Consider the following 288,358-nt stretch of genomic DNA (forward strand, 5'->3'; position numbering starts at 1 on the left):
GTCCGATACTGATAGTCGTCTGCGTGTGTGTGTGTGTGAGGGGGGCTGGCGTTGGTCACTCCTGCGCATCCGTGCTCATGGTTACGATATCCTTGCTGGTTTAGAGATATTCCAGTTAATAGATGGAAGCCTTATCGTGTGAGGGCTTAAATTTTCCCGACCAGCCGTAGTATAAAATGGTACGTCGTGTCGTGTGGCCACACCCTCAGATGATGTTGTGGATGATGAAATGCTGGAAAGCTGAGCTCAGTGTGGTAGGAGACATCGCTGAGATCCCTGTGTGGTTCACTGATTACATTAATCTTATGCCTGTTTACATCTTAGTCTTTGTAAGTGCAAGTCCTAAAAGGGGGTTTTTGCTTTGAACATAATAAATAATTTTAACGGGATTACGCTGTGTAGTTTTTTTTGTTTTGTTTTGAATGAGCTCATTAGCGTATGATCCTCCATTCTGGCTTCAATAGGTTTTGAAAGAACCATCCAGAGAGATCGTCCTAGTAAAGGTCCGGTGTTTATGTATTTTTTCAGTACATTCTGGTTAGAGTTTAATCCAAAGGGGGACTCTATATCCCCCTTTTTTCACATGTGGAGGTGTTGGTGACAGCTTATCATCTCAAGTGCGGAATCAAAACATAATTTGGACTTTCTCACTATATATATTGTGGAGCTAACATAGCACATATTTGCAGCTTGTTTTGGACTTTTTCTATATGCACTTTATGATAGCACACTTGGATTATTGGAGTGTGTTTTTGTCTTGTATGGCTGCCTTTATGTTTGTTTTATTTTATGTTTAACACTTGCCATTGGTAGGTCTGTATGGTATCTGCTTCAGCCTTAACCGCTTCTCGACCGGCTCCTGTATATATACAGGGGCAGAATGGCTCTGCTGCATGAATCGTCGTATATATACTGTGGCTCCTTTAAGAGCCATAGCAGGCGTGCTGCACCCAAGAGCCATAGCAGGCCCACTGAATCCAATGCACGTGGCCGGCGGGCGCAATCCGCGCCGGCCACCTGCGATTGCGAGCACAAGAGCAGAAACGGGGATTTGTGTGTGTAAACACACAAATCCCTGTCCTGTCAGGGAAGGAGAAACAGATCGTGTGTTCCTACTATGTAGAAACAATGATATATCTCTTTCCCCAATCAGTCCAATCCCCTCACAGTTAGACAACACCTAGGGAACATACATTTAACCCCTTGATCGCCCCCTAGTGTTAACCCCTTCCCTGACAGTGACATTTATACAGTAATCAGTGGCTATTGTTTAGCTCTGATCGCTGTATAAATGCCAATGGTCCCAAAAAAGTGTCAAAAGTGTCCAATCTGTCCACCTCAATGTCTCAGTCCCGATAAAAATCGCTGATCTCTGCCATTACTAGTAAAAAAAAAAATAAAAAACGAAAAATGCCATAAATCTATCCTCTATTTTGTAGAAGCTATAACTTTTGCGCAAACCACTCAATATACGCTTACTGCGATTTTTTTACCAAATATATGTAGAAGAATACATATCGGCCTAAGGCATTTTTTTATTTTTTAAAAAAATGGGATATCTATTATAGCAAAAAGTAAAAAAATGTGTTTTTTTCAAAATTGTTGCTCTTCTTTTGTTTATAGTGCAAAAAATAAAAACCGCAGAGGTGATTAAATATCACCAAAAGAAAGCTCTATTTGTGGGAAAAAAAAAGTACGTACATTTTCTTTGGGTACAGCTTTGCACGACCGCTCAATTGTTAGTTAAAGCGACGCAGTGCCGTATCGCAAAAAATGGCCTAGTCAGGAAGGGGATAAATTCTTCTGGTGCAGAATTGGCCATATCATTTACCCTTTAAGGGATTATTATTTATTTCACCTGTCCCATAAGCGCTGGTTTTTGTAGGCAGGGGCTAGTGTTTTCTCCATTTGTTTTTTGTAGAATCAATGAAAAATTGATCCATACCAAAACATAACTCAAGATATATATCCAACTTTGAGAATATATGGAATCCCTGGGTGACTCACTTTTTGCCTTCCAATTCTGATACTTCCCTATTAAGACCTGTAGTATAAGATTTTAAATTCTATAATAAATTTATTTATTTTTTTATTTAAAAACCATACTCTTGATAATAATTAAGACCTTTTTTTTTTTAATCTGAGGTCGTCTTATATTAACCTGGTCTAAGTTGGTTTTATCCTCCCTTATACAATGTATGACGTAATCTTTTGAGTAGTTAGATCCATGCTAAAATTGTTTTAGGTAAACTACTTTTAGTTTATGTTGGAACTACAATTTAATATTATTACCATATATGTGATCTTTTCCTTTGCTGCCACCATATGTACTTATGTATGCTAATTGTTAAAATGTAATAAACAAATTTGACTAGAAAGCGAAAGAAAATTCCAAATTTTGGTTTGTCACCAGAACAGGAGGAGAGGGGAAGTGTTTCAAAAAGGGGCTCGTGGTCTGGTGAACCAGCCAGGGATTTCCCTTACTTTGGAGATATTTCCTCTCTCTTCCTATTTTGCCTATGGTACAGGAATTTAAGGGAAATCTCCCCAATGGGACACAGATGGCAAAAAAAACCCAACAAGGGTTGTAGACCCCTCCCCCCACCCACCTTTTATTTTTTCCAAATTTTTAAAAAGATTTTGCCGTTAGTACTACTTTAACATCACGGTTAACCGATTTACTAACTCTGCTGGAAGTCGGTTCTATACATCAACTGCTCTTTCAATATTAGAATACTTTAAGGCTAGCTTGGAGTCATGTCCCTATGTTCTCGATTTTGGCTTCATATTGAAAATACTGCCTTCCTGAACCTTATACATGCAATATCAATCATTGATGCAACATGGCCATATTAAGTCAACGACCATACCTGCCCCTTTGTTTTCCGTGCAGCTGGCAGGTAGAGAATGCAAAGGTCAGAGATGTTTGGGTTGAATCAATCAGCTGCTTTCTTGGTTTGACCTGAACCCAAGCTTACCCCTAAATGTCAATTTGAAAAAAAAAAATGGTCTGGTGTCAGCCGAAAAACACCTCCATCCCAATATATATAACAAAACACAGAAAGTACTTGCTTCATCAGGGGTAGATGAGCTGAATGCAATTAGCCAGTCACATGACACAAGTAAATACATTATCAAAGTTTATTAAAAATTGTCATACATAAAAAACTGCCAAGCCGATCAGCTGATACATACAGTGTAAAACAGCATCATTACACGTATAGCAGTATAAATGTACATAGCAACATACACAGGCATAGAAAGTGACCCTACCTGTTTTGCAAGAGCATGCTTGCTTCATCAGGGGTAGATGCATGTGTATTACATCTGTAAAAAAGTATGAAGAACCAAATAGGTATCTGCAGTTTGATGATATTGTGACAAATGGTCAAGGGGGTCTGGGGCACAAGGCCCCATGCTTACCAATGACTAGGTCCGGTCAGACTACCAGATGCTGAATACCCAGAGGGGGCAGAAATAAGCTCCCAGCTCGGGAGCTGAGGCGGGAAGAAAAACCCAGACCCAACAGTGAGCAACCTGGGGTGCCACCTCTGGGTATTCAACATCTGGTAGTCTGACCATTGGTCAAGGGGGTCTGATGCACAAGACCCCATACTTACCATTTGTCACAATACCATCACTGTGCAGATACCCATTTAGTTTTTCATACTTTTTTTTTACAGATGTAATACACACGCATCTACCCCTGATGAAGCAAACACAGTCTTGCAAAACGCGTAGGGTCACTTTCTATGCCTGTATATATTGCTATGTACATTTATACGTGTAATGATAACGTTTTACACTGTATGTATCAGCTGACCGGCTTGGCATTGTGTTCATGTATGTATGACAATTTTAAAAAAAAGTTGATACTGTACTTACTTGTTTCATGTGACTGCCTAATCGCATTTACCTCATTTAAAGTCCCGGGGTGACTTTTTTTTTTAAATGTCAATTTGGGGAGAGGCTGTGAAACTACAATAGCCACAGCACTCATTTTGTCCTCCGCACAGTATAGTGTGTCCTGATCTATTAATAAAAGGGAAACCGCCTGAAAAAGGAAAACTAATGTAGCCACCACATCTAAGATTTGTGAAGCTGCAGCATTAAAGTTTTGTTTGAGTTTAATACTGCTTCAATATATTTAAATGTTTTAGTTATGTCCCCCCTGTCTTTAAAGATTGCAGGATCTTAATATGTACAGGCACTCCTGATGTGTTTTATGTCCCAGACCTTCAGCATTTTTGTTGCTAAACTCTGGCTTCCTATCTTATTAATTTATCTTTTTATAAGTGAGGTCTCCAGAATGGGATAGTATTCTAAATGAGGTCCAACTAAAGATCTATATAGAGAAACCAGGACCTCTTTCCTCTGGCTGGTGAATCCAGCAATGATAATTAAAGATCAATATAGAGAAATCAGGATCTCTTTGCTCCTGATGGTGAGCCCTCTAGTAATGCAACATAGAATTCTACTCAGTTTATTAGTTTTACATTTGTATTACTACCCATGCCCACATTTGGAAGATCTCTCCTCCCTCCTTGTCCATTTAGCAGCTGTCAGAACAATTTTTCTTACTTCTAGTAGATTTGCTGGTTTTTAAGCAGAGGGAAATTGCCCCATGGTCCGCAGGGATCAATAACCAATTTTTCCAGTAGAGGAAGATTGTTTTAAAAAACGTAGTCCAAGGCCCATTCAGACCAGCCCGAGCATGAGTTTGGGCCGAACATTGGCTGTGCACCCCGTTCGTGGAACACTCAGATTTGCAGGATAATCGCCCTGCAATGCACGCTGCACAGTGCATTTTGCGTAAATGCTTTGCCCAATCAGAGTGCAGTATAAGCTGGTTGTTCAGGAGCGGGGCCAGGAAGCCAGCCGCAGCATCCTTAACAACCGATGAGTCAGCCATCAATGGGTTTCCCGGCTGACAGCTGAGTAAAAAAAATTGTCAGTAAAAACCGGCTTTGGCGCCCCGCCCCCCCTTTCCCAGTCCATTTTGGGCTGGTATGGAATTTAATAGATTCTGCCCACCAGCACCTTGTTCCCATGTTGATGGGGACAAGGGCCTCATCCCCACAACCGTGGCTAGTGGTTGTGGGGTCTGCAGACAGGGGGCTTATCAGAATCTGGAAGCCACCTTTAATAAGGGGGCCCCCCAGATCCCACTCCCCCCTATGTAAATGAGTATCAGGTACTTAGTACCCCTTCCCATTCACCAAAAATAACTCCTGCTGACATGAATGCAGCAGCCAGCCTTCATGTCGGCAGGAGCGTTTTTCCAGGTGCGGAGCGATTGACTATGGAAAAAAAAAATAAAATAAATAAAAATAAAAAAAATGGCTGTCTACGACATGTCTTTGACATGTCTTATATTAGGTAAGGGGCAGGGTCACCTGGTGGCACCGCTCGCTTCTGACACAGACCGTGCATGCTGGGTCCATGATGGTAGAAGAGGCAATGCCACCAGGTGACATAGGCAAGGGGCAGGGTCACCTGGCTAAGAAATGTTAAACGGCAGAGCCTGCAGAAGACAGCCAGCCTTCATGTCAGCAGGAGCTTTGTTTTATTCTTCAGGTGCGGCATGATAGACAATGGATTTACATCAGGGGACACTTTATATTTTTAATAAAGGAATAGTCGAACTGTGTGCGTTTATTACTTTGACACTTTTGATGAATGGCTAGGGGTACGATGTACCCAATGCTCATTCACATGGGGGCCCCTCCTTGTTAAAGGGGGATTCCAGAGTCCAATAAGCCCCTTGCCTGCAGACCCCAACAACAATTGGCTGGGGGGGGGCAAACAGAATCCATTAAAATCCATACCAAACCTGAAGAGGTGCTGGCAATTGCAACCGCGAGTCATTTTAATCATGGGATTGGACTTGTTTTCTTCCTTAGAAATGTCAGCATGTTCTATGCATACTACAGATGCACCACTTTACAGGCAGACTCCCCCCGGCCCTATATTTAAAGAGGAATTTTTTATTGTTGCACTTTAAGCATCATTTAGCCCCGGTTCACACAGGGGCGACACGACCTGCACACGACTTCCACGGCGACTTGCAAAACGACTTCTGTATAGAAGTCTATGCAAATCGCCTCAAGTCGCCCCCAAAGTAGTACAGGAACCTTTTTCTAAGTCGGAGTGACTTGCGTCGCTCCTATTAGAACTGTTCCATTGTACAGAACGGGAGGCGACTTGTCAGGCGGCTAGGTCGCCTGACAAGTCGCCCCTGTGTGAACCGGCACTAACATCACTGCTCTTGAAAAAATTGGTTAAATTTTTTTTTGTTATGATACATGTCCCCCAGGGCAGGACCCAGAGCCCCCATAACCCCTTTAAGGTTAATTACTAGCATATAAGCCTTCAAAATGGGCACTTGATTTTTTTTTTCCTGTTCAGCTCCCATAGACTTCAATTGGGTTGCTGTTCGGGTTAGAACTTTTCCCCTGTTCAGGAGTTCTGTTGCGACCTAAACAGGGAGGTAATGGGAACAATTATTCCATTATCGCTGTTGCAAACAGAGCCAGCACCCTGCCTGATTGCGGAGACAGCTGTTCTTAGGAGAGGTGATCACTTTGAAAACCTTGGACAGAGGGGTGGCGGTGGACGTGGTATACTTGGATTTTTGCAAAAGCGTTTGACACAGTTTACTTTACACATGAGCCATGTGTGGGGAAGTCTATAGGCTTGGAAATATCAGTTTGTAAATGGATAGAAAACTGGCTAAAAGACAGAATTCAGAAAATAGTGGTTAATTATTCTTACTCTGAATGGTCTAAGGTTATCAGTGGTGTACCCCAAGATTCAGTGTTGGGATCCTTACTTTTTTATATCTTTATAAATGATATTGGGTCTGGGATTAAAAGTAACATTTTTGTCTTTGCAAATGACACCAAGCTATGCAGTGGAATAACGTCCTTACAGGATGTTTCCAATTTACAAGCCAACCTCAGTGCACGGTCTAATTGGGCAACTATGTGGCAGATGAGGTTTTAATGTTGACAAATGTAAAATTTTGCACTTGGGGTTAAGAATATGCATGCATCATACATACTAGGGGGAATCAACAGTGGAGAAGGATCTGGGGGTTTTGGTAGATCATAAGCTCAATAATAGCATGCAATGCCAAGCTGCTGTTTCCAAAGCGAGTAAAGTCCTTTTCTTGTATTGAGAGGTATGGACTTCAGAGAGATATCACTTTTCCCCTGTACAAATCATTAGGAAGACCTCATCTGGAATATGCAGTTCAGTTTTGGGCACCAGTTCTCAAAAAGGATATCGGGGGAACTGGAGAAGTGCAACCAAACTGATAAGAGGCATGGAGGAGCTCAGCTTTGAGGAAAGATTAGAGGGACTGAATTTATTCACTCTTGGAGGAGATTAAGGGGGATATGATATATCTATGGGTCCATATAGTGAACTTGGTGTTATTCACTTTATGGTCAACACTGAGGACAAGGGAGCACTCTATGTCTAGAGGAAAAGAGATTTCATCTCCAAATATGGAAAGGTTTCTTCATAGTAAGCACTGTGAAAATGTGGAACAGACTCCCTCCAGAGGCGGTTTTGGCCAGATCAGTAGATTGCTTTAAGAAAGGCCTGTATTCTTTCTTAAATGTACATAATATAACTGGGTACTAACATTTATAGGTAAAGTTGATCCAGGGAAAATCCGATTGACTCTCTGGGAACAGGAAGGCATTTTTTTCCCCCTGCTGTAGCAAATTGGATCCTGCTTTTCAGGGAGGGAGGGGTCACCTTCCTCTGGATCAACTGTGGGTATAGGATTGTATGATATTTTTAATTTAATTTTTTTTTTTTTTTTTTTATGGTTGAACTAGATGGACTTGTGTCTTTTTTTTCAACCTAACTATATAAAACTGGAGTGGTGCACTCTCGAACAGGGAGGTGGTGTTCATCCCATCTCTACCCAGAATAAAACTGAAAAGAAACCACCCCTCTCCAGGACTTCGCCCAAGTTCCTCCCATCCCTTAGAACTCCCTACCCCAATTTGTCCGACCATCTATTAATTTATCAATCTTTAATCAATGAGAAAAAAAAAAAAAAAGAAAAAACCTATCCTGCTTCTAATACAATGTTTTTACTTTCTCCATCAGCTCATCCCCTTTTGTATCACTTGACCCTCCCTCTTCGATTGTAAGCTTTTATAAGCAGGTCCCTCCAATTCCTCTTATACCAAATTGTATTGTAACTGCAATGTCTGCCTTCAAATTGGTATGCAAACCTGTGAGTCCAAATATTTGAGCGCCGTTGGCAGCTAGGGGGGGGGGGTTAAAGTTTTTTTTTCTCCCCAAGAGAGGAAGCTTTTACACGTGCGCATAGGTTATTTTTGTTGCAACATTACAGAGCACAAAACTAGCTCCATAAAGCTATGGTCTGACTAGTTTAGCGTGAAGGAACTTAAATGGTCTACACAGAGCCTTGACCTCAACCCTACAGAAGACCGCTGGGATGAATTGGAATGGAGATTGCACAACATGTTTTGGCCAACATCAGTACCTGACCTCTCAAAATTGGCACAATTTTCCAGAGATTTACTCACATTTTGAGGACAGCCTTTTCTAAAAAGGGGGGAAAAAAAAAAAAAAAAAAAAAGCCTCCACTCTTCTAGAAAGGTTGTCCCCAAAATTGATAAAATCTTAGGAAATGTGAGCTTTCAAAATTGGCACAAATTTCCTAAGATTTTATCAATTTTGGGGACAACCTTTCTAGAAGAGTGGAGGCTTTTTTTTTTTTTTTTTTTCCCCCCTTTTTAGAAAAGGCTGTCCTCAAAATGTGAGTAAATCTCTGGAAAATTGTGCCAATTTTGAGAGGTCAGGTACTGATGTTGGCCAAAACATGTTGTGCAATCTCCATTCCAATTAATCTCAGCAGTGTGCTGTAGGTTTGAGGTCAAGGCTGTGTAGAGTAGACCATTTAAGTTCCTTCACGCTAAACCTGTCAGACCATAGCTCTATGGAGCTGGTTTTGTGCTCTGTAATGCTACAACAAAAATAACCTTCCCCCAAGTTGTTAACATAAGGTTGTAAGTATACTGAGTTGGGAAGCAATCCAAAACATATTGGACTAAATTAGTGAAGGGTTAGAACCAGTGTTGGGTTTTAAGTGGTGGCCTGCACACGTGTGTGTTTTTTACAAATAAAGAGGCAATTCCATATTAATAACCATGGTTTGAATGGGAACTCCAACAAGCTCATATACATGCCAAGCTGCATGACTTAGCAAATCAATAAAATCAAATGCCAGAGATGTGAAATAGCTTTAGCTGCAGTCACCTAAGGTGTATGAATTAAAATAATAATAAAGTGTGGTAGTAGTGATCTCTATAAAAAAAGTGTTAAAACTTAAATGTGTACTCGTTGGGTAAATGTTAAAACATCCCAAAGAGATAGAGAATAGAGATAAATAACAGTGAGTGCTTAGGTATGTGAGGGAGTGGATACAGTAACAAAATAGGTTCATTAACAGTTGTGCATAAGATACCATATTCAAAAAAAGAGCAATACAATAAAGTAATAATACAAAGTGTCCCAGTATACTGAGTGTGCAGCTCAATAAAACGTATTGTTCGTTTGAGCAAACGCTGAGAGAGAGGACGTCCAAGACCCTAAGAAGGGTAAACATGTATAGACAAAAGGATGCCCTTACCAGATAAGGTGGACTCACAGGCCCTTGGCGGTGAGTCAACGAGCTTGTACCGTCAAGCGGTATGGGGCGACGATCTGCAAGAAGATCTTGTGTGGAATCTCGTCTGAAGTCCTCAGATGGTGTGCCAATTTGGGATCAGGAACCTCCAGGGTTCGGCTTCGGTCTCCGGTTGATAGTTTCCTCAGTGGCCCATCAAAGGCTTCCTGGGAAGGCGAAACGCGTCGGATCTCTATGATTACACCCCACCACTACTCACTGCGCTGTTTTTATACCATTTTTTATGCCTTTCTATATATTCGTGTTATTTTAAACCGAGTTTTTACTGCCCTCGCTTGTAATTTTTCGGAGTGTATTCCTGAATAAAGTGCTACCACGCTTTTTTACAAATAAGGATTTACACTATGTGGAAGTTTTTTTCTTCTTTTCCTTGCTTACTCGTTCATGGGATGGGCCACTGAGGAAACGATCAACCGGCGACCAAAGCCGAACCCTGGAGGTTCCTGATCCCAAATTGGCACACCATCTGAGGACTTCAGACGAGATTCCACACAAGATCTTCTTACAGATAGTCCCCCCCATACCGCTTGACAGTACAAGCTCGTTTGACTCACCGCCAAGGGCCTGTGAGTCCACCTTATCTGGTAAGGGCATCCTTTTGTCTTTCTCTCTCTATGTTAATACCATCTACATGAGTGAAGAACCTACCTGTATTTAAGGATTTCTTTAAAACAGCCCTCAATCATTATATATGAAGATGGCCTACGCCCAGATGGCTGTGGAGTTAACTAGGAGTACCCCATCTTTTTAATAAACAGACTTCCAGTATCTATACATGTTTACCCTTCTTAGGGTCTTGGACGTCCTCTCTCTCAGCGTTTGCTCAAACGAACAATACGTTTTATTGAGCTGCACACTCAGTATACTGGGACAATTTGTATTATTACTTTATTGTATTGCTCTTTTTTTGAATATGGCATCTTATGCACAAGTGTTTCTTAATTAACCTATTGTTTTGTTACTGTATCCACTCCCTCACATACCTAAGCACTCACTGTTATTTATCTCTATTCTCTCTTTGGGATGTTTTAACATTTACCCAACGAGTACACATTTAAGTTTTAACACTTTTTTATAGAGATCACTACTACCTGTCTAGTAACAGGTGTCTCATCATTTATTAGCGCCACACTTTATTATTATTTTTACACTTGCAACGGTCAGATTGTTGTGTTGGCTGCTTCATTTTGTTTATTTCAGGAGTTGGCGCAATATCTACACCTTCCTTGTACACGTTTCTGTATGAATTATTGTACTATAAAAATCCAATAAGTTATTCTTGTAATAAAAAGTAAATACTAGAATTCATAAAGTCCAAAAGGTGTCAATTGTTTATGAACAATTTGTGAATACATTTGGACACTAATAATGACACCTTTGATGGACTTTTAGAAGTCTTTTTAAATGTTATTACAAGACTGATAGGATATTGATTTACTGAATTTTTGCACTAGCACTCTTGATACAGCATTAACACTGTTTTGATCGTGCAGCCACAAATTTGTCCATAGAATCATACATACGAGTATTGGTAGAAGGGGTGGATCCATGCAACACACACACACACACACACACACACACACACCTGTTATATAGTTGTTGTGGGCAGTAACTATAGAAGAGTAAACAAGTTTAGACAGCTTTGATACAAGACTTTACAATTTTGGTTTTTCCTTCTTCCATTTATTAGCAATCTATAAAAAACAAAAAAACAAAAAAACAAAAAAAAAAAAAAAATCACGAAGGATGGGAAAGGGAACATTTTTCCAGTGACTGGTTTTCATCTTCTTCAGTCAGGTCATCTGAACAAAACGTGTGCCTGGAAAAGAACATGCAACATGAACCAGAGATGTAGTTTCAAAGAAGATTCAAGATATGTGTTTTCTAGTCAGAAAGGAATATTTAGACCATAACCCAAAATCCAAGCTTAGGAGTGCGGACCAGGTCCTGCAGAAAGATTTCAGAGTCTAGGCCAGGGGTCTCCAAACTTTCTAAACAAAGGGCCAGTTTATGATCCTTCAGACTTTAGAGGGGGCCCCAAACTGTGGCCAGTGGGAGTGGAGATTTTCCTGGCATTAGTAGGAAGAATAGTGCCCCATCATTTTTGCCAGTGGGAGGAATGCTGCCCCCTTGGTGTCAGTGGGCAGAACAGCTGCTTGTATCAGTGGGAGGATTGGTGCCCCAAGGGCCAGATAAGGCAAGCAAAGGGCCACATCTGGCCCCCCGGCCGCAGTTTGGAGACCACTGGTCTAGGCCAACACCTATGGCACTTAGGTCATATGTAAAAAAGTGAAGCTGCTTTTTTGCTTCAGTGTATTTTGTTACTTCACCCCCCCTCTTTATTTTTTTTATTTATTTAAATGTTTTACAGGCCAATCCAGTTAAGGTAAAAAATGAATACCATAGCCAAAGAAAGTCCTAGTGAAGTTTAAGGCAAACCCTTCTGTGTTCTTAGAACACCACCTTTAGAGCTATAAACAGATCACAAAGCTACATTTCCCAAAAGCCAGAAATAAATCCTCTGCTGATTTTTTAAAAGGTTTTTTTTTTTTTTTTTTTTTTTTTTTTTTATTTACAGTCCCCCTTAGCTTCCAATTTCTGTATAGACCCATGTCAGCAGCCAATTTACAGAATGCTGTTGGCTTCCAACAGTTAACCTCCCTGACGGTATGATTATTTCAGATTTTAGGTGCTGAAAGCGGTACAATTCTTTTGCATGGAAATTTGGCGTTATATTGTAGGTCTAATTCTTAACAATAACACACTTAAATCTGTCCAAACAAGAGTCTAGTAGATATCCCAGGTATGATAAAGTTTGAAACACAAAAACATAAATTATAATATTAAAAAAAAAAAAAAAAAAAAATTCCCCACGATTCACTATCGCTCAATTCTGCAAGTGTTCTAATTTACTATCGCTGTTTTCTAGCTGATCTAAAGCCACTTTTGATGTAAAGGGACACTTTTTGGTTGCTATGGACAATCTCAAGTTTCCAGGCAGAAAGAACAGTATATAACATAAAACTGCATGCAGGGCATAGGACAAAGCACTGGGGACAAAAGGGATGTGAAATAATTTCACACAGTACTGTAATCTGTAAGATTACAGTACTGTATGTGTTATGATTTTAAAATTTTTTGAATTTGCCGCCAGGCTCCGCCCCCGTGCATCGCACCGCTCGCAGGGAACGGAGCCTGGCACGGAGAGGCTTCAGGGGAGGACAGAGCCCGCAGACACAGCGGGGGACATGGTAAGCAAAGCCACACCAGGATCCTGCGATGTAATCCCGAGTGTGGCTCGGGGTTACCGCTAATGGTCCTGAATTTTAACCCCGAGCCACACTCGGGAAAAGTTTTAAAACCTTTAGTTATATTTGATTGAAGTGTTGGAAAGACTGGAGGAGGATTAGGAACCCTGTCAGTTTTTACTGCAGTGTGCCCTTATTAGGGAGATGTACCCTCTATTTGTCCTGTTTACCATAAAAAAAAAAAAAATAAAAAAAAAGCAAATCTTAAAAGGTCCCAAAAAGGTCACAGCCAAAATGAAAATGTTTTGCCTATAGTTCTACTTTAAGATGGACTTAATCACATCCAAATTTCTTTTGGATATCACTTGTGCAAATTCTCACAATTTCTCAGATTGCACCTAAGGCTCCAAGTATTTCAGTTTAACCACTTGACCTGCAGAAGACTTACCCTCGGCCATGGCTAGGGCATTTTTTGCGATACTTTGACAGTTGCATGGTCATGCAACGCTGTATCCAAATAAAAAATGTACCATGCATCCAGACAATATTCACAGCAGCTTCACTTTTTCCACATTTTGTCATGTTACAGCCTTATTCCAAACTGGATTACATTCATTTTCCTCAAAATTCTACAAACAAAACTCCATAATGAATGTGAAAAAAGTCTAACATTTGCAAAGATTTCAAATGAAAAATCCCATGCACATAAGTATTCACAGCCTTTGCCATGACTCAAAATGGAGCTCAGGTGCATTCTGTTTCCACTGATCATCCTTCAGGCCGGGTTCACACCTGTATGACAAAACGCTCCGATATTGGGAGCACATGTCACATGATGTGTGAAAATCAATGTTTCCCTATGGGAGCCATCTTAACTGGTTTGACACAAGTCGGTCAGACTTTGAAAATGCTCCCTGCACTACTTTGGTCTGACTTTGATCCTACTTCAACCCATTAAATATCACTGAAGTTGGATTGCTGTCTTGACTGATCTGACTTTGGCATGCGACTTGCGCTCTGATGATCTTGAAGGGGAACTCCACGCAAAAAAAAAAAAAAAAAAAAAAAAAAAAGGGTTCCCTCTCCAAGAGCATACCAGGCCCTTTGGTCTGGATTTTAAAGGTGAGCGCCCATGCTGCCCCCCCCCCCCAAAATCCATACTAGACCCTTATCCGAGCACACAGCCTGGCAGGTCATTAAAAGGGGGTGAGGACAAGTGAGTGCCCCCCTTCTGAACCGTACCAGGCCACATGCCCTCAACATGGGGGGGTGGGTGCTTTGAGGCAGGGGAGACCCTGCGCCCCCCTACCCCAAAGCACCTTGTCCCCATGTTTATGAGGACAAGGGACTCTTCCCAACAAGAGTGGCTGTTGTCAGGATCTGCGGGCTTATGGGAATCTGGAAGCCCCCCTTTAACAAGGGGGCCCCCCCATATCACTGCCCCCACCCTATGTGAGTATCGGGTACATTGTACCCCTACAAAAAAAAAAAAAAAAAAAAAAAGTGTAATACAGACAACTGTTTTTAAAATCATTAGGCAGCTCCGGGGTCTCTTCCAACTTCTCCGGTTCTTCTCCCTCTGTCCGCTGTCTTATGCCAGGTCTTCCCCGCCATCTTCTCGCTCTTTTGCTGGGTCTTCAGCTTTTTCCCTCTGTTTTTCTTCCAATATTGACTCAATGCACTCACCCGCTCTAATGCTGGGTGCACCACTACTTATATAGGCATGGGGCGGGGAAGACCCTTATGACAACCACCCCATCATGCCCCAGGCAGTGACATAAGGCCTCCAGATGACATCACCCGGTGACCCCGCCCCATGCCAATATAAGTAGTGGCACACCAAGCATTAGAGCAGGAAAGCGTTGAGTCAACATTGGAAGAAGAACAGAGGTAGAAGACAGCGGAGAAAACCCAGCAAAAGAGCGAGAAGATAGCAGAGAAGACAGCAGACAGAGGGAGAAGAACCGGAGAGGGCTAGAAGACATCAGCAGAGAAGAACCGGCAGAGACAGAACATGGTCCGTGGAGGTGGCAGAAGAGCCAGAGAGGGGAGAAAAAAAAAAAAAAAAAAAAAAAATCGGAAGAGACGATGGAGCTGCCTTAAAATTACTTTAAAAACCTGTGATGTGGCTTTTGGGTGAATGGGTAGGGGCACAATGTACCCCATACTCATAGGGTGGGGGGGCAGAATCTGGCCCCCCCCCCCTTGTTAAAGGGGGCTTCCAGATTCTGATAAACCCCCTGCCCACAGACCCTGACAACCAAAAGCCAGGGTTGTCGAGAAGAAGCCCTTGTCCTCAGCAACATGGGGATAAGGTGCTGTGGGGGGGCGCAGGTCCCCCCTGCCCCAAAGCCCCCCACCATGTTGAGGGCATGCAGCCTGGTACGGTTCAGGAGGGGGGCGCTTGCTCATCCCCACCCACTTTCCTGACCTGCCAGGCTGTGTGCTCAGATAAGGGTCTGGTATGGATCTGGGGGGACCCCCAACGCCGTTTTTGGCATGGGGGTTCCCCTGAAAATCCATACTAAACCGAATGACCTGGTATGCCCTTGGAGGGGGAACCCATGCCTTTGTTTTTAAATTTGGCGTGGAGTTCCTACTAAAAGATACCAGACAGCGCCTGGTATTGTCGAGGATCAAAGTCGGATCTCTGTTCATTGAAGTCGGACTTCGAGTTGCAGGGCAAAGTGGTACAACTGTGGTGTCGTACCAGTGTGAACCCGGCCTGAGATGTTTCTACAACTTGATTAAAGTCCACCTGTGGTAAATTCAGTTGATTGGACATGATTTGGAAAGGCAGACACCTGTCTATATAAGGTCCCACAGTTAACGGTGCATGTCAGAGCACAAACCAAGCCATGAAGTCCAAGGAATTTTCTGTAGACCTCAGACAGGATTGTATCAGGGCACAGAAAAGTTCCTGCAGCATTGAAGGTTTCAATGAGCACAGTGACCTCCATAATCCGTAAATGGAAGGTTGGAACCAACAGGACTCTTCCTAAAGTGGCCGTTGGCGAGAGCGAGAGAGACACCTTCCAGAACCACCATCTCTGCAGCACTCCACTAATCAGGCCTGTTTGGTAAAGTGGCCAGACGGAAGCCACTCCTTAGTAAAAAGGCACGACAGCCCACCCGGAGTTTGCCAAAAGGACATCGAAAGACTCAGACTATGAAAAACAAAAAATTCTCTAGTCTGATGAAACAAAGATTGGACTTTTGAGCATGCATGACAAGTGTCATGTCTGGTGGAAACCAGGCACCCCCTCATCACCTGGCCAATACCATCCCTACAGTGAAGCATGGTGGCAGCATCATGCTGTTGGGATGTTTATCACTGGCAGGAACTGGGAAGCTAGTCAGGATCGGAAGGGGGGGGGGGATAAATGCAGCAATGTACATCGACATCCTTGATGAAAACCTGCTCCAGAGCACTCTGGACCTCAGACTGGGGTGAAGGTTCATCTTAAAATAGGACAATGACCTCAAGCACACAGCCAAGATAACAAAAAGGAACGGCTACAGGACAACTCTGAACGTCCTTCAGTGGCCCAGCCAGAGCCCAGACTTGAACCTGAGTGAACATCTCTGGAGAGAGCTGAAAATGGCTGTGCATCGACACTCCCCATCCAATCTGATGGTGCTTGAGAGGTTGTGCAAAGAATGGGAGAAATTGCCCAAATATGTGTGCCAAGGTTGTAGCATGATAGTCAAAAAAAGACTTGAGGCTGTGATTGGTGCCAAAGGTGCTTCAACAAAGTATTAAGTAAAGGCTGTGAATACTTACGTACATAGAATTTTTTTTTTATAATTTAGCAAAGATTTCAAACTTCTTTCACGTTGTCATTATGGGGTATGTTTGTAGAAATTTGAAGAGAATGAATTTAATGCATTTTGGAAAAAAAGCTGTAACCTAAATGTGGAAAAAGTGAAGCGCTGTGAATACTTTCCAGTTGGACTGTATGTAATTTTTCCCACAAATATAGCTCTTTTGGTGGCATGTGATCACCACTACATTTATGCTATAAAACAAAAAAACGACAAATTTTGAAAACAGTTTCACTTTCTGCTATAAAAAAAATACAAAAAAATTCCATCATAAATTTAGGCCAATATGTATTCTGCTACAAGTGTTTGGTAAAAAAAAATGTAATGAGCATATATTGATTTGCCAATGCAAATGTTATAGCAGCTACAATCTATGAGATATGTTTATGGATTATGCATATAATGGTAATGACACTGTACTAATGACACTGGCTGGCAAGGGCTTAAATATTTAGGGCAATGTGCTGCTTTCACTAAGGGAAGTGATCAATTTTAGTCCCTGCTTTGCAGGAACACAGAATCCATCCCTTCCCCCCCATCAGAACAGCGACCTGCCTTGTTTACATAGGCAGATCCCATTCTGTGTTTACTGAAGATTGGTGGGTGCCGAGGAACAGAGTTTCCAGCACCCCAAGATCGGCATCTGCTGTTAAGATTCGCAGAAGTAACCCACCGGTGGCATGCACCCCCTGCAGGCAGAAATGCAGAATCGTGATCCTGCACACAGCTGCCACCCTGAAGCAGTAAAACTGCTATAGGGCGATCAGCAAGTGGCGAAAAGATGTAGTGAAAATTTTTATATGGGAATACATACTTTGTGCCACTTGGTCCATATTGCACAACGACAACCGAGGCACCTAGTTTGGGATGTAGGAAGTAGAGTGTCATTTTATGCCAAATGAATTCCACCTTCTGGACGGGCTTGACGTCTAACCCCACATCAATGAAAGATGAATAGGTTGAACCAGAACGAAGAAGTCCACTGCAAACAAAGGAAATAGTTACTTGGCAGTCCTTCTGTTAAAAAGGAAACTCATTAATTTGAAGTTTGTGACTTGTATTTCCTGAGAACACTTCAACATAAAAAAAAAAAATGTGTGTTCGCATTTGAAAATCCTTATTTTGACAATTATGGATTCATTTTTACTTGGAGTCGGTCAGAATTGCATATTACAAAGATAGGGCCTGCTTCCTACTTTGCAGTTCTGCAAAGCCATTGTGCTGCTGTATTGTGTCCCTGATTGAAGTCAGTGAGACACCCAGACACATACAGCAGTTTGTCATCTACAAATATTACATCATTATCATCCCCTTTTAGAAAGCCTGGGAGTACAGTCAATCCATTTAACAAGAGGACTCTAGCACTGGAAACCCCAGAAGTGGTGATGCTTAGTAAGCAGAGTAGATCATAGTCTTATGTTATGAAAAAGATAAAAATCCACCACACACAAAAACACACCCTCCTACACCTCAGAACCACTGACTTCCCGCAGCTTATTTACAGCCACTTCCTGATTGCTACATGGCATTTACCAGGGTAGTTTCCCCATTTGTGACAACAGTGGACCATACGTGGAGGTTATCAATTTTGTTTCATTGCACTCGTAATGAAGCTTGTTTTGTTTGACGATATTCAAAGTTTTTCCATTGGATTCAAAGTATTCAAATAAAAATTGAACCAAAAATATAGAATTGATCTGAAGCTTGAATAGCAGGTTCCAGTCTATTCAAAATTAGAATTATGGAAGATGGCTATTTATATTCCAAGTAGGAATCGTCTTGTTTCACTTTTATACCTTACTGTATTTATAGCAATATGTATTTATTTTGTCATTTCAGATTCGTTGAAATTTGCTACTATTGTGACCTGGAAAGTTGGATACATCCGAATCTCTGAAAATTGAAAAGGGTTGTCTGAATTTTGCTCTGTTAAGAAATTGAACATGTCTGCAAACCATGACTTAAAATTGCATTATCACGGAGTTTATCCATACTTTAAGCCATGCTAGGCCAAGGTCTGACAAATCTTTAATAAGCCTTAAACCAGAAATAGATACATGAACAAGACACAATCCTACCTATAAATTTCATACCGACTGGAACATACATCCTTTCCACAGAGAGACACTGAAAGAGACCCCAAAACAAACTCTGACCCAGCAATTGTGATGGATACGTGGTACCTCCAGCCTAGAAGAAGAAATTCCCCAGTTAGACAAAATGGCATTATGGAGGGTAAACCTTCCCCTGTACAGCACCCTGCAAAGGGACACTTCTAAGGTTCAGAAGGTAGATGTTTTAGCCTTCAGTTAGAACAAGCATAAGGATGGGTTCACACCATCACCGCATCCATCTCACAGCAGGGTCTTGTGCATTCTGGTTCACCATTTCAGGTCCGATTTCAGCCCGAATTTGGACCTGAAACAGAAAAGACGCAGTGTTTTTGTTCAAAACGCACTGGACCTGCTGCGGAGATATGTGAACCGGCTCCATAGAGAGCCAGTCAAAAATCTACTATTGTGAATTGGATGAAGGGAACTAGCATCCAATTTGAAATGGTGTGCACCCAGCCTAAAATCAGCAAGGTCCAAATCCACATATGCACAGTCCCGCTATTTTTTCCAGCTTAAAAACAGAACTCTTAATACTGGTATTTAATCCTTACTGCTAGCAGGAAAATTTGTTTTTAAACCTTTTCATTGCCTTCTGGTTTCTAGCCTAGGCCAATATATTACAAATCCCCAAATTCTTCTTGTGCATTTTTCTTTCATCTCAGCTGAGGGATCTCAAAGCACACCCTTCTGCCTGCATTCTTGAGCTAAGGGCAGATGGCATCCAGGAAGTAAAATGCTACATGAACCACCTGCCCTTAAGTGTCTGCAGCTAGAAATGCTAGAGGGCGTTTTTCAAAGGGGATTTCTTAAAGGTGGGCCAAACAGTTCTCGTATATTACCTCAAGAACTCTAAACACTGTCCACCATAGAATTTAGTCTCCTGCTACCTGGGCCATTAGCCCTTGACCGCAGACAGTGGTTGTGGCAGGAAAAGAGAAATTACACCGTCTATGGCCAGCTTTACTTGAAAGACAATGGCTGACTGAGTTATTAAGCAAAGGGAAGGAAAAGCATGCAAGGCCTCTATGTTTAGAGTTGGGTTGCAGACATAATTATGCATCTTAAAAAGAACAAAAAAAAAAAAAAAAAAAACCACCCCACACAATATTGGACTTCAGGAAATGAATTAGTTCCTCTGGATCCCCGTATTTAAGAGCTACTGGATCAAGATATGGTCCTTGATTTCCATGGATGTTTAGAGTTGATGAACCAGAGCACCCTGGAATAATGGGCTTCCGGGAAGCCCGAGTTTATGGGCAAAAACTTGGAAAAATGTAATTACTTCAGATCAGGCTTAAGGTGGGAGGACAAGTAACCAAGCACCATCACATTAAAAACACAATTGATGCCCAGATTTGCACCACATAAGATGGCATGTTCTCATCGGCAATAAAAAAGACTTAGGTAAAAACAGTCAGGGAAGTGCATACGTAGAAAGTTATTGGTGTCTCCAGTGACAAGGTAAAAGGTCTTTCTGGTAGTTGGGTCTTGGGTATAGCCATCAGCATAATAACCCATGATGGCACAGCTTTTGTTACTGCAGGGGAACCCAGCACCCTGTAAAGAGGAAGAGGTTACAAATATGATAAGTTTAATATGCACCCATCCTTCAGGCAGAAACAAGCCATTTTCATTAACTCTGTCAAGTGATTGTCAAAAGACACAATTGTGATGATATGCAATCTTTAAAGCGTCACTAAACCCACACAAATGGTGCATTACATGCTGTTCATATTTAGTCAATGAAATTTGTTTTCTGTAAAAGAAAAACCACCTGGTGGATCCTGCTGCTTTTAATTCAGCTAGGGATTTTACAGAGCAGTGTTAGCAAATCTGCACATGCTCAGTTTTAAGCAAACGTGATGCTCACTAACCAGCTAAACAATGGTGGTGGGATAATACATTTCGATTAATGGAGGCTTCACCTCAGATTTATTTAGAAGTGTGCAGATGAAGTGATGCTGCCCTGTCGATACTCCTGTGCAATAAATATGTGATCCATTACATGAATGCAGGATCTGTGATTTATATATGGAGACACACACACACACACACACACACACACACACACACCTTTTAGTGGGCAGGATTTTTAAAGTGACCAAAAATAGTAATTATATCATATAAAATAGAAGAAGTTTTACAAAAATTGTATATTCAATAAAAGAAAATTAAGTTATCAAAGACAATGGAGTACATACTGTACACATTTGTATGGATTACGATATGTATAGAGACACGTAGGCTTATTGGACGAACCCATATTTTTAAAAAGATGCCGCATTGTATTACATCAGGCAAAGTTCAACTTGTAGAGCTTTGACTGTCAGTCAATTGCTCATGTCCAATTTTGGAGTCATGTTGAGTGGGTGTTTTTACCTACGCTCTTACCAGTTGGAAGGCACTGTATGATGGTGCTGGGTAGCTGATAAAGCCATAAGGTCGCAAAATGCTTTCCTGAAAGAACTGGTGACTTCTCTGATGGTTACAAGTAACCTTGTCATCCAATTCTGGAAAGAAAACAAATCCAGCCATCAGAATGCTACAGTAGCAATCTGCTGAGGTACAGACAATTTTGGAAGAGGCTCTGAATTACCATCAAACATGTCATCAATGTTGCCGAATGAGAAAGAAAGTTCATCACAGCCTGGCATGCTCTGCCCTCCATTGGGATAAAAGTCCAGATGACCAACAGGCTGAGTCATGCCGAACCCTGGAAAAAAATAAAAATAAATAAAGGTTAGCGTTAAATTAGTGTAGAACTTGAAGTTAATGTTTTAGTATTTGCACAAGATTCACAAAATGTCTAGCTAGGAATGACATCTTCCTTCATGACCCACTTTATAAGTCTAGCTTGTGGGAGGTCACAATCCACCAAAAATAAACCCCTGAATTTCCAAGATGGGACTTTCTAGAGCATGTAAAAAGTCAGAACAAAAACAGAATGTACACCTTGCCCAAATAGATGGAATGAAACAGCTTTTAGCACTATAAAAAAACAGAAATCTTCTGTCCCTGTCACAAGATGGGACAAATGTTGAATTTTTGCATCAATTTGGAGGGAGGACAGACTGAAAATTCAAGTTAGACTTACCGGTAACTTATTTTCCTTGAGTCTTTCAGGATAATTAGTGTGACTAATCATATCTCGATTATGTGTTCCAGTTTGGGGCCAGAGGTTCTCTACTACTGACAATGTGTGGAAAGGAGCATCCTTTTAAAGTTTGGTGGAAGAGGCGTTTCCTGTTTGCAAGGGGAGGAGTCACTCTCTCAAGTGCTGTCCTGAAAGACTCAAGGAAAAAAAAGTTACCGGTAAGTCTAACTTGAATTTTCCCTTATTGTCTTTCAGGACAGCACTTGAGGATAATAGAGACTTACCCCCCTAGGGAGGGACCACAGCCTGCAGAACCTTTCTGCCAAAAGGCTGATCCCCTGCTGATAGGAGATCCAGTCTGTAATGACGGACAAACGTTAAGTAGCTTGACCACGTAGCCGCCTTACAAATCTGATCTGGGGTGGCACCAGCTCTTTCTGCCCATGTAGTGGCCTGAGCTCTCGTTGAATGAGCCCTAATTCCCAGCGGGGAAGATAAACCCATTTGAGAATAGGCTACAGAAATAGCTGTCTTAAGCCATCTAGCCAATGATGCCTTCGATGCTTGTTGGCCTTTTGTTTCCAGAAAAAAGAACAAATAATGAATCTGAAACTCTAAACCCTCCTGTTGCTTCCAAATAATGTAATAGGATACGTCTTCCATCTAAATTGTGAAACTGCTCTTCCTTTGCACCTGAAGGGTTAGCAGAAAAGGTTGGTAGAGTAATCTCCTGAGACCGGTTACTAAAGCTTTCCACTTTTGGCAAAAACCCTGGATCTACTTTAAGGACAACTCTATCAGGAAAAACTGACAAAAAAAAGGCTCTTTTACTGATAGGGCGTGCAGTTCACTAATCCTTCTTGCTGAAATAATTGCGACCAGAAAAATAGTCTTCAAAGTTAAATTCTTTAGGGATATGGCCTGTAAAGGCTCAAATGGTTCTTTTGCCAGAGCTTGCAGAACCACCGAGAGATCCCAATTTGGGAAATGCCTCACCGGGACAGGTCTAGACCTGGAAAGTGCTTTGAAAAATCTCATGATCAGAGTTTCTGAAGATAAGGATCTCTCCAGATAAACTGCCACCTGCACCTTAAGAGTGTTGACCGCCAGATTCTTGTCTGCACCTTTTTGCAAAAACTCTAGTACTGAAACTAGATCTTTTACCTTCCTATGTTCAGAATGACAGAAGGCAACATAGACTTTCCAGACTTTGGCGTAAATATCCCTGGTTACCTTTTTCCTACTGGAAAGCAACGTAGAAGTTAAACGTTCTGAAAAGCCTTTGCTTCTCATTAACTGCTCCTCAGATACCAGGCAGTGAGATTCAATCTGCCTACATCTGGATGATGCACTGGCCCCTGAATCAACAGATCCTGACTGAGCAGAAGATGCCAACATGGTTTGATTGCCAACTGAAGAAATGTGGAAAACCAAGCTCTTTGGCCAATATGGAGTAATCAGAATTATTGATTCTCTCTCTCAGAATTTCTCAACACTAGAGGGATTAACCTGAATGGAGGAAAAGCATACCCTAGGTGAAAATCCCACGAATGTGCCAGAGCATCTATCCCCTGAGAGCAATTGTCTCTGAAGGGAGAAAAATTTTGGGAGCTGCGAGTTTTGTTTTGAAGCAAACAGATCTACCTGCGGAAGGCCCCAAACACTGGTGATTAATGCAAACACCTTCCTGTTCAGACTCCACTCTGATTCCTGAACTTTCTGTCTGCTCAGATAATCCGCTACTTCGTTTAATGTGCCTTTTAGATGGACTGCGGATAGAGATAGTAAGTGGTTCTCCGCCCACTCCAGAATCTCTACTGAGTGTAAGTGAAGAGCCCTGCTTCTTGTGCCTCCCTGTTTGTTCAGGTAGGCTTTTGTAGTGGCATTGTCCGACAAAATCTGGACATGGCAACCTGTGAGGTTTTGAGAGAAGAAAGTTAATGCTAGAGCAACCGCCCTCAGCTCTCTCCAATTTGAGGATCTTTGGGCCTCGAACTGGGACCATGTTCCCTGCGCTAAGGTCTGACCCATGTGGGCCCCCCATCCCTGTAAACTGGAGTCTGTTGTGACCACTTTTCCGGTCGGAAACGACCAAAGAAGACCTGTGCAGTACCACCTGACTTTTCCACCAAAGTGAACGTTTGACTCTGGTGGGGATCTTTATTTTTGCATCCAAACTCTGTCCTGTGGTTCCATGTCCTTAGAAGGAACCTCTGGAGAGTCCTGAAATGCAGCCTTGCCCATTGGATGGCTGGCATGGAAGAGGTTAATGTCCCCAGAGCCGACATAACCTTTCGGACTGAAATCAGTTGATTTGTTTGTAGTGCCGTTATTACCCTTTGGACCTTGATCTTTTTCTCTTCTGGGAGAAAAATCTTTTGCTCCACCGAATCTAATAACCCAGAAACAGTAATTGCTGAGCTGGGATAAAATTTGATTTTTGAACATTCACTATCCACCCTAGTGACTCCAAATGACTGCGGGCTATGTTCAAATCCTCCTGCAACTTTTCCCTGGATGGGGCAAAAAAAAAAAAAAAAAAAAAAGGAGGAGGTCGTCTATATATGGAATAACCGCAATCCCCTGGAGACGAAGAGGGGCGAGAGCTTCCGCCATTATCTTCGTAAAAATACGAGGAGCTGACAACAGGCTGAAGGGAAGGGCCCTGAACTGCAGATGTATAATCTCTTTGCCCATATTCACCGCAAACCTCAGGAACATGAAGATAAGCATCCCTCAGATCGATTGATGCCATAAAACAATCTTTTGTCAATGTTCCTGACAGAGAAAATTGAGTCCATACAAAATTTTTTGTATAGGACTGACTTGTTCAGGGGTTTTAGGTTGAGAATAAGACAGAAGTTTCCGGATGGTTTTCTTATCAGAAAGATGTGTGAATAGAAACCCTGACCCTGTTCTTCTGGGGATACTGGTATCACTACCCTCTGGTGCCTCAGATCCTTTAAAAGGTTCTTCATGGCCAGAGCCTTTGTTAGATCCCTTGGTAGGTTTGTTACAAAGAATCTTTCTGGCGGGCGATCCGAAAACTATCCTGTAACCTTGGGACAGCATGTCCAAAATATATAGACTTCTTGTCATGCTGGCCCAAAGGGGGAGGAAACTGAAGCCTTCCCCCCCACTGGTACGCACAAGTCATTGCGTTTTACCGGAGGCTGCAGGAGGATGGAAAAAGACATTTCTTTTACCCTTCTGCAATGCCCAATTTTTTCTTTTCTCCTGGGGTTTGGTTTGTTCCTGAGCCCTTTGGGAACGAAAAAAACGTTTAACTGGCTGCTTTCTTTTTGATGGCAAAAGACCTTTTTATCAGCTGTTCTATCTAGAACCGCATCTAAGTCAGGTCCAAAAAGCAAGTCACCCAGGAACGGTATCCCACAGTTTGTTTTTGGACGCCGCGTCCCCGGCCAAGTTTTCAACCACAGAGCCCTTCTGGCTGAGTTGGCTAGGGCAGCAGATCTAGCTGTCATTTTAATTGATTCCGCTGATGCATCAGATATAAATGCGACAGCGACAGACAGAGTTGAGAATGAGTCCAAAATTTCTTGTTTTGGCGAGTCTGCTGAGATATGGGCCTTAAGTTGCTCTAACCAGAACTCCATATTCCTGGATACCACCGTAGTCGCCATAGCAGGTTTAAGATTTCCCATGATGGATTGCCAAGCCCTTTTTAATAGCTGGTCCATCCTTTTATCCATGGGATCTCTCAACACCCCCATGTCCTCGAATGCCAAATCTGTAGACCGAGACTTGGGAAAACGTGGCATCTAGTTTGGGGTTTTTGTTCCAAACCGCCGCTGGATCTTCATCAAAAGGAAAACACCTTTTTAAGGCTTTGGGAAAGAAAGGCTCTCTCTGGCTCTGTCCACTCTTTAATTGCTTCAGAAATAACAGAGTGCACTGGGAAATTGCGATTTTTGTGTTCGCCAAGCCCTGCATACATTTTGTCATGCAGAGATAACTCCCTTCTTTCCTCCTCCAGACCCAGTGTGGTATAGATTGCTTTTAACAGGCCATCTACCTGTTCTAAAGACAATTTAAACTTTGAAGGTAAATTTTCTCCTTCCTCCCCCTCATCAGAATCCTCAGATTGAGAGGGGGAATGTCCCTCTGGAGTAGGAGATGCCTCAGTCTCCACTGCCGGGACTATAAGTGAGCCTTGAGAGGACTGTGAGGTAGTAGGCTGACTCAGGGATGGGTTTGCTAGTGAAGAGCTAAATGATTGAATAGTCGCGTCAAGTTCTTTTTTAACAGATGCAATCAAGTCGCTGCAAGCAGAAGAAGCTTCTTCGACTAGCAAATCAATACAGGCTTGACAGAACGTCTTCTTCCATCCTTCAAGTAGCTTGGATTTACATGAAGGGCATTTTCTTTTTGCCACTGGATCAGAGCTCTTGGCCTGCCATGAGACAAAAGAAGAAACCATCCCAGTGAGACAACCTGTCCTATTCAAGGATGCTCACCACAGGTGCACAGTAAGAACTAAATTGCCTTATGTACCCAGACAGGCCCGAGAGAGAGAGAGAGAGAGAGAGAGAGAGAGAGAGAGAGAGAGAGAGAGAGAGAGAGAGAGAGAGAGAGAGAGAGAGAGAGAGAGAGAGAGAGAGAGAGAGAGAGAGAGACCCCACAGTACAAGGAGGACAGTATACAACTGCCCCTTACCTGGGCCTTGCTGGTGCCTGTCCCACTCGCTGCCGCCATCGATTCCATCGAGGAGCGCTTGCTGTGTTGTGTGGCTAAAACGCCGGTTCCGGACTCCAATAGCGCCAGTCCGGAACCGCTAAATAAGCACCAGCCCCATTCCTCCTTTCCCTCTGCGATTTCCGGCGGAAATGACGCCGCATGCCTGTTCTGTGGGCGCCGCCCCTTTTCCGGACGCCTCACTTCCAGCGGATGGAGCCCCGCTGCCATCCCCAAGATGGCGGCGCAATAAGCAACAGGCGGTGGACCCGAGAAAAAAAAAAAAAAAAAAAAAAAAAAAACAGTAAACGGCCACCGCCTGTCTTGCCGCCGCCTAGGAGCGATGCCCACAACAGTCGGACTCACCCTGAGCCCAGTGAAGAGGGAGCCCAGCCAGCAGCACCTTCATCAGCTGTGGAATGGGAGGAACAGCTCTCATGAGGTAAAAAGTATTTGGAAAAAAAAAAAAAAAAAAAAAAAAAAAAAACACAGGAAACCTGAGCTCCCAGGACAGCACCTGAGAGCCCTGACTTCCCCACGAAGTGTTCCCTCCGGAGGAAACACAAAAACTGACAATGTGTGGAAAGGAGCCTCCTTTTAAAGTTTGGTGGAAGAGGCGTTTCCTGTTTGCAAGGGGAGGAGTCACTCTCTCAAGTGCTGTCCTGAAAGACGATAAGGGAAAACAGATGAACAACAATTTACAGTACCAAAATGCAGCAAAGACCAGCCATTAGTGTGGATCACATCAACAAAGACCGCATCTGTGGGGTTGAGTCGGACTTCGGGTGGCGTATCTTGGAAATATGGCCCAGCTGGATCCAGACCTACAATATAATCAGAGCAGACTTTGTGAAACTCATGAATAAAAAACAAAAACCACACAGAAATTTTCTGGTGCATTGTCAGCACTAGCTCAATGATTGGTGTGAGAAAGCAAGTTAACAATACTCAAATACTTTCAGTAACCTTGACACAGGATTAAAACTGAAGGAGTCATATTGTAATATGTAGGACAGTAGTTCAGTGGGGTTGAGGTCTGTTCAGGCCACTTGGGGTCCTACTCAAAGTTGTCAAAACATGTCCTATTTAGCGACAATCATACCGGAACAGAAGAGGGCCTTTCCCAAACCATTAATCCATGGCTGGATCTGCACAATTGACGAATAAATCTTTGGACGTTTTAAAGAATAAAAAAAAAAAAAAAAAAAAAAAAAAAAAAAAAGGCACTGAAGTAAAACTAACCCCCAAAAGGGTTAAAAAACACTTAGAGGGTAGATGGGTAGGAACACATAATATGGCAGGTGGTCCGGCGTTCTGGTGGTCCCAGGAATATCTGAAGATGTAACTCTATGGCAACATTTTGTGAAGTTGGATACTGGGGAGACAGCTAAGCTGTCTGAAACAGCATGAAAACTGAATCCCTGAAGTGACGTCAGCGGAAAGGGACCAGCAATCAGAATGGACCACAAGCCGGAAGTCATGTCATCAACATGCAATGAGTTTCAGAACAGCAAATTGGTTCCTTCAAGCAATGACAAGAGGTTATTGGAAGCAGGGCTTCTTATGGACTATGGGCAGACATCAGCGAGGACCACTAAGCTTATACAAGCCTATAAGTAACATGATGAATATAAAAACAGCATACTAGGCACACAAAAAAGGAAAAAACAGACTTACATACAGGGCTAACTGATGCAAATAGTACTGCATGCAGATGGAACATAGCAGCTAGATGGCACACCAAACAATGGTGACTATATGGTATTATATTGAATGTACAAGAAAGGGAATCATAAGATTAAAAAAAGGGAAAATAAAAATAAAATTATATATCTAGCATTTTTGCCTGCTAATGTAATACAATTTTAATTTATGAATATTATAATTTAGTATTTGGCACCTTCTAGTGGCCAAAATGTGGAATGGACTTTATTTTCACATTTCAAGAATGTGAGCAATGTTACTGGAAGTAACTATTTGCTTTTCACAATAACCTACCTACCCAGAATGCCGAGTGATTTACCAGCACTGAAATACATCCTGGGTAGGCTATAAAAAGACCAAAGCGGCTGTCTTAGGTCTCTTCTGGATGCGTGGCCTGCCTGTGAGGACCTGTCCAGAGGTGTTCCAGAGAGCGCGGCCTACACCTACTGCGGAGTGGCACAACCAGAGACTTTGCTTTGTATCAGCGGTGCAGCAGAACTGGGAAGGATCCAGAGGCACCTGTCGGAGACATTAGAGGGTCCTGGTTCATCTTGCATAACGGAGCGGTGTAACGGCACCGACCGGCCGGCGGGAAGCAAGACCAAGTACAGCGGAGCGGAGCTGTTCTACTACACAGACCTGGTTGGGTGAGAGGGCTGCTACCCAAAATTTTCCTAATGCACTCATACACCTGAATCTGTAACAGTGTGCTGGGACCTGTAGTCCCACACAGGAGAATTTAAAGGAACTAGAGAGTTGTAGGTTTCTACACTACAAGAATAATCTTCAACATTCACTTTATCTAACCCTGGTTTAACCATTGGATTACAATTTATAATTCATAAATAGCTAGAAGGAAAAGACTTCATCTTTTATTGCAAGGCCTTACACTCTTCAGTACAACAGAGAAACTGCATTATAAAGCAGGTGGAGCTCCCCGGGGATTGCATTTGTGCTTTATTTACCAACGCTACAAGAGCGCACTGGAAGTGGGAAGGTGCCCAGAATTAAAGGAGTTTCCCATTCTGGCATTAGTCCCACCTGGAGACGCACTTCCAGCAATCAGTTGATATAACTTTATATGTACAAATTGTTGTGAATACGTGGACTGAGTACAATTACTATAGGTCCACTGATGTATATCGTTCACCATTTTGTTGATGTACGCATACACAGCAAGAGACGTGCCATCTGCATGCATGTTTTTATATTCATCGTGTCACTTTATAGGCTTGTACAAGCTTAGTGTTCCCCTTTGTCCTGATGTCACCCAAAACCCCCCCATAGACCATAAGAAGCCCCACTTCCAGTAACCTCTTGTCATTGCTTGAAGAAGAAACCAATTAGCTGTTCTGAAACGCATTGCATGTAAAGGACATCACATTCGGCTTGCGGTCCACGCTGGTTGCTGGTCCCTTACCGCTGAAGTCACTTCCGGAATTCAGTTTTCACACTGTCTCAGACAGCTTAGCCATCTCCCCAGTATCCAGAGAGCTGTGGGTTCCCTCAGCTAGTCACTTCAGAATATGCTGCCATAGTTACACCTGGTAGTCCCAAGGAGTCCCAGGAATATCCAAAGAACGCCAGACCACCTGCCATATTAAAATGATGTGCTTCTACCCTTTTGGGATACATAAAGTTTTACTTCTGCACTTAGAGGCACCCACCCCCCTTTTACTTCCAGAGTCTGCCTTTATCTTCAAGTGCTGCTGCAAGTGTGTGAAGACCCTTTTACATTTCAACATGGACTGATATCTGATTGGTCTTTTACGCAGAGCGCCCTTATACATACTTTATTTTAGTAATAATCCGCCAATGTTGCGTGGATAATAGGCTTTAATACAAGTTAAGAAATTGTGTAAAAAAAATGACCTGTGTGCTTAAATGATTGTAAATAAAGTTAGACTGGGCCTATGATGGATAAAAGTAAGTCTTTCAAAGTCCTCATAACCCATCAAGGGTACATTTTTGACAAAGAAGCCAGCAGCTTTTAAATGCATTGCCACACTATCCTCCCCCAGCATGTGACATCTCCAGAGCTTCCTACGCTGTCATCTTCCATACACACTGGAGCTTGGAGATCTTACATTACATGCGCTTCTGCTCGTTTCCTTGTGAGTTGCCATTTGTCTTAGATTTTAAATGTAGTGTGTATGTTGCACTCAAACTCTTACTGGATAAAACCAAAACCAGATAACAATGTCCCCAGTGTGGGTAGTTAGAAATTTGTCTTTTCACACCAGACAGCATCTCATCTGTAGCATTGATGCAAGTCCTGATCCACATCACTTTGTGCTTAAGGGTTGTTGAAAAGAAATCATTTCAACAAGCAATAGAAATGTAGAAAGGGCCTTGACCCCTAGAGACCTAATGGTGACCTCCAGAGTCAGGGAGAGCCAACATCCTTCTTCGTGGAGTGTGGTACCAGGCATGTTGGGTGTAATGCAAGAAGATGGGGGCCAGTCAAGAAGAGATTTATTGTCTCTTAGAGAGACAGAGAGACAGAGAGACAGAGAGACAGAGAGACAGAGAGACAGAGAGACAGAGAGACAGAGAGACAGAGAGACAGAGAGACAGAGAGACAGAGAGACAGAGAGACAGAGAGACAGAGAGACAGAGAGACAGAGAGACAGAGAGACAGAGAGACAGAGAGACAGAGAGACAGAGAGACAGAGAGACAGAGAGACAGAGAGACAGAGAGACAGAGAGACAGAGAGACAGAGAGACAGAGAGACAGAGAGACAGAGAGACAGAGAGACAGAGAGACAGAGAGACAGAGAGACAGAGAGACAGAGAGACAGAGAGACAGAGAGACAGAGAGACAATACTAATTGGCAGACTCCAAGACTTATAGGTAGACAGCTATACAGTGGAAGGCCTCCAGCCGGATAACACTTCTGTACAGGTAGGACCACTGTCTCCTATGGCAACTAATCTTGCAACAGTCAATAAAGGGTAGTTGTACATAACTCTTGGTAACAGAACAGCCTGCTTATTATTCCACTGTAGATATTCACTCACTGAGCTCCCAGTCTCTCACTAGACTTCCAGATCAGTTGTCACTGGATCCCCTTAGCTCTTCCACAGCTAACCCACTGTATACTCCTCAAGCGTCACCCCTGCTAGCCTGCTGGGTCCCTGGCTTGGCACTGATATTTTCCCATGTCCTCACCGCCCCAGGTTGGGAATAAGACTGCTTTGGTACTTGTTCAAGCTTACTCAGTGTAGTCTCCGGTAGTAAAATGGATGGTACCTTAGTGGCGACAGCTTCCCTTCTACCTCCAACCACAACTAGTTACCTATCCGGCTGACTCTTCTCAATTTGGTTAGGCTCCAATCCTGCAGTCCCAGCCCTACTTCTCCTGGATAGGCTTCCGGCCTAGCAGCCTGGGGCGACTTAACACATCCACCTAGACTGCCGTCCAGGTGGCACAGAACCCGATCACCTGACTCCACCCAAATAAAATCAGCTCTCCCAGCAGGCCAAGGGACTAAAGAAACCCCTGCCAATTGGCTGAGACACACCATCCATTTATACTCTGACCTTGTGAATCCCCATCATTCCAATGTCACCAGCCACAGTGCCACCTAGTGACAGAAGAGAAAAAGGTGCAGCAATTCCAAAATTAGAAGAATCAATTGATCTAAAACTTAGCCAGGTGGTAATTTTCCTGGTTAACTAAATTTATTAGCAACCCTGCCTAAACACCAGGGTGCTACAGAAACTTGACTGAACTGGGGCTTATATTTTTCTTCTCCATCCAAAATACAAATGTAGTGGATGGAATATACCGTATAAAGTCTGCTTTAGAAGCAGGAGATTCTCAGTGCCACGTCAAGAGGTTAGATGACCTTTGGTGTGGGAAAAAAAAAAAAAAAGCGCAATATGGCCAGAACCACTGCTCTGCACACATTTTCCGACACTGCAGTTTGATTGTGGCCTTTTCTGACCAGACCTCAGTAAAACTTACCAGAGATTCTTGCTATTCCAGGCCGCCTTTTTCCAGCTTCCCCAGCAACATGAGCCCCCAGACTGTGACCAATGAGATAAATGTCAGAAAGGGAGTAGTCTGCATCCTGAAAGGCAAAGACATTGAGTGTCACCCTGGCTTCCTCAGACTGAAATCTTCTGCAATACCTTCTATTTCTCAAAACTGTAGCCACTTTTTCCTGGGTTGACAAGCCCCTGGGGTTCCCTACACCCCCCCTACTCACCTCCCTTCTGGATCTGCTCCGCCCCCTTACCCCCACCCCCCTTCTGGATCTGCCCCGCCCCCCTACCCCCCTTGCTTTTCCTGGCCACCCACATATTTTGAACCTCCTCACTTTTTGACTGAGGCTGATTCCATTACCTTTCTACCACCCCCTTGTTATTGTGGGTACAGGTGAGGCTTAATGCCTGCAATATTGTTCTGATTGTCCTGTAGAAAAATGGGGGGGGGGGTCTATTGTTTGCAAGTACATGCGCCACAACCACACACACAGCTAAAATGAGGGTTTAAATGGTTTAAGGAAAAATTGTCATGGCAAATATAAAAATCACAATTGCCAATTTTGTTCCACAAGATCCTTTGAGGGCGGAAGTTCACTACACCAAAGTAATGCTTTGTTCCACTGAGTGGCTAAACAGTGAAACGTGGATGACTATGCAGTGAATAAATCACGTTTTGCTTCCTTACTTCTATGTACAGTATAGTCAGTCTTGATCTCCATACAGCAGTAAACTATACAGTAAGTTATCTAGAAAGTTATTGACTGCTGCAAATCAGCTAGAAAAGTCAGGTATTGAGCTATTGTTTATTACAGGTTAATGAGTGACTGATTGGTGAAGTCAGGATCACATGCCAGACCAAGTCCACGAACCTTTAAAAGAAAAGCACTGTATGCCCCAGTCTCTAATTTCTATCTGATTAGCTTCTCCTTACCCCAAGCCTAGTTTCCTTTAAAATGAGTGCTGGAAACTTGAAAGGGCAGCCCATCAAAATGTTACAACACCAGATTGAAATTCTATCGGGAAAAAAATAAATAAAAAAACCCCAAACACTGGGAATAGTACCCACCAAAAGAGAGTCGATGAAGAGCGCCAGTTCAGCCCCAACCACTCGGACATTATTAGCAGCCTGGGGATACAGAGCATGAGCACCATTATTCCAGTTCACGCTGAAACAATTCACATCTGATACCTGTAACAACGACTGAGAAACCAGCATTATTACAAATGTGCCATACCTCTGGAGGGACCTCGAATACTGGGCCCATTACTGAGACCTACCTTACACATGTTCACAATCCAGGGCTCATAGCCATTATCTAGGTATCCATGGATGATAAAGCAAGACTTCTTACTGGGACTGAAGGTTGAAGATGACAGATTCATGACATTCACAACCTGAATTAAGAAGTAGTCTTAAACTCATGGGTACAGTCACACAATCATCAACATCAGATAAAATGGGCCTTGTCCATCAAGGTTTCTCTCAGATTCTAGCTTGGCTTAGAATGAGGTTACGTGGCTTTACTATGGAAGGCACCCCTTCCTTTAAAGCCTTGTTCACACGTGTACTATAGTATACACTCACCCTCAGGGTGACGCGCAGATGTTTTCTGCATCCCCATTCACATCAATTGGGATGCAGCAGCTGCATCCACACAGCAGTTGCTCTCAAAATGACAGCCGTGTGGATACAACCCCCGAACGCACGCCGCCTGCATTCGGAAATGTGCACCCACCCTCCTACACCCTCTTCATCAACTTGACTGTACCTGACCCCACTCCTTTCATTCTTTGGATCTCAGTTTTTTCAATTTTGGAGGCTCACCACATTGCTTGCCAGAAGAGTATCCAGTCTTCAAGACATTTTGACATTCACATAACTCCTTAACATGGGCCAGCCCACTACTTGCATCGGATGGCAGGGTGAGGTTTTTAGAAAGCCTTGTTGTTAGGCACCTAGTCTGCCCCTGCCACCAGCCATGATCCACCTGCACTGCATCGAGACGCAGTGGATTTGGCTGTAAAGTTAAATGTTTTGTCAGTCATGCTAGAATGGTTTGTTTTTGGAATTAAATGTATATTTGTTTTGTATATTTGTAGTTTGAAATGGATTTGAAAGACAGCGACAGTATATTATTTATTCTATTTGAAATTCAAAATTATAATATCAGGAGATGGTTATATTCTATTTTCTGTTCTACTCTGTAAAGCAGCCCAATGCTCTTAATTCACTTTTATACCTTACAATATTTATTGCAATTCAAGTTTGGATAATTCGTTTTGTGGTAACTTTTCGGAATTGTTGAAATTCAGGTACATCCAAGTTTCAGAAAATTTCCTCTGAATTTTGATTCGTAACGGAACAGATTACACATGTCTACCAGTGACCCATTCAATAAAAACAAAATTGTAATTAGATTGTTGATGGTAGAAGGCACAAGGAGAGGCAGGTTAAACGTTAAGAAAGTAATCTATAGAACCAAGGGAGGGAAAAAAAAAAAAGTATGATGATACCTTAAACGAGTCTTGAACTCTAGAGAAGAGCAGAATCTGTGTACCAATCTCCTCCGGGGGCCATGGCAAGCAACTAAAAGGCCTTTCCAAAGTATCAGAGTATGGGGGGCCAGCTGTGAAACATCCCAGCTTCCTATAGCAGATTTCCTTTGCTGGGAAAAACATACAAATTAAGTGTTTGCAGTCCATTTCATCACACATGGTATCTGAACACAACCTGTACTGAGAAATCTACTGAGGAACCATCAGCCTTTTCTACAGGAAAGTTCCCAGCCTTCTCTTTTAAAGATGTTTTAAGAGTTTTGTTTTTGAAGGAATGACACAAGTTAGTTCTTGTTTTTTGAAGACTAGTTTAACGTTAAGACTAAATTTTTCACCTCTTAAAACCACTTCTCAGCATCATGTGATGGAGCCTCAAACAGTTACATGATCAGGAGCCCATCACCAACTCCCACTCAGAAGCCTAGACCAAGAGCTGTCTAACAGCTTGGTCAGTGGGCTGGGAGCGTGTAGCGAGCATGTTCTCAGCATACAACCTCAGACCGGAAGACACGTGTGGTGGCCGATTAAGCACTTCTGGAAGGTTTTATCCACTAATGACCAGGCCATTTAGCACTGCTACTTAAGTGGTAATGCACAGTCATGCAATGCTGAACCCAAACAAAATATAATTTTTCACACAAATGGTGCTCTTTTGGTGGTATTTGATCACCCAGTTATTATATAAACACAAAAAAAAAAAAAAAGCGCCCAAGTGAATATTGATTGGTTTGCATGAAAGTTATAGCTTCTACAAATTATGGTATATACAACTGTGCTCATAAGTTTACAAACCCTGGCAGAATTTATGATTTCTTGGCCATTTTCAATATGAACAACAAAAACTTTTCACTCATGTTTGGCTGAAGCCATTTATCAAACTGTTTACCCTTTTTAAATCATAATCACAACAGAAACTACCCAAAATGACTGATCAAAATTTTACATAACCCAGTTCTTAATACCGTGTATTGCCCCCTTTAACATTGACAGCTTGAAGTCTTTTGTGGCATTTGAGTTCCTGTAAATTCTTGGGCTGTCTTGTATGAACTGCACGTTGGAGATTTCCGCAGAGTGGCTCAATGATATTGAGGTCAGGAGACTGAGATGGTCACTCCAGAACCTTCACTTTATTCTGCTGTAGTCAATGACAGGTCGACTTGGCCTTGTGTTTTGGATCATTGTCACGTTGGATTGTCCAAGTACATCCCATGCACAGCTTCCTGGCTGATGAATGCAAATGTTCCTCCGGTATTTGATAACATACTGCATTCATCTTGCCATCAATTTTGACTAAATTCCCTGTGCCTTTGTAGCTGACACATCCCAAAACATCAGCCATCCACCTCTGTTTCACAGTAGGAATGGTGTACCTTTCATCATAGGCTTTGTTGACTTCTCTCCAAATGTAGTAAAAACACCTGGTGCCAAGGGCATGGTGGAGAGAACCCCTTTAGGGTCTTTAATAGACAGACCAAAACATGAAGTATAAAAAGTGTATACATTTTCAATAAATTCATACATGTAGAAGAAAAAAAAAAAAAAAAAAAAAAAAAACATTGTACATAATAGCTAATACTGAAAATTATATAGTTGTATGAACTGGTCACTGTCCTGGTGCAGAGTGGACTAGTGGCAGTCAATACAGTATATAACACCTTACATGTTACAGACTACAAGTCCTTCAGAGCTTTTGTTATAGATTCTCTACAATAAAGAGTATGCAAATGATACAAGTAATGGAAATCCAATATTGTTTCAGCATGATCACATCACTCACGAGTAGCAGGGACATCCATCTCCAAGGCACGGCAGAATTCAGGGCCAGAGGAAGGGCAGATAACATGCTTTGCTGCGAGGACTCTAGCTAGTGGAACCGCATCGTTCCAACTAGTGCTGGGCCAGTGTAACCATGGGAGGTACTTCTGGCGACTCGACCATGCAGCCCATCTTTCTTCAAGTGCATCTTGAAACAGCCACACCACATGTTTTCAGAGAGTCCAGTATTTCACCTGAAGTTTTGTGGGTTTTTCCCGAACAATTTTGCTGGCAGTTGTGGCTGAAATTTTAGTTGGTCAACCTAAATGTGGTTTGGTTTTAACCACTTGCCGACCGGCTCACGCCGATATATGTCGACGAAGTGGCACTGGTGCGCAAATATCACGTACGCCGCTGAGTCATCGGTGGCTATCTAGCTAAATCTATGTAGAATACATATCGGTCTACACTAAGGAAGAAATTTGTTTTTTGTATATATTTTTGGGATATTTATTGTAGAAAAATAAAAAATAAAAATTGTTTTTTCTTCAAAACGTTCGCTCTTTGTTTATAGCACAAGAGAAAATTGAGTACTGTCCGTGATACTTTTTTTATTTATTTGCACTAACATACAATTTTTCAGGACAAGCTTTCGGGGTATGTCCCCTTCTTCAAGGTCCAAGCAGTACTCAAGTACTGCTTGGACCTTGAAGAAGGGGACATACCCCGAAAGCTTGTCCTGAAAAATTGTATGTTAGTGCAAATAAAAAAAGTATCACGGACAGTACTCAATTTTCTCTGTCACAATTGCACTAATACGGCTACAACAAATCAAGTATTTATAGCACAAAAAATAAAAACCACAGAGGTGGTCAAATACCACCAAAAAAGTCAATTTTGTTAGGGTACAACGTCACACGAACGCGCAATTGTCATTTAAAGCGACGCAGTGCCATATTGCAAAAAAAGGGCTTGGTCAGAAAGGGGGTAAATCCTTCCAGGGCTGATGTGGTTAACAGAACCCCTCATTTTCCACTTCTTGATTAGAGTTTGAACACTGCTGATTGGCATTCTCAATTCCTTGGATATCTTTATATCCCTTTCCTGTTTTATACAGTTCAAATACTTTTTCCCCCCACAGAGTCTTGACAATTCTTTTACTTTCCCCATGAATCAGAATCCAGCAGGGATGGACTGGCCATTGGGACTACCGGGAGTTTCCCGGTGGGCCGAATGGCTCAGTCGGCCGGTTTCAGCGGCTCCCTTTTGCGTCTACGATTTACCCATCAATCGCCGACAGCTGGCATCTGACGGGTAGATCGAGATGCATGCAGAGTAGCGCAGGCAGCCTCTGTAGTCAGGGCACATTCAGGGCACAGCGTTTACTTCATATGCAGAGTAGCGCAGGCAGCCTCTGTAGTAAGTTCTCTCTCATGTCACGCTGCTGCTGCTCCCCCCGGCGGCCCCTCCTCCTCCTCTCGTCCATCCCAGATGATGTCACAAGCAACTGGAGATAGACGAGAAGAGACGTCTATCTCCAGTTGCTTGTGACATCATCTGGGACGGACGAGAAGAGAGGAGGAGGGGCCGCCGGGGGGAGCAGCAGCAGCGTGACATGAGAGAGAACTTACTACAGAGGCTGCCTGCGCTGCTCTGCATATGAAGAAAACAAGTAAACGCTGTGCCCTTATTGTACCCTATGAGCCCTGAATGTTACCTGAATTTATCCCATGTGCCCTGATTGTACCCCATGTGCCCTGAATGTGCCCCATAATGCCCTGATGTGCCCCATGTACCCTCATGTGTTGTACCCCGATTTGCTGTGTTCTGTTGCCCCGATGTGCCCTGAAGTACCCCATGTGAATGATGTACCCCATGTGCCCTGAAGTTCCCCATGTGCCCCAAATATTCCTTGAATGTGCCCTAAAGTTCCCCATGTGCCCCCAGTAACCTGATGTGCTGTGTTCTGTTGCCCCGATGTGCGCTGTGCCCTGGGCCAGTCTGGATAAAGTCCAGGGCCACATTTTTGTCCCAGTCCAGCCCTGGAATCCAGAAACATCAGTGCAGCACTGGATGAAAGATGCAAGGTCTGTTAGGAGTCTAGAAACTCACTGACCCTTTATACACACACGCTAATTACAAGCAAACATATCACAGGTGAGGATGGTTACCTTTAATAGCCATTCAAATCCCTTTGTGTCAACTTGTGTGCGCATGTTATCAGGCCAAAATCACCAGGGTATGTAAGCTTTTGATCAGGGTCATGTGGGTAGTTTGTTGCGATGATGATTTAATAAGGAGTAAACAGTTTATTAATAAATAACTTCAGTCAAACACTAACCATGAGTGAAAACATTTTTTTTGTTTTATCATTCATATTCTGAAAAAGTGGCCAAGAAATCAAATTCTGCCAGGGTGTGTAAACTTATGAGCACAACTACATACAATTAATGGTGGCAATCAGCCACTTATAATGGCACTGCAATAGTGAGGCGGGCAATCTGACACTGACAGGGAATTGACAAACTGCCACTGACATGAATACAGTGATAATACTCTACGCTGTCATTGTACTGACGACACTGGCTGGGAAGGGGTTACCATCTAAGGTGCTTAAGGGGTTAAATGTGTGCTTAACAAGCGTCCATTTGTGTAATGTGTGGTTTTTTTTAACTAAAGATCTGTTTCTTCTTATCCCGGCTTAGTATCAGAACAGAGTGGTACTGTGGATACAAAAAAAAAAAAAAAACCACCATTAAGAGTGCCACAGCCCAATTGAATTAAGATGCTAAACGGAAATGTGATTGGATTGTAATTGAACCATCAATTGTAGCCTCGCTGTGCCCATCAAATGCTCCCACTGTGCCGCCCCCCCCCCCCAGTACCTCCATGTTCACGAAGTCTTCTCCCGTCCTCCTCCTATGATTGCATGCCCGATAGGCATCCAATCACAGCGCCTATCGTTTCAGCCAGTCAGATGACGGGTAACAGAACCAAGCACCTGATTGGCGGAGTGGCAGTTCAGTGTTAGGAAAGCGAATATTCATTCTAACACAGCTGGGTGAACTGTGAGCGCCAAGCATGGCACTCGCGGTTTACTTTGACGCCTATTAGAGCCTACGGCTCTAATCGGGTGCTTCAAAAACACCCCCGCCGCTGTAATTCAGGCACCCGGCAAGGGGCCGGGCACCTGAATAGGGGGTAGCAGCAGCGGCCATTGATAGATTTATGCAATGCACGAATCTATCCATTGATCATAGAGGGGGTGGCGTCCCTGCTCAGTACATTTTGGGCGGGAGGTCCGAAGGTAGTGAGATTGCCAACAAAGAGACAGCTCCCTGATGCTTCATTTTATTTGTAAACAAAGTGGCCGGGGATTCCATTAACCTACACCAGACCCTTATTCTAGATGAGGGTCTGGTATAGATTATAGAGAACCAAACACTAGAACTAACACAGGCTACCCCCCCCCCCCCCCCCATCCATACCAGGACCTTCAGGTCTGGTATGATTTTTAAGGGTGATCCCACACAAAACATTCCCCAAATTCTATATCAGACTGTCTGAATTTTAAGGAGGAACCCCAGGCCAAAAAAGTCGGGTCCCCCCTAAAAATGCACACCAGACCATTATTGGAGCATGCAAAAAAACCCCATACTCAGCCATGTGCCCCTAGTATGAGGAGTTATCTTGATGAAACAAGGGCCTGTTCTGCCACAACCCTGGCCGGATGTATTGGTCTGCGGCACGGGGCTTATCAAAATCTGGAAGCCCTCTTTAATAGGGGGGGGGGGGGGGGCTTCCAGATGCCACCCCCCCGAATGAGTAAGAGGTAACCATAGTACCCTATACAGTCATCAAAAGAAAAAAAAAAAATATATATATAAATATATCCATCTATCTCTCTCCCATTGTGGGAGGAGCACAGATATTACTGGAGGGAAATTTGCGTTAGTGACATTTGAAACAGTCTCATACAGTAACACACCTGTTGCAGTGGCTGCAATGGAGAGCACTAGTAATAGCTTGTCAATCATCTGCAAAATTTAAGAAAACATTGGTAATCCATTAAGACTGCATACCAGAAAAAAAAAAAAAAAACAAAAAAACACCTTACAGTAATTTTTTGGCACTAGAATAACTGGATATGTTGACCAAGTTAAAACCAAGAAGTTTATTTAGCTCCAACATATACCACAGTGCTTTACAGAGAACACTGAACCAGTCACAACAGTCTCTTACATTAAGGTTTCTTTCCCACTAGCAGCAGTGTTTACTGCCCCCCCCCCCCCCCCCGAAAAGTGATCCACGAGGAATCACTTTTCAGAAGAAAGTGAAAGGTTTGCAGGCGTTCAGGAGGTGATGCTGCCAAAAACTGAACATCTGTTTTAAAAATTTTAACAAGGGTTCTCAAAAGCTTGCCTAAACCTCCGCAAACCTCTTTGTTAAAGCTTGCTGCAAAACACCCATATTTAGCTGCAGGCATTATATATCTCCTGTTGCCATCAAGCAAATAGGGCCACTCAGCGAGTGCCCCACCATCACCACATGCTAGTGTGGGAATCAAGTGGTTAAAGCAGGGAAAACACTTTAAGAGCAATCCGAGCACAGATCACTCTTCAGAGACCAAAAACAAGTATGAACAAGCTCTATTGTCATCTCTCACGTAAAATGAAATACTCCATCACTGGAAGGAACCATAAAGTACCCCACGTACACAGCTGGAAGATGAACCATGGTGGGAGGGAAGGCCAACTACAAAGATCTGAAACACTTTGTGCGCTGCAGTGCATTGCAGAAATGCACTTATTACATGCATTGTGGTACCATTGATTTAGTATAGAGGCACATTCACATTTCCCCATTCCTGTGCATTGCATTAATGCACACGGCGTCACACCTAACATGCATTGTTATGGCAGCCCATCACTTTACTAATGCACAGGAACTGGCCCAAAAGTACACATGCAGCATTTTCTCCACTATACAGGAACATACCATGTTGCTGCAATTATGTTGCCTGTTGGTATTCACCCAGGAAGAACACAAATTTACCATCTGCAGCAATACAATTCCAGCTGTACAGGTGAAGTTTGGGGACAAGTAAATGCAAGTGATCTATTAAATACTAAATATGAGGACTGTGCTCAATGGAGACTAGCATTGCACATCGTGGATCTGCATTGTGTCCATTACATATAGATTTACATTGTATGTAGGACCACCATATACAACCTCATAGGTATCTACACACAGCAAAATCACCAGCCAGACCCAGCAGTGCAAACCTCACCTTGTTGATCCTCAAAACTAACAATTATCTCCTCACCCTCCAAGCAGTTATATCTAAAGGCTCTCCACTGGGTGGGACCAAGCTCAACGAGAACCAGAATTGGCCACAGGTGTGAAGGTTTGCATGCATACAGCCCAGACACTATGGGATAATTTACAATAACTGGAGAGTGCAAAATCTGGTGCAGCTCTGCATAGAAACCAATCAACTTCCATTTTTTTTGTCAAAGTTTAATTGAACAAGCAAACGTTAGAAGCTGATTGACTGCCGTGTACAGCTACACCAGATTTTGCACTCTCCAGTTTAAGCCCCTGTCCACATTGATGTGATTTGAAATGTCAAATCTCATGCCAAATCTCAGCCTATTGCCGGGAATGGCACTGTCCCAATCGATATGACTTTGCCGACACTGTGGCACCGCACCGTTTCCAAAAGTAGTTCATGCACTACTTTTAGCAACTTTGGTGATGATTTCAATAGGCATCTATGCATGAACCCGCACAGCTGTCTTTCAAATCACCCCCGAACTCGCACTGAAATGCGAGTTTGAAATCGTGCAAGTTCAGCTAAACTGATTTCAAACCCGCATTCAGTGTGAATAGGGATGAGCTGGATGTTCAAATCGAACGTAAGTTCGACTCGAACATCGGGCGTTCGCCAAACAGTGAATATTATGGGGCGTTTGCGGGAAATTCGAGCGCAGCGGAATGCCCCATAATGCACTGCAAGATCGCAGTGCATTGCTGTATGATGATTGGCCAAAGCATGCACCTGACCTGCATGCTTTGGCCAATCACAGCGCACTCTGCTAAGAGAGCCATGATTGGCCAAAGACAGGGTGCCTTTGGCCAATTATGCCTCAGGGGGACTAAGGCTGCTTACATAGTGGCTGTGTATAGTGTGTGGACGGAGATAGTTAACACAGTGTATTGAAATGGTTAAGGGGAACCCTGCGTCAAAATGTAAAAAAAAATGTCGTGGGGGTCCCCCCCAAAATCCATACCAGGCCCTGTAGGCCTGGTATGATTTTAAGGGGAACCCCATGCCAAAATCGAAAAAAAAATGTCATTAATTAAAAAATCCATACCAGGTCCTTATCTGAGCATGCAACCTGGCAAGCCGCAGGAAAACGGGGGGGGGGACGAGAGAGCGCCCCCCCTAATGAACTGTACCAGGCAGGGGCGGACTGACCATTGAGCCACTCGGGCACTGCCTGAGGGCCCTGGGCCACTAGGGGGCCCCATCAGGGTTGCCAGCCCCAGTAAAACCAGGGACAGTATGTATAAATCTGTGTTTTTTTTACATCTGTCTGTGTATACTGTGTATACATGTATGTGTATAATGTGTGATTGTATACTGTGTGTGTGTATACTGTGTGGCCCCATAATCTCTAATTGCCTGGGGGCCCAATAATCTCCTATTGCCCAGGGGCCCCATGAGTTATCAGTGGTACCAGGCCACATGCCCTCAACATGGGGAGGGTGCTTTGGGGTCCCCCCCAAAGCACCTTGTTCCCATGTTCCCCACAACCCTTGCCCGACGGTTGTGTAGGTCTGCGGGCGGGGGGCTTATTGAAATCTGGAATCCCCCTTTAATAAGAGGGCCCCCAGATCCCCCCCATGTGAATGATTATGGATCCATTCACCAAAAAAGTATAAAAAACGTAAAAACCACAGCAGACAGTTTTTGACAATTCCTTTATAAAAAAAAGTGTCCCACGATGGAAATCATCAATCAGGGCGCCGACAGTCCCAAGTAAAAAAAAAAAAAAACGAAAAAACTCCACCTCGATGGGAGGCTTCCCACTGACTGCAGCCTTTTTGCGGTGATAGCTGTTATATAGCCAAGGGCGGGGCCATCTGGTGACGTAAGCAGGTGACCCTGCCCCTTCACACCTGTGGGAAATTCTGGTTCTCATTGAGCTTGGTTCAACACAGTGGAGAGCCTTTAGATATAACTGCTTGGAGGGTGAGGAGATAATTGTTAGTTTTGAGGGTCACCAAGGTGAGGTTTACACTGCCAAGTCTGACTGGTGATTTTGCTGCGTGTAGATGTCTATGAGGTTGTACATGGCGGTCCTCCCAGGGAGGCGGACTTTTTCCGTTTTTTTTTTCTCGGGACCGCTGGCGCCATAATTGATGATGGATTAACATCGCGGGACACTTTTATTTTTATTTTTTTAATAAAGGAATTGTCAAAAATTGTCTGCTGTCCTTTTTACTTTTTTGGTGAATGGATCCATACCCATTCACATGGGGGGCGGGATCTGGGGGCCCCCTTGTTAAAGGGGGTTTCCAGATTCCAATAAGCCCCCTGCCCACAGACCCCCACAACCACCAGGCAAGGGTTGTGGGGATGAGGCCCTTGTCCCCATCAACATGGGGACAAGGTGCTTTGGTGGGGACCTGCCATTTTCTTAAATGATTTGTTATGTATATTGCTGAGATCTGACAATACATTACAGCCGTGAGCAATTTTAAATGCCATTTTTTCCTTTAGAAATGTAATTTTGCTGTGGGACTGTTATAAACATGGGAAAGATGCGCTACTTTACAGGCAGACTAAGGGACCCCCCCCCCCCCCCCCAGGCACGATATTTAAAGGAATATTTAATTTTTATTGTTTTACTTTAAGCATTATTAAAATCACTGCTCCTGACAAAACGGCCATATTTAAAACTTTTTTTTGCATTGATATATGTCCCCTGGGGCAGTACTGTGTCCCCATACAGTTTTTATGGCAATAACTTGGTTATAAGCCTTTAAAATGAGCACTTTTGGTTTTTCATGTTCGTTTCCCATAGACTTTAACTGTGTTCAAACAAATTTTTTGCCTGTTCGCATGTTCTGCTGCAAGCCTAACTGGGGGGTGTTCGGCTTATCCCTAGTGGTGAGCCATCTAGTGATGCACCCTAGAATTCCACTCAGTTTATTTGTTTTGGATCGTTTGAAACATTCACATTTGTATTACTACCCATGCCCACATTTGGGAGATTTCTCTTTCCTTTTTGCCTATTTCACAGGTGTCAGAACAATTTTCCTTACTTCTGGTATATATGCTGGGTTTTGAGCAGGGGGAAATTGCCCCATGGTGCACAGTGATCCATAACCATTTTTCCAGGAGAGGAAGATTGTTTTAAAAAACGTAGTCAATGGCCCATTCAGGCCTGCCCCAGAATAAACAAAACTGATAAGGAAAATAAACCAATCACCCAACTCTAGGACTTCTCCCAAGCTTCTCCCATCCTTTGGAGCTCCCTACCCCAATCTATTCGACTATCTCCTAATAGATCCATCTGTAATCCATGGAAACCCTTCTCTTTAGAAGACGCTTATCCTGCTTCTAACCAATACAATGTTTTTACTTTCTCCATTAGCTCATCCCTATATTTATTACCTTTTGTAACACTTGACCCTCCCTCTTAGATTGTAAGCTCTAACAAGCAGGGCCCTCTGATTCCTCTTGTACCAAATTTTATTGTAGCTGTAACATCGGCCTTCATTTTGTAAAGTGCTGAGCAAACCGTTGGTGCAATATAAATCGTGAATAATAAATCATCCCTCCAAGACAGCACCATAAACGTTTGTGTGCTGCAAAACATGTTGGAAGTGGGTGTCATTGAAAATGACTGGTGCTGGTGCCACAACACTGCAACACCTCACAGATACTCTAGTTGAGTGCAGGAACAAGCCCTGCTTCAAAATATTACAGCAAAAATTGTAATTACACGCTCCTGTTAAACAGGAGCAGAAAAATTGGGCTTTAGGCACTGGTGCCCAGAACCAAAAATGTTCTTAGAAGCTATCAACATGAACATTGAGGAGGAATGGAATAGTCACTCGGCATAACAGGATAGTCAGTCAGCATCAGCACATTCATAAAAAAATTATTCGGTTACATCAGCATCAGGTGCCTGGTAGCTGGTGATCCAAAACTGATTCATTTTTATGAAGGTGAGCCGATCAACCGAGTCGGTGGACAGGCGCACTCTGTGATCGGTTACAAAGCCTCCAGCGGCACTAAATGTGCTTTCCGAAAGAACGCTGGATGCTGGACAGGCCAGTAGCTTAATTGCAAACTGTGCAAGCTCTGGCCAGTGATCCATCCTCAAGACCCAGTAACCCAGTGGATTTTCTGATCTTGCCCCTAGGTATTCCTGCACCATGTACAACAGATGCTGGCGATGGTTGCTGGAACCGATCATACCTTGGGGCTGCAGACTAAAAAATTGTCCAAACGCATCGGTCAGACGGCCACCTTCTCCACCGCTCCTTCTGTGATGTTGTCCAGGACCAGGAATTTGTACCCTCCCAGGCTCTGGAAACGCGTTGCACAAACCATTCTGCAAGGCCTCCCGAAGATGTTTCATCCTCTGCTCCCTCTGCGACGGCTGGATAAGTTCCGCAACCTTACCCTTGTAACGTGGCTTTGCAGGCTTTGCAGGATCAAGGAGGCCATGTAGTGTAGGTTTGCTGAGGCATTCGATCCATAGTCCTCTGGGTCACTAAGGATGACCTGATCCGCAGCCACCTCCTCCCAGCCACGTACAAGTCCATGGGTTTCTGGAGACTGTAAACGATCCCTTGAAAACTGCTGCTGATGCTGAGTGCTAGGCTCCATCTCCATGCTGACACAATCCTCATCCTCCTCCTCCTCCTCCTCTTCCTCTTCCTGTGAGATCCATGGGCCCACAGGAATACTGTCTGGATAAAGGGGGCCTTGAGAGGTAAGGAAGTCCTCCTCTTCCTCCCTTTGTTCTGCCTCAAGTGCCCTGTCCATTATTCCATGCAGCATGTGCTCCAACAGGTAGACAAGAGGGACAGTATCACTGATGCATGCACTGTCACTGCTCACTATCCTCGTGGCCTCCTCAAATGGTGACAGGACAGTGCATGTATCCTTGATCATGAGCCACTGGCGTGGCGAAAAATAGCCAAGCTCCCCTGATCCTGTCCTGGTGCCATACTCGCACAGGTACTCGTTGATGGCCCTCTGCTGCGTGTGCAGCCGCTGCAGCATTGCCAATGTTGAGTTCCACCTGGTGGGCATGTCACAGATGAGGCGGTTCTTGGGCAGGTTGCATTCCTTTTAACGGTCAGCCAGCCGAGCACTGGCATTATACCACCGGCGGAAATGCCCACAGACTTTCCTGGCCTGCCTCAGGATATCCTGTAAGCCCAGGTACCTGCACAAGAACCGCTGCACCACCAAAGTAAGGACGTGAGCTAAACATTGAACATGTGTCAAGTGTCCCTGTCGGAGGACGGAGAGGAGGTTGGTGCCATTGTCGCAAACCACCATCCCTGGCTGAAGCTGGCGTGGCGTCAGCCACCTCTGAGCCTGCCCCTGCAGAACTGACAGAATCTCTGCCCCAGTATGGCTCCTGTCCCCCAAGCAGACCAACTCAAGCACCGCATGGCATATTTTTGCCTGAGTGCTTGCGTAGCCTCTAGAATGCCTACGGAGCACCGCTGGTTCTGAGGAAAAATCTGCACAGGAAGAGGCCATAGAGGAAGAAGAAGAGGAGGGGGTGGAGGAGAGAGGTGTGGCAGAATCACCACTACCAGCATTTTGGAGGCATGGTGGTGGAACAAGCTCCAACAATACTGCACCCTGTCCTGCATCCTTCCCAACTGCCAGCAGGGTTACCCAGTGCGCCGTGAAAAAAAGGTAACGTCCCTGTCCATGCCTGCTGGACCATGAGTCAGCGGTAATATGCACCTTACCGCTGACCGCCCTGTCCAACGAAGCCAAGACATTGCCTTCCACATGTCGGTAGAGAGCCAGAATTGCCTTACAAAAAAAAAATTGGCGTTTGGGAACCTGCCACTGAGGTACCGCACATTCCATAAATTCTCGAAAGGGGGCAGAGTCTACCAGCTGAAAAGGCAGCAGTTGGAGTGCTAGGAATTTAGCCAAACTAGCATTCAGCCGCTGAGCATGTGGATGGCTGGGACCAAATTTATTTCGCCGGTTTAGCAACTGGCGTAGGGAAATTTGCCTGCTAAAATCGCACGTTGGTGTGGCGATAGCAGATTGCCCGCAAGTACTTGGCACACCTAATTCTACACCTTCATTCCTGTCAGTGCTGGTTTCTGAAAGGACTGAAGGTGTAGTGGGGTTGGAGATCCCAGCTGATGAGGAGCAAGGAGAGGTCCGCCTTGTTCTTTGGTGTGAGTCTTTTAAGTACTGTTGCCAACGGACAGCATGGGAGGTCGGCATATGTCTGGTCAAGCATGTGGTGCCCAAGCGGCTGCTGTTTTGGCCACGCGTGATGCGCTTCAGACATATGGTGCAAACAGCAACAGTGCGATCTGCTGCACACGTCTCAAAAAAGGCCCACACCAAAGAACTTTTGGAAAAACGTGCAGAGTCAGCAGCGCCCTGTACATGCGGAGCTCTGTGGTATGATGCAGTCGGTTGGCTGCCCTTAAGCTGACCCCTGGAGGGCATCCTGCCTCGTTGGAGATGTGCCTCCTCCTCTCTTCTATCAGGCACCCACGTAGAGTCAGTGACCTCATCATCCCCTCCCTCCTTGCCACTGGGGCAAACCTGGCAGTATGCTGCAGCTGGGGGAACATGACTGCCAGTTTCTTGTCCTTCTTGGGCACCCCCTCTTCTCTCTGGGCTCACGTTACTGCCTTCATCCTCAACCTGGGTACCATCAACAGAGCCTTCAAAATGCTGCGCATCCTCCTGCAGCATGAATCCTACACTGTGGTCGAACAGTTCGGGGGACTCCTCAGGGCATGATGGTGGGGCCAGGGAAGGAGTGACTGATGACATTGAGCCGATGGAAGAGGCCGCTTTGGCAGCTGCATTGGCAAAGTACCCTGAGCCTGGGTGACAGAGGATGAGGAGGATGAGGAAGGCTTGGTCATCCACTCTACCAACTCTTCTGCATGTTGTGGCTCAACACGGCCAGCTCCCGAAAAAAAAGACAAGTGTGCCCAACGGCCACATGCTAAGGATGCACCGTGTCCACGACCAGCACTGCTTGCTGTAGACATAGAGCCTGCTTGCCCTCTTTTAGTGGCCTGTGAGTCACCTGCCTGGCTGAAGTATATTAGAAACAATACACCAGGAATGGTCTGCAGTGAGATGAAGCTAAACTGTATACAGTGTATATATATATATATATATATATATATATATATATACAAAGTAGGGATGTATATAAATATATATATTAAATACACTGCAGCTGTCTCGCCCACCTGCCTGAAGTATATTAGCGACAGTACACCAGGAACGGTCTGCAGTGAGATGAAGCTAAACTGTATAGAGTGTATATATATATATATATATATATATATATATATATATATATATACACACACAAAGCCAGTATGTATATATATATACTAAATACACTGCAGCGATCTAACTGTCTCACCTGCCTGCCTGAAGTATAAGTACAACAGGAACTGTCTGCAGTGAGATCTAGATAAACTATATACAGTGTATATATATATATATATATATATATATATATACAAAACCGGGATGCATACATATACACGATACACTGCAGCTATCTAACTGTCTCGTCTGCCTGCCTGAAGTATATTAGCAACAATACACCAGGAACAGTCTGCAGTGAGATCTAGATAAACTATATACAGTGTATATATATATATATATATACATATATATACAAAACCGGGATACATATATTTACACAGTACACTGCAGCTATCTAATTGTCTCCCCTGCCTGCTTGAAGTATATTAGCAACAGAACTCCAGGAATTGCCTGTCTGCTGAAACTAAATGAAATTACAGTTTCTCTGTCTCTCTCTTAACAAACGCCACCAACACACTACACAAGGCCCACGTGCGGGCAGCCTTATATAGTTTGGGGCGTGTACTTAATCCCCTGAGCCATAATTGGCCACAGGCACCCTGCCTGTGGCCAATTATGGCTCTCTTCATTGGCGGCGCTGTGATTGGCCAAAGCATGCGGGTCATAGTGCATGCTTGGCCAATCATCAGCCAGCAATGCACTGCATTATGGGCCGTGACGCGAATTTGTCGCGAACGGCCCATAATGTTCCATCTTCGTTGAACGATCGAACAGCCGATGTTCGAGTCGAACTCATGTTCGACTGGAACAGGCAGCCCATGCCTACTTACAACCTGATGTTACAGCTTAAGGGAAGGTTATTTTTGTTGCAGCATGACAGAGCACAAAACCAGCTCCATAAAGCTATGGTCTGACCAGTTTAGTGTGAAGGAACTCAACCCTACTGAACACTGCTGGGATGACTTGGAATGCAGATTGTACAGTATGTCTTCTTGACCTCTTAAAAATGGCACAACTTTCCACAGATTTCTAGAAAGGCTGCCCTCAAAATTTGAGTTAGTGTGGAGTTTATTTTTTACAAAAGAGAAGGGGCAATTCCATATTAATAACCGTGGTTTGGAATGGGATGTCCAACAAACTCATATAGATGCTAAGGTGCCAGACTTTTGACAAAATCAATAAAATAAATCAACGCCAGAGATGTGCAATATCTTTAGCTGCAGTCACCTGTTATCACCTAAAGTGTATGAATGATGGTTTGATAGCACGGTCACAATTTAATTATTGCACAAAGAACTAATGCTACATCAAAAGTGCTAGAGCAAAAAAATCAATAAATAAATCAATCTCACATTAATCTTGTAATAAAAAGTAAAAATTAGAATTCATAAAGTCCAAAAAAGGTGTCAATTGTTTATGAACAATTTGTGGATTAATACATCTGGACACTAATAATGACACCTTTAATGGACTTCCATTTTTACGACAAGATAGATATACCGTATTGTTTTACTGAATTTTTGCACTAGCACTCTTGATACAGCATTAGCACTTTGATAGCACAACAACAGACTTTTGGCCATATGCAAATTGACTTCCTGCAAGAAGTTTGGCCCCATAACTCCCATTTTGTGTGCCTCCTATTGGTTAGTGAGGCATACATCACTGAGAATAAAAAACGATGTATTGGAAGATAAGAGGGATGGATCCAAGCAAATCCTGGAGTCTTAAAATGTATATACAGTATCACAAATTGAGTACACCCCATTTTTGTAAATATTTTATTATATCTTTTCATGTGACAACACTGAAGAAATGACACTTTGCTACAATGTAAAGTAGTGAGTGTACAGCTTTTATAACAGTGTAAATTTTCTGTCCCCTCAAAATAACTCAACACACAGCCATTACTGTCTAAACCACTAGCAACAAAAGTGAGTACACCCCTAAGTGAAAATGTCCAAATTGGGCCCAATTACAAGGTCTCAGGTGTGAATGGGGAGCAGGTGTGTTAAATTTGGTGTTAGCGCTCTCACTCTCTCATACTGGTCACTGGCACCTCATGGCAAAGAACTCTCTGAGGATCTGAAAAAATGATTAGTTGCTCTACATAAAGATGGCCTAGGCTATAAGAAGATTGCCAAGATCCTGAAACTGAGCTGCAGCATGGTGGCCAAGACCATACAGCAGTTTAACAGGACAGGTTCCACTCAGAACAGGCCTCGCCATGGTCAACCAAAGAAGTTGAGTGCACATGTTCAGCATCATATCCAGAGGCTGTCTTTGGGAAATAGACGTATGAGTGCTGCCAGCATTGCTGCAGAGGTTGAAGGGATGGGGGGTCAGCCTGTCAGTGCTCAGACCATACGCCACACACTGCATCACATTGGTCTGCATGGCTGTAGTCCCAGAATGAAGCCTCTTCTAAAGATGATGCACAAGAAAGCCCGCAAACAGTTTGCTAAAGACAAGAAGACTAAGGACATGGATTACTGGAACCATGTCCTGTGGTCTGATGAGACCAAGATAAACGTATTTGGTTCAGATGGTGTCAAGCTTGTGCGGTGGTAACAAAGTGAGGAGTACGAAGACAAGTGTGCCTTGCCTACAGTCAAGCATGGTGGTGGAAGTGTCATGGTCTGGGGGCTGCAGGAGTGCTGCCGCCACTGGGGAGCTACAGTTCATTGAGGGAACCATGAATGCCAACATGTACTATGACATACTGAAGCAAAGCATGATCCCCTCCCTTCGGAGACTGGGCTGCAGGGCAGCAGGGCCGATCCTAGGGTCACAGGCGCCTGGGTGCAGAAATACTTCTGGCGCCCCCACATGGGCGTGGTCATCTTACCAACTCCTCCCCTTTACAAATGATTCTATGGCAACGACTCAAATACAGAGCTGCTCCCCTAAGAAGTCTTTGTTAACCTGAAATCCTCCCATGATCTCTTAACAATAAAGAAAATACAGGAAGAGAGAACACTAATGAGACCTGGAGGGCAGTCTCTCTGATGCACACAGAGAGGGCTTCTGTTAGAAAGAGTCCCCAGACATAATACAGGATACGGTCAAAGACTGCAGACATGATACAAGAGATGGTCAGAGACTGCAGACATGATACAAGAGATGGTCAGAGACTGCAGACATAATACAGGAGATGATCAGAGACTGCAGACATGGTACAGGAGATGATCAGGGACTGCAGACATGGTACAGGAGATGATCAGACACTGCAGACATGGTACAGGAGATGATCAGGGACTGCAGACATGGTACAGGAGATGATCAGAGACTGCAGACATGGTACAGGAGATGATCAGAAACTGCAGACATGGTACAGGAGATGATCAGAGACTGCAGACATAGTACAGGAGATGGTCAGAGACTGTAGACATGATACAAGAGACAGTCAGAGACTGCAGACATAGTACAGGAGATGGTCAGAGACTGCAGACATGATACAAGAGATGGTCAGAAACTGCAGACATAATACAGGAGATGGTCGGAGACTACAGACAAGATAGAATAGATGGTCAGAGACTGCAGACATGATACAAGAGACAGGCAGACACTGCAGACATGGTACAGAAGCTGGTCAGAGATTGCAGACATGATACAAGAGATGGTCAGAGACTGCAGACATAGTACAGGAGATGGTCAGAGACTGCAGACATGATACAAGAGATGGTCAGAGACTGCAGACATGATACAAGAGATGGTCAGAGACTGCAGACATGATACAAGAGAAGGTCAGAGACTGAAGACATGATACAAGAGAAGGTCAGAGACTGAAGACATGATACAAGAGATGGTCAGAGACTGCAGATATAATACAGGAGATGGTCAGAGACTGCAGTTCCTATGGATGTTAGTAGACAATGGCCAATCGGCCCACTCTCCTGACCCAGCGATGGTTCCCCTGATCAGGAGTCGGCTCACTCTGAATTGCCCGTGGCGACTCCGCTGGGTAGCACCCAGATCTGTATTCTGGCAGTGACTCCATTCCTTTCTCCACCAGGGATGGCGCTAGGCTGTGTGTCTTTACCTCTGGTGGCGCAGGGCAGTGGGGTTCCCTCTCTGATGGTGTTCCCTCAGCACTGCCCTCTCCCTCTGGAGTCCTGGGTGTACTTCCCTGAAAGCTTTCCCAGGCTCCTGTATCTCTCTCTCTCCCATTCAGCTGAGCCTGCTGTGTGGGCTGCAGTTTCCGTGTTACAGTGGGGCTGCCAGTCCTCGGGACTACATGTCCCACATTCCTCTTCTCTGCTCCTTTTTCTATTCTATTTTTTCCCTGGCTGATATGAAGGCGGGGGAAGAAACATAGTGGGAGGCTGTGCTGGCCAGCGCCGCTCACTAGTATAGCAGTGCACGTGCGGAGGAGAGGGAGAGGGAGGGGAAGGGGCGAAAGAAGAGCCTGCAGCTGCAGTGACGTCACTAGGGTTGGTGTCACCAGGTGCGGTATAACATGGTGTCACCCCCCCTTCCACCAACTTTAGTCGCCCCTCAGTACAGACCCCCCTCCACTAAGTATAGACCCCCCTTCGTCAGTGCAGACCCCCCACTAAGTATAAACCCCTCTCTCAGTACAGACCCCCCCTTCATCAGTATAGACCCCCCTAGGACAAACCACCCCCCCTCCATTAGTAGACGACAACCCCCCCTCCTTTAGTACAGATCCCCCCAGGACAAAGCCCCCTCCATTAGTACAGACCCCCCACAGGACAAACCCCCCCTTCATTAGTACAGACCCCCCAGGACAACCCCCCTCCATTAGTACAGACCCCCAGGACAAACCCCCCCTCTATTAGTACAGACCCCCCAGGACAAACCCCCTCCATTAGTACAGACCCCCCAGGAGAACCCCCCTCCACTAGTACAGACCCCCACAGGACAAATCCCCCCTTCATTAGTACAGACCCCCCAGGACAAACCCCCCTCCATTAGTACAGACCCCCCAGGACAAACCCCCTCCATTACTACAGACCCCCTAGGAGAACCCCCCCTTCACTAGTACAGACCCCCACAGGACAAATCCCCCCTTCATTAGTACAGACCCCCCAGGACAAACCCCCCCTCCATTAGTACAGACCCCCCACCAGGACAACCCCCCCTCCATTAGTACAGACCCCCCACCAGGACAAACCCCCCTCCATTAGTACAGAACCCCCACCAGGACAAACCCCCCCCTCCATTAGTACAGACCCCCCACCAGGACAAACCCCCCTCCATTAGTACGGACCCCCCCAGGACAACCCCCCTCCATTAGTACAGACCCCCCGGACAAACATCCCCCCTCCATTAGTACAGACCCCCCAGGACAAACCCCCTCCATTAGTACAGACCCCCCCAGGACAAATCCCCCCTCCATTAGTACAGACCTCCCCAGCACAAATCCCCCCTCCATTAGTACAGACCCCCCCAGGACAAATCCCCCCTCCATTAGTACAGACCCCCCCAGGAGAAACCCCCCTCCATTAGTACAGACCCCCCCAGGACAAATCCCCCCTCCATTAGTACAGACCCCCCCAGCACAAATCCCCCCTCCATTAGTACAGACCCCCCCAGGACAAATCCCCCCTCCATTAGTACAGACCCCCCAGGAGAAACCCCCCTCCATTAGTACAGACCCCCCAGGACAAACCCCCCCTCCATTAGTACAGACCCCCAGGACAAATCCCTCCATTAGTACAGACCCCCCAGGACAACCCCCCCTCCAATAGTACAGACCCCCAGGACAAATCCCTCCATTAGTACAGACCCCCAGAACAACCCCCCCTCCATTAGTACAGAACCCCCCCATTAGTACAGACCCCCAAGAACAAACCCCCCTCGATTAGTACAGACCCCCAAGGAAAAACCCCCCTTGATTAGTACAGACCGCCCCAGGGACAAACCTCCCTCTATTAGTACAGACACATTAACACCCGGGCGGCAGCTAGAGAGGACAGTGTGCAGCCGCGCCACCCGGGTGAAGAGCAGATCGAGACAGGCAGCAGCTTAGGCGGGAGTGAGAGACAGAGGAGGAGAGAACCTGTGTCAGGCTGCAGGCACGGGCCGCCCCCGCCCTCCCCCCCAGCGAAGTCACTGCACGGCTGGTCTCTCTCAACACAGAGAACAGCCGCTCCAATCTCCGGCGGCTGCTCTCCTCTGACAGGAGGAGGAGGGAGGGGGGACGGGCTCTAGCAGTGTGAAACACAGCGGCTGCTCCGCGGCGGTGACTTGTGGACAGAGCTACTTCTGGACATGGAGGGGAGGAGGAGGAGGGAGGGGAGCACTCTGGCGCTGCAGCGCCCCCACCTCTCTGGCGCCTGGGTGCACTGCACCCCATGCACCCGCCTGGGATCGGCCCTGCAGGGCAGTATTCCAACATGATAACGACCCCCAGACACACCTCCACCAGCCTGTAACAGGACAGAGCATTGAGGAACAAATCATAACTGGCCAATTGGGCTGATGTGGCCCTTTGCTCAACTCTAACCAGCCCTTGGGGCACCATTCCTCCTATTGAAATCCAACAATTAATGTCACTTTTTCCGCACTAACAATGCATTATTTTTCTTACTGACCACAGACACCAGTCAGGACTCCATCTCCCCCCAACCCCCCAAACTTCTTGTTTCAAGAAGTTCAGCCTTAAAGTACAGCTAAGAGCCCATAGGTAACTAAACTAGGTGAACTTCCATTTTGCCTTAAAGAGCGTTACCCCATATCCCAAGTTTAACCATTTGACTTCCAGAAGATTTACCCCCCTTCATGACCAGGGCACTTTTTGCGACACAACACAAAGTTACTTTAACCGCTAGCTGACCACCGTATTTATACTGTGGCAGGTTGGCACGACTGCGCAAATCGCCGTAAATATACGTCGGCTCTTTAAGACACTATTGCAGGTGCACCGGTCACCTGCGATCGATCGTGACAGAACGGGAATGTGTGTGTGTGTGTAAACACACAAATCCCAGTTCTGTCAGGGGAGAGGAGGCAGATCGTGTGTTCCTACTAAGTAGGAACAACGATCTGTCTCCTCCTCTAGTCACTCACATCCCTCCACAGCTAGAACACACAATGAGGGAACACATTTAACCCCTTGATTGCCCCCTAGTGTTAACCCCTTCCCTGCCAGTGACATTTATACAGTAATCAGCGGCTATTTTTAGCTCTGATCGCTGTATAAATGCCAATGGTCCCAAAAAAGTGTCAAAAGTTTCCTATCTGCCTGCCGCAATGTCACAGTCCCAATAAAAATCGCAGAATGCCGCCATTACTAGTAAAAAAAATAATAATAAAAATGCCATAAATCTATCCCCTATTTTGTAGACGCTATAACTTTTGCGCAAATTAAACAATATACGCTTATTGCGATTTTTTTACCAAAAATATGTAGAAGAATACATATTGGCCTAAACTGATGAAGAAATTTGTTTTTTTTTATTAATTTTTTGGATATTTATTATAGCAAAAAGTACAAAATATTGTGTATTTTTTTTCAAAATTGTCGCTCTTTTTTTGTTTAAAGCGCAAAAAATAGAAACCTCAGAGGTCATCAAATACCACCAAAATAAGCTCTATTTGTGGGGAAAAAAGGACATACATTTTGTTTGCGTACAATGTCGCACGACCGTGCAATTGTCAGTTAAGCAATGCAGTGACGTATCGCACAAAATGGCCTGGTCAGGAAGGTGGCAAACCCTTCCGGGGCTGAAGTGGTTAACAGACAACTGCGCGGTCGTGCGACACTGTACCCAAATCAAATTTATATCTTTTTTTCCCCACCAATAGAGCTTTTTGGTAATATATGATCCCCTCTGCGTTTTTTTTTATTTTTTGCAAAAATATAAATTTATATATATATATTTTTTTACTTTCTGCTATAAAAACATATCCAATAAAAAAAAAAGTAAATAAATCAAATTTCTTCATAAAGTTAGGTCAATATGTATTCTGCTACATATTTCTGGTAAAATAAAATTCCCCAAAAAAGCGTATAGTGGTTTTCGCGCAAAAGTTATAGCATCTACAAACTGTGGGATTTTTATTTTTTTAAACTACTAATGGTACCGATCAGCAACTTAGATACAAGAAAGAGGGAATTGTATAACCAATACACTGGGACCTTAAATGAGGTGCATAAAGGGAGATGCCCCCCCATTCCTAATCTGGATGAAAAATAAAAGGTTTGGGACTTTAAATGAGGCAGTTAATAACACAATTGAAATAAATTGAACCCATAACAACAAGTAGGTACATGGAGGATAAAATCCTGAACATGCAGAACACAGCAAATTAGCAAGATGGCATATAAATACATATAAAATAGGACCATATAGGACAGTATATACCATGTCAAAAACCACATATGCAATATAGGTAGGTATGGTAGGGTAACCATAGTAGATGGAAATGAAATATGGTAGTGCCATGTATAGGGTGAAGGCTGCATCCTGTAAAGCTCGACGCGCTGCGTTGATAAATTCAACTCATCAGGAGTGGATGCTGCATAGTCTATAAAGAAAATATAGATATAAGATAAAAGTAAAAAAGGTATCTGTAATGATCTACATGTTGTAAAAAATACAGGAAAATTAATAGTCTAATTCAAAAGACTTACATCCCATTAAAGGTTCAACCTGAGCTGTACTGGTGTGGGAGGGTCACCATTAGGGATGAGCCGAACACCCCCCGGTTCGGTTCGCACCAGAACCTGCGAACGGACCGAAAGTTCGCACGAACGTTAGAACCCCATTGACGTCTATGGGACTCGAACGTTCGAACTCAAAAGTGCTCATTTTAAAAACTAATTTGCATGGTATTGTCCTAAAAAGGGTTTGGGGACCCGGGTCCTACCCCAGGGGACATGTATCAATGCAAAAAAAACTTTTAAAAATGGCCGTTTTTTTGGGAGCAGTGATTTTAATGATGCTTAAAGTAAAAAAAAAAAAGTGAAATATTCCTTTAAATATCGTACCTGAGGGGTGTCTATAGTATGCCTGTAAAGTGACGCGTGTTTCCCGTGTTTAGAACAGTCCCTGCACCAAATGTCATTTTTAAAGGAAAAAATCTCATTTAAAACTGCTTGCGGGTTTAATGTAATGTCGGGTCCTGGCAATATGGATGAAAATCAGTGAGACAAACGGCATGGGTACCCCCCAGTCCATTACCAGGCCCTTTGGGTCTTGTATGGATATTAAGGGGAGCCCCACACCCAAATTAAAATAAGGAAAGGTGTGGGGCCACCAGGCCCTATATACTCTGAACAGCAGTATACAGGCGGTGCAAACAAGACAGGGACTGTAGGTTTGTTGTTAAGTAGAATCTCTTTGTAATTTTGAACGGGTACATTTTTAACGTGTTTAGCTCCAGCCAAAAAATCTTTTTTAAGCTTTTTGGAAAACATAGGGAAGGGTTATAACCCCTGTGACATTTGTTTTGCTGTCTTTCCTCCTCTTCAGAAGATTTCACCTCACTTTTTGTCCCAATGGATTGGAAAGCATCAGTGGAAAGGAGAAATGTTTTTCCCATATTAACTCTTACAGGAGAGAATTTCCCTTCCTAGGGGTAGATTTCATCTCACTTCCTGTTGTCTCCTTCCGTTTGCAAGTAGGAGTCGTTTGTAAGTTAGTTGTTTGAAAGTAGGGTCCTGCCCTATATACTCAGCATAAATTTGGGCCTTAGGTGTTGCTGTGGCCACAACACTGTAAGCCCTCACAGGGCCCTGCTGTGAAATATTAGATCAAGAATTGTAATTACATGCCCCTGTTGAACAGGAGCTGAAAAATTAGGCCTTAGGCACTGGTGCTGGTGCCACAACACTGCAACCCCTCACAGACACTCTAGTTGGAACGCAGGAACGAGCCCTGCTGCAAAGTATTGCATCAAAAATTGTAATTACACACCCCTGTTAAACAAGGGCTGAAAAATTGGGCCTTAGGCACTGGTGCTGGTGCCACAACACTGCAACCCCTCACAGACACTCTAGTTGGAACGCAGGAACGAGCCCTGCTGCAAAGTATTGCATCAAAAATTGTAATTACACGCCCCTGTTAAACAGGGGCAGAAAAAATGGGCCTTAAGCACTGGTGCTGGTGCCACAACACTGCAACCCCTCACAGACACTCTAGTTGGAACGCAGGAACGAGCCCTGCTGCAAAGTATTGCATCAAAAATTGTAATTACACGCCCCTGTTAAACAGGGGCAGAAAAAATGGGCCTTAGGCACTGTCACTGATGCATGCACTGTCACTGCTCACCATCCTCGTGGCCTCCTCAAATGGTGACAGGACAGTGCATGCATCCCTGATCATGGCCCACTGGCGTGGGGAAAAAAAACCAAGCTCCCCTGACCCTGTCCTGGTGCCATAGTCGCACAGGTACTCATTGATGGCACGCCGCTGCAGCATGGCCAACGTTGAGTTCCACCTGGTGGGCATGTCACAGATTAAGCGGTTCTTGGGCAGGTTAAACTCCTTTTGGAGGTCCGTCAGCCGAGCACTGGCATTATATGACCGGCGGAAATGCACACAGACTTTCCTGGCCTGCCTCAGGACATCCTGTAAGCCCGGGTACCTGCCCAAGAACCGCTGCACCACCAAGTTAAGGACGTGAGCCAAACAGGGCACATGGGTCATTTGTCCCTGTCGGAGGGCAGAGAGGAGGTTGGTGCCATTGTCGCAAACCACCATTCCTGCCTTAAGTTGGCGTGGCGTCAACCACCTCTGAACCTGCCCCTGCAGAGCTGACAGAACCTCTGCCCCAGTGTGGCTCCTGTCCCCCAAGCACACCAGCTCAAGCACCGCATGGCATCTTTTGGCCTGCGTACTTGCGTAGCCCCTTGAACGACTACGGAGCACCGCTGGTTCCGAGGAAGAGGCCATGGAGGAAGAAGAAGAGGAGGGGGTGGAGGAGAGAGGTGTGTCACAATCATTAGCATTTTGGAGGCGTGGTGGCGGAACAACCTTCAACACTACTGCACCTTGTCCTGCATCCTTCCCAGCTGCCAGCAGAGTCACCCAATGCGCCGTGAAACTTAGGTAACGTTCCTGTCCATGCCTGCTGGACCATGAGTCAGCGGTAATATGCACCTTACCACTGACCGCCCTGTCCAGCGAGGCATGGACATTGCCTTCCACATGCTGGTAGAGAGCCGGAATTGCCTTCCGTGAGAAAAAGTGGCGTTTGGGTACCTGCCACTGAGGAACCGCACATTCCACAAACTCACGGAAGGGGGCAGAGTCTACCAACTTGAAAAGGCAGCAGTTGAAGTGCTAGCAATTTTGCCAAGCTAGCATTTAACCGCTGGGCATGTGGATGGCTGGGAGCAAACTTCTTTCGGCGGTGCAGCAGCTGGGGCAGGGAAATTTGCCTAGTACAATCTGACGTCGGTGTACCAAAATCAGATTGCCCACAAGTACTTGGCTGTGACACACCTAATTCTACACCTTCATTCCTCTCAGTGCAGGTCTCAGAGAGGACTGAAGGTCTAGTGGGGTTGGAAATCTCAGCTGATGAGGAGCAAGGAGAGGTCCTCTTTGTTCTTTGGTGTGGGTCTTTTAGATACGCTTGCCAACGAACTGCATGGCAGGTCAACATATGTCTGGTCAAGCATGTGGTACCCAAGAGGGAGATGTTTTGGCCACGCGAGATACGCTTGAGACATATGTTGCAAATAGCAGCGGTGCGATCTGATGCACTCGTCTCAAAAAAGGCCCACACCAAAGAACTTTTTGAATAACGCACAGAGACTGCAGCGCCCTGCACATGTGGAGCTTTGGGGTGTGATGCAGTCTATGTGCTGCCCTTAGGCTGGCCCCTGGAGGGCATCCTGCCTCGTTGGTGATGTGCCGCCTCCTCCTCCTCCTCCTCCTCCTCTCTCCTATCAGGCACCCACGTTGAGTCAGTGACCTCATCATCCCCTCCCTCCTCATCACTGGAGCAAACCTGGCAGTATGCTGCAGCAGGGGGAGCATGACTGCCAGATTGCTGTCCTTCTTGGGCACCCCCTCTGTCCGTGCTCGTGTTACTGCCTTCATCGAGCTCAGTATCATCATCAGAGCCTTCCAAACGCTGGGCATCCTCCTGGAGCATGTACCCAACACTGTGGTCAAACAGTTCGAGGGACTCCTCAGGAGGACATGGTGGGGCTAGGGAAGGAGTCACTGATGACATTGAGCCGAGGGAAGAGGCCGCTGCTTTGCCAGACAAAGTACCCTGGGCATGGGTGAGAGAGGATGAGGAGGATGAGGACGGCTTGGTCATCCACTCGACCAAGTCTTCCGCATGTTGCGGCTCAACATGGCCAGCTGCCGAAAAAAAGGCCAAGCGTGTCCCATGGCCACGTGCTGATGAGGATGCACCGTCTCCACGACCAGCACTAGACACAGAGCCTTCTTGCCCTCTCTTATTGGCTTGTGACTGTCTGCCTCTCCTTCTTGGCCTTCCAGACATACTAATGGCCTGTAGCTGCACTAAGCTGGGATATATATATATATATATATATATATATGTACTGATACTGCAGCTAGCAAAATCAACTGCCTGCCTGTAGTATGAGAACACCACCAACCTTCTACAGGTAGCTTTAGCTGAACACTGTGAGGTGGACGCACCCCACTAACTTGTAGGTTTAGCTGAACACTGTGAGCAGGATGCACTGCACTAACTGTAAATAGTCTAGCTGCCTGACTGTGGTACTAATAGGATCAAAAGAACACCAGCAATTTTCTTCAGGTAGCTGTATTTACTGTAACAAGACAAGCCTGCCTGTCAGTAAGAAGATAACAGAAATGGATCTAGCTGAACACTGTGAGCAGGACGCACCCCACTAGCTTGTAGGTTTAGCTGAACACTGTGAGGTGGACGCACCCCACTAACTTGTAGGTTTAGCTGAACACTGTGAGCAGGACGCACCCCACTAACTTGTAGGTTTAGCAGAACACTGTGAGCAGGACGCACTGCACTAACTGTAAATAGTCTAGCTGCCTGACTGTGGTACTAATAGGATCAAAAGAACACCAGCAATTTTCTTCAGGTAGCTGTATTTACTGTAACAAGACAAGCCTGCCTGTCAGTAAGAAGATAACAGAAACGGATCTAGCTGAACACTGTGAGCAGGACGCACCCCACTAGCTTGTAGGTTTAGCTGAACACTATGAGGTGGACGCACTCCACTAACTTGTAGGTTTAGCTGAACACTGTGAGCAGGACGCACCCCACTAACTTGTAGGTTTAGCAGAACACTGTGAGCAGGACGCACTGCACTAACTGTAAATAGTCTAGCTGCCTGACTGTGGTACTAATAGGATCAAAAGAACACCAGCAATTTTCTTCAGGTAGCTGTATTTACTGTAACAAGACAAGCCTGCCTGTCAGTAAGAAGATAACAGAAACGGATCTAGCTGAACACTGTGAGCAGGACGCACCCCACTAGCTTGTAGGTTTAGCTGAACACTGTGAGGTGGACGCACCCCACTAACTTGTAGGTTTAGCTGAACACTGTGAGCAGGACGCACCCCACTAACTTGTAGGTTTAGCAGAACACTGTGAGCAGGACGCACTGCACTAACTGTAAATAGTCTAGCTGCCTGACTGTGGTACTAATAGGATCAAAAGAACACCAGCAATTTTCTTCAGGTAGCTGTATTTACTGTAACAAGACAAGCCTGCCTGTCAGTAAGAAGATAACAGAAACGGATCTAGCTGAACACTGTGAGCAGGACGCACCCCACTAGCTTGTAGGTTTAGCTGAACACTGTGAGGTGGACGCACCCCACTAACTTGTAGGCTTAGCTGAACACTGTGAGCAGGACGCACCCCACTAACTTGTAGGTTTAGCAGAACACTGTGAGCAGGACGCACTGCACTAACTGTAAATAGTCTAGCTGCCTGACTGTGGTACTAATAGGATCAAAAGAACACAAGCAATTTTCTTCAGGTAGCTGTATTTACTGTAACAAGACAAGCCTGCCTGTCAGTAAGAAGATAACAGAAACGGATCTAGCTGAACACTGTGAGCAGGACGCACCCCACTAACTTGTAGGTTTAGCAGAACACTGTGAGCAGGACGCTCTGCACTAAATGTAAATAGTCTAGCTGCCTGACTGTGGTACTAATAGGATCAAAAGAACACCAGTAATTTTCTTCAAAATACTGTAACAAGACAAGCCTGCCTGTCAGTAAGAAGATAACAGGAACGGATCTAGCTGAACACTGTGAGCAGGACGCACTGCACTAAATGTAAATAGTCTAGAAGATAACAGGAACGGATCTAGCTGAACACTGTGAGCAGGACGCACTGCACTAAATGTAAATAGTCTAGAAGATAACAGGAACGGATCTAGCTGAACACTGTGAGCAGGACGCACTGCACTAAATGTAAATAGTCTAGAAGATAACAGGAACGGATCTAGCTAAACTGAATACAGTGTATATATATATATATATGCAACACCTGGGATGCATATATATACACAATACGCTGTAAGTGCAGCTAACTGACTGACTGTTCTGCCTAATCTATCTAACTCAAATCAAATGACACTGTCTCTCTGTCTATCTCTTTCAACGCCGGAACACACACTACACAGGGCCGCCGTGCAGGCGGCCTTATATAGTGTGGGGCGTGTACTAAATCCCCTGAGCCATAATTGGCCAAAGCCTCCTTGGCTTTGGCCAATTACGGCTCTCTGTTAAGGCGGCGCTGTGATTGGCCAAGCATGCGGGTCATAGTGCATGCTTGGCCAATCATCAGCAAGCAATGCACTGCGATGCCGCAGTGAATTATGGGCCGTGACGCGCCACACGAATTTGGCGCGAACGGCCCATATCGTTCGCAATTCGACGAACGATCGAACAGCCGATGTTCGAGTCAAACATGGGTTCGACTCGAACACGAAGCTCATCCCTAGTCACCATATGTGCATCTCCCAGGAGCTGAGGTATTGGGACCTGCAGGAACACCGGGCCACACACGAGCATCCCCAGCAAACAGTAAAGATCAATGTTATATAATAAAAATTGTACCAATAATTGACTACAACAGGGTCTGTGAAGTAAGTAGAATTTTTTTTTGTTTATATGTGGCCAAACAGGTGACACTGTTAATAGAGGTGTAGGCAAACCAATAACCAATGGGGGTACATGGAAACCCAGAGAGTAAGGTGATTAGACATAATAGAATATAGTGAATATGATATGGTGAAGTAAAGAGTGGAACATGTGCACTGAAGACATGCAAGGTGATGACAATGAGAACCTAAAGAAATTAGAATGGAAGGGAGAAAGTGGAGAACAGGGTGGATGTGCAATCATATCTCAAGGTTACCTTGTAATAGCAGATCCAAGGGTAAGGTGCAATGTGACCAAGCAGTGCGACCTGATCGCCTAGATAATTTAAATGGGGATGCCTGAATGGGTCTGCTAATATACCAATAGATCCCCATCGACGTCACGCTGGCATGATGGGGAGTGGGAGGCGTCTGCCACAAATTTTGGTGCCAAAACCCCCCTGCCACAATCATCAGACAAGATGGAAAAGCCGCAACCACTGAGTGGCGCCCAATGAGGACGTCACATGTGTGGTAAGGGCGTGGCGTAGGAGGCTATCCGCACCTCCAATCCCCCATGCCCACACAGTGGACGCAGGAGGGATGGGGGGGCGGTGCCTGGTGTGCATTCCAGCTCCCAGAAGATAAACAAAGGGGCAACTGAAAGCACACAGACCGCAGGGAATAATGGTAAAAAATGAGATGTGCAAAAAGGGTGTAAAAGCTCGCTAGAATGTGTACCTCCTGCATGTATATGGACACTAATGTCATATAAACATACCATGTGTCCAACGGGTGGACACCTAAGTATGGAGACATATGGGTATGAAAAAAGTAGCCGTAGGCTACCTGATAGGTTAGAAATCTGCCTCCTTACCGCACATGTGACATCCTCATTGGGCGCCACTCAGTGGTTGCGACTTTTCCATCTTGGCTGATGATTGTGGCGGGGGGGGTGTTTTGGCACCAACATTGGCGTCAGACGCCTCCAGCTCCCCATCATGCCAGCGTGACGTTGGTGGGGATCTATTGGTATATTAGCGGGCCCATCCGGGCATCCCCATTTGAAACATCTAGGCGATCAGGTCGCACTGCTTGGTCACATCTGCTATTACAAGCTAACCTTGAGATATGGTTACACACCCACCTTGTTCTCCACTTTCTCCTTTCCATTTCAATTTCTTTAAGTTCTCACTATCATCACCTTGCATGTCTTCAAAAGAGCTTTACAGGATGCAACCTCCACCCTTTACATGGCACCGCCATATTTAATTTCCATCTACTATGGTTAGCCTACCATACCTACCTATATTGCATATGTGGTTTTTGACATGTATATTACAGTATATACTGTCCTATTTTATATGTATTTATATTTTATCTTGCTAATTTGCTCTGTTCTGCATGTTCAGGATTTTATCCTCCATGTACCTACTTGTTGTTATGGGTCTTCATTGCCCATGTTAATAAACATGTCAATTACTTTTTACAATTGTGTTATTAACTGCCTCATTTAAAGTCTCAAACCTTTTATTTGCGATCAGCAACTTATTAACAGGACTACAATATTATGGTGGACACTGACATTTTTGGGGACCAGTGACACCAATACAGTGATCAGTGCTAAAAAATATGCACTGTCACTTTACTAACGACACTGGCTGAGAAGGGGTTATCAGGGGCGATCAGTGTTTTAGTGTAGTGTGGGTGGTGCTTTTACTATGAGAATGGACACAGGATCCATGCCTTTTCTACTGACAGAACAGCAATCTGCCTTATTTACATAGGTAGACTGCCGTTCTGCCTCTGTAAAAAAGGATCCTGCTGTGAATAATCATTTGCGCCTGCTACCCCGAAGTACGGGATCATATACACACACAAACACGATCCTGCGCACAGCGGCTGCCCTGTAGCAGAATAACTGCTATAGTGCGGTCGCTAAGTGGTTAGGAGACATTAAACCACCATTTAAAAAGATGGCCAAAGGAAGCTTTTTTTCTACAGGTGTCCTATAAATCAAGTGCCTTTATAGTTCATACTGTAGTCCAACCAATGTGCACTGGATAGAGTTCTGCCTTCACTTGTATATACATTGTACAGCAGATGCATATATTGTTTTTACCTTAAAGGGGTTGTAAAGGTAAAAATTTTTTCACCTTAATGCATTCTATGCATTAAGGTGAAAAAACGTCCAACAATACCGCCGCCTCCAGCCCCCCCGTTTTACTTACCTGACCCCTTGAAAGTCCCGCGCTCGCTCCCGACATCCATTTCGCCGTTCAGCCTGGCCGCTGATTGGCTACAGTGGATGGATTGAAAGCAATGCAGCCATTGGCTCACGCTGCTGTCAATCACATCCAATGACGCGGCACGCCGGGGGGCGGGGTCGAGTGATACAGTGAGCGGCTATAGCCGCCGGCTGTATCACGGGAGCGCGCCCGCAAGAACTAACCACCATGCGAGGAAGCTCGCATTAAGGTGGTTAGTTCTTGCGGGGAGGAGCTGAAACAGCCGCCGAGGGACCCCAGAAGACCAGGTTCGGGGCCACTCTGTGCAAAACGAGCTGCACAGTGAAGGTAAGTATAACATGTTTGTTATTTAAAAGAAAAAAAAAATTAACCTTTACAACCCCTTTAACTTATTTGTACATACTGGCCACATATGGGGTATGCCCCATGACCCTGTTCATTTGTTATTTTCCCTTTTTCCCTTTTCCAAGTTTGTGGGATACTCTGCTGGAATTTTTTGGACAAGATTTATGTAGGGTTGGCTGCCCAAGCCAATGAGGACATTAACTATTTTTGGCGGGAGGTGGATGTAAGCGCCCTCCTAGGTAGCTGCTAGCGAGTGTATATAGTTTTTGGGTTTCTCTGCATAACAGGGAAACAGCTGAGCAGATTTATGTGCTGTCTGCTTAACAGAGAGCTGTCATTGTTTGATAGAGCCTGCTCAGTGTGCTCTGGTGCTGCTCATACTGTCTTGAAAGTTTCACACTGGTCCAATAGCAATGAGGCATATTGGAAGGTGGGTGGAGACCTGGCAGATGAATGCTCATGCAGCCCTGGCCAGTTAGTGGATGCTGGGTATCTGTATTTAAATCTGAAGAGCACATGGGCTTGTGGGCCAGTCTCCCTCTGAGAGAGGTCCAGGTGGGGAGGAGGGTGGTCGACCTGAGGGCCTGAAACACTGAAGCTACAACCCATGGTTCTTTTGCAAGCAGAGGCAGTATGTCCACGGATCCTGTCTGGTATCATGGAGGATGGTGACCTGGGGCCAGGTCCTTGTGAGTACAGACCCCCTAAAGGAATCCCTGAGTGTTGCTGAAATCCCCCTCTTGGTCCTAGAAGTCAGCATACTGGGTGTTCGAGCTAAAGGGGACACTGGCTAGTCTTGAAGAAGCAAAGTCTAGTAAATTCCTTCTGCTTCAAAGGGACTTGCTTCCTCCTATAGAGCCTGCTGCATAGAGCTACTGACAGTCTGTTACACAGTTCTATTGAGAAGCTGTCCTCGTTTGTGAATGGTTATTTTGGAGTATCCTACTAATTCCCTTCTCCTATCCAAGTTCTCCAAAGTAAAACATAAAAACACATCCCCTAGACTGGTCATTGGAGACAATGAGTGGAAGAGTGTGTGCACCTGGCTGTGTGAAAATACTGTGTATCTGGCTGTGGATTAATCAGTGGGAGACTGGGTGCAATAATCAAGTGGCTCCTTTGGGTGTAAGCGCTACACCAACAATAGACACAGGCTGGAGGGACATGAAACAGGCTGTGATAGGTAGAACCTCCCCCTAGCCCACACCATGTTTTGCACAAAAATAGTAAAGATTTATACATGTATTTGATATTAATTGTTAAAATTATTGATATCAATTATTATATTAATTAATTAATAAGCGCAGGGCTACATGTATTGTGTACCCTGGTAGGCTGGGCTAGTGGGGGTTACATTTCTTCAGAGTAAGTTTGTGCTTGCAGGGGATTGGCCAGAGCGGTGTAAGGGGGAGGCAGTGTGGAGGAGAGGTCAGGGGTGCAGACATCCGGTCAGGAGAGGAAAAGTTCCCGCCCCACTGGTTTTTGAGCTTGGGTAATTTTTTCGATGACTGTTGTTTTTGATTGTATGTGTTTTTTCCTTCTTGTTTTCTCTTAGGAGGTGCAGTTGGGTCTTTGGAGGCATTTGAAAATAAACTGCTGGAATTAGAGGATTGGGACACATATGAGGTATGGGTCCCTGGTGAATGCCAGTTATGGTGGTTTAACTGGGAGTAAAACTGTATGGGGGTGGAAAACCACGCTCAAGAGCAGAGAACAGGGAAAATATACTACAGCTGCAACAAAAACCAACGAATATCAGTGTGGCAAACAACAATGTTAAACAATATAAGTGCGCTTGCAGTAACAATGCAAAAATTAGTGACTAAAAAAGTGATCATAAGTGATACATATGAAAAAGTAAAAAATTGACAAATATAAGTGACAAAATAAAAGTGACACATAAAATAAAACTAAAGATAAGAGTGATTGAAATTACATAAAAAAAAAAAAATTAAAAAATGATACAAAAGAAGTCCATTCATAAGTCCAAACACTTGATGAGGGCAAGCAGATCCAATGGAGGAAGATCAAGCATCCAAAATACATCCACCCTCACCCAGAGGGGTAGGGGTGAGGGTTTAACTGGGAGTGAATGGTGTATCTGCTGAAGGTGGTTCGTCCCCGAGTTGGTGCAATGCGGCAGGGACCATGAAAAGTGTTTAAGCAGATATAAGGTAAAGAGTTGGATACGTAGTGTCTCCAAGGATCGGCAACCAAAAAGAGTATGCCTTGTTTTTGTTTATAGTGTTAATTATTTGTTTACTTTAATAAAGGGGCCGTTAAACGGCCATTTTTATCCCAACCTTGGTGTCAGACTATTTTTAGTAGCAATAGCAGGGGGTTACAATGTGGAGACATAAAAATGGTAGGGGGGGAGGGTAAAAAGGGGCAGTATACATATGGGTTACCTTTTCATAATTATGAAAAAATGTACTTCGATTTTTTTTCAACTAAAATAGAATCAGTGTCCATCGCCCATATACATAAAGAGAAGGGATAATGTAAATAAAACAGGTGTCTGTTTAGTATCACGTTAAGGACCATCTTGTGCACTTAAATGCTGTGTTGGCCCAGCAGCACAAATATAGACTATAGATCAAATCACACAAGTGCCATATATTAATGCGTGAGATTGAGTTTTTGGAACCTGTCATCTCCAGGCAATAAAAAGTGCACTATGTGAAAAGGGAATGAGGATCAAAACAGGAGGCATTGCGCTTCTTAAAGTACCAATTGATGTTGGTTTCTGTGCTTGCCTTTCCAGACATCTCTTTTCCCTTCCACTGCAGAAACAATAATAGTCCTCTTGCAAGTATAAGGTGACAAAGAAAGGGTCATCATCTACATTAGTCAAAGCCTACATGCATCTCAGAGGAAGCTGCTGCCCTTGGTGTGGGCAGACATCTAATGAGATGTGGATGAAGAAGCCAAAGAAATAGGAATCTCTGACTTGACTGGAGGAAGGCCTAAGAATGGGCCTCAGATTAACTCTTCCATGTACTGAAATAGTATAATTGGCCAGAGACACAAGTGAGGGTTCAGTAGATGTCTCTCTTATAGTGGTGATGTGATTATGGTGGTCACCCAGGCCAAGGGAATGATCAAAAACTTACCAGAAACCAAGAAAATGAATGGTCCTATCTTATCCTGGGAGATGGTATACCATACCACAGAATAATGTTCTCCCTTGACTGTTCAGTGATCTGGCAGGTCATACTGCCAAAGACATGGGTTCTCTCTGTGGCAGAGAAAAACCACATGGAAGTAGGATACTGTGATGTCTGCAAATTGTTCACCAGGTTCAAGCCATGTATGTGGATATGTTCCAGTTGGTTAAAAAAACAAACAAACAATCTGTATACATCTGTTAATTTCTAAAAAATGGAAATAATATTGCGCCAGTCCAAAAATGTGAGAAGCCGCCAACACAACAATCAGACAAATTGTGAAAGTAAAAATAAAGAATAAAGTGTGGCGCTAAAAAAAGGGCTTGTTCTTTACTGAGCAAGACCCACCAGAAAATACATATAAAATCAATAAAATAAGCGCTTAATTCAATCGTGGCAAGACAGGCATATCAAACCTGCCTGTCTTGCCACGATTGAATTAAGCGCTTATTTTATTGATTTTATATGTATTTTGTACCTGGCCTCTGTTGTTGTCTATGGGCCAACATACGTCTCTTATTACACCTGGTCTCTGTTATTGTCTATGAGCCAGTGTATTTCTTTTATCGCATAACTTTTATTAAAATTTTTGGAAGCGGTCTCACGCTATGTGGAGGTTTTTTCTTTAACTCTCTCACCTGAGGATCTGCTTGAAGAACCGAGTACCGAATCATGTTATATCGTAAATCCCGGCAACTAGGGGGATTATAGGAGGCTGTTTTTTGAGGAACTACATCTCCTGCCGTCTCCACTAGCTGAGGATACAGCATTACAACCACTACTTTCTGCTCTGCCATAAGCCTGCTTGACTCCGAAGCCGCTGACTGGTGAGTCCACCACCTCTGGTAAGAGTATTTTTTTACCTATCCCTATCTACATTACCAGTTCGAACATCAAAATATACGGGAACCATCTTTGGATTCCAAAGGAAGCCTCATTGGTCAAGTCTTCAGTTATATTTCTAGAGGACTCTGTTTGGACTTTCACTTTATCTATATTTTAGTTATGGTAACAACACTATTGGCATGAATGTTGTCGCACTTTAATTTTATATAATTGCACATATTGATCTAAGACATAGACACTCGAATGTTCCCTGTTAAGAGTAGGTTAACACATACACAGATTCATCTATGAGCACACCATATGTGTACCTACATTTTTTAGTACTTTACATACTTTATTTCATTTATGGTATATTGTTTTCTTTTCATCATTTTTAAATATACAATTTATAGATGTGATTATATGGGTGATCACCCCACAGATACACCATTTTTTAATTTTAATTTTTATAGTTATAGTTTACACACAGGATTAGTGAAAGTCCTGTTTCACCAAACACCTTATTGGGCTAAATCTGGCCCCCAGACTGCTATTCTGGTGGGTCTTGCTCAATAAAGAACAAGCCCTTTTTTTAGCGCCACACTTTATTCTTTTTCTGTTAACTTCTACTTGGGATTTGGCATGACATAGCACTTCCGCCCCCTGGAAGTACTGACCATAATTAATTAATTATTTTTTTTTTACCCATTAAGGTAGAAGACCCATACCATAATTTTCCAGTTATGATGGACCATTTTACCAAGTGAGCGATGGATGGCAGTAACACCCCCCCAACCAGACCGGCAGATGATGTGAAAGCACTTCTTATTACGGTCTTAAGCAGATAGTGATAAATGGAGGAGATTTGCCAATTACTTAGCTCAAGTAATCTGGACACTAAAGTCCAGATGCTAAATCCGAACCCTATCCCTATAAGCCAATAGAAACCTAAATGCTGAAAAACAATAATAATGGTCATTTTCTAGGCTTATAGGCAGCAATAATTTTATTAATGGTAAAGCGAAGCATTAAAACTGCTAAAATTACATTAAAACCTGCCTTGGGGTTCCTTTAACCTGTCTGATGTGCTGTAGTGTTTGATTTATACAACCTACTGCAGCAAAACTGACATTTACCAAAAATTACAGAGTCATGTTCTATAGACTTTGCCAAATAGTGTATGTATATAAATAGACCTCCTACTAGTCAAGACTGGGCCCATCACTGCTACCTTTTGACCTTCTATTAGTCAGTAAGGCATCCATAACATAGGGCAAACTGGTGAGGGTGGAAGCAAAAGGATGGATCCGAGTGAAACCTGAAACCTGAAAGTCCATTTCCATATACCTTGCAACAGTGCTACAGTTATTATAATGTTGTTACATGGGTGGCAAATATAGAACAGAAAAAATAGACAATTTTGAAGACTTAACCTGAGCCACTAAAGAAAGAAGACACCAATTGTTTTTTTCTTGTTCCTTTTTATTAGCAATCTATAGCATTGCAGAAAGTGGAACATTCTTTCAGAGTCTGTTTTTTTAATTCGCAATCTACAAAATTTCACAAAGTGGAACATTTTCCCAGAATCTGGCTTGTATCTTCTTCAGCCGGGTCGCCTCCACAGAATTCGTACCTGGATAAGGGCATTTAGGAAACTTGGTAATTATAGTTTCAATGCAAATACATTTGTGCAAACGTATGGCTGTTAAAGCGGTTATAAACTGGAAGTGAAGAAAAAAAATGTGGGTGGTTTAAGCCAGTGGTTCTCAACCTCAGTCCTCAAGTACCCCCAACGGGTTATGTTTTGGGAACTTCCCTTAGCTAAAATAGCTCTTATCAATACCATGTCATTGATATTGATTTAAAGCAGCCGTGCAAAGTAAAAGAGAACCTGAAAACATGGCCCGTTGGGGGTACTTGAGGACCGAGGTTGAGAACCACTGGTTTAAGCCATAATGTGCTAGTATGCAGCACATTATGGCAGACTTCCCTTAAAACAAAGACCTCCAGCGGCATGCTGTCTCTGTTGACAGGGCTGCCATCTTCACTCGGTCTTCCTTCCTGGTTCACGGGCTCCGGCCTCTTAAATGTCTGAGTTGCAATAATGTCACTCCACTGCGCATGCACACAGGAGTCACAGCGGCGACACAATGCTCTGAACTGACAGCATACTGACACCAGTGACATCACCAGCTGCTTCCAGTGTGAATATCTGCTAAACATTGAAAATGTAGGAGACATTCAATGTACCTACAGGTAACCCTTGTTATAAAAATAAACTATAATGACAACAGAGTTAGCTAGTGGCCAGACAGCTAAATGCACTTGGTTACAAGCTCTCTTGCAGTTGAAGTGTTACTAAACCCACAACAGTAAAATCAGTGTGCATATGCAGTAAAGCATGCTTGTTATATTCACTGTGGAACTTAAGGGGTTAATCCTCCGCATTGTGCAAAAAGGCCGTTTGATCCCGTTTCCTCTGATCCTCCCCTTTTTCCAATTTCCCCAATCTATCTCTTAATAAGACAGAGCCTTTGGCGTCACTCTGCACATGCTCAGTTTGGTGTGTATGGCTAGAGAGTTTTTTTATTTTTTGGGAGGGTGCATGTGATCAGCACAGGGCCAACCAGCACTGTCCAGACAGAGGGTCAATAATCATTTAATTATTGAATACCTTTATCCCAAAAGTTAACCTCTTCCCACCCATGCTATAGCTGAAATACGGCTACAGTGCGGGCTTTAAATGCCGGGAGGGTGCCCATTGATGTCCTTCCTTGCGCGTGGTGCGCTCTGTGATCGCCAACTTGGCTGATCACAGATCGGGGTAAAGGGCCAATGACAGCTGATCACGGAAGTAAACAGAAGCCGGTTATCAGCTTTTTTCCCCCTCATGCTGACAGAGTGAGGAAAAAAGAAGAAGGTCGTTAACTGGCTTCTGTTACAGGGACATTGGTCCGCACACTGCCGAGTAGTGCTGCTAATCAGTGCCATCTATTAGTACCCATCAGTACTGCCTATAATTTCCCATCAGTGCCACCCATCATTGCAGCTCATCAGTGCCTCCTGATTAGTGCCTACCACTGCCACCTCATTAATGCCCATCAGTGCCACCTATCAGTGCAGCATATCAGTGCCCATCAGTGCAGCCTCATTAGTCTTAATTACACCCAAATTTGGTTATCATTGTGGTACTTGCAATTTTATCACAACAGGTAGTACTCAAGTCTACTTCAGTTGCAAGGAATCTTTTTAATACATACATCTCCCCACTTGGTCCGTATTGCACTGTGACAGCTGAGGCACTTAGTTTGGATTGGAAGATGGAGATGATGCTTTTATGCCAAGAAACTTTCACCATCTGGACGGGGTTCACATCTAACTCCACATCAATAAAAGAGGAGTGGGTTCCAGAACTAAGGGGTCCACTGCAAACAAAGCAAAGGGTTATATGCCAATCCTTCTGTTAAGGGAAGACTAGGTAAATACAAGTCACAAACTTCAAATAAAAAAAAAAGAAAAAGAAAATATCCAATATAAAAAAACTTCAATATGCTTATTTCAACAGGTAGCGATTAATCCTTTTTATTTAGTGCCCATCAGACTTGCATGTTACATACATGTTCTGCTTTTCTAGTACTATGCAGTTCATTTTGTTGCTGCATTTTCTTCTCAGACTGGAGAGAACTTGCAGTTTAGCACCTACAAATTACATATTTCCTTTAAAAGTCCCAGGGAGGACAACCAATCTACAACACATCAGGACTCTTCTTCCTCTTCTAGCACTAGAAGCTGCCATTGTCTATATCCCAGAAGTAGCAATGCTTAGCAGGCAGAGCAGATCATTGGCTGATGCTATAGAGCAGGGTCGTCAAACTTTCTAAACAGAGGGCCAGTTTACTGCCCTTCAGATTTTAGGGGGGGCAGACTGTGGCTAATGGGAGTAGAAAATGTCCCAGCATCAATGGCAGTAGACATTGTCTCAGGCTTGGTGGTCGGTCACTTGGAGTAAAACAATTACATAGCACCTGTGGTTGGTAGGAGAAGGAATAGTGCCGTATCATTGGTGTCAGAGGGAGGAATAGTTCCCCTATTGTTGGTGTCAGAGGGAGGAATAGTTCCCCTTTATTAGTGTCAGTGCGAGGAATAGTTTCCCCATTGTGTCAGTGTGCGGAATAGTGCCGTATCCTTGGTGTCAGAGGGAGGAATAATTCCCCTATTGTTGGTGTCAGCGGGAGGATTAGTCCCCCCATTGTTGGTGTCAGCGGGAGGATTAGTCCCCCCATTGTTGGTGTCAGCGGGAGGATTAGTCCCCCCATTGTTGGTGTCAGCAGGAGAAATAGTGCCCCTTCATTGATGTCAGTGGCAGGAATAGTTCCCCTTTATTAGTGTCAGTGTGAGGAATAGTTTGCCCCATTGTTTCCCCCTTGTGATCTTCTATGAAGGTCCTTGTCCAAGTACTTCTGTTATAAGGCAACGACACACTGTCCCTGCATAGTCACATGGGCTTCCAATGGAGAACACAAGTGACCATTTCAACATACTTTGGGAGGAATAGTGATAGTGCCCCATTATTGTTGTCAGTGGGAGGAATAGTGCCCCATCGTTGTTATTAGCGGAAGAAATGGTGTCCCATTATTGGCATCAGCGGGAAGACTATTGTGTCATCGTTATTATTGGCGGAAGAAATGGTGTCCCAATATTGGTGTCAGTAGGAGGAATAGTGCCTTCCATCAGTGGGAGGAACAGTGCACAAAGGGCCACAGTTTGGAGACCACTGATACAGAGGTACATCAGATCTGCAACTAGCATCTTGTCCATTGCTTAGCAGCACCCAGTGTTAAATGAAATAGTTTGACATCTAGTAGAGGTAAAAATCACGCAATCCTTAACTTGCGATGAGGGGGGGAGTTGCTGCAGTCACTTCCCGTGACACTAGCAATAGATGAATGACTGATAGTGACAATAGTGGACCATGCCTGTGAATGTGTGTTTAAATGGTCACTTGTGTTCCCGTTTGGAAGCCCATGTGACTATGCAGGGACAGTGTTTGTTGCCCTATAGCAAAAGTGCTTGGACAGGGACCTTCATGGAAGATCACAAGGGATTTTAATGAAAGTGGCAAGATTTAAGAGATTGGAAGGAACTTGCATTAACAAGGGATTTACATGCACTATATTGTCAAAAGTATTGGGACGCCTGCCTTTACACGTACATGAACTTTAATGGCACCCTAGTCTTAGTCCCTAGGGTACAATATTGAGTTGGCCCATACTTTTCAGCTATAACAGCTTCAAAGGTTTAGGAGTGTGTCTATGGGAATGTTTGACCATTCTTCCAGAAGCACTTTTGTGAGGTCAGGCACTGATGTTGGATGAGAAGGCCTGGCTCGCAGTCTCTACTCTAATTCATTCCAAGGGTCTTCTATCGGGTTGAGGTCAGGACTCTGTGAAGGCCGGTCATGTTCTTCCACCCCAAACTCGCTCATCCATGTCTTTACCTTGCTTTGTGCACTGGTACAAATCATTTGGTGGAGGGGGGATTATGGGGTGGGGTTGTTTTTCAGGGGTTGGGCTTAGCCCCTTAGTTCCAGTGAAGGGAACATTTAAGGCCAGTGGCAGCCCATCCATTAGGGCGCCGCAGCCTCCCTGTCCATGCGTCCGCCCCCCTGATCTACATACAGGGCGCTGGACCATGGATTTCAATGGGGGAGGGTGTTTGTTTTTGAAGCACGTGATTAGAGCCAGAGGCTCTAATAGGCTTCAAAAAAGGGTGGGCTCAGGGCGCAGAGCACTGCATTCCGAGCCCACCCAGTTGTATGAGAATAGCGCATGAATATTCGCTATCCTCACACTGATTCTCCTCCCAGCCAATCAGGAAGTGGGTCGTGAGACATGTTTACTGATTGGCCAAAAGAAGAAGAGATGTTATTGGCCAAGGGGGAGGGGGAGGGAGCAGATGCGTGGTGGGGGAGAGAAGCAGGGGAAGACCAACGGACCCACCGGCCGCCACTCCCGGGATGGCTCACGATCCAGCACTCCCCAGCTCGAGGAGGGGAGATCGGAGTCTGGGCAGGACAGAGGTAAGGAGGCCATCCGTCTCCCATGGTGGCGGTGAGGGGGGTGTTCCCTGTGTTCCCCACGTTAATATTTGTCTCCCGAATTATCGAGCACCAGTTGCCACTGCTTAAGGCATCAGCATACCAAGATATTTTGGACAATTTCATGCTCCCAACTTTGTAGGAACAGTTTGGGGATGGCCCCTTCCTGTTCCAACATGACTGTGCACAAGGCAAGGTCCATAAAGACATGGAAGAGTTGAAGCTGTTATAGCTGCTAGGGGGGGGCAACTCAATATTGAACCCTACCAACTAAGACTGTGATGCTATTAAAGTTCATGTGCGTGTAAAGGCAGCTGTCCCAATACTTTTGGCAATATATTGTATATTTTAATGCATGCCAGGCCAAGGATTCTTACAGGTTCCCTTCACCATGCCTCAGACCAGCAACAGATAAAGACCAACATACCTGTAAATTTCATGCTGACTGGAACATTCATTTCCACAAAGAGCCACTGAAATAGACCCCAAAACTAAATTTGACCCAGTGATTGTGATAGATATGCCGTACCTCCAGCCTAGAAATAAGAAATTCTTCAGTTAGATGAATGACATTTTTGGCATTACAGAAAACCTCCCTCTCTGCAGCACACTTCTAAACTTGGGTAGATGCGGCAGGAGTTTCAATTGGTCACAACAAGCATTGATCAATGTCTAAATTTACACATCCATGATTTTTCTCGCAATTCAGCATAAAGGTGGTTCATAAAAGAACATGGGCTTCTTTGGGGCAGATTACAGGCGTTTTTCTGCCTTTTACATTGGTGACCTGAACAAAAACGCGGTAGAAAGGCACTACTTTGAAACTCTCAGGTGTGAATGCAGCCTTAATTTTTCAACAACTATTTAAAACCGTAACTGGGCACGCAGATCATTTCTTTCATGGGGAGACCTGTTAAAAGGAGCTTCTCCTCTTCTATGAGTTGGGCATGCGTGCCTGCACACAGTTCAAATGTCCAATGTCAGTGTTCTAAACTTAGTGTAGACAACCTGGCTGGTTCAGGGGTAAAATTAAATACTGAGTCCAGGGAGGTTGTACTGGATCTGGTTAGAACAGACCAGACTGGGCTTCTCAGGTCACCCTGTGCCCCTAATAGACACAGGGTGAATTACACATAAGAGGGGCCTGGGGAGCTGAAAATTAGTTTCCTGACCCCTTTAACATAAGCTGGGTTCCACGGGCCCCCGCCCAAAGTGACTCCCATCACAGCCTCCATACCAGCTTTTTAAACCAGAAACAAGAGATTACCTCTGACTTCAGTAAAGCCTTCAGTTCTCCTGGTTCAAGGCTTCTGATGGGCAGGCAATATATGGTCCTTGATTTCCAGGAATAGTCAGAGCACCCTGGAATATTGGGCTTCCAGAAGCCTGAGCTGATGGCAAGGCATTCGCTCAGGACGATTTAGATTGTAAGCTCTAATGAGCAGGGCCCTCTGATTCCTCTTGTATCAATTTTTATTGTAACTGTAATGTTTGCCTTCATTTTGTTAAGCGCTGCACAAACTGTTGGCACTATTTAAATCCTGTATTATAATAATAATAATTTAATTTATTTTTACTTCAGGTAGGATTACAAGCAGAACATATGAGTTTTAGTAAAATCAACACAATTGACGTCCAAAATCTGTATAAAGTTTGCTTGGTAGTTGGTTTGGATGATGACATTTTAAACGAGATCAAGAAATAAAAAAGACCACAACAAAACACCATAGTTCCAACTTGTGGCCCTTTTCTTGCTAACCAGCCACTGGGGCATATTACCCTCACTGGTGGAGGAGGGGGTGAATCCATATACCTGAACAAGTATTTTTACTTGGATACTAGAGGCCAAATGGATCAGGGGAGGCGTATGTGGGTGGTAAGGAGGTTAGGGGGAAATCAGAAAGGTGGGGGGCAATATTAGGCCCCGCACACACAGGCCGAATATTGGGCGGTTTTGGCCAGTTCAACAGAAACCGATGTACAGTATGGCAGCTGGTCCTCTCTGACATGGTGAGGCCGGTGTACCAAAACTATACTGAATGCCCATTGGCAATTAATGCTTTATAGTACACCACCTTTGCCAAGTCATGGAGCATATGGAAAGGGAATAATGTGATCACTTCACATTTGATTACCTAATGAAAACTGTTTTACTTGCATTTTGTAACACAACCAACGTACGCAATGAACAGTTATGTTCTTGTGCTGTACTGAAATTCTTGTATCCTTTGTCTATTCTTTTTTTCTCCTTACTTATTGATAAACCAATAAAATTCTATTGAAACCAAAAAAAATCAGATTGGGAAACTAACAGTAAGTAACAGCAGTAACGTCTTTATTATTGATTGGACCCTGAGCAAACATTTTCTTGGCCCCCCACCATGCAATTTCGCTCTCCACCCCCAGCACACCAACGTACCCCCAGCACATCTCTGTACCCCAGCACACCTCTGTACCCCCCCACAAACCCTAACACATCTCTGTACCCCCCAGCACATCTTTGTACCTCTAGAAGACTTACGCACCCCCAAGCACACCTCTGCACCCCCAGCATTCTTCCATTTCCACCAGCACATCTTCGTTCACTCTTGCACATCTCTGCAACCCCACCACCATCACCCACACACACACCTCACAACATCCTCTGTATGCCCCAGCACACCTTTTCACACCCAACACACACCTCCTTACCCCCAGAAAGTTTCTGCACCCCCCACCACATACCCTCCCCCCATACTCTCTGCACATCTCTGTACTTCCAAAACACCTCTACACCCCCAGAAAGTCTCTGTACCCCCAATATGCTTCTGTAACACCCCAAGTTCATCTATGTACTCCTCCAGCACATCTGTGCACCCCCCTCCTGCCACACACAACACACCTCTGCACCCCCTTGCACATCTCTGTACCCCCCCCCCCCCAACACATTTCTTTAACACACAAACACTCCAGCAACCTGTTTAATACCCAATGGCCACATACTGTTCCAATTGATTTCTTGGGCTTTTATGGTGGTGGGAGTACAGGGGGCGGAACCCACATAGAACCTAGTGTAGCTAGGTCACTAATACAAATAGCATACATGCCTGTTTTTGCTTTCATTGTGCTGTGATGGCTTTATTCCAGGATTGAATCGTTGGGCTCATTATTGTGGCACCTGTTGATCTGATAGGTAGCTGCGGTTCTCAGACCCACCCTCTGTACCTTCGACCGGCAGCTCTTTGGCTTCTCTACACTCTGCATAAGGCAGTCTGCATGATGGGCCCCTAACCTCTCTCTTCACCTCTGGCAACTTCCTGTATACTGTGGACTAGGGACTCAGGAGGGGCGTCTGTGCCCAGAAGGCATCAGCTTCAGTACACTTACTTGCTTGTGTACTGAAGCCGGTGACTGCTCGGTACAGATGCATCTCTTCTGGGCAGAGAAGAGAGAGGTTCAGGGCAGTGCAGCTGCTCATCAAATATCATCAACATGAGTGACCCCAAAGCGGAGTGTAGTCCACCAGAGAAGCCACAAAGCTTCAAAGGTACAGAGGGAGGGTCCAGGATCCTCAGCTGCCCATCAGATGAACATCTTGGATCAGTGAAAGCAAACAAAGGCATGTATGCTATTTGCGGGCAGCGCAGGCTCAAGGGGCAGCTGCTTTGGGCTCCACAACAACGTTTGGGCCTGGGGCAGCTGCCCCATTTGCCCCACGTTAAAGACGGCCCTGAGTAACAGTAAAGTCAAGTCAATCTGGACACTATTCTGAGTCAGTGACTCACAAGTATCCAAACAGCCATACTGTATAAGAGCAAGGCTACAACAGCCTCCAAAAGTCCTGCATAATCCTCTTGACTATCAGGACCCTATTGTTCTTAGTAATTAAGAAACCACTGAAGGGAAATTTAAGTAAAATTAAACTAGTAGATTGATTTGACACTAGAAGCAGAGATCTGTAATCCACAGCCCACCCTGAATGTCAAACACAGCAGGTCTGAAGGATTGTGGTATTTGCTCCTCCCCAACCATGAAACATCTAGCTTCCTAGAAGGAACTTACGTGGGGAGTTTGGAGGCTCTCCAGTGTTAAGGAAAAATTTCTGGTTGTCTGTAGAGTCTTGATCATGACGACATAATACATATTCATCTGCCTTATACCCCATGTAGGCACAACTTACTTCGGTGCATGGAAACCCAGATCCCTAGAAGCAAAAAGTTCTGAAAACATATCAAGGCATTTTCTACAAACTGTAACGCTTATAAGGTAAACCATAAAGAAACAGATTTGTGGGCGGCACAGTGGTGTAGTGGGTAGCACTCTCACCTAGCAGTAAAAAAGGTCGCTGGTTTGAATCAAAACCATGACAATACCTGCCTGAAGTTTGCATGTTCTCCCTGTGTCTGCGTGGGTTTCCTCCGGGTACTCCGGTTTCCTCCCACACTCCAAAGACATGCTGGTAGGTTAATTGGCTTCTGTCTAAATTGGGCCTAGTATATGAATGTGAGTTAGGGTACACTGTTACATGACTGCGCAATTGTCATTCAAAGTGTGACAGCGCTGAAAGCTGAAAAATGTCCTGGGCAGGAAGGGGCGAAAGTGCCTGGTATTGAAGTGGTTAAATAGTAATAATACCATCTTATCTGTGACATCAAGATCAATGTGATCCAAAGCCAAAACATTTGCTTTTAGAAGAAAGAAGACCAGTCATTTTTTTGCCATCCATGTCCTATTGGGAAGGTTTCCCTTTTGTCGGCAGTGAGGAAAAAAGCCCTGATTCGTCAGAAGTGTCTCTACTGGAGATCCACCATCCCTCTTCTGTCCTGGTAACAATAGTGGAACTCCTAATTTAGAGACAGACTGCAATCCCATGACTAAGGGTTCAAACCCTTCACCATTGAAATATCATTTATCTTTATATACACTGAGTTCAAGCTGGTCATATTTATGCTGAAGGCTGGGAGGAAGCAGCTGTCATGTGGTGAGTGTCAAGCAATGGGAGCAGATATGTTTGGTGGCTGGCAAGGTTTTTTTTTTTTTTCGTGCAGGGCAGCAGCCGGCATCCATTGTGACTGTGGATGGATTTACATTGAAGGACATATACTGTGGACTTGTTTTTGTTTTGTTTTTAATAAAGGACTTGTCAAAACTGTTGTTTTTATTTACTTTTGATTTTTTTTTGGTGAATGAGTAGAAGCACTATGTACCCCATACTCATTCACAAGGGGGGCAGGTGATTGTTCCCCCTCCACCTTTCCTGGATGGATTTTTTTTTTGGGGGGGGAGGGGGGGTCCCAAGAAATCTGTTATATATATTTTTTTTGGTGTGGGGCACCCCTTAAAATCCATGCCCAACCCCATGGGTCTGGTATGGATTGGGGGGGGGTGGGCATGCCATTTGTTCTTTAATGCCGGTTCTTTCATTTACGTTTACTGTCAGCAAGGAATCTTAGCTGACAGCAGGGATGACACATTGCAAAGGAGTTGGCAACTGATGACTTATCCCTTCTGATGATGAAGAAATGCTCAAAAGTAGGACACTCAGGTATGAATGAAACCTTAGGCTCCTTTCACGCAGGGCGGGCTCAGTTTTTAATCAGCAGGTGATTTGTCTGTGGATCAGAGCAGAGTGGTTGGATGACAGGTCTGTATCTGCTCAATTTATGCAGAGCAGACATGGACAGAGCCTGCTCTGCATTATGGTTGGTTGGGTGTAAAGGTATTCCGCTGTCCATTTACACCTAACTGCCCTGAACCGATTGGATTGAAGGTAGGCGGTTGTAAATAGACACAGATTATCACAGGCCAGTGTAAGTGTTTGGAATGGTATGTGGGTTTGAATATAGCACCCTTTCAGGTGGTTTTAGTGTTGGATGATATCTATACTTTCCTTATATGGGCATTATTAAGGCTATTTCTATCCTCACCGAGTCTTCACCATATATAAAGTGGATCGAAATGGAGAGCATTAGATGTCTGTTTTAATTTCTCACTGAGGAACTTTTGGAAGGGAAAGTACTGGGGCTGTCTGGAGAATTGCTAACTGGCCAGATGGGACCATCCTGGCCACACGTAAAGAGGACCTGTATAATGCTGTTGTAATGGAAATTTGTAAGTTCTGTATATAATTGTATTGTATTTTGTATGTATTGCACTCTGCCCTCACTGTGCACACGGCAATAATGTTTTCAGTAAATGTTTACATTCTTTCGAGTCCTGATTAGAATTAGCCTGCCTATGTAACGCCCCTTGTTACCATAAACCTACAATTGTAATATTAATGTGATATCTACGTAATCATGTGCATAAAAACCTTCAATTGCGTCATAATAAAGCAGAACAGTAATTTGGAAAGATGCGGAGTGTATCTTTTGTGTCTGTTCCCTACTGCAGTAGTTATTATTAATTTGGAACCACTAATCAATATGAGGATAGGAGTTGCCTATCATCAATTTAACGGAGTCATGCATGGCGAGCCAGCCAGGAGGGGATTCCAGGTGACCCTGAGTATTCGAAATGAGGAGCTTGAGACGATCCGGGAATTTCTGATAATCAGCCGGCTGAGGTAAGCCTTTTGCTTACATTTGAGTTATCAGACTTCCTTGATCGGTAAGGCATTTTCGGGACAAAGGGTACCTATTTTACTCCCCTTAATCGAACTGTATTGATTGGTGGTTATATGTTATGTTGTCCCTGTCTATTGTCCATTGGAGTGTTATAGATAAGAAAGGGAAGAATAGTGCTGTTCACAGGTAAATGTAGTAAATCTGCTAGACAAAGTAGTTTAGAGGCAAGAGGGTATAGGCATAGGCACAAGTAGAGAAGAGAGAAGACTGGCCAGTCATTATGGGCATTGAATTAAGTAAGGGAATGAAGGGTAAGAGACCCTCAAAAATGCCCAGCGCAAGAGAAGCGCTATATATGAACCGAAGGTGCGGTTCCGCCTATACTGAGCCCCTAGATTAATGGTTAGAGTGGACAGGGATCCACAATGGGTAACTGGGTTACCAAGGTCCACAGGGACTAAGAATCATGCAGAGTAAACAGCTAGAGAAACAGCTATCAATGTGAGCAGGATGGATCAAGGGTGACATTAACACTAGACAGAAAGGGACATTTTCATGTTAAGTTGTGGGATGAATTTGGGATCAGGCACTACAACTAGTAAAAGTCAGAAACAGAGAAATGAGAGGTAAAACAGAATACTTTATATGTTGTCAGAGAGGGAAGATGGGATGAGCACTGTGGCTCCCCATCTGATCATAGAATCATAGAAGCTAGATATAAAAGTTATTTAAACAAAATAAGGAAAGCAGAATTTAGGCAGGGAAATATTAAAGAGTTAAAAGAAAGTGAGAGAATGATATGCATGTGTTGTGTACAAATGGGAAAAATGTAAGCGATTTTAGAGAGATATTGGTGTGTGTGCGAATGCTGGGACCTTTAGTTCTATTGCTTATGTGTGTCATGTACGAAGATGTGACCCCCTCCTTTGTGCTCTCCTGAAAGAATGTGGTCAGTGATAAGCTGGAAGGACACCATGCCAATTTCTGTTTTTTAGACAAAACATTTATAACAAAATGTGCCGGGTTAACGAATCTAATGGTAAACAATGTGATCACAATTATTTTGAATCTGTTTTCCAAACATGGTAAAATGAAGGTTACATTTAACCGTGTATTACACAAATTGAATATCCTTTGATAGTGGAAACAGTGCATTTAAAAAAGGGAAATTAAGTAAAATTAAGTAATAATGAGTATTAATTTCTAATATGAGTTTAACAATTTTATTAATAATATAGATATATTGAAACTGGTTTAGACAACCTTTGGTTGGAAATGAAGTCGAGGTTAATGGGGAAATTTGTAATGAATGAGATTAGTTTAGATTAAGATAACAATTTTGTAATTTTACATTTATTCAATAAGCCCTTATTGAGAGAAAAAAAAGATTAAGATGAGGTTGTTATTTTGAATAAAGCTGCCATAATATTTAACAAAGCCAAGATGGATGGGATACATAAGAAGTTTTTCTACAAAAATGATATTGTAAGGTTTTTGATGAAAACTTGATGTGCGGTCCATGATGTAAGAGTAATAATAAATAAAATTTAAATATAACAGACCCATCACATCAAGTCCACACACCCTGTTAGGATAGATGCCACCTGCAGCCAGTTGTTTTATAGTTTTTGATGCTTTCTGGTCCATCATACAGATTGGTCCTTTTGTTTTTATTTATATTTTTGAAATCCAAAGCAGAATGTGTGGATTGTGAAATGATGTGCCCCTTTGTCTTGTAAAGTACAGTGGTATAAGCAGAAGAATAGTTTTGGATTTATGGACATCTCTGCATGACCGCAGGGTATTGTTATCATTTATTATAATATTGCCAGGAAAAAGTTGTCTTTTGAAACATGAAACTGGAGTTCTTACACAAACAGCATGATAGAAAACAAGCCATTGTAATATATTTATGCAAGCTGGACCCAGTAATGAATGGTTCATCCCGATATATCGGAGCTGCAGCTTTTATGCAAAGGTGCCATTAGACAAAGTTAGATATTGTTTTGGTCAAACATTTATTTTTTTTAATGGTCCGACATTCTGTGCAGCAAATATACAGCTAACTAAATGTTTGTTTAATGAAAGGTTTAAAATATGAGTTTGTTTATGTACAAATCTAACAATGAAAAATGCGTACATTTATTCAAAAGATAGGAAAAGACACGTGTTAAATTGATGGTGTAGGAATCAGCTGCTGTGAGCCCAGTGCGGGACACACTCCCTGAAGACCCAGATATTTAATTTTTTGTAGATTTGAGTATGCAGTTTATCACCCAGATAGATACTCTGTATTCAAAGTCATTGGATCCTTTTTCCCCAGCTCAAGAAGCAGAGCTCCATGTTTTAGCAAAGCCTGTGAGCTATAAAAAGAGTGTATATTTATATAGATAGTCGAGATATAGAGAGCTTTTGGTTCCATTTGAAGGGCCAGAAGTTTGTTTTTACTTCGGCAGGTAAACCAATAAAGCATGCCAAGTTAATTTGATTGGCTGTTTTCAGCCTTCCAGCTTCTTGCTGAGGTAGCCATATTAACTTTCACACATGGAAGCAGACCAGGTGACTCTAAGGATGCTGCATTTACAGCCTCGGACACTTGATGGGTCTGTGCAACTCACAGATTCCACCCTAGTTCTGGCCCAGTATAGCTGGGATTAATAATTCAACTTTAAGGACCCCAGAACGAGAAGAACAAGTGGTCCACAGGGGGCAACTTCTTATGAAACAGGACTTTGGAAAAGGTGATCATTTATGTCTGTCAGCCACTCTTTTCCCTCCAGCTTGACACATGGACCGTGTCATCAGTCACAAGCAGTTATGGCTGCCTTAGTAAATGAGCGTGGGATAGAGCCAGGGTTCTCCACAGTTGTTTTTATAACATACCACTTCTTGTTTTACCTGTTACCAAAGGTGTTACCAAAAGCTCAACATCCCTCCCAGAGATTACAAAAAGACATATCCAGATGCCCAAGTCAGGATCTTACGAGTATGCATTTTGTCTGTATGGACATGTTTTTTGGATGTCCAGTGGCAAATTCTACTGCAAAGGCCACAGTAAAAAGTGTTATCAGAAGTAGTTTGTAAGTACAGAGTGCCAGAAAGTACAGAGAGTAACAGAGGAAATCATTTTTTATAGGAGAGTCCTTAATAGAAGTTTTGAGGTTTTATTTTTACACCCCTTACTGTCTACAATGTAGCGGACAAAGTAGAGTAAGAAACTAGAAAACTTTTGCCTGAATGTTTTCTTATATTTTATGAAGCCCCTAAGGGGGATGTTGGACTCTCTCCCTATGGGATTGGGTTTGGGAGTGTGTTACTCACTTGCTTATATTTTGTCTCAGCAGCTGAAGTCCTTCATTCGGATCTCACAGAGAATGTTGCTGATCTTTTAAGGTTTTTTACAAACTCATTTATGTGTTTTCTCCCTAATTCCAGATCCTAAAAGTTTGGAAGGATCTAAAACTAAAGCCAGGTGACTTTTGGATTGTTAAGAGACATTTATATATAAGGAAATGTTTGGAGACTCAATACAGCATCTATTTCATGTACAGTTTTTGCAAAACTTGAAGAAAAAGTCACCTGGATCCACACCAGACACTGCAAAAATGACTTAATTAAAGAAATCTCTGTGTTTGATTTGTTTCCCTCTTGTGATCACAGTCTAGGGTACTTTTTGATTCAATTACTTTAATTGTAAGGGATATATATATTTGAAAAATAGTTTAGCCATGTTGAAGTCATATTTGTCTTTTGTACGTCTTCCATTTTATGTAGAATTGTCTGTGTTTACATATGCTGATAAGTCAGCATGTCCACAATTCAGCTAGAAGGCCATTCTGGCCACAGGAGTGTACAGCCAGTACTCTGTAAATATGTCTTATCAATCATTTGTTCTTCACAATGAAAAGTCATTTTGTAATGAAAGAGTTGCTCAGCTATTATTTTCTCCACAATGGAGTTTTTTTGCCTCTTTGGCCAGGACTACCTCCACCTAAGCATGTGGAGGTTCCAGGTTAAAGGTGATAGCAGGTATGGTTAGTGATCAAAATATTGATCAAAAGAGGGGAGACTGTAATGGAAATTTGTAAGTTCTGTATATAATTGTATTGTATTTTGTATGTATTGCACTCTGCCCTCACTGTGCACACGGCAATAATGTTTTCAGTAAATGTTTACATTCTTTCGAGTCCTGATTAGAATTAGCCTGCCTATGTAACGCCCCTTGTTACCATAAACCTACAATTGTAATATTAATGTGATATCTACGTAATCATGTGCATAAAAACCTTCAATTGCGTCATAATAAAGCAGAACAGTAATTTGGAAAGATGCGGAGTGTATCTTTTGTGTCTGTTCCCTACTGCAGTAGTTATTATTAATTTGGAACCACTAATCAATATGAGGATAGGAGTTGCCTATCATCAATTTAACGGAGTCACTGTTTAAGAGCACCCCATGCGGTTGAGCATATAAGATTCTTGCACAGTTGAAGATGTTTTTTGTGAAGAGGTGCACTGGTATTTCACAAATTGTGTATACTTCCACATGGAAGTTTTAACTTATTAAGCATAATAATACATAGCTTTGTACTTGAAGCGCTGCACATTTTGGGTTAATTGGCAGCATAGTGGCTTAGTGGTTAGCACTTCTACCTAGCAGCTCTAGGGTCTTTGGTTCGAATTCTAACCACAGCACTACCTGCCTTGAGTTTGCAAGTTCTCCCTGTGCCTGTGTTGGTTTGCTCCACACTCCAAAGACATGCTTGTAGGTTAATTGGCTCCTCTGTAAATTGGCCTTAGTATGTGAATATGAGTTATTGACCTTAGATTGTAAGCTCCTTCAGGGCAGGGACTGATGTGAATGTACAATATATATGTAAAGCGCTGCATAAATTGTTGGCTCTATATAGGTATCTGTAATAAGTAAATTGGTCTTTACCACTATTTTAAATTTATAAAACTCTAAAAATTTATGACCACGCTTCCCAGGAGGTTTTTTTTTATTAATTCCTGTCTAACAGAGAAAGCCTAACAGAACTCATTTTTGTGCCCAATTGAGATTTTCCTTAAATTCCTGTTACAGAGAACAAAAGCAAAAATATCCCTTAATGTATATTTTTGCCTCTAATGCCGCGTACACACGAGCAGACTGTCCGACAGAAAAAGTCTGACGGAAGCTTTTCATCGTATATACCGATCGTGTGTAGGCCTCATCGGACTTATCTTTTCGAAAAATCTGACGGACCTAGAAATAGAACATGTTCTAAATCTTTCCGACGGAACCAATACCTATCGGGAAAATTGATCGGCTGTATGCTGGTCCGACGGACCAAAAACGACGCATGCTCTGAAGCAACTACAAGACGGAAGCTATTGGCTACTGGCTATTGAACCTCCTTTTTCTAGTCCCGTCGTAAGTGCTGTACCGTTCTGGACGGTCGGACTTTGGTCGTACTTTGGGTTGACCGTGTGTAGGCAAGACCGCTTGAATGGAATTCCGTCGGAGTTACGTCGGAGAACTCTTTGAAGTTTATTACGACAGCTAAATCGGTCGCGTGTACGCGGCATAAGCCAAAAATGTGAGAACCCCCCAACAGTATATATATATTTGCTATGTATTCTTGAAGCATATCAATTTTTTTACCTTTTTCTAGTTGTTTTGAGGCAAGATTATACATAGGACTCTATAAGCAGCTTGTTGTGTTCAGAGTACAGGAGACAGATTGTATTAGAGTATTGTAATCAAAAATCCCAAACATTTATATTCACCTAGATGGCTGCAGCATCGATCCAATGGTGAAGCTGTCCCCCACCGGCCCCAAGACCAAGAACCGAGCGATCACCTGACCGCTTATGACTCGGTTCTCAGTTGCCAGTGAGCAGAGAGCTCTGCCACTCTAAAGTTCACTGGAGTGCCGGGCTGTGGAGGAGGTGGGAGCTGCTTGTATAGGTTAGAGATCTGGGCAGATCCCGTCATTATTGCTGGAATCCTTGCAGCGCCTGGACCGGCTCTTTGAGCTGTTGGCTGAATCTGGGTCACATGAGTGAAGAACTAAGTGCACTCCTGTGATCCATAGGAGAAGTATGGCCAAAAAAAGGTTGGTCATATTTCTCCTTTAATCCACCTATACATCTAAACTAATGTTTAAAAAGGGTTATTAAAACACAGCTCCCCAGCTTTCTCATTAGATGGAGCAGTGGTCTCCAAACTGCGGCCACTAAAACCAACAATGGTGCATAATTTCTCCCACTGACAGTGAAGAGGCACAATTTTTCCCAACGGCACCAACGATGGCACCCAATGACACCAATGATTGGGCAAAATTCCTATAACTGACACCAATGATGGGACACAATTCCTCCCACTGACACCAACGATGAGGCATAATTGCTCCAGCTGAAACAAACGATGGAGCATTATTTTTTCCCCACTGACGTTGGGACCTTTTCTACTCCCATTTATCACAGTCCGGCCCCCCTAAAGTCTAATGGACAGTAAACTGGCCCTTTGTGTAGAAAGTTTGGAGACCCCAGACATTGAGAAAATCTTCAGTTTTGGAGTTTCAGAAAGGGCAAGTAAAAAGGTGAAACAATTATAAGGATTGGCCTCCAATTGGATGGGACTTTACAGGAATACACCAATTCTGCTAGAAAAGTTACATCAATCTTTATTCAAATTAAAAGTAATAAAAAAATCTAATTCTTATTACCTTTGATATGAATAAAGATTGATGTAACCTTTTTAACATAATTGGTGTATCCCTGCCTTTAAAGTCCCAACCAATTGGAGGCCATTCCTTATAAATGTTTATGATTAAAGGGATGTTGGCAGATATCAGAGTAAACCCCTATGCTTTGAAGTAAAAGGTGAGCAGCATTTGTTTTTTAAAGGCAACCTATTGTCACAGCATACACTTTCATTATATAACATCAGCATAATAACAATACAGTTATATTTGCCAATCCAATATAACTTACTTGAAAAATCTCCTCTCATGTTGTGAGAGCTGCCCATCTATTGGTCGTCTCTTCCCACAACTTCCTGGATTCCCTGTATGTTTTGCAACATCTCCTGCATTTCTAAGGACTACATATCCTATGGTACCTTGCTGCCTGCAAGCAAGGATTCTTGTACCGCCTCCTGAAACTCCTCCTCTCAGCACCTCTGTAGTTCAGAAGGCAGGCTCTGTGAAATGTGTGACACAGCAGTGCCTACTCACAGGGTATAGTGACCACGTGTCACAGAATTCAAAGAAGTAAATGAGTGGGGATCTTCACAAAGTTAGTTTGCAAACTTCAAGATTGTTAAGTGAATGGAATTAGGCTAGAAATAATAATTGAAATGACTATAAGATTTTACATTTTTAACTATAGATAAGCTTTAAGTTATGGAATGTGAATATCCTTTAGAACAGTGAAGGAAAATGTGTCCTCCACAGAGGAATTCCCCTTACCTCCCATTCTTGTTAAAAAAAATAAGTTGTTGAATCTCATCTCAGTAAGGACAGTTTAACCCTTCCCCATTTTCAAAATCAAAATAGCTTTGGGTTTAAAAATGCTTGCCAGGTAAATTAAAAGGGAGCAATAGATGGGAAGAAAAAGATTGTTAGTTGGTGTACATAGCACTCCACTGAAACTGGCTACTGTAACCTTAAAGTGTTAAAATGTTACTAAACCCAGGACCCTGCATTCACTATATCTGGTCCCCAACAGTGCACAGAACATGGAAATGAAATTGTTTTTGTAAATATAAACTGCTAAATACCTTTTTTCATCAGCAGTAAATAGCAGTTGTGTGACTTCTATCAGTGTCTGGTTAAAGCTTGAAAGAGCAGTTTTAATTCTCCACCGACTGTTCATGAGGCTGCAGGACCCCTGACCCTCTGTCTGGACAGTGCTGATTGGCCCTGTGCTGATCACATGCACTCTCCCAAGAAAAATAAAAACTCTCTAGCAATACACACCAAACTGAGCATGTGCAGAGTGACTCCGAGGCTCTGTTCTAACAGGAGATGGATTGGGGACAGTGGGAGAAGGGGAGGATCAGAGAAGACAGGATCAAACAGCCTTTTTACACTATTCAGAGGATTAACCCCTTAGGGTCCACAGTGAGTATAACAAACATGCTTTACTGCATGTACAGACTGATTTTAGTGTTGTGGGTTTAGTCTCACTTGAAAGTGTTACTAAACCCACATCTAACAGGGGTCTAACAGTGAGTTGCACAAAACTACACTAACACCAGTACACATAGGTACACTTGTCACCCCCCGATGCCCCCACCAAGTGCAGTTTTCAGATTTTTCACTGATCACTGTACTGGTGTCATGAGCAGCCCATGTGACTATAGAATCATACATGTGGGCATATACACAGTGGTAAATGACAGTCCACTCCCTCCCTCCTCCTCCATGCTCACTAACCAGCTAAACACAATGGGGGCGGGACTGTAGACTAATGAAAGCTTCACCTCCCTCTTACTCTAATGCCCTGTACACACGAGAGGACAATCCGACCGTGTGTGGGCTTCATCGGACTTCCGACAAACCTTTTCGGTCGAAAATCCGACGGACTTTAGATTTAAAACATGTTTCAAATCTTCCCGCTGGAAATCCGCCGGACCCAGTTCCTATCGGGAAGCCCGTTCGTCTGTATGCTGGTCCGACAGACCAAATACGACGCAAGGGCAGCTACAGCACCTGCCCGCGAGAATGTTTCTCGGCGACAGGGTACTATACATCTCGCGCTCACTGCAATAGGAAAAACACATTTTCCTATTGCAGCGAGCGCGAGAAAGAGGCGACAATGTCCCTTAGGTCTGGTATGGATTTTAAGGGGAACCCCTTACGCCGAAAAAACACCCCAAAGCACCTTTTCCCCATGTTGATGAGGACAAGGGCCTCTTCCCAACAACCCTGGCCATTGGTTGTCGGGGTCTGCAGGTGGGGGGCTTATCCGAATCCAGGAGCCCCCTTTAATTAGGGGACCCCCAGATACCGGCCCTCCGCCCTATGTGAATGAGTATGGGGTACATCGTACTCCTACTCATTTACCTGGGGAAAAAGTGTCAATAAAAAAACACACTAGACAGGTTTTTAAAGTAATTTATTAGGCAGCTCCGGGGGTCTTCTTCCGACTTCGGGGGTCTCTTATTATTATCGTTTATTTATTTATATATTTGTATGTAAATTGAAAACCGTCTATTGATATGAATTATTTATTTTTACTCTGTATTAGATAGGCTGCTTTTTTATTTTTGTTTAACATGTGACCAGCAGTAGAGCACTAGAAGCTCCTCCTGTTTGTTTCCCTGCAGACAGGCTGGGAAAGATCTGGGTCATGAAACAGCTGTATATAGATTAGGAAAAGGGTACTTAGATGTTTTTTATTCAAATAATTTCAGTGCCATCATCCATATACAGAAATAGAAGGGACAACGTAAATTAAACAATGTGTGTTTAGTATAACTTTAACATATTTTTAAGGCCATGTTAAAGTTTGGCCTAACTATTGTTGCCATTTGCTTTGCATAGGGAACCTGCATCAAGACTAACCTCCAGAAAATCTTCATATGATGAAGAAGGGTAACCAATGAAATCATGAGGCCTCGAAATGCTCTCTGTAAAGAACATGAAACTCCTGTGGTGGTTACAGAAGATCGTCTCATAAACCCCTGGAAAAAGCAAGTTCTGTCATTGTAAAACATTGTTGAACTCTACAATAGTGCGCAATAAAATAGGGACTAAGAGGTTACTTGCCTTCAACTATGTTATCGATATTTTCAAGTAGAAAAGTTATTTTCTCACAGCCAGGATTATTTTTACCACCATTAACGTAATGGTCAACATTACCAACTGTCTGCTGTATGCCAAAGCCTAAGACAAATTCAAATTACAGATATTATCCGAGATTAACACCAATGCAGTTGCATAAATATTACAGTTATGTGCCTCAGACTGTAATGAAGGCAAGCCAGAGGATATTCAACGTAATCTTTTGGGTTAGCGGTGGCTTTTCATTATGGTTGGGCAGGGCCTTTAGCAAAATTAGCAAAATTCATCCCTAATTTTACAGTGAGCAACACTGCTTAGACAGATTTAGTTTGGAAGAACCCTTCGAGAAAACCCTTTCATTCTGACTTCATAGGCTTAGGTCCCAATTAACGTAACACCAAGGGATCAAATTCCCCACCACCCTTGCCCTTTTCCCATTAAAAAAAAACACTTACAACCATTAGGTTGGAAAGGGCAAGGCCGCAGCTTTATTAATTTCCAACACATAACATGTGAACATATTTAACCAGTGCCAGTCACAGTCGTACTGTGAACACTTAACCAAAAGAGGGAAGTGGGGTCTGTCCTTACCAAAAGTGCTGGACAGACAGCCTACTTCCAATTTTCCATCAAGGGCATAGCCCATTACAACAACTTTAACTGCTGGCAAGGTCAAGAAAACCGCAGCAAGCTGTGACATACCATAACATAGGAAAAAAGGGAGGCGGGAGGGTGGGCAGCCCCTCCAATGACTCTTCCGAAAGACCCAGAATTCCCTGGGGCACACGATTTCCTAAGCTCAGGCCCATCCCATCCCACATGTCCCAACCAATCGTTCCCCTTTTCATGTACCTAGCCATGCCCCCATCAGTCAAGGCTCTCTTTCCCTAGGGCAGGGCTCAAGAGGCCTTCATTTTTTCAAGACCCGTGATAACCCCATAGTGCAGAAATGGCAAACGGTCTACTAAGTTATAGTAACATGGGCAAAAATGGAAGCAAAAATGGTTGATGTTGACATTTTATTGCGTTTTGTTACAGTTTCCAACACCGTGTTCCCAGCTAATAGCTTTTTGCTTAAGAAAAATCTTGCAATAGTTAAAGCACTTCCCAAACAGCCTGGAACCAATAAAATTAGGACAAACCTTATCTACCTTAGTTTTGCCTTCCATATTGACTACAATAAATTTTGCCAAGAGACAAATCTGTAGCAGATTTATTTTCGGAAAGTCAATTAACTATAAGGAGGGGGTGGTGTACCATCACAGGACATCATCCTTACCCTGGAAAAAAAATGTCTGAGAGAGCTAAAGTTCTGCTTTCAAATTACAGAAGACTAGATAAAGCAAGAAATTATGCATATGTCTCACATCACTCCATCTTTTTCTTCTCTGAGCTGCCATGAAAACCAAACTCTGAAACAGGAATGTTCACCACTGAGAAGCCAAAACCTACCAAGATGAAATTCATCAGCTGGCCCATCTGTGTGAATGGCATCAACACAAATGGCATCTGTAGGGTCCAGTCTCACTTCAGGTGGGGTGTTTTCAAAGTAAGGACCAGCTGCATCCAAACCTGGATAATCAAGTGAAAATCGGAGACAGATGATTTAAAAACAAAATTCAATTTAAAGTGGTTGTAAACCTCAGACATGAAGCATTAGCAAAGTACATCCATCTATAGTGTGTAGTTGTCCCAATTGGGAGCACTAAGTGTCATTTCTGTCTGCTGCTTCATTCCTCTGCTATCAGCATGAGTCATTTCTGTCAAGTTTTCCTGACACCAAGAGAAAAAAAATTGACAGGGGAGGGAGCTCCAGCACACAGACTGTGACTAACCTCCTCAGCTCTGTTCCTGTGTGCTGTGTAAGGGGGTGTGTGCCTTCCCTCGAATCAGCTCTCAGCACTCTCCTTAATGAGCTTTGCAGAGTGTGAGTTCAGCTGTCTGCCCCCTTTTTTCTGAATGCTCAGACAAGCTGTATATTTTGGAACGGCTGTAGATAAGAAATTACTGCAGATAAACAGATAAAACGTATGTAGAACTATTTCATTTCTGTGCATCTCCTGAGGCCAGTCACTTCACTGGGTTTATGTAAGGGTATACAACCCACTTTAAGAGCCCCTTTACAGGATGCATATTTGTGCACCACCAGTCATTCTGTATTATACTTCCAACACGCAAGTCCCTCCAGCACACCACAAATGCAGATGGTAATTTTATGCCTTGAAACCATTCAAAGTAACAGGCTGCCTTAATGGACTGAAGAAAAATGCATAAATTAAAGTAAATGTTCTAGGTGTCTGCAAGCTCCTTGATATGATGGAATGACAAACCTTGTAAAAATGATATTGTGTGGATACAAGTTATGGCTACATACAGTAACAGTTTCTAACCATAAAAGCTTGAAGCAACTGCCTGAATTTGACCCATATCAACCTCTTGCAGTCTCTGTAAATCAGAGCTCAGACTGACAAGAAGAAGCAGTGTGATGTTCCAATCAGCTGTGCTGCAGTGCCCACAAGGGCATGCCAAGAGGTGGAGAGAGCACAATGACAGGTTTGCTTATTAGTTTGGGGGGTGTCAAGACAGGTCAGATCAATGGACAGGCTAAGTGCCTAGCACAGCTAGAGAATTGACCATGCTGTGCTCTCCTGCTTAGTGTGGTCCATTTTTAATAGTAAAGCAGAGGGACTGGCAGGAACACCAGGGATTTCGCACAAAGGAAGCAATACAAAGAGATCAGGATACTTTCTCATACAAGTATATGGTACAGCAGACACATATCAGGAATATGAAATGTTGGGTTTACATATTCTTTAACCACTTGCCGACCGCCGCACGCCGATGTACGTCGGCAGAATGGCACGTGTGCGCAAATGGGCGTACCCGTACGTCCCTCGCTACTCCACCCCCCCAAGCCTGTAGCGATCAGATTAGTTACAGAACCGATCAGTCTTCAGGTCCAGGCCAATGATTTCTGGCCTGGACCTGCTGATCGGTTCTGGCGAATGAAATGCCTCCCCTGCCTGTGTAAGTGTAAACACAGGCAGGGGAAGTGATGCCATCTCCCCTCGTGGAACACTTTTCTGTTCCAGAGAGAGGAGAGAGGGCGTCTAACAATGAGTTGCATAACACTACACTAACACCAGTACATGAACGTACACTTGTGACCCCCCGATCGCCCCCCCCCCCAGCTAACCCCTTCACTCCTTGTCACAGTGTCACCAAGCAGTTAGGGCAGCTAGTAGTAGCCCCAGGTAGCTTTAGGCTACCCCCCTAAGCCCCCCTGATAAAGGTTTAACCCTCTGATTGCCCCCCAGTTAACCCCTGTCACCAGTGATCACCGTATTAGTGTTGGGGTGACGCTGGTTAGTTCGTTTTTTATAGTGTCAGGGCACCCGCCATAAATTACCCAATAAAGGTTTACCCCCTGATCACCCCGCGGGTGATATCAGTTAGATTTCAGCATCAGTTAGGGTCTGCGTCTCCCCAGGCAGTGTCCGATTATTGGCAGTAGCGCTAACACCCACGCACGCACCATACACCTCCCTTAGTAGTATAGTGTCTGAACAGATCAATATATTTGATCTGATCAGATCTAGCATCCCCAGTAGTTTAGGGTTCCCAAAAATGCAGCGTTAGCGGGATCAGCCCAGCCCAGATACCTGCTAGCACCTGCGTTTAGCCCCTCCGCCCAGCCCAGCCCAGCCCACCCAAGCGCAGTATTAATTGATCACTGTCAATTACAAAACACATAACTTCAGCGTTCACAGAGTCAGGCCTGACCCCTGTGAACGCTAAGTTTTTTTGGTAGCGTTTGAAGCAGTCACTAACAATCTGCTCTTTTTGCCTGTGAGTTTGACTAGTTGTACCAATAAATTTAGAGGCCACAATTTCCAATCGAAGGTACAGTAGTGAAAAGGCCTACATGTTTCTGAGCATGACTGATGAGAGTGAAGAGGAAGTTACCCATCTGTCAGATTCAGGATCAGAATACAAACCAGTAGACAGCAGCGGCACCCTGACAGATAGCTCTGATAACGGAGTAGTGGTCCCTGCTAAGGTCAGGTGTACCTAACCCGTTCTTCTTCTGTTGTTGAGGTGCAAGAACCGCAGGGCTCTCGTATGGAGCAGAGAGCCAGTACTAGTGCCGCTCATCCTTCTGGGGAACTGGTGAGCACCAGTGGCCTAGTACACCCTGGTCATAGTCAAACCAGCACTGCAGTAACATGTGGTGACTTGGCGAGTCCCATAAGTGCAGTTCAAGCTGGTGCGGTGGCTAGCACAAGTAGTGTCCTGCAGCTACCAAGAAGACAAAGACAGGCTCTTCAAGCCCAAGGTGTCCTTCCCGCTGCATTTGCCAATCCTGATTAGGAGCCCACCACTTCTGCAGCAACCGTACTTCCCCCATTCACTGGACCAACCCGGAATTTAGGTGGAAACTGTTGATTTTACGTCACTTGATTTTTATTCGCTGTTTTTCAAGGAAGATCTCTATAGATCTATTGTGGACCAAAGCAATTTGTATGCTGGTCAATTCATTTCCGCTAATCCCCATTTGACCCTTGCCAGAGATTGGAAACCTATTATGGTTTCCAAATTTGAAATCTTCCTGGGCCTATCCCTCCTCATGGGCATAACTAAAAAGAGTGAGTTTCGGTCATATTGGTCCACTGACCCAATTCACCATATGCCCTTGTTTTCTGCATCCATGGCCAGGGCTAGATACGAGCAGATCTTGCGGTTCATGCATTTTAATGACAATGAACTCTGTCGTCCTCGGGCGACCCTAAATACAATCGGCTCCACAAAATTCGGCCCCTTGTAAACCACTTCAACTAACAGCTTGCAGCCTTGTTTACTCCCGATCAAGTTGTCTGCGTTTGAGTCCCTGATTAAGTTTTCTGGCCGCTTGTCTTTCAGTATCTTCCAGTATCTTCCCAGCAAGCGTATCAGATATGGGGTCAAGACGTATAAGCTCTGTGAAAGGGCTACAGGCTATACATATAGTTTTATGGTTTACGAGGGAAAAGATAGTCACGTGGAGCCGGAGAACTGCCCAAACTACATAGGAGTACTGGTAAGATTGTGTGGGACTTGGTGTCACCCTTATTCGGAAAGGGGTACCACTTGTACGTGGACAATTATTACACAAGATTGCCACTTTTTAGATCATGGAATTGGCACCTGTGGCACTGTGCGATCTGTTACACAATGGGTTTATGTGAAATCTCCATTAACAGCTGTATATAATATTGCAATTAGAAATATATTTCAGTTAGAAGGAAATACATTTAAAGTATTGAGTGTTGTGTTGGTGTTACGGTAATTAGTTCAACTTCAAAGGCCTTTTGTTTTCCCTGATAACATGTCACCTGGTGGTAAACAACAGCCTTCTTTGACTCATCCAATCAGGCTGTGCCCAATATACATTTACTAGGCACAGTGACCAATTAGGGAGAATTATATTAGCCACAGTACAGAAAGGAGGGGGGGATATAATGCTTTGTGACCAAGCTAAGTCTCTTTTTGGTGTGGGGACAGAGAGCAGTCACCAGGGGCCGACCTGTAGTTAACAGGTAATCTAACGCTATACTTGCATCTTATATTGTATTTGTAAATATCATGTAAGCCAGGGGACCTACACTGTACATTGTGTTGTAAATACAGTCTGGTGTGTAATTTGTATATATTATGTAACCCTATTAATAAATGTGTATTGCGGATGGAACTACCTATTTTGTGTAAGATCTCTTAGATCTAGATATGTATATGTCCATACTACTACAATGACTGAGGTGTATGCACATAATCACAAAAACTAAGCAACAGATCTAATCGCCGGGGCTTACCCAAGCGGCTTGAAGATTCCCGTCCTAGGCTGGGGGAGAGAGCCTGCTTGAGAACTAGTAACTTGCTCATAGTGAAGTGGAGGAATAATCGGAATGTTTTCGTTCTGTCCTCCCTTCACGCAGATACGACAGTCCAAATTCCAACGGCGACTGGTGTTGTGGAGAAACCCCTCTGTGTCCACGAATAGAACCTTAATATGGGAGGGGTGGACCTCAACAACCAGTTGTTGGTGCCGTTCCCTATTCCTTGTAAGGCCAGATGCTGGAACAAAAAAAGTGTCTGTATACTTATTCTAATTGGCTCTGCTAAATGCTTATGTGCTATACAGAGCGTCAGGACAAAGTAGATCCTTCCTTAAATTCCAGGAAGAGATCGTCACAGCCCTTCTGTTTCCAGAGGATACTGTGCCCCACCTTCCCAGCGCAAATGCAGTGAGCCGACTGCATGAGAGGCATTTTCCGTATGTCCACCCTGGTACCCCTACCCAACGATCACCCCAAAGAAAATTTTGTGTCTGTAGGAAACGCAGATATAGGCGTGACACCTACAATTATTGTCCCTCCTGTCCTGGCCAACCTGGTCTTTGCATTGGTGAATGTTTCAAACGCTACCATACACTAGTGTTAGCGTAGGGTACAGCACCGCACAGACTAGGATACACTTTAACAGGGTCTCCAAAAGATGCCATCGCATTTTGGGACCCAAATATATAAAATAAAAAAGCCAAAAATACTTGATGGTTTTATTCTCTCTATTCTGGTTCTATTCTCTCTATTCTTCATGTTTTATCATGTTTGTTTTCAGGTATGCAATTCTTTTATTCTTTACTGTTTACTGTGTTTTATTGTTAACCATTATTTTCTTTTCAGGTACGCCATTCAGCTGCAGCACTGATTTAACCAGAAGAGTGGACTGTGAAAAAATGGACAGTGGAGAGAGGCAGGTCCTTTAAGAGGGTTTACTGGGATCAGTAGCCGAGTTGAAGACAGTTAGCACCGGAACCGTTTTTACATCATAGGGGTTCGGGGCCCCTTCCCGCAAAAGGCAATTCACTGAGGCCTGGCTGAGTTAGTGTCAGGCCTAACCATGTGGTGCTAGCTGGTCTGGGAAGTGAAGTGAAGTGCTGGAGGAGTAACGGTCTGCAGCAAGCAAAGTGCTGGAGGAGTGAAGGGAAAGATGTCTTAAGCAGGAGTTGGAGAGAAGACTGGAGTGTATATACAGGAGTGTATATAGTAGTCCCAAGCAAGTTACACTGAATCTTTCTGGGCATCCCATAATTTCCCATCCCCATCCAAGTTCAATCCCCTCAAAAAAAACAAAAAAAAAATAAAGCTTATGGACTGTTCTATGTCTCTGAGTGCCTGAGAGATGGATGCCGGGCTGGGCAGGGTGACGGGTGAACCACAATATTCAGCAACCCCTACAGGGGGAATGGCTACACATTTTTCAATTTACAGAAAACACACACCTTACATTCCTTCATCTGCATCAACATGTCTCTATACAGATTTCAAGTGAAGGAAGCTGAGTGGGAATTGACAGGGCCACCCACTAAGCAAGTGTTGGCCGGTTCATCAGGACCTGGCTGAAATTCGCACAGTGTATGGCCAGTTTAAGTGTACACCTACCTGACCTTCAACTTACCAGATTCTCAAAATGGCCCACAATTTCCTTTAATTAAACTGTGGTAAGACTGAAATCATGCTTATTGGAACCCCCATCAATTATGTAAGGCCAGTCCAGACTCGACTACTGCAATACTCTACTCACTGGTGTATCTAAAAACACTATTAATCGACTTCAATATTTACTATATTCTGCAGCCAGAATCCTGACTAGGTCTGGTGCAAGTGATCTTATTACCTCTATCCTGGAGTCCTTCACTGGCTATCTCTCAGGTTTAAGGCTCTTCATGGCTTGGCATCCCATTATCTGTCTGAACTGTTATCAACTTAACCCCCCCCCCCCCCCCAAGGAGAGAGCAGATCATTCTCTAATGATGGAAAACAACGTGATGAACGCTGAAAGCGAGGCTTGGACTAATTCTCTGAATAAGGTAATAATAAGCTTCCCTTCTGGAGTGGATGGAAAGATGTAATATTAATCATGTACAGGGTAATGGTCGGAGGAAATATGGTGGCCCATCTGCAGACTGAGCTGGAGAAGCTTCTTCACTTGGCACAGAAATATTTATCATCAACAATATCCCTCAAGAAATCTATGAAGATAAATGAATTCCACTTTTAAAGACTGCTGGAACATTGTATGAGTTTTGTCTTTTCTAGTGGACAGATTTCACAAGTTAAAGCCGCACACCTGAGGACAGCATGTGTAATGTACTTTCTGTATTCAAGGCTGTAGACACCAGACTGTCTGGGTGGCTAGCTGTTGATTAGATAACTGTTAGGCCTCATGTACACTGCTGCTGGTAAACGGATGTTTAGGAGCAGTTGGGAGTTTTTTTCAACCGCCCCTGAACTCTCCTCTATGTTATCTTATCTGTCCATGTACACAGGGTTGTTTACAGTTGCTTCTAGGCAGTTGAGTTTAGAGGCATTTTTTGGAACGCAAAAAAATGCGTTCAGAAGCTGAGTTTACATGCATTTCAAGTGCCAAACGCTTCTAAACGTGGCTAAACTCGTGTTTACCTGTGTTTCGTTCACAGCCATTTTTCATTTTTGGCTGTTTCGAAAAAAAAAAATATATATTTTATATATTTTTTAAAAACGCTTCTAAACGAGGCAAAATGCAGCTAAACGCGGCATGTAAATGCAGCAAAATGGACGTTTTAAACATCGGTTACTATCTGTCAAGTTAAATCATTCAGGAGAGGTTGTAAAAACATTCCATGTACATGAAGCCTTAAGTAGATCACCGTTAGCTGTTGTCTGTTCCTTAGATGTGCTAATGAGACAACTGTTTACAGTTTGCATTGTTTAGGGTAATGTGATCAAGTCTTACCTGATTTTGTGTGGTATATATCTTGTGTGAATTTACAATAAAGTAAAAAATTGGGGTGAAAACACGCTGACAAAATAAGTACAATTGAATGAAAATACAAAATATAAAGAGTGATGATCAAACAGCTTGCAAAAAACAATCAGATACACTTCACAAAAATATAAATACAAAATTATGCAGTGCTAAAAGTCCATGACTAGTGAACAAAATGATAATAAAATGTGCAAGCGAAGTCCAAAGAATAAAAATTAAAATCCAAAAAAAGGGGTAACAATGAGTTCATATATTGATGCAAAAAAGAAGAAGAATAGTGCGTGATTCAGCAATCACCAATGTGCTCCAACACCCAGTGTAAGATGGACTCTTACCAGAAAAGGAGGACTCTATCACGGAGTCAAAAACGCTCAGCTAGAAGAGTCCATCTTACACTGGGTGGTGAAGAACGTTGGTGATTGCTGGATCACATACTATTCTTCTTTTTTGCACCAATATATGAACTCATATTCGTTGTTACCCCTTTTTCGGATTTTTTTTTTTATTTTGTGGACTTCACTTGCACATTTTATTATTATCATTATTTTGTTTAATAGTCATGAACTTTAAGCGCTGCATTATTTTGTATTTACAATAAAGTCAGTTCCAGTTTGCACCTAAGCTAGTGTCCTCTAGTTATTTGGTGCAATGCTCAGCTATAATACCTGGTTCCTGGTTCCAGAGGGGGGTGCCAAGCGGTCCATCACAGTCATTTCTATTGTCATTCAAATCAAATCTAAAAACTTTTTTTCCTAAGACGAGCTTTCCTGTAATTGTCACTTTCTTCCTTTATTTTACCCTGTGCATTTCTTATTGTCTTCTTTGTAAAGCGCTTTGAGAAGCTATCTTTAAAGGCACTATATAAAATAACGTTGATTATTATTATTATCAAGAGCATCAGAACTCCACTGTACCTACCAGAAGCTCTTCTAATACCTCTCTTTCTTCTTCCAGCTTCGCCAACAACGTGTGCCCCCAGACTGTGCCCAATCAAGTAGACCTTTAGCATGTCGTAGCCATATGTTTCCTAAGAGAGATAAACTATTTTATCTGCCAAACTTTGAAATTTGTGTTTTAAACAACACTCCACCCCTACCCCATTTTTCCTAGCTTACCATTAAGAAATATTGTAAGGTTTATAGAATGCAGTAGATAAGGCAGAATAAAATAATGAGCCTCGGCCAGACCCGGAACTGGCCATAGGGCACTTGCCCTGTGGGCCGGGGCCACCAAGCTGCAAGTTCCTGTGGGGCCCAAGGCAGCTCGGCTGCTCTTTGAGCCCCCACTGCTCACTTGGCCTCTCCGCGGCCATCAGTTCAGCCAAAGGCGCTAGGGGGGACGGAAACATGAAGGGGGGGGGTTAGAGGCGACACCTTTGGCCTTTTCGCTGCAGCACGCCTGCCAGTATAGTTCAGCCACTGGCGCTGGGGGGTGTGACCATGAAGGGAAGAGGAGCTAGCGGAAACACCTGCCGCAAACACCACGGAGCCGGATCGGAGAGAACGTGAGTGCGACCCCCTTGTGACCTAGATAGGAGGAGTGGTGGGGGTGGCTGCATATACCCTGTTTCCCCGAAAATAAGACCTAGCGTGATTGTCGGTGATGGCTGCAATATAAGCCCTACCCCCCAAATAAGTCCTAGTTAAAGTCCTTGTAGGTCTTATTTTCAGGGTAGGGCTTATTTTTGGGGAAACAGGGTAGGGCTTATTTGGGGGGTAGGGCTTATATTGCAGCCATCAGCGACGATCACGCTAGGTCTTATTTTCAGGGAAACAGGGTAGTTACATACATAGTTACATAGTAGGTGAGGTTGAACAAAAGACACAAGTCCAACCTATTTAGCAGAATCACTCCCTCCATTTTCTCCTGCAGCCTCTGAAAGCCTGCAAGAGGGAGAAGAGGAGAAGCAGGCATTGAGAGGCTGCAGGAGGAAAATGGAGAGAATCATTCTTCTATATGCAGCCACCACCACTGCTCCTGCTATCCTGCTTCTTTCTGCCCCCCTCAGTGCTCTCCTCCCTTCGTGCTCTCCACCCCCTCCGTGCTCTCCGCCCCCGTGCTCTCTGACATCCCCCATGCTCTCTGCCTCCCCCCCAATGCTGTCCAGACCCCCCGTGTGCTCTCCAGCCCCCCCGTTATCTCCGGTCCCCCTGTGTTCTTTTCCCCCCATGTTCTCTGCCTCTCCCCTGTGCTCTCTGCCCCCCCCCAGTGCTCTCCATTCCCCTGTGGTCTCTGCCCCACCCTGTGTTCTCCAGCTTCCCCCCAGTGCTCTCTGCCCCCCCCTGTGCTTTCTGCCCCACCAGTGTTCTGCGGCTTCCTCCCTGTGCTCTCTGGCCCCCATGCTCTTTCCCCGCCCTCCGCCCCTCTGCCGGGTTCCCCCCTCCCCTCTCCCGGGGATCCATCAGGATGGCGATCGGGAAGGAGCCGGTTAACATGTCATGGGCTGCTCAGTCCAAAATGCCCAGGACTATTATTTGTCCCAGTCCGGGTCTGGCCCCAGCTCAAGTTTGACTTGCTGGCATGGTACATACCTGTAGAAAGCTCAAGAAACTGTCAATTTCAGCCCCAACCACACGGACGTTATTGGAGCTTTGTGTGTAGAGGGCAAATGATCCTCCTCTCCAGTCTACACAGAAACAGTTCACATCTGACACCTTTAGGAAAGCCTACAACAGAGGAAATCATGTAAGACAGGTCAAATAATGGGACAGTTGGCCAGGACCCCTTTCCTTTAGCCACACTGACCTGACACATCTCCACCAGCCATGGCTTGTCCCCCCACTCGAAGGCGCCATGAACAATGAATATGGAGTTCTTGTCGGGTTCAAAGTTGGTGCCGGCAACTGAGGAGACACTGAGAGCGCTGATTACCTGGAAGAGATATGCTCATCAGCTACAATATAGTACTCTGCTACTAGGTGTAGTGCCATCCTCTAGTTAGGCAGCTGGTTAAATTTGTTATTGGCTTCATTGTAGTGAATCAAGCAGTGATTGATTGTTTTTGTCTGAGTGTTTGATTCCTCCCACTTGCGTCTGAAAGAATTTTCCAGAATATAGGGGAGGGAGATTCAATTGAATAGTGTGAAAATTTGGCATTCTCCTGCCAATCCCTGAAAAGAGGCATCTTGTTGTGGACTGTTAATTGTGCAAATGGCAAAAGGCAACTAAGTGCCAGAAATTGCTATATGGACTGGGACTGCAACTATAGGGTCCTAGATATACTGGCCATTCCTGTTACCTCCAGGAGAAGCTGCTATTATAAGAATAGTGAGAGGTTTGTCCTCCCATTACTTGCTTTTATCTATTTAGAGTATCCTGTTACTCTAAACCCCCTCTCCAGTCCAAGTTCTTCAGCAATAAATACTGAAAGACATCCCCTAGCCTGAACCTGAATTGTCAGTGTACGTGGGACGGTGTTTGTGTGATTGACAGCCTCTGTACTACACTGGGAGACCTTGGTATATTCTCCTTTGGGGGTAAGCGCTACATAGCACTCACCCCTGAAAGGGCCTGCTGTTTTGCCCCAGGTTCTTTTCCCAAACTAGTGTAGTGTAGTGGCAACCAGGCACACAGCAACAGTCACTCTTTCTGGCTCAATGAATAGTCTAGGAGTTTGTATTTTTTTGATACATTGCTGAACAAACTTGGATGCGATTCAGGGAGCTGTGGGATACTCCAGCAGCACTGTACAATGATGGTCGACAACCCATAGATCGCAATCTACCAGTAGATCGTGGCCAGGTGACTGGTAGATCACGGTCTGGACTTGCTGACCCGCCACCCCAGAACATCAAAGAGTGCAATACAGAGGGACTACTTGTAAAGGTGGAGCTGTAGTAGGGAGCAAGAGTCACATAAGCCAATGCCTCCTCTGTAGTGCCGGCTCCTGTTCCATGCAGGGTGTGATACCAACTGCACTCCATCCCTTATCCCGGCTAGCGGTCTCAAGAGTGATGCCTGCAGCAGATAGGAAGAGATCTTCAGGTCAGTGTGAAGCAATACACTGATCATAATGCATACCTCTCAACATTTTGAGATGGGAATGAGGTACACCTCCTAGCACATGTATGTAGGCACATAGGACATGCCCCCTGTCACACCCCCTTAACTGAGAATTAACCAAAAAAAAGGTTAACTAAATCCACAAGGACTTTTTAGTACCACTACTATTTTTAAAATGTACAAATGCAGCAATTTAAAATTTGAATGAAAGGTTTAGCACTGGGAAACACTTTTTGAAAGATAAAATGTACATTTTATATACAAATCAGACCAAAATTAGGGATAAATCAGGAGGAAAGAGGGACAGAGGAACATTGCTCCAAATCAGGGACAGTCCCTCAAAATCAGGGACAGTTGGGAACTATAATAATAGCATAGGGCTGCTTTCAAACTGATGTCCTGCGTTTTACCCACACTGCGGGGGGCAGTGCAGTGTACCTGCAGCTTTTCTGTAGGTTTGCTGCGATTAGCCATAAACTTCTATTATATCCTGTGGGATTGGTGCACTTTCTAAATGCATGAGTTTTGGTGCGCTTTTAGAAAGTGCTCCTCACTTGCAGGATATAATAGAAGTCTAAGGCAAAGCGTAGCTAACCCAGGAAAGTCGTAGGTAAACCGCAGCAAATCAGTGTGAAAGCAGCCATTATAGGGGGTTTTAGAACAGTAAGGATTGGTGGTAGAACCCCATAGTTAAAGTGGTTGTAAAAGCAGAAGTTTTTTTTTTTTATCTTAAAGCATTTTATCCATAAGATAAAAAACCTTCCGTATGCAGCAGCCCTCACAGCCCCCCCCCCCCAATACTTACCTGAGCCCCATCTCATTCCAGCGATGTTGCACAAGAGTCTCGGCTGGCCAGGATCTCTCCCTCATGAAACAGCAGAGGGGCATTATTGGCTCCCGTTGCTGTCAATGAAATGGAGTGAGCCAATGAGGAGAGGGGAGGGGGCAGGGCCGAGCTGTGGTTCCATGTCTGAATGAACACACAGAGCAGCGGCTTGGGTACCCCCATAGCAAGCTGCTTGCTGTGGGGGCACTCGGTAGGAGGGAGGGGCCAGAAGCGCCGGCGAGGGACCTGAGAAGAGGAGGATCTGGGCTTCTTTGTACAAAACCACTACACAGAGCAGGTAAGTATAACATGTTTGTTATTTTTAAACAAGAAAAAAAAAAGCCTTTAAAGGCCCCTTTCACACAAATGCGGACCGTTCAGGTCCACCCGTCGATTTTTTCAGACGGCCCTGAACGGACACTCCATGTACCTCTATGGAGCGACGGATGTCAGCGATGACATGTCTGCTGACATTCGATCCACTCCACTCTGCTACATCCAGATGACTGGAAATGGCTATTTTCCCATCAGGAGGTCTGTTTTCATCCGATCTCCCATAGAGGAAAGCGGAGATCTGACAGGTCCGTCTCTCCACAGTTATACAATTGGATAATACGGCGCACTCTGGATATAACAGTGTCTTTAAAACAGGTATGAGTTGGGAAATGAGGGAATAAATCAATTCTTTTTATGGGGGGTTAGTCCATGTGAGGATAAAAAATATTAATAATGTAGCGTTGGTAGATTTTCCAATCTACCGCTTATATGAAAATTTAGTGGGTCATCTGGGCTGTACATAGTTCAGATTTAATTTACTGTTAGATTAGCCTCTGTTCCAGTTTGGCTGTGTTGCGCGCAGTTCCACATTCTGCCTGTGGGTGTCGTTGTCACCATGGGTCAGTGTTGGAAAGCAGCAAGCTGAAGTATATGAGTACTCTTCTGTCCCGTAGACAACTCGGCGGAGGTGGTCCTCCGGTTTGCATTCTGGGAGAGAGTATTTATGGGACAGATGCCATGTTTCTGGGAGCTTTACCTCGTGGCCCTCCTGGCCTAAAGGTATGTGTTAGTGAGTTCTACCTCGCTGGAGGGTTGCGTTGCGGCAGCCGTGTGGGTAGGCCCAGAAGCCTGTCTGGGACCTGCTATCGCTGGGATGGTCCTGTGCTGTCTGTCCTGCGGGAAGAAGCCGGACAATTGAGAAGATCCAGGGGAGGACCCATCTTGGAAGGGACCATGCAAGGCTGGTCTTAAGAAGGGCCTGGTGACTCGATTGGAGGACGCATCTTAATCTAATCTACCGCACAAGTACTGCCGAGTCGGCTTAAAGATTCTGGTACTGTGTTTGCTGTTCATCGAAAACTACTACAACCTGTGGCAGAGGATCGTACAGTTTTGTTTCACTCAAGTCTGTGGCAGAGACTTTTTGTTCGTGCTACGTTCTGACTGCTAGGTTAGTGAGAGAGACCTATCCGGGTGGGCAAAGATTTAATTCTGAATGGAGGATATATTCACCCTTGAGATTTCAATTCCTTAGTGCTACCCCAAGAAAAGGTATTTGAACTTCCCTGCAACTCTTCTTCTACCTCTTTCCTGCTACTTCTTCCAGTTATCTCCCATTAAAGCATTGGAAAAGTACTCAAGTGACTGGTGCCTACATTGTCTGATAATAAGCTTAACGTGGACTCTAAGTTCGGTGTTGGTGAAATTACAGGTAAAAAGGTGACGGTAACAGCCCGCTTTAAATCAGCAGCTCCACCGTGAATTAGTGCTACAATAATAACGAGTAACTGTCCAAGGAGGGCTGCCAGTTCAGTAGTTTAGAAGGCAAAAAAACTCTGGAATGCAGAAAGGACAAGAGAACAGCGCCCTCTAAGTGCAGTATGCAATATATTTAATGTAGATAAAGAAATCTAAAATACACTCACAAAGGTGTAGTATAAACAGGCATATAAGCATAGTGTCATCCGCTCCCACTGCCGGGTGAAGGGGAAGGTCCAGTATTATTTGTTACTGACATGTGTCCGCGATCCTGACGTTCCTCCTGCCACACTGTTGGTGCACAGTGCTTCCGGATGGTGAGGACTGCGATCGGCGCCGAGCAGGGACCAACATCACTTCCGGGTCGGGTCAGCGGGAGGTACTTTGCATTTAGGACATGTGTGCCCCTTCCTCAGGCTTCAATGGCGGCCATATTTAGGGAATTATATACCTACACAGTTCTGCTCACATGATAAATTACCATGGCAACATCAAAACAAAACAAAAACCATAGAAGCAGGCAGGATACGATATAGCAGCTATAGTATGATTGTTTTTGTACCATGTAATATAGTTATATGGCCTGGCTTATCTATACTACCTGTTAGAATAAAAATATGTAATATATAGAGATAATCGTGAGCACTGTTCTCCACAGTGAGCACGGACCTGTCATCCGCTGGCCCAGCGGGGCTCAGCGGATCGATCCCTGCTGAGCAAGCGGAGTCCGTGAAAACGGATCCGCATGTGTGAAAGGGGACTAATAGTTTAAGACATGTTTTTACCACCCCTGTTCCAACCGCACCCCCTTTAGCTGCAGTAGCCAGGGGTGTACACATGTCGCAGCCGCAGCAGGAGTTATACGCACTGTCATGGTGGGGGGGTGTAGCACTTGTCAAACATGACCCATTCAAGTGAATGAGGCCACTCTGCAAGTGCCCTGCAACCTTGTGCAGTACAGCAAACAAGGGGTTAAAATAGGCCACATTGTGTTGCTTTCTTATCACCTGATTTAACCCCTTGGACCCCACAGAAGCATGCAGTTGCGGAGCATTTGCAGAGTGGCCCCTTTTACTTGAATGAGTCACGTTTGGCAGGTGGTAGCACCCATCAAAAGCAACAGGGTGTTTAATTCCTGCTGCGGCATGTGTACACCTATGGCTGCTGCCTCAGCAGCTAAAGGGTTAGCATACCTCCCAACTTTTTGAGATGGGAATGAGGGACACCTATCAGCAAAAGTATGCAGGCATAGGACACACCCCTTACCACGCCCCCTTAAAGGAGAATTGTACAAAAAAACAGGATTGGTTAAACACACAAGTGCTTTTTTACCACTACTATTCCTTTATATTGGCTTTTGAAATTTACAAATGCAGCAATTTAGAAATCAGATGAAAGGTTTAGCACTGGGGAACACTTTTTGATAGATAAAAAGTGCATTTTATATACATCTATATAGATCAGACCAAGATGAGGGACAAATGAGGAAGAATGAGGGACAGAGGGACATTGCTCCAAATCAGGGACAGTCCCTCAAAATCGGGGACAGTTGGGAGCTATGGGTTAGGGATTAGGCCTCATGTACACTGCTGCTGCAAAACAGACGTTTAAGAGAAGCCCGGAGTGGGACGCAGGCTAAAGGGAGGGCTGACATGACGAGGTAGCTGAGGAAACCAGCAAGGATAGGAGTTAAAATAAGGGGAGTATACGAGCCAGAGAAAAGGGGTGGCTAAGCTAGTGTCCCGGGGGGGGGGGGGGGTAGGAGGAGCCAAGTTCCTGGGCTCAGTCTCTTGCCACCAGAGGAAGAAGAAGCTCCCACCTTCCCGCCCCTTGTTTTTGATTATTTATTTGTTGAATATGTATGTGTTGGCGGTTGGGGATCTTTGGAGGCATTAGGAATTAAGAATAACGCGGCTGAAGTGGGGAACCATTTCGGTATGGTATCCTTGGTTGATGCCAGTTAACCAAGGTTTAACTGGCATCGGGAGATGGGTATTAGCGTGTAAGGTTGAGTGGTGTCGTCAGAGTCGGAGCGTCCGCGACTGATGGCCTGTTGATACGGTGAAAATGTGGTTAGTGCCTCCAAGGATCCCTAACACTGGTTTAAAATGTATCTGAAGGAATATTGTGTTTTTCCTAATAAAAGGTTATGGTTAAAATGTTTAATAAAATGGCCGTGGCGGTCAATTTACTCCAAAACAGGTGTGGTCTGGTTACTTTATATGTTAAGTTGTGGGGCGGTCTTTAATAGGTAAGGACAGGTTTGTATAGGCTATACCATTGTCAGGAGCAGTTGGGCATTTTTTTCAACTGCTCCTGAACTCTCCTCTATGTCATCTTATCAGTACATGTACACAGGGTCGTTTATAGTCATTTCTAGGCAGTTGAGTTTAGAGGCCTTTTTTGGAAAGCAAAAAAATGAGTTCAGACGCTGAGTTTAGAGGCATTTCAAGCACCAAACGCTTCTAAACGCGGTAACTTGCATTTAGCCATGTTTCGTTTTACAGGTGTTTTTCATTTTTGGCTATTTTGAAGAAAAGAAAACCCCTTCTAAAACGCGAACGCAGCAAAACGCCACTAAACGCGGCAAAATGGACGTTATTAACGTGGGTTACTATCTGTCAAGTTAAATCGTTCAGGAGAGGTTGTAAAAATGTCCCGTGTACATTAAGCCTTAAGGGTAGCTGAGGCACCATAAGAAGAGTCCCATTTCAAACAAGCTCTGGCACTGGTGCATAAGTAGAGTTGCCACCTCATCCCTTTAAAAACAGGTTCTGTGGCTGATTAAGGTGTTAAGTAAACTCCCTTGGTGCCTTATCTGCATTAAATTAGCCTCAGAACCTGTGTAATCCATGTGTGTTCGGGTTTAAAGGGATGAGGTGGCAACCCTACCTGCACAAGGGATAGCAGCAACAAACAGTCACTAGGATTCTACACACAGGTCTGTACTAACAATGTCCCTGAATATCCAGAAATATTTAGATTTTAAATTTGCATCTGGCAGGTGGAGCCCCAGGCTTCATATGCATACCTCCCAACATTGTGAGATGGGAATGAGGGACACCTACTAGCAAACATATGTAGGCATAGGACACGCCTCCTGCCACACCCCCTTAAAGGAGAATTACCCCCCCAAAAAAAAGGTTAATGAAATCTACAAGGGCTTTTTTTTACCACTACTATTCCTTCATATTGGCTTTTAAAATGTACAAATGCAGCAATTTATAATTTGAATGAAAAGTTTAGCGCCGGGAAACACTTTTTGAAAGATAAAAAGTGCATTTTATATACAACTATATAGATCAGACCACAATGAGGGACAAATGAGGAGGAAAGAAGGACAGAGGGACATTGCTCCAAATCAGGGACAGTCCCTCCAAATCAGGGACAGTTGGGAGCTATGCATATGGTAATGGGTTATCCCGAGCTCCTGGGCTTGAAATATCCTTTTACAGGGCTAAAAAAGCTGAACTGACAGTCAGCATGGATTTCTTTGTTTCAATTTAGAAAAAAAGAAACTTTTCTAGTGCCATTAACCATAATGCCCCACGCAGGGCCATTGCAAGAATTTTTGTCTACAGTACATAGGCAAAAGTACATTATGGCGCCCATCCTCTAGCCACACTACCCTGGTACTGCTAGCCCACCTCCACCCCCACCTCATGCCACCCCACACTGGAACTGCTGTACCACCCTGTCCTCCAACCACGCCATGCTGGCACTGCTAACCCACAGCCCTGCTCCATGGCACCTCACGCTGGTATTGCTGTACCCCTCACCCCATCCTACCCCCCTGTCCTCCAGCCACCCCATGTTGGTACTGTTATCATTGCTCTCCAGGCTGCTAGATAAGTCCCAGAGGAGGTGCACTTGTTATCACTCCGCCTGGGACAGGAGCAGGTGCAACAGGGGAAGCATCGGCTTTTGTGGCTCCTGCACCATCCGCAGCTGTCTGCTTCCTCCACTGATGGCACCAGCTCTATGCACTCTGATGCTCTGGGATGGTGGGTCAGAAACCCATTGATCGTGGTCTGGGCTTGCCGACCCACCATCCCAGAGCATGGACATGCGTTTTTTTGGTTTGAGGTCACGGGCCACATCAGAGGGTTCCCCGGGCCACAGGCTGAGCACCCCTGCCTTAGGCTTTCAGAAAGCCAGTTGTTCAGCAAAGGGGCCAACTGAACTGTGATACTTCTTACGATGAGCACCTACAGTGCATGTTGAGGCAGTGCCATTTAGGTGTATCTTAAGTCAAAGCTTGGTTTTAAACTGTCCTAAAATTGTCACTTTTTGATATTGGTCGCAGTGTGGAAATTCTAATTTCCAATGACAGTGAGCGTGTGTGATTTTCCTTGACATCCATTTTCTCTGATTTTCCTGTCCTGGAACAAAAAGGTCTTCTACCCAGTGGGAAGAGACAGCAATAAGACCTGACAGCTTTCAATAATTTAAAGAGTAACTCCACTTTTGTAAAAAAACAAGAAAAAAACCCTCTGGATGATCAATGTACATTGCAGGGATTTTAACAAACTTCATTGTAGAATCAAACCTGCTTCTGCTCTTTAAAAAAAAAAAGCAGTTCTTTTCACTTTGTGTCTTTGGATATGAATTCTACATGGGAGTGACCAGTGATGGGACAAGGTCATCTAAAGCCCAGGGCGAACATGCCAAACTGCACCCCCCCCCCCCCCAAAGATGTATGAGCTGAGCATTATGTGTCAGCTAATCCCCCCAGGTCTAATGTCCCACCCTCCAAAAATTAACCCCTCCTAGCACAAATCCTCTACCCGTAAAATTTCCACTCCTAGCACAAATCTTCTTTCCCCCTCCCCCCTACCAACACAAGTCTCCCTAAATCTCCACTCTTAGCACCCCCCCCCAATTTCCCCTCTTTGAATATTTACCCCCTCCCAACACTAGTCCCTGCCACAATCTCCTTGTGGTGCCCCCCCCCCCACCTCACATGATACCACAGTGCCCAGGGCAGCCGCCCCTCCTGCCCACCCCTTTTTTCTAGCCCTGGGAGTGACTTTTTCTATTATCAATCAGCTGATGCCCTTTTTTTTGAAGAGGATGCCTTAAAGTACTTAGGGCAAAACTTTTTTTTTTTTTTCATTTTGGATAGAGCAAAGGGGGGTTATAACCCCTGTCAGATGTAGCAAGGTCCCAGGCCTCCTCTAGTCTAATGAGAACTGCTGACATCCTTCCATATAGAGTGGGTTGTAAGGCATAGTGGGTGTAATGCAAGTTAGATCCATGGGCGCCAGACACTTCTTGAATGCAAAGAGAGTTTATTTCTCTTAAACAGAACTTTGGGATAGAGGGTTGGGTTCAGGACACCCATAGGTAGTTGCAACGTTAGTTGGCAGACTCCAAGACTTCTACAGGTAGACAGCCATGCAGGGAAAGGCATCCAGCAAGACGCCACATCTGCATGTGTAGGAATGCTGTCTCCTATGGCAACAGTCTTTAACAGTTTCTAACACAAGGTGTAACAGTTCCGTCACTTCCAATTACAACCACTTACAATCAATTCTTGTAGTTCTTCAACCCACCGAGCTCCCAGTCTCTCTCACTAGACTAGATGATTCACTGCCACTGAATCCCTTGAGCTCTTCCAATCTTCACTGTAGTATCTTCCTCAAGCGTCACCCCTGCTGGGTCCCTAGCTTGGCACTCCAGATACTCCTCAAGGATCACCCCACTGGCCCGCTTGGTCCCTGGCTTGACACAAGGCTGCTCTGCAAGCGTCACCTCCGCTGGCTGGGTCCCTGGCTTGACACCTGCTGAAGTTTCCTGATTCTTCACTGTCCCTGGTTGGTGAGAATTCTGCTCCGGTACTTGCTTCAGCTACTCACTGTGGTCCCTGGTAATAAGGTGGATGCTCCCTTAGTAGCGACAGCTTCCCCTCTACCTCCAACCATGACAGGTTCTTCGGCCAGCAGAACCATCACTTCTGGTTGGACTGCAAGCTGCAATCCCAACCCTGCACTGCTCTCTTGCTTCTGAATAGGCCCTCAGACAGCCTAGCAGCCAGATGTGCCCGGGATAGGCCCAAACTCCGGCCTAGCAGCCGGGGCAGTACAACACACATCCACTCAGACAGCCGTCCAGGTGGCACAGAACCCTGAACACCTGACTCTACCCAAATATATAAGTTCTCCCAGTATGCCAAGGAATTCAAGAAAACCCCTGCCCATTGGCTGAGATACCCCATATACTCCTAATCTGTCCTTGCTTTGCCCTTGTCTTATCTAATGCCACCAGGTACCCGGCCACCTAGCGGCAGAAGAAAGAAGTGAAGCAATTCTAGGCTTAGAGTGAAATCAATTGATCCCTAACAATGAGCCAAGGTCACTACACCTGGCAGGTAAATTTAGGAGCAACCCTGCCTAAACATCAGGGTGCTACATCGAGATTTAACTTCCCTTCCCATAGCCAAACAGGAAGTAAGAGTAAATCCCTGCAAATTAACCCCCAGGTCACCACGAACTATTGGAAGATTTCCTCACTGTTATGCCCCGTACACACGGTCGGATTTTCCGACGGAAAATGTGTGATAGGACCTTGTTGTCGGAAATTCCGACCGTGTGTAGGCTCCATCACACATTTTCCATCGGATTTTCCGACACACAAAGTTTGAGAGCAGGATATAAAATTTTCCGACAACAAAATCTGTTGTCAGAAATTCCGATCGTGTGTACACAAATCCGACGGACAAAGTGCCACGCATGCTCAGAATGAATAAAGAGATGAAAGCTATTGGCCACTGCCCCGTTTATAGTCCCAACGTACGTGTTTTACGTCACCACGTTCAGAACGATCGGATTTTCCGACAACTTTGTGTGACCGTGTGTATGCAAGACAAGTTTGAGCCAACATCCGTCGGAAAAAATCCTAGGATTTTGTTGTCGGAATGTCCGAACAAAGTCCGACCATGTGTACGGGGCATTACTTTTCTGGGGGCAACCCAAAGATTAAGATTTTCTTATACTTTCACTTTTAATGATAATGTTAAACAGGACAAATAGAGAGGGGGAATCTTTTTAATGGGGGCACAGACAGTAATAAAAACTGTCAGGTCTTCTCATCCCTCTCCACTCTGTCCAAAACTAAAAATAAAAAAATAAAAAGTTTTGATTTTAGCTATACTTTAATTTTTTTTTGTAGATCCTTTATTTTTTTTCAAGATGATACAGTTTAACAGTCAAAAACAGATGAGAGTGAATATAATAAAAACAGAAATGTGTAACAGAAATGGTTAGATGTTATATCAGCAGTGTAAAATATCGATTCCCCCGGTTATGCACTCTGTAGAATACATGTAAGGGTGAGGCTGTGTGACGGAGCTGTCCGTGTGCTAGACCGGGCTAGGCTTCCAGACTGTTACCTTAATAACCCACTTAGGCTAGTATAGCTACCAGGACCATACAGTGAGAAACACATTCACAGCTGTCTGGGAGGGTTACCTCCCGAGTACCAGCTGAGCCCAGCCATGGGGCACAACAGACAGGTGATGTAAAATAGGATATTCATATTATCTGACTAAACCAGCCCATGACTGGGAGCAATTTGGGGAAGGGAGGACAAGGGGAGAGAGGAAGGGCGGGGGGGATAGGACTCCCCTGTTAGGTTCAACTTTTAAATAAGTTGCTTATAGTTTATATTGCTTTGCCAAATTATTGCTTCTATAAGAAAGATGACACGGAGTCAGGTATGTCTGTATCACAGTTCTGAGCATCCAAAAAAAAGGACTGCTCCCTTTACTTCTTTTATAGGCAGTTCCAAAAGCAGTAATCTTATCGGCATTACCAAATGAGGTTAAGGTACAAAGAGTTTCTCATCAGCGAACATGTAATGATTATTCAGCAGTTCCAAATTCCATCTAGATACAGATTGATAGAACAATTGATACGTACATAGGTAAGAAAGGAGCACAAACAATTTAAATAGAACAATTGATACGTACACAGGTAAGAAAGGAGCACAAACAATTTAAATAGAACAATTGATACGTACACAGGTAAGAAAAAACAGAAACAATTAAAGTGGAACTCTAAGTCATTATTTCAACCCTATCAATTTCCCCCTTTGACATCATCCTCTCCTTCCCCCTGGGTCCTCATGAATAAGTTCTAGTCAGTTTTTCCCCAGAGTCCTTTCCCTGACCGCGAGTTGTCAGAGGGGTAGAACCCATCCCCCTAGGTATTACCAACATCTTAAAATTCAAGAAGAGGAGTTTTATAGGAGTAGGGTGATGTCAATACACATTTATCGGTATGCCCTGTCTATTCTCCTAATTTTCCTATTTATTTTCCTGTATACACATATATTCGTGATTGTAAGTGATATTAATATTAGAATAATAATTACCATTGGACTTAACAACCAGTGAAAGGTATTGGTTGCTGTAGAAGACATTCCACTAAATATATCCCACCAATGTGGTGCAGTATCCTGTTGTATCTGTGAGGAAAGATGTACTAGTCTACCTTTGTCAATAATAATTTGCTACTTTAGGATCATCTATAGCCCATTCGAAAGTTGTTGTTTCCTCTACTTCAAGTACATTAATACCAGGAGTCCATGCATATATTTGTAAAACAACAATCTTCAACAAAAAATATGTAAGTAGATATTTCATCATGTTGTTTTCTCGGGTTGTTTCTTGCAATGTGATGCGTGTATCCAGGTAGGTTTTCCTTCCAGCTTTACTGAGGTGGCTGTGGTCAAGAGTACTTGGTAAGGACCTTCAAACCTGGGTTCCAATGTCTTTCTGGTGTGTTTCTTCACATATACATAATCCCCTGGTAGCAGAGTATGTGTACCTGTTATTGAATTAGGGTCTGGAAGAGAAGAATACACACTTTTGTGGATCTTAGTTAGACGTTGTTGTAATTGTATCACATATGCAGTCAAACTATCACATTGCAATTGCATACTCTGTGGAAAGTATAAACCCAATCTAGGTGCATTCCCAAAAAGTATCTCATATGGGGATAATCCTGTCTTTCCTGTTGGAGTGTACCTTATAGAGAACAAAGCCAAAGGCAGGCATTCTGGCCAAGGCTTGTTTAACTCTTGCATGGCTTTTTGTATTTTTAACTTTATTGTCCCATTTACTCTCTCCACTGATCCTGAACTCTGTGGGTGGTAAGGGGTGTGAAAACTTTGTTGAACCCCTAACATGGTCATCACATTCTGCATGATTTCTCCTGTAAAGTGTGTCCCCCTATCTGATTCTATGGTTTCAGGAAGACCAAACCTAGGTATTAACTCAGTGATCAGTTTCTTAGCTGTGGCTTTAGCTGTAGCCGATTTTACTGGATAACTTTCGGGCCAACCTGAGAATAAATCGATACACACGAGGACAAATTCAAAAGGGCCGCTCTTAGGCATTTGTATGTAATCAATTTGCAGTCTCTGGAAGGGGTATTGGGCCCGGACCTGGTGTTTTCGTGGGGTTTTTACTCTCTGTCCTGGGTTATTCAGGAGACAGATTTGGCAGGCTGCACAGTAGTTTCTTGCAGTGCTACTGAATCCAGGGGCGAGCCATCCTTGGTTCACAATCCTATACATGGAATTGGAACTGACGTGTGTGTGTAGGTGAACTGCCGCTGCCATTTCTGGGTACAGAGAGGCAGGCAGGCATATTTTGCCTCCTTCCCTCCATACATTGTCAAGGTCTGGTGCTGCTCCCATCCTGACCCACTTATCTTTCTCGCTCTCCCCTGCTTGCTCCTGTAATTTACTCAGCTGCTGCCATGTTGGTTCTGGGATACTCACCTCTACCGCTGCTAAGGTCTCAGGGCTTCCTTCCCCTAGAGCTGCCTGTTTTGCAGTCAAATCTGCAAATGCATTTCCTTTTGCCTCAATTGTTTTTGCGCTCGTGTGTGCCGCTATCTTCATAATGGCTACTCGTTTAACCTTTTGAAGATTGTTCAGGACTCTCTTAATCCCTTCTCCATGTTTTACAGGTGTACCTGCTGCTGTCAGATAACCTCTAGCCCTCCATATGTGGCCATAATCGTGCGCTACACCATAAGCGTAGGCAGAGTCAGTGTAAATATTCCCTTCTCGTTCTTTTAAATATTCTAGGGCTTGTTCTAAAGCTTTTAATTCTGCTTCCTGTGCTGACATGTGGGCTGGTAAGGCCTGTGCTTCAATCACCTGTGTATCAGTCACTACGGCATAACCTGTGTGATATTTACCCTTGTCATCAGCAAACCTACTACCATCTATATACAAGGTGTGCTCAGCATTTAAAATCGGTGTATCTGTAACATGTGGGAATCCCATTGTCTCCTGTTCCATGAGCTGAAAACAATCGTGCTGATCTACTTCTTTAAACAAAAGAGTGTCAGTGTCCTCATTTCTTTTCTCACTAGTACTATTAGTACTATCATTCCCCCTTGCCAAATCTGGTGACTGAAGAGGCAAAAAGGTGGCCAAATTTAAGGTTGTACAGCGCTGAAAAGTAACATTTGGAGGTAAGAGTAAAGTACACTGTAATCTTAATTGCCTAGCCATTGAAATGTGTTTGGGCTGTACCTGAGACAAGATTGCATGTATGTCATGTGCGGTATGCACTACGACTGGATTGTCTAGAACAATCTCTGATGACTTATCTATGATAATTGACACTGCAGCTACCGCCCGTACACAAGACGGTGAACCTCTAGATACTGGATCTAATGCTGCTGAAAAGTAAGCGACTGGTCTTTGTTTTACATGTGCCTGTGTCAGAACACCTGTGGCGTGTCCAGTGATCTCAGCAATGTACAGATTAAATATCTTGGTGTAATCTGGTATACCAATAGCCGGGGCAGAAATCAACAACTTTTTCAAAGTGATAAACGACTCATAAGCTACTTCTGTAAGCACATACGGTACAATTTTCAAACAATCGTATAATGGCTGCATCAAAGCGCTAGCATGTGGTATCCACTGTCTACAATATGACACGATACCTAAAAACATACGCAATTGTTTGAAATTCCGTGGGGGTAACATTCCCTTTATCACTTGAACCCTCTCCTCAGTGAGATGTCTCGTACCCTGTGATATACAATGTCCCAAAAAGATAACTTTTTCCTGACACACTTGCAACTTTTTCTTATTAACCTTGCAACCTTTTTCTGCCAAAAATCGCAACAAATTAAGGGTGGTGTGCAAACTTTCAGTCTTTCACTTATCTGTGGAATTAATCCTTCCATAAACTGTCTATTGAAGGCTCAGATCGTGACTGGCAGGGCCAAGTCCAATCCCCCATCTGCCATCATACTTTCCATAGATAAGTAAAATTCTGATACAGTCTGTCCTGGCATTTGTTTCATGGGTGATATTGACCCCCTCTCCTGTTGTTTTGCCTGACAAAAAGCTTCTAATCTAGCAATAAAAGGGGCCCTTGAGTCTATATGTCTGACATCTCTAAATTGCCATCCCCATCAACTTGTCCTGCAGGTCTGTGTGGACCTATTTCTGTCATAAACTGGTTAAACAGGGTCAGAGTCATTTTGTGTCTGCATAGATCCTCCCCATCCTGCCAGGTCGCTTCATGTGTATTCATTAACTGTGTCACAAATCTACAAAAAGCAGCTGGCTTTGCTACCGGGTCTGGGGCGCTCTGTATTAATGCCATAAGGGTGTCTGCCGACCATGGTGCCCAAGTCCTTATTTGCATTCTACGAGTGACAGTAGGCGGGGCATTTGGATGGGCTGCTTGTCCAAATTCTGGATTGTTTACCTGAACAATGCGTGTATCAGTGCGTACGGGAGCTACAGTTTCTGGATGAGGTTTTTGTGCCCCACAATGCACACATTCTACTGCCCATTCTGGGTTTTGTGCTCCACAATCCTGACAAACCCATCCTCTCCCCTCAAGTACCGGATATATCTTGTGTGGTTTGCGTTCTACGTCAGTGTATGGGGGTGGGATGGCTGAGCTGGGAGCCTCGACATTTTTTTGTTCTTCTATCTTTCATATTCCAACCATCACAATCTGGATTATACTTCCACCCCTCTTCTTTCGCTCTATTTGAGACCTTAATTAAGCATTGAACCTGACGCATCCATTGCTTCTCTAACACCTCTCCTTGTCTGTCCCTTTTTATTTCACTCCATACATCCGGGTCTAAGCCCGCTGCTCCTTTCACCTTAAATTTACGAAGGACATCCTTTAAGTCCTGTGCTTCGGTTTTCCCATAAATGTTCTTAATTATCTGTGGCACCGTATAGTGCGCCACAATTCCCTGACGGGGTTTTGTGTTCCTCTGGCCCATTCTAACAGTCCTGCCTAGGTAGCGTGTGGGACACTTAGTGTACAATATAATGCGGCTACAACATATACAAGAATGAATAATTACTTTATATGCTAGCCCAATAGCAAACCAGCTAAGTTACACTAGTTCCTCGTTGCCTTCCTCCTAGGGTGCTAGAATTCTAGAAACCTCTCCGGAATGAGATTTCTGAAACCGAATTACTTTATATGCTAGCCCAATAATAAATAATTACTTTATATGCTAGCCCAATAACAAACCAGAATGCGGCTACAACATATACAAAAATGCGGCTACAACATATACAAGCATTCCTTTAAGTGGCCAGGTATCCGACTAGATCTCGGGACTTTGTTGAGACCTTATTCCCTCCCCGTATCTGGGAATCCCTCTCATACACTCTTATCCCTGCTTTATGGAGCAGACAGGGCTTATACTCTCAACCCGTCTATGGTTTATGAGTTAGATGTGAGGTTAAGCATAAGCGTCAGACCCCCAAGCTCACAAGCCCTCAGGTTCCCAATCGTGTGAGGTAAGGCGCATTCCGTTGCTTAGTTCGGCAATCCCCTTCTAACTCATACCATCCTTGACAAGGCTCATTCACTTTCTCAACAAGACAGACAAGACAGACAAGACAGACAAAACAAACAAATAATTCCAGCAATATAAACTAAAATATCCAGTAATTCTAGACTCACCACTACAGAGGCTGGTGTTTTAAAACCAGGAGAACCGTAACTGACAGAACGGATAGGCACAAATCAGGGGAGCACAGAATATAAGAAAAATAAAGCTTTTTCTTACCTGCGCAGGTTTTTTTTTTGATCTGTGGTTCCCGGAATGCCTGTCTTTTTGTTCCGTCAGCGTAGCTCAACCACCTCTTGTAGTATCATCGGTGAGTCCCTCGTCCGGGCGCCAAAATGTTAGGTTCAACTTTTAAATAAGTTGCTTATAGTTTATATTGCTTTGCCAAATTATTGCTTCTATAAGAAAGATGACACGGAGTCAGGTATGTCTGTATCACAGTTCTGAGCATCCAAAAAAAAGGACTGCTCCCTTTACTTCTTTTATAGGCAGTTCCAAAAGCAGTAATCTTATCGGCATTACCAAATGAGGTTAAGGTACAAAGAGTTTCTCATCAGCGAACATGTAATGATTATTCAGCAGTTCCAAATTCCATCTAGATACAGATTGATAGAACAATTGATACGTACATAGGTAAGAAAGGAGCACAAACAATTTAAATAGAACAATTGATACGTACACAGGTAAGAAAGGAGCACAAACAATTTAAATAGAACAATTGATACGTACACAGGTAAGAAAAAACAGAAACAATTAAAGTGGAACTCTAAGTCATTATTTCAACCCTATCACCCCGGATGGGGGGGAGGGGGGTAAGGTGAAGGGTAGGTAAGAAGGTAGCGGGAAAGAGGGGTGAAGGGGGGGAGGAAGAGTAAGACGGCGCCCCCCAACTAGGGAGTAACCCGAGCCTCAGGGATTAATCAGGCTGTGCAACCTCTCGGAGGTATGCTTCGGTGTAGATGTAATGTTGCCATGGTTGCCATGTCTCCCGGGAAGGCCTCCTCCCTACCGTACAAGGTGGCAGTGAAATCCTCCATGTTTCTTAGTTCATTCACCTTGGCAAACCACTGGGATTTCATTGGTGGAGTCTCCGATCTCCAACACAAGGGGATGCATGCCTTGGCGGCTTTTAATAGCTGGATGTAAGGGAGGCTTTGTATTTCTTGATGGGTCATTTAGAGAGGTGCAGCAAGTAAGCCCCGGGATCCCCTTTAAGAGTGACATCAGTCAGGTGCTTGATCGGGCGTGCCACCTCCAGCCAGAAGGGTTTCATTTTGGGGCAGTCCCAAAAGATGTGGAGTATCGTTCCCTCTTCCACACCACAACGCCAGCAAAGACTGGGGACTTAAGGGAAGAAACGGTGCAGAGTAGTAGGCACTCTATACCATCTGGTCATAATTTTATAGCAGGTCTCTTGGACTCTGGTGGCTATGGATGACTTCTGGGCAAAGTGTAGGATCTTCTCCCTCTGTGATTCATTGAATCGAACTCCTAAATCCGCTTCCCACTTAGAGAGGAAGGGGGGTGAAACCCTTCTGCTGGTGAAATCAGGGAGGAGTAGATTAGAGATAGACAATGACGGATCGGTTCTCTGCGGTGGCAGATTTGTTCCAGCTCCGTGAGCTGACGTGATATGCCCGGGGTCCGTGCACACCGGCGCAAAAAGTTACGCAGTTGGAGACCGCTCCAGAAGTCCAGTGGGAGGTCTGCAGCCAACACCCCCGCTTCTGCTGTGAGTTGGCTGTCCGGGCCCAGAAAGTCGTGAAGGTGAAGTCAAAGGCCTAAAAATAGTTATACTTTAAACTTGACTTGTATCTTAATGAAGTCTTATGGGAAAAAACTATAAACCAATCACACAAGCAGGAAATTACATTTTTAGGGTGTTCTGTATAATGGTGTATAGAATGCCTCCATGTTGCCATATTGCATTGAATTTTACAGAAAGTTACAGAGCTACAGGTTGTAAAAGGAAAGCATTTTTTTAAAATAACATTCAATTACAATATGGTTACTGTATCAATTAGATATGCAATATTTTTTATTTGCCATTTTTCCCATGAAAGGAGTTACCATTTTACCTACAATATTGGGGAAAACATGTCCTTTGTGTACAGCCAACTTGGAGCTGACTTACTTGGTACTGATCAGGATTTCTTCTAGTAAAGAGAAAGAATTGAGTGTTGATCACCCTTGGATCCTGTGGTAAGCGACAGATGGGTCTTTCCAGTGTTCCGCAGTAGGGGGGCTCATCTGTAAACCTTCCCAGCCTATCGTAGTAGACCTCAGCAGCTGGACAGAGAAACAAGGGGATAGATTATGTATCAGTCTTTCACTGCACCATCATGAGCAAAATCCACTGAGCAGCTGAGGAGAGCTAAACTTAACCCTCACAAGAAATATGGGTGCTTGATATGCAGAACTCTTCTAAGAGGGTGTTCTTATCCTAGGTTGGATATATACCAAATTAGTGTACCATAATATGCATGCATACAGCCAGTAAAGATTCAAATCTCAAATACTTAAAATTGAATATTCAGGGAAGGTATGGGAATGTCCATTGCTGACCCTCTTTTGCAAAATCCGTGTCTGGATTATTATCACCAAAGAGGTACAATTATGCAAAAGTAAACACAGGCATATGATTTCAAGTTAGGGACCAATGTTTAATGCAACAATGACAGGACATACAATTGCTTCAATGCTTTTCAGACACAGACCTGAAACATGCATGTAGTTAATGAGTAGTTAATTCTTATCTCCATAACTGATCCAGGACAGACTTGGAAATCTAATCAACAGCAAGACAGCCAAACAGCCAACATTCTTAAAGGAAAAGGACAACATTGGCAGCTTTCTTATGGTAGAGTCACTTTTTAGCCTAGTACACACAGGCCGAATGTCGGGCGGCATCAGCGGGTAGAACAGAAACCAGTCAACATTGGGCTCATGTGTACTGGAGACGGGCTGGCTTCTGTCGAAAGGGCATGACTGAAAAAAGTCTGCCTATCGGCTGCCTATCAATTCTCTCAGCCAATTGCTGAGAGTGCTGACCGGAATGTTCTGGCGGGGGGGGGGGGGGGTCCCCCTGCTAGAACACAATAGCTCAGCGGGGAAGATCACTTTGCTAACATTGCATAGTTAGTAAAGCAGCTCCTCCTGAGCTGTCAGCCCTGCTGGGTTGAACGTTAAAAAAAAAAAAAAAATTTACTAAAAAACAGGATGACAGTCCCTAAATTACCTTTGAAAAAAGTCAGCAGTGGTAGATTCAATGCTTCTATTCCAAAGCTGGCCACAGATGGATTGAAATTTGGCCTGTTCAGCAGGGACTGGCCAAACTTCATTCCATGTGTAAGCAGGTTGAACTGTGTTTAGTTACAGTGAGTTAGCAGCTGACTTAGGCCAGGGGAGGAAAGTGTTAAATGTTACAATCTCAGTTCCTGAGCTTTTGGTCCTAGCCAGCCCACCTAGGGGGAAGGCTGAGGTCTGAGAGTTCCAGTGGCTCTCCAGTAGTACCTGTGAGTGGAGTCGTTGCGCTGCGGGACTACTGCGCCTTGCAGAAGCTGAAGGCACCAGAGTTTCCGGGAAGATATCCAGCTATGGACAATGCCATATTGGACTCTCACCAAGGTATGCCTGGGCCACCACATTACTACAGTTAGGGTTAGAGGTAAGACATTGTTCATATTGAACTGTTCTGCCACACTTCTTCAGTAAGAGTTACATTAACAGTTATGAGCCTGAAGTTACTCAAAGGGGTGCATGTGGGTTCTGGCGTATCAAAAGAACTTGAGCCAGTAAGCACAGAGGGATATGAATTAACACCACTACAATAAGGTCAATTCGGCAAGACTAAAGGAAGAGTGTGGTCGCCATGGGTAACTGAGTGGAAGAACATGCTGCAAGCAATGAGCCATTAGGCATGGTACCTGGTAAGGTGATGGGTCCCCCCAGAAGTGAGGGGTTGGTAATCTGGCTCACTCCTGAGTGATTGGTATCTAGTAGCAATGGATTTCAAACCCACGTTACGAAGATCCATGGCATGGTCACAAGGTACCGGATGGAAGGAGTTAACAAGCATGCATGAGGGCCACGCTATGTGCTCAGCGGGACCCCATTCTGTTACTGGGAGGTAACAAATACGCTGGACTGGTGGAGTGGGTGCAGGCTCAGCATGTCCCTCCTAATGCAACATACATCTTTTACAAGTTTGTAGTGACATGTGACAGTACTTTTCAGAGGAACTCTGCACTTAATTACTGCACACAGTAAAGGCTCATCTTTAAGTCGGGGAACTGCCTTAATGTTAAAATTTTCACATGGCTACAGTCCCCGCCTGGTCCCAGTCATTGATGAGCGCATTCTGCAGGAAAGGTACCCCTTAAGACTTCCCAAAAAGGCCAAGCAGCCTAATAGCACAAGTTTCTTCATCAGTAACATTTTGCAGCATAGATAATTCTGCTCAAATTCTTACTCCAGGGACATTACTACAAGGGGCTACTAGTTACCTGACAGCTGGCAAAATCAGTTGGGACAATGGCCTAATGGATTCCAACAAAGTCACTCTAGGACAGATCAGAAGAGCTGTTAAAGCAGGCCATACACCCCCCATCCCCCGCCGGGAGAAGACAATGGACAGGCAGGAGGGATTCTTGCTTGAACACTGTCTGTGTTGATAGGGGAATCAAGCTAATTTCTTTCCTGCAGGAAAGAAATTTGCTCCGTGTATGGCGGCCTAAAGCCTAATGCACAATATCAGTTTTTTTTTGTTGAACCCAGTGGGTTGAATGAAGAAAACTGACAGCTCAGGCCAGGGCCCATGTGCTAACAATCCAACATCAGTACAGCGATTTCCCCTGCTGAGTCATTGTGTTCTGACAAGGGGATGGCCCCCCACCAGAACACTCCGGTCAGCGCTCTCAGTCATTGGCTGAGAGCGCTGATCAGAAGCCGGTTGGCTGCTTGTTTTCGGACCGGCTGCTATAAACACGGGCCAAATGTCAGCCATTTTGTTTTACTTGGCCGATGTCGCCTGACATTCGGCACATTTATACTAGGCTTAACACTCAGTATATTTCTAAGGATCAATGCTGTGGGTTAGGGATGAGCTTTCTGTTTCTGTCGAACATGAGCTCGACTCAAACATTGGCTGTTCGCCCGTTCATCGAAAACCGAACATTATGGGCCATTCGCGCCGAATTCGAGCGGCGTGTAATGGCCCATAATGCACTGCGGGAGCCCAGAGCTAAGAGAGCCATAACTGGCCAAAGGCGGTGTGCCTTTTGCCAATCTTGGCTCAGGGGGACTAAGTCCACGCCCCACACTATATAAGGTTGCCTGCAGGTCGGCCCCATGTAGTGTGTTGTTGGCGTGGACGGAGAGAGAGTCTCATTTAGATTGAGCAGGCAGGCAGGTTATTCAGTTAGCTGCAGTGTATTTAATATATATATATATATATACAGACAGTCTTGTGTGTGTATATATATATATATATATATATATATATATACACACACTGCATACAGTTTAGCTATATCTGACTGCAGACCGTTACTGGTGTACTTTTTCTAATATACTTCAGGCAGGTAGGTTATTCAGTTAGCTGCAGTGTATTTAATAATATATATATATATATATATATATATATATATATATATATATATATATACATATACAGACAGTCTGCCCATCAATGCAGCCTTGCACGCTGTCCACCTGCAGCCTTCCCCAGTGTCCATCTGCAGCCTTCCACTGTCCATCGCAGCCTTGTAGTGTCCATCTGCAGCCTTGCAGTGTTCATCTGCAGCCTTGCAGTGTCCATCTGCAGCCTTGCAGTGTCCATCTGCAGCCTTGCAGTGTCCATCTGCAGCCTTGCAATGTCCATCTGCAGCATGTTTTGGTTTTAAATTTAGTGCCTCCCCCGCCGCCGAGATCTTCGGCTCCTCTCGCCGCCAGCATAGACAGAGCCGAGTGTACTTGGCTACTCGGCTCCGCTCTCAGTAACGCCCCCGTCCCGCCCCTTGGCCCGGCTCCTATGATGGTCACAACACCGGTCCAATGGCGGGACGTAAAGTCTAGGAGGCGGGACTGGGCGTGACTGCGAGTGGAGCCGAGTACACAGTTCGGCTCGGCCAATGTCGGCGGCGCTCCACAGACAGCGGAGATCGGCAGGGATCGGTGTATAACACGCACCCACGATTTTCCCCTGATTTTAACGTTGATAAATATGGTATATATATATATATATATATATATATATATATATATATATATATATATATATATATCCACTGCATACAGTTTAGCTATATCTGACTGCAAGCCGTTCCTGGTGTACTTTTTCTAATATACTTCCTTTCTATATACTTCTTTTACTAGGCTTTTCAGTTAGCTGCAGTGTATTTAATATATATACACACAGACAGTCTTGTATATATATATATATATATATATGTATATATATATATACACTGTATCCAGTTTGGCTATATCTGACTGCGGACCGTTCCTGGTGTATTTTTTCTAATATACTTCAGGCGGTGTACACAGCACACAGTACTGTGCACCCATAGTGCAGTTGCTACTACTTTTCTGGTAGTATACACAGTACACCCATAGTTGTTATTACACTTCTGTTGGTGTACACAGTACCGTGCATCCATAGTGTAGTTGCTACTAGTTTTCTGGTGGTGTACACAATACAGTGCACCCATAGTTGTTATTACACTTCTGTTAGTGTACACTGTACCGTGCACCCCTAGTGCAGTTGCTACTACTTTTCTTGTGGTGTACACAGTACACAACACATACAGTGCACCTATAGTTGCTATTAGACTTCTGGTGGTGTACACAATACCGTTCACCCCTAGTGCAGTTGCTACTACTTTTCTGGTGGTGTACACAATACAGTACACCCATAGTTGTTATTACACTTCTGTTACTGTACCGTGCACCCCTAGTGCAGTTGCTACTACTTTTCTGGTGGTATACACAATACAGTACACCCATAGTTGTTATTACACTTCTGTTGGTGTACACAGTATTGTGCACCCCTAATGCAGTTGCTACTACTTTTCTGGTGGTGTACACAATACATACAGTACACCCATAGTTGTTATTACACTTCTGTTGGTGTACACAGTACTGTGCACCCGTAGTGCAGTTGCTAGTGCTACTACTTTTCTGGTGGTGTACACAGTACACAATACATACAGTGCACCCATAATTGCTATTAAACTTCTGTTGGTGTACACAGTACCATGCACCCCTAGTGCAGTTGCTACTACTTTTCTGGTGGTGTACACAATACAGTACACCCATAGTTGTTATTACACTTCTGTTTAAAAAGGGCCCAAAAAACATCCCTGGGAATTACAGACCAGTTAGCCTAACATCAATAGTATGTAAAATCTTGGAGGGGATGATAAGGGACTATATACAAGATTTTAGTAATAAGAACGATATCATTAGCAGTAATCAGCATGGATTCATGAAGAATCGTTCTTGCCAAACCAATCTATTAACCTTCTATGAGGAGGTGAGTTGCCATCTAGATAAAGGAAGGCCCGTAGACGTGGTGTATCTGGATTTTGCAAAAGCATTTGACACAGTTCCCCATAAACGTTTACTGTACAAAATAGGGTCCGTTGGCATGGACCATAGGGTGAGTACCTGGATTGAAAACTGGCTACAAGGGCGTGTTCAGAGGGTGGTGATAAATGGGGAGTACTCAGAATGGTCAGGGGTGGGTAGTGGGGTTCCCCAGGGTTCTGTGCTGGGACCAATCCTATTTAATTTGTTTATAAACGATCTGGAGGATGGGATAAACAGTTCAATCTCTGTATTTGCAGACGATACTAAGCTAAGTAGGGCAATAACTTCTCCGCAGGATGTGGAAACCTTGCAAAAAGACCTGAACAAATTAATGGGGTGGGCGACTACATGGCAAATGAGGTTCAATGTAGAAAAATGTAAAATAATGCATTTGGGTGGCAAAAATATGAATGCAATCTATACACTGGGGGGAGAACCTCTGGGGGAATCTAGGATGGAAAAGGACCTGGGGGTCCTAGTAGATGATAGGCTCAGCAATGGCATGCAATGCCAAGCTGCTGCTAATAAGGCAAACAGAATATTGGCATGTATTAAAAGGGGGATCAACTCCAGAAATAAAATGATAATTCTCCCACTCTACAAGACTCTGGTCCGGCCGCACCTGGAGTATGCTGTCCAGTTCTGGGCACCAGTCCTCAGGAAGGATGTACTGGAAATGGAGCGAGTACAAAGAAGGGCAACAAAGCTAATAAAGGGTCTGGAGGATCTTAGTTATGAGGAAAGGTTGCGAGCGTTGAACTTATTCTCTCTGGAGAAGAGACGCTTGAGAGGGGATATGATTTCAATTTACAAATACTGTACTGGTGACCCCACAATAGGGATAAAACTTTTTCGCAGAAGAGAGTTTAATAAGACTCGGGGCCACTCATTACAATTAGAAGAAAAGAGGTTTAACCTTAAACTACGTAGAGGGTTCTTTACTGTAAGAGCGGTAAGGATGTGGAATTCCCTTCCACAGGCGGTGGTCTCAGCGGGGAGCATTGATAGCTTCAAGAAACTATTAGATAAACACCTGAATGACTGCAACATACAGGGATATGTAAGGTAATACTGACACATAATCACACACATAGGTTGGACTTGATGGACGTGTGTCTTTTTTCAACCTCACCTACTATGTAACTATGTAACTATGTAACTATGTAACTATGTTAGTGTACACTGTACCGTGCACCCCTAGTGCACTTGCTACTACTTTTCTGGTGGTGTACACAGTACACAATACAGTGTTGTGTGGTTTTGCTAAAGCATGTCCGGAAGGCCACCAAGGAGAGACAGACGCTCACAGGCCACTAAAAGAGGGCAAGCAGGCTCTGTGTCTACAGTCGACAGTGCTGGTTGTGGACATGGTGCATCCCCAGCACGTGGCTGTGGGGCACTCTTGCTTTTTTTTTATGCAGCTGGCCATGTTATTGAGCCACAACATGCAGAAGAGTTGGTGGATTAGATAACGAAGCTGTCCTCATCCTCCTCATCCTCTGTCACCCAGGCTCAGATTAGTTTGCCTGCCAATGCAGCTGCCAAAGCAGCCAATTCCATCGGCTCCATGTCAACAGTCACTCCTTTCCTAGCCCCACCATCATGCACGGAGGAGTCCCCCGAACTATTCAACCACAGTGTCGGGTACATGCTGCAGGAGGATGCGCAGCGTTTTGAAGGCTCCGATGATGTTACCCAGGTTGAGGAAGGGAGTAACGTGAGCCTAGAGAGAGGGGGTGCCCAAGAAGGTTAAGAAACTGGCAGTCATGTTCCCCCAGCTGTACCATACTGCCAAGTTTGCTCCAGTGACGAGGAGGGAGGGGATGATGAGGTCACTGACTCTACTTGGGTGCCTGATAGAAGAGAGGAGGAGGAGGCACATCTCCAACGAGGCAGGATGCCCTCCAGGGGGCAGCTTAAGGGCAGACACCCTATTGCATCACACCGCAGAGCTAAGCAGGTGCAGGGCGCTGCTGACTCCCCACATATTTTGAAAAGTTCTTTGGTGTGGGCCTTTTTTGACACGTGTGCAACAGATCGCACCGTTGCGGTTTGCAACATATGTCTGAAGCGTATCCAGCGTGGCCAAAACAGCAGCCGCTTGGGCACCACATTGACCAGACATAAGACGACCTCCCAGTCCGTTGGCAACAGAACTTAAAAGACCAACATCAAAGAACAAGGCAGACCTCTCCTTGCTCCTCATCAGCTGGGATCTCCAACCCCACTATACCTCCAGTCCTCTCAGAAACCTGCACTGAGAGGAATGAAGTTATAGAAATAGGTGTTCCAAGTACTTGCGGCCAATCTGCTAGCGGTACACCAACATCGGATTTTAGCAGGCAAATTTCCATACCCCAGTTGCTAAACCGTGGAAAGAAATTCGGTCCCAGCCATCCACATGCTCAGCGTCTGAATGTTAGCTTGGCCAAATTGCTAGCACTGCATCTGCTGCCTTTTCCGCTGGTAGACTCTGCCCCTTTCGTGAATTTGTGGAATGTGCAGTACCTCAGTGGCAGGTTCCCAAACGCCATTTCTTTTCACGGAAGGCCATTCCGGCTCTCTACCAGCATGTGGAAGGCAATGTCTTAGCCTCATTGGACAGGGCGGTCAGCAGTAAGGTGCATATTACTGCTGACTTATGGTCCAGCAGGCATGGTCAGGGACGTTATCTTTCTTTCATGGTGCACTGGGTAACTCTGCTGGCAGCTGGGAAGGATGCAGGACAGGGTTCAGTATTGTTGGAGCTTGTTCAACCACCACGCCTCCAGAATGCCAGTGCTGATTTTGCCACAGCTCTCTCCTCCACCTCCTCCTCTTCTTCTTCCTCTATGGCCTCTTCCTGTGCTGATTTCTCCTCTGAACCAGCGGTGCTCCATAGGCGTTCAAGGGGCTACGCAAGCACTCAGGCAAAAAGATGCCATGCAGTGCTTGATTTGGTCTGCTTAGGGGACAGGAGCCACACTGGGGCAGAGATTCTGTCAGCTCTGCAGGGGAAGGCTGAGGTGGTTGACGCCACGCCAGCTTCAGCCAGGAATGGTTATATGCGACAATGGCACCAACCTCCTCTCCGCCCACTGACAGGGACACTTGACCCATGTTCCCTGTTTGGCTCACATCCTGAATTTGGTGGAGCAGCGGTTCTTGAGCAGGTACCCTGGCTTACAGGATCTCCTGAGGCAGGCCAGGAAAGTCTGTGGTCATTTCCGCCTGTCATATAATGCCAGTGCTCGGCTGGCTGACATTCAAAGAGAATGCAACCTGCCCAAGAACCGCCTCATTTGTGACATGCCCACCGGGTGGAACTCAACGTTGGCAATGCTGCAGCGGCTGCACACGCAGCAGAGTGCCATCAATGAGTACCTGTGTGAGTATGGCACCAGGACAGGGTCAGGGGAGCTTGGATTTTTTTCGCCACGCCAGGGATGCATGAACTGTCCAGTCACCGTTTGAGGAGGCCTTGAGGATGGTGAGCAGTGACAGTGCATGCATCAGTGATACTGTCTCTCTTGTCTTCCTGTTGGAGCACACGCTTCGTGGAATAATGGACAGGGCACTTGAGGCAGAACAGCGGGAGGCAGAGGAGGACTTCCTTACCTCTCAAGGCCCCCTTTATCCAGATACTAGTATTCCTGCAGGCCCGCCGATCACACAGGAAGAAGAGGAGGAGGATGAGGAGTAGGGATGAGCCGAACACCCCCCGGTTCGGTTTGCACCAGAACCTGCGAACGGACCGAAAATTCGCACGAATGTTAGAACCCTATTGACATCTATGGGACTCGAACGTTCGAAATCAAAAGTGCTCATTTAAAAGACTAATTTGCATGGTATTGTCCTAAAAAGGGTTTGGGGACCCAGGTCCTGCCCCAGGGGACATGTATCAATGCAAAAAAAACTTTTAAAAACGGCCGTTTTTTCAGGAGCAGTGATTTTAATCATGCTTAAATTAAAAAAAAAAAAAAGTGAAATATTCCTTTAAATATCGTACCTGGGGGGTGTCTATAGTATGCCTGTAAAGTGGCACGTGTTTCCCATGCTTAGAACAGTCCCTGCACAAAATGTAAATTTTAAAGGAAAAAAAGTCATTTAAAACTGCTTGCGGCTTTAATGTAATGTCGGGTCCTGGCAATATGGATGAAAATCAGTGAGACAAATGGCATGGGTACCCCCCAGTCCATTACTAGGCCCTTTGGGTCTTGTATGGATATTAAGGGGAACCCCGCACCCAAATTAAAAAAGGAAACAGCAGTATACAGGCTCTGTACTCTGAAAAGCAGTATACAGACGGTGCAAACAAGACAGGGACTGTAGGTTTGTTGTTAAGTAGAATCTGTTTGTAATTTTGAATGGGTACATTTTTAACATGTTTAGCTCCAGCAAAAAAATCTATTTTAAGCTTTTTGGAAAACATTGGGAAGGGTTATCACCCCTGTGACATTTGTTTTGCTGTCTGTGCTCCTCTTCAAAAGATTGAACCTCACTTTTTGTCCCAATGACAAATGTTTTTTGAAAATTTGGGTTTTTTTGTGAAACAAGGATTGGTGATAAAGCATCAGTGGAAAGAAGAAATGTTTTTCCCATATTAACTCTTACAGGAGAGAATTTCCCTTCCTAGGAGTCGTTTGTAAGTTGGATGTTTGAAAGTAGAGGCCTGCCCTCTATACTCAGCAGAAATGTGGGCCTTAGGTGTTGTTATGGCCACAAAACTGTATGCCCTCACAGGGCCCTGCTGTGAAATATTAGATCAAGAATTGTAATTACATGCCCCTGTTGAACAGGGGCAGAAAAATTGGGCCTTTGGTGGTGGTGGTGGTGCTGGTGCCACAACACTGTAAGTCCTCACTCACTCTTGGTGGGTGCAGAAACGGGCCCTGCTGTGAAATATTAGATCAAGAATTGTAATTACATGCCCTTGTTTAACAGGGGCTGAAAAATTGGGCCTTTGGTGGTGGTGGTGGTGGTGCTGGTGCCACAACACTGTAAGTACTCACTCGCTCTTGGTGGGCGCAGAAACCAGCCCTACTGTGAAATATTAGATCAAGAATTGTAATTACATGCCCCTGTTTAACAGGAGCTGAAAAATTGGGCCTTTGGTGGTGGTGGTGGTGCTGGTGCCACAACACTGTAAGTCCTCACTTGCTCTTGGTGGGCGCAGAAACGGGCCCTCCTGTGAAATATTAGATCAAGAATTGTAATTACATGCCCCTGTTGAACAGGGGCTGAAAAATTGGGCCTTAGGCACTGGTGCTGGTGCCACAACACTGCAACCCCTCACAGATACTCTAGTTGGAACACAGGAACGAGCCCTGCTGCAGAGTATTGCATCAAAACTTGTAATTACACGCCCCTGTTGAACAGGGGCTGAGAAATTAGGCCTTAGGCACTGGTGCTGGTGCCACAACACTGCAACCCCTCACAGATACTCTAGTTGGAAGCAGGAACGAGCCCTGCTGCAAAGTATTGCATCAAAAATTGTAATTACACGCCCCTGTTAAACAGGGGCTGAAAAATTGGGCCTTAGGCACTGCTGCTGGTGCCACAAAACTGCAACTTCTCACAGAAACTCTAGTTGGAACGCAGGAACAAGCCTTGCTGCAAAGTATTGCATCAAAAATTGTAATTACACGCCCCTGTTACACAGGGGCTGAAAAATTGGGCCTTAGGCACTGGTGGCGGCGCCCAGAACCAAAAATGTTCTTACAAGCTATCAGCGTGATCATTGAAGAGGAAGAGGATAATTACTCAGGATAGTCACTTAGCATCAGCATAGGCAATTTTTGAAGGGATCTGAGATTTTAAAAAAAATTATTCGGTTACATCAGCATCAGGTGCTTGGTAGCTGGTGGTGATCCAAGACTGATTCATCTTTATGAAGGTCAGTCGATCGACCGAGTCGGTGGACAGACGCACCCTGTGATGGGTTACAAAGCCTCCAGCAGCACTGAATGTGCGTTCCGAAAGAACGCTGGATGCAGGACAGGCCAGTAGCTCAATTGCATACTGTGCAAGCTCTGGCCAGTGATCCATCCTCAAGACCCAGTAACCCAGAGGATTTTCGTTGGGAAAGGTGTCCAAGTCAGATCTTGCCCCTAGGTATTCCTGCACCATGTAAAACAGACGCTGGCGATGGTTGCTGGAACTGATCATACCTTGAGGCTGCGGACTAAACAATCGTCTGGACGCATCGGTCAGACGGCCACCTTCTCCACCGCTCCTTCTTTGACTGACCGAAGCCTCAGCAACACGTTGTCCAGAAACAGGAGTTTGTAACCTCCCAGTCTCTGGGAAAGCGTTGCACAGACCTTTCTGCAAGGCCTCCTGAAGATGTTTCATCCTCTGCTCCCTCTGCGAGATAAGGTCTGCAACCTTACCCTTGTAACGTGGATCAAGGAGGGTTGCCAGCCAGTATTGGTCCTTCTCCTTGATACCACGAATACGAGGATCCTTACGCAGGCTTTGCAGGATCAGGGAGGCCATGCACCGTAGGTTTGCTGAGGCATTAGGCCCGGAGTCCTCTGGGTCTCTAAGGACGACATGGTCCGCAGCCACCTCCTCCCAGCCTAAGGGGCCTTGAGAGGTTAGGAAGTCCTCCTCTTCCTCCCTCTGTTCTGCCTCAAGTGCCCTGTCCATTATTCCACGCAGTGTGTGCTCCAACAGGTGGACAAGAGGAAGAGTGTCACTGATGCATGCACTGTCACTGCTCACCATCCTCGTGGCCTCCTCAAATGGTGACAGGACAGTGCATGCATCCCTGATCATAGCCCACTGGCGTGGGGAAAAAAAACAAGCTCCCCTGACCCTGTCCTGGTGCCATAGTCGCACAGGTACTCATTGATGGCCCTCTGCTGCATGTGCAGCCGCTGCAGCATGGCCAACGTTGAGTTCCACCTGGAGGGCATGTCACAGATTAGGCGGTTCTTGGGCATGTTAAACTCCTTTTGGAGGTCCGCCAGCCGAGCACTGGCATTATATGACCGGCAGAAATGCACACAGACTTTCCTGGCCTGCCTCAGGACATCCTGTAAGCCCGGGTACCAGCCCTAGAACCGCTGCACCACCAAGTTAAGGATGTGAGCCAAACAGGGCACATGGGTCATTTGTCCCTGTCGGAGGGCAGAGAGGAGGTTGGTGCCATTGTCGCAAACCACCATTCCTGCCTTAATTTGGCGTGGTATCAACCACCTCTGAACCTGCCCCTGCAGAGCTGACCGAACCTCTGCCCCAGTGTGGCTCCTGTCCCCCAAGCACACCAGCTCAAGCACCGCATGGCATCTTTTGGCCTGCGTACTTGCGTAGCCCCTTGAACGCCTACAGAGCTACTGGTTCCGAGGACAAATCACAGGAAGAGGCCATGGAGGAAGAAGAAGAGGAGGGGGAGGAGGAGAGAGGTGTGTCGCAATCATTAGTAGTGGCATTTTGGAGGCGTGGTGGCGGAACAACCTCCAACACTAGTGCACCTTGTCCTGCATCCTTCCCAGCTGCCAGCAGAGTCACCCAATGCGCAGTGAAACTTAGGTAATGTCCCTGTCCATGCCTGCTGGACCATGAGTCAGCGGTAATATGCACCTTACCGCTAACCGCCCTGTCCAGCGAGGCATGGACATTGCCTTCCACATGCCGGTAGAGAGCCTGAATCGCCTTCCGTGAGAAAAAGTGGCGTTTGGGTACCTGCCACTGAGGAACCGCACATTCCACAAACTCACGGAAGGGGGCAGAGTCTACCAACTGAAAAGGCAGCAGTTGAAGTGCTAGCAATTTTGCCAAGCTAGCATTCAATCGCTGGGCATGTGGATGGCTGGGAGTGAACTTCTTTCGGCGGTGCAGCAGCTGGGGCAGGGAAATTTGCCTGGTACAATCTGACGTTGGTGTACCGAAAGCAGATTGCCCACAAGTACTTGGCTGTGACACACCTAATTCTACACCTTCATTCCTCTCAGTGCAGGTCTCAGAGAGGACTGAAGGTATAGTGGGGTTGGAGATCTCAGCTGATGAGGAGCAAGGAGAGGTCCTCTTTGTTCTTTGGTGTGGGTCTTTTAGATACGCTTGCCAACGAACTGCATGGCAGGTCAACATATGTCTGGTCAAGCATGTGGTGCCCAAGCGGGGGATGTTTTGGACACGCGAGATACGCTTGAGACATATGTTGCAAATAGCAGCGGTGCGATCTGATGCACTCGTCTCAAAAAAGGCCCACACCAAAGAACTTTTTGAATAACGCACAGAGACTGCAACGCCCTGCACATGCGCAGCTTTGAGGTGTGATGCAGTCAGTGTGCTGCCCTTAGGCTGGCCCCTGGAGGGCATCCTGCCTCGTTGGTGATGTGCCTCCTCCTCCTCCTCTCTCCTATCAGGTACCCACGTTGAGTCAGTGACCTCATTATCCCCTCCCTCCTCATCACTGGAGCAAACCTAGCAGTATGCTGCAGCAGGGGGAGCATGACTGCCAGATTGCTGTCCTTCTTGGGCACCCCCTCTGTCCGTGCTCACGTTACTGCCTTCATCTAGCTCAGTATCATCATCAGAGCCTTCCAAATGCTGGGCATCCTCCTGGAGCATGTACCCAACACTGTGGTCAAACAGTTCGAGGGACTCCTCAGGAGGACATGGTGGGGCTAGGGAAGGAGTCACTGATGACATTGAGCCGAGGGAAGAGGCCGCTGCTTTGCCAGACAAAGTACCCTGAGCATAGGTGAGAGAGGATGAGGAGGATGAGGACGGCTTGGTCATCCACTCGACCAAGTCTTCCGCATGTTGCAGCTCAACACGGCCAGCTGCCGAAAAAAAGGGCAAGCGTGTCCCACGGCCACGTGCTGATGAGGATGCACCGTCTCCAGGACCAGCACTGTTGCCTCTAGACACAGAGCTTGCTTGCCCTCTTTTATTGGCTTGTGACTGTCTGCCTCTCCTTGTTGACCTTCCAGACTAGGGATGAGCTGAACACCCCCCTGTTCGGTTCGCACCAGAACATGTGAACAGGAAAAAAGTTCCTTCCAACACGCGAACACCGTTAAAGTCTATGGGACACGAACATGAATAATCAAAAGTACTAATTTTAAAGGCTTATATGCAAGTTATTGTCATAAAAAGTGTTTGGGGACCTGGGTCTTGCCCCAGGGGACATGGATCAATGCAAAAAAAAGTTTTAAAATTGGACGTTTTTTCAGGAACAGTGATTTTAATAATGCCTAAAGTCAAACAATAAAAGTGTAATATCCCTTTAAATTTCGTAGCTGGGGGGTGTCTATAGTATGCCTGTAAAGGGGCGCATGTTTCCCTTGTTTAGAACAGTCTGACAGCAAAATGACATTTCAAAGAAAAAAAGTCATTTAAAACTACTCGCGGCTATTGCATTGCCGGTCCAACAATACACATAAAAGTTAATCGATAAAAACGGCATGGGAATTCCCCTTCAGGTCTGGTATGGATTTTAAGGGGAACCCCGCGACAAAATTAAAAAAAAAACGGCGTGGGGTCCCTCCAAAAATCCATACCAGACCCTTATCCGAGCACGCAACCTGGCAGGCTGCAGGAAAGGAGGGGGGAAGAGAGAGTGCCCCCCCTCCTGAACCGTACCAGGCCACATGCCCTCAACATTGGGAGGGTGCTTTGGGGTAGCACTAAAAAACTGTCAAAAATGTTAAAAATGACAAGAGACAGTTTTTGACAATTCCTTTATTTAAATGCTTCTTCTTTCTTCTATCTTCCTTCATCTTCTTCTTCTGGCTCTTCTGGTTCTTCCTCCGGTGTTCTCGTCCAGCATCTCCTCCGCGGCGTCTTCTATCTTCTTCTCCTCGGGCTGCTCCGCACCCATGGCATGGAGGGAGGCTCCCGCTCTTCTCTTCATCTTCTTCATCTTCTTCTCCGGGCCACTCCGCATCCATGCTGGCATGGTGGGAGGCTCCCGTTGTGTGACGCGTCTCCTCTTCTGACGGTTCTTAAATAACGGGGAGGGCCACCCGGTGACCTCGCCCCCTCTGACGCATGGTGACTTGACGAGACTTCCCTGTGACGTCACGGGGAATGCCACAGGGAAGTCCCGTCATGTCCCGTGCGTCAGAGGGGGTTGGGGTCACCGGGTGGCCCCGCCCCCCATTATTTAAAAACCGTCAGAAGAGGAGAATCGTCACACAGCGGGAGCCTCCCTCCATGCCAGCATGGATGCGGAGAAGAATATGAAGAAGGGAAGAAGATGAAAAAGAGAAGAAGATGAAGAGAAGAGTGGGAGCCTCCCCCTATGCCATGGGTGCGGAGTGGCCCGAGGAGAAGAAGATAGGAGATGCCGCGGAGGAGATGCTGGACGAGAACACCGGAGGAAGAACCAGAAGAGCCAGAAGAACCAGAAGAAGAAGATGAAGGAGGATAGAAGAAAGAAGAAGCATTTAAATAAAGGAATTGTCAAAAACTGTCTCTTGTCATTTTGAACATTTTTGACAGTTTTTTTAGTGAAATGGTAGGGGTACTTTTGTACCCCCTTACCATTTCACACGGAGGGGGCGGGATCTGGGGGTCGCCTTGTTAAAGGGGGCTTCCAGATTCCGATAAGCCCCCCGCCCGCAGACCCCCACAACCACCGGCCAGGGTTGTGGGGATGAGGCCCTTGTCCTCATCAACATGGGGACAAGGTGTTTTGAGGGGCTACCCCAAAGCACCCTCCCAATGTTGACGGCATGTGACCTGGTACGGTTCAGGAGGGGGGGCACTCTCTCGTCCCCCCTCTTTTCCTGGGGCCTGCCAGGTTGCATGCTCGGATAAGGGTCTGGTATGGATTCTTAGGGGGACCCCACGCCGTTTTTTTAAAAATTTTGGCGCGGGGTTCCCCTTAAAATCCCTTCAGGTCTAGTATGGAATTTAGGGGGACCCCCACGTCATTTTTTTTTAAATTTTGGCCGGGGTTCCCCTTAATATCCATACCAGACCTGAGGGGCCTGGTATGGAATTTAGGGGGACCCCCACGTCATTTTTTTTTTTTTATTTTGGTTCGGGGGTTCCCCTGTGGGGAATTCCCATGCCGTTTTTATCAATGAACTTTTATGTGTATTGTCGGACCGGCAATGCAATATTACACTTTTATTGTTTGACTTTAAGCATTATTAAAATCACTGCTCCTGAAAAAACGTCCGTTTTTAAAAATTTTTTTTGCATTGATCCATGTCCCCTGGGGCAGGACCTAGGTCCTCAAACACTTTTTATGACAATAACTTGCATATAAGCCTTTAAAATTAGCACTTTTGATTTCTCCCATAGACTTTTAAAGGGTGTTCCGCGGCATTCGAATTTGCCGCGAACACCTCAAATTGTTCGCTGTTCGGCGAACTTGCGAACAGCTGATGTTCGAGTCGAATAATGCTTAAAGTCAAACAATAAAAGTGTAATATCCCTTTAAATTTCGTAGTTGGGGGGTGTCTATAGTATGCCTGTAAAGGGGCGCATGTTTCCCGTGTTTAGAACAGTCTGACAGCAAAATGACATTTCAAAGGAAAAAGCACGGAACACGCCGTGCAGGCGGCCTTATATAGTGTGGTGCGTGTTCTAAACCCCCTGAGCCATAATTGCCCAAAGATACCCTGGCTTTGGCCAATTACAGCTCTCTCTACCGACGGTGCTGTGATTGGCCAAGCATGCGGGTCATAGTGCATGCTTGGCCAATCATTAGCCAGCAATGCACTGCGATGCCGCAGTGAATTATGAGCCGTGACGCGCCACACGAATTTGGCACGACCGGCCCATATCGTTCGCAATTCGACGAACGATCGAACAGCCGATGTTCGAGTCGAACATGGGTTCGACTCAAACACGAAGCTCATCCCTAATGAGGAGGAGGAGGAGGATTGTGTCAGCATGGAGGTGGAGGATAACACTCAGCATCAGCAGCAGTCTTCAAGGGATCGTTTGCAGTCCCCAGAAACCCATGGAGTTGTACATTGCTGGGAGGAGGTGTTTGAGGATCATGTGATCTTTAGTGACCCAGAGAACTCAGGATCGAATGCCTCTGCAAACTTACGCTGCATGGCCCCCCTGATTCCGCGAAGCCAGCGAAAGGACCCTAGGATTCGTGGTATCAAGGAGAGGGATCACTACTGGCTGGCAACCCTTTTTGAGGGTAAGGTTGCAGAAGTTATCCAGCCTTCGCAGAGGGAGCAGAGGAGGAAACATCTTCGGGAGGCCTTGCAGAAAGGTTTGTGCAATGCGTTTCCAGAACCTGGGAGGTTACAATTTCCTGGGGCTAGACAACGTGTTGCTGAGGCTTCGTTCAGTCACAGACAGAGCGGTGGAGAAGGTGGCTGGCTGACCGATGCTTTCAGACAATTCTTCAGTCCTCAGCGCCCAGGTCTGATTGGTTCCAGCAACCATCGCCAGCGTCTGAATTGCATGGTGCAGGAATATCTAGGGGCAAGATCTGACTTGGAGACCTTTCCACCAGAACATCCACTGGGTTACTGGGTCTTGAGGATGGACCACTGGCCAGAGCTTGCTCAATATGCAATTGAGCTACTGGCCTGTTCTGCATCCAGCGTTCTTTCTGAACGCACATTCAGTGCTGCTAGAGGCTCTGTAACCAATCACAGAGTGTGCCTGTCCACAGACTCTGTTGATTGGCTCACATTCATAAAAATGAATCAGTCTTGGATCACCAGCTACCAACCACCTGATGCTGATGTAACCGATTGATTTTTCTATGGATGTGGGATCCTTTGAAGACTGCATATGCTGAGTGACTATCCTATTATGCTGAGTGACTATCCTATTCCTCCTCAATCTTCATGATGATAGCTTCTAGGAATATTTTCAGTTCAGGGCACCACCACCACTGCCTAAGGCCCAATCCTTCTGCCCCTGTTTAACAGGGGCGTGTAATTACAATTTTTTATCAAATATTTAACAGCAGGGCTCGTTCCTGCGCGCAACAAGAGTATCTGTGAGGGGTTGCAGTGTTGTGGCACGACCACCACTGCCTAAGGTCCAGTTTTTACGCCCCTGTTTAACAGGGGAGCATAATTACAATTTTTGAGCTAATATTTCACAGCAGGGCCTGTTCCTGCACTCAACAAAAGTATCTGTGAGGCTTTACAGTGTTGTGCCACCATCAGCACCACCACCACCTAAGGCCCAATTTTTATGCCCCTGTTTAACCACTTGAGCCCCGGACCATTATGCTGCCTAAGGACCAGAGGTCTTTTTCCAATTTGGCACTGCGTCGCTTTAACTGCTAATTGCGCGGTTATGCAATGCTGTACCCAAACGAAATTTGCGTCCTTTTCTTCCCACAAATAGAGCTTTCTTTTGATGGTATTTGATCACTTCTGCAGTTTTTATTTTTTGCGCTATAAACGGAAAAAGACCGAAAATTTTGAAAAAAAATGATATTTTCTACTTTTTGTTATAAAAAAAATCCAATAAACTCAATTTTAGTCATACATTTAGGCCAAAATGTATTCGGCCACATGTCTTTGGTAAAAAAAATGTCAATAAGCGTATATTTATTGGTTTGCGCAAAAGTTATAGCGTCTACAAACTAGGGTACATTTTCTGGAATTTACACAGCTTTTAGTTTATGACTGCCTATGTCATTTCTTGAGGTGCTAAAATGGCAGGGCAGTACAAAACCCCCCCAAATGACCCCATTTTGGAAAGTAGACACCCCAAGGAAATTGCTGATAGGCATGTTGAACCCATTGAATATTTATTTTTTTTGTCCCAAGTGATTGAATAATGACAAAAAAAAAAAAAAAAAAAAATATTTACAAAAAGTTGTCACTAAATGATATATTGCTCACACAGGCCATGGGCCTATGTGGAATTGCACCCCAAAATATATTCAGCTACTTCTCCTGAGTACGGGGATACCACATGTGTGGGACTTTTTGGGAGCCTAGCCGCGTATGGGACCCCGAAAACCAATCACCGCCTTCAGGATTTCTAAGGGTGTAACTTTTTGATTTCACTCTTCACTGCCTATCACAGTTTCGGAGGCCATGGAATGCCCAGGTGGCACAACCCCCCCCCAAATGACCCCATTTTGGAAAGTAGACACCCCAAGCTATTTGCTGAGAGGCATATTGAGTCCATGGAATATTTTATATTTTGACACAAGTTGCGGGAAAGTGACACTTTTTTTTTTTTTTTTTTTTTTTTGCACAAAGTTGTCACTAAATGATATATTGCTCACACAGGCCATGGGCCTATGTGGAATTGCACCCCAAAATACATTTAGCTGCTTCTCCTGAGTATGGGGATACCACATGTGTGGGACTTTTTGGGAGCCTAGCCGCGTACGGGGCCCCGAAAACCAATCACCGCCTTCAGCGTTTTTAAGGGCGTGAATTTTTGATTTTACTCTTCACTGCCTAACACCGTTTCGGAGGCCATGGAATGCCCAGGTGGCACAAACCCCCCCCAAATGACCCCATTTTGGAAAGTAGACACCCCAAGCTATTTGCTGAGAGGCATGGTGAGTATTTTGCAGCTCTCATTTGTTTTTGAAAATGAAGAAAGACAAGAAAAAACTTTTTTTTTTTTTTCTTTTTTCAAATTTCAAAACTTTGTGACAAAAAGTGAGGTCTGCAAAATACTCACTATACCTCTCAGCAAATAGCTTGGGGTGTCTACTTTCCAAAATGGGGTCATTTGGGGGGGTTTTGTGCCACCTGGGCATTCCATGGCCTCCGAAACTGTGATAGGCAGTGAAGAGTGAAATCAAAAATTCACGCCCCTTAGAAAGCCTGAAGGCGGTGCTTGGTTTTCGGGGTCCCGTACACGGCTAGGCTCCCAAAAAGTCTCACACATATGGTATCCCCGTACTCAGGAGAAGCAGCAGAATGTATTTTGGGGTGTAATTTCACATATTCCCATGGCATGTTTGAGCAATATATCATTTAGTGACAACTTTGTGCAAAAAAAAAAAAAAAAAAAAAAAATTTGTCTCTTTCCCGCAACTTGTGTCGCAATATAAAATATTCCATGGACTCGACATGCCTCTCAGCAAATAGCTTGGGGTGTCTACTTTCCAAAATGGGGTCATTTGGGGGGGGTTTTGAACTGTCCTGGCATTTTATGCACAACATTTAGAAGCTTATGTCACACATCACCCACTCTTCTAACCACTTGAAGACAAAGCCCTTTCTGACACTTATTTTTTACATGAAAAAGTTTTTTTTTTTTTGCAAGAAAATTACTTTGAACCCCCAAACATTATATATTTTTTTAAAGCAAATGCCCTACAGATTAAAATGGTGGGTGTTTCATTTTTTTTTTTCACACAGTATTTGCGCAGCGATTTTTCAAACGCATTTTTTGGGGAAAAAACACACTTTTTTAAATTTTAATGCACTAAAACACACTATATTGCCCAAATGTTTGATGAAATAAAAAAGATGATCTTAGACCGAGTACATGGATACCAAACATGACATGCTTTACAATTGCGCACAAACGTGCAGTGGCAACAAAATAAATACATTTTTAAAAGCCTTTAAAAGCCTTTACAGGTTACCACTTTAGATCTACAGAGGAGGTCTACTGCAAAAATTACTGCCCTCGATCTGACCTTCGCGGCGATACCTCACATGCATGGTGCAATTGCTGTTTACGTTTGACGACAGACCGCCGCTTGCGTTCGCCTTAGCGCAAGAGCAGGGGGCGACGGGGGTGCTTTTTTTTTTTTTTTTTTTTTTTCTTTATTATTTTTTTGCTTTTTTATCTTATTTTTAAACTGTTCCTTTCATTTTTTTTTTTTTTAAATCATTTTTATTGTTATCTCGGGGAATGTAAATATCCCCTATGATAGCAATAGGTAGTGACAGGTACTCTTTTTTGAAAAAATTGGGGTCTATTAGACCCTAGATCTCTCCTCTGCCCTCAAAGCATCTGACCACACCAAGATCGGTGTGATAAAATGCTTCCCCAATTTCCCAATGGCGCTATTTACATCCGGCGAAATCTAAGTCATAAAATGCTCGTAGCTTCCGGTTTCTTAGGCCATAGAGATGTTTGGAGCCACTCTTGTCTCTGATCAGCTCTATGGTCAGCTGGCTGAATCACCGGCTGCATTCTCAGGTTCCCTGTTGAGACAGGAGAGCCAGAGAAAAACACGGAAGACGGTGGGGGGGGGGGGCATTCCCTCCCACGGGTTGTAAAGGCAGTCTAGAGGCTAATTAGCCGCTAGGATTGCTTTTACATGAAAGCCGACCGCTGGCTGAAAAGAATGATACCAAGATGATACCTAAACCTGCAGGCATCATTCTGGTATAACCACTCAAAGTTGTGAATGGCGTACCTGAAGACAAAAAAATGGTTAACAATAAAGCACAGTAAACAATAAAGTATAAATAATTACATACCTGAAAAACAAACATGATAAAACATAATAACAATAACAATAACAATAACAATAAAACACTGCAGAATAGAATACAGTAAAAAAAGAGCAGAACAATAGAGAGAGAGAATAGAGAGAGAGAACAATAAAACGACAACTATTTTTTTTTATTTTATATATATTTTTTTTTTTTTTACACTTTTTTTGTAACTAACTTTTATAACTGTAACCGGTTCCAGGTTCGGGTCTCTCAAAATGCGATGGCATCTTGGGAGACCCTGTGAAAGTGTGCCTAGTCTGTGCAATGCTGTACCCTACGCTAATACTCAACTAGTGTATGGTAGCGTTCAAAACATTCACCAATGCAAAGACCAGGATTGTCAGGACAGGAGGGACAATAATAGCGGGTGTCACGCCTATATCCGCGTTTGCTGCAGACACAACATCTTTTTGGGGGGGGTTCGTTGGGTAGGGGTACTCGGGAGCACATAAAAATGCCTCTCATGCAGCCGACTGCATTTCGTTGGGGGATGTGAATGGGGGAAGTACGGGCGCTGCAGAAGTGGTGGGTTCCCAATTAGGATTGGCGAATGCAGCAGGAAGGGCACTATGGGCACGACGGGCCTGTGTTTGTCTTTTTGGTGGCAGCGGGACACTACTTGTGCTTGTCACCTCACCAGCTTGAACTGCACTTATGGGACTCGCCACGTCACCAAGTGTTACTGCAGTGCTGGTTTGACTACGACCGGGGTGTACTAGGCCGCTGGTGCTTGCCAGTTCAATAAAAAGCTTCCAAAAAAACTGTTAGCGATCGCAGGGATCAGGCCTGACTCTGCAAACGCTGCAGTTATGCGTTTAGTGTTTTGTAAGTGACAGTGATCGATCGATACTGCACTTGGGTGGGCTGGACTGGGCCGGGCGGAGGGGCAAAACGCAGGTGCTAGCAGGTATCTGGGTTGATCCCGCTAACACTGCGTTTTTGGGAACCCTAAACTGCTGGGGACGCTAGTATAGATCTGATCTGATCGGATCAGATATTGATCCGTTCAGATACTATACCACTAAAGGAGGCGTATGCTGCGTGCGTGGGTGTTAGTGGTACTGGCGCTAACCTGACGCTGCCTGGGGCCGGTGCTTGCTAGTTCACCAAAATGCTACCAAAAAAACTGTTAGCGATCGCAGGGATCAGGCCTGACTCTGCGAACGCTGCAGTTATGCGTTTAGTGCCTTGTAAGTGTCAGTGATCGATCGATACTGCACTTGGGTGGGCTGGGCTGGGCCGGGCGGAGGGGCACAACGCAGGTGCTAGCAGGTATCTGGGCTGATCCCGCTAACACTGCGTTTTTGGGAACCCTAAACTGCTGGGGACGCTAGTATAGATCTGATCGGATCAGATATTGATCCGATCAGATACTATACCACTAAGGGAGGTGTACGGTGCGTGCGTGGGTGTTAGCGGTACTGGCGCTAACCTGACGCTGCCTGGTGCTTGCTTGCCAGTTCACCAAAATGCTACCAAAAAAACTGTTAGCGATCGCAGGGATCAGGCCTGACTCTGTGAACGCTGCAGTTATGCGTTTAGTGTTTTGTAAGTGACAGTGATCGATCGATACTGCACTTGGGTGGGCTGGGCGGAGGGGCAAAACGCAGGTGCTAGCGGGTATCTGGGCTGATCCCGCTAACACTGTGTTTTTGGGAACCCTAAACTGCTGGGGACGCTAGTATAGATCTGATCAGATCAGATATTGATCCGATCAGATACTATACCACTAAGGGAGGCGCATGCTGCGTGCGTGGGTGTTAGCGGTACTGGCGCTAATCTGACGCTGCCTGGGGCGACGCATATCACCGCCGGGCGATCAGGGGGCTAAACCTTTATTAGGTAATAAACGGCGGGTGCCCTGACACTATAAAAAATAAACGAACTAACCTGCGTCACCCGTAACGGTTATACGGTGATCAGTGGTGAAAGGGTTAACTAGGGGGCAATCAAGGGGTTAAAACATTTATTAGGTAGTATATGGGGGTCCCTGTCACTATAAAACGCTGACGGCGAACCTAAATATTTACCTCACTAACTAGCGTCACCAGCGACACTAATACAGCGATCAGAAAAATGATCGCTTAGCAACACTGGTGACAGGGGGTGATCAAGGGGTTAAAACTTTATTAGGGGGGGTTAGGGGGGTACCCTAGACCTAAAGGGGGGTGATACTCACTGTCCCAACACTGTAACTGTCACAAACTGACACTATGCAGTAATCAGAAAAAAAAAAAAAAAAAAAAAAAAAAAAACCTGCTGGTGTCAGTTTGTGACAGGGGGGGGGGGTGATTGGGGGGGGATCGGGGGGCGATCGGGGGGGGGATCGGGGTGTTTTGTATGCCTGGCATGTTCTACTGTGTGTGTGTGTGTTGTGCACTCACATTGATGTCTTCTCCCCTCGGCGCTGGAACGGAAAATACCGAGCCGAGGGGAGATGACATCATTTCCTTTGCTGCTGTTTAGCATACAGCAGCAAAGGAGTGTTCCCATTGGCCGGCGGCGATCGCGAGGGGGGGGCCACGAACGGATGGCCTCCCCCTCATCTCGGATCGCCGGGGAACAGAACGGGACCGCTTCGGGCACCGGGGGGGGGTCCGATCGGACCCCCCACCCGCGAGAGGCAAATCACGTACATGTACGTGATTTTGCCTGCCCGTGCCGCCTTGCCGACGTAAATCGGCGTTAGGCGGTCCTTAAGTGGTTAACAGGGGCGCATAATTACAATTCTTGATATAATATTTCACAGCAGGGCCCGTTCCAGCGCCCACCAAGAGTAACTGTGAGGGCTTACAGTTTTCTGGTACCACCAACACCTAAGGCCCAATTTTCCGCAGAGTGTATAGGGCAGGCCATATAGTATATACAGGCGGTCCCCTATTTTCAAACATCCGACTTACAAACGACTCCTACTTACAAACGGAGGGAGACAACAGGAAGTGAGAGGAAATCTACCCCTAGGAAGGGAACTTCTCTCTTGTAAGAGTTAATATGGGAAAAAGGTGTCTCCACTAGGGATGAGCCGAACACCCCCCCGGTTCAGTTCACACCAGAGCCTGCGAACAGACCAAAAGTTTGCGCAAACTTTAGAACCCCATGAAAGTCTATGGGACTCGAACGTTCGAAATCAAAAGTGCTAATTTTAAAGGCTAATATGCAAGTTATTGTCCTATAAAGGGTTTGGGGACCCGGGTCCTGCCCCAGGGGACATGTATCAATGCAAAAAAAAGTTTTAAAAATGGCAGTTTTTTCGGGAGCAGTGATTTTAATGATGCTTAAAGTGAAAAAATAAAAGTGAAATATTCCTTTAAATATCATACCTGGGGGGGTGTCTATAGTATGCCTGTAAAGTGGCGCGTGTTACCCATGCTTAGAACAGTCCCTGCACAAAATGACATTTTTAAAGGAATTAAAGTAATTTAAAACTGCTAGCGGCTTTAATGTAATGTCGGGTCCCGGCAATATGGATGAAAATCAGTGAGACAAACGGCATGGGTACCCCCCAGTCCATTACCAAGCCCTTTGGGTCTTGTATTGATAATAAGGGGAACCCCGAACCCAAATTAAAAAAAGGAAAGGCGTGGGGCTCCAGGCCCTATATACTCTGAATAGCAGTATACAGGCAGTGCAAACAATACAGGGACTGTAGGTTTGTTGTTAAGTAGAATCTGTTTGTAATTTTGGTACATTTTTTAAGTACATTTTTTAAGTGTAGCTTCAGCCAAAAAATCTATTTTTAAGCTTTTTGGAAAACATAGGGAAGGGTTATCACCCCTGTAACATTTGTTTTGCTGTCTGTGCACCTCTTCAGAAGATTTCACCTCACTTTCTGTTCCAATGACAAATGTTTTTTGAAAACTTGGGGTTTTTAGTGAAACAAGGTTTGGTGATAAAGCATCAGTGAAGAGGAGACACGTTTTTCCTATATTAACTCACAGGAGAGAATTTGCCTTCCTAGGTGTAGATTTCATCTCACTTCCTGTTGTCTCCTTCCGTTTGCAAGTAGGAGTCGTTTGTAAGTTGGATGCTTGAAAGTAGGGGCCTGCCCTACATACTTTGCAGAAATTGGGGCCTTAGGTGTTGGTGTTGCCACAACACTGTAAGTCCTCACAGTTATGCCCCGTACACACGGTCGGATTTTCCGATGGAAAATGTCCGATCGGAGCGTGTTGTTGAAAATTCCGACCGTGTGTGGGCTCCATCAGACATTTTCCATCGGATGTTCCGACACACAAAGTTTGAGAGCAGGCTATAAAATTTTCCGACAACAAAATCCGATCGCGTCAATTCCGACCGTGTGTGGCCTGTTCCGACGCACAAAGTGCCACGCATGCTCAGAAGAAAATCCGACACGGAACAGCTCAGTCTGGTAAAATTAGCGTTCGCAATGGATACAGCACTTTCGTCATGCTGCAATGTTAAAAATGGTTTAATACAGCGCACTCTCTTCTTCTTTATAATGTGAGAAGAATGAAGTAGTTTTGCTGCTCATATTCACACAGACTTCTCACAAACTTCTTTCTTTATTATTTATCGGGATTCCCTTAATATATTTTGATTTGTCACATCTGACAAAAATATATATATTTTTTTTTTTAAAGCCAGATTTTTTTTGGATTTTATGTTTGTATTTTTTCAAAGGCTGATCTTTGTTTTATTTTATTTTTAGTTTCACTCCAGAATATTTTTGTGTGTGTTTTGTGTGTCAAGTTACCACAAAACCCTTATTATCTTGTATTATTTAATCTCAAGGAGATTGTTTGGTGTTGGTGTCCCTTGTTAATTTCACATTGTATTTTTGAAATGTACCTGAATCCTCACAAACAAACTGTCCTTTTAGAAGGAAAACACACATAGGAAAGTATAATTGAAACCAAAATTCCTTTATTAAAGGCTCAGAACCAAACAAAGAGGGAGGCAACGCTGGATAAACAGTTGAAATTAGCGAAGCCTTTGACCCCCAGGGCAGACATCAATTCTTGAACATCAAAATTGGTGGCCTGAGGAGTCCATATATAAGGGAGTTCAGTCTGGTCCAGAAGTCCCAGAGATCTGGAAAGCAGCAGATGACATCTGTGTCCCCAGGCTGTGGTACCACAAGAGGCTGCATCTTTTGCCAGACCAGACTGGATCCAGGGTCCTCACTTTCTGGTCTTCCTTCCACGCTTCCTTCCTGGCTGTGGCTCTGCTGTTGGAGATGTGGCAGGAGGAGGAGTAGGACCTGGAGGAGGAGGAGGACTAGTAGGACCTGGAGGAGAAGGAGGAGGACCTTGAGGAGGAGGAGGAGGACCATGTGTGAGGTCACAAAGGTGGGTATCAGATGTTATTTGGGCCCTCAACCCCTTATTGAGAGCCTCCAACATTAATGACACACATGAGTTGTTGGGCCTCCTCCATCCGCTGCATTTTACAGGCAATGATGGCAGCAAAGTCCTCCTCCACGGTGTGTGGTGCTCCCAGGGCCTCTGTGGCCTTCCAAAAGAGGCCTATGGCAGCCTCCTCTGGGGTACTCCTCCTCCTGCCACTTTCTCTTTGCAGGTGTAGGGGAGGGACCTGCATATCAGGCAGCCTGCTTGGCCCGGCTGCCTCCTGGCTGAGACTTCCCTGTGTATGAAAAAAGGACATGGTTGTAATGTTTTGCATCATCAATCACAATCATAAATTAGTACTCCAAACTAACATCTAGTTAACATCATTGGTTGGACAAGCAGAAATATTTAGAGGAATGCTATACCTGGCTCAATCTGGGCTCCTCCACATGTTGTTGCCTGGAAGGCCCAGGTTGGGCGTCAGAAGCCTCAGCCGGAGGTGGGAGGAAGCGTGGAAGGAAGACTGGAGAGTGATGACCTGGGTTCAGTCTGGCCTGCCAGAAAATGCAGCCTGTCATAGTACCACATCCTGGGGACATAGATGTCATCTGCTGCTCCGCATCTCTGCGAATCCTGGACTTTCTGGCGCTCCCTTACATATGTGCTCCTCAGGCCACCAATTAGGATCTTCAAAAATGTGATGTCTGCCGTGGGGATCACCTGCTTCACAATTTCCAACAATTGATCCAGCGCTGCCTTCCTCTTTGCTTGGTTCTTATAATGTTGGTGGGTTATCTCCCACAGACAAGGCAGCTCCCTGAACATGTCAATGAATATTGCCATGAAGTCTGTATCATTCAAGATATCCATTTTCACTGCAAGACACAACACAAGACAAACCCTAATGTCAGGCAAAACTCTCCTAATCTTGTTACAATATAGGCCTCAATGTAGAAGCAGTATAGGCACAAGTATGTCTCTTACCTTCGTTCTTACTATCGGCGCCTCCAATGCTCCTTCCTCCGCTCACAGATCGTATGTAATACGCACACGTGTTACGCTTTATACACACTGCGCATGCGTGTAACTCCGCCCGCCCCTGACGTTCTTTCTAGTCTATTCCCCGCCCCTTTTCGTTCTGCGCAGTGGGGGAAGAACAAATGGCGAATACACAACAGGTGCGTGCTAATTACAGGAACGAGGAGGAGGAGGAAAGCCCGGATCCGGACACGTCCCGATCCAGAAGGAGATTTAAGACCTCAAATATGTCCTTTGGGGAGATGTTGGAGATGGTGGACATCCTGAAGAAGGCCGACTATGATGGAAAGTATGGACCTTACCTCAACCCCAATGTCCGAAAGGCCAAGATCATGGTGAAAGTGGTCAGGAGTCTGCACCGGAATTTCGGGGTACGTCGATCGAAACATCAGCTCAGGAAGCGGTGGTCGGACCTCAAATTACGAGAACATGAGCAGTACAGAAAGATCCGGAGAGTGCTGCAAAAAAGTAAGTAGTTGTGCTGTGTTCCTATTCTTTATGTTTCTTACGTTCGTGCTGCTCCATGTGCTTTTCTTAAAAGTGTACATTTTAAAATGGCAACTTTCATGTTCATGGGCACATTATTAGTTCGTATCAAACATTTTTCTTTCGGCCTATAAAACACCATTGTTTTGGCCATATGCATTTGGCCACATTTTTTACGCCCTACTTGTAATTTGGTGGTGTAGATGGCTTTGTTACTAGAATAAAATGAAAACTAGATTCTGTGTAAGGAGAGGACACTCAGCAGCTGTTTTCACATATGGACACTGGAGCACTAGTGTGGGACACAAGAACACCATTTTTCATTTTTCTTAGGGGACCCACACAGGTGCTCCAGTGTATACTATAGGGGGGTCTCCATCTGTGAAGCTTATACAAGACAGGTAAAGTATTGAAGCTTGACAAAGGACACTGAAAATGCTACATCTTGGAACTCTGCTAAAAATGACAATTGTACCCCACTTCCAAGCAATGTTTCATCTTTATAGTTCTGCCATCAAATATCTGTGTGCTAACTATAGCATTTTTGTTTTACATAGGGGAGAAAAGACTCGGAGGACACCCCTCATCCGAGGAGACCAGAGCCCCCCCCCTCTGGAAGAAGGGGAAATACCCCCAACCCAAGAAGAGCAGGAGGAGGAAGACGTGGTGGAACTAGTCACCACAACAGGTGAGTGTCTGCGACCACACGCTCAGGTAAGACATGGATGCCGGCATATTTTTGATACCTGTTTGGTTTTGCTCTCTTTTTAGGTGATCGTGATGTTGTGGATCCAGATCCTTTCACATCAGAAAGTGCACAGATTCTGATCGGGGAGATCATGGGGTGTAATTTAGCTTTGGAAAACCTCAAGAAAAACATCAATGATGTTATCCAAAAAAATAAGAACATCATTGATGTTTTAGGGCGAGTTTAAAACCCCTCAAAATCACTTTCTTCTTTTGTGTTCTACAAATGTAAAAATGTTTTAGGGATTTTTCTAACAACTAAATTTGGAGGATGCACACAGTGTGCCAACATATGCTATATGCCATCACGGGAGATCAATGGACGCGTTTTGGGGGTGCAACCCCTTCCTCAATAATAAAGTAGCTGAGAGGAAGGGGTTTCTTCCCCAAAACACGTCCCTTGATCCCCCGTGATGGCAGGTCGCACATGTTGACATTGGGAAATTTGTGTGCATCTTCCAAATGTGGCTTTTCCTGGAGTGACTTCACCCCATCTGAACGCAATATCAAACACAGTACCTAAATACTCATGTCTGATATTGCCTTCAAGTTCTACCAAATGTGAACTTTGTAAGTTCAAGATTTGTGTCTTTCTTGTTGGTTTTACACATGCCTGTTTTATCTTAAATGGACATTTCTATTTGTGATAATTCCACCCCAAAAATTGTTATACAACAAACATGTTGGTTTGTTTTAAAAACCTTTTCTAAATGCACCTGTGATTGTGCTGGTATTAAAATGATTGTTAATGAAGAATGTGTGGATTATTGTGTCAACGCTACTACACTTTGGTGGTGATGTAATTGGTGTTTTCTGTGAAAATGTGGGTTATTCCCTAAGGGCAAATCCTCTTTGCACTACATGTGCAGTTTCAGTGCATTTGCAAGTGCACTTGTAGTGCAAAGTGTCTTTGCCTTTAGTAGATAACATCCAACAGTGCTTTAGATAAGGTTACACAATCACACCATTTTCAGGACTCCCCACATTTCTGTCAGGGTCAGGTAAAACAAACACAAGCAGGAAATGACACCAAAGATTTGTTTTTTTTTTGGATTTTATTTGATAAAGGCTTCACAAATTGTCTGGCATATTGATGGCCCCCCTACCCACAAAGAACTCAAGGTATCTTAACCGGACATCACGGGCACTCAGGGAGGGCAAGCCAGGACGGCCACTTTCAAGCGCCATCAGGGTTGGTTCATTGATCATTCCGGCCTCAGGCCCAACTAAGCCAGCATAGTTGGCAGAATGTTTGCGTAAAAAGTTATGTAGAACACAGCACGCCAGGATTAGATGATTAAGTTTATACTCCGCCATAGGGATGGGTGTCAGAAATAGGCGGAACTGGCTGGCCATGATTCCAAATGTGTTCTCCACCACTCTTCTGGCTCTGGCCAGCCGGTAATTAAAAACCCTCTGTTCCGGGGTGAGGGTCCTCATCGGGAATGGCCGCATAAGATGGTCCCCCAGCACAAAGGCTTCATCCGCAACGAAGACGATTGGGAGTCCTTCCACATTGTCTTCTGGAGGTGGCAAGTCCAAGCTGCCATTCTGGAGACGCCTGTAAAACTCTGTCTGGGCAATGACTCCACCATCGGACATCCGGCCATTCTTCCCCACGTCCACATACAGGGACTCATAAGTAGCCGACACCACCGCCAACATCACAATACTATTGAACCCCTTGTAATTATAATAGTATGACCTCGAGTTGGGCGGTGGGACGATGTGGACGTGTTTCCCATCAATTGCCCCTCCGCAGTTAGGAAAGTCCCACCGCTGGGCAAAGTGGGAGGCCACAGTCTGCCATTCCTGTGGCATGGAAGGAAACTGTTGAGGAAAAAAAATAAACATTATTATTTTTGCACATAACCATGGAAAGCAGATTAGACACAAACATTCTTGGCCAACATCCAGATCACATTTATTAAGGGGAATTTTACAACACCAAAGTATAAAGTACACCTATCATATTCCCCCTCCCACCCCCTCTCATGGGCCATTTCTAACATTATAGGGGGGGGGATCTTGGACAGGTAACCCTCTTCACTTCATTGAGAGATGAATGCCTAAATACAGGGTATTACTTGGAACAGCCCCTCCTTAGTTACACTATTGGCAGCCCACTGGACAGGTAAGAAGTGTCATACAAAGATATAAATACACATTGTACACATTAGAGCACATTTTGACATTCTGCTATTACCTATAAAGATAATAATAGGATAGAAAAACTTAAAACAGTACCATTTGAAAGTATACAGGCAGGCCCTTGCACTACATGCTTTGGGGAATTCATCCATAAATCTGACCAGTAAAGAGGTGGGTATAGTGTGTCTGGGTTTGGCAAAGTCAGCAGATAGATGATTGAGGATAGATAGAGAATTGAGATCAGCTGACTTAGCAGTTGGGGGAAGGGAGGGTTAATAAAAATGATTTGGGGACACTAAAAAACAAAGCCTCTGGCACTCTGCCTGAATTTAAAGCACAAATCACATTTTAAAAAATTTTAGGGGGTGTTTGGGGTAAAGCACTACTATGGAGCTGATAAAATACATTGTTTTAAGTGACTACATGAGGTGAATATAGGGCCTGTAGACCATTCTGGGGAGGTTAGTGAAGGCAAATATGTATGAAGGACAAAAAAAAAAGATTACATAAAAATCCAGCATGCATGAGAACAAAGGGGACATTCACAGCATATTACAATCATGGTAATTAGGTAATGAGGAAAGAAATACAATATATTAGCAAACATTCAATAAAATGTGATATTAAAGGATAAAAATCTTACCTTAATATACTCCTTCTGCAGGACCTGGATGATGACAGAACAGGTCTCTGGGATAATGATCCCCAGAGCCTGGGGGGAGATGCCTGTTGAGAACTTCAAATCCTGCAGGCTTCTCTCTGTCGCCAAGTACCGCAGGGTAGCGACGAGCCTCTGCTCCTGAGTGATGGCTTGCCTCATGCAGGTATCCTGCCTGCTGATATAGGGGGTCAGCGAAGCCAACAAACGGTGAAACACGGGGTCCGTCATCCTGAGAAAGTTCCTGAAATCATCAGGATTATTCTCACGGATCTCACGGAGTAAAGGCATATGAGAGAACTGGTCACGCTGAAGCAACCAATTCTTGGTCCATGAACTCCTCCCCACCCTGTTCATGGACTGGACTTGTGTCAAGGTCAGGACCCCAACACCAAGCCCCCCGCACAGCACAAACTCTATGAGGAGTACGTATACGAAACATGGCTAGAAAACGGTCGGCTGCTCAGAACGAAGTAACAGAAAGCACTGTAAAACAGCAAGGCCTGTGAAGAGCGACCTGAAAAACAGTAACGAACGAACAAGAACACAATGACTAATTAAAGTCACGCGGAACTTGCTTGCACGTACTGAAGAGCAGATACAAACCCACAAGCACAAACTGAACCGCAGAAAACGATCTGAAAGCCACGAGTCTGAAAAAGCGCGAATCGTCTCTCACCAAACTTTTACTAACACGAGATTAGCAAAAGGAGCCCAAAGGGTGCCGCGCTTGGTTCTGAACTGGCCTTTTCTAGTCTCGTCGTACGTGCTTGACGTCACCGCGTTGTTGGCGATCGGAAATTCCGACAACTTTGTGCAACCGTGTGTATGCAAAACAAGTTTGAGCCAACATCCGTCGGAAAAAATCCTAGGATTTTGTTGTTGGAATGTCCGAACAAAGTCCGACCGTGTGTACGGGGCATTACTCTTGGTGGGCGCAGGAACGGGCCCTACTGTGAAATATTAGATCAAGAATTGTAATTACATGCCATTGTTGAACAGTGGTAGAAAAATTGGGCCTTTGGTGGTGTTGCCACAACACTGTAAGCCCTCACAGTTACTCTTGGTGGACGCAGGAATGGGCCCTGCTGTGAAATATTAGATCAAGAATTGTAATTACATGTCCCTGTTGAACAGGGGCAGAAAAATTGGGCCTTAGGCACTGGTGCCCCAACACTGCAACCCCTTACAGATGCTATAGTTGGAGCGCAGGAATGAGCCCTGCTGCAAAGTATTGCATCAAAAATTGTAATTATACGCCCCTGTTAAACAGGGGCTGAAAATTTGGGCCTTGGGCACTGGTGCTGGTGCCACAACACTGCAACCCCTCACAGATACTCTAGTTGGAGCGCAGGAATGAGCCCTGCTGCAAAGTATTGCATCAAAAATTGTAATTACACGCCCCTGTTAAACAGGGGCAGAAAGATTGGGCCTTAGCCACTGCTGCCACAACACTGCAACCCCTCACAGATGCTATAGTTGGAGCGCAGGAAAGAGCCCTGGTGCAAAGTATTGCATCAAAAATTGTAATTACACGCCCCTGTTAAACAGGGGCAGAAAAATTGGGCCCTGGCCACTGGTGTCGGTGCCCAGAACCAAAAATGTTCTTACAAGCTATCAGCATGAAAATTGAGGAGGAAGAGGATTGTCACTCAGCATAACAGGATAGTCACTCAGTATCAGCAGTCTTGAAGTGATCTCACATTAAAAAAAAAATCAATCGGTTACATCAGCATCAGGTGCTTGGTAGCTGGTGATCCAAGACTGATTCATTTTTATGAAGGTCAGCCGATCGACCGATTCGGTGGGCAGGCGCACCCTGGGATTGGTTACAAAGCCTCCAGCAGCACTGAATGTGCGTTCCGAAAGAACGCTGGATGCAGGACAGGCCAGTAGCTCAATTGCATACTGTGCAAGCTCTGGCCAGTGATCCATCCTCAAGACCCAGTAACCCAGAGGATTTTCGTTGGGAAAGGTGTCCAAGTCAGATCTTGCCCCTAGGTACTTCTGCACCATGTGAATCAGACGCTGGCGATGGTTGCTGGAACCGATCATACCTTGGGGCTGCGGACTAAAAAATTGTGTGAACGCATTGCTCAGACGGCCACCTTCTCCACCACTCCTTCTGTGACTGACCGAAGGCTTAGCAACACGTTGTCCAGAAGGACCAGGAAATTGTAACCTCCCAGGCTCTGAAAACGCGTTGCACAAACCTTTCTGCAAGGCCTCCCGAAGATGTTTCATCCTCTGCTCCCTCTGCAATAGCAGGATAAGGTCTGCCACCTTACCCTTGTAAGGTGGTTCAAGGAGGGTTGCCAGCCAGTAATGATACCTCCCCTTGATACCACAAATACGAGGATCCTTCTGCAGGCTTTGCAGGATCAGGGAGGCATACAGTGTAGGTTTTCTGAGGCATTCGGTCCAGAGTCCTCTGGGTCACTAAGGAAGACATGATCCGCAGCCACCTCCTCCCAGCCACGTACAAGTCCATGGGTTTCTTCGGACTTTAAATGATCCCTTGAAGACTGCTGCTGATGCTGAGTGCCAGGCTCAACCTCCATGCTGACACAATACTCCTCCTCGTCCTCTTCCTGTGTGATTGGTGGGCACGCAGGAACACTGTCTGGATAAAGGGGGCCTTGAGAGGTTAGGAAGTCCTCCTCTTCCTCCCTCTGTTCTGCCTCAAGTGCCCTGTCCATTAATCCACGCAACGTGTGCTCCAACAGGTGGACAAGAGGGACAGTGTCACTGATGCATGCACTGTCACTGTTCACCATCCTCGTAGCCTCCTTAAATGGTGACAGGACAGTGCATGCATCCCTGATCAGAGCCCACTGGCGTGGGAAAAAAAAACAAGCTCCCCTGACCCTGTCCTGGTGCCATAGTCGCATAGGTACTCATTGATGGCCCTCTGCTGCGTGTGCAGCCGCTGCAGCATGGCCAACGTTGAGTTCCACCTGGTGGGCATGTCACAGATTAGGCGGTTCTTGGGCAGGTTAAAATCCTTTTGGAGGGCAGCCAGCCGAGCACTGGCATTATATGACCTGCGGAAATGCACGCAGACTTTCTTGGCCTGCCTCAGGACATCCTGTAAGCCCGGGTACCTGCCCAAGAACCGCTGAACCACCAAGTTAAGGACGTGAGCCAAACAGGGCACATGGATCAGTTGTCCCTGTCGGAGGGCAGAGAGGAGGTTGGTGCCATTGTCACAAACCACCATACCTGGCTTAAGCTGGCGTGGCGTCAACCACCTCTGAACCTGCCCCTGCAGAGCTGACAGAATCTCTGCCCCAGTGTGGCTCCTGTCCCCCAAGCACACCAGCTCAAGCATCCCATGGCATCTTGCCTGCGTGCTTGAGTAGCTCCTTGAACGCCTACGGAGCACCGCTGGTTCCGAGGACAAATCAGCACAGGTAGAGGCCATGGAGGAAGAAGAAGAGGAGGGGGTGGAGGAGAGAGGTGTGGCAGAATCACCACTAGTAGAATTTTGGAGGCGTGGTGGTGGAACAACCTCCAACACTACTGCACCCTGTCCTGCATCCTTCCCAGCTGCCAGAAGAGTCACTCAGTGCGCGGTGAAAGATAGGCAATGTCCCTGTCCATGCCTGCTGGACCATGAGTCAGCGGTAATATGCACCTTACCGCTGACCGCTCTGTCCAGCGAGGCCAAGACATTGCCTTCCACATGCCGGTAGAGAGCCTTCCATGAGAAAAAGTGGCGTTTGGGAACCTGCCACTGAGGAACAGCACATTCCACAAAATCACGGAAGGGGGCAGTCCACCAACTGAAAAGGCAGCAGTTGAAGTGCTAGCAATTTAGCCAAGCTAGCATTCAAGGGCTGGGCATGTGGATGGCTGGGAGCGAACTTCTTTTGGCGGTGCAGCAGCTGGGGCAGGGAAATTTGCCTGGTACAATCTGACGTTGGTGTACCAATACTAGATTGCCCGCAAGTACTTGGCTGTGACACACCTAATTCTACAGCTTCATTCCTCTCAGTGCAGGTTTCAGAGAGGACTGAAGGTATAGTGGGGTTGGGGATCCCAGTTGATGAGGAGCAAGGAGAGGTCCGCTTTGTTCTTTGGTGTGGGTCTTTTAGGTACGTTTGCCAATGAACTGCATGGCAGGTCGACATATGTTTGGTTAAGCATGTGGTGCCCAAGCGGGTGATGTTTTGGCCACGCGGGATACGCTTGAGACATATGTTGCAAATAGCAGCAGTGGGATCTGATGCACTCGTCTCAAAAAAGACCTACACCAAAGAACTTTTGGAATAACGCGAAACAGTAGCGCTCTGCACATGCAGAGCTCTGCGGTGTGATGCAGTCAGTGTGCTGCCCTTAAGCTGGCCCCTGGAGGGCATCCTGCCTCGTTGGAGATGTGCCTCCTCCTCCTCTCTCCTATCAGGCACCCCCAATTGGAGTCAGTGACCTCATCATCCCCTCCCTCCTCATCACTGGAGCAAACCTGGCAGTATGCTGCAGCTGCGGGAACATGACTGCCAGATTGCTGTCCTTCTTGGGCACCCCCTCTCTCTGGGCTCTAGTTACTGCCTTCCTCTAGCTGGGTACCATCATCGGAGCCTTCAAAACGCTGGGTACCCTCCTGGAGCATGTACTCAACACTGTGGTCAAACAGTTCGGGGGACTCCTCAGGAGGACATGGTGGGGCTAGGGTAGGAGTGACTGATGCCATTGAGCCAAGGGAAAAGGCCGCGTTGGCAGCTGTTTTGCCAGACAAAGTATCCTGAGCCTGGGTGAGAGAGGATGAGGAGGATGAGGGCGGCTTGGCTATCCACTCTACCGAGTCTTCTGCATGTTGCGGCTCAACACGGCCAGCTGACGAAAAAAAGGACAAGCGTGTCCCACGGCCACGTGCTGATGAGGATGCATCGTCTCCACGACCAGCACTGTTGCCTCTAGACACAGAGCCTGCTTGCCCTCTTTTATTGGCTTGTGACTGTCTGCCTCTCCTTGTTGGCCTTCCAGACATACTAATGCCCTGCAGTGAGATGTAGCTTCACAAAGCTGGGATGTATAAATATACTGATACTGCAGCTAGCAGAATCAACTGCCTGCCTGTAGTATTATTAGTATGAAAACACCAGCAATTGTCTTAAGGTAGCTTTAGGTGCACACTGTGCAGAGGACAAAGTACACTAACTGTAAATACTGCAGCTGCCTGCCTGTGGTATTAATAGGATCAGAAGAACACCAGCAATTGTCTCCAGGTAGCTTTAGGTGCACACTGTGCAGAGGACACAGTACACTAACTGTAAATACTGCAGCTGCCTGCCTGTGGTATTAATAGGATCAGAACAACAGCAATTGTCTTCAGGTAGCTTTAGGTGCACACTGTGCAGAGGACACAGTACACTAACTGTAAATACTGCAGCTGCCTGCCTGTGGTATTAATAGGATCAGAAGAATACCAGCAATTGTCTTCAGGTAGCTTTAGGTGCACACTGTGCAGAGGACACAGTACACTAACTGTAAATACTGCAGCTGCCTGCCTGTGGTATTAATAGGATCAGAACACCAGAAATTGTCTTCAGGTAGCTTTAGGTGCTCACTGTGCAGAGGACACAGTACACTAACTGTAAATACTGCAGCTGCCTGCCTGTAGTATTAATAGGATAAGAACACCAGCAATTGTCTTCAGGTAGCTTTAGGTGCACACTGTGCAGAGGACACAGTACACTAACTGTAAATACTGCAGCTGCCTGCCTGTGGTATTAATAGGATCAGAAGAACACCAGCAATTGTCTTCAGGTAGCTTTAGGTGCACACTGTGCAGAGGACACAGTACACTAACTGTAAATACTGCAGCTGCCTGTGGTACTAATAGGATCAAAGGAACACCAGCAATTGTCTTCAGGTAGCTTTAGGTGTACACTGTGCAGAGGACACAGTACACTAACTATAAATACTGCAGCTGCCTGTGGTACTAATAGGATCAGAAGAACACCAGCAATTGTCTTTAGGTAGCTTTAGGTGCACACTGTGCAGAGGACACAGTACACTAACTATAAATACTGCAGCTGCCTGTGGTACTAATAGGATCAGAAGAACACCAGCAATTATCTTCAGGTAGCTTTAGGTGCACACTGTGCAGAGGACACAGTACACTATCTGTAAATACTGCAGCTGCCTGCCTGTGGTACTAATAGGATCAGAAGAACACCAGCAATTTTCTCCAGGTAGCTTTAGGTGCACACCGTGCAAAGGACACAGTACACCAACTGTAAATACTGTAAAAACACCTGCCTGCCTGTCAGTAGGAAGAGAATAACAGGAACGGATCTAGCTAAACTGAATACAGTGTGTGTGTGTATATGTATATATATATATATATATATATATATATATATACATACACACACACAGCATATATATACACAATACACTAAGTGCAGCTAACTGACTCGCCTGCCTACTCTATCTAACTTAAATCAAATTACACTGTCTCTCTGTCTATCTGTCTCCGCCGCCGCAACACACTACACAAGGCCGCCATGCAGGCTGCCTTATATAGTGCGGGGCGTGTACTAAACCCCCTGAGCCATAATTGGCCAAAACCACCCTGGCTTTGGCCAATTACAGCTCTCTGTACAGACGGCACTGTGATTGGCCAAGCATGCGGGTCATAGTGCATGCTTGGCCAATCATCAGCCAGCAATGCACTGCGATGCCGCAGTGAATTATGGGCCACGACGCGCTGCTCGAATTTAGCGCGAACGGCCCATAACGTTCGCAATTCGACAAACGGACGAACAGGCAATGTTCGAACTCGAAGCTCATCCCTAGTCTCCAATGAAGCTTTATCACCAATCCTTGTTTCCCTAATAACCCAACATTTTCAAAATCCAATTGTCATTGGGACAGAAAGTGAGGTGAAATCTTCTAAACAGTGGCACAGACAGCTAAACAAATGTTACAGGGGTGATAACCCTTCCCTATAGTTCCTATCTTGTTTGTAACTCGGGGACCGCCTGTATACTGCTGCTGTTCAGAGTATATAGGGCCTGGGGGCCCCACACCTTTTTTTTTTTTTTTAATTTGGGTGCAGGGTTCCCCTTAATATCCATAGCAGCCCCAAAGGGCCTGGTAATGGGCGGGGGGGGGGGGAGGCAACATTACATTACAGCCGCAAGCAGTTTTAAATTACTTTTATTCCTTTAGAAATGTCATTTTGTACAGGGACTGTTCTAAACATGGGGAAAATGCGGCACTTTACAGGCATACTATAGTCACCCCCCAGGCACGATATTTAAAGGAATATTTCACTTTAAGCATTATTAAAATCACTGCTACCGAAAAAACTGTAGTTTGTAAAACTTTTTTTTGCATTAATACATGTCCCCTGGGGCAGGACCTGGGTCCCCAAACACTTTTTATGACAATAACTTGCATATTAGCCTTTACAATTAGCACTTTAGATTTTTCACGTTCGAGTCCCATACACTTTAACAGTGTTTGCACAAATTTTTTGCCTGTTCGCATGTTCTGCCGCAAACTGAACAGGGGGGGGGGGTGTTCGGCTCATCCCTACTGTGGGTACAAGTTGCCAGAGAAGAGAGGGCAGAAATGCAGAAGTTTACTTTAAACCTTACATTTCAAGCTTACTTCATAGTAGCTCTCCAGCCCACTTTTTAGTACCTTTGTGAATATGTATATAAGGTTCTAGCCATGACAACATTCTGAGATTAACATACAGGGCTCATATCAAAGTGCTGACCGGGATCAAGCTCTGAAGGCAATAAAGCTACTCGCAGATAGGAAGACAGCTCTGTGGCAAGCAAACATTATGATCCAGTCCATCCAACATCGGCTCTCCTAGAATGGAGACATTAGGCAACCTCCCTAGTGGGGGTCCATGCAACCATATGGTTTACAATGGCTATAATTGAGTCCCCAATAGTTAAGCTATCCTAACTCTCCAATAGAGACACAGATGGCAATAAATCCCTGACAGACTAGTTCTTTCCAGCTCTGTCCGAAGGGGAAAAAGTTTGGCTGGATTTAAGCTTTAAGGTAATTATAATACAACATGTGTGCCTTTTGTACACCCCAACATTTGTCCTCAAGTAAGGCAGGAATTCTCATATAAAGGAATAATACATACCTCTAATAGCAGCTGCTATGGACAGCACCAGAACCAGTTTGACAATCATCTGAAAAAGGAAAATACAGGTAACTTGTCAAACTAAATCCCATTAAAAAGGAGGAATTCTGTGCTGACAGATACAAAGGCTAAATGGCCTAAAGATGCTAATCCCCTGGCTGTCATGTCAAAGTGCCATCTCAACCAAGTTGCTGACCAGAAATATCAGGCTAGTGATACATCTGCACATTTATTTTGGGTCAGCAACCATTGAACATCAATATTTCACACACTGCTCCAGGTAAGAGAGGCTCCACATCACATCTCAGATGCTGGCTCGGCTTGTCTCCACCGAAGCCTAGTGAGAAACATGTCAGAATGAAACTTGTTCCCACTGCCCATTTTAATAAAGGAAAAATATTAATTTTGCATCTCAGTTTGCAGGACTCCAGTCACTGGTACAATTTGATTTAAGCCATTAGCCTAGCATGACAATCAAGCAATTAGCAGTTTCAGGACAAACTGTCAGCAATTAAAGACTACAGATCTTTCAGCATAGTTCAGTCTCTAACCACTTAAGTTGCTCTGAAATAAACTGCTAGGCTGGCAGAACCCCACCTTCATGGAGGAGATGACATTAGGGTCCACGCCATATTTGTTCTCTCCAATTTACACAGGTCCAAGGTCCAGTAGGAAAAGATTGCCGCTCTAATCTCTCAAATCCGTATCAAGACACCCACCCTAATAAAACTCACAGGTGTCGGCTCTGCACAAGTTTGAGGAAAGAAAAAGCTATGAGCTATGAATAAGTGCCATGATGGGGCGTGAAACATGTTAGCTATTTTTCCTGTTCCTCCCTGTACATGAGGTGACTGCATTTGGATTTTATTTCTTCATATCAATACAGATGCCTTCTATGGTGCACGGCCATCCAGGATTTTTTTCCAAGGTCCAGTAGACTGAAATAAACAAACCTGCACCAAGCCCAAAAAAAAAAATGAGAAAAGAAAAGGGGGGGATTTAGTTAGTAAAAATCCTCCTTGACACTTTCAAATAGGAGCCCCACATCAGAGTATATAAGCCACAGTGGACCAAATACAACTACCATTGCCTAGAATAATATTTATTTTTTGTTGTTGGAAAATTAAAATACAGGACAATGGGGCAAAAGGGACAGAAAATAAAATATTGGGTACCACATGCCATGTCAAACAGATCAGATTATCAAAGAGTCCCTGAGACATAGGGCACTGTTAGTACCAGGTACAAGTCAATGCCATTTGTCCCACCAAGATTCCTATAGGAACCCTATACCTCATAGCAGCAGGCTTATAGCAATTGGTTTCTCTTAATTCACACTCATGGTTACTCAAACAAAGCAGCTCAGCAAGAGTGTGAGAATGATAATCAGAATCTCTAGAACTTGAGGTACCCATAACCCAAACATACTCCAAAGAACCAAAAGCTTGTCATAATTTGAGGAAACTCAATTTAGCTTGATATAACATTTATACATCTTGTTGACTGCAGAGTTAATAGTGCAATTACACAGATCTAGATTAGTGCAATTACTAATAAGGCCCATCAACATGACCCAGGATTTCCATACCCAACACACCAGATGTCACTAAGCTGCGTTCATACAAAACTATTAAATAGAAGAAAATGAAAAATCCACACAACAGCAACCAACCCCCAACAAAAGCATACTCACCTTACACCCTCTCCAAGGTACAAATGAATATTACTCCAGCTAGGGAAGTTGTATTTAAACTCTGACTTTGAATCTTGACTTAAGGAGCGCTTCCTCCGGATCCAAGGCTGCTGATCCCACTTTTTTTTTTACAGATGATGCCAGCAAAGAAAACCCTCGCCTGCAGTAATCAGTGCTACTGGTCAGCCTGGACAAGTGGCTGAACCTGCTATTGCCATACCTGCTGTGATATCACTCCCTGCACTGTGACTACCATGCAAGATAGGGGATTCAGTGTATTTGCAGCCATTTCATTTCAGGAGCCGGTGACATCACTGAAGTAAGGTGCCTGAACTGAGGTTATGACTGCAGAGCTGCACCTCCGTCTGGGAGCTTGCTAGCAGTAGACTCCATCAACAAAATATCTTTGACCACATCAATCTCCTTCTGCAATTCAGCAGCACAGTGCGGGGATATATATCGCAGCAGGCAGCCCGCAACAGTCATGGAGCCCCTCAGTCCACTGCCCTGAGGCATTATATAGAACTATAAAGATCATCATTTCATTGGGAAGTAGGAAATGTTGTTTTTGACCCACCTGCTAGCAGTTAAGACCCATTCACACAAGCAGGTGAGCATTATGATCCATTTGAGGTATACCCCCCTGGTGTGTGTTGTGTAGGGGCAGAGTAATGTATTCTATGCATTGTTAAAATGCATTGCACTGTTTAGATTTTTCTTTTTTTTAATTTATTAAAAAGTAACAAAAAACAATTCATTCAACTGCATGTGCTGTGGTGACATGCATTGTGCTGAGATAAAAATGCAGACATGCTGTGTTTTTACACAACAAACACCAATGCTCATACATGGTGTGAGCAGGGCACATAGGTGTTGGTTTACTAAAGGCAAATAGACTGTACACTTTGCAAGGACAGTTGCTTCAGATCTTAATAAATGAGGTAAAGTTCAATTTACAAAGAATACCCAATTGCATGCAAGGGGAAAAAATCATGCTTGCACATGATTGGATGATGGACATCAGCAGAGTTTCCCCTCATTTACTAAGCTCTGGAGCAAGTGCACAGTCTATTTTCCTTTAGTAAATCAACCCAAAAAGAGAACAGTTGTGCTTTGGTTTTGACCAATGCAAATGTAACAAAGCATATACAGTGTGAATGAGCCCTCAAAGCGAAAAGGAGAAAATTCACCTAAACGTTCATATAAATTAGGCATCCTTCTATTAGTTAAAGTTCAATTTAGCCTGAGCCAAGTAATATAAATCATAGAATATGGCACCTTGACAGCCATACATTTCAATGGGAAATTCCGGATAAGAAGCCAAGCTATTCCTATATGAAAACCACCTTGGTTCACCCAAATTCCACTTGTTTTAGACTCATTGGGCATCCTTCTATTAGTTAAAGTTCAATTTGGCCCGAGCCAAGTGATAAAAATCATACAATTCACCTAAACGTTCTTCCTTATGGTAATCAAATTATGTACAAAGCTTGCTAAACATAGTAAGGAAGGAATGCATAAAACATTTCCTGAAAGTTGTTTGGATGACATGATTTTTTTTTCTGATGTCTTTACAATGGTGCTCACTAAGTACCTGCTACTGTCACCTTTTCAGCTAGCAGATGTTTGCACAAAACACACTTCATTTACTTTGCAGTGGAAAAGGAAGTGACATCATACAGTAATTGTGGTTCACCATGGATGCAGAATGTCCCTGCTGTGCATGTGTGTGTAGCGCTTACCCCTGGATGGGCCTATAGGGGTGCGCATGGGGAATCTCTGTCCTCAGTCCCTTTCTCTGTCTCAAAAGTGAGACATAAGGGGTCTGTTTAGACCCTTGATATTTCACCAAAGCCTCCAACAGGGCTCCTAAAAAAATTGTAAAACTATAATAAAAAAATATTGGAAAAAATAAAATAATAAAAATACTACTGATAACTTCCAATGTCCTACTGGCACCAGTCTATGTGTGTTCACATTTATTTATAAGCGTATATATATATATATATATATATATGATATAAATGCACGCATGTGTGTCTGAGCTTTGGGGAGCACACCCTAATGCAATAAGCTGTGCACACCTATGGATGGGCCACTGGAAATAGACAGGTTCTCCCACAAGAGTACAGAGGCTGCCTGTCACAAACAGTTAAAAGCACATGACTAATACAGACTCAAACTAGGGGATGTCTTTTTATAAATTTATTGCTGCAATCAACAGGAGAGAGAGAGGAATAGTATGCAGAATACACCAAAAAGCAGCAGATATAGGACAGTCTCTTAAAGCAGTATCCTTAGCTGGGGATAAAGGGGATAGTCAACTATTCTGAGACTCTGTATGAGTAGTCCCAGTCCTTTCAGCAACCTCTGGCATTAGCCCCCAAAGCACATACACACCTGGCATCCTAGGCAAAAATTTTACTTACAGTGTCCAAGGGCAAATGTCATCCACTCAGCTTCCAGTCAACACTGATCAGTGAGAGAGAAGATCCTTCTCCATCCCAGACTCCACAGGCAATGCCCTCTAGCAAATCGCTTTCAGTCCAAGTTCCTGTAGGCCCTCTGCCAAGCACATATGAATCTGAAGTTCTCTCCTTATTCTGCCAGATTCTTATTCGAATGCAGAAGGTGGCTCCTGTTTCGGTGAGCTTCTTATTCAGATCGGATCTTTATTCACAAAGGTGATTATTTACTAAACAATCATCAGTTTACAATAAAATTATATATGATAAAACTTTAACAACATTTCTGTCTCCCTAACTGCCATGTATTTAAAGGGCTAATTCTGAATAAGCAACTTTTTCTATATGAGAACCATATTGGCTCACCCAGATGTGACTTGCTTTCATATAAATTAGGCATCCTTCTATTAGTTAAAGTTCAATTTGGCCTGAGCCAAGTGATATAAATCATAGAATATGGCAGCTTGACAGCCATACATTTCAATGGGAAATTCCGGATAAGAAGCCAAGCTATTCCTATATGAAAACCACCTTGGCTCACCCAAATTTCACTTGTTTTATACTCATTGAACATCCTTCTATTAGTTAAAGTTCAATTTGGCCTAAGTCAAGTGATATAAATCATAAAATATGGCACCTTGATAGCCATACATTTCAATGGGAAATTCCGGATAAGAAGCCAAGCCATTCCTATATAAAAACCATCTTGTCTCACCCAAACTCGACTTGTTTTATACTCTTTGGGCATCCTAATATATAGAAAAGTTCAATTTGGCCTGAGCCAAGTGATATAAATCATAAAATATGGCACCAAACGTGGCACCCTGACAGCCATGCATTTCTAACTTTTCTAACTCACTCTGGATGAGCCAAGATGGTTCTCATATAGAAAAAGTTATTTATTCAGAATTACCCCTTTAAATACATGGCGGTTAGGGAGACAGAATTGTTGTTAAAGATCAAAATTTTATTATTAAATTTGCAGATTCTTTAGTAAATAATTACCTTTGCGAATAAAGATCCAAACTGAATAAGAAGCTGGCTGAATAAGGAGCCAACTTCTGCATTCGAATAAGAACCTGGCTGAATAAGGAGCTAACTTCAGCTTCATCAAGCACATGCTGAGGTTCTAAGGGCCCTTTCACATTGGGCCAGTTAAAGGAAGCAGTATGTGTTTTTTGAAAAGTGCATATTGTGTTTGTTATGCACTTTTACTGCATTTTTTGGTAGCCTGACTCCCAGCATGCACCTGTGAAAATGAACATGTGACTCAAAAAGTGCACCAAAAACAGCCATACCTCAAAACTTTTTTAAATGGGAATGAGGGATACCTACTAGCAAAAGTATGTAGGCATAGGACACTCTGCTACACCCCCTTAATGGAGAATTATACAAAAAAAGGGTTAGTTAAAGTGATTCTAAAGACAGAAGATTTTTTTTATCTTAATGCATTCTATGCATTAAAGCGTAACTCCACTTTTGTTGAGAAAAAAACATTCCGCCCTGGATGATCTATGTACATTGCAAGGATTGTAACAAACTTTGTTGCAGATTCCTACCTTTTGTTATTCTGAAGAAATTCCTGTGTGTTTGTCTGTGCCTCTGTACTAAGTGGGTCTAATAGGAGTGGTTTCATAATGATCTGTCAGCTGTGGCAGCTGCAGGGCTCTAATGAGGAAATCTGCTGGGCCTGCATCCCTTTAGACATGTTCCTATTGGAAATATCTCACCAAAAATTACATTTTTGTTGCAGGGGATGCCTGAAATCTGACTTCTATCTTAGGCGGACGTCTGGGAAAATTTGTGAGCCAATCACACAAGCAGGAAATTATGTTTCTGGGGAGTGGTCAGTACACATTCTGTGTACAGAACAACTCCATGTAGCCATATTGCATTGCGTATGTACAGCAGCTGCAGATTAATTGCAATATGACTTGTACCGCAATTGTGCACGCTATATTATTTTTTCTTTATTTGCCATTTTTTTTGCCATTGGCTCCCACTGCTGTCAAAGTCAGTGAGCCAATGAGGAGAGAGAGGGGGTGGGGCTGAGCCGCGGATCCATGTCTGAATGGACACACAGAGCAGCAGCTCGGCTTGGGTGCCCCCATAACAAGCTTGTTGCTGTGGGGGCACTCAACAAGAGGGAGGGGCCAGGAGTGCCGAAGAGGGACCCGAGAAGAGGAGGATCTGGGCTGTTCTGTGCAAAACCAACTGTACAGAGCAGGTAAGTATAACATGTTTGTTATTTTTAAACAAAAAAATAAGACTTTGTTCTTTATATTGGCTTTTGAAATTTACAAATGCAGTAATTTAGAAATTGGATGAAAGTTTTAGCACTGGGAAACGCTTTTTAAAAGATAAAAAGTGAATTTTATATATAACTATATAGATCAGACCAAAATGAGAGACAAATGAGGAGGAAAGAGGGACAGAGGGATTTTGATCCAAATCAAGTACAGTCCCTCAAAATCAGGGACAGTTTGGAACTATGCAACAGTGGTGCATTTTTGTTGAATTTCCCATTGATTTCAATGGTGCTCTTTTGAAACAGGATACCAAAGATGCAGCATGCAGGACTTTTAAAAATGCACCGCAGCACACTGATGTAAAGAGTTCCAGCTGTTGCTTCTGAGAGAGAGAGGAAACTGAGAGGCCGGTTAGTGACTTATGCTGTGCTGGTGGCGGGCTGCTCTATTCGGATGCAGAGCACTGGACTGAGACCTAGAGAGTACCTGCACCTGTCTGCTGCCACTTGATTCTGTTCTAAAGCTTGTCCAATCACCAGCTGATGCACCAAAGCCTACAGCCCTGCATAGTGACCTGGTCTACCTGGTGCTCAAGGTTCTTTCAGGGGTTACCAATGGACTGCTGCTGTATCAGAGGGATTACCATTCATCAGATCACTAGAGGAAGTCATCTGGGGTTCATCATTTCTCCAATGGTAAAGCCTGCTGCAACCAACTGGGGAAGCTGGGGAGTAGATCATTGACCTAGTACTGACATTTTACATATTATTGCGAGCCTTGATCATCCTTTTTGAGGTTTTCTTCTGTCCACTATTAAGCAATGCTAGTAACAATTGGCTAGAACTTATATCCCAGAACCCTAATACCTTACCAGGCCCCTTTAATTTCAGTGTTCGAAGGAGCTGGTAGTTTCTTAAGACTATCTCACTGGATGCAGGACTAATGCCAACAAGCACTCCAACGTCTTCAAGGGCCCCAATGTAGCTGGCATAAGACTAACTTTGAAGGACTGTACATAGTTCACCTACTGTTAAGGGCAGTTACCATCATATTGCAATCTTCTGTTAAACAAAGACCTAAGCTTAGTTCCCTCATTGCAAGAGCCCATTGGCAAGTTAATCTTTATCTGCATTGGTACCTATCTTGCTTGCCTGTTGGTGCTCATGTAGTGGGGACAGCTACAGTTTGTACTGGCCAGATTTAAAACGGAGTTCCGCCTGGGAAAAAAAAAAATTAAAAGTCAGCAGCTACAAATACTGATGGATCAGAGGGATCAGAAGGGGGTACAGTAATGGGACAGAAGAGCAGGGGGTTACAGTGGTGGGACAGATGAGCAGATGCTACAGAGGTGGGGCAGATGTGCAGGGGGTTACAGTGGTGGAACAGATGAGCAGGGAGGTACAGTGATCTGAGGGATGAAGGTGCATAAATTGGGGCTGATCTGAGAAGTGAGTGCAGGATGTTAATTTCTCACTACTACTCAAGTAGTTTACAGCATTTGCTTTAATAATAATCCTTTTTGTGATTGAGTGTAAATTTGACATTTTTTTGTTATAAAATCGGCACTCTCAGTTTCTTTGAAAATATTTTTCGGCACACTGTGCTCAAAAGGTTGCCTACCCCTGTGCTATAACCTGGCTTTTTGATAGCTACTTGACAATATACTCTGTTATTTGCTACAAAGTCTCAAGTATAATTGCAGGGTGACCCTAAAGTATCAAGAAATTACTAAACTACAACTGTATAAGTGTATAACCTGAGGTGTCAGTGTTGCTGAGGCACTTATAAAAGCCAAGGTAAGAACAGATGACCCGACTTAAGCAGTAGCTCCTGCAGGGACAAAAATGTGGGATTTTCTTTTATTTTCGCTTTTGATTATAACGGTAAACAGGACAAATAGGGAGGATGAATCTTTCTAATGGAGGCAGAGGTAGCAATAGAAAAAAAATCTGATAGGTGTTCTAATCCATCTTTACCATGTCTAAAATAAAAAAAATAAAAAAGTGTTGCTGTCATGGACGCGCTGCGCATATCGCTGCAACTGGTCACAGGCGCGGTCCAGCTAACAGGCATTCAGCGGTGAACAGATGTGCGCCAGTGCGCATGCGAAGATCGCTGAGACCGTGCACGCGCACATAGTGACTCTGCTTTGGCGCCCAGTGACCTTTAAAAGGTGAGGAGGAGTTGGTGAATACATCTGTCTTGGAGAACCATGAGTTTGCTGGAGGCTGCTAAAATAATCAACAAGGACTGTTAAAACCTTGGGATAAAGACCCATCCACGAACTTCTCCTTCTTTCTTATACATGTTGCCATTGATGTTTATCTGAGCGAGGTGCAGATCATTACCAGCAGACCCTATATGAGCCCAGGAGTGGCTCCAATGCGTGTTTAGACACTGTTTAACCACTGTGTTACACGCTCAGAGGTGAGCGCATGAGCAATTGGGGGTCACTGGAGGGCACTGAAGCATGCCGTTGTTTGCACACCATATAGGAAGAGCATGAGGAATGCCTACTCTTTTGGACACTAATCTTTGCACTTTATATTTTTATATATTTTTTATGAATCGATTTGAACTGAGTTGTTGGACACTTCTTTATTATACAATTAGCACCTGGATTTTCCACATTTTGCATGTTGCATGTTGATTTATATATTTATATATGTATTTTATTCACTTTTTTCACAGGCGATTGGCACTGATTATTGCTTATAGCATTTAATATTGAATATTTTATTACTGTGATTTATAAATTTTGCATCATTGCATTTATTTGTTAATTGATTTCGATTTTATTTATTTTAGTTTATTTAATTTTTATCACGTATTAGCTTATTTTCCTAGCGCATACACAATAATTTATTTGACCTTTAAAAGGGGCTCCTGCTGCATGGATCCTTGCTGTTTGATCTGCAGCTTATCCTGTGACCTGATCCTGAACCCCCATCTGATCCAGTACTTACCCGGCTTCCTGACCTCGCTGCTGTCTCCAGTCCTGACCTTTGGCTTGCCTTGACCCTGCTTGTTTACCTGTCTGCCTGATCTTCTGTTGCCAACCCTGCCTGAACTTTGACCATTCGCTGCCTGCCACTACTGCCTGGCTGATCCGCTGTGTATTACCTGGCTAGTCTGACCTTGCTTCTGCCTGCTGTCTTGCATCCGTGTGCACCTGTATCTGCTGCCCCTCAGCGCACCTGCATCCGCTTACCTGCATCCACAGCAATCAGGTCTGTTCCTGACTCTGTCAGCTGACATCATCTCCAGCCAAGTGAACCCTGCAGGCATTCATACCTCACTGTCCTCCAACGGTCACTGTCCCAACTCCAGTGATCCCGGAGCCAGGGCTGTACGAGAGGTCTCCCTCTGCACGTCAGGCTCACCTCCAAGGTACCTGTCAGTTGCTTTTAGTTAAACTTTAAGGCCCTAGTAGGAGGAGGTTGGTGGGTGACGGAGTAGAGATGAACTTGTGTTAGGTGTGTAGCGCTACCCTGAAGGAGCCGCTAAGTTTAATAAGTTCTTTCCCCATACAGTGCAAAGGTAGCCAGGCACACAGCAACAGTCTAGTCACTCTGGATCATTGAAAAGTCTAGGGAAATCTGTCTTTTAAATATTTATTACTTGTAGAAACTTAACAGGAGAGGGTAGAGGAATACTGCAAAACATTAAGTACAATCTGCTGAGAACACTTCTGTCTCATTAACAGTAGCACAGGCAGTAGTAGACTGGAACTGTCTATAGGCCGGGGACCATGAAGCAGTATGTAGCAGCAAAGCTAAAAGCTCTACTCACAGATCCTGATCCACAGGTTCAGTCCTTAGTAGGGATGAGCTTCGTGTTCGAGTCGAACCCATGTTCGACTCGAACATCGGCTGTTCGATCGTTCGCCGAATTGCGAACGATATGGGCCGTTCGCGCCAAATTCGTGTGGCGCGTCACGGCCCATAATTCACTGCGGCATTGCAGTGCATTGCTTGCTGATGATTGGCCAAGCATGCACTATGACCCGCATGCTTGCCAATCACAGCGCCGCCTTAACAGAGAGCCATAATTGGCCAAAGCCAAGGAGGCTTTGGCCAATTATGGCTCAGGGGATTTAGTACACGCCCCACACTATATAAGGCCGCCTGCACGGCGGCCCTGTGCAGTGTGTTCCGGTGTGCTTAGAGAGAGAGAGAGAGACAGTGTCATTTCATTTGAGTTAGCTAGATTAGGCAGGACAGTCAGTCAGTTAGCTGCACTTAAAGTGTATTGTGTATATATATATGCATCCCAGGTGTTGCATATATATATATATATATATACACTGTATTCAGTTTAGCTAGATCCGTTCCTGTTATCTTCTAGACTATTTACATTTAGTGCAGTGCGTCCTGCTCACAGTGTTCAGCTAGATCCGTTCCTGTTATATTCCTACTGACAGGCAGGCTTGTCTTGTTACAGTATTTTGAAGAAAATTACTGGTGTTCTTTTGATCCTATTAGTACCACAGTCAGGCAGCTAGACTATTTACATTTAGTGCAGTGCATCCTGCTCACAGTGTTCAGCTAGATCCGTTCCTGTTATCTTCTTACTGACAGGCAGGCTTGTCTTGTTACAGTATTTTAAAGAAAATTACTGGTGTTCTTTTGATCCTATTAGTACCACAGTCAGGCAGCTAGACTATTTACAGTTAGTGCAGTGCGTCCTGCCCACAGTGTTCTGCTAAACCTACAAGTAAGTGGGGTGCGTCCTGCTCACAGTGTTCAGCTAAACCTACAAGTTAGTGGGGTGCGTCCACCTCACAGTGTTCAGCTAAACCTACAAGCTAGTGGGGTGCGTCCTGCTCACAGTGTTCAGCTAGATACGTTTCTGTTATCTTCTTACTAACAGGCAGGCTTGTCTTGTTACAGTAAATACAGCTACCTGAAGAAAATTGCTGGTGTTCTTTTGATCCTATTAGTACCACAGTCAGGCAGCTAGACTATTTACAGTTAGTGCAGTGCGTCCTGCTCACAGTGTTCTGCTAAACCTACAAGTTAGTGGGGTGCGTCCTGCTCACAGTGTTCAGCTAAACCTACAAGTTAGTGGGGTGCGTCCACCTCACAGTGTTCAGCTAAACCTACAAGCTAGTGGGGTGCGTCCTGCTCACAGTGTTCAGCTAGATCCGTTCCTGTTATCTTCTTACTGACAGGCAGGCTTGTCTTGTTACAGTAAATACAGCTACCTGAAGAAAATTGCTGGTGTTCTTTTGATCCCATTAGTACCACAGTCAGGCAGCTAGACTATTTACAGTTAGTGCAGTGCGTCCTGCTCACAGTGTTCTGCTGTTCAGAGTATATAGGGCCTGGTGGCCCCACACCTTTCCTTATTTTAATTTGGGTGCGGGGTTCCCCTTAATATCCATACAAGACCCAAAGGGCCTGCTAATGGACTGGGGGGTACCCATGCCATTTGTCTCACTGATTTTCATCCATATTGCCAGGACCCGACATTACATTAAACCCGCAAGCAGTTTTAAATGAGATTTTTTCCTTTAAAAATGACATTTGGTGCAGGGACTGTTCTAAATACGGGAAACACGCGTCACTTTACAGGCATACTATAGACACCCCTCAGGTACGATATTTAAAGGAATATTTCACTTTTTTTTTTTTTACTTTAAGCATCATTAAAATCACTGCTCCCGAAAAAACGGCCGTTTTTAAAAGTTTTTTTTGCATTGATACATGTCCCCTGGGGTAGGACCCGGGTCCCCAAACCCTTTTTAGGACAATACCATGCAAATTAGCCTTTAAAATGAGCACTTTTGATTTTGAACGTTCGAGTCCCATAGACGTCAATGGGGTTCTAACGTTCGTGCGAACTTTCGGTCCGTTCGCAGGTTCTGGTGCGAACCGAACCGGGGGGTGTTCGGCTCATCCCTAGTCCTTAGTATCTCAGCATCCAGTCCAGAGGGGCCTAAGGGGCACACAGCCTCCTGAAGCTTACAGGTTTGTTCCCTCACAGGGGAAAGACCATCTCTTCAGAGTGTCAGACTATTTAACAGCAGCCCAGCCACCATCTGGGCACACCCCCAGGGATTGAAAATGCCCTGCTTATATTCAGGCTGGACATTGACATTTGAATTCTCCCTCCCTAAGCTCTATAAACTTCTAGTGCAGGGGGAAGCAATCAAACTCCCAGTCTGTGAAGCTCTGAGTAAACGAAACTAAACCGAGTGCTACAGGAGGAAGGTCCCATGTCTCTGGTTGGGTGATGAACAACTGCACCACCATATAGTAAACCTGTTGGCAAGGACTTTCTCCTTTGGTAGAAAGCAATGGGCTCCTTCTTGGTAGAATTAATTTAGAAAGAGACTCTTTCTGTATGCCAAGTATGGATACTAAGTATAGCACCCTCTAGTGTAGAGTTTAGAGTAGGTAAATTGTACTTTAGCTAAGGGCTAAGCTTGAGCTATGGAATCTGGGTCAGAGTTTACTAAAGTTTAGGGCAGGAGTATTCATCCTGGCAGCTCTCTGGTGCCTCCCCCTGGTCTAGAAGGTTGGATAATCTTCTAGAATTAGTGGGTGGGGGTTAGGAGGGGCTGCCTTGAATATTTATGAAGCCTCAGCCAATCCTCAGGAGGTAGGCTGGCAGGGGGCTGAGACTATTCCATAAATAGACATGGGCCATGCCAGCAGGGCAGTCAAGTGGAAGATGCAGTGTTGAGAAGACTGTTGGTGGCCCTCAGGGTTTTTTTCTAATCACTTTTTTTTCTATTACACGGAATGTAAACATATTGTTTAATAGAAAGAAGGATGGCAGGTCCTCTTTCAAAAAGACCCCACATCTCTCATTTACCTTTACCTATACCTTTACCTTTACCTTTAAAAGCAAAAAAAAATGTTTTTGCATTGTGACTTTTTTTTTTTTAAGTCAAAATGCAAAAACATTTTTTTCTTTTGCTTCTAAAAAGGTAAATGAGAGATGTGGGGTCTTTTTGACCCCGGCCATCCTTCTTTCTATTAAACGGGATGTTTACATTCCCTGTAATGGAAATAAGTCATAGACAAAAAAAATAAAATAAGAAAAAAAGATTTTTTAAGCGCCCCCCTCCCTCCATGCTCAGAAGCAAACGCATACAAAAGTTACGTCCACATGTGAGGTATTGCCGCGATCGTTGGAGTGAGAGCAATAATTCTAGTACAAGACCTCCACGAGTGTGCGCAATTTTAAAGCATGACATGTTAGGTATACTTTTACTCGGTGTAACATCATCTTTCACATTATACAAAAAAATGGGTTAACTATTGTGGTTTTTTTTTATTCATTAAAGTGTATTGCTTCCAAAAAATTGCGTTTGAAAAACCACTGTGCAAATACTGTGTGACATGCAATATTGCAACAATCACCATTCCCCTCTGGGTAATCTATGCACATCGCAGGCAGGCATGGACTGGCCATCGGGACTACCGGGAGTTTCCCGGTGGGCCGATGGCTCAGTGGGCCAGTCAGGTGCGGTCCTGGGGCCGCTCCTCTCTGACAGTGAGTGATCGCGATTTCACTCCTGTCAGGAGGAGCTGCTTCCATCACTTGCTAGAGAAAGCATTAGGCGTTATGCTCCCTCCAGCCTGCAGAGATGGACAGCCGGCAGACCTTCCTTCCTCTCTCCCCTTAGCACTTGTTATCACATGACTGTAGAGAGGAACGAGAAGCTGCCTTCAAAATGGTGAGTACATGTGTGAGGGGGAGGAGAGGGAGGACACTCTGATGTGAAGGGGACTTCTGATGGGGACTCTCTGATGTGAAGGGGGCTGCTGATGGGGACTCTCTGATGTGAAGGGGACTTCTGATGGGGACTCTGATATGAAGGGGAATGCTGGTGGGGACTCTGATGTAAAGGGGACTTCTGATGGGGACTCTCTGATGTGAAGGGACTTCTTATGGGGACTCTGATGTGAAGGGGACTTCTGATGGGGACTCTCTGATGTGAAGGGACTTCTTATGGGGACTCTGATGTGAAGGGGACTTTTGATGGGGACTCTGATGTGAAGGGACTTCTGATGGGGACTCTCTGATGTGAAGGGGACTGCTGGTGGGGATTCTGATGTGAAGGGGACTGCTGGTGGGGACTCTCTGATGTGAAGGGGACTTCTGATGGGGACTCTCTGATGTGAAGGGGGCTACTGATGGAGACTCTGATGTGAAGGGGACTTCTGATTGGGACTCTCTGATGTGAAGGGGCTACTGATGGGGACTCTGATGTGAAGGGGACTGCTGGTGGGGACTCTCTGATGTGAAGGGGACTTCTGATGGGGACTCTCTGATGTGAAGGGGCTACTGATGGGGACTCTGATGTGAAGGGGACTTCTGATGGGGACTCTCTGATGTAAGGGGGGCGCTGTTGGGGACATTCACAATTAAAGTGGGCCGGTCATGATGAAGTCCAGGGCCAAATTTTTGTCCCAGTCCAGCCATGATCGCAGGTGTAGCGGGTGTTTCACTCTATAACCCGCGATCCCGCCAAGCTGGCTGGAACAGTGTACATAGGCTTTCCAGCTTGACTAGAACTTGCTGGAGACATGTCTGGCATACTTGGCTGAATTAGACGAAACTCAGCCTGGTCTGCTAACTGTACACTGGACCCTTGGAAACGGCCAGGGATCTCTTGCTTCCATTCCAGCAGCACGTGTGCAGGAGGCCTCACGGCCAGGTCTAACATCGATCACCCATGTTTTCTTGTCTAAGGACAATGTCTGCACTACCTAACTGATCTTCTCCTCATTCCAGGCCTCCCCAGGGAGTTCTAGCACTACGCTTGATTCTTGGTTGGGGCCTTCTTCACGACACCACTTTCGTTGGAGCACTTTAACTCCTGGGTAGCAGGGCAAACAATAAAACTGACCCAGTTTATTAAGTGAAACAGACAGGATTTTGTTCAACAAGGTGAGATGACAATGATGTGTGTATACAATGTCCCAGAAATGGATAACCTTATCCTTTATCCCTGTAGTACAACAAGTGTCAGCAAGATGATTACCAGCAGCAATTTATGTATACAGTGTTCAAATACGGTAACTTTTTCTGTAGTGCAGTGTCTCTGTTCCCTGCAGATGGGTAGAAATTCCCTCTCACTAAATCCTGCAATCAGGGCCCAAGCGAACGTCCTGGAACAGGCAGGCTTTCATGGGTCCCCTCACACTGGAACAGTTTACCGTTGGTGGAGATGCGCCTCAATATTCACCTGGGATCCCCCTTTCTCAGGCTCGATGTCATAACTCGCAGTGTAGGCCTGAATCGCGCGGGGAGATCATCTGAGAGACAGCACCTCTCCCTCAGGTCTGGTCTCTTTTCACCCTCATGGCTGATGAACTTTACCTCAGGACACAAAATGGAGTCTTTTACTTTCCTGTCAGCAAAGTCTGCTGGCATTTGTATTCCTCCTTGTACATAGTTGCCAACATTGTAAAAAAAGTTTTAGGGACACTTTTTTTGCTGTAGGCGGAGTCGCATTATAATTAGGGGGTGGGGCATGCGTTTGTAGGTGTGGCACAGGGGGAAAAGTAAAAATGCGGCATGCGCAGCGCAAAAAAATGGGCGTGGTGTATACAACATAGTGGGTGTGGCTTAAAGGGGTGTGTCTCAAAGGGGTGTGGTTAGAGTCTGAGATGAATGAGGGATGAAGAGGGAAAGAGGGGGGAGAGGGAAAGAGGGGGGGAGAGGGAAAGAGGGGGGGAGAGGGATGGAGGGACAGCAGCCTCAGATCTTACACCACAATAGAAATATGTGTATTCCAGAGTTTAACAATCAGCAGATAAAGATACTCCAAACACCTGGTGTTAGCGCTTCAATCAACCCGGCACCATGGTTGTTATGGTTTCAGGATGATTGAAGCGCATTATTTCTATTATTACATTGTAATATAAAATTAAATCATTCAACTCACCATAATGCAGAATCAGTGGGAGCCCTGAGCGTGTCACCTGCCACGTCGCCTGCCACCAGATGCCATCATGTGTCCCCAGCAGAGTCCGTCCTTGTATCAGGTTTACACTGATTACTACACCACCCACTACACTCATTACTACAACACCCACTATACTACAACACCCACTACACTACGCTGATTACTACAACACCCACTACACTACACCACCCACTACACTACAACACCACGCTAATTACTACACCACCCACTACACTACGCTGATTACTACAACACCCACTACACTATACCACCCACTACACTGATTACTACAACACCCACTACACTATACCACCCACTACACTGATTACTACAACACCCACTACACTACAACATGAACACCCACTACACTATGCTGATTACTACAACACCCACTACACTGATTACTACAACACCCACTACACTACACTACTTACTACAATACCCACTACACTAACCACTGCCTGGTGGAACATGGAAGGGCACCAGCAACATGCTGGGGAGGATGGAAACCCAGTCTGGAGGTCACATGTAGCAGCCATGTCCAGAGAATCTTCCCGGGAAGAAAAGCAAAATCCCGGGAAAATAATCCGGACAAGCTTAAATCGGGACGAGGGTCCAAAAATCTGGATTGTCCCGGGAAAATCAGGACTGTTGGCAAGTATGAAAACGGTTGCAGCCAGACACAGTGGAGGGAGATTTTTGCAGCATATTTGGCAAGTACAGAATCACAGTATATATAAAATAATATGCAAAGTGGTTGGAGGGAAGCTTCAGAATGGCAAAGATATTTTCATTACAAATTATGTGAGCAGACTGCAGTTCCTCTTTAAGCTTCATAGCATACCTCCCAACATTTTGCAATGGGAATGAGGGACGCCTGCTAGCAAACGTATGTAGGCATAGAACTGATCTGTAGAACTACAAGAGTCAGCATGCCTTGTTTGCTACATAATGGCATTGCCTCATCCAGCATGGTCTGGGGTCCCTGATACTAGTAACACCAGGAGACATGTTGTCTGTAGAACTACAAGAGCCAGCATTCACTGGGGTGCTTGGTAAACGCTGTTACATTTACAGATATCTAGTTTATAGAACTACAAGAACCAGCATGATCTAGGGTTCTTGGTATAAGAGACAGCATCCAAAGAAAACTAGTCTATACAACGAGCATTTACAGATAACTAGGCTGAAGAACTACAAGAGCCAGCACACCTTGTTTGCTATATAATGACATTGCATCACTCAGCATGGTCTGGGGTCCCTGATACTAGTGACACCAGGAGATTAGTGGTCTGTAGAACTACAAGATCCAGCATGCACTGGAGTACTTGGTAGAAACTAGGGTGAAGAACTACAAGAGCCAGCATGCCTTGTTTGCTATATAATGACATTGCATCATCCAGCGTGGCCTTTGCAGCGGTCAATTAAATCTTGTGAGAAGAAAGCTTGGGGGCGTGGTCTAGCCATACAGTGTCTATGGACACACAGCCCAGCTTGGGAGCACACCCGCATGAATGCCCCATAAGCAAGCTGATTGCTATGGGAGCACTCAGAGAAAAGGAGGCATGGAGAGCACCGGTGGGGGAGCCCAGAAGAGGAGGTACATGGCTGCTCTAGCAAAACTATTGTACAGAGCAGGTAAGTATGTAGGCAGGTGCAGTCTACTTTCTCTATGGCAGGTGGCGCTCCTGTTGCTGGAGGGGAAGTCAGGAGGATCAGGGTTCCTCTATGAAATCCTGGAGCACTGGGGAAGTTATCCTATTGAATGTTGCCGCTCTACATGACTCAAGTGACCATCTTGGGTCAGGCAGAGTTTTTTTAAGCCACTGGCTCCTGGGTTTTGACACGTTTTGGTGAGTGAACAGAGTACCCAGTCTGTAGGGATGAGCTTCGAGTTCGAGTCGAACTCATGTTCGACTCGAACATTGGCTGTTCGCAAGTTCACCGAACAGCGAACAATTTGGGGTGTTCGCGGCAAATTCGAATGCCGCGGAACACCCTTTAAAAGTCTATGGGAGAAATCAAAAGTGCTAATTTTAAAGGCTAATATGCAAGTTATTGTCATAAAAAGTGTTTGGGGACCTGGGTCCTGCCCCAGGGGACATGGATCAATGCAAAAAAAAGTTTTAAAAACGGCCGTTTTTTCAGGAGCAGTGATTTTAATAATACTTAAAGTCAATCAATAAAAGTGTAATATCCCTTTAAATTTCGTACCTGGGGGGTGTCTATAGTGTGCCTGTAAAGGGGCGCATGTTTCCTGTGTTTAGAACAGTCTGACAGCAAAATGACATTTTGAAGGAAAAAACTCATTTAAAACTACCCGCGGCTATTGCATTGCCGACAATACACATAGAAGTTCATTGATAAAAACGGCATGGGAATTCCCCAAAGGGGAACCCCGAACCAAAATTAAAAAAAAAAATGACGTGGGGGTCCCCCTAAATTCCATACCAGGCCCTTCAGGTCTGGTATGGATATTAAGGGGAACCCCGGCCAAAATTAAAAAAAAAAAATGACGTGGGGTTCCCCCTAAATTCCATACCAGACCCTTCAGGTCTGGTATGGATTTTAAGGGGAACCCCGCGCCAAAAAAAAAAAAAAAAACGGCGTGGGGTCCCCCCAAAAATCCATACCAGACCCTTATCCGAGCACGCAACCTGGCAGGCCGCAGGAAAAGAGGGGGGGACGAGAGTGCGGCCCCCCCTCCCTCCTGAACCGTACCAGGCCACATGCCCTCAACATTGGGAGGGTGCTTTGGGGTAGCCCCCCAAAACACCTTGTCCCCATGTTGATGAGGACAAGGGCCTCATCCCCACAACCCTGGCCGGTGGTTGTGGGGGTCTGCGGGCGGGGGGCTTATCGGAATCTGGAAGCCCCCTTTAACAAGGTGACCCCCAGATCCCGGCCCCCCCCCTGTGTGAAATGGTAAGGGGGTACATAAGTACCCCTACCATTTCACGAAAAAAGTGTCAAAAATGTTAAAAATGACAAGAGACAGTTTTTGACAATTCCTTTATTTAAATGCTTCTTCTTTCTTCTATCTTGCTTCATCTTCTGGTTCTTCTGGCTCTTCTGGTTCTTCTGGTTCTTCCTCCGGCGTTCTCGTCCAGCATCTCCTCCGCGGCGTCTTCTGTCTTCTTCTCCTCGGGCCGCTCCGCACCCATGGCATGGGGGGGAGGCTCCCGCTCTTCTCTTCTTCTTTTCTTCTTTTCTTCTTTTCTTCTCTTCTTCTCTTCTTCTTCATTTTCTTCTCCGGGCCGCTCCGCAATCCATGCTGGCATGGAGGGAGGCTCCCGCTGTGTGACGGCGCTCCTCGTCTGACAGTTCTTAAATAACGGGGGGGGGGCGGGGCCACCCGGTGACCCCGCCCCCCTCTGACGCACGGTGACTTGACGGGACTTCCCTGTGGCATTCCCCGTGACGTCACAGGGAAGTCCCGTCAAGTCACCGTGCGTCAGAGGGGGGCAGGGTCACCGGGTGGCCCCGCCCCCCCCCGTTATTTAAGAACTGTCAGACGAGGAGCGCCGTCACACAGCGGGAGCCTCCCTCCATGCCAGCATGGATTGCGGAGCGGCCCGGAGAAGAAAATGAAGAAGAAGAGAAGAAGAGAAGAAAAGAAGAAAAGAAGAAGAGAAGAAGAGAAGAGCGGGAGCCTCCCCCCCATGCCATGGGTGCGGAGCGGCCCGAGGAGAAGAAGACAGAAGACGCCGCGGAGGAGATGCTGGACGAGAACGCCGGAGGAAGAACCAGAAGAACCAGAAGAGCCAGAAGAACCAGAAGATGAAGGAAGATAGAAGAAAGAAGAAGCATTTAAATAAAGGAATTGTCAAAAACTGTCTCTTGTCATTTTTAACATTTTTGACACTTTTTTCGTGAAATGGTAGGGGTAAAGTACCCCCTTACCATTTCACACAGGGGGGGGGGCCGGGATCTGGGGGTCACCTTGTTAAAGGGGGCTTCCAGATTCCGATAAGCCCCCCGCCCGCAGACCCCCACAACCACCGGCCAGGGTTGTGGGGATGAGGCCCTTGTCCTCATCAACATGGGGACAAGGTGTTTTGGGGGGCTACCCCAAAGCACCCTCCCAATGTTGAGGGCATGTGGCCTGGTACGGTTCAGGAGGGAGGGGGGGCCGCACTCTCGTCCCCCCCTCTTTTCCTGCGGCCTGCCAGGTTGCGTGCTCGGATAAGGGTCTGGTATGGATTTTTGGGGGGACCCCACGCCGTTTTTTTTTTTTTTTTGGCGCGGGGTTCCCCTTAAAATCCATACCAGACCTGAAGGGTCTGGTATGGAATTTAGGGGGAACCCCACGTCATTTTTTTTTTTAAATTTTGGCCGGGGTTCCCCTTAATATCCATACCAGACCTGAAGGGCCTGGTATGGAATTTAGGGGGACCCCCACGTCATTTTTTTTTTTTAATTTTGGTTCGGGGTTCCCCTTTGGGGAATTCCCATGCCGTTTTTATCAATGAACTTCTATGTGTATTGTCGGCAATGCAATAGCCGCGGGTAGTTTTAAATGAGTTTTTTCCTTCAAAATGTCATTTTGCTGTCAGACTGTTCTAAACACAGGAAACATGCGCCCCTTTACAGGCACACTATAGACACCCCCCAGGTACGAAATTTAAAGGGATATTACACTTTTATTGTTTGACTTTAAGCATTATTAAAATCACTGCTCCTGAAAAAACGGCCGTTTTTAAAACTTTTTTTTGCATTGATCCATGTCCCCTGGGGCAGGACCCAGGTCCCCAAACACTTTTTATGACAATAACTTGCATATAAGCCTTGAAAATTAGCACTTTTGATTATTCATGTTCGTGTCCCATAGACTTTAACGGTGTTCGCATGTTCGAACGAACTTTTTTCCTGTTCGCATGTTCTGGTGCGAACCGAACAGGGGGGTGTTCGGCTCATCCCTACCAGTCTGTGAGGAATAGTATTAGCGCTAAGGAAAGGTTCCCGAAGAGGAGGGAAAGAGTAGGGCCTCATTTCTTCTGGACATTCTCCTGATTGTGGACCCGACGGCCAGGCTGCATTCAGTGTCCTCTGAACAGATGCAGTCATCTACTCCTGTCATGCTACTGAGTGTGCCCGATGGGATGGCTTTTCCCTGGGTTGGTTGTGAACTTTCGCTGCATTCCTACAATACAAGTTTATTGCACCTGCCTGTGTGCATTATAAACTCTGCAACACACTGCACCTCATCTACAAGTATAACATCAGATACTTATACTAATTATAATTCAGATACTAAACCATATATTTATTATAAGTGACAAAATTTAGCATATTGTAACGTGCAAAAGCGCACAGGCCAATACCTATAAATTAACAAAACTTTCTCAAAACTTCCTCGTAGTTATAAATGGAGTACTCTTAAAACATATCCCTGTGTGCTTATATAGTCTGTGCTATTCACAAATAAAAAGTTCAAAATGCTTCAGGGACAAAACACACTTAAAAATTCAATGTGCCATTGTGTTCCCATACACAGTGAGATCAAATTGTGTGCAATCTCTTCCTTAATCAGTGCTGTATACCACTTCAGACAACCAGTGTCCCAAAAAGCTCATCAGAGATTCAGAGATGTTGGACCTCTAGGTCATAGGAGGTCAATATCAGCCTTCGTCAACACTTCAGAGCTCCAATTATGATCACTCATTTCCGCCTGGATCCAAACTCACTCCTACACAGTAAACAATAAATGCAGCTCTCTCCGCAGGGCAACATTAAACAAACAGACATAGTGTTCCCATAAAAAATGCATCCCCATGTGCTTACATAGTCTGTGTGATATTCAAAAATAAAAAAAGTCCAAAATGTTTCGCTGCAAAACACATGTAGCACTTACCCCCGAAGGACCCGCTGAGAATATACCCAGGTCTTCCAGTATAGCACAGAGGCTACGAGTCACACAAGTATAGTCCCACTCACACCAACAATTCAGGCGCAGTCTAGGGGATGTCTTTTATATATTTATTGCTGAAGAACTTTAAAGCGGTTGTATACCCGCAAAAAAAATAAAAACCTGTAAGGCAAAAGGCATAATGAGCTAGTATGCACCACATACTTACTCATTATGAAATACTTACCTTAGAACAAAGCGTCGGCATCGTATCCTTCTCACCATCGAGGGATCTGACATTTTCCTCTCTGCGTTTCTTCCGGGTTCGCGGCTCCAGGCACTGTATGTGGCCGGAACCGCGATGACGTCACTCCGCGGGCGCGAGAGTCAAATTTTCCCAGCAAGGAGCTCTGATTTTCCGTCAGCCCCTGCCGGACCTTCAGAGCGCAAGCGCCGCTGATGTCAGCATGCAAGATGAATATCTCCTAAACTGTACAGGTTTAGGAGATATTCATTTTACCTACAGGTAAGTCTTATTATAGGCTTGCCTGTAGGTAAAAATGTGCTAAAGAAGTATACAACCGCTTTAACAGGAGAGGAGTTTAACCACTTAAGGACCAGCCGCTGCAGTTATACTGCGGCAGGTTGACTCCTCTGGGAGAATCTCCGTCATGGTAGGTTGGCCGCTTTAAGGGTTCTAGAGGGCGTGGCTGGCGGTCGTGATGCCCGCCGGCCACGAGCGATCGCTCCTGATAGAGAGAGAACGGAGATCTGTCAATGTAAACAAACAGATCTCCATTCTGTCAGGGGAGGAGAGACAGATCTGCTGCTCCTATAGATTATGAACAGCGATCGGTCTCCTCCTCTAGGCAGTCCCATCCCCCACAGTTAGAGATGAGGGAACACGCTTAACCCCTTGATCGCCTCTAGTCTTAACCCCTTCCCTGCCAGTGACATTTATACAGTAATCAGTGGCTATTTTTAGCTCTGATAGCTGTATAAATATCAGTGGTCCCAAAAAAGTGTAAAAAATGTCCGATCTGTCCGCCACAATGTCGCAATCCCGCCAAATCAATCCCTTACTTTGTAGACGCTATAACTTTTGCGCAATCCAATCAATATATGCTTTTAGCGTTTTTTTTTTCACCAAAAATATGTAGAAAATATATCGGCCTAAACTGATGAAGAAATTTGTTTAAAACATTTTTGGGGGGAATTTATTATAGCAAAAAAATAATTTTTTTTTCAAAATTGATGCTTTTTTTTGTTTATAGGGCAAAAAAAAAAAAAAAAATTGCAGAGGTGATCAAATACCACCAAAAGAAAGCTCTATTTGTGGGGAAAAAAAATATGTCAATTTTGTTTAGGTACAGAGTCGCACGACAGCGCAATTGTCAGTTAAATTGATGCAGTGCTCTAGCAAAACTATTGTACAGAACAGGTAAGTATGTAGGCAGGTGCAGTCTACTTTCTCTACAGCAGGTGGCGCTCCTGTTGCTGGAGGGGAAGTCAGGAGGATCAGGGTTCCTCTATGACTTCCTGGATCACTGGGGAAGCTATCCTATTGAATGTTGCCGCTCTACATGACTCAAGTGACCATCTTGGGTCAGGCAGAGTCTTTTTAAGCCACTGGCTCCTGGGTTTTGACACGTTTTGGAAAGTGAACTGAGTACCCAGTCTGTGAGGAATAGTATTAGCGCTAAGGAAAGGTTCCTGAAGAGGAGGGAAAGAGTAGGGCCTCATTTCTTCTGGACATTTTCCTGACTGTGGACCTGATGGCCAGGCTGCATTCAGTGTCCTCTGAACAGATGCCGTCATCTACTCCTGTCATGCTACTGAGTGTGCCCGATGGGATGGCTTTCCCCTGGGTTGGTTGTGAACTTTCGCTGCATTCCTACAATACAAGTTTATTGCACCTGCCTGTGTGCATTATAAACTCTGCAACACACTGCACCTCATCTACAAGTATAACATCAGATACTTATACTAATTATAATTCAGATACTAAACCATATGTAGCACTAACTCACAGTGGAGATGCTGGTTTAAGCGGGTCTGTTACCTTCACTTTGCTTCCCTTGGTTTCACCGGCACCAGGTCTAGGGGTTCCGTTGAGTTTACTGCCAGACAACACAAGCACTAAACTGGAGTACGTTTTCAATGCTTTATTGAACAAACGAACTTTAGGAAGTAGCAGGAAAGAGGCGGAAAAGGAAACTTTCAGGAGAAACTCAAATATCTTCTTATAGAATCTTGGCGACAAATGTCCAGGTAGAATTCAGATAATTAGGTGGAATGCACTCCCCTTGTGGGACACTCGTCTGCTCGTCTGGATAGGCCTCTCTCACCGGTCTAGCAGCCAGTATGCAGCACGAATCAAAAGTCTCTGCCACAGACTCAATTGGGGGGTAAATCCGTACGATCCTCTGTCACAGGATGTATCAGATTTTCTCTGCAGTGAAAGTCAGTCACAGTGTCTGAACCTTTAAGCCGAACCGGCAACACTATGCTGTATAGTTACTTCTTTTGGATACGTCCTTCGACCGAGTCACCAGGCCCCTCTATAGACCAGCACACTGCGTGATCTCTCCAAGACGGGTCCTCTCTTGGGATCTCCCCGTTTGTCCAGCTTCGTCACACAGGACCAACAGCTCAGGACCATTCCTCGGCAGGGGTGGTAGGCCCCAGACAAGCCTTTGGACCCACCCCTGCGCCGCAGCATCGTGGACCTCCCGATCGGAGGACCACGAGGTAGCTCCTTAACGCATACCTGTCGGCCAGGAGGGCCAGCAGGTGGCTGTAAAAGAACAAACCCAGAACATGGCGTCTGTCCCATAAATACCCTCTTCCCAGAATGCAACTCGGAGGACCACCTCCACCGAGCTTGTCTCTGAGACAGAGGAGCATCTATACACTTCGACACGTTGCCTTTCCAACACCGACCAGTGGTAACAGCGACACCCACCGGTCAGCACGGAAGCACACACAACGTCAGCCAAGCTGGAACAGAGGCGAACTTTTAACCTTCCTAACACACAATTTACTAAATTTACCTAACCTGCGGTAGATTGCAAATCTACCAGCGCTACATACTCCCCCCACTCTAATAGACGTTGTCCCCAACGTCTGTCCCAACACAGTAACAGTAACTCTCAAGCCTGAGAGTAGCATTTGAGTTTCTCATAACTTTAGATAGGCAAAGAAAGAGAGAAAGAACAGTATAAAGACATTATGAGACTTATATCTTATAAAACAATATGTTCACAGCCGCAAACAAAACCACAAAATAATTGTACACATCCTCACTAACTAACTAGCTGAAAAGCCTCCCAGCTATAGATATAATCCGATGATCCCCGAAAAAGAAACATATTTAAGCACACATATATACACACAGCACAAAACCAGGAGCAAAGCCTCATTAAAAAATTAGACTCTCTTCTTATTATTTTATATTAGGGAAAAAAACTTTTGAAGTCCATCCCTGCATGAGAACTTTTCTTGTAAAAGAAAATGCGGCTAGCAAACAGTCCTTGGATTTAAACACAGAACAGGATCTGTAGATCTTGACCACGCAGATCTCTTTACCCTGTCACTATCTAGCTAAGTAACTTTAACCACCTCAATACTGGGCACTTTCGCCCCCCTCCTTCCCAGACCAATTTTCAGCTTTCAGCGCTTTCACACTTTCAATGACAATTGCTCGGTCATGCTACGCTGTACCCAAATTAAGTTTTTATCATTTTGTTCACACAAATAGAGCTTTCTTTTGGTGGTATTTATTCACGACTCCGTTTTTTATTTTTTTGCGATATAAGCGAAAAAAGAGCGGAAATTTGGAAAAAAACCCAATATTTTCTTCTTTCTATTTTAAAACAAATCCAATAAAATCAAATTTTGTCATAAATTTAAGTCAAAACGTATTCTGCTACATGTTTTTGGTAAATAAAAATCCCATTAAGTGTATAATAATTGGTTTGTGTGATCACGGACACATATGCGCAAATGATCATGTACAGATGTGCGCAGGTGACATATGTGTGCAGATAATCATTGGGACATGTGATTTTACTGGGACATATGTGGGGGACATGTGTTTTTACTATGTGGGGACATGTGTTTTGGGGACATGTGTTTTGGGGACATTGTGTGTTTGTTTTGTGTTTTTACATTGTGTGGGGTCACTAGACCGGTGATCAGTGAGTAAAAAGCTGTAAAAAAACAGCTCATACTCACTGATCACCAGCCGGCTGCAGCGATCCGCTCTCCTCTCCTCACTGACAACTTCCGTGTAAGGAGAGGAGAGCCGATTGCCTAGCAACCGGCTCTGTGTTTACATCACATGACAGCTGTGATTCGACACGGCCATCATGTGATCAGGAGGGCCAATCGCAGAGCCCTCCTGCCGATCGGAGATGCGCCGTGTCCGGGTGACACGAGCGCATCGGGATCGCGCCGCTGCGCGGGCACGCGCGCGCGCGATCCCACTCCTTCTGAGGGACGTTCCTGAACGTCCACTCAGAAGGAGAGAGCGCCCACCCGGCCGTTTATGTGCAGTGGCCGGGTGGGAAGTGGTTAAAGTGGTAATGTCCATAATTACCAGTAAAACCGAGGATCTGGCAAAGTCACATATTTTCCTTCTTTATCCACAGTGGTAATAAAGTATACAGCATTGTCCTTTCCCGGTCTGCAGATTACCACTTTATCAGCATAGATATGCCGACCATAGTTCCAATGTACGAAGCATCCGTTGAAACGTTCATCCATCCGGACAGAACATCCAGTCTTTCTAAAGGGCTTAGGCACAGACAAGTAGTCCCAAATAGCGTCACTATACCAAAGCTCCCGATTAACCTCAATCTCCCGCATGACATCCTGAGGCACATAGGGGAACTCCAATCCATACTCTGCAGCCACACGCTTATTTAACATCCTTTGCAAGCGAGCAAGTTTTGGCAAAGATCTGTCTCTCCCCATACCAGGTGGTACACAGGAATCCAATAACTTTTTCACCATAGACCCAGCCGGTGTCTGTAGCGAATCAATAACTTTTGACAAAGTCCCAGCAACAGCACTGTGCGTCTCCACACAGGGCAACGTCTTCCCAGAACTCATGGCAGTCCATTCAGGAAGGGTCATTGTGGAGGCAACATCTCCACCTTGTGACCACAATAGCTCTTGCGACATGGTTTCAAACAAGTCATCATCCCCAGAAAGATCCGACATAGATTCTATTTCCGAGTCTCTTAATTCTTCCGCTGGCAAATATTTATTTACAGTCCCCAACAGTGGCTTACCCGTCCCAGGTGTAGACTCTGGTAGCTTCGGTTCAGGTAACCTCTGGGGTAGGCCTCGACCACGGCCGCGGGAAGCCTTCACATAGCCCACCTGCTTCTGAGTAGGTACTACAGGAACAGGCGTAGTGGACTCAGGAATCAAAGTAATGTCTCCTGATGATACGGCAGCAACAGTGTCTCTCTCTGAAACATTTTCAGTAGCAACAGGCAAAGTAGCGGCCCGTTGCTCTCTTTCTGCAGCGGTAGCAGCTTCCACTGTAGCGACACCTGTCACCCAATCCATCCGATAGGCACGGGGTGGCATAGTGGATGGCTCCACCACAAACAAGTACTCTCCACACTGCGGACATCAGCCAAATGGACGAAGATGTATGGCCAATCCTCCACATCGATGGCAATTCATGCCCAGTCCCTCAACATCTAGCGAGGTATACAGGACAAACTTCCCCTGTGGCTTCATTCGAACTCCAGTATCCGTGAGCAGAGTTCCAGATTGCACAGTATTCATCACGGTGCTCGCAGGGAACACTCTGGGTCCCACAACCGATTGCAACGCCGGAAAAGACATGGCCACACTCTGATCTTTCAGCACGATCACGAGGCTTCTCTTCTGGCGCCAAGCACACTACACGCGTCCCACGCGGTAGCAAGTAGGGTAACTCCTCCCACTTGTTCTTTCAGTCACGTAGCTCCTGGGCCTCTTCTGGCGCCCAGCGTCTACGCACTCAAAAGCAAAGTCCCGCAGTTTAACCTTTCCTCTTCCTGAAAAGATTTTTTTTTCAAAGTCCAGCTCTCTCTGTAAACTCCCGGTAAAACACTCCACTGGATTGCAACAATTGTCTGTCAACAAATCCCGGACAACGCCCCCACATGTAGCACTAACTCACGGTGGAGCTGCTGGTTTAAGCGGGTCTGTTACCTTCACTTTGCTTCCCTTGATTTCACTGGCACCGGGTCTAGGGGTTCCGTTGAGTTTACTGCCAGACTACACACGCACCAAACTGGAGTACGTTTTCAATGCTTTATTGAACAAACGAACTTTAGGAAGTAGCAGGAAAGAGGCGGAAAAGGAAACTTTCAGAAGAAACTCAAATATCTTCTTATAGAATCTTAGCGACAAATGTCCAGGTAGAATTCAGATAATTAGGTGGAATGCGCACCCCTTGTGGGACACACTCCTTGCTCGTCTGGATAGGCCTCTCTCACCGGTCTAGCAGCCAGTACGCAGCACGAATCAAAAGTCTCTGCCACAGACTCAATTGGGGGGTAAATCCGTACGATCCTCTGCCACAGAATGTATCAGATTTTCTCTGCAGTGAAAGTCAGTCACAGTTTCTGAACCTTTAAGCCGAACCGGCAACACTATGCTGTATAGTTACTTCTTTTGGATACGTCCTTCAACCGAGTCACCAGGCCCCTCTATAGACCATCACAACGGCGTGATCTCTCCAAGACGGGTCCTCCCCTGGGATCTCCTCAGCCGTCCAGCTTCGTCACACAGGACCAACAGCTCAGGACCATTCCTCAGCCACGGTGGTAGGCCCCAGACAAGCCTCTGGACCCACCCCTGCGCCGCAGCATCGTGGACCTCCCGATCGGAGGACCACGAGGTAGCTCCTTAACGCATACCTGTCGTGCCAGGAGGGCCAGCAGGTGGCTGTAAAAGAACTAACCCAGAACATGGCGTCTGTCCCATAAATACCCTCTTCCCAGAATGCAACTCGGAGGACCACCTCCACCGAGCTTGTCTCTGAGACAGAGGAGCATCTATACACTTCGACACGTTGCCTTTCCAACAACGACCAGTGGTAACAGCGACACCCACCGGTCAGCACGGAAGCACACACAACGTCAGCCAAGCTGGAACAGAGGCGAACTTTTAACCATCCTATCACACAATTTACTAAATTTACCTAACCTGCGGTAGATTGCAAAGCTACCAGTGCTACACATATATTTATTATAAGTGACAAAATGTAGCATATTGTTTTGAACAAAAGCGCACAGGCCAATGCATATAAATTAGCAAAACGTTCTCAAAACGTCCTCGTAGTTATAAATGGAGTACTCTTAGGCTCGATTCACACCTATGCATGTTGCTTTTGAGCGTTTTTGGAGGTTTTTTTTTCATGCTTGCCACGTTTTTGAGCCGCGTTTTTGCCGTGTTTTTGCCGCGATTTGCGTTTTTTTTTTTTTTTTTTTTTTTCATTTTTTTACAGTCTTAAAAAAAAAAAATAAAAAAAAAAAAAAACGGCAAAAACGCACCAAAAACGCATCAAAAACGCATCAAAAACGCTGCAAAAACGCAGCGTTTTTGATGCTTGTCCATTGAAAACCATTACATGCAAAACGCTGCTTTTTGCATGAAACAAAGTCCCCGACCCTTTCCAAAAACGCTGAGATACAAAAAAGCATTGATGTGAACATGTTCCATAGGAACCCATGTTAAAAAATTCCCGTGCATTTCTGCAAAATGCAAAATGCATCAAAAAACGCGCTAGTGTGAATGGGGCCTAAAAACATATCCCTGTGTGCTTATATAGTCTGTGTTATTCACAAATAAAAAGTTCAAAATGCTTCAGGGGCAAAACACATTTAAAAATTCAACGTGCCATTGTGTTCCCATACACAGTGAGATCCAAATTGTGTGCAATCTCTTCCTTAATCAGTGCTGTATACCACTTCAGACAACCAGTGTCCCATAAAGCTCATCAGAGATTCAGAGATGTTGGACCTCTAGGTCAGTGTTTCTCAACTCCAGTCCTCAAGGCACCCCAACAGGTCAGGTTTTCAGGATTTACCTCAGATGAAACGGCTGTGGTAATTACTAAGGCAGCGACACTGATCAAATCACCTGTGCAAAATAATGGTGAGCCTGAAAACATGATCTGTTGGGGCGCCTTGAGGACTGGAGTTGAGAAACACTGCTCTAGGTCATAGGAGGTCAATATCAGCCTCGTCAGCACTTCAGAGCTCCAATTATGATCACTCATTTCCGCCTGGATCCAAACTCACTCCTACACAGTAAACAATAAATGCAGTTCTCTCCGCAGGGCAACATTAAACAAACAGACATAATGTTCCCATAAAAAATGTATCGACTCAGGTTAAGAACACTTGTGTGCATCCCCATGTGCTTACATAGTCTGATATTCAAAAATAAAAAAAGTCCAAAATGTTTCGCTGCAAAACACATGTAGCGCTTACCAGGGCCGGTACAAGGGGGGGGGCGGAAGGGAGAGATGCCCTGGGCGGGACCATTTACTGGAGGAAGAGGGGCGCAATAGAAGCGCTAGTGAATCGTCCCGCGCAAAAATGGATACTTTTTAAACATGTGCTGAGTGCGCTCCTGCACCCGGCACAAGCCTGAGACCAGCCCCGCCCCGCCTTTTACTTCCCTATCAGGCGGAGTTTCTGTCCTGCATTTTAGGTCCGCGGCGATCTACCCGTCAATCGCCGACAGCTGGCGCCTGACAGGTAGATCGAGATGCATGCAGAGAAGCGCTGGAAGCATCTGTGATAAGTTCGCTCTCATGTCACGCTGCTCCCCGGCAACCCCTCCTCTCTTCTCGTCCTTCCCTATTTGCTTGTGACATCATCTGGGATGGACGAGAAGAGAGGAGGGGCCGCCGGGGAGCAGCGTGACATGAGAGCGAACTTATCACAGATGCTTCCAGCGCTTCTCTGCATGCAGGCTAGTAAACAATGTGCCCCTTAATGTGCTTTGTGGCCTATGATGTGCCCCATGATGTGCCCTGATGTGTCCCACAATGTGCCCTATAATGTGCCCTGATGTGCCCCATAATGTGCCCTGATGTGCCCCATAATGTGCCATGTGCCCCATCATGTGCCCCATGTGCCCTGATGTGCCCCGTGCCCTGATGTGCTCCGTGCCCTGATGTGCTCCGTGCCCTGATGTGCTCCGTGCCCTGATGTGCTCCGTGCCCTGATGTGCCCCGTGCCCTGATGTGCCCCGTGCCCTGATGTGCTCTGTGCCCCAATGTGCTATGTGCCCCATGCCCTGATGTGCCATGTGCCCTGATGTGCTCCATGCCCTGATGTGCTATGTGCCCTGATGTGCTATGTGCCCTGATGTGCTCCGTGCCCTGATGTGCTCCGTGCCCTGATGTGCTCCGTGCCCTGATGTGCTATGTGCCCTGATGTGCCATGTGCCCTGATGTGCCCCGTGCCCTGATGTGCTATGTGCCCTGATGTGCCCTAATGTGCTATGTGCCCTGATGTACCCTGTACCCTGATGTTCTGTGCCCTGTACCCTCATGTGTTGTGCTGTACTCTGATGTGCTGTACCCTGATGTGCTCCGTGCCCTGATGTGCTATGTGCCCCGTGCCCTGAAGTGCCCCGTGCCCTGATGTACTATGTGCCCTGATGTGCCCCGTGCCCTGATGTGCCCCGTGCCCTGAGGTGCTATGTGCCCTGATGTGCCCCGTGCCCTGATGTGCTATGTGCCTTGTACCCTGATGTGCTGTGCCCTGTACCCTGATGTGCTATGTGCCCTGATGTGCCCCGTGCCCTGATGTGCTATGTGCCCTGATGTGCTATGTGCCCTGATGTGCTGTGCCCTGATGTGCTCCGTGCCCTGATGTGCTATGTGCCCTGATGTGCCCCGTGCCCTGATGTCCCCCGTGCCCTGATGTGCTGTGCCCTGTACCCTGATGTGCTGTACCCTGATGTGCTCAGTGCCCTGATGTGCCCTGATGTGCCCTGTGCCCTATAATGTGCCCCGTGCCCTAATGTGCTATGTGCCCTGATGTGCCCTGTAGTTCTGTGCCCCGTGCCCTATAATGTGCCCCGTGCCCTAATGTGCTATGTGCCCTGATGTGCCCTGTACCCTGATGTTCTGTGCCCTGTACCCTCATGTGTTGTGCTGTACCCTGATGTGCCCCGTGCCCTGATGTGCTATGTGCCCTGATGTGCCCCGTGCCCTGATGTGCCCCCTGCCCTGATGTGCCCCATGCCCTGATGTGCTATGTGCCCCGTGCCCTGTGCCCCAATGTCCTGTGCCCTGATGTGCCCCAATGTGCCTTGTGCCCTGATGTGCTGTGCCTTAATGTCGTGTGCCCCAATGTATTGTGACCTGTGTCCTGATGTGCCAGGCTCTGTACCCTGATGGGCTGTACCCTGATGCGCTGTGCCCTGATGTGCTGTACCCTGATGTGCTGTACCCTGATGTGGCCTGGTGTGCTGTACCCTGATGTGCTGGGCTTTGTACCCTGATGTACTGTGACCTGTGCCCTGATGTGCCTTGTGCCCCAATGTCCTGTGCCCTGATGTGCCCCGATGTGCCTTGTGCCCCGATGTGCTGTGCCCTAATGTCATGTGCCCCGATGTACTGTGACCTGTGTCCTGATGTGCTGGGCTCTGTACCCTGATGTGCTGTGCCCTGATGTGCTGTGCCCTGATGTGTTGTACCCTGATGTGCTGTGCCCTGATGTGCTGGGCTCTGTACCCTGATGTACTGTGACCTGTGCCCTGATGTGCTGTACCTTGATGTGCTGTGCCCTGATGTACTGTGACCTGTGCCCTGATGTGCCCTGATGTGCTGTGCCCTGATGTGCTGTGACCTGTGCCCTGATGTGCCCTGATGTGCTGTGCCCTGTACCCTGATGTGCTGTACACTGATGTGCTCAGTGCCCTGATGTGCCTCGTGCCCTGATGTGCCCCATGCCCTAATGTGCTATGTGCCCTGATGTGCCCTGTACCCTGATGTTCTGTGCCCTGTACCCTCATGTGTTGTGCTGTACCCTCATTTGCCCCATGCCCTGATGTGCTATGTGCCCTGATGTGCCCCGTGCCCTGATGTGCCCCGTGCCCTGATGTGCTATGTGCCCCGAGCCCTGTGCCCCAATGTCCTGTGCCCTGATGTGCCCCAATGTGCCTTGTGCCCTGATGTGCTGTGCCTTAATGTCGTGTGCCTCGATGTACTGTGACCTGTGTCCTGATGTGCTGGGCTCTGTACCCTGATGGGCTGTACCCTGATGTGCTGTGCCCTGATGTGCTGTACCCTGATGTGCTGTGCCCTGATGTGCTGGGCTCTGTACCCTGATGTACTGTGATCTGTGCCCTGATGTGCTGTACCCTGATGTGCTGTGCCCTGATGTACTGTGACCTGTGCCCTGATGTGCCCTGATGTGCTGTGCCCTGATGTACTGTGACCTGTGCCCTGATGTGCCCTGATGTGCTATGCCCTGTACCCTGATGTGATGTGCCCTGATGTGCTGTGTCCTGTCGCTCCGATTAGAACGGTTTCATTGCACTGAATGGGCCGTGACAAGTTTCCCCAGTGTGAACCGTGCCTAAGTCACTGATCGCCGCCAATACTAGTATTTAACAAATTCCCAGTATAGATCCCATTGTCTGTAGGCATTGTAGCTTTCACAGCGGAGGGGGGGGGGGGGTATAGCACAGAGGCTACGAGTCACACAAGTATAGTCCCACTCACACCAACAATTCAGGCGCAGTCTAGGGGATGTCTTTTTTATATTTATTGAAGAACTTTAAAGCGGTTGTATACACACAAACAAATTAAAAAAAATAAAAACCTGTAAGGCAAAGGCATAATGAGCTAGTATGCACCACATACTTACTCATTATGGAATACTTACCTTAGAACAAAGCGTCGGCATTGTATCCTTGTCACCATCAAGGGAGCTGACATTTTCCTCTCTGCCTTTTTTCCGGGTTCGCGGCTCCGGCACTGTATGTGGCCGGAACCGCGATGACGTCACTCTGTGGGTGTGAGAGTCAAATTTTCCCGGCAAGGAGCTCTGTTTCCGTCAGCCTCCGCCGGACCTTCAGATCGCAAGCGCCGCTGATATCAGCATGCAAGATGAATATCTCCTAAACTGTACAGGTTTAGGAGATATTCATTTTACCTACAGGTAAGTCTTATTATAGGCTTGCCTGTAGGTAAAAATGTGCTAAAGAAGTATACAACCGCTTTAACAGGAGAGGAGTTTAATCACTTAAGGACCAGCCGCTGCAGTTATACTGCGGCAGGTTGACTCCTCTGGGAGGAACTATTTTCTTCACACAAATAGAGCTTTCTTTTGGTGGTATTTAATCACTGTTGGGTTTTTTTATTTTTTACAAAAAAAAGCCAGAAAATTTTGAAAAACAATGTTTTTCACTTTATTTCTGTCAGTAAATTCTGTAACTAAGTAATTTTTTTGCCTTCACTGATGTGCGCTGATGAGGTGGCACTGATAGGCTGAACTGGTGGGCACTGATTAGGTGGCACTGATGAGGAGGCACTAATATGCCGTTATGGGTACTTATAGGTGGCAGTGATATGTGGCACTGATGGGCACTGTTAGGCAGCACTGGTGGGCACTGATAGGTGGCACTGGTGGGCACTAATAGGTGGCATAGATAGGCGGTACTGATGGGCACTGATGGGCATTGATGGGTGGTATTGATGGGCGACACTGATGGGCATTGATGGGCAGCACTGATAGGTGGCACTGATTGCCAGCACTGACTGGCATCGCTAATGGGCACTGATTGGTTGCACTTGTGGGTTGTAGTGGGCACTGATTGCTGCCACTGGTGGGCAATGGTGGGCACTGATCGCTGGCATTGGTGGGCACTGATTAATGACACTGTTTTTCACTATTGTAATCAAGGCACTGATGATCAGTGCCCTGATTACATTCCTAAATGTCCCCCTGCGTGGAGATGCTGTTGATTGGCTCTGCCAGTGTGAGGCGAGGAGAGCCGATTATCGGCACTTCCTTGTTTACATGTGACCGGCTGTGATTGGACACAGCCGATCACATGTTTAAAGAGCCGCGGACGCGTGAGAGTGGGCGTTCTAGAGTTCATGAGCGGCACCACCCCGCCGTCATTTCATGGTGGGGGGCGGCAACTAGTTAAAACATTTTTGGGGGGAATTTATTATAGCAAAAATATTGTTTTTTTTTTCAAAATTGACGCTTTTTTTGTTTATAGTGCAAAGAAAATAATTGCAGAGGTGATCAAATACCCCCAAAAGAAAGCTCTATTTCTGGGGAAAAAAGGACGTCAATTTTGTTTGGTTACAGAGTCCAGGACCACGCAATTGTCAGTTAAATCAACACAGTGCCTTATCGCAAAAAATGGCCTGGTCATTAAGGGGGGTAAATTCTTCTGGTCCTTAAGTGGTTAAGGTCACAGGATACTCCAAAACAATTAACAGCAATAATGGGAGGACAACCTTTCCTTGAAGTAATAGGGAATGGTCAGTATATCTAGGTAGCTCTAGTAGCTGTTCGAGTCCATATGGCAACCTGTGACACTTGATTCCCTTCTGGCACTTTGCACTTGAACTAAAAGTCCACGGCAAGGTTTTTACTCAAAATGTTTCAGGAGCTGACTGCCACCCAGCACCCACAGGTAGATCCTTATTGAGGGAGATAAAACAATCCTTCTCCAGGTCAGGACTTCAGAACAGTGCCCTCCAGCAAATATAATCCTTTAGCAATCTTCTCTGGGCCCTCAGCTCAGCTCCTGCTGAGGCCCAGACTGCAGTCTCTGTAGCACTCTCTCCCAGGGGGAGCAGTACCCTAGGAGACTGGAACTCTCCTTGGAGAGGAAAGAATCTGTTCAGGCCTCCTGCACATTTATTACCTGTCCAGCCACCTTCTGGACACCTCTTGCCAAGGATTGACTGGGTTATGATAAACATTTAAACTGATCATTTGAATCTTCCTCTTTATGCTCTGGCTGTTCCTTCCAGAGGCAGGGGGAAGCAATCAAACTCTCAGCTTAAGGATCCTGATGTGATCAAAACAATCGACAACCACTCCATTCACTACAGTGGAGCCAAAAACTAAATTTACTTAGCAGTCCAACTATGAGGGCATCACACTCTCAAATCTTCAATATGCAATAGTGTTCCCATACACAGTGAGATCCAAATCTTATGTAAATTTTCTGCATTCTCTTCCTTAATCAGTTCTGTATACCACTTCAAACCCAGTGTCACATCAAGCTCCCCAGAGATGTTGGAGCTCCAAGTTATAGAACCTCAATATTGGAGGTCCAACATATCTGGTGAGCTTGGTTTTACACTGGGTGTTAAGTGAGATACTGACTTCCTAAAACCTTGGAGGTCCAACAACTCGGTTGAGCTTGGTGTGACACTGAGTGTTGAAGTGGGATATTGACCTCCTATAACTTACAGGTCCAACATCTCTGGAGCTTGGTCTAACACTGGGTGTTAAAGTGGCATATTAACCTCCTATAACTTAGAAGTCCACAACTCTGGTGAGCTTGGTGTGACTTTGGGTGTTGAAGTGGGATAATGACCTTCAATAACTTAGAGGTCAAACAACTCTGGTTAGCTTTGTGTGGCAATTGGTGTTGGAGGATAATGACCTCCTATAACCTAGAGATCCAATATTTCTGTTAGCTTGGTGTGACACTAGATGTAGAAATGGTATACAGCAGTGGCGGCCCATAATGCAGGTGCCAGAGGCTCCAATAGGCTTCAAAAAAGGGTGGGTCTCGGGGGGCAGAGCTAAGCTGTGATGACCGACTGGGGATGGGAGGTTGGAGGTGGATTGTTTGCCGCTCCCCCCAAAAATATACCACCAGTCGCCACTGGTACACAGCACTCATTAAGGAGAAGATTGCCCAAGATTTGTATCTCATTGTCTTTGAGAATATGATTGCACATTGAAGATTTAAATGCCACAGGTTGCCATATGGATTTGGACTGCTACTAGAGGGTCCTAGATATACTGGCGATTTTCTATTACCTCAGGGAAAAGTTGTCCTCCCATTATTGCTGTTGATTGTTTTGGAGTATCCTGTGACCTTAAACTCTTCTCCTGTTAAAGTTCTTCAGCAATAAATATAAAAAAGACATTCCCTAGACTGCGCCTGCATTATTGGTGTGAGTGGGACTATACTCGTGTGACTCGTAGCCTCTGTGCTATACTGGAAGACCTGGGTATATTCTCAGCGGGTCCTTCGGAGGTAAGCGCTACATGTGTTTTGCAGGGAAACATTTTGGACTTTTTATTTGTGAATATCACAGACTATGTAAGCACATGGGGATACAGGTAAGTGTTCTTAAACTGAATCGATACATTTTTTATGGGAACACTATGTCTGTTTTTTTAATGTTGACCTGTGGAGAGAGCTGAATTTATTGTTTACTGTATAGGAGTGAGTTTGGAGCCAGGTAGAAATGAGTGATCATAATTGCAGCTCTGGAGTGCGGACAAGGCTGATATTGACCTCCTATGACCTAGAGGTCCAACATCTCTGATGAGCTTTATCGGACACATTTCCATACTGCCATTCGGGGACACCCCCCCCAACACCACGAAGCTGCCAGGGGCCAAGTAACAAGATACCGCTGCTCACAGGTGAGTCGCTACGGCCATAATACCACATGATAAGTCAAAAGTCGGATGGCTGCACACTCACACGATACAATTTTGGCTTTATTCAATGGTACAAAAATCCTTTAAAAAACAACCAAGCACAGACTGGCAGGGGAGTACAGGCCTTTTGCTTACATTTGCATTATCAGACTTCCTTGATCGGTAAGGCATTTTCGGGACAAAGGGTACCTATTTTACTCCCCTTATTCAAACTGTATTGATTGGTGGTTATATGTTATGTTGTTACTGTTTACTGTCCATCAGAGTGTTATAGATAAGAAAAGGAAGAATAGTGCTGTTCACAGGTATATGTAGTACACATCTGCTAGATAAAGTAGTTTAGAGGCAAGAGGGTATAGGCACATGTAGAGAAGAGAGAAGACTGGCCAGTCATTATGGGCATTAAATTAAGTAAGGGAATGAAGGGTAAGAGACCCTCAAAAATGCCCAGCGCAAGAGGAGCACTATAAAATATATGAACCAAAGGTGTGGTTCCGCCTACACTGAGCCCCTAGATAAATGGTTAGAGTGGACAGGGATCCACTATGGGTAACTGGGTTACCAAAGTCCACAGGGACTAAAAATCATGCAGAGTAAACAGCTAGAGAAACAGCTATCTATGTGAGCAGGATGGATCAAGGATGACATTTAACATTAGACAGAAAGGGACATTTTGATGTTAAGTTATGGGATGAATTTGGGGTCAGGCACTACAACTAGTAAAATTAAAACAGAGAAATGAGAGTTAAAACAGAATACTTTATATGTTGTCAGAGAGGGAAGATGGGATGAGCACTATGGCTGCCCGTCTGATCATAGAATCATAGAAGCTAGAGTATGTGAAGTATGGGATTACAATACATGGGATGCAAAGGATATCAGAACAAAATAAGGAAAGCAGAATTTAAGCAGGGAAATATTAGAGAGTTAAAAGAAAGTGAGAGAATGATATGCATGTGTTGTGTACAAATGGGAAAAATGTCAGCAATTTTAGAGAGATATTCGTGTACGTGTGTGAATGCTGGAATCTTTAGTTCTATCTCTTGTATGTGTCATGTATGCAGATGTGACCCCCCTCCTTTGCGCTCTCACGAAAGAATGTAGCTGGGATGAGATATCAGTGATAAGCTGGAAGGATACCATGCCAATTTCTGTTTTTTTAGACAAAACATTTATAACAAAATGTGCGGGGTTAATTAATCTAATGATAAATAATGTGATCACAATTATTTTTGAATCGGTTTTCCAAACATGGTAAAATGAAGGTTACATTTTAACCGTGTATTACACAAATTGAATATCCTTTGATGGTGGAAACAGTGCATTTAAAACGGGGAACTTAAAGCGGAGTTCCACACAAAAATGGAACTTCCGCTTTTCGGAACCCTCCCCCCCTCCAGTGTCACATTTGGCACCTTTCAGGGGGGAGGGGGGTGCAGATACGTGTATAAGACAGGTATTTACACCCACTTCCGGGCATAGACCCCCGTGGGGGTCTACGCCACTTCCCATCCCCCCGCGCTGTCTGCTGGGAGACACACGGGTCCCAGAGACAGCAGGGGCCATTCGGATTGCGCAGCGCGACTCGCGCATGCGCAGTAGGGAACCAGGAAGTGAAGCCACAGGGCTTCACTTCCTGATTCCCTTACCGAAGATGATGGCGTCCGAGGACCAAGGGACGGTTCGGCCTCGGGTGTCGACATCGCGGGCGCCCTGGATAGGTAAGTGTCCTTATTTTAAAAGTTGCAGTATTTGTAGCTGCTGACTTTAAAAAAAAAATTTTGGCAGACCTCGGCTTTAAGTAAAATGTCCTCCTTAAAAGAAATATATCTGTGGATCTGTGGATATATATTAGATTTAGGATGTGATATTGAGATTATCACTTGAGTATTAATTTCTGATACGAGTTTAACAATATTATTAATAAATATAGATATATTGTAACTAGTTTAGACAACTTTAAATTGGAAATGAAATCCAGGTTATTGGGGAAATTTGTAAAATGGGATTAGTTTAGATTAAGATAACAATTTTGTAATTTATAAAATAAACCTTTATTGAGAGAAAAAAAGATTAAGATGAGGTTGTTAATTAGAATACAACTGCCATAGTATTTAACAAAGCCAAGATGGATGGGATACCTAAGAAATTTTTCTACAAAAATGAAATCTAAAGGTCTGATAATAACTTGATATGCGGTCCATGATTGGACAGTAATAATAAATAAAATTTAAATATAACAGACTTATCACATCAAGTCCACACACCCTGTTAGGATTGATGCCACCTGCAGCCAGTTGTATAGTTTTTGATCTGGCTGAGAGCTTTCTGTTATATACAGATTGTTGGTCCTTTTGTTTTTATTTATTTTTATTTTTGAAATCCAAAGCAGAATGTGTGGATTGTGAAAGGATGTGCTCCTTTTCCTTGTAAGTGCAGTGGTATAAGCAGAAGAATACTTTGGATTTATGGACATCTCTGCATGACCGCAGGGTATTGTTTTCATTTATTATGTTATGACATTAGGAAAATAATGTCAGATGGAAACTAAGGACTCCTGTTATCTAGCTAAAACTAACAACAGAGCAAGCAATGAGAAATTTATACTATTGCCAGGAAAAAGTTGTCTTTTTGAAACATGAAACTGGAGTTCTTACACAAACAGCATGATAGAAAACAAGCCATTGTAATATATTTATGGAAGCTGGACCCAGTAATGAAGGGTTCACCCTGATATATCAGAGCTGTAGCTTTATGCAAATGTGCTATTAGACAAAGTTAGACATTATTTTGGTCAAATATAAAAAATGTAATGGTCCCACATTCTGCACAGCAAATATACAGCTAACTAAATGTTTGTCTAATGAAAGGTTCAAAATATGAATTTGTTTTGTTTGTTTATGTACAAATCTAACAATGAAAAATGTGTACACTTGAATCCAGCCACCTTATTGCCTCTATTGGAGGAGGCTGGAGACAAAGGAAGCCACATGTGTTAAATTGATGATGTAGGAATCAGCTGCTGTGAGTCCAGTGCAGGACATACTCCCTGAAGTCCCAGATATTTAATTTTTTGTAGATTTGATCCCGGTTTTATACTGAGGATGGCAATACCCATACTGAGTATTCAGTTTATCACCCAGAAGGATACTCTGTATTCAGAGTCATTGGATCCTATTTCCCCAGCTCAAGAAGCAGAGCTCCATGTTTTAGCAAAGCCTGAGAGCTATAAAAAGAGTATATATTTATATATATAGTCAAGCTATAGAGAGCTTTTGGTTCCATTTGAAGGGCCAGAAGTTTGTTTTTACTTCGACAGGTAAACCAATCAAGCATGCTAATTTAGTTTGATTGGCTGTTTTCAGCCTTCCAGGTTCTTGCTGGGGTAGCTATACTAACATTTAAACTCACACATGGAAGCAGACCAGGTGACTAAGGAAGCTGCATTACAGCCCCAGACACTTGCTGGGTTTGTGCAACTCACAGATTCCACCCTAGTGCTGGCCCAGTATAGCTGGGATTAATAATTAAACTTTAAGGACCCCAGAATGAGAAGAACAACTGGTCCACAGGGGGCAACTTCTTATGAAACAGGACTTTGGAAAAATGTGATCTTTTATGTCTGCCAGTCACTCTTTTCCCTCCAGCTTGATAGATGGACCGTATCATCAGTCACAAGCAGTTATGGCTGCCTTAGGAAATGAGCATGGGGTAGAGCCAGGGTTCTCCACAGTTGTTTTTTTTTATAACATACCACTTCTTGTTTTACCTGTTACCAAAGGTGTTACCAAAAGCTGAACATCCCTTCCAGAGATTACAAAAAGATATATCCAGATGCCCAAGTCAGGATCTTACAAGTATGCATTTTGTCTGTATGGACATGTTTTCTGGATGTCCAGTGGCAAATGCTACTGCAAAGGCCACAGTAAAAAGTGTTATCAGAAGTAGTTTGTAAGTACAGAATCTACAGAGAGTAACGGAGGAAATCATTTTTATATTAGAGTCCTTACTAGAAGTTTTGAGGTTTTATTTTTACACACTGACTATAATGTAGCGGAAAAAGTAGAGTAAGAAACTAGAAAACTTTTGTCTGAATGTTTTCTTATATTTTATCAAGCCCCTAAGGGTATGTTGGACTATCTCCCTATAGGATTTGGTTTGGGAGTGTGTTACTCACTTGCTTATATTTTGTCTCAGCAGCTGAAGTCCTCCATTTGGATCTCACAGAGAATGTTGCTGATCTTTTAAGGTTTTTGACAAACTCATTTATGTGTTTTCTCCCCAATTCCAGATCCTAAAAGTTTGGAAGGATCTAAAACTAAAGCCAGGTGACATGTGGATTGTTAAGAGACATTTATATATAAGGAAATGTTTGGAGACCCAATACAGAATCAATTTCATGTACAGTTGTGCAAAACTTGAAGGAAAAGTCACCTGGATCCACACCAGACACTGCAAAAATGACTAAATTAAAGAAATCTCTGTCTTTGATTTGTTTTACTCTTGCTTGGAATCACAGTCTAGGGTACTATTTATTCAAATACTTTAATTGTAAGGGAGATATATATATATATATCTATATATAGATATATAGATATATCTATATATCTATATATAGATATATATATATATATATATATATTTATTTATTTATTTATTTAATGTGGTAGTGTGGTACCCCACCAGTGTATTGGTCCAGGATTTTCAACAAGGCAGGTTGAGGGGCTCCAGGGTATTAGCTTGTTTGAGAGGAAACTGGCTTTTCAGTTTCCTCATTATTTAGTAAGGTCCACTTTGGGACCTGGAGCCTGGGGATTTCTTAGAGATCCGGGTAGGTTGAAATCCCCAGTCCTGGGTCCGGGATTTGAGACTCTCCGACACACTGATTGTTCAGGTGTGTGTTGGCCCGATAGTAGAGTCAGGACCATGGTTCTAGGCTCCACCCTCCCGAGGAGTCCAGGCTTGCAAGGGAGAACCCAGAGAGTGCAGGTGTGCACTGGAGTATCCAGAGAGTGCAGGCTGCACTGTGAAAGCCAGAGACCCGAGTCTGAGGTTGCTGACAGTAGTCGGGAGAGCTCCGTGTGGGAGCCTGAGCAGTGGTGCTTCTGCTGCTGAAGAGAGCCAGGTGGCTCGGTATTTTTGTGTGCAATGCTGCATGTGTAAGCCAGGAAGCTGAATATCCTTTTATTTGTTGCTGGAGGTGAAAACCCCCTGCGAGGGAAACCACTTTTGTTTTCATTTATGGAACTTTGTTTGATTTTCTTTAATAAAAGTGGGCCAAAAAGTCCTGAAAAGGAATCATTTGTGTGGACTGTTCTCGCTAGCGGGTGCTACACTTGAGCTAAACAAACCCCAAACCTTACAAGTGGTGCTTGGATGCGGGCAGAATTGGAGATCCCTGGAAAAAAAAAGTAAGTTCATCTGTTTTATGAACTGTGTTTGTGTGCATAAGGCCGGGTTCACACTGGTGCGACACGACAGCCGTCCTAATTTGGATCCGACTTTGCCCTGCGACTTGAAGCCGACATACGTCCGACTTTCAATGAACGGGGATCCGGCTTGGATTCCCGCCAACTACCAGGCACTGTCTTTGGTATGAATCTTGAGGGGAAACTCCACGCCAAATTTTAAATAAAAAACTGGCATGGGTCCCCCTCCAAGAGCATACCAGGCCCTTCGGTCTGGTATGGATTTTAAGGGGAACCCCCCTACGCTGAAAAAATAGTGTGGGGATCCCCCCTAAATCCATACAAGACCCTAATCCAAGCACGCTGCCCGGCCGGTCAGGAAAGGGGGTGGGGACGAGCAAGCGCCCCCCCCCCTCCTGAACTGTACCAGGCCGCATGTCCTCAACGCGCATGTCCTCAATGCGACATGAGCTCCCAATGTTGGAGCGTTTGTCGCACTAGTGTGAACCCGGCCTGAGACAGCACAATCTGTGTGTGCAGGTGAGGAAAGCTTGCATGAAGAGAAAAGCAATGTGCTTTAAAGTGACAGTGCTCCATTTTGTTGCTGGACTGCACAAAAGTGTTCTGGAGTGACTGCGAAGATGAAGCAAGGGTGCTCAGTTTGAAGCTGTGGAGCTTGGTGTAAGTGGAGCTGGATTAAGTGGGAGTTAAAAACAAGTGTTAGAGTATACAAGTCTTGCTGTCTGTTGGTGTGTGTTGCTGTCTGTTGGTGTGTGTTGCTGTCTGTTGGTGTGTGTTTGCTGGCTGTTGGTGTTTGCTGGGTTGCATTTTGGGGACTTTTCCTTTTAGTTTTTAATTTGCCTTTTGCTGTCACTTTTTAAATAGCTTTTTTTTTTTTTTTCTTGTTTCATCAGTCTATCAATTAAGGGGTGTGGTTAATTGCTCACAGGTGCCTATTTAACTTGTTGTAGGACTCAGTCTGAGCGTGCTCAGTTTGAAGCTGTGGAGCTTGGTGTAAGTGGAGCTGGATTAAGTGGGAGTTAAAAACAAGTGTTAGAGTATACAAGTGTTGCTGTCTGTTGGTGTGTGTTGCTGTCTGTTGGTGTGTGTTGCTGTCTGTTGGTGTGTGTTTGCTGTCTGTTGGTGTTTGCTGGGTTGCATTTTGGGGACTTTTCCTTTTAGTTTTTAATTTGCCTTTTGCTGTCACTTTTTAAATAGCTTTTTTTTTTTTCTTGTTTCATCAGTCTATCAATTAAGGGGTGTGGTTAATTGCTCACAGGTGCCTATTTAACTTGTTGTAGGACTCAGTCTGAGCGTGCTCAGTTTGAAGCTGTGGAGCTTGGTGTAAGTGGAGCTGGATTAAGTGGGAGTTAAAAACAAGAGTTTAAAACAGGAGGTTATAACAGGGGTCATAGTACCTGTGTAGTGTGAGTATCTGAGTGTTATCTGAGTAGTGTGTGTGGATCGTTAGTACTTGTGTATTGTGTACCTGTGTATTGTCTTGAGTATTAGTGCCAGGAAGCTAGTTGTTAGGTAATTTGGACAGGGTAAAATCCCCAAATCCTCACCAAATTTAATAGGTACGATGCCCGGCGGGTGTGGAGAGGCGACTCTTTGTACATCTTGCCGCATGTATGCGTTCCTTGATCATCCGATCGAGGGCGAATACTGCTGTGCAAAATGTAAGCACATTGTTTCCCTGGAAGCCCAGGTTCTGAATCTGGGGAAGCAACTGTCAGCACTGAGAAGTCCCTCCATACTAAAGGTGAGCCAGGAACGTACACGGCAGGTGCCGGCAGGGGCCAGCACAGAGGCGGGTGGAGACAAAGAGGTGCAGGCACTAGCAAAGAGTAGATGGGTGACAGTCAGGAGGGGTAGAGGGGGAAGTGCCAGGGAGGCCGATCCAGGACTGGAGCATCCCAATAAGTACGCTCCATTGAGTGACATTGGTGTAACCAGTCAGGGACCAGCACTGCTGGAGATGAGGGACTCTCCTAGCTGCCAGGGGAAGAACTCCTCCAGTGAGAGTGGGGGGGCAGCAAAGGGAAAGGAAAGACAGATTCTGGTGGTAGGGGACTCAATTCTTAGAAGGACAGAGAGGGCAATCTGTAACCAAGACCTGAAGCGCCGAACAGTATGTTGTCTACCGGGCGCTCGGGTTCGGCACATCACGGATCTTGTGGACAGATTACTGGGAGGGGCTGGGGAAGACCCGGCTGTCATGGAGCACGTTGGCACCAATGACAAAGTCAGAGGCAGATGGAGTGTCCTAAAGAACGATTTTAGGGACTTAGGAGCTAAATTGAGGAAAAGGACCTCCAAGGTAGTGTTCTCAGGAATACTACCGGTACATCGAGCCACACCAGAGAGGCAGAGGGAGATTAGGGAAGTAAACAAGTGGCTGAAGAGCTGGTGTAGTAAGGAGGGGTTTGGGTTCCTGGAGGACTGGGCCGACTTCTCAGTCGGTAACCAGTACTATAGAAGGGACGGACTGCACCTAAATGAGGAGGGTGCAGATCTGCTGGGAATGAAGATGGCCAAAAAGTTAGAGGGGTTTTTAAACTAGGCGATGGGGGGGAGGGTCTAGAGACAGTGATAGCCAGCGCGGAAGATATTCCAGAGGGTAGTATTGGGGGCATTAGTGGTAGGTTAACCAAAGCACAAAAACACAAGGTAAGTATAGTAGCAAGTCCAAGTTGCAATCTTGAAACACCCAATACGAGGACAATATGCGACCGGTCTAAACTATGTGGCATGTTCACCAATGCCAGGAGCCTGGCGGACAAGATGGGTGAACTAGAGATACTGTTGTACAAGGAGGATTTGGATTTTGTGGGAATTTCAGAGACCTGGTTCAACAGCTCTCATGATTGGCTGGCAAACATTCAAGGGTATACCCTATACCGCAAGGACAGAGAGGGTAAAAAAGGGGGAGGGGTATGCCTATATATCAAGAATAATGTACAAGTGAATGTGAGAGATGACATCACTGAGGGGGCTAGGGAGGAGGTGGAATCTTTATGGGTAGAGCTCCAAAGGGATGAAGCTAAGGGGAAAATAATACTGGGAGTATGCTATAGGCCCCCTAACCTGAGGGAGGAAGTGGAGACGGATCGCCTATCACAAATTGGATTAGCAGCAAGGATGGGAAGTGTTATCATAATGGGGGATTTTAATTATCCAGACATAGATTGGGCGGAGGGAACCGCGCATTCATTTAAGGCTCGCCAGTTCCTTAGTGTCTTGCAGGACAATTTTATGGGTCAGATGGTAGACGCACCAACTAGAAATAAAACATTACTAGATCTACTGATTACCAACAATACAGACCTGATAACAGATGTGGAAATACGGGGCAATTTAGGTAACAGCGATCACAGGTCAATTAGTTTCAGTATAAATCACACAAATAGGAGACATGAAGGGAACACAAAGACACTGAATTTCAAAAGAGCCAACTTCCCTAAACTACAAACCTTGCTAAAAGGCATAAATTGGGATAAAATATTAGGAACAAAGAATACGGAGGAGAGATGGGTTTGCTTTAAGAGCATATTAAATAAGGGCATTAGCCAATGTATCCCATTGGGTAATAAATTTAAAAGAGCGAACAAACATCCTGGATGGCTTAACTCCAATGTAAAAATGCATATAAAAGCAAAGGAGAAGGCCTTCAAAAAATACAAGGTTGAGGGATCATCCACAGCATTCAGAATTTATAAAGAATGCAATAAGAAATGTAAGGGTGCAATTAGGTTGGCTAAGATAGAACATGAAAGACACATAGCGGAGGAGAGCAAAAAAAATCCCAAGAAATTCTTTAAGTATGTAAACAGTAAAAAAGGGAGGACAGACCATATTGGCCCCATAAAGAATGAGGAAGGACATCTGGTTACAAAGGATGGGGAGATGGCAAAGGTATTGAATTTATTCTTCTCCTCAGTCTTCACGAGTGAATCGGGGGGCTTCAGTAACCAAAACTGCAGTGTTTATCCTCATGACACAACACAGGAAGCACCTACATGGTTAACAGAGGACGGAATTAAAATTAGACTTGAGAAACTTAACATTAATAAATCACCGGGACCAGATGGCTTGCATCCGAGGGTACTTAGGGAACTCAGTCAGGTGATTGCCAGACCGTTGTTCCTAATTTTTACAGACAGTCTATTGACTGGAATGGTACCAGCTGATTGGAGAAAAGCCAATGTAGCACCAATATTTAAAAAGGGCCCAAAAAACATCCCTGGGAATTACAGACCAGTTAGCCTAACATCAATAGTATGTAAACTCTTGGAGAGGAATGGGATGATAAGGGACTATATACAAGATTTTAGTAATAAGAATGATATCATTAGCAGTAATCAGCATGGATTCATGAAGAATCGTTCTTGCCAAACCAATCTATTAACCTTCTATGAGGAGGTGAGTTGCCATCTAGATAAAGGAAGGCCCGTAGACGTGGTGTATCTGGATTTTGGAAAAGCATTTGACACAGTTCCCCATAAACGTTTACTGTACAAAATAAGGTGCGTTGGCATGGACCATAGGGTGAGTACATGGATTGAAAACTGGCTACAAGGGCGTGTTCAGAGGGTGGTGATAAATGGGGAGTACTCAGAATGGTCAGGGGTGGGTAGTGGGGTTCCCCAGGGTTCTGTGCTGGGACCAATCCTATTTAATTTGTTCATAAACGACCTGGAGGATGGGATAAACAGTTCAATCTCTGTATTTGCAGACGATACTAAGCTAAGCAGGGCAATAACTTCTCCGCAGGATGTGGAAATCTTGCAAAAAGACCTGAACAAATTAATGGGGTGGGCGACTACATGGCAAATGAGGATCAATGTAGAAAAATGTAAAATAATGCATTTGGGTGGCAAAAATATGAATGCAATCTATACACTGGGGGGAGAACCTCTGGGGGAATCTAGGATGGAAAAGGACCTGGGGGTCCTAGTGGATGATAGGCTCAGCAATGGCATGCAATTCCAAGCTGCTGCTAATAAAGCAAACAGAATATTGGCATGCATTAAAAGGGGGATCAACTGCAGAGATAAAACGATAATTCTCCCGCTCTACAAGACTCTGGTCCGCCCGCACCTGGAGTATGCTGTCCAGTTCTGGGCACCAGTCCTCAGGAGGGACGTACTGGAAATGGAGCGAGTACAAAGAAGGGCAACAAAGCTAATAAAGGGTCTGGAGGATCTTAGTTATGAGGAAAGGTTGCGAGCACTGAACTTATTCTCTCTGGAGAGGAGACGCTTGAGAGGGGATATGATTTCAATTTACAAATACTGTACTGGTGACCCCACAATAGGGATAAAACTTTTTCGCAGAAGAGAGTTTAATAAGACTCGTGGCCACTCATTACAATTAGAAGAAAAGAGGTTTAACCTTAAACTACGTAGAGGGTTCTTTACTGTAAGAGCGGCAAGGATGTGGAATTCCCTTCCACAGGCGGTGGTCTCAGCGGGGAGCATTGATAGTTTCAAGAAACTATTAGATAATCACCTGAATGACCGCAATATACAGGGATATGTAATGTAATACTGACACATAATCACACACATAGGTTGGACTTGATGGACTTGTGTCTTTTTTCAACCTCACCTACTATGTAACTATATGTAACTATGTAACTTGTTTCTTAAAGTGGCCCTGGGTGGTGTGGTGACTAAAGATGTGAAGTTGCTGTGTAGTTCATGTTTAGAGTTCTCCACCACAAGGAAATATGTGTAGCCAGGTGCTGCACTACAGAAACACGAAGAAGGAGACATTTCCTCTTTACAATCAGTTTACTTTTAACCACTTCTGCCCAAGAAGAATTTACCTCCTTCCTGATCAGAGCACTTTTTGCGATTCGGCACTGCGTTGTTTTAACTGACTATTGCGCGGTCATGCGACGTTGTACCCAAACAAAATTGACGTCCTTTTTTTTTACCACAAATAGAGCTTTCTTTTAGTGGTATTTGATCATCTCTGTGTTTTTATTGTTTGCGCTATAAACAAAAAAAGAGCAACAATTTTGAAAATAAGCATTATTTTTTACTTTTTGCTATAATAAATATCCCCCAAAAATTATATAAAAAAAACATTTTTTTCCTCAGTTTAGGCCGATATGTATTCTTCTACATATTTTTGGTAAAAAAAAAAAAAAAATCGCAATAAGCGTATATTGATTGGTTTGCGCAATTATTATTTTTTTCACTAGTAATGGCGGTGATCTGCAATTTTTATCGAGACTGCGACATTATGGCGGACACATCGGACAACTTTGACACATTTTTGGAACCATTGGCATTAATCATCGCGACCGTCGGCCACGAGCATCGGCGGAGCACGTGTGCCTGCTATCTGGACCCCGCAAGCCCACGTACAGTTACGTAGTTTTGCGCAGGGGAGCCAACCTGCCGCAGTAAAACTGCGGCGGCTGGTCCGGAAGCGGTTAAGGAGAAGTCCAGCCTGAGCTTTTTAGCCTGGGCTTCTCCTAAGGGTCACAGGACTGCAATTGGTTTTGTAATCCTGTGACCCGTTTTCAGTGGAGAATGGTCTGAAGTCCGCTCTCCGCTGACGTCACTGCCATCAGTCGAGGCACCACGTCATCCCGACTTCCCAAGTCTGAATCCGCCAGCTACCTTGATTGAAGGCAGTCTCAACGAGCCGCTGAGACGGCCTCTCCCTGCCCCTCCACAGCTCATCGCTCCAATGAGCGTGGAGAAGCAGACCAGGAGCGATACTGACTGACAGTCAGCATTGCTCTGCTCGGGGAGGAGTGAGAACCGAGCCATCGGCAGTGTTTGGTGGCTCGGTACACAGTGAAGAGATGCCGGGGGACAGCTGCAGCATCGGCCTGATGCTCCATCCACCGAGGTAGGTATGATTAGCAACAAAAAAAAACAAAAACCCATACTTCTCTTGTAAGTTTCTACTATTATGCTGAATGTTGTGTTGCACTCCCCCTAGTCAGCAGAGAGAGAACTATAGCCAAAATAGCCTATGGAATCCTATGCAGAACGCTGAGGATCATGGGATTTGAAGTCCAGGAAGTAAGCCATATTGTGGAGCTTACAGTATGGACCCCATGCACTGTAATTCCCAAGAGACACATGGGATTGTGAAAGGGGTCTGGTGGTCTTTTAAGTGGTGGCTCCACTTAAAGGATATTTGCCTGGGCCTCTCATTTCTTAAAATGGCCCTGTGGTGTGGTGATCGAAGATGAGAAGTTGCCTTGAAGTTCATGTTTAGAGTTCCCCATCACAAGGAAATACAGCACCGTTAGCCAATATCCTTCTAATGCCCTGTACATACGACTGGTTTTGCCGTCGGAATAAACTCTGAAGGTTTTTCTGACGGAGTTCCAACGGAATTCCGCTCAAGTTCTCTTGCAAACACACGGTCACACCAAAAGCCGACCGTCCAGAACGTGGTGACGTACAACACGCACGACGGAACTAGAAAACCGAAGTTCAATAGCCAGTAGCCAATAGCTTCTGTCTCGTACTTGCTTCAGAGCATGCGTCGTTTTTGGTGTGTCAGAACAGCATACAGATGAGCGTTTTTTCCGATAGTAATTTGTTCCGTCGCAAAAATATAGAATATGTTTTCTAAGTCCGTCTAAATTTGCGACGGAAAAAGTCTGATGGGGCATCGGACTCTTTCTGTCGGAAATTCCGCTCGTGTGTGCGCGGCATAAGGGTTTGAAATTGTTCGTTCTCTAGGAAATTGAAACTAGAAGGGAGACTTACTGGTGCCCAATGCAGAGTAAATGGCTGACACTGCTAAAATGTGAGACCATCACCTGAATTATGATTTGACAGTTTCTGAAGTTCATTCTATTCAGAAAAAAATTTCCAGTAGAAGTTTGTACTTCGCAAGGAATAACAATTGTGTGGTTTCCTTTACACACCATAAAGATGACCTATCTGAACGTAAAGTAGACTACTCTGGCCGCTGATTTATGTTCCGGGTTCTTTTCCCTTTTGCAGTCAGGAAAATAGCAACATTCACTCCTCTGGCTACGGGTTGCCTTTTCAAAGTTTTTTGCATAGTAACTTGGATGGTGCCTAAGGAAGTTGAACAGTCCCTTAAGCAGTAGGACATGAGGTGGACAGCACTGAGACACCAAAAGCAATGTTTCAGGCCAGACGAGCCTTGATACCAGTGCACCAGGGGTTACCATGAAAAGGTAACCCATATATATCCGGTCCTATATTTACTCTCTACTACTCCTTTTACATACCCATTTTGTAGCCCCTTATTATTGCTACTACAAATAGTCTGACACCAAAGGTTGGGATAAAACTGGCCATTTACCGGCCCCTTTATTAAGGTAAAATACTTAACAATATCAACAAAAACACAGCATAAACGTTTGGTTGCCGATCCTTGGAGGCACTACATATCCAACTCTTTACCTTATATCTGCTTAACCATATCCATGGTCCCTGTCGCATTGCACCAACTCGGGGACAAACCAACTTCAGCAGATACACCATACACTCCCAGTTAACCACATAACTGGCATTCACCGGGGACTCATACCTCAGATATGTCCCAATCCTTTAATTCCATCAGTTACTTCCAAATGCCTCCAAAGACCCAACCGCCACAGAGCAAAGTGTAAAGCCTCACACCTTTGTGCCCCACCAACAACATACTGCTCGCTGTATCTCATCCTGTAGACCTAACGACCATAGGTCCGTACCCACATTAAGGTGGACTCCATCCTCGCGGAGTTATCTCCATGTCTCAAACTTAAGCTCCTTATGCCTGACTACCACACCCCCATAACTTGCAATAAACCTCCCAACCTCTTTTTTTTCTCAAATAAAGTTTTTATTGGAACAAAACAAAGAAAAACCATACAGTTTACATGGAAAAACCAGCAACAATCCTTACAGTCAGTACAGAAATATATCACCAATCGTCATGGAATCCAGGCATATATGGTTCAGTAGAACAATCCGTGCACACATCACTCGGTATTCATTAGGATTGGATACAAGTTACTGTTAACCCCAAGCGTCTCCTTGCCTTATCACCACTCATGAGGCTTGCCTCCTACAGACAGAGTAGCCCATCATTCCTCCCAACTCCTGCCTTCTCCTCTAAGTTACCTAAACAAATTATGTTAACAGCCTGTCCATCACCAGGTCAATAGGTGAAATGCCAGGGGTGTCTAGCCAGGGCGACCATAGTTTATCAAATTTATTTGGGCGTCCCCTATATTGATATATGTATTTCTCCAGCCGGAGTGTGCCCCCCATCTGTGCCAACCATTCCTTCAACGCAGAAGGGTCAGCCGCCTTCCAGTGCCTAAGGAATAGTTTCCTAGCCTGAAACAATGCTCTGGCAATAGCCTGCTTCTGATCGGCTCCGCTGGGGATGTCATCCACAATCCCCAGCAGACAGGGTTTTGGATCCATCGGTACTGTGACCTGAAAGGCATTATTAATCGTGGACACAACCCCTGTCCAGAACCTATGTAGTTTGGGACAACGCCATAGCAGATGTATGAGGTCACCGTGGTCCCTCACACATCTGGGGCAGTGCGGGTCCATCCTCATCCCCATTTTAAACAGTCTGGCCAGTGTATAGTGAACTCTAAGGACGATATACTGTACAGCTGGGACAGTCTTTGGGGCACATTGAGGGAACACAGCTGTACTGCCTGTAGTGCCTCCTCCCAATGATCCTCCTCGAAGGCACCCACATCCCTTTCCCACCTGCTCGCCACCCCCTGAGGGAAGCCCTCCAGATGGGTGTGGAGGATCATGGCGTAGCATCTGGATATGAAGCCCCTGAACAGAGACACCTCTGCCATGTAGCGGAATATGGGTGGCAGCGAAAGAACCCACAGAGCCCCGTCAGATTGCGTCCAAACTGCATGTTGCAGCTGCATGTAATAAAAAAGCATTGAGTTGGGGAGGCCAAACTGCTCCCTTCAATGCAGAAAAAGGCTGCAATTTTCCATCAGCAAAAGTGTGCTTCGGGAGTGTGACTCCATTACCCCTCCACCGACCCCCACACTCCAACTTCTGCAATTCCTCGTAGTGCCCATTGGCCCATATCGGACTGTAGCTGGTAAACCCCTCTACATCCTGTAGCTGCCTGAGTTTATTCCATACTTTTTGCATGAGCACATATGTTGGAAATCTCTTGTTGGATTTAGCGTATGCCAGGGCCTCCAACCCCACAGCAACATCCCTAGTTCCAGTAGCGTGACACATAAGGGCTCTAACGGGGTCAAAGGCTACACACTTCCCTATCGTCTCCTGCCCGTCCGCCATGGCGATGTGCTGTAGCTGTGCGGACAAGTAGTAAATCCAAGGGTTAGGGAGCGCAAGGCCTCCCCTCTCCTTGGACTTCTGTATTTGTTCAAGTTTAATTCGTGGAGGTTTGTTAAGCCAGATAAAAGCCCTGAAGATAGAGTTGATTATATGAAACACCTTAAGGGGAATCACCATAGGGGTATTGTGGAGCATATATAGAAGCTGTGGCATTAACACCATCTTAATATGGTTTACCCGTCCTACCAGGGACATTTTAAGGCAGGACCAGATTTTGGCTCTAATCCGATTAATAAGAGGGGACAAGTTCTATGAAACAAAATCCCTGGGTTCAGGAGTGACCTGCACACCCAGATATTTAAGGCTGGGTGTAACTGGCACCCCCCGGACCATTTGCATCTCGCCATCTGGACTTGTGTCCAGCAGCATGAGAGAAGACTTGGATCAATTGATCACAAGCCCCAAGTACCCCCCGAAGCGTCTGATCAAAGACATAGCTTCCTCAAGTGATTCATTTTTGTCCCCGAGAAACAGCATGGTATTGTCTGCGTATAGCATAGCGTATAGTAGTTGAAACGGTAAGGAGACATGTCTCGCCTCCCGTATCACTGCTTGTGGTGAATAGGGATGAGCTGAACACCCCCCGGTTCGGTTTGCAGCAGAACATGCGAACAGGCAAAAAATTTGTTCGAACATGTGAACACTGTTAACCACTTGACCACTGGGCACTTAAACCCCATTCCTAACCAGACCAATTTTCATCTTTCAGTGCTCTCATACTTTGAATGACAATTACTTAGTCATGCAACACTGTACCCATTTGAAATGTTTGCCCTTTTTTTCACACAAATAGAGCTTTCTTTTGGTGGTATTTAATCACCACTGGGTTTTTTATTTTTTGCGCTATAAATCAAAAAAGACTGAAAATTCAGTAAAAAAAAAAAAAAAAAAAAAATTCTGTTTCTGTTAAAATTTATTGCAGAGTATTGGCAGAGTATTGGCAAGTATTGCAGAGTATGGGCACTGAGCAGCGCTGTGGGCTGGATCTGTAGTGCCCACAGCGCTGCAAACAATCTCTCCCTCTCTCCTGTCACACTGTACCGATCTGTACAGAGAGGGGAGGGAGGAACCAGCGTCATGACATGAAGCCGGTTTGTTTACAAGTGATGCTCCATCATTTGACGGAGCGATCACTTGGTAAAGGGTCGCTATCAGCGGCCATTTACCATGATTCGGGGACCCGGCGGTCACAGATGTTCCGGGGTGCGCGCCCCAAGGGGTGCGCGAGAGCGCGATTCTGTGAGGACATCCCATGGACGCCCACCCAGAATAAGCCGACCGCGCTGTAGCCGTCTTTTGGCTATGGCCCGGTTGGTATGTGGTTAAAGTCTATAGGACACGAACATGAATAATCAAAAGTGCTAATTTTAAAGGCTTATATGCAAGTTATTGTCATAAAAAGTGTTTGGGGACCTGGGTCCTGCGCCAGGGGACATGTATCAATGCAAAAAAAAGTTTTAAAAACTGATGTTTTTTATAGGAGCAGTGATTTTAATAATGCTTAAAGTGAAACAATAAAAGTGAAATATTCCTTTAAATTTCATACCTGGGGGGTGCCTATAGTATGCCTGTAAAGTGGCACATGTTTCCTGTGTTTACAACAGTCCCTGCACAAAATGACATTTCTAAAGGAAAAAAGTCATTTAAAAGTACTCGCGGCTATAATGAATTGTCGGTCCTGGCAACACACATAAAAGTCATTGAAAAAAACATCATGGGATTCCCCCACAGTCCATTACCAGGCCCTTTGGGTCTGGTATGAATATTAAGGGGAACCCCGAACCAAAATTAAAAAAAAAAAAATTGCGTAGGGGTCCCCCCAAATTCCATACCAGGTCTTTCAGGTCTGGTATGGATATTAAGGGGAACCCCGCGCCAAAATAAAAAAAAAAAAAATGGCGTGGGGGTCCCCCTCATAATCCATACCAGACCCTTTAGGTAGCCCCCCAAAGCACCTTGTCCCTATGTTGATGGGGACAAGGGCGTCATCCCCACAACCCGGCCTCCCCCCTGTGTGATCCCGGCCTCCCCCCTGTGTGAAATGGTAACGGGGTACAAATGTACCCCTACCATTTCACAAAAAGTGTGAAAATGGTAGAAATGACATGACGGCTTGGGGACAAGTCCTTTTATTAAAAAATAAAAATAAAAATGTCCCACAAACTCTTCTTCTTCTGCTCTTGCTCCGCCGACGGACCGAAAAAGAAAAAAAAAAAACCAGCATGCCACCATGATCCGCCTCCATGAGGGCGGGGCCACATGGTGACATCACCAGGTGACCCCGCCCCCCTCTGACGCACGGGGACATCCCTCTGGCTTCCCCGTAGCGTCGGAGGGGGGCAGGGCCACGCGGTGATGTCCCAGGGTGACCCCGCCCCCCTCTGATGCACGGGGACATCCCTATGGCTTCCCCGTAGTGTCAGAGGGGGGCGGGGTCACCCGGTTCTAGAGACATGGGTGCCCGGAGCAGTGTAGTAATTTCTTTCCAGACCTTGGTGGTCAAAGGAGAGGGGCATACCTGAGTCATGGTGACATGTCTGATCAAGTGGACCCACCCATAACAGAGTCCTCCATGAGTTCATGTCCTCACCTGTAGTGTCAGTTCCACAACAGTTGCTGGTTAAAACAGTAAAAAAGAAAAAAGTTAAACAGAACATCAATGGAACCCTGGGGCCTGCTGAAGCCCCTACCCGGGGCCAGCCTGCCAATTCACATCCCTGAGTTTCACAGGTAGTATGGCGGGGGTTGCAGCAACTCCAGGGGAATGGGATATAACCAGGGAGAAACATATGGTCGGTTCAACCGACCCAACCGACAATCCACTTGTCCAGGGGGGGGGGGGCGAACTGGTGGGAAATAATTTGTATTAAGTCTCCAAATGGTACTTAGAAATCTCACTTGCTCTCATCGCTAATGACATAGGTAAAGGTTGCGGCTTCTCAGCCAAACAGGTTGACATGTTACAAACTTTGATCTGGTGAAATAGGGTGTCAATCTCCCTCCGCAGCCCCCCTTCCGGCCTGGCAAAAGACATGTTTGTTGGTATCTAACCAGGAGGAGGCGTCTTCAGCTGACTCAAAAAAGTGTGACTGTCCCCCTGCAGTGATCCGCAACATTGCAGGGAACAGCATGGCATAGTTGGCCCGTAGACGCTGTAGTCTTTTCTTTACATCTGTAAATCTGGCTCTGCATTTTTGTACTTCTGCAGAATAATCAGGGTAGAAAGAGATGCGGGCTCCATTGAACTGCACGTTGCGCCTCTCATGAGCCTGGCCGGAGCAATTATTTCCTTATCTTTGTAATTGAGTAGCCGGGCCAGTAGAGTGCAGGGAGGGTGCCCTGGTAGAAGGGGTCTGGATGGGACCCTGTGTGCCCGTTTGACCGAGTATAGTGTGGTAAACACCTCATTGCCAAAGATCTCCAGGAGCCATCTCTCCACAAATTCCGTGGGATCCCTGCCCTCTGCCTTTTCCAGGAGCCCCACAATGTGTTTGTTGTTCCTGCGCAAACGATTCTCAATGTCATCCGACTTAAGTTCGTTCGCCCCTGGCAATCTTGGCTGTAATTTGCATGACTCTAAAGAGTGGGGTTAGCTTATCCTCAAGATGCGCTGATGCGGCCCTCAGCAGCCATAGTGCGTTCTCTGGTTTTCTGCAGGTCATGTCTAATGTAGCCCAGCTCCTCTTTAAGGCCCCCAAAGTGCCCCTGGAGGGTGTGTACAGACGCTGTGCATCTATGCACTGCTTTCAGTATAGCAGCCAGGGTAGGTTGCTCTCCCTTATCCCCCTCCTCCTCCTCCTTTGTGATGGCTGATCAGTGTCCTGCGAGGGGCCTTGTGCAGACCATGCATCCTCCGGCTGTGAGTGAAAAACGGCTGAGGTAGCTAGCATGTCCTCCCCCCTCCCTGTTCCGCGGCGCCGTTCAGTTTTTTAGTATAGTACAGCATGTCCCGGGGGGGGTCCTTCGTTGTGCCTTTAGGTGTTTTAGGGGGCTTACCCGCATCCTTGGTCTTGTCCGTGCCTCGTGCTCGCTGGGAGAGGGGAGCCACAGCGCCATGTTGGCTTTCTGGTGGGCCGCCTGTTTCCAGCTGCTTGTGGGTCATCATGGCTCCCACGGAGCTCGATTTCAGGTCCGGGTGGGTCTGCAGAGGGTGTCCTGGGATTTTAGTGCTGTTTCTGGCGTTTTTTTCAGCTGGAAAGAGGATCTATGCAGGATCGAGAGAGGGAGATCAGTGAGACACGTACGCGCACATGCCGCTCCTGGCCACGCCCCCTCCCAACCTCTTTATTGGCCTTAACCCATGCCCTGTTGATCTTCGCCACCGACCTGGCAAGATGCCAGATGGTGCAGGCCACCATCTCCGACCATACCACCACCATGTACGGGAATGCCGCTTGCAGTCGCAGCACATCAAATTTAACATCCCGTATCAGGTACCTAGTAGACCGAACCCTCAGGACATTACCACCTGCATGTATGACCAATACACCTGGGGGCCTATCCCATCTAGAAATCCTGTTAACCTCCGGGACCACCCTGCTCCATAACATCCCCGGAATTTCAATCCATCGGATGCTGGCCTCTTCTCTCGGAAAACCCAGCTGTCGGCCATTATGCCTGACATCAGCCCTCTTTGCCCCCCAGTGTACAAAAGAATGGCCCAGGATCCAAACGAGGCAAGTATGATCTGAAAGAAAAAGTGAAACATAGCACATACACCCATCACCATCTTACCACCACTATTACACAATAAAGAAATGGAAAATTAGACACAAACTAAAAAAAACACAGGACGCCCCCCTTACTTTTCTCTTTTTTTTTTTTTTTAAAACCACACCCGTACTAAATCAAATGGGGCGGACGTAGATTTTGAATCTATCAGATTCCCACCTGCCAATACGCTTGACCACTGCACTGTCCAAACCCCACTGGGCCGCCTCAGTGGCTGCCCCAATCCTAAAAGAATGTGATCCGTCTTTGAACGGCGGATGAACAGCCTGACCGATGAGCCATCGCAGCGGACGTCGTCTGCCGACATGCCCCCATGAGCCACCTTGGAAGGGCTGACCAACTCCCCAACCCTGAGGGCTCCATAAAACACCAACGCAAATGCCGCCCGGAATAACGATGTCTTGAACTCAGATGAACAAACCGCGGCCGTCTGCAAGAAAAAGAGTGCAAAATATCAAAAGTGATAGGCCGCCGAGCACCCTTCTGGTAACTTCTCAATGCCTGTTTTACCAAAAATTCTTTAGTAAAATCGGGCATGCCCCACATTTTGAGCCAAAAGCCAGGCCTGTCAATTTCCTTTGCATGGCCGAAATGAATACCCTTCCCGCAAAACACGTGCAAATAAAATAAATAACTAACTGGCTAAAATCCCCACTATCACCCTCACAGCCTACCGCTAGAATGACCAAGTCGCCTCGCTCAAGGAGTTTCGAATCAGAACGGAGGCGATTCCAACACAACCTGCCATAGATGAGGAGGACAAGGGGTTCCGTGCTGCCCGGCGCCAACTCCCGGAACCTGTTTAACTGAAAATGGGAAAGAGTGTCAGCCACTGTATTCTCCAGTCCAGGAATATGTACAGCATACAAGAAAACGATTTGCCAAAGACAACACAAGACTAAGTATTGCAACAAACGTATGACCAGAGGGGAGGACCCTGACAGCGAGTTAAGAACCTGAACCACCCCCAGGTTGTCGTATTGCAACCGTACCCTTTTGTTGCAGAGAAATAATCTTTTGTTGCAGGAATACTGGAAAAAGTTCCAGCAGTACCAAATTTTTTAAGTATCCCGCCTCCTGCCATTCTTTGGGCCAGCGCTCCGCACTCCATCGACCCCCCAAAAATGCCCCATACCCGGTAGATCCAGCTGCGTCCGTAAAAAGTTTCAAATCATAATTACTGACCGGCCCCTCCATCCAGATGGACCACCCATTGAACTTGTCTAGAAATGCACGCCAGACCCGCAGGTCATCCCTGTGTTCCCTATTCAGTCTGATGAAATGCCTGGGTGAAGTGACCCCAGCCATGGCGGCTGACAGCCGTCGACAGACAACTCTGCCCATAGGCATAATGCGGCATGCAAAATTGAGTTTTCCAAGTATCGACTGCAGGTCTCATAGTTAAATCTTATGTTTCCCTGCAATTAAACAAACCTCTTCCTGCATGGCATGCAACTTATCGTCTGGCAGATGACATTCCATTGCCTTAGAATCAATCTCTATACCCAGAAATTTGATCACATCCGCGGGGCCTTCCATCTTGTCCACCGCGAGAGGTATACCAAAATGCTCCTCTATGTGCTGCACTGTAGCCAGCAGTATGCCACATAACCTAGAAGATGGGGGGCCAACACAGAGAAAATCATCCAGATAATGGATGACTGAATTGACACCTGCCACATCCCGTACTACCCACTCCAGAAAGGAACTAAAAGTCTCAAAGAATACGCATGAGATGGAACAGCCCATAGGCAGGCATCTATCCACATAATAGGCCCCTAACCATTTACGACCCAGGAGATGAAAACTGCGTGGGTGAACAGGGAGTAAACGAATAGCCGCCTCTATGTCTGTCTTGGCCATAAGGGCCCCTTTGCCGTATCGCCGAACCCAAAACACGACAGCATCGAATGAAGTATACAATACTGCACATGCCTCAGGGTTGATGGCATCGTTAACCGAGCCGCCCTTTGGAAAGGTGGTGTATCAACCGGACCTTATTGGGCTCCTTCTTCGGAACGACGCCCAATGGTGATACCACTAAGTCCTCCAAAGGGGGAAACTGAAAGGGGCCGCTCATGCGGCCCAAAGACACTTCTTTAGCAAGCTTCTCAGAAACCACTTTGGAGTGCACTTTGGCGAACCTAAGAAGAAGCAAGAGGTTGGGACTTTAAATGAGACGCAGGTTTCCATTCCTATGTATACATAAAAAAGAGAGAGGTTTTGGGACTTTGAATGAGGTGGGTCAGTCACCATTGTATCAAAATCATTTTATTGATAAACAATAACATAGCAACATAAGTATCTAAGTATGAAATACTTCCTTTAAATATTGTGCCTGGGGGGTGTCTATAGTATGCCTGTAAAGTGGCGCATTTTTTCCCGTGTTTAGGACAGTACCACAGCAAAATGACATTTCTAAAGGAAAAATTGGCATTTAAAACTGATCGTGGCTGTAATGAATTGTCAAGTCTCGGGAATATAGGTAAAACTCATTGAAAAAAAGAGCATGGGTCCCCCCCCGTCCATTACCAGGCCCTTTGGGGTATGAATAATAAGTGGAACCCCTGAAACAAAATAAAAAAAAAAAAAAATGCACCTCATCCCCACAACCCTTGCCCGGTGGTTGTGGGGGTATGAGGGCAGGGGGCTTATCGGGATCTGGAAGCCCCCTTTAACAAAAGAACCCTATGTGAATTGGTAATGGGGTACATTGTAAGTGTAGGTGTCAAAATGGTAAAAAAAGACAAGAGACAGCTTGGGACAAGTCCTTTATCAAAAAAATAAAAAATAAAAATGTCCAGCGATGTCCATTCATCTTCTATCACGCCGCCCAATGGACCGAAAAAGAGAAAAAAAAAAAAGCTGCAACCGTTCCGCCTCCATGGGAGGCTCCCGCCGACTGACGTTTCTTCTCCATGACAGTTCTTATATAGCTGAGGGCGGGGCCACCCGGTGACATCAACGGGTGATCCCGCCCCCCTCTGACGTGGAGTGATAGAAGATGAATGAACATCGCTGGACATTTTTATTTTTTAATAAAGGACTTGTCCCAAGTCTGTCTCTTGTCTTTTTTACCATCTTGACAGTTTTTTGGTGAAATGGTAGGGGTACAATGTACCCCATTACCAATTTACATAGGGGGAGGCCGGGATCTGTGGGTCCCCTTGTTAAAGGGGGCTTCCAGATTCCGATAAGCCCCCTGCCCGCATACCCCCACAACCACCGGGCAAGGGTTGTGGGGATGAGGCCCTTCGTCCCCATCAACATGGGGACAAGTGCTTTTGGGTCAAACCCCAAAGCACCCTCCCCATGTTGAGAGCATGTGGCCTGGTACGGTTTCAGGAGGGGGGGCACTCTCTCGTCCCCCCTCTTTTCCTGCGGCCTGCCAGGTTGCATGCTCGGATAAGGGTCTAGTATGGATTTTGGGTGGACCCCTATGCCATTTTTTTTAATTTGGCGCAGGGTTCCCCTTAATTTCCATATTAGACCTGAAGGGCCTGGTATGGATTTTAGGGGGACCCCCACGCAATTTTTTAAAAAATTTTGGTTCGGGGTTCCCCTTAATATTCATACCAGACCCAAAGGGCCTTGTAATGGACTGGGGGGGAACCCATGCTCTTTTTTTCAATGAGTTTTATCTATATTGCCGAGACCCGACAATTCATTACAGCCTCGATCAGTTTTAAATGACAATTTTTCCTTTAGAAATGTCATTTTGCTGTGGTATTGTTCTAAACACGGGAAAAATGCGCCACTTTACAGCCATACTATAGACAGCCCCCAGGCACGATGTTTAAAGGAATATTTTATTTTTATTGTTTCACTTTAAGCATTAAAAAAAAAATCACTGCTCCTGAAAAAACTGCTGTTTTTTAAAAAAAATTTGCATTGATACATGTCCCCTGGGGCAGGACCCAGGTCCCCAAACACTTTTTATGACAATAACTTGCATATTAAAACTTTAAAATGAGCACCTTTGATTTTTCATGTTCGTGTCTCATAGACTTTAACGGTGTTCGCGTGTTCTTCCGAATTTTTTGCCTGTTCGGTATGTTCTGGTGCGAACCAAACCGGGGGGTGTTCAGCTCATCCCTACTTCTGACCCCGACACTGTCTGCTGAACTGTCCATGACATAATTTATACCCTGAACCCCGCTGGGCTGTACATTACATACTGCTTATGGATGCCTTCTGTATGCTGTGTAGGGATGAGTGAATTAACCAGGTTTTATTTTTGTGGAGTTCAGCGAATCCAGTTTTAAATTCGAGAAACATAAATTTAGCATTGAATCCCATTTAGGCAACGAACCTTGTTTGTCAATTGTAGCCACTTTTAGGGCTAATTGTTATTAAGTAAAGGATGGAAAGCCAGGCACCATCATGGGAGATGTGTACCAATATATAAAATTTTTTATAAGAATACTGTATAGCTTAAACAGGGTCCTTTAAATGCTACTTTGAGGGCAATATGGAAAATACACAAATTTTTCAATAACAGTTGTGGAGATGCATTACACCTGTATGTGGAGTTTCAGAAACAGCAAGTTTTTAAGGCAAATTTCAGTCAGCGTACTTATGCAACATGTTTTTGACTAAGGAATTACAAACAGCAACAGCAGTACCCCAATCTACATTCATTTGATTGATATCAGCTAAAAATAAAAAAAAAAAAAAGGCTTTTTCGGGTGGCTTGACTGGCAGAAGAATTAGCTCCACAATACTGTAATCGCTTATTAGGACCATGTTTATGGTTTTGTGCAGTAAATTATATAGAAATTATTCACATGTAGCACCCTCCTAGTTAGGCTGCAACTAGGCTAAGTAAATTAAGTCCTGTAGCTCTACTGTAATCAGTTGAGAAGCTTGTGATTATTTTGGGCTGCTCAGTCTCATTGGTTGCAGGTTTGATCGCTTCTCCCTGCCTTCTGGTGAGTTCTGGAATCTAGTGGGGCTGAGAGAGTCAAATAGGCAGCTTGAATATTTATGTGATCCCAGCCAATCCCTGGGAGAGGGTGCCCAGGAGCTGGTTGGGGAGTGCAAAAATAGTTCGAGACCTGGAGCAGAGGTGTTCTTGTCCAGGAGAAGATCCCAGATTGAAGGGCTGCTGCCCTTCTGGGCAGTCCAGGTGTGCTTCTTCATTTGCTCATTGAGGTCCCAGCTGGGTAAACTGTGGAGCCTATTCTACTGAGCTCATCAAGGGATTTCTTCTAGGGGATGTGGTCTAGAGAGCTCACCGGAGACATGTCTGTTTGATAATGGAAGGAAGCATCCAAATATCCAAGGACATTTTGTGAGTACAGACCGGTGTGTGAGATTCCAGTGACTGTGTGCTGCTGCTATTACTCTGGAATCAGTGTCAGCCTATACTTAAAAGTGGACATCCTTATGGTGTCCCTGTGTAGCCCAGTTCATCATTTGTTGCTGCAAGAACTGTGCTAGGAAGTCAGAGGAAGTGAGAGGTGTCCACAAGTTGTTACTTTGTCCTACAGGAGTATCTCACAGTTACCCTTCACCTATTCAAGTTCAAGTTTAAAAAAGCATCAGAAAAAGCATACCCTTATGCCGCGTACACGTGATCGGAAATGCCGACAGCAAAAGACCAATGTGAGCTTTGGTCGGAAAATGCGACCGTGAGTATGCGCCATCTGGCTTTTGCTGGCGGAATTCCAGCCAGCAAAAAGATTGAGAGCATGTTCTATATTTTTTGGTTGAGAAAAGTTCCTATCCGAAAATGCGATTTTCTGTATGCAATTCGTATTCGCAAAAAATCACGCATGCTCAGAATCAAGTACGAGATGGAAGCGATACGAGCGTTCGTAATGGAGATAGCACATTCGTCATGCTGTAAATTTTTGGATCTTTTTAATGCAGCGCATTCTTTAGTTCTTTATAATGCTAGAAGAATGAATTTGTTTTGCTGCTGATATTCACACAGAGTTCTCACAAACTTATTTCTTTATTATTTCTCGTGATCTCCCGAATAATCTTTTTTGTTTTTAAAGCCAGATCTCCATAATAATGTTTAGAATTATTTTTTATAGTCATTTTTAAATTTTTTTTATATTTTAATCAAGATCTCCTGTTTTTTTGATTATTTTTAAATTATTTTCTAGTGATCTCCATAATTTTTTTTTTTCTTGTGTGTCAAGTTTCCACAACATTATTATCTTGTATTTTTAAAGCTCAAGGAGGTTGGTTGTTGTCCCTTGTTAATTTGACATTGTATTTTTTTTTTTTTTTACATTTTTTATTTAAGGAGTGCAGATAATACATATAAATGAACAATACAATATAACAGTTTGTCTGCTACTGTTAATATTTTTCACACACAAGAAATAAAAGAAATTCAATTATGTAATGGTTTAACAGCAAGCAAGGTTCCTTTGAAATGTGCTATCGAGGCAAGTAGTCGTAGGTTAATGGTTCCAGCTTGATTTATTCCTCTGTATTGAGGAGAATGCCCTCTATCTGAGATTAAACAGTAGGCATAATTCAAATGAGGGTGCTCTGACCATCTAATGTAATGCCTTCCCGAGGGGTAGCGCTAGTCTATCCCTCTGGTCTAAATAGCGCTCTGCTTTCCTATGGTGAATTAATACTATGTATTGTCTTATGTAGAAATTATGGCGCTCACTCCTACAAACATAGGAGTGGTACCAAAATGGGATACTGCAATCCGGAGTTATTTTTTGTTTTTTTCTCTCCCCCTCCCCCCTACTGGTGGGGAAAAAGAGAGAAAGGACACCAGTGGTGTCAAAGAAGGAAGAAAGCAATAGGATATAGGGAAACAGAAATAGAAATGTATGAAGGAAAGAGGGGTGGCTGTAGGATCCCAGCGAGGCCGACGACCCGTGGCCCCAGAGCACCCAGAAACCGGGTACCTATGTGTAAGAGTTGTATTCGTCTGAAAAGCGGAACATATCCCAATGTGTCCAACGGGTGCCATGTTCCTCCTCTTTTTCCCTAAGAGCAGCTGTGAGGCTCTCCATTCGCTGAATATCACAGACCCTGCCAAACCATTGTGTCACTGTTGGAGGGGACTGCTGCTTCCACATGCTGGGGATACACGCCCTAGCCGCATTCAACAGGTGTTTCAGCAAAGATTTGCGGTACCGCTTACTAGACATCGGAGTCAGATTCAGGAGTACTGCCGCTGGGTTATTCTGAAGATCCACATCAGTGAGTTTGTGAATGATTCCTAAAACCTGTCTCCAGAAAGGAGTCAAGGCCGAACATTCCCAGAAGATGTGGATTAATGTGCCATTTTGTGTGCCACATCTCCAACATAGGGGACTTTCCCCCGGGAAAATGGATGCTAACACTGAAGGTGTCCTGTACCATCGTGTCAGAATTTTGAAGGTAATTTCTTGGTATTTGCTACATAAAGAGGATTTATGTGCAAAGAAGAGGATTCGGGTCTTTTGGTCTTCTGTAAACGTAGTGTTCAAATCTCTCTCCCACTTCACTAGGTATGTGGGATCCTGTTGGGATGTATGAGTCAGTAAAATATTATAAGATTGAGAAAGAGATTTCCGAATTGGCTCCTCGCCCATGCACAGCTCCTCAAAGGATGTGGGTTGTCTACAGAAACCGCTGAGTAACTGCTGTGTAATATAGAGCTGGGTCAGGGAGGCCAATGCCTCCTCTCAGTTTTGGCCTCTGTAATAGGGACCTCTTGAGCCTCGGCGGTCTGCCCTGCCAGACGTATCTAATAAATATTGAGCGTATCTTACGGAAGAAGTCCTGTGGTATCCTAACAGGCAATGCCTGAAGGAGGTAGAGCAGTCTCGGCATGATGTTCATTTTTAGAACATTGCATCTACCGAACCAGGACACCGCCAGGCCCCTCCACCTGTCTAAATCTGAGGAGAAAACGCTCAGGAGTGGTTGAAAGTTGAGTTGATAAATGAGGTGTATATCAGAGGGAATTTTTGTGCCTAGATATTTAATGGCCTGGGGAGACCACCGAAAAGGGAAATTGCTGCTTATGGCGGCCCTGGAGCTAGGGGTAAGAGTGATGTTTAGAGCCTCCGACTTTTGGAGGTTGATTTTGAAATCCGATAATTCCCCGTATTTACGTATTGCCGATAGTAAGTTTAGAAGAGTCGTGTGAGGGTCTGAAATGTAGAACAACAAGTCGTCCGCGTATGCGGCAATTTTATGATGATAAGTGCTCGTTGTGATTCCCCTGATGTCCTGGTTATTCCTTATATGTTGTAATAGGGGTTCTAATGAAATTATAAAAAGGAGCGGGGAAAGTGGGCATCCCTGCCTCGTACCGTTGCTTATCTTGAAGGGGTTAGAAGTAGTCCCATTTACTCTAACTGTTGCTGTGGGAGAGGAATATATGGCAGAAATCCAGGATAACATGGGGGCTGGCATGCCAAGGCGTCGCAGGGTGGCCAGGAGGAAAGTCCAGTTCACCCTGTCAAACGCCTTTTCGGCGTCCGTCGACAACAAGATGAATGGGATGTTAAGGCTTTTAGCTCTAGCCACCACGTTTATCGTCCTGATAGTGTTGTCTCGAGCCTCTCTGTTACGGATGAAACCTGCTTGGTCTAGAGGGATTATGCGTTGGAGGACAGAGCCCATGCGCTCAGCCAGAATTTTTGTGAATAACTTCAGATCACAATTAAGAAGGGAGATAGGCCTATAACTTGCGCACAGCAGCGGGTCTTTCTCAGGTTTGGGGATGACAGATATGCTGGCTTGCAGAATATCTGTAGGTATGGCGTGGTTATCTAGTATGGCGTTAAAGGCAGTAACGAAGTGAGCTGCCAGTTGAGTTTGGAAAGTTTTATAATAGGTGATGGTGAAACCATCGGGGCCGGGTGCTTTCCCCGTCGGGGTGTTGGCTAGTGCTTTTGTGAGCTCATCTGCGGTAATAGGCTGCGAGAGCAAATCTATCTCTTCCTCATTGAGGGAAGGTAGTTTCGCAGCCGCCAGATACGTTTCTATAGCTTCTAAACTATTTTGGTTCCGCTCCTCCGAGGGAGAAGAATGTAAATTGTACAGGGCTTCATAAAATGCCCTGAAAGATTCAGCCATTTCTGCGGAATCGTGAATTTTGGATCCTGTAGAGGAGGATAATGCGGTGATGTAGGAAAGATTACGTTGGGTCCGTATAGCGTTTGCTAGTGATCTGCTGCACTTATCTCCGAACTCATAAAAGGTTCTACGTATCCTCAAGAGATTATTCTTAGCATGAAACAGAGAATGTTCTCTGATTTGCTCTCGCAGCCTGGTCACTTCTGCCTCTGTGGCCCTGTCTGGGTGATTTTTGTGACGTTTTTCACAATCATGTAGTTTTACTAGTAACTCAGATAGCGTTTTTTCTCTGGCTACTTTGAGTCTGTGACCATGTTTAATGAATATTCCTCTTATGTAACATTTATGTGCTGCCCAGGTAGTTAGAGGGTTGGGGACCAAATGTTTGTTACTCTCAAAAAAGAGATTCAGTTCTCTCAGAATGTCTGCTCTCACCTCAGGATCTTGAATAAGAGATTCGTTTAGGCGCCAGGTGGCTACCTTGGGAGCCGGGCGTTGTAAATTTAGGGTCAAAGAGGTCGGAGCATGGTCTGAGAGCGCGATGTGCCCAATCTGTGCCCCCGAGACAAGTGGAATCGTAGCGTGGGAGACTAGGAAGAGGTCAATCCTGGAGTATGAGTTATGGACAGTAGGGATGAGCTTCGTTTTCGAGTCGAACCCATGTTCGACTCGAACATCGGCTGTTCGCCCGTTCGCCGAATTGCGAACGATATGGGCCGTTCGCGCTAAATTCGTGTGGCGCGTCACGGCCCATAATTCACTGCGGCATCGCAGTGCATTGCTGGCTGATGATTGGCCAAGCATGCACTATGACCCGCATGCTTGGCCAATCACAGCGCCGTCAGTAGAGAGAGCTGTAATTGGCCAAAGCCAGGGTGGCTTTGGCCAATTATGGCTCAGGGGATTTAGTACACACCCCACACTATATAAGGCCGCCTGCACGGCGGCCCTGTGTAGTGTGTGTTCCGGTGTGCTGAGAGATAGAGAGAGAGAGAGAGACAGTGTCATTTGATTTGAGTTAGATAGATTAGGCAGAACAGTCAGTCAGTTAGCTGCACTTACAGTGTATTGTGTATATATATGCATCCCAGGTGTTGCATATATATATATATACACTGTATTCAGTTTAGCTAGATCCGTTCCTGTTATCTTCTATCTAGACTATTTACATTTAATGCAGTGCGTCCTGCTCACAGTGTTCAGCTAGATCCGTTCCTGCTATTTACATTTAGTGCAGTGCGTCCTGCTCACAGTGTTCAGCTAGATCCGTTTCTGTTATCTTCTAGACTATTTACATTTAGTGCAGTGCGTCCTGCTCACAGTGTTCAGCTAGATCCGTTCCTGCAATTTACATTTAGTGCAGTGCGTCCTGCTCACAGTGTTCAGCTAGATCCGTTCCTGCTATTTACATTTAGTGCAGTGCGTCCTGCTCACAGTGTTCAGCTAGATCCGTTCCTGCTATTTACATTTAGTGCAGTGCGTCCTGCTCACAGTGTTCAGCTAGATCCGTTCCTGTTATCTTCTAGACTATTTACATTTAGTGCAGTGCATCCTGCTCACAGTGTTCAGCTAGATCCGTTCCTGTTATCTTCTAGACTATTTACATTTAGTGCAGTGCGTCCTGCTCACAGTGTTCAGCTAGATCCGTTCCTGTTATATTCCTACTGACAGGCAGGCTTGTCTGGTTACAGTATATAAAGCTACCTGAAGAAAATTACAGGTGTTCTATTTGATCCTATTAGTACCACGGTCAAGCAGCTAGACTATTTACATTTAGTACAGTGCGTCCTGCTCACAGTGTTCAGCTAGATCCGTTCCTGTTATCTTCCTACTGACAGGCAGGCTTGTCTGGTTACAGTATATAAAGCTACCTGAAGAAAATTACAGGTGTTCTATTTGATCCTATTAGTACCACGGTCAGGCAGCTAGACTATTTACATTTAGTACAGTGCGTCCTGCTCACAGTGTACAGCTAGATCCGTTCCTGTTATCTTCCTACTGACAGGCAGGCTTGTCTGGTTACAGTATATAAAGCTACCTGAAGAAAATTACAGGTGTTCTATTTGATCCTATTAGTACCACGGTCAGGCAGCTAGACTATTTACATTTAGTACAGTGCGTCCTGCTCACAGTGTTCAGCTAGATCCGTTCCTGTTATCTTCCTACTGACAGGCAGGCTTGTCTGGTTACAGTATATAAAGCTACCTGAAAAAAATTACAGGTGTTCTATCCCAGCTTAGTGCAGCTACAGGCCATTAGTATGTCTGGAAGGCCAAGAAGGAGAGGCAGACAGTCACAAGCCAATAAGAGAGGGCAAGCAGGCTCTGTGTCTAGTGCTGGTCGTGGAGACGGTGCATCCTCATCAGCACGTGGCCATGGGACACGCTTGGCCTTTTTTTCGGCAGCTGGCCATGTTGAGCCGCAACATGCGGAAGACTTGGTCGAGTGGATGACCAAGCCGTCCTCATCCTCCTCATCCTCTCTCACCCATGCCCAGGGTGCTTTGTCTGGCAAAGCAGCGGCCTCTTCCCTCAGCTCAATGTCATCAGTGACTCCTTCCCTAGCTCCACCATGTCCTCATGAGGATTCCCTCGAACTGTTTGACCACAGTGTTGGGTACATGCTCCAGGAGGATGCCCAGCGTTTGGAAGGCTCTGATGACGATACTGAGCTCGATGAAGGCAGTAACATGAGCACGGACAGAGGGGGTGCCCAAGAAGGACAGCAATCTGGCAGTCATGCTCCCCCTGCTGCAGCATACTGCCAGGTTTGCTCCAGTGATGAGGAGGGAGGGGATGATGAGGTCACTGACTCAACGTGGGTGCCTGATAGGAGAGAGGAGGAGGAGGAGGAGGAGGAGGAGGAGGAGGCGGCGGCGGCACATCACCAACGAGGCAGGATGCCCTCCAGGGGCCAGCCTAAGGGCAGCACATTGACTGCATCACACCCCAAAGCTCCACATGTGCAGGGCGCTGCAGTCTCTGCGCATTATTCAAAAAGTTCTTTGGTGTGGGCCTTTTTTGAGACGAGTGCATCAGATCGCACCGCTGCTATTTGCAACATATGTCTCAAGCGTATCTCGCGTGGCCAAAACATCTCCCGCTTGGGTACCACATGCTTGACCAGACATATGTTGACCTGCCATGCAGTTCGTTGGCAAGCGTATCTAAAAGACCCACACCAAAGAACAAAGAGGATCTCTCCTTGCTCCTCATCAGCTGAGATTTCCAACCCCACTAGACCTTCAGTCCTCTCTGAGACCTGCAGTGAGAGGAATGAAGGTGTAGAATTAGGTGTGTCACAGCCAAGTACTTGTGGGCAATCTGCTTTTGGTACACCGACGTCAGATTGTACCAGGCAAATTTCCCTGCCCCAGCTGCTGCACCGCCGAAAGAAGTTTGCTCCCAGCCATCCACATGCCCAGCGGTTGAATGCTAGCTTGGCAAAATTGCTAGCACTTCAACTGCTGCCTTTTCAGTTGGTAGACTCTGCCCCCTTCCGTGAGTTTGTGGAATGTGCGGTTCCTCAGTGGCAGGTACCCAAACGCCACTTTTTCTCACGGATGGCGATTCCGGCTCTCTACCGGCATGTGGAAGGCAATGTCCATGCCTCGCTGGACAGGGCGGTCAGCGGTAAGGTGCATATTACCGCTGACTCATGGTCCAGCAGGCATGGACAGGGACGTTACCTAAGTTTCACGGCGCATTGGGTGACTCTGCTGGCAGCTGGGAAGGATGCAGGACAAGGTGCAGTAGTGTTGGAGGTTGTTCCGCCACCACGCCTCCAAAATGCTGATTGTGACACACCTCTCTCCTCCACCCCCTCCTCTTCTTCTTCCTCCATGGCCTCTTCCTCGGAACCAGCGGTGCTCCGTAGGCGTTCAAGGGGCTACGCAAGTACGCAGGCCAAAAGATGCCATGCGGTGCTTGAGCTGGTGTGCTTGGGGGACAGGAGCCACACTGGGGCAGAGGTTCTGTCAGCTCTGCAGGGGCAGGTTCAGAGGTGGTTGACGCCACGCCAACTTAAGGCAGGAATGGTGGTTTGCGACAATGGCACCAACCTCCTCTCTGCCCTCCGACAGGGACAAATGACCCATGTGCCCTGTTTGGCTCACGTCCTTAACTTGGTGGTGCAGCGGTTCTTGGGCAGGTACCCGGGCTTACAGGATGTCCTGAGGCAGGCCAGGAAAGTCTGTGTGCATTTCCGCCGGTCATATAATGCCAGTGCTCAGCTGACGGACCTCCAAAAGGAGTTTAACCTGCCCAAGAACCGCCTAATCTGTGACATGCCCACCAGGTGGAACTCAACGTTGGCCATGCTGCAGTGGCTGCACACGCAGCAGAGGGCCATCAATGAGTACCTGTGCGACTATGGCACCAGGACAGGGTCAGGGGAGCTTGGTTTTTTTTCCCCACGCCAGTGGGCCATGATCAGGGATGCATGCACTGTCCTGTCACCATTCGAGGAGGCCACGAGGATGGTGAGCAGTGACAGTGCATGCATCAGTGACACTGTCCCCCTTGTCCACCTGTTGGAGCACACGCTGCGTGGAATAATGGACAGGGCACTTGAGGCAGAACAGAGGCAGGAAGAGGAGGACTTCCTTAGCTCTCAAGGCCCCCTTTATCCAGACAGTGTTCCTGCGTGCCCGCCGATCACACAGGAAGAGGACGAGGAGGAAGAGGAGGAGGAGGAGGAGGAAGATTGTGTCAGTATGGAGGTGGAGCCTGGCACTCAGCATCAGCAGCAGTCTTTAAGGGATCAGTCCCAAGAAACACATGGACTTGTACGTGGCTGGGAGGAGGTGGCTGTGGACCATATCGTTCTTAGTGACCCAGAGGACTCCGGACCGAATGCCTCAGCAAACGTACGCTGCATGGCCTCCCTGATCCTGCAAAGCCTGCGTAAGGATCCTCATATTCGTGGTATCAAGGAGAAGGACCAATACTGGCTGGCAACCCTCCTTGATCCACGTTACAAGGGTAAGGTTGCGGACCTTATCTTGTCATCGCAGAGGGAGCAGAGGATGAAACATCTTCGGGAGGCCTTGCAGAAAGGTCTGTGCAACGCGTTCCCAGAGACTGGGAGGTTACAAACTCCTGTTTCTGGACAATGTGTTGCTGAGGCTTCGGTCAGTCAAAGAAGGAGCGGTGGAGAAGGTGGCCGTCTGACCGATGCGTTCAGACAATTTTTTGGTCCGCAGTCCCAAGGTATGATCGGTTCCAGCAACCATCGCCAGCGTCTGTTTTACATGGTGCAGGAATACCTAGGGGCAAGATCAGACTTGGACACCTTTCCCACCGAAAATCCTCTGGGTTACTGGGTCTTGAGGATGGATCACTGGCCAGAGCTTGCACAGTATGCAATTGAGCTACTGGCCTGTCCTGCATCCAGCGTTCTTTCGGAACGCACATTCAGTGCTGCTGGAGGCGTGGTAACCGATCACAGGGTGCGTCTGTCCACCGACTCGGTCGATCGGCTGACCTTCATAAAAATGAATGAGTCTTGGATCACCACCAGCTACCAAGCACCTGATGCTGATGTAACCGAATAATTTTTTTTGAAATCTCAGATCCCTTCAAAGACTGCCTATGCTGATGCTGAGTGACTATCCATGAGTAATTATCCTCTTCCTCCTCAATCATCACGCTGATAGCTTGTAAGAACATTTTTGGTTCTGGGCGCCACCACCAGTGCCTAAGGCACAATTTTTCAGCCCCTGTTTAACAGGGGCGTGTAATTACAATTTTTGATGTAATACTTTGCAGCAGGGCTCGTTCCTGCGTTCCAACTAGAGTGTCTGTGAGGGGTTGCAGTGTTGTGGCACCAGCACCAGTGCCTAAGGCCCAATTTTTCTGCCCCTGTCTAACAGGGGCGTGTAATTACAATTTTTGATGCAATACTTTGCAGCAGGGCTCGTTCCTGCATTCCAACTAGAGTGTCTGTGAGGGGTTGCAGTGTTGTGGCACCAGCACCAGTGCCTAAGGCCCAATTTTTCTGCCCCTGTCTAACAGGGGCGTGTAATTACAATTTTTGAAGCAATACTTTGCAGCAGGGCTCGTTCCTGCGTTCCAACTAGAGTGTCTGTGAGGGGTTGCAGTGTTGTGGCACCAGCACCAGTGCCTAAGGCCTAATTTTTCAGCTCCTGTTCAACAGGGGCATGTAATTACAATTCTTGATCTAATATTTCACAGCAGGGCCCTGTGAGGGCTTACAGTGTTGTGGCCACAGCAACACCTAAGGCCCAAATTTCTGCTGAGTATATAGGGCAGGACCCTACTTTCAAACATCTAACTTACAAACGACTCCTACTTGCAAACGGAAGGAGACAACAGGAAGTGAGATGAAATCTACCCCTAGGAAGGGAAATTCTCTCCTGTAAGAGTTAATATGGGAAAACAATTTCTCCTTTCCACTGATGCTTTCCAATCCTTGTTCCACAAAAAAACCCAAATTTTCAAAAAACATTTTTCATTGGGACAAAAAAGTGAGGTGAAATCTTCTGAAGAGGAGGAAAGACAGCAAAACAAATGTCACAGGGGTGATAACCCTTCCCTATGTTTTCCAAAAAGCTTAGAAAAGATTTTTTGGCTGGAGCTAAACACGTTAAAAATGTTCAAAATTACAAACAGATTCTACTTAACAACAAACCTACAGTCCCTGTCTTGTTTGCACCGCCTGTATACTGCTGTTCAGAGTATATAGAGCCTGGTGGCCCCACACCTTTCCTTATTTTAATTTGGGTGCGGGGTTCCCCTTAATATCCATACAAGACCCAAAGGGCCTGGTAATGGACTGGGGGTACCCATGCCGTTTGTCTCACTGATTTTCATCCATATTGCCATGACCCGACATGACATTAAACCCGCAAGCAGTTTTAAATGAGATTTTTTCCTTTAAAAATGACATTTGGTGCAGGGACTGTTCTAAACATGGGAAACACGCGTCACTTTACAGGCATACTATAGACACCCCCCAGGTACGATATTTAAAGGAATATTTCACTTTTTTTTTTTACTTTAAGCATCATTAAAATCACTGCTCACGAAAAAACGGCCGTTTTTAAAAGTTTTTTTTGCATTGATACATGTCCCCTGGGGTAGGACCCGGGTCCCCAAACCCTTTTTAGGACAATACCATGCAAATTAGCCTTTAAAATGAGCACTTTTGATTTCGAACGTACGAGTCCCATAGACGTCAATGGGGTTCTAACGTTCGTGCGAACTTTCGGTCCGTTCGTGGGTTCTGGTGCGAACCGAACCGGGGGGTGTTCGGCTCATCCCTAATGGACAGCCGAGAAAAAGGTGTAGTCTCTCTCCTGCGGATGAAGAATCCGCCATATGTCAACTAAGCGATAAGAATGCAACAAGTCCCTGATTCGGTTCCGGTATCGCAAAGATAGGGCCGAAGAACCCGATGATGTGTCTTTACGGGGATCGATGGTAAGATTAAGATCTCCCCCTAGCACTAGTGTTCCCTCTGTGAAGGAGGCCAAGGCGTCCAGGCATGATTTAAGTACTGGCAGTTGGTCCACATTTGGCAAGTACAGATTCGCAAATGTGAACGTCTGTGACTGGATAGTACCCTTGACGAAAAGGTATCTACCTTCAGGGTCAGCGTGGAGGTCCCCCAGCTGCCAAGGCAAATTTTTAGCCAGGAGGATACTTGTCCCTCTAGATTTTGAGGAGGGTGAAGTACTGTGGTACACTATTGGGAAATGCTTACTGTAGAGTTTAGGGATACAATCCGCTCGAAAATGGGTCTCTTGTAAAAACACTATCTGGGGTCTCTGCCTCCAGAGATCCGAGAGGCAACTGGAACGCTTCTCTGGAGCATTTAAGCCCTTCACGTTCCAGGACACCAACTTTAAAGTCATGTTTGATAAAACAGGGCCGGGTCGCCAGACCTCGCCAGAACCCAAAGCTATAGGGAGAGGGGGGGAGGAGAGAAACCGCTTAGTGTTAGAGAGTTATAGAGAGTAGGTGGGGAAAGGTACAGATAAGGGTAAGAAAAGAGTAATAAGGAGAGCAAGAAGGGAGAAGTAAGAACAAACTAAGTCTCCTATCGGAGGACTACTGCCTATTTGGGCAGCTAGGGCCTAGTGAGGGGAAAGGTAAGGCACTTCGGAGGTCGGGCTCCCGGAACGCAAGCCCCCCACCAGCCCACTTCTCAATAAGAGCGGTCCTTTCAGGAACCGCGTTATTACATTAGGCTTCTTTGAAATAAGATTGCTTCTTAAAAACCCATAACATATAACTTTGTGACATTCAGTTCAACATAACACATCTTAACATTGTGACCGGCAAAAATAAGACGTTAAGTAGTACTTTAAATTATATATCTATATCACTTTCTGATCTCTTGTTGTCAGCTCTGTCTGCTGTATAGACCGCTAATTCTACTGAGTCTACATCAACTGAGAACGATCCACAGCTCCCTACCCAACATATCTGTAAGGATCAATTTCTATCTGGAACAAACTTTAAATCCCAAGATAGAGTAGTTGGTAAAAAAAAAAAAAAGGGGGTGGGGGGGTGGGGAGTGGACGAGGGACGGGGTGGGAAGAGGGAAGAGGAGGGTCAGTGTGGGAGGAGGGTCAATGTGGGGGGATGTTGGGAGGGAAGCTGGGAGGGGAGGGAGGGGTAGCTGGGGACCCTCAATAGGATAATTACATCTCTAGACAGATACTCATCTCAGGATGTTAATATAGTTTCCACTATTGTTACCCACTAGCCCACCTGCATCTTATCATAATCATTAAACACATTGCAGTGGTAAGCATCAATACTTTTAGGCAGTGTGAACTATGTGTATCCATTTCTGTGTCTTGTAGTGCGGTACAAGATGGAGGGGGGGAGAGAAGAGAAAAAAAAAAAAAAAAAAATATATATATAGGGAGAGGGGGGAAGTATAGGCCCAACAAATGAGTGATTGCTGAACAACTGTTCATAGGGTCCGTTGTCTCTAAGTTATAACAGTATTGTCGGTTGTACCAGTGTCTTCTCGAGGGTGATCCCAGGTGTGGGACCTGTGTACCAGACTGTACACTTTCCCTCTGCTCCTGGTCAGGAGACAACTATCCAAAACACTGGAAACCTAATGTGTCTCTATGAGACCAACAGGCCAGTGAGGTAAGGAAGTCAATCCCAATAGGCCAAAGGTTAGGAGAAAAAAAAAAAAAAAAACCCCCCCCCCCACTCCGATCAAAAAGAGGAGGTAGTGTACCAGCCAGTCAGGGGCAGGGAGTGCTTACAAACAAAAGGAGACATCAAGTGAAAAGCAAGTAGCCATGTTCAGGCTTAATAGCGACTCATCTCTATGGAGTCAAGGTTCGTTGTCTTGAGGGGCCAGCGGTCGTCTGCGTTGTGATCGGTGGTTGCGTCGAGGCCTTTGAGGTCTGCCCGAGGGGTTCACCACCGGTGCGTTAGTGGTGGGAGGCAGGACAAACGCCAACCAATTAGGTAGTGACATCGAAGGTAGCCCGAGGGTATTGAGAAAGGTGGGGACCTCTCTGGGGTGTCGGAGGGTATATGTGCGACCTCCCTTCCTTGCAATTAGATGAAAAGGATGACCCCACTTGTAGGTGATTCCTTGTTCACTAAATTTCTCCAGCAGAGGCTTCATGCAGCGGCGCATCTGTAGAGTCCTGCGGGAAACGTCTGGCAGGAGGGATATCTGGGCTCCGTCAAAGTCAATTTGTCCTCTGCGCCAGGCTCTTTGAAGGATGTCCTCTTTGATAGTATAGTTATGCAGGCAACAAAGAACATCTCTAGGTCTGTCTTCTGCAGTGTTTCTGGGGCCAAGGGTTCTGTGGACCCTGTCTATGGCGATAGGTGTGTCCGTCGGGTGCTCTAAGCATTCGTTAAATAGCGCAGTCACCGTCATCTTTAGGTCCGCTTGCTGCGTTGCTTCTGGCAAACCGCGGATCCTTATGTTACGCCTACGGCTGCGGTTTTCCTGGTCATCTAGCAACAGGTGTAACTGTGCGATTTGGTCTGCCATCTCTTCTTTTGTGTCTTTTAACTCTGTAAAGCCCTGGTGCAGGGTTGCAGTGTCCTTCTCAATAGTGGTGACCCGTGTGGCGACCTCTGTTACAGATTGCTTAATTCCAGCAATCTCTCCTCGTAAAGCTGCTTCCATTCTGAGTGCTACAGAGTCTAGATCATCTCTAGTGGGCAGTTTTTGCAGTAGAGTCCATAGAGACTGTTCTCCAGGAAGCATAGGTGGGGGCACATGTGAAGGCAGAGACAGTGAGGCAGAGCCCATGGAGTCCTGTAGTGTAATGGGCAGAGGCACACCAGGGGTTAAGCTCTGTGGCTGAGAGCGCTGGTTGTCTTGTAATTCCCATTGCGGAGAGCAGCTGGGCTCTTCCCCTGGGCTTGCCAGAGATGCAAGGGATAGTGAACGGGGGAGGCAGGGGGAGAGATCACTATTAGGGGAGAATGGCAGCATGTCGTTACCCCTGTCATGTCCTCCTCCTCCTCCCGCTGGCGCTCCATGCTCCTCTCTCACGTCCGAGCGCGGCGCCATCTTGGAAAGGTCCGGTGTGGAAGCCGCCGGCTGTTTTGGCACCAGGAATCTCTCCATCTGTGTCCCTGCTTTGGTAGCACGGCGTGGCAATCTTCTCCGGCAGCGTGGGGATGCTGAGAAGCCAAAATTTCAGGTTTTTCTGTGCAGATAGGCTATAGATGAGCCGCGGACCGGGAGCCCTCTGGAAAACACGGCCTCACTCCTCCATGCCGAGACCACGCCCCCGACATTGTATTTTTGAAATGTACCTGCTTACTCACATACTGTCCTTTTTGAAGAAAAACACATAGGCAAGTATTTTAATATAAAAAAAATCTACATTTATTCTGTCTGGTAACAAAATAAAGAGGAAGCCAACGCTGGAGAAACTGCATGAATTTGCGAAGCCTTTGTACCCCAGGGCACACATCAACTCTTTGTAACTAAAAATTGGTAGCCTGAGAAGTCCATACAATAGGGAGTACAATCTGGTCCAGGACTCCCAGAGATCATGAACAGCAGCAGATGACATATATGTCCCCAGGCTGTGGTACTACAACAGCCTGCGTCTTATGTCAGACCAGACTGAACCCAGGGCCATCACTTTCTTGTCTTCCTTGCAGCCTTCCCTCCACGCTTCCCTGCAGCCTTCCTTGGAGGCTGTGGCTCTGGAGGTGGACTTGTGGCAGGAGGAGGAGGAGGATGGGCGAGCGCACATAAGTGCATGTTCTCACTAATTTGGCCCCTCAACCCCTTCTGAAAGGCCTTGCAGCTACATAGCAGCCATAGGCCTCTTCAGTGTCGGGGGGTGTTTTCAGGCCCGCATTAGCGTCCTTAATGAGGCCCAGTGCTGCCTCCTCCACATTACTCCCCTTCCTTGCCCTTTTTGTTGTAAGGCGGAGGGGAGGCACCTGGGATTGGGTGAGGCTACTGGGCATGGCCACCTCCTGTCTGACACTTACCCCCGCCTCCTCCTGGCTGACACTTACCCAGTCTCCTCCTGGCTGCCACATTCCAGAGCCTCGTCCTGGCTGAGGTCTTCCTGTGTATGAAAAAGGGACATTTGGTTCATCAATCACACACAATTTTCAGCTCATGACTGTTGCAAATTGAATGTTAATAAATAGAAAAGACTATCATTCTGAGCCCAGCATTTTTCATTCTTGTCCCGATCATTTTTGGCCCCTACTGTCTATTGATATTTAAAACACCTTTTGTTCAATCATTCATTTGTTATCAATAATAACATCTAGTTGACAACACTAATTTTCGGATAATAAATATGTTCAAAAATACTATACCTGGCTCCAGCTGGGCTCCTCAACTTCTTCCAGGATGGAAGGCCCAGGTTGGTCCTCGGAAGCCTCAGCTGGGGTTGAGGGAAGGGTGGATGAAAGTGTAGAAAGTGATTCCCTGGCTTCAATCTGGTCTTCCAGAAACCGCATCCTGTTGTAGTACCACAGACTGGGTACATGCACATCCTTTGCTGCTGTTCCTGATTTCATGGAAGCCTGGACCTTTTTAAGCTCCTTCCTATACTTGCTTCTCAAGCTACTAATTTTCTTTTGTTTCAATATATTTTTATTTTCAAAAAAGACAAAATGAAAAGGGGAAAAGGGAGGAGGGGAAAACAGTGCATAACATGACCACATCTCGAGTCAGCATAAAACAGATGACCAACACGGTCGCATGACAAACATCTTAATGAAGCTTTGGAGTACAGAGCATCATAAATTAGAGTTAACAAAGTTAGACATGAGCTTTACATATGGTAAACAAGAAGAGACATATGATCAAATAATGTAGATGTTGTATGTGATATTGGGAGGAAGAGGTCCGCCACCCCAAATGGGAACATACTGTGGCAAGGCCTCCCCACCCCCGACCTCCTTCCAACCAGAGAAAGGAAAATATCCATTCTCCAAAAAGAATGAAGGTGATATTCCCGGGGGCTACCAAATTTATGCTCACCGCAGTGGGTGTATGAGTTGATCTGATGTCTTCCGATCAATAAATAGCTCTGTCAGAAACTGTTCAACATTAGTAACTAAAAAGTTGAAAATGAAAATAATTGAAATAGGAGACAGGGAGTATGGACTCCACTATGGCTGTTCAAATCTGGGCCTGGATCGGAGGCAAACTCAAAATGTTCCCCGGCCGAGGCCCAGGTCATGGCCATTGGAGAGCAGGCCAATGCCCACGACCATCAGTAAGGAGCTAAGGTTGGAAGAGAAAAGGACGAGAGGCGTAGGGAGAGAGGAAAAAGAGAAGTAAGGGGGAGAGAGGGTGGAGGAGATAAAGGTGGAAAGAGATGCATAAGAGTCGACTGGGGGGGGATCAGACATATCTAGATGTGACTGCTCTGGGAAGAAGTCAAAGCGTGATGCCAATGTAGTTAGCCCAGGGTTCCCAAATTTGTTTGAATTTGGTCGAGCTGTCCAGGATCATACTAGCCATTTTTTCTTGGTTCATGATCCAAGAGATCTTTCTTTTGGCTAGGGTTGTTGAGACTGAGGATTTTTTCCAGGCTTTGGCTAGGGTGAGTTTAGCTCCTAGAATGATGAAGAAGATGAGGCGTTGCGTAGCCCTGGGGACCAGTGGTGTATTTAAGTTTTGTGCTGCCCTAGGCCTGACTAAACCCATGCACCCCTAATTTAAATATGACCCGCCCCTTCTTGTCAAGGTCACACCCCTTTGAGTTTAAGTCCCGCCCTGTCATCCGTAAACCACATACCTTTCCATTTTAGGCTCCATCTTTTCATCTTAGAGCTCCACCTCTTCCTCTCTCTACATTAAAAGTGGGTACCAAGTGTAGCCTCATCACTGCCCTTCAATGCAGCCTCATCAGTGCCCATCAATGCAGCCTCACCGGTGCCCATCAATGCAGCCTCACAGGTGCCCATCAATGCAGCCTCACCGGTGCCCATCAATGCAGCCCCACCGGTGCCCATCAATGCAGCCTCACTATTGCCCATCAATGCAGCCTCACCGGTGCCCATCAATGCAGTCTTACTGGTGCCCATCAATGCAGCCTCACCAGTGCCCATCAATGCAGCCTCACTGGTGCCCATCAATGCAGCCTCACCAGTGCCCATCAATGCAGCCTCACCGATGCCCACCAATGCAGTCTCACTGGTGCCCATCAGCGCAGCCTCACCGGTGCCCATCAATGCAGCCTCACTGGTGCCCATCAATGCAGCCTCACCAGTGCCCATCAGGGCAGTCTCGCCAGTACACATCAGCACAGCCTCACCAGTGCCCATCAGCGCAGCTTCAACAGTACCCGTCAATGCAGCCTCATCAGTGCCTGTCAATGCAGCCTCATCAGTGCAGGTTATCAGTGGCCATCACTGTAGCAAATCAGTGCAGCTTAAGAGTGCCGCCTAATCAGTGGCAATCAGTGCAGCCTTAACCTCTTTAGAGCCCTTTAACACTGAAAGCACCCGGGCGTCATCGGTAAAGTGGCGCTATTTTTAGCACAGCTTTACCGTCGTTTTAGTGGTGCTATTCAGCCGATAGCGGGGCAGTTTTAACCCTCGCTAGCAGCTGAAAAGGGGTTAAATCGGCCAGCAAAGCGGCGCTGTGGGTCGTTTTAACCCTTTTTTCGGCCGCTAGCGGGAGTTAAAAGCGCACTGCTAACGGCCAAAATCCCCTGCAAAAATGACGGTAGATCGCTGATAAAAATATCGGCGTTTTAACAGCGATGGCGCCAACACCCCAGTGTGAAAGGGATCTTAGTGAAAGTTCATGTACTGCAAAGTTTGCAGTACATGAACTTTCACTGAAGGTGGAGTATTTAATGAGTTTGTAGCAAAGGCAAAGGATCACTTTATTGCAGCATCATGATCTGTAAATTCATTTCCATATTGAGCACAGATTAGCTGCAATAAAGTGATCCCATGCATGTGCTAAATAGAAGAGTAATAGAAATGTACTTTACTTTACCTGCTGTCCTGGCTAGAGGGTAGGGGGTTCCCCTCCGTGCTTCTCTCTCTCTCCTCCTCCTCCTTCTCGTCCTGTCATCAGACAGACCCCGCCCCTGGCTGGGGAGACGAGCGGAGCAAAAGAGGGCCGAATGGAGGAGGGTAGAGGGCGGAGCTTTAGGCTCCGCCCCCGCCCGTACGAATTACATGCAGCCAGACACCGGCCGCTTATGGGGACGCGAGCAGCTTCCCCCACGGCCAAGCACGCCATCACACCACAGCAAACCCTGCATTTGTGCGGGAGAAGGCCGCGGGATATGGGAGGCGGGTGGGGGGGGGGGCGGCTGTTTCGCCGCCCCCCTGCAAAGTGCCGCCCTAGGCCTGGGCCTTGTTGGCCTAGGCCTAAATACAGCACTGCTGGGGACTTCCCTTACTGGGAAATTGAGGCGAGCTACCAGCGGGGACGCTTGCACAGGCCTTTCGGCTATCTTACTAATCCAAGTGAAAATCCTGTGCCAGAATGGTCTGACTCTAGGACAGGTCCACCACGTATGAAGCATGTCTCCCCTAATGCCACATCCCCAAAAACAGAGGGGTGAAGCCAAAGGGTAGAAGCGAGCTATTTTGGAGGGTACCAGGTACCATCTAGTTAGCACTTTCATGCTAGCTTCTACTAGACCAGTGTTTAATATGCCCTTGTAAGACTGGGAGAAGTTCCTGTGCCAAGTTTCCAGCTGCCAACTACATTTATTGTGTAAGTAGCTTGATATTTGGGAGAATCAAAAGGGTTCCGACTGTGGCATATCAAGTTTGCTGACACAAAAAGCTCTAGAGAGTGGGCCGAAAGGTCTTAGGAAGTGTCCTATTCTGTACATCCCTTTGTCGAGCCACCATTTAAAGTCTGAAATATTGAGACCTGGGGGGAAGTCGGGATTGTGGAACAAGTGCTGTAGTGGTGTCGTGGGGGATGTTAAGCGGTTGTTGCTTTTCAGTCTGTCCCATAATGCAAAGGAATGCGACAATGTTGGGGAAAGGATGGGGGGTCTAAGTTTCTTTGGGCTCCAGAGGAGGAAGTCTAGGGTGTGGAGGGGGACTGCTTGCCTCTCTATGTGGATCTAATCAGGGTGTTCCCATCGAGAGTAGACTGTAGAGATCTGGGCTAATTGAGCCGCTTGTAGGTACCAGAGTAGGTTTGGTAAACCCAAGCCGCCCCCTGACCTAGGTCTAAACAGGATCGCTTTGGAGAATCTGTGTCCCCCTTTACCCCATATGTATTTAACAATGTTGGCCTGGAAGCGTTTTAAACGGGTATTATCGACCGGTATTGGAAGAGCTCTAAAATAGTACAGGATGCGGGGGAGTAGTGTCATCTTGATTGTGTTGATTCTGCCTAGCCGGGTCAGGGACAGCCTGGACCAATGAGATAGGTCCTCCTCCAGTTTTTTATAAAGAGGGGGAAAATTGGCTTGATAAAGGAGTTCAGTCTTAGGAGTCAGCTGTATCCCTAAATATGATATGGAAGAGTCGCTCCATGAGAACCGAAAGCTGTCCCTGAGTCTGGCCAGGAGAGGATCTGGGATATTGATATTAAGCGCCTGGGATTTGTTGTAATTGACCCTGAGGCCTGAGATCTTCCCAAAATCATCCAAGAGACGGCAAATATTGGGGAGTGATGTCAGCGGGGAAGATACAAATAGTAAGATGTCATCCGCAAATAATGCGCATTTATGACATCTGGAGCCACTTTGGATACCTTGAATGTTAGGATTGTTTCTGATGGCAATCGCCAGGGATTCGATCGCTATGGCGAAGATCAACGGGGAGAGTGGGCACCCCTGTCTTGTACCCCTAGATAATGGGAAGGAGTTTGAGTAAAATCCCTGCAGACGCACCTGAGCTGAGGGAATTGAGTACAATGCGTGAATGACATTGAGAAAAGAATCCCCAAATCCCCATTTTTGTAGTAAATTGAAAATGTAGGGCCATTGGACAGTGTCAAACACCTTTTGTAAGTCCAGAGATAGAAGACATCCCTGCCTGGATGAGCCCCCATCCCAGTTGGAATTGATAAGAGATACTATGTCTATCGCTCTTCGAATTTGGTCAGGACCCTGTCTCCCTGGTATGAAGCCCACTTGGTCTTTATTAATGTTTATGCTGATGAAGGAAGCCAGGCGGTCTGCAAGGATCTTAGTCAGAATTTTTAGATCATTGTTGCTGAGAGATATTGGTCTATAGTTGCTGACCGAGCTGGTGTCCTTATCTGGTTTGGGGAGGACCGTGATGTAGGCCGTGTTAAGTGAGGTATCGAGGGGGTCCCCCTTCCTAAGAGCATTGAAGAATCTAGCCATGTATGGGGCGAGTAAAGTAGAGAATGATTTGTAATATGGTGTGGAAAAACCATCTGGGCCTGGGGCTGAGTGTGATTTCAGGTTTTTAATGACCGCGCAAATTTCTTCGGCAGAAATAGGAGAATCTAGTATCTGGTGGTGCCTAGCTTCTAATTTGGGAATCTGTATACTGTTTAGGAAGAGGTCCATAGCCTCTGGAGTAGGGCTGGTTCCACTACTGTATAAGGATTTATAGAAGGTTAGGAATTCCCCCATTATTCGTTGAGGGTTTTGGGACAGAGTGCCACCCTGAATCCTGATCTTTGGCAGGGCTGGAGAACGGAATTTCAGGAATAATTTGCCTGCAAGCATAGAACCGATTCGGTCGCCATTGCTATAGAATCTGTTTCTAGTCCACCTAAGCCATTTTTCAGCCTTAGTGGTTAAGGCGAGGTTTAGGGCCGTGCGTGCTGCATCCAGCTGGGTGATAGGAACAGAATTTCTGTCCGCTTTGTGTTGTTTAATTAAGGCTGTATATTCCCTATCCAGTTTTTCTATGTCGGTTTTGTTTTCTTTATTAATTTGAGAGGCCAGTTGGATTAGGTGTCCTCTTATCACTGCTTTATGAGCCGCCCAGAGACAAGAGGGGCTAGTGTCTGCTGTATCATTAATGAGGAAGTAGTTGCGTATGTTAGTTTCGATATCTTTCATTCTGATCGGGTCACTCAGGATGGACTCTTTAAGCCTCCATCTTCGGGCAGGTGTATGGCCCCTCGGGCGCTGAAGTACAAGAATCACCATCGAGTGATCCGACCAGACTACGTCTTTTATATATGCCCTGTGCGTTAGCGGAATGGATGTTGAGGCTATAAGGATGTGATCGATTCTTGCGAAAGACCCATGAGGGTTGGAGAAGTGTGTGTAGTTTCGCAGTGTAGGATTTACTTCCCTCCATATGTCTATTAGTCCCTGCTGGAAGATAAGTTTAGCTATGCTTTGTCGGTCTAATGAGGCGCTTGCCCAGGGGACGTGATTTGTCCATGCCCTGGTCAAAGGCTGAATTAGAATCGCCTCCATATATCACTGTGCCTTCCAATAGTGGCGATAGTGTTGTAAACATGTTTTGAAAGAAGGCCAACTGGCCCCAATTGGGAGCATAATACGAGATTAGAGAGTACAGTTGGTTGTCTAATTCCCCCACTAAGAGAAGGTATCGCCCTTCCGGGTCCCTAAATTCAGATTTGGGGGAAAATTTGCATCGTTTGGAAATAAAGATACCCACCCCCTTCGTTTTGTTCTCAGCGTTGGCAAGTTTAAAGAAGGGGAATTTGGAGTGGATGAATGTAGGGTTGAAACTTCTGGGAAAGTGAGTTTCCTGTAGAAGGATCACATCTGCTTTTTGGGAATGTAGGTATTGAAAGACTTTGCGTCTTTTGGACGGGGAGTTCAGACCTTGGGCATTATGGGACACTATTTTGAGGGCCGCGTTTACAGGTGTGTCATTAGCCATTGAGCAGAGGTAGGAGCAGAGCTGGGTAATCAACAACACTCACCATCCTGTGTCCACAGATTCCATGGTTCGTCAAATGATGTGCTGAGAGCGGTGTGAGCAGTAGTAAACGTCTAAGGTAGGTCCCCCAGTCGACTCCTGTGATGAAAAGCAAGTTAGAATATAAGCCGAGAAGGAAAATGGGGAGGTAAAGAGGAAAGACGGGGAGCAAGAGAGATCCCCGGAGAATGGAGGGGACAGAGTCCTCCATCAAGAAGTGTGAGTCACAGAAAAATCTCTCCATGAGGAAGAGATCGGTTCTGTCTAGTGGCAGTTGGAGTACCAGATACCACTAGGCAGAGAGGGGGGCATGAACACCGCCCCAGCAGAGGAACCTCCTAATAGAGCATTTAAAAAGTATATCCTAGAAAAAGGCACTTGGCCCGACCCATACACCTCAACCTCCATCAAAGTTAAGCTTTCACTTTAAGTAAAGCCTGGAGGAAAAGATGTACAGGACAACATATTATTAATCAAACTAATAAACAAGTATTAGAACTGTGCGAAGGGACCTGGAATATCAATGGAAATTGGGGAGTACGCCCATTCAGCCGGGGAGGGGCACTACGAGGGGACCCCAAAAATCAGTATGGTATATTGAGAATATATCCCAAGGTCAGTCTAGTATGACGGATAACCGCCCTCCCCCCTACCCACCCGGGCCGACCATAGGCTGTGAAGGCGTAGTTCAAAGTCAGTGTATGAAGAAGGGCATGGGTTAACAGCGTCTCCGAGGATCGTGCCCCCCGAGATCGCCTCAAAAGAGGCGTAAGGGTGTTCTAACTTGACACTCATCTCGGGGGTGACAAGCGGGGAGACCCCACCCCCTCAGCCAACAGCTGAAGAGGGGAGGGAAAAAAAAAAAAGGGGCTACCAAAAATGAGTGGAAGTCAAAGGATTTGAGTTCCAAAGAAAAAGTAGGGACTGGAGATCATGGAGGATTAGTTTCCTTCGACTTCTTGGTTCTTGCTTTCTCCCAAACTGGATTCAGAGGACTCGTGGGCAAGTGTCTCTTTGCTGCGTTGGGTTGGTTTCCTGGGTGGCGTGCAGTCGGGTCCCGGTAGATGAAGCCTAATTGAAGAAAAAGCTTTTCTCCTTCCTGCAGGGATCCGAAGGTATATGCCTTGCCTTTGTGGAGCAATTTAAGTTGAAACGGGAAGAGCCACCAGTATTTGATATCTCTGTCCATCAGGATTTGGAGAAGTGGCTTTAGGGTTCTCCTTTTTTGTATAGTCGAGGGGGATAAGTCAGCAAATATTTGCAGACGGTGTCCCTGAAACACTATTTCAGACATGGATCTCGATTTCCTCATAACCTCTTCTTTGATTGAGAAGAAATGTGGTTTCACCACAATGTCACGGGGGAGGCCGTCTGCTCTAGGAGGCCGGAGTGCTCTGTGGGCCCGATCCAGCTCAAGCCTGTGCTGTGGGGTCTCTGGGAGCAAATCTTTAATAAACGATTTTATAGTTTCAGCCCGGGTTCACACCTATGCGAATTAGAGGTGCGTTTCCGCACCTCTAATTCGCATAGCAGGAGAATGTGACTGGCTCCCTATGGAGCCAGTTCACATATCTCCGGGGCGGCTGCGGTGCGCACTGCACAAAAACGCTGTGCGTCTTTGGCTGCGTTTCAGGGCCGAATTCAGGCATAGAATCGGCCCTGATTTGTCCCTGAAACGGTGAACAGGACGCACAGCGCTCCTGTGCGATCCGCAGCCCGTTGTGGTGTGAACCCGGGCTCAGGGATGTCCTTGTAGGATTCAGGGAGCCCCCTGACCCAAAAATTGTATCTTCGATTACGGTTTTCAAGGTCGTCAATCTTAGCATTAGCAGTCTCTAATTGTTCCTGCAAGGTCTGTATAGATGTAGTATTTTGGTTTGTTCTGGAAATTGTGGATTCCAGATTAGATTCAATGATTTCCATGCGAGTGCCAATGTTCTGTAGGTCTGCTTTAATGTCACTGGTTATTTTGTGCGCAGTATTATGAAGGCCTCTGTCCAGTAGTTCTGCAAACTTTGTGAATAAATCTGCTACTGATGCTGGCTGGAGTAGGCCTGAGTCCCCATGCTGTAGTAGCTGGTGAGACTGGGGAGGGCCTGCATCCATTGGGGAAAACCCCAGGCCTGTCAGATTATGCTCCAGGAGAGAAGCAGTGGATGCTGGAGAGGCTGGATTTGAGGGGATGTCGCCTGCAAGGTGTTCTGGCTGAAGCAGGGAGGGGGAGGCCGTGTATGGGTGATTCGGCTGGGCAGCCTGAGGAGAGCTGTGAGGTGCGGTCGCCATCTTGGCAATCTCGGCCTGCGGTACAGCGGCTTCAAAGGCCGGTTTCAGGTTCCTCCTTACCGCTCCCGAGTACATCGGGATTGTCCCCGGGGTATCTGGTGGCTGTGTAGGGCTATTCCAGGTGTCTATCGCCGGTCCAAGTGCCGAAATTTCGTTCCGGTCTGCTGAGGCGGGACGGAGCTCCCGGACTACGCGTCCATCTTAGGTGCCGCCGCGCATGCGCTCTCCGCTACTAATTTTCTTATCCACAAACTCGATGCCTGCGTCGGGGACCTGTGTCTTCACAAATTGCAACAGTTTCTCCAGCGATGCCTTCCTAACTGGTTTATTTCGATATAAGAGGTTTTTAACCTCCCACAAATTTCTCATATCCCTGTATCTGTCTATGAACTGGCCCATGAATTCCGGGTCTTTGAATTGTTTCATATTTGCTGCAAGACAAAACACAAGACAAAAACACTAATATCAGGCTAAACTCTCCTAATCTTATCCCAATATAGGCCTCAATCTCGAATCAGTATAGGCCTCTGATGTCCCAAGTTAAAATGTTACCTTCGTTATAACATTCAGCTCTTCCTCCACTCACAGATCGTACAAACAACACACTTTAATAGCTTTAAATACACTGCACATGCGTGAAACTCCGCCCGCGTCGCCCGCCCCTGACGTTCTTTCTCGAATATTCCCTGCCCCTTCTCTTTCGTCGCAGTGGGAGAGGAACATGGCGGAGACACAGCAGGTGTGTAATAGCAGTAACGAGGAGGAAAGCCTGGAGCCCGAAATGTACCAATCCCGCAGGAGATTTAAGGCCTCAAATATGGCCTTTATAGAGATGGTGGACATCTTGAAGAGAGCCGACTATGACGGGAAGTATGGACCGTATACCTAAACCCAAATATGAGAAAGGTCAAGATCATGACTAAAGTTGTAAAGAGTTTGCACAGGAATTTTGGGGTACGACGATCCAAGGAGCAATTGAGGAAACGCTGGTCAGACCTGAAATTGAGATTCAGTACAGAAGGATCAAGAAAGTGCTTCTAAAAAGTAAGTACTTGTCGTGTGTTCCTATTATTAGTATCACTTGCATGCTGCGCCATGTGCTTTTCTTTACTGTTGTACAGTTTAAAATGGCTACTTTCATGTTCATGGGCACAGTAATCGGTCGTAGGAAACATTGTTCGTTTGCCAACTAAATACGATGTTTTGGGCAGATACAGGGTTAACTACATTTGGTCATGATAACTTGTATTAAAAGAAGTTTAGGACATTGTTGTCTAGATGTATTTGAAACTAGAAAGAATTGCAAACTTGATTCAGTGTAATGTAAGGAGAGGACACTCAGTAGCTGTTTACACATCTGGGCTCAGGAGCACTAGTGTGGGACACAAGAAAAAACTTTTTAGGGTGTCCCACACAGGTACTCCAGTGGATACTTGGGGTGTCTCCATGTGTGAAACTTGTCCAAAAAAAGGTAAGTATTCCAACTTTGGTAAGTGAAAAAAACACTTCTTCAGCTTGAAACTCTGCCCAAACAGACAATTTTACCCCACTTCCAAGCAATGTTTCATATTCCTATTTCTGGCCTCAAATATCTGTGTGCTAAGTATACCTTTTGTTTCATTCTCATAGGGGAGAAAAGACTCCAGCCATCTGAGGACACCAGGAAACCCCCATCTCCTGAAGAAGGGGAACAGAGGACACCACAACCTGAGGATGTGGAGGAAGGAGAGGTGGTTGAGATTGTCACCACAACAGGTGAGTGTCTGACACCATAGATTCAGGTAATAGATGTATGCCTGCATATTTATAATACATGGGGGCTGATTTGTGAAAATGTTGGCGCATTTGCGCGTACAGGAACAATTATTGCGACATGGTACATGCTTAAACAAATAGAAAACAGCTGTCGACTTGCGCCGGATCCGCGGAATCATTGCGCGTACGGGTACAGACACATTCTTAAATATAGAACAGACATCGGGCACGTGCTTACTGTAATGCTAATCATGTTAATGAGCTTTTCCTTATCACATGGAGAATATTGCTTCCACTTTTATTCCATTCATTCACTTCTTTTTGAAACAACTCAATAATCATTCTAGAGATCTTCCTCCTATCAACTACTGTGCGGACCTTCCCTGGACTTGTAATTGTGCATTTTATGGTGATAGTCTATAATCATTGGTGGAGCCGAAACTTCCATGAAAACATCTTCTCAATACATGTCTGTATATTGTGCATTCTGGACAATTCATTTACCCATACACTGTGCAATCTGATTGGATGATGTTTAAATCTAATCATCAGAGCAATTAATTTCCCTATACACTGTGCAATCTGATTGTATAACATTTAAATCTAATCATCTATCAGAGTAATTCATTTGCCCGTACTTTGTGCAATCTGATTGAATAACATTTAAATCTAATCATCTTTTTGAGCAATTCTTTCCCCATACACTGTGCAATCTGATTGAATAACGTTTAAATCTAGTCATCTTTCTGAGCAATTCTTTCCCCATACACCGTGCAATCTGATTGGATGACATTTAAATTCACTCATTTGTCTGAGTAATTCTTTCCCCATACACTGTGCATTCTGATTGGATGACGTTTAAATCTAATCATCTTTTTTTAACAATTCTTTTTCCATACACTGTGCAATCTGATTGGATAATGTTTAAATCTAGTCAGCAATCTGACCAGGTTCCACACTGTATGGCCAGTGTTACTTTGGTACAGTATAGCTCAGTAAATATTAATTTTGTCATTATGACAATTTTCAGAAATCTGATTAACCAATGTTCCAGCCCACAATAAATAATTAAGATGTGACCATGCCTCACTGATCAGTACAATTAAATTGTATGTATTAAAGCAGAATTGAGAACACAGGGAACGCACATGTTTAGAAAGTATGGAGACTCCAATATCCATCGCAGACTCTTGATGAAGAGGGAAATGACTTTGCACCCCCACCAGCTTCACAGAGGACATGGATGGTGAGGTTGTTGTGCCCCTTCCACACCACCTCTGGCATTCCAGGGTGTTTATGTAGATCCTTGATGCCAGTTCTTGCCTTGTACCACAACGTATCCACTTTCCAGAAATGCATCCAAGTTGAGGACCTGAAGTTGGATTTCTCCCAGCTGGAACCGCAAGCAGTACTACGCCTGTTAAATGCACAGAAAAGATTAAGTTGAAGTAGGGCTCCACCCGAAAGGTGAAGCTCCGCTTGTTTGCCTGCCCCCTGCCTCTAATGCCACATTTCGGGAATGGAGGGGGGAGTGGGTACCTTGATTTGATTGATTACCTCTCCCACTTGCGAGAATCTCAGTTGGACGTTCCGCCCTTCCTTCTTCTCCTGCCACCAGGCACTCTGTGCATGTAAAAGTGTGAACAAGATATGGTGAAAAATACTCCTGCGCTTGTGAGATCGTTTGCTGTAAAACAAAGGTAGTATTGTAGTCAGAGATAGGACTGGGGGAGATGATGGAGCGTGTCCCGCTGCCTTAGCTGACCAGGGGTGGTCTGCAAAGGACTGTTCAGTAGGAAGTGGATGGAAGGCACGTGATCAGACGCTTACATCAAGAAATGTATGGTTTATTTATGTAAAAGAATACAGACATATAGTCATATAGATATAAAATCATACAAATACTACATAATATTATAAAAAAAAGGAAAAACAGGTAACAAAATAAGTACTAGGAAGTTAAAATTGGGGTGTGCCCATATTGAGGCAGGTATTTAAGAAATGCTGACGCGAGCTCTCCACTCCAAAGGATCTCTACAGTTTACAGCTGTGTCTACACACTTCTCCTGAGACAGGCACATCTGACAGCCTAACAGGACCACAAAAAGAAAATACAATCTATTTACATTCTAATTTCATCCATAGAACACCTGGGTATGGAACTTGGAATAATCAATTGTCCATCACAGGACACATCCTCCTACTAGCCACACCATCTCTCCCCATGTACACATGTCGGCCTACCGGCCCATACAGACTGTGCTCCAGTTCTCCTGGCTCTGATGAAGAGGTTTTCCTTGTAACGCGTCAGCATTTCCTAAATATCTGCCTCAATATGGGCACACCCCAATTTTAACTTCCTAGTACTTATTTTGTTACCTGTTTTTCCTTTTTTTTTTTATAATATTATGTAGTATTTGTATGATTTTATATCTATATGACTATATGTCTGTATTCTTTTACATAAATAAACCATACATTTCTTGATGTAAGCGTCTGATCACGCGCCTTCCATTCACTTCCTACTAAACACTCTGTGCATGTGCAGTAGGTAACTGGCTGTGAAGCTGAAAGGCTTCACTGCTGGTTTACCGTAGCCAAGATGTTGAAGCCAGCACCCAAGAGCCAATTGAAAAATTGGCTGGATTCCAGGACAGGTAAGTGCCCTAATATTAAAAGTCAGCAGTTACAGTATTTGTAGTATTTTGCTTTTTTTTTTGGCTGAACTCCGCTTTAAGCGAGTTTATTTTTGGGAAACCCTTTTATTCCTATTACAAGGAATGTAAAAATCCCTTGTAATAGAATTAAGCAGGGCAGGGCCTCTTTAACATCAAAAAGACCTCAGATCTCACATTTACACTTGAAAGCAATAAAAAAAAAATGTATTCATAAAAAACAAAAACAAATGGGCCCTTTAAGGCTGGCAGGCAGAAGTGGTGTCACGTTATCCATCACATTTTGCTACCTGCTGGAGTGCACATGCGCGCCGCCGCCATATGCGTTCCAACACTGTTGTAAGACCACTTTGCCACAGGGCCGCTCGCCATGCTTTGGGCACGGCCTCGCTTCGCTCGAGATAATCATAATCTAGCTCTATGTCCACTTGGATGGTGGGGCTTGAACCTGGACTCAGGGGTGTGGCCACAAAATTTGGCGCAAGCGCAGATCGCCACAGTGTTGGAACGCATATGGCGGCATCGCGCAAGCGCAGTCCAGCGGGAAGCCAAATGCAATGGGTCGCTGTATGTGACGCTACAGTGGCGTTTGATGTTGCTCCAGTCCTCCAAGGGCATAGAGTTGAGTTGGGGCCATCGTGCCCTCACTTGACTTCCTGCCCATCACTACACCAAAACACATTGTTTCTGCCACTGCTGATCTCTCTGGTAAGTGAGGAAAATGACCGGGAAAAGGTGGGAGGAGTGGTGGCACCTCTCCTGCTGCCTGTAAAAGTGATCCTGTGGTGAATACACCACTGGGACCACTTTTATGTGAAACAGGATCGGCCACTGTTTAAAAATATACCAGGGTGATGGCAGCTAGCTGCTACCATAACGGTATATAATGTCAAAGTAGCAACATATATACACGGTGGCCAGTTCGGATGTGCCTAGAGTAAACCTTCTAAAAAAAAAAAATGACATTTATCAATAAGGAGAGAGAGACAGATATGTTGAGCGTATGTATGTACAGAAAAATGTGTATTTATATGATGCACACACACACACAACAAAAATGTGGATGTACACAAAGCTAAACAAGCCAAATCACCCCCCACCCCCTCCTCGTGGATGCATGCCACACTCACACTGCAAATAACAAAGAGCTCCTCCTCAGACATGGTTTGGCGAGGCATGCTGGCAGCAGTATCAATCAACTTCCTGGAAAAATCTGATTGGACGAAAGCCTAACAATGAACCAGGAAGTAGTCATATTTCCAGGGGTCGTGTATTAACTGCATAGAAATTGAGCATGTGCATGAAAAGTTCTTGATTATTTTTCTAAATGTAAACTGGAGTTGCAGAATTAATAATCAAAAAAGTATTTTGCTTTTTTTTAAATTTTATTTATTTTTGACTTTTTTCTTTCTCAAAACATTGGAGACTGCAACCAATACAAACACTTCATGTACAATCTATGGCATGTAAAGTCCCCTCAATGTAAACCCCAAGATAACCAAAAACAGGGAAAGTCTTTCAAACTTAAAAAAGGGAATATCTGATCTGTTTGCAAAAAAAAAAATGAACACATGCTATGGGGATTGATATCTGAGTTCACCTTTATCATGAAAAAAGACCCAATCACACAGAAAAAAAGCACTACAAAGCATTTTACAACTTTATTTGAGAAACACAGTAAAAGTTCACAAAAAAAAAAAGAAGATAAAATAAAAGGCAAATAAACAGCACTGTGAAAGTAATTACTCGGCCGTTAGAAAAATCATGTGAAGGTTGCCTATGCACAGAAAAACAAACAAAACACACCACATACAAAAGAGTGAACACTCAGGACAGACAAATCTTTAGGACATAGATAACAAAATCAAGACAACTGCATAAACTTTCATACAGCTGTATATCAAAGTGAGTATATCAAAGAAAAAGGTGAGTCATTATACACACATCCCTCCAACTCCATACATAGACCTCCCTGTCTTGTGTGGATCACGCTACACTTTATAAGAAATTTAAGATCAAAATAGGTAACAGCTGAAAACATTTTAGTAAACAATTCTTATTAGTGAAGTAACCGTGATTCGCATATATTTTGAATAGTTACTAAAAATAATCTAAACTCTAACCAATAATAAAATCGATGCCTGCATAACAAAGTATACACACAACAAGGTGGCCTCACTTTAGGCAAATCTACACAAACCACATGCCCCCTTATATAACATAGGACGTTGTTTTTGGTGCGAACACGCGCACCTGCGCAATGAACGTTCTCATGTGCTGCTTATTGATGCGCACATGCGCAATAAAAAATTCATCCTTTAGTTTATCTAACTTCATTTAGGAAACATAGCTACTCAGAAAAATGATTAGCGTTAAACATCATCCAATCAGATTGCACAGTGTATGGGGAAAGAATTGCTAAGAAAGATGATTAGATTTAAACATCATCCAGATTGCACAGTGTATGGGGAAGGAATTCCTCAGACAAATGAGTGGATTTAAACGTCATTCAATCAGATTGCACAAAGTATGGGGAAAGAATTGCTCAGAAAGATGATTAGATTTAAATGTTATACAATCAGATTGCACAGTGTATGGGGAAAGAATTGCTCAGAAAGATGATTAGATTGAAATGTTATACAATCAGATTGCACAGTGTATAGGGAAAGAATTGCTCAAAAAGATCATTAGATTTAAATTTTATTCAATCAGATTGCACAGTGTATGGGGAAATGAATTGCTCTGATAGATGATTAGATTTAAATGTCATCCAATCAGATTGCACAATGTATGGGGACATGAATTTTCCAGAATGCACAATACACAGTCATGTATTGAGAAGATGTTTTCATGGAAGTTTCGGCTCCACCAATGATTATAGACTATCACCATAAAATGCACAATTATAAGTCCAGGGAAGGTCCGCACAGTAGTTGATAGGAGGAAGATCTCTAGAATGATTATTGAGTTGTTTCAAAAAGAAGTGAATGAATGGAATAAAAGTGGAAGCAATATTCTCCATGTGATAAGGAAAAGCTCATTAACATGATTAGCATTACAATGAGCACGTGCCGATGTATAAGCAGTTGTGCACACTGGAGAACGCAGATGCGCCTGTGTGCAACACACATATTTAACAAACGAAAACGTGTGCGCCCTCTCAGGCGAGCATAAGATGGTTTGCTTTGACAATGCGCATGTGCAGTTGAGTAAGCTGAAAGAAGGGTGTAAAAAGGCTGGATTAGTTGTAAGACAGATCTACATGTTCTGGACAGAATTTGTGCATTTAAACAATATTATATACATTCTTTTTAGCCTGGTAACAGAAGATGGTAAACTAGTAAAGTTTACAGTATTCAGACAAAAATGTTGAAGATTACATTGGCTGCGCTTGCTAATGTAGGCGTGAAAGATTGCGCAAGTGCACAACAGCGCTTCCTATGTAAATATGGTTTGGTGCATATAAGTGCACCATCATTTTTGATAAATGTTTTGAGTCCCGTTTTTTGTGCAATTGCTCCAATTTCTCCACTGCACCACAGGCGCAGGTCTTTAGTAAATCAACCCCTGTATGTATTGTGTACACCACCAGGGAAGTAGTAGCAACTGCACTATGGGTGCGCGGTACTGTGTACACCAACAGAAGTATAATAGCTATGGGTGTACTGTATTGACCACCAGAAAAGTATGAGCAACTGCACTATGGGTGCACAGCACTGTATACTGAGTACACCGCCTGAAATATATTAGAAACAGTACACCAGGAACGGCCTACAGTCAGATATAGCTAAACTGGATACAGTGGAGATAAATATATCTATATATATATATATATATATATATATATATATATATATATATATGTAGCCATGCTTTGCTAATATAAGGCACTACAGTTGGTATGGTTGCAAATGAGTTTGGCTCCCTCTAGTGTCCGTTTAGTGCTATTAAGACTTTGTTTAGTTTCTGTGAAGCAGCGCTACAAAGCATTGTAGGAGATGTCGTTTAATGAGGAAGTGACTCAAGTGTTAACTTAGTTTGGGAACTACTAAACCCACAATGCCAAGTCACAGACCCATGAGGCTAAGTTATTGCGCTGCATGCTAGAAGCCGGAATAAAAAGGACAGCGCGGCCATCTTTCAGTCTCTTGGGAAGTCTTTCAATACCTGCTGGCAGTGAGGTCTGTGTGTGTGACCGGGAGACTGCGGCCTGTACGGTGCGGAGCAGAATTGATCGGCCTCTGAGGTGTTCCAGAGCACAGCCGGCTGACCTAGTGAGCGGATGGACCTGAGGAACCAGGGTCTTTGGAGGTCTCCTGCATTTCAGCCATCAGCAATTTGGAGGAGCGGTGCAGCGTGACAGCGCTATCTTTGGATCAGACTGAGACATCAGGAACGGAGTCTTACAGTTCTGGGTCTAATGTGGGGAGAAGGGCACTTGCCCAGTTCAGTGAAGTGCATTGTTGCTAAGTGAGTTATTTACAGATTGCTGGTGAGACTTGTAGCTCCACAGAAGTGATTCTACTTATGCACAGGCCACATACAGCGGAACTCTGGGGGTTTGTTGTCCCCTGCACTGTAGAGTCAACACTGCATTGCACTCACAAACAAGAAGAAAGTGTTAAAAGTGTTCTGTTTCTTCATTTAAAATAGTTATCAACGCACCAATTATTCTACAGTTTGTTTCCTCTCTGTTTCCCCTTGGATTACAAATACTGCAGTTTAAATAACTGGCTAGCTGAAGAATAATTGAAGACAAGAAACTTTTATTATCTTCTGCAAAACATCTTCTACTTTATATTTTTTTGAACATTGAATAGCAGCTTAGGGGGAGCTCGAGTACAGGATATATATATAGATATATATCTATAGATATATATCTATATATATATATATATATATATATATATATATATATATATATATAGATAGATAGATAGATAGATAGATAGATAGATAGATAGATAGATAGATAGATATCTCTATATATATATATATATATATATATATATATATATATATATATATATATATCTCTATATATATATCTCTATATCTAGAGATATCTATCTATCTATCTATATCTATATCTATATCTATATATATATATATCTCTATATATATATATATATATATATATATATATATATATATATATAGATAGATAGATAGATAGATAGATAGATAGATAGATAGATAGATAGATAGATAGATAGATAGATAGATAGATAGATAGATATATATATATATATATAGATATAGATATAGATATATAGATATCTATATATATGTGTGTGTTGTATTGTATTATTGCTTGTGAGAAGTATCATAGTGCGGTTTGGTGTGTGAATTGAGGTCTTAGTGAGAAGATGTTTAATATAAGTTTTGGAGAATATTGAACATCTGTCTCACTGTGTATCTGTCTGCATATACCCCCCATTGCAGTAATTATTGAATCTGCTATTTACATAGTTACACTGATTGTTATCAACTGACATTTATTGTTTATGTTTAATTGCATTGTTCTTGTGTTCAATATCCACTCTAGTAAATTTTCTAAGTGCTTTTGTGTGCAGTCTTTATTGATAACATCCTATTACAGCATGGAACCTGAGGTTTTAGAGGTAAGAGAGGATCTGCAGAGTCGGGGTAGCCAGTGGGGTATAGAGTCAATCAGCAGCCCCCATGGGGGTACCGCTACATTTGGAGGTCCCACCAAGATATCCCATTTGGGGTGCCCGAGCAGATCAGTATAGGAGTCCAGAATAGAAGAGGTCATGGACTCAGCCACGCCCACCGAATGGAGTCAAGTGTATGGGAGCCAATTGGAGAAAACCACAGTTCTGAGGCTACCATGAGACCAATGGTTTATTAGAGAGGTATGGCAGTTGATGAAGAAGGCGGCCCCAGAACAGGGGTCCTACCTTTTGGACCTGAAACATGACTTCCAGGAGGACTTCACTTATGCCATTCTAGAATGGAAAGAGTATGTTCCGGTAGAGTATAAAAGGAGATAGGTGAGTCTAGCAGAAGGCCTAGATGACCATGTGATTCCAGTACAGTTGTCAGAGGAGGCGGGAGAAAAACCACCGGGGACACCACCAGAGAGCCCCACAGCAGGAAACCCAATTGGGGGTAATCCAACTTCCAACAGTGCCGCGGTGGGAAGCCCCGGAACCGGAATGCCCCGCGCATCATTCTATCTGGACATGAGCCGCCTAGTGGACAGTCTGATACAGAGTCACAAGACATCCACCAATGAGAGATATCAGAAGCTGCCGACTTTCTCGGGTCGTATCCCTAGGCCTGATGGGGAAGAAGAGTTTGAGAGTTGGATGGATCAGACTATGCAAGCCTTAGAAGACTGGAATGTGCCAGGACCAGTGGAAAGACGGCGAATTAGCGAGAGCCTCTTGAGCCCAACAGCAGATGTCATCAGTAGCTTTAAAAGGGGAAAGCTGGATTGTGAAACCAGGGACTACATTGAAGCTCTCTATGCCATTTATGGAAGGGTGGAGAAGCTATCTGATCTGAAGTGCAAGTTTGAGCATACCCACCAGATGAGAGGAGAGAAGTTGTTGACCAAATTTTGCACCAGATCATTTTAAAGAAAGGTGTTGATCCCAAAGAGGCAGACAAAGTCCGGTTACACCAGACACTACAAGGAGCTAGGCCAAACCATCCCATCGTCCTCCGATTATTCCTGAAAGGCACTAAAGAGGCCCCTTCTTACCCAGAGTTGATGGGGTTGGTGAGAGAAGAAGAGGCTTAGATGAGAAGGATCAAGAGGGTCGACTTGCAGTAAGGACTTTTCAGATAAATGAGAAGATTGCTGCACAATCAGTACATGTAGAGGGCAGCGTGGAAGAGATTGATGAGGAATCTGAGTGGGGGGAGCACCCTAAGATTCCTATAGTGCAGTCTACCCTAAAGGTTACTCCTGTCAAGTCACCAGAAAATGAAGCTCAAGTCCAGGAACAGGTGCAGCAAGTTTTGTTACAAGTGATGGAAGCCCAGGCCAAGCACCAGATTGAGTGGACAGGTATTCGGAAATGTTATAAGTGCGGTGACCTGGGTCACTTCAAGGCACAGTGCTCATGGAAGGAAGTGAATATTGAGCTACTGGAGGAGTTAGTGAAGATGTTAAAGATGTTATTGAAAGATCAACCAGAGGAAAACTCCAGGGGGTCTGAGTGAGGGAGCCAACTGAGAACCCCGCTGAAAAGCAGAGCTCCAGAAAACAAAAGAAGGGGGCCAGAACGAGGCCACAGAAAGGGAAAGCTGTTCAATTACCTGGGCCATACAGGTGGTTAAGTAACCTGGCACCGGGGTCAGGGAGCCAGGCACAGAGGGTCAATGCTTTGCCGTCCCCTAGGACCACAGTTAGGTCCTATCAGAATACTCCTAAGAAAGTTTGTCAGACGGGCCCAATTAAAAGAGGTCTGGCAACACCACCCAGGGCCCCGGTTAGGTCCTACCAGAGCACTCCTATGAGAGACTACCCTATTGAGAATGGCTTGGCAACACCACCTAGGGTCACTGTTAGAGCTTCACAGAATACCAAGAAGAGGAGGAATGGTAGCTCTAACCGCACTCAGGGTGCTCCCGGAAAAGCTAGTTGGGCCATCCCTGATTGTATCAGTACAAATTGAGGGAGTCCATACCAAATCTTCACTGGACACAGGGGCGCAGGTCACACTGTTATACCGGGACTTTTACGAGTCACATCCCCATCTGCAAATTGGAAGAGCTTGAGATCTGAGGGATTGGAACCACCAGATGCCCATATGACGACTACATTCCCATCCAGATATCTTTTGGGCCAGCAGCTGTCGGGAAGGAAGAAGCTTTCGACACTTTGGCTGCCATGTGCTCCAGACCACCTGGGGCTGGGCATAATTCCATACTGGTGGGGACTAACACCGACCTAGTGAGAAGGCTGCTGTCCTCAGTGCTGAACGAAGATGGGTCCACCACCAGTAAGACTCACCCGCAGTTGCTGAAAGCTTGTCAGCGGGTAGCAAGAGACAATAAGGCCCTGAAAGGAGGAGTGGGGCGGCTGTGGAAGTTGGAGACTCAAGAGAGGGTATTACAGCCTGGGAAGGTTGCTCATGTGAAGGCCACCATCAAGCTGACTTGGAACCAACCAGGCCCATTCGTGGTGTTGGAGACGGATGAGTGAGCCAGGACAGCTAGATTGGAAATGGTTGCTGAGCTGGTCACTACCCGAGATCTGCATAGAACAGGGAAGAAAGTACCCATCCAGTTGAAGAATGTACCTGATCAGCCCATTAAGTTGGGAGCCCGTATGTTGGTGGGGCAGGTGAGCGCTTCCATCTCTGTAATCCCTGGAGAATTTAAGGGCTTGAAGAATGGTCGACAACTACAGGAAGAGTTCCAGCGATGTGCAGAAGTCCTGTCTCCTGCTTGGCAGGACAGGATGAAGACCCAGTTGAGGAGATGGGAGAAGCTGTTTGCTAGAGACGATTTTGATGTGGGATGTGCAAGAAGTGCCAAACACAGAATTCGCCTTCAGGAGGACAAACCCTTCTGAGACCGGCCAAGAGGGTACCTCTCAGTGACTTGGAAGACTTAAGAGAGCAGCTTGCAGAGTTGAAAAGGTCAGGAGTCATCCAGGAATCTCGGAGTCCTTATGCATCTCCCATCGTGATGGTAAGGAAAAAGAATGTGTCATATGTAACGACTATCGAACTCTGAATCGGCGCACCATCCCAGACCAGTACAGCACACCCCGCATTGAAGATGCTCTGCAGTGTCTTACGGGAGCTAAGTGGTTTAGTGTGTTAGACTTCTTGAAGAGTGGATACTACCAGATTCCCATGCACCCAGAAGATGGCTTTCATATGCCCATTGGGATTCTGCGAGTTCAGTCGGATGCCTCAGGGCCTGTTGGGGGCTCCTGCCACATTTCAACGTTTGATGGAGAGAATGGTTGGGGACATGAATCTTGTAGAAGTCCTGGTGTATTTGGTTGATATCATCATGTTCGGGAAGACCCTAGAAGAACATGAGGCCTGATTGGAAAAGATATTCTCTCGCTTTCATGAGGAAGGACTGAAGCTGTCACTAGAGAAATGGCAGTTTTACAGAACTTCCGTTACATACTTAGGTCATGTAGTTTCCGCAGGAGGAGTTGCCACAGACCCTCAGAAGCTGGAGGCTATCACTACCTGGCCTAGGCCAAGAACTGTAACCGAGTTGAGATCGTTTTTGGGTTTCTGCTCCTATTAACGAAGATTCGTGGAAAACTCTGTCAAGATTGCCAGGCCTCTTAATGAGTTATTGCACGCAGTCACAGGAGAGGAAAAAGAAGGGGTGAAGCCCAAGAAGAGTGGTGCTCGCAAGAAAGGAGAGTCTGTCCAGAGTCAATGGTCCCCCCATGTGAAAAAGCGTTTCGGCAATTGAAGAAAAGTCTCACAGAAGCTCCGGTTTTGGCCTACACTGATCCCAGCTTGCCTTATGAGTTACATGTGGAAGCCAGTAGAGAAGGCCTGGGAGGAGTGTTGTATCAAGAACAGAAAGGGGGATTGAGGCCAGTGGCCTATGTAAGTAGAAGCCTCACTTGGGAACCAGAATGCAGATGCCTTATCTCGCAGGCCTCACAGACAGGACGAGGAACCCGAAGAATGGACCTGTGTGACAGAAGAAGGGGTGCGGGCCTTGTGTCGGGGACTAGACCAGAAGATGAAAGGAGGGGTGGTTGCCGAATACCTGGGAGTTCATCCATCTGGCATACCAAGGCATTACAGTGGACTGACCCAAGTAACAGGAGAGGGCTTATCTCAATTGTCTAAAAGAGATTTGAGGAAGGACCAGGAGCAGGACCCATTGGGTCAGTTAGCATTACAGGCCTTGAACAAACATTATCCTGGACTATTGCTGAAGAGTCACATAAAGGGAGCAAAGACCATGCATCAAGAATGGGATCAGTTGCAAACCAGAGATGGAGTGCTGTACAGGCGTTACCCAACTGAAAACAAGGAAGAAAAGGTGGCAGCTGTTTCTCCCGGAGAAACGCCGTTCTACTGTCATTGCATGATGAACATGGTCATCTGGGAACAGACAGAACTTTGATTGATCAGAGATAGGTTCTATTGGCCCACTTTAAGAGGGGAAGTAGAGAGTTACTGTCGTTCTTGTCTAATTTGTATCCAGCGGAAAACCCTGCCAGTTAGGGCAGCTCCAATGGTTCATTTGCAAAGTCAGGAGCCTTTAGATTTGGTTTGCATTGACTTTCTGTGCCTGGAACCCGATACAGTTGGAAGAAACAGTATCTTGGTTGTGACTGATCACTTCACTCGCTATGCACAGGCCTACCCTACTAAGGATCAGAAGGCTAGTACTGTAGCTAAGGTGCTCGTGTAGAAGTTTTTCATGCACTATGGACTCCCTGTGCGAATACATTCAGATCGAGGGAGAGATTTGAGAGTCGTCTAATACATCAGTTATGTGCTCTGCTGGGTATTAAGAAATCTCATACCACGCCCTATCACCCTCAAGGTGACCCTCAACCAGAGCGATTCAATCGAACTCTATTAAACATGTTGGGAACTTTGACCCCAGACAAGAAGCAGCATTGGGGGAACCACATAGCAGCACTAGTCCATGCTTATAATTGCACAGAGAGTGATGCTACTGGTTACTTTCCTTACCGTCCTATGTTCGGGAGAGAAGCTAGACTCCCTGCTGACTTGGCTTTTGGCACCTCCCTGGATGATACTCCATTAACATCGCATAAGGGATACATGAATATACTGCAAAATAATCTGCAACAAGCCTATGAGAAAGCGGTGGAACATGCTGCTACTGGGGAATCCTGAAATAAGAGAAACTTTGATTCAAGAGTAAAAATTCAGGATTTACAACCAGGTGTTTCGAATGCTACTGAAAAATTTGGGAGTACCTGGAAAACACAAGTTGGCAGATCGGTGGAGGCCGCAGCCTTATATTGTGTGTAAACAAATTCCTGGTTTACCGGTGTATCAGATCAGACCTGAAGGGGAGACGGGACCAAGAAAGATATGGCACCGGAATCAATTGCTACCACTATCAGATGCAGTGAGAGTACCTCAATTACCTCCTCAAAAGCCATCTCCACCTTGTACACGTTCACAGAACGAAATACCAACTGAAAGCAGGGTTCCACTCAAATTTTTAACTTAATCTTACCCCCTTCAGTTAATTGCATAGATGTTCAAATGCCACACGAAAATTTTTTTTATCGCTGTAATTACCTTTATATTGTACTTTATTGTGGCACTTCCTGTCTCTCCTCCCATGGGAGTAGACGTGTTTAGACGGCACTGTCTCCTGGGAGCTTAGTGTCAGGCTTCCCAAGTGCGGAAACAATGATCATGCGCGTGAACAAGCTGTGAATGAACAGCATTCACCACATGCAGGAAATCAATGCTTGTGGGCTTCACATGCCCACAAGCAAGATGGAAACAGCCAGCATCACATTTTTTTAAGTTATTTTTCAGTACGAAAACAGACAGAAAAGGAAATATTACATCCAAACTGTGAGTATTATTTTGGGATTAGCAAAGTGTCTCAATGACCAAAAAAAAAAAAAAGAAGATTGGGCCGGACTCCCGCTTGAAGCTGAAGTGATGAATGAAGAAGATAAGTTTGGGGAAGAGTATGTGTATTCTCGAGTTCCCAGTTTGGTGCCTTCATCCTCAGTAAGAAGAGAGATTGAGGAGGATGATATGGTGACGGTGCCTACCTGGTTTTGGCCTGCGGAAGAAAGTTCAATAGCCAGCTCTTTGAAAATAATAAAAGAGAGAGAATCCGAGCGATGGAAACTATTAGAGCTTTGCCACCACAACCAAAAGAACCAGTCAGAGTGGGGCCTCAACCATTAAAGGACACAGGCAATGTGGTACTTCAACGGCCAATGGAGATGCAAAAGACGATCCGTAGGTCCCTTGGGCCAGAGTTTCAGACAATGTTACCAAGGCAGGATGTGGAAGGAACCAAGGCTGTAGCAGTTGTTCCTGGGCAGAATACTAGAGATTTGATGGATTTCTCCAGTGAAATATTGCCAGTTCCTGAAATTGAGGAGTCTTCACAGGTTCCTACAACTGAAACCAAAGACCCCCCCCCCCTATTGACTTGAGTGTTCAGAATGAAGTTAAGGAAATGGTTAAAGACTCAATACAGCCTGCTGGGACCTATTCACCCATGCAGTTAAGGTGGGATGTGCACCCTCCCAAAAGACTCTCGTATGACACCCTGGGAAAGTTCTGAAGAGCAGATTCATACCATTCGTAGGCCAGCTCCTGAAGCTACAACCCCCACTGTTAATTGGCTAGGGGGTGACTCTGCTCTGACACCAATGGGTGGGACACGGTAATTGCCCTGGCCTGCTCAACTTTTTATGAACTTACTGATGGTGTGTACAAGTGGTTTCAAGAAAATCCAGAAGTGTGTCAGTATTTGCTAAATTTAGAGTGGAATTAGAGTGGTCATGAATAAAACGTACTCTTTTTCGCAAGATGAAGAGTTAATATCCATGTCTTTGGAGACCAAAGAGTTTAAGTGGGGGGGGAGTGTGTAGCCATGCTTTGCTAATATAAGGCATTACAGTTGGTATGGTTGCAAATGAGTTTGGCTCCCTCAAGTGTCCGTTTAGTACTATTTAGTACTATTTAGTACTATTAGACTGTTTAGTTTCTGGGAAGCAGCTCTACAAAGCATTGTGGGCGATGAAGTTTAATGCCGAAGTGACTCGTGTTAACTTAGTTTGGGAACTACTAAACCCACAAGGCTACGTTATTGCGCTGCATGCTGGGAGCCAGAATAAAAAGGACAGCACGGCCATCTTTCGGTCTCCTGGGATGTCTTTCAATACCTAGGTCTGTGTGTGACCGGGAGACTGCGGTCTGTATGGCGCGGAGCGGAATTGATCAGCCTCTGAAGTGTTCCAGAGCACAGCTGACTTAATGAGCGGATGGACCTGAGGAACCAGGGTCTTTGGAGGTTTCCTGCATTTCAGCCATCAGCAATTTGGAGGAGCAGGACAGCGCTAACTTTGGATCAGACTGAGACATCAGGGATGGAGTCATACAGTTCTGAGTCTAATGTGGTGAGAAAGGCACTTGCCCAGTTCAGCAGAGTGCATTGTTGCTAAGCGAGTTATTTACAGACTGCTGGTGAGACTTGTAGTTCCACAGAAGTGATTCTACTTATGCACAGGCCACATACAGCGGAACTCTGGGGTTTGTTGTCCCCTGCACTGTATTGCACTCACAAACAAGAAGAAAGTGTTACAAGCAGGGGCGGACTGATAACTCATGGGGCCCCCAGGCAATCAGAGATTATGGGGCCACACAGTATACAATCACACAGTATACATGTACACACAGTATACACAGACAGATGTAAAAAAAAAAAAAAAAAAAAATGATTTATACATACTGTCCCTGGTTTCACTGAGGCTGGCAACCCTGATGGGGCCCCCTAGTGGCCCAGGGCCCTCGGGCAGTGCCCGAGTGGCTCAGTGGTCAGTCTGCCCCTGGTTACAAGTGTTCTGTTTCTTCATTTAAAACAGTTATTAACGCACCAATTATTCTACAGTTTGTTTGCTCTCAGTTTCTCCTTGGATTACAAATATTTAAACTGCAGTAACAGGCTAGCTGAAGAATAATTGAAGACAAGAAACTTATCTTCTGCAAAGCATCACAGTTCTACTTTATATTTTTTGAACATTGAATTGCAGCTTAGGGGAGCTCTGGAATACAGGATATATATTTTTGTTGTATTATTGCTTGTGAGCAGTATCATGCGGTTTGGTATGTGAATTGAGGTCTTAGTGAGTAGTAAGGATGAGCTTCGTGTTCGAGTCGAACCCATGTTCGACACGAACATCGGCTGTTCGATCGTTCGCCAAATTGCAAAAGATATGAGCCGTTCGCGCCAAATTCGTGTGGCGCGTCATGGCCCATAATTCACTGCGGCATCGCAGTGCATTGCTGGCTGATGATTGGCCAAGCATGCACTATGACCCGCATGCTTGGCCAATCACAGCGCCGTCTGTAGAGAGAGCTGTAATTGGCCAAAGCCAGGGTGGCTTTGGCCAATTATGGCTCAGGGGGTTTAGAACACACCCCACACTATATAAAGCTGCCTGCACGGCGGCCCTGTGTAGTGTGTTCCGGCTTGACAGAAAGATAGACAGAGAGAGAGACAGTGTCATTTGATTTAAGTTAGATAGATTAGGCAGGACAGTCAGTCAGTTAGCTGCACTTACAGTGTATTGTGTATATATATGCATCCCAGGTGTTGTATATATATATGTATATATATATATATATATATATATATATATATATATATATATATATATATACACACTGTATTCAGTTTAGCTAGATCCGTTCCTGTTATCTTCCTACTGACAGGCAGGCTTGTGTTGTTACAGTATTTACAGCTACCTGAAGAAAATTGCTGATGTTCTTTTGATCCTATTAGTACCACAGTCAGGCAGCTAGATTATTTACAGTTAGTGTAGTGCGTCCTCCTCACAGTGTTCAGCTAAAGCTACAAGTTAGTTTAGTGTGACCTCTGCACAGTGTTCAGCTAAAGCTACAAGTTAGTGTAGTGTGTCCTCCTCACAGTGTTCAGCTAAAGCTACAAGTTAGTGTAGTGCGTCCTCCTCACAGTGTTCAGCTAAAACTACAAGTTAGTGTAGTGTGTCCTCTGAACAGTGTTCAGCTAAAGCTACAACTTAGTGTAGTGCACAGTGTTCAGCTAAAGCTACAAGTTAGTGTAGTGTGTCCTCCTCACAGTGTTCAGCTAAAGCTACAAGTTAGTTTAGTGTGACCTCCTCACAGTATTCAGCTAAAACTACAAGTTAGTGTAGTGCGTCCTCTGAACAGTGTTCAGCTAAAGCTACAAGTTAGTGTAGTGTGACCTCTGCACAGTGTTCATCTAAAGCTACAAGTTAGTGTAGTGTGACCTCTGAACAGTGTTCAGCTAAAGCTACAAGTTAGTGTAGTGCGTCCTCCTCACAGTGTTCAGCTAAAGCTACAAGTTAATAATATAATAATAGTGTAGCGCTACTAAAAAGTGAAAATAAATCACAAAAAATGGAAAATAAATAACACATCTAAAAAGAAACCAAAAAAACAATATAAATTGGCTATGCTGAATATAACCCAGTGAGGGTGTGAGAAAGAATATCCACAGAAAATCTTAAATGGTATATTCCTCTGGTGAGAGTAATCCCAATCATGAGATAATCAGTGTAAGGCTTGTCTGATTTAAGTTAGATAGCTAGGCAGGACAGTCAGTCAGTTAGCTGCACTTACAGTGTATTGTGTATATATATATATATGCATCCCAGGTGTTGTGTGTGTATATATATATATATATATATATATATATATATATATATATATATACACTGTATTCAGTTTAGCTAGATCCGTTCCTGTTATCTTCCTACTGACAGGCAGGCTTGTGTTGTTACAGTATTTACAGCTACCTGAAGAAAATTGCTGATGTTCTTTTGATCCTATTAGTACCACAGTCAGGCAGCTAGATTATTTACAGTTAGTGTAGTGCGTCCTCCTCACAGTGTTCAGCTAAAGCTACAAGTTAGTTTAGTGTGACCTCTGCACAGTGTTCAGCTAAAGCTACAAGTTAGTGTAGTGCGTCCTCCTCACAGTGTTCAGCTAAAACTACAAGTTAGTGTAGTGCGTCCTCCTCACAGTGTTCAGCTAAAACTACAAGTTAGTGTAGTGTGTCCTCTGAACAGTGTTCAGCTAAAGCTACAAGTTAGTGTAGTGCACAGTGTTCAGCTAAAGCTACAAGTTAGTGTAGTGTGTCTTCCTCACAGTGTTCAGCTAAAGCTACAAGTTAGTTTAGTGTGACCTCCTCACAGTGTTCAGCTAAAACTACAAGTTAGTGTAGTGTGTCCTCTGAACAGTGTTCAGCTAAAGCTACAAGTTAGTGTAGTGTGACCTCTGCACAGTGTTCATCTAAAGCTACAAGTTAGTATAGTGTGACCTCTGAACAGTGTTCAGCTAAAGCTACAAGTTAGTGTAGTGCGTCCTCCTCACAGTGTTCAGCTAAAGCTACAAGTTAATAATGTAATAATAGTGTAGCGCTACTAAAAAGTGAAAATAAATCACAAAAAATGGAAAATAAATAACACATCTAAAAAGAAACCAAAAAACAATATAAATTGGCTATGCTGAATATAACCCAGTGAGGGTGTGAGAAAGAATATCCACAGAAAATCTTAAATGGTATATTCCTCTGGTAAGAGTAATCCCAATCGTGAGATAATCAGTGTAAGGCTTGTCTGTAGTCAACAACAGCGGAACTCAAGATATAAATGGGTACTCTTACCAGCTGTGATGGACCCCAAATGCCATACGACAGAGGGATCAGACAGGCTTGGGATCTTATATTATGTATATCAGATGTTGTTGTATTCATCAGATGTCGCTCAGATACTGGACACAGATGGAAGAACCCGTTCAAGGTGGTATCCTCAGTTCCTGGACCGTGAAGGCTCCAAGTACTCCCCTGTTAAATAGCCGTCTTCAACGATGTTCCGTGAGGGCTCCAGGGAATGATCATGTAAAGCAGAAGGAAGGAGAAGGACTCCAATGGTGCAGGTCAAAAACCAATGAGGTTTATTAAGAATAAAAGTTCAGATGGTAAACACCAATCAATATAAGTGATCACAGGAACAAGTAAAAATTAAATAAAAGCAATGTGGGATACAAGAAATGCTAGCCCGACCGGTTTCGACACTAAGGGATCTTCAACTGGGGCAAAACTGTATCTCCTCACATTGCCTATGAATATATGCACTGGTATGGCACTGATCCGTCCTCTAAAGGAGCGGAACCAGACAACCAACTAAGTGGTCAGTATCACAAACGTAGCAAACAAATTATTTAGTGACAATAAATCTTAATATACATATATATTAGTGTGTAGCGAATATACACCAAAGTTTATAAGAAAAACCTTAAACTTTAATAGAAAAAGGAGAAAGGAGGTTGGACAAATGTTAGTGTGTTCCAAGCCTCTATATGGATTACTATCATGTGATGAATGAAAGCCAATGAAATGCACTGAACAGAGAACTGTCTCCAAGGAAGGATTCCACAAAGCCCAGCCTCTATGTGAATTACTATCATGTGATGAACGAAAGCCAATGAAATGCACTGAACAGAGAAATGTCTCCAAGGAAGGATTCCACAAAGCCCAGCCTCTATGTGATTTACTATCATGTGATGAACGGAAGCCAATGAAATGCACTGAACAGAGAAATGTCTCCAAGGAAGGATTCCACAAAGCCCAGCCTCTATGTGATTTACTATCATGTGATGAACGGAAGCCAATGAAATGCACTGAACAGAGAACTGTCTCCAAGGAAGGATTCCACAAAGCCCAGTGTCAGAGGTAATACGTGCGCAGATCCGAAGATATGACAGCTGGGGGATGGGGCGTGGCTTCTAAATAAGAAATGGCCTATGAAATGACGAGACATCGTGATGCGGTCATGTGACATACTAGTCACATGACACTAAACAGCATTCCACAGAGTCCAGCATCAGGTGTGGCGCATGTGCAGAATCAAACTTTGGGAAGAGCAGCGCCATCACCATGATAGCTGGGCGATGTGTGGTAGGGCATACAAATTAGCCTATAGAGCAGCATCGTAGTGCAATCATGTGACAACACAGTCACATGGCGCTCCACAGCATATCATATCGTCTCAAAGTACGGAGTATAATCCGCCCCCCTCATGGGGCAGGGTGGGTGGTGACAACTATTGGTGTATATTCGACTTCCGGAAGAAAAATAAAATCAAAACAAAAAAGCATAATGAAAAATTTGGTTAGAGAGTATATCTCCCAATAACCAGCAAAAAAAAATCATAAATCAATATGTCTCTTGCTTTGAAGCAATATAGTACCCAAAAAATAAATGAATAACTAAATACCTGAAAAAATAGGATGAATGAAAATCATGTGTGACAAAGGGCCTAACAATAATGGATAGCATGCATTGTGTGCAACACACTAAATTGTCACACACAGTATATGCAGAGTACAGGATTATGTATCTTTCCTTTAAACCCGAAATGTTGATTTAACAAAAGACACGACTATAATAAAGAAACTCAATATAAAGACAAGGTATATACAATTGTTCAATGCAGGGAAAGTGACAAAAGGGGACATGAGCTAAATGGGGCATGAAGGAGGAGTGGGACAAACTGCGGTACCCTCATGTTTGATTAATGAAACAATTTAGGTCCCACTCCACGTTCATACCATGTGGCGCATAGCATTTCAGCTCATATATCCAGAATGTCTTGAGTCGAGACACCCCCCTTAAACAGGAGTCACCCCTCCCTAGCCAATTTGTTCATGGCCCAGTGGGAGGAGGATGTCGTCTATGCTCTCAACAGACCTGAGCTGTTGATGTGGGCCAGGTACATAGACGACATCCTCCTCCTATGGAAAGGCAACCACGCCTCTCTAGACTCTTTCATGGCCACTCTTAACAAACGTGATTGAGGGATTAGCCTCAATTAAGAGGCCAGTACTATGACCATTCATTTTCTCGATCTAGAAATCACTGCTATCAACAATTACCTCGAACTCCGAACCTTCTTTAAGCCTACTGACAGGAATGGATACATCCCTGTGGACAGCTGTCACCACCATCAGTGGCTCAAATCTGTCCCCCGTGGCCAATTCCTTCGATTAAGGCGTAACTGTACCCAGGAAAGAGATTTTATTTCTCAATCACAGGTTCTCAGGCAGCGATTTATAGAGAAGGGTTACAGGCCCTCTGACCTGGATGCTGATATTGATTTGGTCTCCAGGATTGCGAGAGCGACCCTTCTGGAACCCAAATCCAAGATGGCTGGAAATGACAAATGGAAATGGTCTTTCTTCACGTCCTTTTCATTCCAACATAGGGATGTGAAGAAGATCATTAGTAAACATTGGAAGATTCTTCAAAGCAACAGAATTTTGGGTCCCTTGCTCCCAAATAAGGCAGCAGTCACCTTTAGGGGAGCACGATCTATACAGAACGACATTGCTCCCAATACTATTGATCCCCCCGAACGAGTAGCCTTTTTCCCTGAAAGTAAAGGCTATTTTCCCTGCAGAAAATGCAATGTCTGTCTGCACAATGTTCTGGGTAGACGAAGAACCGATACCTTTTCTTCTTCAGTAACTTCATGCACATATTCCATGAAACACTTTACAACCTGTGTAACCAGATACATAGTTTACCTCATCACGTGCCCTTGTAAATTACAGTACGTAGGGAGGACTATCAGGAATTTTAGCATTAGGGTAAATGAACATCTGGCTAAAATCAAAAAAGGATGCCCTAAGCATACTGTGTCCCGCCACTATCTGGAACATCATGATAAAGACCCCACCGGTACCCATTTCCAGATTATAGATCGTTTCGTCCCGAATTGGAGGGGTGACTCCTGTTTAAGGGGGGTGTCTCGACTCAAGACATTCTGGATATATGAGCTGAAATGCTATGCGCCACGTGGTATGAACGTGGAGTGGGACCTAAATTGTTTCATTAATCAAACATGAGGGTACCGCAGTTTGTCCCACTCCTCCTTCATGCCCCATTCAGCTCATGTCCCCTTTTTTCACTTTCTCTGCATTGAACAATTGTATATACCTTTTCTTTATATTGAGTTTCTTTATTATAGTCATGTCTTTTGTTAACTCAACATTTCGGGTTTGAAGGAAAGATACATAATCCTGTACTCTGCATATATTGTGTGTGACAATTTAGTGTGTTGCACACGATGCATGCTATCCATTATTGTTAGGCCCTTTGTCACACATGATTTTCATTCATCCTATTTTTTCAGGTATTTAGTTATTCATTTATTTTTTGGGTACTATATTGCTTCAAAGCAAGAGACATTGATTTATGATTTTTTTGCTGGTTATTGGGAGATATACTCTCTAACCAAAGTTTTCATTATGCTTTTATGTTTTGATTTTATTTTGCTTCCGGAAGTCGAATATACACCAATAGTTGTCACCACCCACCCTGCCCCATGAGGGGGGCGGATTATACTCCGTACTTTGAGACGCTATGATATGCTGTGGAGCGCCATGTGACTCTGTTGTCACATGACTGCACTACGATGCTGCTCTATAGGCTAATTTGTATGCCCTACCACACATCGCCCAGCTATCATGGTGATGGCGCTGCGCTTCCCAAAGTTCGGTTCTGCGCATGCGCCACACCTGAAGCTGGACTCTGTGGAATGCTGTTTAGTATCATGTGACTAGGCCATTTCTTATTTGGAAGCCACGCCCCATCGCCCAGCTGTCATATTTGTGGCGCTGCGCGTTCCAATGCTTCGGATCTGTGCACGTATTACCTCTGACACTGGGCTTTGTGGAATCCTTCCTTGGAGACAGTTCTCAGTTCAGTGCATTTCATTGGCTTTCGTAAATCAAATTAGGTATAGAGAGGCTTACTTAACCATGTATTGTAAATATAGTGTACCCTGGAGATATGGTTGCCTTTCAGCCCCTGAACACCTGCAATAAAACAATTGTCCCAAACAGAAGGGGGACCAAGAAAAAGTGGGGCTCAGAGAAAGGCAATCCGAAGTATAATGGTAATATCAAAAAAGTGTTTGGTGTGGTACAAAAATATAACTATATAATACATGTAGATAAAAGAGCACAAACCAGTAACTTTACTGCCCTGGGTAAAAGAATTGATCGGTGACATGGGTCCAACCAATACAGACAGGGGGGACACTACAACATGTAACAAAAGACAAACAAACAATCGTCCGGACGTCAATGCTATTGATGTCTGCGCAACCTGCTACAATGAGGAGTGTTCAGCTATGCCGAGTGAGGTTGCAGCCTGACATCAATCCCCCCGGGGGCGGCTCAAGCCAGGGATGATAGAGAGAAAAGGGGGGGGGGGGGGAGGGGACCAGTGGGGGAGGAGGAGGGGGGAAAAAAGGAGAGGGATGAGGGCCGTGGAGGAGGGCACTGGTGTGGACAATGATGGATCACCAAGAAATGTGGTAAATAAGGAGTGTAACGGCCATAAACAATGCAAAAGTTCCTCTGGAGGCACGGAATCCAATAATATATGTGGTAAGGTGCTTCAATTCGCGTGATAATACTCTGCTTGTGCCCTAGTGGGGACCAATGCAGTCAGTGAAACAATAACTAGCATATGAGCTGGTAAACAGAAGCAAACAGTTAAGGTGGTCAGGTACGTTACCACTTCCGCGTCCTGTGTGGGAATCAACAGATACTGCTGGAGTGTAGTATCACCTACGCTGTGATCTGCTTCCACTGGCTGCTGCACAAAACACGCGATGCTGCTTGCAGGATCTCTGTGCTCCGGAGGGCACTCCTCAGGTTAGTGAATAGCCATCCATATAGGTGCACCTATGTTCTCCCGAACGGCGATCTCGATCTAAGGGTCAAACTTGAGGAGTGCCCTCCGGAGCACAGAGATCCTGCAAGCAGCATTGCGTGTTTTGTGCAGCAGCCAGTGGAAGCAGATCACAGCATAGGTGATACTACACTCCAGCAGTATCTGTTGATTCCCACACAGGACGCGGAAGTGGTAACGTACTTGACCATCTTAACTGTTTGCTTCTGTTTACCAGCTCATATGCTAGTTATTGTTTCACTGACTGCATCGGTCCCCACTAGGGCACAAGCAGAGTATCATCACGTGAATTGAATCACCCTACCACATATATTATTGGATTCCGTGCCTCCAGAGGAACTTTTGCATTGTTTATGGCCGTTACACTCCTTATTTATCACATGTCTTGGTGATCCATCATTGTCGACACCAGTGCCCTCCTCCCTCTCCTTTTTTCCCCCCTCCTCCTCCCCCACTGGCCCCCTTCCCCCCCTTTTCTCTCTATCATCCCTGGCTTGAGCCGCCCCCCGGCGGGATTGATGTCAGGCTGCAACCTCACTCGGCATAGCTGAACACTCCTCATTGTAGCAGGTTGAGCAGACATCAATAGCATTGACGTCCGGACGATTGTTTGTTTGTCATTTGTTACATGTTGTAATGTCCCCCCCCCGTCTGTGTCTGTATTGGTTGGACCCATGTCACCGATCAAGTCTTTTACCCAGGGCAGTAAAGTTACCAGTTTGTGCTCTTTTATCCACATGTATTATATAGTTATATTTTTGTACAGCAATAAATACTTTTTTGATATTACCATTATACTTCGGATTGCCTTTCTCTGAGCCCCACTTTTTCTTGGTCCCCCTTCTGTTTGGGACAATTGTTGTATCACTGGCTTTCATTCATCACATGATAGTAATTCACATAGAGGCTGGGCTTTGTGGAATCCTTCCTTGGAGACAGTTCTCTGTTCCGTGCATTTCATTGGCTTTCGTTCATCACACGATAGTAATCCATATAGAGGCTTGGAACACACTAACATTTGTCCAACCTCCTTTCTCCTTTTTCTATTAAAGTTTAAGGTTTTTCTTATAAACTTTGGTGTATATTCGCTACACACTAATATATATGTATTAAGATTTATTGTCACTAAATAATTTGTTTGCTACGTTTGTGATACTGACCACTTAGTTGGTTGTCTGGTTCCGCCCCTTTAGAGGACAGATCAGTGCCATACCAGTGCATATATTCATAGGCAATGTGAGGAGATACAGTTTTGCCCCAGTTGAAGACCCCTTAGGGTCGAAACCGGTCGGGCTAGCATTTCTTGTATCCCACATTGCTTTTATTTAATTTTTACTTGTTCCTGTGATCACTTTTATTGATTGGTGTTTACCATCTGAACTTTTATTCTTAATAAACCTCATTGGTTTTTGATCTGCACCATTGGAGTCCTTCTCCTTCCTTCTGCTTTACATGATCATTTCCTGGAGCCCTCACGGAACATCGTTGAAGACGGCTATTTAACAGGGGAGTACCTGGAGCCTTCATGGTCCAGGAGCTGAGGATACCACCTTGAACGGGTTCTTCCATCTGTGTCCAGTATCTGAGTGACATCTGATGAATACAACAACATCTGATATACATAATATAAGATCCCAAGCCTGTCTGATCCCTCTTTCGTATGGCATTTGGGGTCCATCACAGCTGGTAAGAGTACCCATTTATATCTTGAGTTCCGCTGTTGTTGACTACAGACAAGCCTTACATTGATTATCTCACGATTGGGATTACTCTCACCAGAGGAATATACCATTTAGATTTTCTGTGGACATTCTTTCTCACACCCTCACTGGGTTATATTTAGCATAGCCAATTTATATTGTTTTTTGGTTTCTTTTTAGATATGTTATTTATTTTCCATTTTTTGTGATTTATTTTCACTTTTTAGTAGCGCTACACTATTATTATATTATTCACTTTGTATGTTTGAGTGTTAGCAGCTTGTGTTCTAATTTAGCGCAGTCTTTTTCCCCACCTCCAAAGCTACAAGTTAGTGTAGTGCGACCTCCGCACAGTGTACAGCTAAAGCTACCTATAGAAGGTTGGTGGTGTTTTCCTGATCCTATCACTACCGCAGGCAGCTAAATTATTTACACATTAGTGTAGTGCGTCCTCCTCACAGTGTTCAGCTAAAGCTACAAGCTAGTGTAGTGCGACCTCCGCAGTGTTCAGCTAAAGCTACAAGTTAGTGTAGTGCGACCTCTGCACAGTGTTCAGCTAAAGCTACCTGTAGAAGGTTGGTGGTGTTCTCATACTACAGGCAGGCAGCTGATTTTGCTAGCTGCAGTATCATAGTATATCTATGTCTATATCCCAGCTTAGTGCAGCTACAGGCCATTAGTAAGTCTGGAAGGCCAACAAGGAGAGGCAGACAGTCACAAGCCAATAAAAGAGGGCAAGCAGGCTCTGTGTCTAGAGGCAACAGTGCTGGTCGTGGAGACAGTGCATCCTCATCAGCACGTGGGACACGCTTGGCCTTTTTTCAGCAGCTGGCCGTGTTGAGCTGCAACATGCGGAAGACTTGGTCGAGTGGGTGACCAAGCCATCCTCATCCTCTCTCACCCATGCTCAGGGTACTTTGTCTGGCAAAGCAGCTGCCAATGCGGCCTCTTCCCTCGGCTCAATGGCATTAGTGACTCCTTCCCTAGCCCCACCATGTCCTCCTGAGGAGTCCCTCGAACTGTTTGACCACAGTGTTGGGTACATGCTCCAGGAAGACTCCCAGCGTTTAGAAGGCTCGGATGATGATACTGAGCTAGATGAAGGCAGTAACGTGAGCACGGACAGAGGGTGTGCCTAAGAAGGACCGCAATCTGGCAGTCATGCTCCCCCTGCTGCAGCATACTGCCAGGTTTGCTCCAGTGATGAGGAGGGAGGGGATGATGAGGTCACTAACTCAACGTGGGTGGCTGAGAGGAGGTGGCACATCACCAACGATGGCAGGGCGCTGCTGTCTCTGTGCATTATTCTAAAAGTTCTTTGGTGTGGGCTTTTTTGAGACGAGTGCATCAGATGGCACCGCTGCTATTTGCAACATATGTTTCAAGCGTATCTCATGTGGCCAAAACATCTCCCTCTTGGGCACCACATGCTTGACCAGACATATGTTGACCTGCCGTGCAGTTCGTCGGCAAGCGTATCTAAAAGACCCACACCAAAGAGGACCTCTCCTTGCTCCTCATCAGCTGAGATCTCCAACCCCACTATACCTTCAGTCCTCTGAGACCTGCACTGAGAGGAATGAAGGTGTAGAATTAGGTGTGTCACAGCCAAGTACTTGTGGGCAATCTGCTTTCGGTACACCAATGTCAGATTGTACCAGGTAAAATTTCCCTGCCCCAGCTGCTGCACCTCCGAAAGAAGTTTGCTCCCAGCCATCCACATGCCCAGCGGTTGTATGCTAGCTTGGCAAAATTGCTACCTTTTCAGTTGGTAGACTCTGCCCCCCTTCCGTGAGTTTGTGGAATGTACGGTTCCTCAGTGGCAGGTACCCAAACGCCACTTTCTCACGGAAGGCAATCCCAGCTCTCTACCAGCATGTGGAAGGCAATGTCTTGGCCTCACTGGACAGGGCGGTCAGCGGGAAGGTGCATATTACCACTGACTCGTGGTCCAGCAGGCATGGACAGGGACGTTACCCAAGTTTCACGGCGCATTGGGTCACTCTGCTGGCAGCGATGCAGGACAAAGGTGCAATAGTGTTAGAGGTTGTTCCGCCACCACAATGCCACTAATGATTGTGACACCTCTCTCCTCCACGGCCTCTTCCTGTGCTTTGTCCTCAGAACCAGCAGTGCTCCGTAGGCAGTCAAGGGGCTACGCAAGTACGCAGGCCAAAAGACGCCATGTGGTGCTTGAGCTGGTGTGCTTGGGGGACAGGAGCCACACTGGGGCAGAGATTCTGTCAGCTCTGCAGGGGCAGGTTCAGAGGTGGTTGAAACCACACCAACTTAAAGGCAGAAATGGTGGTTTGCGACAATGGCACCAACCTCCTCTCCGCCCTCCAACAGGGACAAATGACCCATGTGCCCTGTTTGGCTCACGTCCTTAACTTGGTGGTGCAGCGGTTCTTGGGCAGGTACCCGGGCTTACAGGATGTCCTGAGGCAGGCCAGGATAGTCTGTGTGCATTTCTGCCGGTCATATAATGCCAGTGCTCGGCTGGCAGACCTCCAAAAAGGAGTTTAACCTGCCCAAGAACCGCCTAATCTGACATGCCCACCAGGTGGAACTCAACGTTGGCCATGCTGCAGCGGCTGCACATGCAGCAGAGGGCCATCAATGAGTACCTGTGCAACTATGGCAGCAGGACAGGGGAGCTTGGTTTTTCCCCCACGCCAGTGGGCCATGATCAGGGATGCATGCACTGTCCTGTCACCATTTGAGGAGGCCACGAGGATGGTGAGCAGTGACAGTGCATGCATCAGTGACACTGTCCCCCTTGTCCACCTGTTGGAGCACACGCTGCGTGGAATAATGGACAGGGCACTTGAGGCAGAACAGAGGCAGGAAGAGGAGGACTTCCTTAGCTCTCACGGCCCCTTTATCCAGGACAGTGTTCCTGCATGCCCGCCGATCACACAGGAAGGGGGAGGAGGATTGTGTCAGTATGGAGGTGGAGCCTTGTACTCAGCATCAGCAAAGGGATCAGTCCCAAGAAACACATGGGCTTGTACATGGTGGGGATGAGTTGGCTGCGGCCCATGTCGGCCAGCTTCTGTTTTACATGGTGCAGGAATACCTAAGGGCAAGATCTGACTTGGACACCTTTCCCACCGTAAATCCCCTGGGTTACTGGGTCTTGAGGATGGATCACTGGCCAGAGCTTGCACAGTACGCAATTGAGCTACTGGCCTGTCCTTTCGGAACGCACATTCAGTGCTGCTGGAGGCTTTGTAACCAATCACAGGGTGCGTCTGTCCACCAACTCAGTCGATCGACTGACCTTCATAAAAATGAATCAGTCTTGGATCACCACCAGCTACCAAGCACCTGATGCTGATGTAACCGAATAATTTTTTTTGAAGTGTCAGATCCCTTCAAAGACTATCTATGCTGATGCTCAGTGACTATCCTGTTATGCTGAGTAATTATCCTCTTCCTCCTCAATGATCATGCTGATAGCTTGTAAGAACATTTTTGGTTCTGGGCGCCGCCACCAGTGCCTGAGGCCCAATTTTTAAGCCCCTGTTTAACAGGGGTGTGTAATTAGAATTCTTGATATAATATTTCACAGCAGGGCCCGTTCCAGCGCCCACCAAGAGTAACTGTGAGGACTTACAGTGTTGTGGCACCATCACCAAAGGCCCAATTTTTCTGGCCCTGTTCAACAGGGGCATGCAATTACAATTCTTGATCTAATATTTCACAGCAGGGCCCTGTGAGGGCTTACAGTGTTGAGGCCACAACAACACCTAAGGCCCAAATTTCTGCTGAGTATATAGGGCAGGCCCCTATTTACAAATGGAAGGAGCCAACAGTAAGTGAGATGAAATCTACCCCATAGGAAGGGAAATTCTCTCCTGTAAGAGTTAATATGGGAAAAACATTTCTCCTTTCCACTAATGCTTTATCACCAATCCTTGTTTCACTAAAAACCCAATTTTCAAAACACATTTGTCATTGGGACAAAAAGTGAGGTGAAATCTTTAAGAGGAGCACAGACAGCAAAACAAATGTCACAGGGGTGATAACCCTTCCCTAGGTTTTCCAAAAAGCTTAACAGATTTTTTTTGTCTGGAGCTACACTTTAAAAATGTACCAGTTCTAAATTACAAACAGATTCTACTTAACAAACCTACAGTCCCTGTCTTGTTTGCACCACCTGTATACTGCTGTTCAGGAGTATATAGGGCCTGGGGGCCCCACGCCTTTCCTTTTTTTAATTTGGGTGCGGGGTTCCCCTTAATAACCACAGAGGACCCAAAGGGCCTGGTAATGGACTGGAGGGTACCCAATGCCGTTTGTCTCACTGATTTTCATCCATATTGCCAGGACCCGACATTACATTAAAGCCGCAAGCAGTTTTAAATGACTTTTATTCCTTTAAAAAAGGTCATTTTGTGCACAGACTGTTCTAAGCACAGGAAACACCCGCCACTTTATAGGCATACTATAGACACGCCCCAGATACGATATTTAATCGGTTCAATACAGGGAATTTTCACCCCCTTCCTTCCAGACCAATTTTTAGTTTTCAGCGCTGTTGCACTTTAAACGACAATTGCGCGGTTGTGCGAAGTTGTACCCAAACAAAATTGACGTCTTTTTTTCCCCCACAAATAGAGCTTTCTTTTGGTGGTATTTGATCACCTCTGCGGTTTTTATTTTTTGTGTTATAAACAAAAGAAAAGCGACAATTTAAAAAAAAAAAAAAAACCCAAAAAAAAAAAAAAAAAAAAAACACATTTTTTCTTCAGTTTCGGCCGATACGTATTCTACATATTTTTGGGAAAAAAAGAATTCGCAATAAGCGTATATTGATTGGTTTGCGCAAAAGTTATAGCGTCTACAAAATACGGGATAGATTTATGGCATTTTTAAAAAAATAATTTTTATTTATTTTTTTTACTTGTAATAGCGGCGATCGCGATTTTTCTTCATGACTGCGACATTATGGCGGACACTTTTGACACATTTTTGGGACCATTCACATTTATACAGTGATCAATGCTATAAAATTGCATTGATTACTGGGTAATATGACAGGCAGTGAAGGGGTTAACCACTAGGGGGACACAAGGGGTTAAATGTGTTTCCTAGGGAATGCTTCTAACTGTAGGGGGCGGGGACGTACAAGGGGAGGAGACCGATCAGTGTTCCGCTGTACTGGGAACACAGATCGCTCTCCCCTCACCTGACAGGATGTGGATCTGTGTGTTTACACACACAGATCCACGGTCCGGCCAATGGGCAATCGCGGGTGCCCGGCAGACATCGCGGCCGCTGGGCACACGCACCGGGTCCTGAGCAACGTGGCGGGCGCACGCCCCCTAGACGGCCGGGAACCCGAGGCCGTCATATGACGTCCACCCAGGATGGGAGATCCCATCTGTGGACGTCGTATGTCTATATGCAGGTAGGGAAGTGGTTAAAAGAATATTTCACTTTTTTACCTTTAAGCATCATTAAAATCACTGCTCCCAAAAAAAATGGCCGTTTTTAAAAGTTTTTTTGCATTGATACATGTCCCCTGGGGCAGGACCCGGGTCCCCAAACCCTTTTTAGGACAATACCATGAAAATTAGCCTTTAAAATGAGAACTTTTGATTTCGAACATTCGAGTCCCATAGACGTCAATGGGGTTCTAACATTCGTGCAAATTTTCGGTCCATTGGCAGGTTTTGGTGCGAACCGAACCGGGGGGGGGGGGGGGGGTGTTCGGCTCATCTCTAGTGAGGTGTTTAATATAAGTTTGAGAATATACATATGTCTTACTGTATTTGTCTGCATATACCCCCCCCTTTGCAGTAATTATTGCATCTGCCATTTACATAGTTACACCGATTGTCATCAACTGACACTTGTTTATATTTAAATTGCATTGTTCTTGTGTTCAATATCCTCTCTAGTAAATTTTCTAAGTGGTTCAGCATGGAACCCGAGGAAAAAAAAAAAAAAAAAATATATATATAAAAATTTATATATTTTTTTTATTAAATACACTGCAGCCAACTGAATAATCTGCCTGCCTAATCTAAATGACTCTCTCCGTCCACGACACTACACGAGGCCAAGGTGCAGGCGGTCTTATATAGTGTGGGGCATGGACTTAGTCCTCCTGAGCGATGATTGCCAAAAGGCATGCTGCATTTGGTTAAAGCATGCAGGTCACAGTGCATGCTCTGGCCAATCATACAGCACTGCGCTCCCACATTATGGGCCGTTACGCACCTCTCAAATTTGGCGCGAAAAGCCCATAATGTTCGGTTCGACGAATGGGCGAACAGCCAATGTTAGAGTCGAACTCATGCCCAACCCAAACAGAAAGCTCATCCCTATTATCAACTATAGAACAGGAAAAGTTCAGTTTTGAGGACTTCCTCAAGCTCACACAACCACACACCATTTAAATTCCTCCATTTATTAGCAAGTTCTAGAATTACAAAGAGTGAAACATTCTTTCAAAGTCTGTTTTGTATCTTCTTCTGTCAGGTCTCTTCCACAGAACTTGTAACTGGATATATAAAAAAAAAAAAAAAAAAAAAAAGAAATTCTCAAAAGCCAGTAAATGCATTACATGCTTTTAAATCAGGGGTAGGCAACCCCTGGCATTGGTGCCCAGCGCACAAAGCCCCTTTTGCTGGCACTTGACTCCCTCCATCAGCAGCACAGGGAAGTTTCAGTGAGACACTAATGCATTCCATTTTTCAGAACTCCCCACGCTGCATCTGCACTGAGCCCCCACACATTGTAAAAGATGGGAAACATTGTTTGGTTCTCCAACTTTGCTGTAGCTGAGATCATCAGCTTTTCGTGTGATGGGGGAAGAGATTGGATTCAGTTCTGCTAGAGGGGGCGGTCCCCGTTTCCAGGAGGAGAACTGTCATTGGCCACTGCTAAAGCCAATCACAGTCCTGCTAGCCCAGTCCACCATCTGGAGAAGAGGACTCACTTGGTTGCACTACCAATCTCAGAAAGAAGGGTCTTTCACTGTGATTGAGAAACCCTAATCAGGTGACAGTTTGTGGAATTATTGTTGAGCTTCTTGGAACTTTGTTGAAATTATTCCTGAATCTTTGCATTACTTACTACTGAACCCCTGCACCCAGTGTCCCTTTAAGCCACAGCCAGTATTCAGTGCAATGAAAACCACACCCAACACAGCTTTCTCTGCTGCGGGGGCCCAACTTATGATTCTGCACACAGGCCCACTGCTTTAGAAAATGCCCCTGACCTCATCCATTCCATATGCTTGTATGTGACATCACATACAAGCATGTGGGCTGGATGCGAGAGGTAGATCAGCAGGATAGGTGTGCCAGTACAGGTAGATGTGTCATCTGCTTTCACCAGTCTCTGCATATCAGATGAGCAGGGGGGGCTCAGTGTTGGGCCAGATGAGCAGAGGGGGGCCCAATGTGTCTTGCCCCACCACTAACCCCCCCCCAGGTTGGACCAGATGAGCAGGGGGGCAGATGTGAAAGGTGTATTGGTGGGGCAGGAGAGCAGGGGGGGTACAGCAGTGGGACAGATGTGCAGGGGGGAGGAGAACAGTGATCTGAGGTGCATGAATTGGGCAGATCTGAGGCGTGAGTGCAGGATGTTAATTTCTCACTAAATAGTTTACAGCATTTACTTTATAAAAAAATCCTTTGTGATAGAGAGTGAAGTTGACATTAAGTTATAAAATTGGCATGCTCAATTTCTTTGAAAACATTTTTCGGTGCACACTACTCAAAAGGTTGCCTACCCTTGCTTTAAATAAAATACTTTTATAGTGACCACATGTCCTAAGCTCCAAGAGGCTTGAGAGCTAGGGGTTTATAAACTGCAGTGCACTGAACTTCCAGTGAATGACTGTGCCAGCCAGGCTCTTCGCAATTGGAGAACAAGCCAGCCTTTTATCCAGCACAGCCAGAAAATTAGCCACACTGGGATGATGTGCTTCCATGCCCTGATGTGGTCAGTTTGGAATAGGAAAGCAAGGGTATGGGCAGGATCACCAGGTATGTCCCTTTAAAAGGATCGTGTTCTTTGCATTTATTAACACATGGTACTGACACATCAGGCAAATCAAAATGCAAGGGTAACATTTAGTAGACCCACTGGCTTATTTAAGCCTAATTACACCTAAATTTGGATCTCATTTGTGGCACTTGCAGCTTTATCAAACAGGTTGTACTTGAGTCTTAGGTTTAAAATCTGTTGCAAAGAATCAATTTTTATACATACATCTCTCCACTTGGTCCATATTGCAGTGTGACAGCTGAGGCACCTAGTTTAGGATGCAGGATGGAGAAGAGATTTTCATGCCAAACAAATTCACCATCTGGACAGGTTCACATCCAACTCCACATCAACAAAAGAAGAGTAGGTCAAACCAGATTTAAGCAGTCCACTGCAAACAAGCATTGTGTTAGTTACCAATCCTTCTGTACACACAAAAAAAGACACACACACCTGATTTCAACAGGCAGGGCTTAATCCTATTTACTTGGGGCCCAGCAGACATGCATATTATAGACTGGTTTCGCTTTTCTAGTACTGCACAGCAATTTTGACCGTCGTATTGTGTCCTCGGTGTGAGTGAAGACACTCTGCAGTTTAGCTACTAAAATTACAATTAAAAATTCCCAGGAAGGCAATGAC

At 45.1% G+C, this 288,358-nt stretch overlaps 2 protein-coding genes and 1 long non-coding RNA gene across 3 annotated transcripts; all 3 read right to left on the minus strand.

Moving 5' to 3' along the window:
• Window positions 1-11,473: 11,473 nt before the first annotated feature.
• LOC141106662 (pancreatic lipase-related protein 2-like) lies at window positions 11,474-65,562 on the minus strand. The gene is made up of 12 exons (XM_073597604.1): window positions 65,499-65,562; window positions 34,925-35,076; window positions 33,689-33,805; window positions 33,477-33,611; window positions 32,388-32,493; window positions 27,420-27,536; window positions 21,520-21,636; window positions 21,315-21,433; window positions 20,354-20,480; window positions 18,888-18,999; window positions 17,624-17,791; window positions 11,474-11,555 (listed from the first exon to the last, which is right to left on the minus strand). The coding sequence occupies exons 1-12, from the start codon at window positions 65,560-65,562 to the stop codon at window positions 11,474-11,476; spliced, it is 1,416 nt and encodes a 471-aa protein (XP_073453705.1).
• A 6,858-nt stretch (window positions 65,563-72,420) lies between these two features.
• On the minus strand, window positions 72,421-168,386 carry LOC141105740 (pancreatic lipase-related protein 2-like). The gene is made up of 13 exons (XM_073595821.1): window positions 168,220-168,386; window positions 164,098-164,146; window positions 123,776-123,930; window positions 104,941-105,066; window positions 104,727-104,861; window positions 103,114-103,222; window positions 94,804-94,923; window positions 93,337-93,453; window positions 93,133-93,251; window positions 81,076-81,217; window positions 77,462-77,570; window positions 74,198-74,362; window positions 72,421-72,570 (listed from the first exon to the last, which is right to left on the minus strand). The coding sequence occupies exons 2-13, from the start codon at window positions 164,144-164,146 to the stop codon at window positions 72,498-72,500; spliced, it is 1,419 nt and encodes a 472-aa protein (XP_073451922.1). The 5' UTR covers window positions 168,220-168,386; the 3' UTR covers window positions 72,421-72,497.
• Window positions 168,387-286,114: 117,728 nt separating this feature from the next.
• Window positions 286,115-288,047, minus strand: LOC141105742 (uncharacterized). Its single transcript, XR_012235643.1, has 2 exons — window positions 287,942-288,047; window positions 286,115-286,223 (listed from the first exon to the last, which is right to left on the minus strand). It is a non-coding gene; the product is annotated as an uncharacterized lncRNA (long non-coding RNA).
• Window positions 288,048-288,358: the final 311 nt, after the last annotated feature.

Source organism: Aquarana catesbeiana, linkage group LG08, assembly GCF_042186555.1.
Source record: "Aquarana catesbeiana isolate 2022-GZ linkage group LG08, ASM4218655v1, whole genome shotgun sequence".
NCBI classification, from domain to species: domain Eukaryota; kingdom Metazoa; phylum Chordata; class Amphibia; order Anura; family Ranidae; genus Aquarana; species Aquarana catesbeiana.

What these genes read in the sequence shown, in the direction of transcription:
- LOC141106662 (XM_073597604.1), bottom strand. Translation starts at nt 65,562, where the DNA reads ATGCAAGGTGATGATAGTGAGAACTTAAAGAAATTGAAATGGAAAGGA. An exon ending in GGATTGTGAACATGTGTAAG is followed by an intron (nt 33,612 to 33,688) that starts GTAGGTCTCAGT and finishes CTGGTTTCTCAG; the next exon opens with TCGTTGTTACAGGTATCAGA. An exon ending in TATGGACCAAGTGGCACAAA is followed by an intron (nt 11,556 to 17,623) that starts GTATGTATTCCC and finishes GTTCTTTTCCAG; the next exon opens with GCACACGTTTTGTTCAGATG.
- LOC141105740 (XM_073595821.1), bottom strand. Translation starts at nt 164,146, where the DNA reads ATGATTGTCAAACTGGTTCTGGTGCTGTCCATAGCAGCTGCTATTAGA. An exon ending in GTTTCTTGAGCTTTCTACAG is followed by an intron (nt 103,223 to 104,726) that starts GTATGTACCATG and finishes TATCTCTCTTAG; the next exon opens with GAAACATATGGCTACGACAT. An exon ending in AGTCAGCATGAAATTTACAG is followed by an intron (nt 74,363 to 77,461) that starts GTATGTTGGTCT and finishes CTTTGTTTGCAG; the next exon opens with TGGACCCCTTAGTTCTGGAA.